Genomic DNA, 288,358 nt, shown 5'->3' on the forward strand with positions numbered 1-288,358 from the left:
TTTTTTCTCCATCTTGCTATTCTTCCTATGCAACTTTCTGCCTTCCCTCATCCCACACTTTCTTCTTCAGTTTCCCTATCTCTTCTCCTTTGTTCTCTTTGCTTTCTCTCTTGAAATCTTTTCCCTACTCCTGCTACTTTCCCCTTCCTATTGCTTCATCCCACAAAAACACAATCATTAACTAAAACTCACTGAAGGAAAAATGCATTTCAATAAAAACTTTAAAAATCATAATCAGTTGCTATAACCACATAGTACAATAGCAAACTTGTCAAACAAATAACATAGAAAGGTCACTCCTCATGTCACCCAGGATTATTTGCAAAGTTTCATTTGCAAGATAGTATCCTCCCACTCACATGGTGCCACTTACATGTTTTTTAAGGGAAAAAATGTGAAGAGTAAGCATTGTATTTATGCTCAATGTGTAGGCCACTCTGAGCTAAAGATATTATGCTCTGATATCATCAAATAATGTTATTGTCATTTTGCAGGTGGGCTCTTCAAAGAAATTGTCAGTCCAATCCAAATAGTGATTATAGTTATATAGATAAGAAAATAAACACAGGTAAATAAATCTGAAGGAAAAAAAAAGAATAGATTGCCTTAGATTTTGTGGAACTCACCAGGGTATTTTTTTTAATCTTCGAAACTAAGAAGTGAATTATTTTTGGTGAAATTATTTATACCCAACATTATATTTGCATAAAGATAACCAAATGTCATGATTTTGGAGATGTTACTGCTAATGCTACAGCCCAGGAAATTCCTCAGCATCTCCACAATTTGTTACTACATGGTCTACTGGCCAACCATCTTGGAACAGACTAGCAGAGAAGTAAACTGCTCTGTATAAATGCCAGAGTCAGACTGTGTTGGCAGTCCATAAGAGTACAATGGAGTGCTCTCCAATATTATTCTTTGGGTTGGAGTTGATTTTTAAGAATTCATGTCAGGAACTTCCCTGGTGGTCCAGTGCTTCCAGTGCAGGGGGTGCGGGTTTGATCCCTGGTTGGGGAACTAAGATCCCACATGCCCTGTGCTGTGGCCAAAAAAAAAAAAAAGTCATGTCAGTAGACAGGCTGTTTGATCTAGTCAAATTCTTACGGATTGGCTAGGGTTGGGTTAGAAAGGAAGCCACTTAGAAGAAATAAAAGAAGTTCAAAACCTCTGGCTGTGTTAACTAAAGTGTCTCATTTGGTACTTAATGTGAGAGACAGAGCTAATGAAACAAATTCTAAACCTATTATCTGAGAGCTCTTTGAAATTGTTTTAATTCTCAACCTTTGATAAGGAAAAGCTTAGTTAGTAATAATAAATTGGTAGCATACGCAGGCCCAAAGGAGAAACAATGAGTATGTTTTATTAATGTTACACAGAAACAAATATTGGGTTGGCCCAAATGTTCGTTTGTGCTGTTCCATAACATCTTATGGAAAAACCTCAACGAACTTTTGGGCCAAACCCCAATATTAACAGGATTAATAAGCTTGCAAAAAGATGAGAAAACATTATTTTTGGTGTTCAAGTTGAAAATTTAAGTGAGAACTTTATTCTTTGGGAAGCCATTCCATAGAGACTGAGCTGTAGGCTAGTCTTTCTTTTAACAGTCACAGAAAAAAGCCAGAGTCCTTTCTCTGAAGGTTGGAAAACAGGAAAAATCTGTATTTGTGTTTTGCCAGTAGTCAGGTCTAAATGACCTGAGGGATGGTAAATGGCACACCCGGGAGTGAATAGTTTCTGAGTAGATTGCTTCCTAAACGTCAGTAAGGGGGATAGGCGTTTCCTCCCAACTGGAAGACATTCATTTAAAATGCTACTCGGGTAGGTAAGCTACAAGCTTAGAAATTGGATATCTTCATAGTGAAGTGTTTTTGTAATGGGAAAAAAAGCAGAAATTAGGAACTTTAACCAGGAAAAGTTTGAAAGAAAGCCCTTGTTGGTGCTCACCTACCCTAGGCTGGAGCATCATAAGTGACCTACTGAAGTAGTCCCCAGCAAGGGAAAAGTCCATCTGGTTACCTCAATAGGGTGAGGGTCTTCTTAACTTCATTCACCTCATTTTACTCTGATTCTATTCTTGTTGAGCAAACTTCTAACCTAAATTTTATTTTTCAATTAGACTTTCCTAGAAGTGAAATGACCTGAACCTTCCTGATTGTTTCACAAGTATCCTTTATTATAAATTAATAAATTGAACTTCTGGGTTTTTCTTCAGCTTCTAGTGAGCTTTAGTATTAGCATGAATGTGTCCCTGAAAGTCTGTCCATTCCGTAATTGACTAATAATACAGTGAATTTCTAAACATGCTCTGTTTTCATTGATGGCGACCTCACAAAGATTTATTTACCCTGAGAGTTTCAATCTGAAAAAAACCTTGCCAATTGTTTTCTTTTCTTTTTTTTTTACTAACTCTTTAAGAACGACATGGATGGGACTAAAACCCACATTCCTTCACAGAACCTGAAAAATAGTTTGTGAAATCCTGTCATGTGTAAAACTTAGTTTTGTTTAAAACTGTATATAAAACTTTAAAATTATATTATTGACTAATAATTGAGACTTTGGGATACTTTGGAGTTTCTTATTCTTTCTATTTTGTGCATGTTTGAAAATTCTACAATGAAAAGTAAACAAAAAACAAACAAAAAGACATACCAGGAGACTTAAAATTCATCTTCAAAGAACTTTCTAAAATTGAGGTAATGTGATTTGTTCACTCCCTGGATTTTCAGTGTATTTGTCTCCACAACAAGCAAAACTTGAGCTCAAGTTACTGGGGCAATGCTATCAGGTGTCTACCAGCTCTGCCTCTGCTGTTTCTTTGCCAGCAGGCACTATATTTGGATCTATGTGTAACAGTTGATACTTTGGCTCAAGCTGTAATGAACCAACTCATTTCTTTTCTAGGAGGGGTTGATACTTGTTTGCTCCTGTTGATCATATTGAACTACCTGTGAAATAGATAGGATTTTGATTTTCCTAGGGGTGTTTCTGCTTTCTTTCAAAATACCATATGTTCTGTATCTCTACTCTTGCCTGTCCCTGGGTTCATCAGTACCATTTCTTCAGATTCCATATATATGTGTTAGCATACAGTATTTGTTTTTCTCTTTCTGGCTTACTTCACTCTATATGACAGACTCTAGGTCTATCCACCTCATGACATATAGTTCAATTTCATTCCTTTTTATGGCTGAGTAATATTCCATTGTATATATGTGCCACATCTTTATCCATTCATCTGTTGATGGGCATTTAGGTTGTTTCCATGTCCTGGCTGTTGTAAATAGTGCTGCAGTGAACATTATGCTACATGTTTCTTTTTGGATCATGGTTTTCTCTGGGTATATGCCCCGTAGTGGGATTACTGGGTCATATGGTAGTTCTATAGATGGGTACAAGAGTGTAAAGCAAATATATTCCAATAAAGAGTTTAGAAAAAAAATACCATATGTTCTCCTTGTACCCTAAGGTCTCCGTTCTCTTGTCCACTAACAGGATCTCCTGTTCAAAATTGGTATATGCTCTTGTCTTTGGGTCAGAAACATTTAAGTGTTTCAGAGGCTAAATTCTGAAATGATGACAATAATTTATTATATGTATAATTCATATATTATGCTATATAATATTGTATAAATTTAGTATAAAATTTAAAATATAAATTTAATAAATAGTAAAAATAATGTAATTTATAAGTAATATAAAATTATATTAAATATAACATTAAGGCTGCAAGAAGTTTTCCACGAATCTGACCAGATAGAAAACTAGAGATGCCCTGTTTTGTTCTTCTAAAGATTAAATCCTACATAGAAAGATTTATCAGCCTAATGAATTTCATTAAAGGATATTCAATGGATGTTAATTTGGAAAATGTGCCTGGTTTACCTCACTGTGGTATTCATCTTGCCTGTTTTTCACGGTATTTTTTGTCGTATTACTTTAATAATATGGTGTGTTGAATGTGTTTGTTTAGAAATTTATCAACAGTTTCTGTTAACATTTTATGTAGCTTTGATTGACTGCTCTATTAAAATTGATTAAGGCGTATCTATATCAAGTACCTTGGTTAAATTAAAAAATAAAATAAAATAAGATATTAAAAATATCTAATCGTTTGATTTTACCTAAACCAAATTTGTGAATATTTTATTTTTCAGATTTAATTTGGATATTTGACTTTGTGTTGATGGGACAACTATATACATGTTCTCAAATTTTGCTTCCTAGAAGAAATTCATAGAGAAAACCAAATATTCTATGGAGATTTTAATTTGATTTTGTTCACTCTTTTTCACAGTGAAAGATATGTTATTATTACAAGCCCTTTTTTGTAGGCAAAGCTATAAATCTTAATAGAAATAATGGTTTCAGATTAAAATATCTGAAGAAAATTTTCTTATGATCAAGTTTAGAGATTTATCTCTTAATCCTGAAATGATTTTACTATGATCAATCTTTTTATCTTGTTGTATTGATAGCTTTTTCACCTAATACTCAGTTATGCAAAGACGTAAAAATTATCAAGTTTACAAACTGAACTAGATCCACGTTGGGCTGAATCAGACTTGCTTGAAAAGAAATTTTCAGAGATACAAACTTTCATAATATACTCTGTAAAAGCACTCACTTATTTTAGTTAAGTACCTGTGCTCTATAGTCAAATATTTTGGTCTCAAAATCTATCTCTGCCTATGTAGCCAGCTGTACAACCGTAGGTTATATTAACTCTATACTTGCATTTCCTTATCAGAAAATATTACCTAACTTCTATGGTTGCTATGAGGATGAAATACATATAAAGGATTCAGAAGAGTATCTAGTTACTAGTAAATATTTAACAAGTGACAGTTGTTATTCATAATTTTAATTTGTTTCAAAGATATTTGTTATCTGTATATGCCAATGTATATAACAATGTTATGTGAATTAATATATATAAAAACGCTACTCCTAATTTTCAGTTTATTATAAAAGTAAAATGTTTTCATAGAAAATTTGAAAAGTACAAATAGCAAATAGAAATAAAATAAAATTACACAGTTTCACTGTCCAGAGGCAATCATTGATAGCACTTATATCTAGACTTTTTCCATAAATTTTAAAATATGGATAGACCTAGAGACTGTCATACAGAGCGAAGTAAGCCAGAAAGAGAAAAACAAATACCGTATGCTAACTCATGTGTATGGAATCTAAAAAAAAAGGTACTGATGAACCCAGTGACAGGGCAAGAATACAGATGCAGATACAGAGAACGGACTTGAGGACACAGGGATGGGGGGGCCAGGGGGAAGCTGGGACGAAGTGAGAGGGTAGCATTGACATAGATACACTACCAAATGTAAAATAGATAGCTAATGGGAAGCTGCTTCATAACACAGGGAGATCAACTCAATGATGGGTGATGACTTAGAGGGCCAGGATAGGGAGGGTGGGAGGGAGTCGCGGGAGGGAGGGGATATGGGGATATATGTATAAATACAGTTGATTCATTTTGTTGTACAGCAAAAACTGGCACAACAGTGTAAAGCAATTATATTCCAATAAAGAGCTTAAAAAATAACATTTAATGTCTAAAGTAATAATATTTAAGTAAAAATGGATGGATTTTGTTATTTGTATATCACAAAACTACAGTTATTTTGTTAAAGCTTTTAAATTCTGAGAAGAAGCAGGCATCAAACTTTGGCGAAAGAATAGTTTAAAGATATGTTGTCATATGAAATAATCAGATTATGAAAATATTTAAAGATTCCAGTTTCATATCTCATAGATTAAAAAAAAATCTTGTTTACTTTCTTCATGATTAAACCTTTTCATAGCTGGCAGAAAATGGCTTTGAGGAATTTCCCAGAATTAGTTTTATAAAATTAAATGTCAATAAATATGTGCATATAACATACTGGCAGAATTTGATATGACTTGTATTCCATTTTCAGTAGAATTAAGTATAGTTATGGTTTATGCTATTGATCCATATTTATTCCTTCATATTATTCCTTATCTTAAAAATAATTCTCTGGGACTTCCTAGGTGGCGCAGTGGGTAAGAATCTGCCTGCCAATGCAGGGGACACAGGTTCGATCCCTGCCCCAAGAAGATACCACATGCCATGGAGCAACTAAGCCCGTGCGCCACAACTATTGAGCCTGTGCTCTAGAGCCCGTGAGCCACAACTATTGAGCCCATGTGCCACAACTATTGAAGCTCATGCTCCTAGAGCACGTCCTCTGCAACAAGAGGCCACCGCAATGAGAAGCCCATGCACCACAATGAAGAGTAGCCCCCGCTCAACGCAACTAGAGAAAACCGGTGTGCAACAACGAAGACCGAACACAGCCAACTAAATAAATAAAAATAAATAAATAAAATTAAAAAAACATAATTCTCTGCTTTAATCAGATTTTTGATGAATTGATTCATCATTCTTAGTACAGCATCCCTTACAATTTAGCCTTAATGCATTCCACTGTGACTACACATGTGGATACCTTCCAATGAAAATATTAGTTTCTTTGCTTTTCCCAGAGTATGTAAACGGATTTCAAAAAATACTTAGTAGAGGTACTGTATTTTGGGTGGAGAGATTTTACTGTAAATAAAGTTTGCTATGATTAGATTTCCCCAAGGATCCTTCCAATCCAAAATACCACTTGCTTAAATGACCTTATTTGTACACTAGTCTTGTTAATAATTATGTCCTCATAGTTCCAGCACTGATGGAGAGACACATGGAAAAACATAAGAAATTCTAAACCCAGACAATGTGAAAAATTACCTAATGGATTAGTAAAGATTACATCAGTGGTTTGGGACAAAACCATACTAAAAGAAATTGAGATTTAAAAACCAATTAGGGCTTCCCTGGTGGCGCAGTGGTTAGCAATTCGCCTGCCAATGCAGGGGACGCATGTTCAAGCTCTGGTCTGGGAAGATCCCACATGCTGCAGAGTAACTAAGCCCATGTGCCACAACTACTGAGCCTGCACTCTAGACTCGAGAGCCACAACTATTGAGCCCATGTGCCACAACTACTGAGCCCATGCAGCGCAACTACTGAAACCCGTGTGCCTAGAGCCCGTGCTCCACAACAAGAGAAGCCACCACAATGAAAAGCCTGCGCACCACAATGAAGAGTAGCCCCTGCTCTCCTCAAGTACAGAAAGCCTGCGCACAGCAATGAACACCCAGTGCAGCCAGTAAATAAAAATAAATAAATTAAAAACAACAAATTAAAATTAATTTGGGGCTAATATAAGTTTATATTATTAGGATGAATTTAGTCAATTCATGTAGCTTTTTAAAAATATGTATTGCTTTATGCTTATGATAGATATATTAAATATTCTCTAAAAATCTGAAATTTAGAAAATTATTAAAGAAAAAAATTAACAGCCTCATAATCCCATCTCCCAAAGATTAACCACTATACATGCTTTATTATGTATACATACACAAGATTTTTTATTTTTTGGCTGCATTGGGTCTTCATTGCTGTGCGTGGGCTTCTTAGTGCAGTGGCCTCTCTTGTTGCAGAGCATGTGCTCTAGGTGCACGGGCTTCAGTAATTGCAGCAGGTGGGCTCTATGGCATGTGGGCTCAGTAGTTGTGGCTTGCGGGCTCTGTAGTGCAGGCTTAGTACCTGTGGTACACGAGTTTCTTTGCTGCAAGGCATGTGGGATAGACCTGGACCAGGAATCAAACCCGTGTCCCCGGCATTGGCAGGTGGATTCTTAACCACTGCGCCACCAGGGAAGTCCCCTGTAGACAAGATCTTGATTTAAGAAGTATTTTATTTATTTGTGATAATCGCAATTGTTACTAGCTCTTTTACTGGTTAGAAAATTGACAATATTGAAAGAAAAATATTTCCAGATTTTAAGTGACAGTGAGTCATCACACATTTTAATCTAATGGGAATGCTTCTAAAAAATTGAAAATGCCTAATTTAAAAAGTCATCAATTAAAAAATCCAGAAAGCAAAATCTAGTATTTTCCCCCAAATGAGTTTGCCTTTAAAATCATTTATATCAACAGAATATGGGACATGGTAAATGCTCAATAAATAAGCATGCATAGCATTTTAATGATTTATCCATGGTGGTGATGATAAAAAGAACTGCCAACAACATATCAGTCAGGATCCTGAGAGGAAACAGATGGTACCCTCAAAGATATTTAATTGAAAATTTAACGAAGGGACACTGTATAGAGATGTAGGCACAGTGTATTCTCCAAAAACAACCTAATACCTTTTATAAGCAAAATCTTTCTAAGTGAGCACTCTCACTGTGCACATTCTAAATCTTCATCACATTTTTCCTTAACGCATTTTGGTACAAATGTGCAAGATATTATTCCATGGAAAGCTGGCAATTTTAAAATTTATCTCTGTTTTGGTTTCCCAACACACTGCTGCTTAACTCTTTTTACATGAATGTAAACTTGGAAACAGGAAAACGAATAAGGTTTCTTCCAAGCCTCCCAGACTGGCGAGATTAATTTCTTGGCACTACCAACTAATTGGGAAATTATGCTCCAGGTCCATTTCTTACTTTCTTGACTTTCTTCAAATAATGTTTTTCTTCAGCTTTTTCAATGATTGACCTACGTGTTTTGTTTCTGTCTCATATTCAAAATCATATATTGGTCTATCCTTTCAAACACCCCAGACTCCTCAAAGAAATGATTTTATCTGAGCAAAACATCAGACTGGCTGGATCTTATCGTGAGGAATATTCCTCCCCTTCTGAAATCTCAAACTTGGAGCTCCTGAGTACTTTTTTCGCTGTCCTTACTGTCTATCCTTCTTATTGATACCCGTCACTTACCAACCGGATTTTTTTGCTTATGGGAAATTGCCAGTGAAATGCATAGTCAGTTTAATACCTGCCACTCTTCCTTCAATATCAGTCAGTTATTAAGACCACCCCTAAAACCCAGACTTGATATTTGGAAGTTAGTTTTAAAAAGTTTAAACTTTTTAACTTCTTCCTCAAGCACACGTTTACTCAGTTACCTAAGCTTCATGGATCTGTTCTTAGTCTTTCTCATCCATTTATTTCTTTCTACTCTCTGTGCCTGTTTTAGTTCTGGCCCTTCTCCCAGGATTCCGTAGTAAGCTTCAGAATGACAGTACGCTTTTCTCCCTAGGTTACCAAATGTTTCTTTTTGTATTAGAATAGTTAATACTTCCTCTCCATTCCAGATTTTAAATATTAAATATTCATACCTATGAGTGGTTTATTTACCTTTCAGGATTAGGACTTAAAAGATAAATTGACTTAGAGTAATGTAGGAACTTTTTAAAGACTGGCACTTTATAGTTTATTGGGTGCAATTGTAAAAACTCATCACAGCCATGCCATCTTGTAATTTAAAGTTTCTGTTATTTTTTAAGTACTGCAAGAGGATTCTGAGTCATACACTGGATGATAAAAATGTTAGAGCAAACAGTTATTCACAGAGGTAAATACTGTGTTTAGATGGAGTATTTTGTTTGTTTAAATTTATTTATTTATTATTTTATTGGCTGTGTTGGGTCTTTTTTTGCTGTGCATGGGCTTTCTTCTTAGTTGCGGTGAGTGGGGGCTCCTCTTCATTGTGGTGCGTGGGCTCCTCATTGCCGTGGCTTCTCTTGTTGTGCAGCATGGGCTCTAGGCGCATGGGCTTCAGTAGTTGCAGCACATGGGCCCAGTAGTTGTGGCTCACGGGCTCTAAAGCGCAGGCTCAATAGTTGTGGCACACGCGCTTAGTTGCTCCACGGCATGTGGTATCTTCCTGGAGCAGGGCTCGAACCCGTGTCCTCTGCATTGGCAGGCGGATTCTCAACCACTGCACCACCTAGGAAGCCCTCGATGGAGTATTTTGAAGAACTCTTCCTGCTAAAGTAGTTAATCTTTTGATTTACTTTTCTTTTCTAATTTAGCTTTTTGCACACTGGTTTTGGTAGAGTGATGTCGTTAATATGGTTTTCTTTGCGGCGAGTGCCTCCTTGCTTAGCCCATAATGTTAATGAGGTTAAGGACATTGGTCTGATTTTCCAGTGGTTCAGTTATCTTCCTGCACGTCTGTAGTCACAGACTGTCCTTCAAACCATGGCCAACCATTTCATAAATGTTAGTCATGAGGGAGACAGAGAAGGTGAGTCAGAATTGCTCAGTGTCAGTTCATTCTAAAACAAGTCAAGGGACATGCCCTACTAGAAGTAGTTCTGGAGTTTTGTCTTCTCTTATTTAGAAGTAATTCAGTATTTATTTAATTTCCATAATTTGCTCCAGATTGCACCTCTGTGGCCATCAACAGTGTTAGTTGCTACAGTTTTCCATCTTCTCTCTCTGGTCTTCAAGCTGGATGGCTTACTGAATTTACGGACATGCAGCGTGATGAGATGAAAAGGACATGGTTTTTGGAGTCAGACCCTCGGCTCTACTTCTATCACTAATTAGTTGTGTGCTCCTGGTTAAATTCCTTAATCTCCAACTTTCTGATTCTTCCTTTGGAGAAACCCACTTTATATGGTTGTAAGAATTAAATAATATATACAAGTCAAGAAATAGTACATGCATAATAAATGCTAAAGTTCTCTATTTGTCTTTTGTGATACATAAATAAATCTAATCAATTGGTTAGGTAAGTTTCATATGGCTACCATTTATTTAACACCTACTTGGTGCCAAGCATGCTTTATATATATATTATCTCTACTCCTCATGATAACCTCAAAAAATACTTTATAATTGTTTCTTTTAAGATGAAGAAACTGAAATATGTTGCTGCTATCTGCGTTGCATGGTTCTCACCAAAGCACAGGGACACAGTAAATTGGGGATATAGGGATATTTCTAGGGAAGTGGTTTTTAAGCATTATAGTTGAATGATTACCTGGAGGGGAGTTGTTTGTTAAAAAGGCAGACTCTGGGGCCCATTTGCAAGCATCCTGGGTCTGGAGCCCAGGAAATTGCAATTTTAACAAGCTTCCTGTGCCATTTTGATGCAGCTGGTTCTTTAGAGGACACTTGGATAAATATTAACCTATGCATCATACTTGAATTTGGCTCATTTCCCTTATACTCCAGGCTTTCAACTGTGATAGGAGGAGCGGGAGGATTCAGAAGCAGGCTATCATCTGTAGGCTAACACTAATTTGCATAGGTAAGTAACACCCTCAGCTCTTTATCACCTCAAGATGCTTACCCTCTAGTGATACCTCTATACACTGCTGGCAGTTCTTGATGTCTTTTGTAAACCTGGATTCATTCAGGCTCAAATTAACTGTATTAGCCGCAAACAAATGAGGAGGAGCAGAGATGGGACCCTTACAGTGTAATTATAGCCCTTGCCCTGTGCAACTGTTACACCCTGCAATCACCTAGCAACTTCAATTTTCTTGACTATAAATGTGATATCATTTGTCTTATAAAGTTGTAAGGATTACTACACTGTCTAGTGCATGGTAGGTATTTGTAAATGGCAGCTATTGTATTTATTTATTTATTTATTTATTTATTTATGAGATGTCAAACATGACAACACATATTAAAGCGCTCTGTAAACCAGCTCACACTAGGAAACCCTTCCCTCCAACATAATGTTTTGGAGAATGTGATGAAAACTGTGGACTAGAGCTGTCCAATGAAAATATATTTAAAACGTCTCAGTATGCACATTACAAAACAGGCAAAATTAATTTTAGTTATATGTTTAACCAAAGATTAAAAAATGTATCATTTCAACATGTAATCAATATAAAATTATTAATGACATATTTTACATTATATTTTCCATAATAAGTCTTCAAAATCCATTATGGCTCAATCTGGGCAGTACATTTCCAGTGGTAAACTGAAATGTAGTCCTGCCCAAACAATAAAGTTGTGTTTAACGGAAGCATGTTATCCTACTTCAGTTTTTAAATTTAAACTTACATAAAACAAAAAATTCAGTGCCTCAGTTGCAGGAGACACGTTTCAAATGTTCAAGAACCACACGTGACTAGTGGCTGCCGGCTTGGACAGAGCAGTTTTGGGTCTTCTCTAGAATTTTGTTTTCACTTCTAGGGGACTCACGGACCCCACGAGCCTTGCTTTACGTGTCCCTTGGTTAAGAATCGTCCTTTTAACATTTTGTAAGCCAATTCACAATTTAAAAGAAGCCTACAAGTTACTTTCCGTATGTTCCCTGAACATTATCCAAATTTGCTCACGAATAAATTCCTTGGGCTAAATCAAGCAACTTTATAGAAACTGGAAAGTGGCCTATTGATCTGGACTTAGAAAAATAAGCTGAGGCTATCATGGTTGAACCACTTTTGGCCGCTGCTCTTTATCACGGTCTTCTGGTTTGATAAGAGGATTTAACTTCTAGATATTAAAGTTACTGTTTTTCACTTTCCTGACAAGTAAACTTTAGAGACGTCACTTCTCAGGGCACATAAAGCTCGCTCAGAAAACCAGGCAGTGGCCACTGAACTTGCATAGATAGGGATTTATGCAAAGCCCTCTCCTATTTTTAGCCAAAGCAACCGCTTGCCAATTCCACGTTCCTTTAGAGAGAAATGCATCCACTACAAAACAGAGAGGCGGGGCGGGCCTTTGCCAGGTACTGCTCAAAATCCCCTAAGACTACTCGCACAGAAACTCTGCAGCGCAACTGTTTTTCCGCTGCGGCTTCAGGTCGCCACAGCAAGCCTGCGCTAGGTTCAGCCGCAGCCGTCTCCCAGCGCCGCGCACCGCTGCGCGGCCAGCGGGCGTGTCAGGGAGCGAAGGGGGCGTGCTCGGGGGCGGGGCAGGTGGGGGCGGAGCCAGGAGGCGGAAGTTCCCGCGGGCCGTGGGGACGGCGCACACGGCGCGAGTCACTTGTCAGCGCTGGACTGAGGAGGAGGCGTCGCCGCGCCGGACCCGAGGTGAGCGGCCGCCCGCCGGGGATGTGCATCTCGGATCCCCGGGAGAGAGGAGGGAGAGAAGGGGTCGCGGTGCGCTGGCACGTGGAGGGAAGCCCAGCCAGGGGAGAGGAGGGGGCGCGCCTAGCGCCGGGTGGCTTCTCAGGTGTTTGCGGGACGCTGAACCGCGGAGGTGGGAGAGCGGCGTGGGAAGAGGAGCGCCCGGGAAAGGGCGGCGCTGGAGCCCGGGCGGGCTGGGACGAGCGCGGCGTAGACAGAGCGGGCCACCACCCGGCTGCCGGGCGGCGTCTTGGGCACCTTGGTGTCCGGGGACCCTCGCGTCCTGCGCGAATCTGCTGGGGGTGTGGGGAGGAAGCGGGGCTAGACGGGAGTGGCGTGCTAAGTCATTATTTGCTCTCGCGCTGCTAAGAACCATTTATTCCTCCCCCCGCCCGAGTATTGAAGGATTGTGTAACCTGTTAAGGGAAAGCTTCCGTGCGTCCAGAAATAAAGCTTGTTTCAAAAACAAGTCTGTCGTGAACGCCAGATTTATGCGTGCCTGCGTACTTGTTGTTTTAAAAGACGGTGGTCCAGTTCGTTTGACAATAAGTGGAAAAAGGAAGGGCGTCTGGACAGGACAGGGCTTGGAAAGAAAATTCGTGGCTGCGCTGGGCAGGGCAGGTCTAGGGTGTGATCGCCAGATCCTATCCCAAGTCCGCCTTCCTGACCACGAGGACGTTGGAACCCGCCTGTCTCGGAAACGGGCGGCTCGGGAACCTTATTTGGCAAACAGGGCTAGGCGTGAACCTCTCTGCTGGAAAACTGTCTCGTCGGCTACTTTCATCCAGTGCCTGTGGCTTTGGTTCTTCCACTCTACCTCCACAATCTCTCAATCTGGGGAAAAAGAGAGTCTCAATATACAGCCTTATTTTCAGACCCTTCTCTGAGCAATGCATCACCGATTCTTCTTTCCCTCTTCCCACTCACCGAAGAAACTGGGATAGAAGTGTGGGAAATACCAAGCTTCCTTCCTAAGTACTAGAGCGAAGACATTGTTTGGACTTTCCCTAAATGAAAATCCAGCACTATACAGAAGTTCCAACGTTTTCTACGTGCTTGAAAGCAGAAAGGCAGCTCAGTATTTCCTGCCTGCTTGGTATTTTAGGAAGAGTTTGGGCACTAATATTACCAAACCTGGAGAAGGCCAACAATACTACTGTTGCTTCCGGCTGAGAATATTTTAAGGCACGTGAAGCTAGCAAATGGAGAATTCTGGAAGGGAAATGTCACTGACTGGAAATGAACTGACACTGGTTCTGTAGTGTGGCTGTGACCTTGCCAGTGCTAGAGATTTTAATAACAAATGGGAGAAATCAGGAAGGGAACTCCCAAGTAAAGAGAAGTTGCAGCTATATAGGTTGATATATGAATTAAATACATTTTTTTGTAGGGAACATTGGGATCGGAGGAAATTGAACCTAACTTTCACATTTTCCTGTCAAAAAGTTAAAGATTAAAAAAGGAGGGGTAGGCTGCCTGTGAAATACCTGTTGGCTTTACACACTTTTGATTTATATTGCATGCCATTATCCCAAAGTCTTTCTCTACACGTTCTCTGACACTCTTTTATTATAGTGACAAAGCAATTACATTATGTGTGGCTCCCTGTTATTACTATTCATTTTTCACATATATCAAATACTTGGATTTCTGGTTTGGCCTTTTCTGTCTTTTTAGTGTGTGTTGCATCAGTATTGAAGTAATGCATTATTGCCTAGTAGTTCAGTGAACTACCGTGCCAGGGGAACAGCCCATTTTGTTGCCAGGCAGATGCAGTGCAGATTTTCACTGATTTTTCTTTAAGAACTAGACTTACTTGAAAATTTTGCCTTGTTTTCCCTATATGGGAGGATGGAATCTGCTTGCTTTTAATATACCCAGTGGTTTGCATATGTACATCTGCAATATTAATTTGGTGTGGTGGAATAGAAATTTTGAATGGGTTAAAAAAGTGGAGTAATAATATTTTAAGACAGGTAATAGGTGATAATTTGGTTGAACAGCACAGATTTTCCAAGGAAGTGTGTGTTATACAGCTTTTTTTAAAATATGGTTTTAAAGTTATTAACATCCATTATATTATCAATATTTTTAAAAGCGAGGGAAATAATAAATGTCAATATTATATTTTAGAAAAATCTCAACTCCTCCCAGTTTCTCCCACTCACACATAACCACCATAACAATCACCACCAAACTCCGAGTCATGCTTTTTCTTCTTAATTTTTTTTATTATATAAAAGTACTACCATGAGAGTCATTATGAGCGTGCTTCCAGCAAAATATAGAAAAAAGAAAGCACTGAAGCGCTGGTTCTTCTTAAAGCTCTAATTCTCTTTCATACTTTAAGATTAACCTTACATTCCTACTACATTTAGTCAGTCTTATACACTGTGTGGTAACTGCTCACTCCACTTTGCCTAATGAGGTGTGTATGTAAAACCAAAAGCAGGTTCTGACTGAAGTATCGTCGTGCTAGAGTATTGCCCATCGTTGCCTGTCTGAAGGAAAAGTAAATAATTTCTTTGCATGGAAGATAACATGTCCCCATAAGAGGAGATACAAGTTGCAGCTTATCATTGGAGAGAATAGTTTTGTACATTAAAAGACAGCTTCTCATTTTAAAGAATTTAGTGTTCGAAAAGCATGAATGAGAGTCTACCGATTTGCAGTTTCATATGTTAAAATAACTTGGAATTTAAGTAAGTGAAATTGAAGGACTCCTGCCAACTACAGGCAAAAGAGGACAGAGAATATCATTTTGAGGTAAACCTGAAATAAAGTTTTGTTCTTTTTTCATATAAAATGAAGGTTGTAAAGTACTTTGAACTAAAGTTTGTATGCAAGAAGCTTCAAATTGTATTGTAGCAAGTTGTGAAACTGATCAAATGTCTAGAAATATACTCTGATATGGAATTTTTAGGCTATGGAAATTGGTGTAAGTTTAGAGATTATGTATTAGCTCATAGATTCCTTTTCTCCTTTTCTTAAACTGAAATGAGAACTTAGTATGACTTATTCTGCATATTGCCTCTTCCCCCAAAAACAAAATACTGAAGATAATTTAGCTGGGTTTATATTAAGTACGTTGAAATATGTAATAGGTTTTCAAATAAACTTTTTTGTTAACCATCTAATTTTCTTTCACAGTTTCTTTAATTTTTGTGGATTGGACTTTGAGCCATTAGAACCATGAGCAACTACAGTGTGTCCTTGGTTGGCCCAGCTCCGTGGGGTTTCCGGCTGCAAGGTGGCAAGGATTTCAACATGCCTCTCACAATCTCTAGCGTAAGCAAACTTTACAGATATTATTGCAGATGTTCATTCAATGCAGAGTCCTAGAAACATCATGGCTGAGTTGTTAGGTTCTCTGTATGACCTTCACTCTACTTAATAGAATTGCTTTTGGAATATCATCTCAGCAAATTTATCTATCCCTAGTAAGGGATGGGCTGGGGAGGGAATTTAGCAAGGATAATTGATTTCAATTAAGCTTATTTTTCCCCAGTGTTACTAATAAAATGGAAAGCATTTAACTGGAGGACAGACTTCAAATCTTTGAACTGTCACTAATTTGTGGAGTTCTCTGGACTTTAGTTTCTTCATATGTAATAGAAGGTTGCACTGTGGGATTTCATGGTCCAAAAGCTGTTTATTAGAAACTGTTGGTCAATATTGAATAAAATGACTGTTTTTGGTGTTATTTCCTCAGCCCACTCTCTGGTGAAGGTGGTAGCCTACAGTAAAATGGCCGAAAACTACTTACCTTTGAAGAGCAAATGAAGGGCTTGGATCTCCAACTAGATAGTCAGCTTTTGAATAATTGAGATTTGGCTGTTTACCTCATTATGGATTTAGTTCAGATGTATTCTGTGTATATCTTTTAAGTGTATGTTTTCATGATGGTAATGACACTGATGAGGGGAGTAATTACAGCTTTCATTTATTGAGGTTTGACTGGGTATCAGGCACTGGTTCACTTTCATCTCCAGCAGGTAATTATTGCTATTAATTACTTGTATGACATTTCAGAGGGTTTTTGTATATTCAAATAAATATGACTATTCCCCTTTTACTTACATGGCAGCGTATTATACGCACTGTTTCACACATTGCTTTTTTCTCAGCAATTTACCATGGAGAGCTTTCTCTATTAATATATAGCATTTTTTTTACTTTTTCTTTTTCTTTTTCTTTTTCTTTTTCTTTTTCTTTTTCTTTTTCTTTTCCTTTCTTTTTTTTTTTAAATAACAGATGTGTAGAATTCTTTTGTAGGGAAGTAACATTTGTTTAAGCAATCTCCTATTGAAGGGCATTTATACTGTTTCCAGTATTACTATCACAAGTAATGCTTCAGTGGATATATAGACATAATTATATATGTATAATTTTTGATAGGTTATGCCAATTTGCACTTTTGTGCAATACATGAAAAAACCTATTCCCCCAACAGCGTTAGTGGCAAACTTTGGGATTTTTGCCAAGTTCTTTGCCTGCATCATCTCCATTAATTCTCACACCAACTTGTGAAGTAATGGTTTTATTCTCATTGTATGGAACTGTGCTGTGAGCTCCAAATGGCTGGTGTGGAAGAGCTGGCTTTCAAGCAGTTATACTCTGCTACCTCCCCAATAAGCTTTATCATAAATTCAGGTAGATTGTTTCTCTAGTTAGATATTTACAGAGTTATCTTTTGGTTTAATTTTATATGTACTTATGTATAGATATTTATAAACATCCACATACTCCTCTTTACAGTATGTATATCCAACTTGATTTTGAAAGATTAAAAATAAGTTTGTAACAATTACATATCTCTATTAAAATACTTCAAACCCCAGTTTACTAATGTAGTTTTCCTTGTTTCTTGGCTGTGGGTTTTTAGTTATTTTCATCACCAGATTCCATCTTGATTCCAGTTACTCAGATTTTACAAGGAAACACATGTATGTAATCCAGGCTGCAAGTTTTAAGACTTTGTGTGGTTGGATGAAATTTTAAATGTAAAGCATCTGTGTGAAAATCTCGTGTGATTTATTCCTGTTTGAGGGGGGCAGTGTCTTTTTGCCTCCTTAGCGAAGAGCTGTTGTGAAGAAAGGAACAATATTTGAATATTGTCTGTTTTCACATTCTCTTAACATATTAATTTTGAATATCCTAGTTTAGGATAATAGACTAAAGAAGATTATGGTTTAAATACTTGCATTTTTTGCGGACAAAAAAGTTCAGAAACAAATTAACACCTAATGAAACACACTTTGTTGTTTGATTATAGAAGTGCAGATGGAGTACGTAAATGTTGTGGGACCATACCTTTGAAAAGTTTTCTGTGCTTCAGTTTCCTGGCAGACAATTTGAGCTCCATGTTGTGATGCTGATACAACAGAACACTGTGTACATACATATGTGCCCTCTCCTGGCACAGAAGAAATGCTTTCCTTGTGTAGACAGAGTGCTAATTAAAGGATTTTGAACATACTGATTAAAAGAGACTACGGTACCAAAGCTGCTGAGTTATTTCTGTTCTCTTACAAAAGTCTCTGCCATCTCCTGTGACCTTTTTGGACCTTGTGCAGTGGGGCATGCAGTTCATTCTGGACTGAAGAGGATGGGAGGGGGAGGGGGAGGAGAGGGAATGTTGGCGCAACTGTGCAGCTAGGCTGTTGGCCTTTCATTGTAGTTATTTTTAACCCCTTGTGTAGTTCAGTTTAAACATGCCCGGTGACATTGCCTAGTAAAGATGGGTGCCTCATAACTAATTTATATTGTAGTAGTAAGATTATTAATGTTATACCTCAACTTAATGAGTTCTCTGGTTATATTTATTCTGTTTTAATTATGGAAAATTATTGGGATATATTTCAGTGGTCACCAGATTATTTAATAAATAATATCAAGAAGCAATTAAAACCTGAAAGCATTCCTTAAAACATGTAACTTAGTGATTCTCTTATTTTAATAATGGGTATGGAATTCTTAACAAGGCCTGGCATGGTATTCTCTCAGTTGCTATCTTTTACAATAATATGAAATTAAAAAGAAAAAAATTATTTAGAGACTTGAAACATCAAATTCCTCATAATTGTAGGGAACATAGGAGTTACATACTTTTTTATTTACAGTCTGTTGGAATTGATAAAGAAAAAAAATTACAGGTTTGTGCTTAGCTAGGAACCTGCATCTATATAGAGTTCAGAAGTATACAGTTTTACCTTTGGTTATGTATGATTATGTTGAACTTCAAAAGGTTGTTTATGTTCCCTTATAATCTTGGAACTCTGTGATATCAAATGTGTTTGAGATAAATAAGTCATTGGCTGGGACGTGAACATTTTGTTTTCTTGAGATTTTGTTTTTACCAGCATAGAAATACTTTGAATATGACTTGCTTCTTAAAGCATACAAACTATAAAATTTTCACATTTTGTTCCCCATCCTTTTTGTATGAGTTTTGCATACTTTTTTAATAGGTGGGTTTCTAAGAGAAGATTGGTATAAGATTGGTAATTCTTGCAAACTTTTCAAAAAGATCCTCAAACTACTGTAACTGCCTGATGACATGTCATTTTCCTATCCTTAAAGTGGCGTGTTGGCTACTGGAGTTTGCATGCTGTCTTTTTGTGACCCTGTGTTTATGGAATTGCCTTGAAGCCATGGAATTTGGGGATGGGTTTTATTGTAGCACTGTGGGTTTGTTGGTCTTTGCCAGTATATTATATAAGAAGAAATAGGAGACTTGCTTATTGCACAATTCATGGCCATATTTTGGCAAATTGATGACCCTCACAATGGAATTGCAAGAAAGATAGTGTATTTGTGAATAACATTTTAAGTACAGCATCCTAAAATTGAAATACTCTGTTTGTGTTACTTTCTGATGTATGATATTAGAATTTTTCCCTTAACTGTCGATATTTGGATTTTCTGAAGTTGATCTCCCAATTCTGTATAAACATATCTATGGTGTTTCTTTAGCAGATAAAATGAGGTTAGACTTTTTTTTTTTTAATTTTATTTATTTATTTATTATTTTTTGGGGGGTACACCAAGTTAAAATGAGGTCAGACATTTTAATACCCGAATAATAGAGATTTTGATTTTCAAGAGTTAGGGGAGGATTAGTTGTTACCAGGTCAGACAAGATTTTAGTTGGATTTGAAAAACAGAAGAAATGTACCACTTCTTGGAGTATGGAGCCCTGTTTAGTATTATATAGAACAGAGAAACAGCCATGGAAACACTTTGCAGTGAAATCATTCATTCAGTAGTTAAAAGAATACCTCCTAGAAGAAGAGACAAAGTATTGGGGTGAACAAAGGTTGGCGAGAAAAATAAATACAATACTAGACAATGTCATAAGACCTGGCACAAGACAATATTTGGTGAAATGACAGAGATACAGATAAGTGTTTATCAGTTTCAGTGGGCATAGACCTTTTGTATTTGTTTGGGGGTAGAGGCTTGGTTTCCTACAGGAGAAATTAGTTGAACTGGTCCTTGAAGGATGAAATTTGAACACCTCAAAGTCAGTATTTCTCTATGTTGGTTTTAAGTGCAAAGTGAAGTCGAAGACTTTTCTTGCCATTGCTTGACTCTTTGAGTGAAGCTGTGAATATAGCTGAGTGATTCTCCAGACCGGCCAGCTGCAGAGTTTCCCTCCTAGAGGTGGGTAGAAAGGGACTTTCAAGTCCTCAGGCTGAAATGGGAGAACCATCCTACCTTGAATAAATGGGCCCATTGTTAATGTTAAGCTTTTGAGTATTTTCTTTTACATTCCCTTCCAACTACCCTGTCATTATGCCAAGTTAGAAAGTTAATAATTTAGCTTGTTTAACTACATAATGTATATTTCACATGTATGTTCACCCTTTGCTTTTAAAATGTTAATTACCTTTTGTGGGAGGCTCAGAGACCTGTCTTTTCCTACATGGCAGTTTTCTATCATTTGTGGTCACGAAGGTCAAGAATCTCAAGATAATTCTGATGACGTTTTTCTGGCCTATTATTTGTAAAGAAATGAAAATCTTTATCAGTATGTTTTATTGTAAGTTAGTAGTTTGAGAAAAAAGGCTTTGTTTTCTTGGTTTTTAGTGAATATTGGGCATTTGGGAAAGTTATTTGTTAAAAGCAATTTTACTGGTATGCAGGATTTTTGTATCTGATGGAAGAAGATACAAAAGAGATTGGGTGAAGTAAGAACAGCACTTTAAGCCCAAGTAAAGGAGATTTTCATACAAGCTAGTCACCTACTCATGAGTTAGGTCTAATATTTGCTTACTTAAGCTGAGAATAACCAAAGCCTATAGACTTATTTTCAGTCATTTTTGAGAATTATCAATGCAAAGAGCTTGTCTTTATAGTGGTTGTTGGTTATGCTGCAGTGTAAATATACAGTTAATCTGAATACACAGTCTTTGTCTGAAACATCCTGTTTGCAGTAGTTCTTACCCAGGTTCCCATGTACCGCAAGGCGGGTCATGGCCTTTTCCCCTAGTTACAACTCCATGGAGGAGAAATCTGATATGAGTTACTTAATCTAGAAGCAGACATTGCTCTGGATAAAAAGGGGTTGTTTCTTTGGTGTCTTATAAGAGATAATTATGTTTCAGCTTTAGGAGGTGAGATTCTAGGCCTTTGAATTTTTGAGATGTAGAAATGTTGAGTATATGATATAAAAGTTGACAAAACAAGATCCTTGTGAAACACTAATGTATGTATGGATTTGCAAATAAATGACATAGTAATGGAAATAAGAAGAAAACATTAGTTTAAGAAAGTAATGAGCAGTGACCATGGTGACCTCTAATGTAGGTATTCTGGGTACAGAGCCACTGTATACCCCTGCTGGGAATTCAGATTTGTTTAATTACAGAGTGGGAAAATCACTTTTATAGCATAGATACTTTTCTTTTTAAGGTAATAAAATATTTAGGTATGGACAGAGCAGATGGTATTGAATGAGTGTTTAAAGTCAGGTGTGGAAGAAATTTTTATAATATTAAAATGGAATCTCTCAAATCTTCACTTCCCTGTCTTCTGTCACCTTATTATTATCATTTTTTTTTTTTCTTGTTGCATAAGTGGAGTTATCTATCCTTCTGTAAATAATTCATTTCTTTTACGGCTGAGTTTGTTGTCCATTTTATGTGATAACTACTGGAACAAAGTTCATCAACCTCATAGGCATGTAGTCCACCCAGCAAGGCTAAACAGTTGCAGCAAATGTCCCTGTCCAGCCTAAATGGAGGAGAGTAAAATGAACTGGGAAACTGGATGGGAGGGAATGAAAAAGAACAAGTTAGATGGCAAGAGAAAAGAAAGAGACAATTTTAAAAAGGTCACAATGGGAACAATTATTTACTGGGTCAGTTTTGGTACTCAAGAAATCTTAACCCTTCACCCTTTTCCCCCTTTTAAAGTTTGGTTAATTTATGCTTCTCTTTGGGTAGGACATTCATGTGAGTTGAAAGCCGAATGACTCAATAGAGTTTAGAGGAAAGAGCCTACTGTTGCTCTGTCATTCATTTCCTTTGCTTGGAAGCAACCAGTGTTAGCAGTTTCTTGTGTATATTCTCAGGGGTAATCTATACAGATGTATGAAAATACATATATATCCTCACCACCCCCTTTTCAACACAGTGTCCTTAAAAATATACTTTTTCTTTTGGCATTTTGCTTTTTTCGCTTAGCCCCAAATCAGTAAATATATCTTAATTCTTTTTGTACAGCTGCATTGTATTTAGATTTATCATAATTTATTAACCAGTTCCTATTGATGGACAGTTGGGGTGTTTCTAATCCTTTTCTTTTAGTAACACTGTAGTGTAATTTTTGCATCTGTATGTGGCATACATATGAGCATATCTGTGAGATAGATTCCTAGAAATGGAATTGCTGAGTCAGAGGGTTGTATGCATTTGTAATTTTGATTGATATTGCCAAATATCTCTATAGGGACACTCCTACCCACAATATAAAAATGCCAGTTTCCTCATACCTGTGTTAGCACATGTTTTGACAGACTGATTTTTTCCAATAAGATGGGCCTATTTCCATCTTTCTCCTTTTTCACAGGGCTTAATCACAAGTATTCTACAGAGGCTCCTGTATGTTTTTAAGTGACTTGTTTTTTTTTTTTTTTCCATTTTGCATGAGAATATACAAAAGAAAAATGTGCTGACCTTCTTTAAATGATTTCATTAACTGTGAGGGGGATGTCATTTATTTGAATTTTTTCATTTAGAGCTTTGATTAATAATTATCCTCTATCATTTTTCCTATTTCCTCTCTCTGTTAACATATTACTTCCAATTACATGGTGAAAGATTTTTGTGGAATAGTTTTTGGCATGGTGTACCCTGTCATAGACTTTCTGAAAAATTAAGCATATCACATTCAGTAGGTTTCAGCTTGTTATCTTTGGAGTTTCTCCAGCAGCTTGATATGTTGTGTAGTTTTGAATCCTGCTCTTCTCTAACTCCCCTTGAGGGATGTGACAAAGAGACTGACCATGATGAGGTATTTGGCCTAGTCCTTGGGCATAGGAGCCTCACTGTTTTCATATAAACTGTTAGTAGCCAGTGGAGCATCACAAGTCACAGCGGTTTTCAGTGTTTCATAGCATAGTGAGTCGGGCATTGTGAAGGCATACCAACGTGTGGCACGATATATTTCTTCATTTTACCTCCGTGTGAGCCGCGAGGAGTGTAAGTGTTGGTAACCTTGGTGACAAGAAGAGTCAGGATGCCAGGGATGTTTATTTTATGTGCTTAAAGTTGAGGAAAGGAGGAATTTCCCTTTAGTGTGTTGCTGTACAATTTTAAATATGATGAGAAAGGTTTGGAACTAGATAAGAATTTGCACCATTTATTATTTGAATTGTGTGACTTAAATGTTTTTTCCTAGGATTCAGAAATTGATTTAACAATGACTACTGTTCTTCATGATAATTATCTTGGGTAAATTTTGAGTTACCAAAAGAAGAAGTGTTGTTTTTTTTTTAATGAGATTAACAACCAAATCCCATTTACCGTTGATTCCACCAGGGGCTTAAGTGTTGTGATGTGGTTCCATTGAGAATCCAGTTGCAGTATTAGGTCAGTATTTCTCAAGTGATTTCTGAGATATTAACTTTAAGAGGTGGTAAAATTTAAAAATTTAGTAAGCTTGTGTAATGCTAGCCAGAGGAGATTGTGGATATGTTCTGAAAGTGTTTTCTTCTTGAGGAAAGATACTGGAGGACAGGTATCCTTTAGAAAACAAATGCTTTATTCTTTAACTAGCAACCCTTAGAGATGTTCCAGAGAAAGAAGTTTGTATATAAATACAAGCATTGTTACACATGTAATTTTCATGACTTTGGACATTCTCTTGAAGTAATTCCATGCTACTGACTTCCAAATACTCTACGAATGGTTCTTTTGATCTTTTTATACTAGGTATTTCTGTTTATATGTATCTTTATTCATTCTGGAAGATTCTAGTTGGTTGGTATCTAATTCTTAGAGTGCCACTTTGATAGCTTAGCAGACAAAGGTGTTTCCAGACTTCATCAGTGGCTTGTTCCCTCCTAGGCTGGTACCTCTTCTTCAGACTGGCACCTTGCCCAGGCAGGAATTCTAAAATCCTGCATTTAATATATTAATCTTATTAAGCCCACTTGACAGAACTGAGTTTATAGTCCAAAATGCCTCTTTTGAGCCCTGAAGTCCTTGGTCTCTTTATTCTTCATACACAGTACCTTTATTTCTTATCTCTGAAGCCCTGCCCATCCATCAGGGCACGTTCATATACTAGGTGCTCTTTGAAATGTTTGACTGCTGCAACTCACTTGGGTCTCCTTTCTTTCCTATATTAAATAAGAATAATGAAAATACACTAACATTTACCGAGCCCTTGTTATTGTCTAGGCCCTGCTGTAGGTATTTTGCATGTGTTTGATTATTTAATCCTCATAACAATCCTCTGAGAAAGTATGATTTAAAACCTCGGATTTACAGATAAAGAAACAGAGACAGAGAAGTTAAATAATGTGCTCAAAGTTACACAGCTGGTAATTGGTTAGGCTTCAGATTTGATACCAGACAGATTGAGTAGTAATGCTGTGATGCTTTTAACCAGTTTATTTTATGAGAATAGGTGATGGTTTTCACTACTGACAACCTTGTTTGTATGTGTTTCTTAAGGAGAGAATACACGCTGTAGAATCAAAAAACTTGTAAAATGGGAGTAACTGAGATTATTTTTTAAAAATATGACTAGTTTCTAAACTAATCATTAACATCATAAGTGAGGTTTTAAAAAATGTAGCTTCTAGGCCCAGACTTTGAAGTCAGGATGTTTGGGGATTCTCACATGCTTTATGGATGTTTCTCATGTACCATTGAGTCCCATTTTGTACAGTAATGTTTGGGAACGTTATGTAGCTTTTGTTTTCTTAAAGATATTTTTATTATGAATTTTTTGTTATTTAGATCACTTCAGCAAGAAGATTAAGGCTAAATTACAATGGAACTGTCACTGACTAAGTAATGTGACAGATCTGCTTTTCTCCAACTACTGGTCTTTTCACTTTTTTCAGAGTTCAGTCAACATAGGTCAAATCCTTTTTGTTTTAATAATATATGATATCAGGCTTTTGTTTATGATGCTGAAAGTGTCTTTAGAGCACTTGGAAGTTGGCACATTACTTATACTATTTTAATGCTATAAAGTTTAATAATGAGTGTTAAATTTACCAAAGACTTCTGAAGGAATCTTTGGTAAATGTAATCAGTATTTAACCAAGAATATAGTGAGTATACTTGGTTTTGTTTCATACCTCATTATTAAGCTAAAGTGGTAACATTTAAGTTCAGAGGAAGTGCGTAGAGTCTTTTTAAGGCCATGAGCCAGAAATCAGTTCAGATTTTTGGTCTTCATATTATGTTTCATAGTGGTACTGTTTAAGTGCGTATAAATAGGTCACGTACTTTGTTAAATCATGAAACTCTCTCACCAGGAAAAACACCACTACAGCTCTGGGTCTTATTTATTCAAGAGCACATTGAAATCCCCAGGACGTGTTCAGTAACTGTTGACTGCTGATCACAGTGATGATGAGGACCAATGGGAAGCCATGGCCGTTTCTTCTAGAACTCTTTTGTTAATGAATATGATTGACAGTTACAATTAACTGATGAAACATTTTGGTTTTCTTTGTTTTTAATCCTAGTCAGGGTTTTGTTTCTAGGACATGCCCCAGAGGTTACTTAATATAATAGCCCTCTGCCTCCCTAGGTACAGTCTTCCTGTGTGTCAGCCCAAATTTGTTTTCTCTATATTTGACCCGATGGTTCGACTTCTGTCCTTTAAGGTCATGCACAACAAAGGAGAGCCCTCCCTCACATTACAGCCTTTCCAATAGGTGACCAAGTTGTATTTCCTTTTAAGTCTTGTGGATCTTCTGTTGGAAGCCATTTCTTCAAATGTTTCTTGACAGCTGCCTGTCTTCACACCCCCGAGAATTTGCTTTTAAAAGTAGTTCAGTTTTTAAATGTCTCTTTATGCATGACTCCTAGTACTGAACCTAACACCTCAAATATATTAAGACCAATGCAGAAGTATAGTTACTAAGTAAGGAAACTGATTTTTGTGACCAGACGGTGTAGGGTTTAGAACTGCCCTGGGCAGTGGGCTTGATAGAATTTTCACTTTTTTCTCTGTATAATTTTGTACTGTTTGAAATTTTTATAATATGTGTGTCTTTTGTTTAAAAAGTGAAAGAAAATTAAAACTGGCCTATTCTTTGTAGACATGCAAACTCAGGCTTGTTTGGACATATATGGAGGTTAGGAGAGCCTGAGAGGGGCAGGTGTTTGTGTATGCGTGTGCTGTTTGCATGAAAGATCAAGGGACTTCATGGCAAGGAATTCAAGAAACGCATAATTGAGGTGTATTCAAGCTTAGTCCTTGGAGATTTTATTATTATTATTTATTATCTTTTAGGAGAGATGGGTAAATTCTCGGTAGAGCAGAGTACATCCTCTTGGTAGTCTTCTGGTGCTGCCCTTCTCCTGAATGACTCATGCCAGAGCCCTAAGAGGAGAAGGTGTTAGTTAACATATATTTGTTAGTCTCTTACTGTGTACCAGGCTTGGATAGAGAGGGTGGTTCTCTATTTTCTGAAAAAAAGGTGCATGGAACATGATAGGGAATAAGAAGGAGGTTGGAAGTAAGGAGAAGACATATATATAATGAGACTTGGGAAGAGACCATGGTAGTATGTGCATTGACCATACAGCCTAGTTAGGATGGCAGGGATTAGGTTAGGATCTATAGAATCCATAGAGGAGACAGAAGTAGCAGTGGTAGACAGAATTTGCTAAACCTACACCTGGGCATGGAACCATTTATTTAGTATCATTATCGAGCACCTACTGTGTGCTCAGTACTCGTCTAGGCACTGAAACTACACAAAACAAAGTCATTATTGTTATGAACCTGATAGTCTAGTAAGTGTATATACATATTCACAAGTGCTTAAATAAACAATGTAATTTAATAAGGTGATGTGCTAGGGAATAATTGGGGGAAAGGTGTACAGGTTAAGGGTTTTTCTTTAAGTTGGGCAGTCAAGACAGGCCCTTGAGGAAGCAACATTAGCTTAAGAATAAGAAGCCAGTCATGGGAAGAGGAAGGAGAACATCACCGCACACATAGAGAACAGTAAGTGCAAAGGCCTGGAGACAGGAAAGAGCTTGGTGTGTTCAAGGGGTAGAAGAGGAGGCCAGCGTGGCAGGAGTGCAATGAGCAAGAGAGCAAGTGGAGTGACATGGGGGATGGGAGGGAAGCCTAGTGTCAGAGTGAGAGATGAGGAGGCTTAAGGTAGTGAGGAGATGATATTGGGGGTGATGGTGGGATAACTCGGGGTTTGAGAGGGTTTCTGGTTCCTCTGGATTAGAGCGGAGCTAGGGAGAGTGGGTTACTGTTACTGTGATTTTACCATATCTGCAAGCTGGTGTGTTTTTAAAATGGTTTTGATAGAAATTTCAAGGGAAGAATTGCAAAAAATTTTTAAGCAAAGGAATAACCATATAGTCTTCCAAGGTGGCTACTTGGAAGTAAGATACTCATTTGAATATGTTTGAAAAAATTATTTATAAGTTATAACACATACATTATTGTTTTCTCATTGTTATTTGCACACTGGTTACAGCTTTTCTATTTTGTGTTCTTTTAAGTTTTATTATCATTGTAAGAAGCGACTTGTTTCCCAGATGGCTTCTGTTTTCACTTCCTTGTGATGTTATGACCTTTTCTACTTTAATAAGGAAATGTTGCATACACATTCAGGAGTTGTTTACAAATTATGCCGGTAACACTTTTGTTTGAGTCTGCTTCAAAGATAAAGTGAGTGTTAGGGTGTTTATCCTAGATCAGATGTGTTGAGCTGAAAAAGATGTTAATAGTGTCTGTTTTTAAAAAGAATGTTTTAGCCTGCTGATTGGTTGGTTAATGTGCCCAATGCCAAAAGTTATGTTTTGTGGTCCTTTTATTATTTCAGGTGGAGGGAGTTTATGAGATTTAATGTTTTTCACTTCTGAACCTTTCAGAGAGGTCACTTGAGCAGGATTAACATCTCATAAGAGAAGGCTGACAGTTGACACTTCAGTAAATTCAGATTTTCATGCCTTAAATACATTGTTAATGGATAAAACTGTTGTCAATATCATGTAGCCATAGGTCTGCAATAATAAATCATAATGTCTTAGCAAATGATGTAACTTCGTACTTCATATTTAAGGTCAACTTTTTATAAATTCAGGGAAAGAATGAGTTGCCCTATAAGTTTTGGGGTATATTTGCAAAATAATACATTACAGCCAACTTATGAATATCTGTGTTACATTAAGTATGACAAAAGAATACACTAGTGTAAGAAAAATGTTACTCTAGATATAGTTTTCTTAATGATTTTATCTTAAGATTTAAAGTAATCCAATAGTAATTAATTTCCAGCCTTAAAAAAAATTACAGGCAGTTGTGATTATATCATGATGAATGGTCAAATGTCCATGACTGTGTTTTATTACCAAAGCTAATATAGTAGTATTGCACTTTTTATTGATTTTTTTTTTTTTTTTTTTTTTACTGCAGTCCTTTAGGGTTTATATTTCTCCAAACATACCATTTTAAGATTATATCTTTAGTAGGCAATATTCTACATTCTGTTTAGTATAGTTATTACCAGTCCAAGCTCTGGAGCACAATGTCTGGTGTGAATCCTGGCTCTGTAATTTACCAGCTGTATATATCTGGACCAATTACTTGACCGTGCCCCAGGTCCTTAACTGTCAAATGGGGGAAAAATAATATTGACATCATAGGTTTGTTGAATTGAATAAATTAACACCTGTAAAGTGCCTGGCATGTAGTAAGAACTCAGTAAAGTTTGCCTAATAATAACAAAGGTTGTCTTACAGTAATAACTGTTTACTAGCAATATCTAGTTGAAGCAGTTTTGACACTATTATTGAAATGGTATTTCTAGATCCATCACTTCTTAGATAACATCATCTTCCAAATCAATTCTGGTTTTCTTTTTCATAGGTTTTTATAGAAGATTCTTTAGAAGCATCTTTCTTAGCGCACACGCAGACACACACCCACACACACATATACAGCATATACATGCTGCAGTTTGAATTATTTCATGAAACATCTTTTACAGAAGACACATAGTAAGTGTTTGTTGAATGAATAGCCCATTTCCTTCTTCTGTCTGTCATGATCTGGCATGAACTCTCAAAAAGATCTGAAAGGAGGGTTGGCATTGGTAATAATCTCCAATTAGACGTTCTTCCCTTAGTGATTGCCATTTGCCATGTTTTTTTTTTGTTTTTCTAATTCTTCTAAAGAGGCATGGTAAGCTGTATTGCTGGTGAGAGACAGTTACTTTAGGAAACAGTTTTCTCCTCCAGTGAAGGATAGATTTGATTGTAAGAGAGAATATATAAGTGGAATGTAGACTAGACAAACTTAGCAATGTGTCTGCCACTTGTACCATCTCTTTCCAGGAGTTTTGGTGGATCAACCTTTGTGTATTGGTCTCTGTGATCCTTACTTTGCCCTCTTGCTTCTTTGACTACGGCCAACTGGACCTGGGATGGGTGCCTGACCATCTATAGGCAATGTAGCCACCTGTAGACAAAGTTAGAAGATCTGTATGTGGTTATGCTATTTATAAGCCTTATGCATTTTATGAAATATCAAATTTAACTACTCTGAACTTTAGCCGTTCAAATAAATGTAAATCATTGCTGTTCATTCATTAACTTATTTACTTACTCCACAGATACTTATTGAACCTGGTTATATGCCAGGTACTGTCCTAGGCCCTGGGGATACAGTGGTGTGAATAAAACAAAGTCTGCCTTCCCAAACTTACACTTGAGGGAAGTGAAAAAGAGACAATAAATAAATAAAAATAGTTGGTGATAAATCGTATGGGGCAAAGCAAAGGAGTATAGGGAAAGGGATTGAATGTGGGTTACTGATTTATAGAAGGTGAGCAAGTAAGGCCTCATAGATAAGGTGACATTGAACAGAAACTTGGATGAAGTTGGGGGGAGAGCATTTTGGGCAAAGGGTAAAGACTATGAAATGAACATTTGCTTTGCATGTTTCAAGAACAGCAAGACTCCAGTGGCTGGAGTAGACTAGGGGAGAGTGCTAGAAGATGATTTTTGAGCGTTGAAGGTAGTTATTTCCTAAGATTAGTAGTGTTAAAATCTACAGCAGGTTAGTTGATAGGATAGAGGCATTTTGCCACTAGTTTAAAATAAGACCTTGTCAACAAAGTGATAGGGTTTGTTTGTTTTTGGTTTGTATTTGGAACACAATACTGTGGTATGCAGTAAATATCTTCTCTGAAGTCTGAAAAGTCTGCTGATAGCAGTGTTATTTTATTCAGGATTGATATTAATTTTTAATGCTATTTGAGGTTTAAAAGGTTATAAATATTGGTATTTGTGTCCTTAGTACTGTTCTTTATAGATAGGAAGAGTAACTAATTATAAATGAGAGGTGGTGTCAGATTTAATATATAGTTCAGTGATAGTAACTTTTGTGGAGTGGTGACTGCTTGTTAATTTCATTTCTGTCACCCTTACAAGAATATTTAGTTGGAAAGATAAAGGGAAACAAAAAATTATTTTTGTCTTTTTTCTCCAAGATTTTGGTTTTATCCTTATTTTGGTTTTATCCTTATTGAAGATAGAGAAATTTTGGTATCTGTTGGGTAATCACTAAAAGTAACAGGCAGATTATTAAAGGCATATTAGTATGTAAAATGATTCAGTCTATTTAGGGATTTGTCAAATAATATTTGAAATTGCCTTTTAAGTTTTACTTCCAGAAACATTTCCTGGGAAGCTTTGGTCTCATTATAATGGATGATCATTAAAACATTTCATTTACACCTGACAGGAGTGACCTTTTGAAGTCACCTAGCTTCTCAGGTGGACTGGTAATCATTGTCCAATTGTCTTCACTTCTGTTACAGTCACCAGACTGTGTTTCTGTTGAAATTTAAAATAAGAGTAGCTAAATATTTTCCTGGGGAAGGGCAGTTTTCCCAAAATGTTTTTATTTTATTATCACCATTAGCCTTCATCTTTTTCAAGACTTAAGATTTATAATTGCTAGGACATTATCTGTTATCTTTTGTCAGAGAAGCCACACCCTTTTAATTTGTCTGAAGGAGGGGCAAGAAATGTTATAAACAGAAACTTTCTCATCAAAGGAGATTGGTGTATAAAGGACAGATTTTTTCTAATGGAGAGCTACTTTCTAATTGAATGATAAAGCTCCTAATGTAATCCTGTAATTTGTTTTTCTAGAGTTGGTGACAATTTAAGACTAATTTCTCAGTGATTTTGTGACAGAGTGCTTTCTTCAACAACATTTGGAAGTTGATTTAGCAGCCTGTTTAAATATTAGGTCTTGTGCTTGTCTGGTTTTGATAATTCCCATTTTGGCAAATGCAATAGACTTGAGTTTCATGGTCAGATTTGGCCTTCATCAGAATTGGTGAAGTGCCAAAGAAATAGTAATAGCATTTAGACAGGAATGAGTAGACAGCAAATTATTACTAACTTTTACTTGAAGTTGTGGGAACTAAAATGTAACTTCAGGGATTGGTGTAGTTATGGTAACATGATTTCTTAATGAAATTGAGCAGATTTACCAGGGAATAGCCTCTATATTTAAAGACAATGGAAAGTTTGTCACAATTGGCAAACTGCCTCCCAGTTCAGTAACTCTAAGGCAATTAAATTCTGCCTTCTCTTTAACTACATGTATATGTCACAAATATTCTATCAATCTAATCTCCCAGGTCTTAAACTATTAAATAATAGCTCTTAAAGTTGCATCATATCTAAACTAAAAAAAATGTCATAAGTATGCCTACATATCTCATGAATATGAAGCATGAATGCACTTGACAGTTTAGTATTAACTGATTAACACCCTGAAGCTTGGTTCTTCATATATTGGTGCAACATACATACAAAGTTTACACATGCATGAGGAAGCCAGTGTTGTGTTTCAGTTCTGATGGTCTGGAATCATTCCCCTCGTTTCCTTTATACTTTTGTAGCACATGTTATTTCTGTGGGTGTTATTTTTAATTGTGACATTTTGAACATTTTAGTGTAGATGCATAAGAGTGTCACTTTGTTTTTTAGGTAACTCAAACCACTTCCCACTTCTTTCTACCTAAAAATGTAGTCTGTAGAATTGTTGTGAAGAATTGTTATATTTTAATTAAAGGTTTTTCCTTGTCGTCTTTTTTTGTAAATAGTAATTTATTACAATCTAATTTTCAAGAGGAAAAGTTTTTGTTACTTTTGTTTATAAAAATTATATATATATACACACACACACACATTCTAGTTGAAAATGCATAGGAAACAATGACAGAAAAGCTGAAACCAAAACAAAACACCTTACCAAACCTGAAATCCAGCTACCCAGAAAACTGTGGACATTTTCATGAGTACCTTTAAAAACACTTTACCAACATTCTTTGTGTAACAATTCATCTTGGATCTTCTTCCATCATCAATATATAAAGACTTTTATCATCTCTTGTTTTGGTTATATATTGTCTTACTGTGTTTCTCCATACTTAAATATTTTGAGCTTTTCTGTTGATAGTTTAGAAGAGAGGTAACAAGTATAGGGATAGAGAGGCAGGATATCATAGTGTGCAAGAGTATGGGCTCTGGAGCCAGTCATTGTGTGTTCAAATCCCAGTACATACACTTTCTTGCCGTGTGACCTCGAGCAAATTACAAAGCTTCTCTGGGTCTCTCCTTTCTCATTTGTAAAATGAGATTATTAATAGTGTACTTATATTGTAAGATTACTGTCAAGATTGAGTTCATATTTTTTTAAGTACTTGGAATACCTGGCAAAGAGCATATGCAATGTAAATATTAATATAAACTATTTTTGTTGTTATGGGTGTTATGGTTGCTAAATTTTAGGTAGAGGTAGGTTTCAAATGATTTTAGGTATTTAGTCGAGGCATAAATACATATCCTTTTGCCAGTTCCCTATCTTTTCAAAAGTTTGTGCATGATATTATTAGGTATCTGTTGGAGGTAGGATGATGGGAGGGTGGTAGAAAGAAGGTATCGAGTTTCAGAGACCTAGATAGAATTACTGTTGGCACGGATCCATGCTTTTCTGCCCATATTGCCTTTGGCATATCTTGGGTGGCCTTTGACTACAGCTGCTCTAAGTAGGGCCAGTCCTTCTTGTGTATCTTGCAATCTAGGGAATAGTTTTAAAGGTTCTCAACACAGTAAAAGGCAATTTAAGTTAATATGAGTTAGTGAATTTTGGCATGTAGTCTAGTCTGGAGATGCACTCTGTAACCTTACCAACCATTTTCTTTATTTTTGTGTTTAATTATTCTTAAAGTGTTAAAAATGGCCTGTGTTATTTGAAAGACACTTCTTTTTTTGGAATTTGCCTTTTTGACTTCTCCATTTTTACATTTTTAATTTTAAATTTGGAGGAAAAGAGTGAAACTGTGACTTCTAGTTTTTCATATTAAAGTGTTTTTTAAAAATGGCCTGGAGTAGATAAAATGTAATGAAACAAAAAATTGAAGAAAATTTGACCTGTGGTTTCATGGATTTGTAAAATTTTATTTCAGTGTAGTCTTCTATGAACCTCCTTAAAATTAATGAAAAGTTATTAATCAAGTGATCATTTTTTATGGAAAGTATACATTTAAAATAATATTTGATTTCTGACTACTAATTTTTATGTATATTTCACTTCTGATAGCAAGTCAGGCATGTAAGAAGTTAAAGAAACTTACTGTGACAAGTAGAATATGGTTTAGTGCAGTGTTACAGCAGTGCAGTCAGCCCTTATATCTGGGATTCCATATCTGCAGGTTCTGCATCTGTGTATTCAACCAACAGTGAATCGAAAATATTTGGAAAATTCCAGGAAGTTACAAAAAGCAACACTTGAGTTTGCCATGCTGGCAGCTGTTTGTATGGCATTTACATTGTATTTACAACTATTTACATAGCATTTACATTAGGTATTATAAGTAGATGATTGTTATAGAGATGACTTTTATATGTATTCTAGAGATGATTTAAAGTGTATGGAGAATGTACATAGGTTATATGCAAATACTATGCCATTTTATTAAGAGGCTCAAGCATCCTTGAATTTTGGTATCTGCAGAGGGTCCTAGGGCCAATCCTCTCTCCCACCCCCTTCCTTACTCAGGGAAGATGACTGTACCAGGTGGCAGTGAAGCTCATTCTGTCTGGTAGAAGTGCTTGGCTATGAGCAGGAACATTAGGGCACTGGTTGAGATTTATAGTATCAGTGATTTCTAGAAACAATAGTGTCTTTTATTCTGTAAAAGACACCTAAACCACTATTTCAGTATACTTTCTTTTTTTTACATTTTTCATTCTCAGTTTCTTTTCCATTATTGGTTATTCAGAATGGCCCTTTACGGGAGTTTGATGAGGACATCTTTGTATATTGGATTGTTTTCAAGGCAGACCATGGTGAGAAGTTAAACCGTTCTTAGATTACTCTATCTTATATTAAGATACAGATAAAATATAGAGAAAATATTCTATCATATCTTGTGATGTTTCTCACATATAACCCATTTATCTGCTCTTACCTATATTGTCATCATTTTATGGTACGTATTTGTCTTTGATTCTGATTTTTTAATTTTGGCAGAAATATGCTGACAAAAGTTGTTGTAAATCTAATTTTCAAGCTTCTGAATAAAACTTTCCACTGCCTTTTGAATTTTTCTTGTTCCTGGAGAAACTGCCACTAGGAGGAAGGGGAAGAAGGAAAATGTTGAGTTTGAGAGGAGGCTAGAGCTAAAGCTTACTTAATAGTGGATTACTAAACCAGAAACCATCTTTGTATTTAATTTATTCTTTAAACATTTTTAAAAACACTACTTCTTTTACTTACTGTGATGACTTTTTAGGTAAATGTGGGTGACAGAGGATATACATTAGTGTTACGATCATTAGTGTTAAGTGATTCGATTCTGGATCATGGGTAATTTATATATCTCTGCTTTCTTTTTTAATTTGGGTTTTTTTTTTCTCCCTAAAAAGTAAGGTCCAGTAAGCATATGGATTTACCAAACTCTTCTATTGAAAACTCCCATAAAGGTCTTGATTTTAGGAACTGAATGAATCAGGGTCCAGTTAGGAAAATGGAAACACTTTAGGTGTGTGTGTGTTTGTGTGTGTGTGCAGCACGCAGGATCTTATTGAACTCGTATTCCTTGCAGTGGAAGTGTGGAGTCCTAACCACTGGACTGCCAGGAAATTCCTACTCTAAGTGTTTTAAATAGGAAATTTTAGTACACAGGTTTTGGTAGAGCAGAGAAATCAAACAGTGTGGTGGGGCATTCTAGAGATGAGTAACAGCAGGGAACCATTGCCATCTTTAGGACAGAGAGAGACAGTGGAAAGACATAGCATTACCAGAGCCTGATGTTGGGGCCACCCGGCAGGAGCTAAAACCACAGAGTGGGCACAGGCCCAGAACTGGGACCACGGAGCAAGGGGCTGAAGGACTGCAGTTGGAACCATAGAGTAGATGTAGAAAGGGGAGAAATACCAAGGCTTCTCTCCTTCTACCCTTCAGGCCTCTGCCATTGCCTGTCTTATTGGTGGGATCTATCCAGAAGCCAGAGTAAGGGAGCCTGGGCAATGTCATACAGAGAGGGGTGATACAGAGCGGGGTCAGAGAAGGGCAGGGCGTTGATTTGAGAGCAAATAGACAAATGATTAGCAGAGACAATACAAAAAATGTATTTTTCCCGCGATGGAAACTGCTGTTAGTGCTTTTCATATTCTAAGACACTCCTCCTCCTCCGTGGCTCAGGACCCTGGTACTATAATATAGAGATAATTATGATGTATATGGTCTCAGTTTTCAGGAAGCATTTATATTTAATAGTATTAAACTTATTACATTTGTTGTGTATATTTCTGCCGGTCTTTTTTCATTTTTATTGTTTATATACGAGACAGAAGTTTATCATTTCATTTGTTCAGATTTTTTCCTTTTTTCTTTATATGTCTTCAGAGATTAGGCATTCAGTTCCTTTGTGGTATTTAATAAATATTCTATCCTGTCATCTGCTTTTTCTAGGTTTTCAACGTTTTTAAGCTCTTATCCATCTGGAATTAATTTTGGTGTGGGGTTGATGTTTATTTTAATGTCAGTTAAGATAGTTTATTCATTTTTAAAGATTACCTGTGCTTGGAGAGCCTTGATCTTTTCTCTTTAAATTGCCTTGTCTATGCTGGCTTTCCTTAAATTGGGTAGATACTGATGTACAGTTATAGTCTAGATTTTATTTTAAGTGGCATCCTTGTTAATTTTTAAATTTATTGACTGTAAGATGTACTTCTGTTTTTAATCATCTTTGAAGTGGCTATCCAAAGGCATTTTACCTTCTTATTAAATAAAAAAATCTAGGAGGTCATGTTGAGATTTGGGTTGATTTTAAGACCTTTTGATGTTAACTGACAGATACAAGTTCAGTAATGATGCATGCATCTCTATTAATTGCATTTTATATGCAGGTCCACAAAGGACTGTCATGATTTTCATTTTTTATTTAGTTTAGTCACAGGAGAGTAAAATGTCTGCCTTGAGTAATGAGTGTCTAATGTGTTTTGAATTTGGCTTTTTAAAATTAGTTGCTGTAATGATATTAATCTAGTAATTGTGGTATGGAACATTGTCTAAATTTAGTAGACAGGGAAGTAAAAGTGTGAAGTGAAAGGGAGCATAGATTACTTAATTATTAACTTCTTACCTTTTTTCTTGATGAATTTATTGACTTGTGATGAGAATTTTGGAACTCTGAAAATATCTAAGTAGAGAGAACATAACTTTTATTTGCTTCTGAAATGTAGTATATTATTGTGAAGTATTTGTGTAGTGACAGAATGGTTAACTTAGCATTTTAAAAAAATCAGGTTGTAAAGGAGGGTGAATAAGGAGAGATATGTTTAAAATATATTGTTTATTCAGAAAAGATTATGAAAAATGAGCCCCTCATATTTGGTTTTGAAGTAAGAGATTTTTGCTTTCAATTTCTTTATGATCACAATTTTAGATTTTGGTGTAATTGGTATTAATTAAAAACTTATTAATACAAACTTAAATTTTTAGTGTGGTTCAACATTATAAAAATAGAATAATATTATGAGCCTGTTGTATCTGTCACTGAGGTTTGACTAAGCATGTAGTCAGTTTCATTTTATCTGTATTCTCATTGACTTCTCCCCTTACTTCCAAATTCTTTTGAAGCAAATCCTAGTTATATCGTTTCATCTAAATATTTCAGTATGTATCTCAAAAAGTAAAAACTTTTAAAAAACATAATCCACAATACCTTTACCACACCTGAAAAATTGACAGTAATTTCGCAATATCAGCAAAGCTTTTATTTTTCCAATTGTCATTCATAAGTATGTATGTGTGTCTGTACAGTAATTTTTTTTTTTTTTAACAATCCGAATCAGGATCCAGATAAGTTCCATTCTTTGGGATTGGTTAATATGTTTCTTAAATCCATTTAAATCTATACATTCCTCTTCTATAGTTTTTTTTTTCTTACAATTTTATGTTAAAAAAACTATTTGTATTATATAAAACATTTTTTTTGAGGGATAACTTTATTGTAGAAAAATAGGGCTGATCCAACATGTTTTCCAGATTTGTCATTTGTGTACTGTATTGATGATTTTTGCCATATTCCAGATTTACTTACTATTTTCATCATTATTGCCCTGCTATTAAAACCAGATTTCATACTTTGTTCTTATTCTAATCATTCACATTTACGGAATCATGGTTTTGATGTCTTTATTATATTTTAAAATACCTGTTAAAATAAGTGTAACTATTAGGATAAAATTCTTCATGCATGTATCATCTAAAATCAGCTTGAATACCACATCTTAGGAAATACCGCTTTAATATTACCCTCTTCTATTTCCTCCACTCACTCTCTGTGTTGAAATCTAAGTTACCCCAAGAGGGACCAGTTTGAAACCTTAGATACATTTCCTGCATGTGTCCAAAAACAAGGTACATTCTGTGCAAAGTGTGGTTTTACCAGCGCACTGCTAGTGAGATGTGTTACCAATCTGAGATCATGGTCTAGACAGCTCAGCATTTTTTATCTTTCAGGTTCAAATTCCATTACGTGTGACCTGTAACTTTATAAAGGAAGGAAAAAAATCCAGGAACCTGCTTCTGGATTCTCATTGAAATCTTCAGCTTATCATTGTTAAATGGAGTCAGGTGATGGCTAAAAACATTTTTCTTTCTCTTGAATAGGATTTAGCTTTTAGGGAGAGTTAAAATTGAATATTATAAATTAAGAAGAAAACACTGATAATTTTTTTTAAGTTTCTAAAAATTTGTGGAGAAGGCATTGCAGTAATATAATTTGGATATATGAACTTTGGGGAAAATAGAATTTATTAACTTACTTTGTGTAGATTGCTGTATTTAACTAAATTTTATATATAAGGATTATCCTTGTTTATGTATCAAAATAAATATACTGTAAATATCTTGCAAAGCTCTTTCATATGCATCTTTAGTTGTATCTCATGTTACTCTACAAGGAGTTATCTTCATTTTACAAACTAGGAAGCTGAGGGACTTGCTGTGTGTCACATGACTTGCTCCTAGACACACAGCTTATCAGAGGACATACTGAGAATCATGTGAAGATCTGTCTTATACCATAAGGAAAAGGTACTGGAGTTGAAATCAGGTATTTGGGATTCTCATGCTATTTATTAGCTAAGTAGTATAAACTTGGATAATTTATTTCAAATCACTAAACAACATTCTCATTATAAATTTGGATAATTTACTATAGAACTTTCTTAGGAATGAAATTGAAAAGAATATGTAAGTGAAAGCAATATAAAATTTTTTTAATTTACAGAGTAACTTCTGAGTTCCCATTAATGTTATTTTTCCATCTTAGTAATACAATCTTTAATAAGTACTTAGAAGTAAGGATTCATTGCCTTTTTAAAAAGTTTTCATAGAAATCTAAGTAATAAAACAATAACTGGAAGGCATTCATATATGTTTTCTAACACAGTTTGTTCTCTGGACTTCCTTTTTCTGTAATTGGGAAATTCAGTGTATTTACATTTCATTCATTTGGTGAGTTTTGATAGGCTCTGGGAATACAAAAATGCATAAGATGTATTTCATTTCCTTGGAGAGACCACAATCACAGGAGGGATACAGACTTAAAAAAACAAGTGAATTTCAGCAAAGCATGAAAAAGTTTTACTAGAAGATGAAAGAGTGCCATGTAAGTTTTAGGGAGAGATCAGTTATAATTGTATGATATTATGTACAGGACAAGACTCATATTTCTGTTATTTATGTAGACGCAAGGAGGTTATGCCCACGTGGGGCTATTGGACAATAAATTGTCATGAGTAATTTTGTGGAAACCTCACGTGATTAGTCAGATGGGGTCTTCCCTCCACCAGAAGTGCCTCTGCTGTTAAGAGAAAAGGGGCGTCGTGAAGGAAAGGAGTAGAAGGGGAAAGAGAAGGCTAATGTTTTGAGAACAGAATCACAAGGTGAATACATGCCTTAATGGGCATTTGTTACTTGATAGAGGGACAGAAGAAAGTACAGATCTCTACTTTTGTCTCTTTGAACCTGGCCAAATTGTTTCTCTCTTGTTCATCCCTCTTTGCTAGTTTCCAAGTTTATTTTTCTTAGGCTTATCCGTTTAGTTATGATAGCACTGTAGGATTACAACTGCAATATGCCTTCTTTTGGTTATATATTATTATTGTGCTAGAACTATGTCATCAAGTGATATAATAAAATATTCTACAAATAAAAGCATTTGTTTCACACACTGCATGACCAATGTAGTATATATGCAGTTGGGAAATTATGTGGTTAAAGCAAGGTGAACTAGTGCATACCCCTAATGCTTAAGGAATATTATCATCTCCAGTGGTCTTCTGTCTCTTAAAAAACGTAAATCGTGTGGCATCTGTGTGGTGAAAAGTGAATAGATTATAAATCTTGGCTAAGGATGATAGGCGGTCTCAGAATTCTTCCTCAAGATCAGGAAGGCAGAACTGGGGAGTCATTGTGCTTCTCCACATCCCTTAGATTCATCTCTCAGATGAATCCTACACATCTGAGTTCTGCCACCATATTAGTGGTGTTTCTTATGCTCCAACCATTCAGAGCAGATCTGTAGGTTACTACCTGTAAATGTCTAGCTTAGCACTAGCATTGCTTTCCTTAAAATAGTCTTTACATTTTTTTGTATTTGGAAATATAGCCAAATAATAAAGGATACTGTTCAATAAGGATCCTTTTGCTTTTGATAAATTAGGTAAGGTTTACATCTAGCTTCCAGATAAAAATGCTATACTTATAGCATTAAGGCTGTAGGAAATAAAAGAAAGATTTTTTATGAGTAGGGTAGGTTGGTATGTTAGACCTCATGGTAAGCTCTCTAGAGGGAAATGCTGACATGACTTTTCTCATAAGAAACTTCTGGGTGACAGATACTGCAATTTGCCTATTTAGCATTTTTCATCTATGCTTTTCCATACTATAAGTTCTTTTTTGGGCTGGCAGTGTGCTCAGCTAAGAGATTTGCCTTTTGTAGACTCATTGCAGTGAAGTCTAAGTGGATGTTTGCTAGGGTATGCTTCTGTTTGCCTGAGTGAGGTGCATTCCCTGTTGGTCTTCTTCTCCTTCTCAGGAAAGTGGATATAGTGCTTGGACTTTCTTGCTACGATTTGTGACAATTAAAAAGTAGATGAGAGCTTCCCTGGTGGCGCAGTGGTTACAGGTTTGAACCCTGGGCTGGGAAGATCCCACATGCCGTGGAGCAGCTAAGCCCATGTGCCACAACTACTAGGCCCATGTGCCACAACTACTGAAGCCCGTGCGCCTAGAGCCCGTGCTCCACAATAAGAGAAGCCATTGCAATGAGAAGCCTGCGCACTGCGACGAAGAGTAGCCCCTGCTCTCCAAAACTAGAGAAAGCCTGCGTGCAACAATGAAGACCCAACACAACCAAAAATAAATAAATAAATAAATTTAGAAAGTAGATGAAATCTATGTATGTGGGTGGCTGAGGAGAAAGAATGAGGAGCCTGGGGCAGTGATGTCATTGTGGAACTGCCTTGGACTCCTACCTTTACACTTCGCCTCATGTGAAGAAAACCACAATTTCTTTTCTATTAAAACCACTGTAGAAGGATTTTCCAGTATGTGCAGCTGAATATAATCCTAACTTTTCTTCCTAAGAAACCCATTTTGTTTTATCCTCATGCCAGAGCCTTTGTTACTAAAAGCTATTGGTACCCGCCAGCTACAGATTTTGTCAGTGAACTTCAACTAGTGTAGAACTTGACTGGCTGGGATGGAGAGGTTATGAGAAAAAAGCATGTATTTCAGTGTAATTTGAAATTAATATTTCATCAAGAATCATGTGATTCAAGACCATTCTCCTCCTGAAAAGGACATTGAAGAAAACTTTGAATCCACATAAGTTCTTGCAGCTTGGTTTCTGTAAGTTGTTTGCAGCTTTCTTATCTCTTGCAGCCTGGCCATTTCTTAGAAGATACAGCCCCTAAGACCATGGCATGTTCGTGTATCTGCAAGGTTGCTGAGTTTCTCCTTGCTGATTTTAGCCTGCTGGTTCTCCATGGGAGTTATTTCTAGGTGTGGTGGGAGTATTCAGGCTTTCCTTTGAGTTCTTGCGGATGGCTGTGTGTGTTTCTTAAGAAACTACAGAGGGTGTAGGGGAGTCTCTGGAACAGTGTTTCTTGGCCAGTCTGTATCAGAATACCCGCAGCTCTTAATAAAATTATACATTTCTGTGCCTCACTCAAGACTTACTGAATTAGAATCTGTAGGAGTAGAAAGTGGGAATCTGTGTTTTTAACAAGCAGTGCAAGTGATTCAAGGACAGAAATATTTGAGAAGTACTGTTTTCAAGCCTTCCTAGATTCCCCCAACCTCCTCCACAAGGTCTTCAACTTGCATATTTGTGTTAAGATGCTGAATTAACCTGTTCCATTGGTGAGTGCGTCCTTCACTGCAGGCATTTGTTGTTGATGCCTTCCAGCTTGCGGAATTGTAGCTGTATGTGTGAAATCCATCGATTTTATGAGTAAAACTTTTCCATCAATTTTACATGAGTGTTTAACGTTTGACAAAAGTACTTTGTTTTGGAGTAATTGATACTATTATTGAATTGAAATAATTTTAATCTACAAATAGCCAGGGAACTGTTTTTCCTTTAATGATGCTTATCTGACTTGCAAGATTCATATTCATTCAGGTTTTCCAGAAATTCCCATTACCTTCATTTTATTGAGGCAGTCTGTTTTCTTTTCTTTCATAGATGTTAAGTTTTTAGTCACTCTTGCCCAAAGTCCTTTAGAAATGATACAATTTTTAAAAATTGAAGTCATCCTTAAAAAACTTATTATACCTTTGAATTGTTTTGAAAAATGTGGTGTCACTTCTAAATCATATCTTTGCCATTAAATGCAACTATAAGTGGCCATAAAAGAATCTCTTGTTATTTTTTTGGTAAGAAATTTCACTTCCAGGTAAAATATATAAGTAAGCAAAACCTTTCCCCGAACCTGACTCTATACATCTATAAAATAAAACACTTAACATATTTTAAAGTGTTTTGTACTTTTTGAGTTCTTCAGCCATGGCAAGTTCAGTTTAGCTAGTAGGTGTTTTTGAGGCCTCCTGGTTGAGCATGTGTTTTGCATTCCCTTACCACCTCCTTCTTTATTGAGCTGTTTCAGTCATCATAAAATGCTGTGCCCTTTTTTAAGGCGAATGCCATAAAGGATTTGCCTCAGGGGCAATATTTCTCCATGAGTTAAGGTGGGGTAAGAGTACTAAGGCAGTGAAGTAAACAGAGAGTACAGCTCATCTCCTTTTATGGAAAGTAGTTTTGCAGGAAGAATTACTTTGGACACCACCCACTGAGAGGGAAAAGGTTCAGAAGACGCCCTTTTTTGAAATGGTCATAAATGTGTGTTTTCTTCTCTTGATGGAATCTTCTCGTAGCCTAGAAGATTTGGCAGTTTTTCCATCTCAGGTGGTATGTGGGCTCTTTAGTCATGGGGGAATAGAATGGACGATCGAGACAAGTAGTTATCCTAGCCGCTGTGAACCAGGCACACGTCAGTCTGGGACACTCTGTCCCTGGTTCTAGAATTTTACAGGCTGAGTGGGAATGTTTGATCATCTTAGGTTACATGACATGCAGTTCCTATGAATGCATATGCGTGTAAACTATATATGCTTTAGACACACACTTGTATGTGACTGATAAATATCACTTAAATGGTGAAGTCATTTTACAGTTTGATTATCAGGTAGTTAAAATTTGTTGCTTTTGTGGTTTTGGTCATAATATGAACCTTACTAACTGGGTGTAGAATGTCAAGAATATTGCCTAAGTATCTGAGAACGTCTTTTAAAACAAGTGTCTTTATCTAAAAATTAAAGTTTAATGACACTGGTAAAATATTCAAATAATATAAAGTGTACAAAGTATAAAATAAAATTTCCTCAGCCTTTTCCAGCCTCCTTTCTTCTCACATGTAATCTTTCTGGCCTTTTACTCTTTATTTCTATGTTCCAGTGTGCACCACTTTCCCCCACTAATACATGTTGCTCTGCAACTTTCCTTTTGTTCTTTAATATGTATCATGGATTTGTTTCCAGGCCAGTACATATAGGTATTTATTATTGATGTATATAATTTATGCATGAGTTTTTGAAGTAATTATTCTTTATATCCAGATTTTTTGAATGAATGCTTATTTATTTTTGCCCAGTATATATCTTTATGTGGCTGTTAATAACAAAAAATTAAATATAAGGAGTTAGTAATCTTATTGATGAGTGTTATGGTGAGTTATATGCAAATTTCCAATTAAAATAATAAACAGTTTGAAAATGACCTAAACATCTTTGTCAACAAGGACTGTAAAATATTATAAACTCTGTTTATGAATATTTTTCTGTATATTTAATTGTGTAAAATAATACTCGAAAAATTTTACATTTTTTAAAAAATCTTTGGAAGTTTGACATTTGCAAATATGCTTTCCATTCAGTTTTTCTAAAAATTAAAAATATATTACTAATATGTTATACCTCTAAAAATATTTAAAGATTTATAAAGTAGCTAGAATTACAGTCCCATACGCTATATGTTATTTATCTATAGTACTTAAAATTCCTGACCATGTCCTTCCATATAACAGTGGATAAAAATTAATGAGATGACCCAAAGGAGTAAATGGTCAAAATTAATTTCTTTTGTATATTGCATGTATTGTCTTTCTAGAATTTCTCTTTAGTTTGATAGTTATAATCCTATTTTATGTAGGCTGCTATTAAAATAAGTCAGTGTTCTGATAATTGTGCAAATGGTAAATGGCTCCCGAAGTCAATTTAGGATTGAAAAAAAATGTTGTGGCTGGTCTGCTTATCATATGATCCAAATATGAAAAACTGAGAGATGATTCAAAAAGTGATGTTGCAAGAAAGTAAATGATTCTTTTAGACTAGTATTTTACTGAATAGCCATTGTTGCAGTGTTAAGTAATTTAGTAAATTAATTTGGGTTCTACCCAGAAGAAGGTAGGAGTAGATTCTTTTTTTTATATATGTAAATTTATTTATTTATTAATTTTATTGGCTTGTTGGGTCTTTTTTTTTTGCTGTGTGCTGGCTTTCTTTTTAGTTCCGGTGAGTGGGGGCTACCCTTCGTTGTGGTGCATGGGCTCCTCGTTGCCGTGGCTTCTCTTGTTGTGGAGCATGGGCTCTAGGCATGTGGGCTTCAGTAGTTGCAGCACATGGGCTCCATAGTTGTGGCGCATGGGCTCTAAAGCGCAGGCTCAGTGTGGTACATGGGCTTAGTTGCTCCGCGCCATGTGGGATCTTCCTGGAGCAGGGATCGAACCCACATCCCCTGCATTGGCAGGCAGATTCTCAACCACTGCGCCACCTAGGAAGCCCCTAGATTCTTAACATACCTTTCAGTTCTATGTTTGGTTCTTTTTGTATTATATGTGAATATAAATTTTGTACTAAAATATTAAATGACCATGTACCATTGTTTTTTATACATCTTTATCTATCAGAAGCTCTTTATTCTCCTTCTCTGTCACAAAGCAGCACTGTTTATTCCCAGTGGAAACTTTTATAAGCTAGTGTGAACCTTGTTTGTGTTCACTAACAGAGATCCTTGATATTTTGATTTAGTGATGTGGTCACTTGTAGAAAATTCTGTGATCATCACCTTATTCAGAATAAAAGCCAGAAATGGATTTTGGCATTGATTGAATTGGCCTCTAGCATTTGCATTTGAGACAAGAAACTTAACCCACTTCCAAGCTCCAGCTATTCAGGTGTTTGATTAAATCATTTCCTTCTATAACTTCTTCATTCTGACATTGATTTTGATATTTTAGAGTTAATATGATCATATTAAAGAACCTTTTACTATGGCTAGTTTATACTTAAATTCTGGGGCAATTTCTCTTTGGGCTGAAAGCAAATTGGATGTTGAGTAATGTCTTCAGAATGTGTCTTCAGTGTTTGGCTAACTTGCGGAATACATCACTTGCATATTATATTGCTATTCCTTTATACCTTTGCAAGTTTTCAGTGACAACTAAGGCTTATAATCTTTACAACGGACATGTATAAACTGTGCTTTATTTTTTCATAGCATTGGTAGGATGAATATCCATTTCATCATCTCTATCTCATGTAAGTTAGAGGTTTCTTATGCCAGAATCAGATAAGGGAAGGAATATCATTTTTAATGGAAAGATAGAGATCTTTAACCTACTTTTGAAGTATGCTTCTCTAAAAATAATTACATAATTATCAATATTGATATACTTTTTTCAGCCTTAAGATCCTGAACTAATTCCAGAGGAGCTATTTAGTTTTAAGAGTTGCTTTTTTTCCGTTTCCCAATGGTTAAGAGATAATAGGACCGAATTAAATTTATAAAGCAGAATCTCCTATATGTGTTTTGTAGATTAAAAGACACTCCAGGTTTTTATTAAAGCACAGTGTGTTGGAATTAACTGATTTTTATGTTGAACTATGCTTTCTTACCTAGTAGAAGTTTAGTTTATTTTTGGTGAATTACAGGCAGTATTCAAATACATCCTTGAGTTTCCATGATGGAAATAAAAAAGGAAAAAATACCTTATAATTCCAGTAGGAAATATATACCACCAAGAACATTATTTTCTGTGCATACAAATGTTTATTTTTAAAATGCAGAAATGGAATCACTATATATGTTTTGTAGGCTAAATTTTTAGCTTTATTGATGTTTAGTTGGCATGCTGCTCATATTTAAAGTGTACAATTTGATAGCTTTGGACCTATCTATACACCTCTAAAACTGCTATCACCACAATCAAGAGAATGAACATATTACCTCTAAAACTGCTATCACCACAATCAAGAGAATGAACATATTAATCACCCCAGAAGTTTCCTGGGAGCTCTTGTAGTCCCTTCCTTCCACACGCCCTCCCTGCCCCAACTGCCCCGGTCTCCTCCTCCCAAGCAACCACTGATATGCTTTCTGTCACTATAGATTAGTTTGCATTTTCTAGAATTTTATATAAATAGGACTATATAGTATGAACTCTGTTTTTTTTTTTTTTTGGTGTGAGTTTTTTTACTCAGCATAATTATTTTGGGATTCATGCATGCTATAGCTAACAGTTCATTCCCTTATATTGTTGAGTAGTACTCCTTTGTGTAGATATAGCATTGTTTGTTTATTTACCTGTTGATGGGTATTTGGGTTATTTTCCATTTTGGGCTGTTAATTTACAAAGAAAGCTGCAGTGAACATTCATGTACAAGTCTTTGTAAGGATGTGTGCTCTCATTTTTCTTGGTTAAGTACCTAGGAGTGAAATGGCTGAATTATATGGAAGGGATATACTTAACTTTTTAAGAAATTGCCAAACAGTATCCTGAAGTAGCTGTACCGTTTTACATTCCCATTAGCAGTGTATGAGAGTTCAGTTTCTGCACATCCTCATTACCACTTGGTATGATCAGTATTGATTTTAGCCATTCTAATAGGTATATAGTATCTTTTTTTGAAATCAAGGTGGATTATTTGAGTCTTCAAGATGTGATCCACTGTTCCCTTTTTTTTTTTTAATTGAAGTGAAATTCGCTTACAAAAGTAACTATGTTAAGGTGAACCATTCAGTTGCAGTTTAGTACATTCACAGTGTTGTGTAACTACCACCTTTACCTAGTTTCAAAACATTTCATCACCCCAGGAGGAAATCCCATACTATTAAGGAGTTACTCTCCATTTTCCCTTTCCCTCAGCTCCTGGCAACTACCAGTGTGCTTTCTGTCTCTTACATTTACCTATTCTGAATATTTTGTGTGAATGCAATCATACAATATGTGGTCTTTGGTGTTCAACTTCTTGAACTTATCACAGTGCTTTTTGAGGTTCATCCATGTTGTAGCATTGTACTTCATTCCTTTTTGTTTGGAATAATAGTCTATTGTATGGCTATATCACATGTTGTTTATACATTCATCAGTTGATGGATATTTAGGTTGTTTCCAGTTTTTGGCTATTGTGAATACTGGTGCTGTGAACATTCATGTCCACACTTTTGTGGACTTTTTAAGAAATTGCCAAATAGTATCCTTTTGTGTGGACATATGTTTCCATTGCTTTGGGTATACACCTATTAGTGGAATTAGTCATATGGGTCATATGGTAACTCTGTGTTTAACCATTTTAGGAACTGTGAGACTGTTTTCCAAAGAGGCTGCACAATTTTGTTTCCTAACAGGGTCATGAGGATTCCACTTCTCCACATTCTTGTCAACAGTTATTATTGTTTGTAGTCATCTCAGTGGGTATGAACTGGTGTCATTGTTGTTTTGGTTTGCATTTCCCTCATGGGTAGTGATACTTTTTTTGTGCTTTATGGATATTTGTGTATCTTTTATGGAGAAATGTGTATTCAGATTCTTTGGCCATTTTAAAAGTAGGATATTTATCTTTTTGTTATTGAGTTGTAAGAGGTTTTTTTAAAACATATATTCCAGAGGCAAGTTCCTTATCAAATGTATGATTTGCAGATATTTTCTCCTATTCTGTGGGTTGTCTTTTCACTTATCCTTTGAAGCACATTTTTAATTTTGACGTCCAATTTATCTATTTTTTTCTTTTCTTATGCCTTAAGTGTCACATCTAAGAAGTCTTAGTCAAATCCAGAGTATTGAAGATTTACTCCAATATTTTCTTCCAAGAGTCTCATAGTTTTAGCTATTACATTTAAGCTGATGATCTCTTTTGAGTTAATTTTTGTGTATGGTGTGAGGAAGAGGTCCAGTTTCATTCTTTTGCATGTTGGATATACAGTTGTGGAAAACTATCTTTTGGTTTTAATTTATTTTCTTAATTACTGATGATGTTGAGTATCTTTTTTTTTAATTAAAATTTTTCCCAGCTTTACTGAGATATAATTGACATATAACATGTAGGTTTAAGGTGTTCAACATATATTAAAGTATATAATGTATATATTGTGAAATGATCACCACAATAAGGTTAGTTAACATATCCATCACCTCACATAATTGTATTTTTTGTGTGTGTGTGGTGAGAACATTTAAGTTCTGGTGTCTTAGCAACTTTCAGGTATATAATACAGTATTGTTAACTGTAGTCACCATGATGTATATTGGATCCCCAGAACATATTCATCTTATAACTGGATTGAGCATCTTTTGTTTGCTTTTTTGCCATGTGTGTATTTTCTCTAATGATGTATCTTCTGCTTTTTCACTTAATATTCCATGGACTGAAATTTAAGTATGTAGATCATTCAGTTATTGACATAGAGATCTAATTCCATGACCCTTTAATCTTGAATAATATTTAATTTCATGAATATATTATAATTTTTAAAACTTTGTACCATAAAGATGGCTATTTACTGTTATAAAAGCTGTTGCCCTGCACTCTTGACAAAAGAAAGTACTTAGAATTCTAATTACTAGGGCCAAAAGTTTATGAATTCTTAAAGTTTTTGATAATTACTCCTAAATTGCCCTCAAGAAAGATTGTACAACAGTGGGAGCATTTGAGAGAGTCAGAAAAACCTTGAGAAGCATGTATTGACCATAGGATAGCGTAATCTGCCTTCTCATTCTACACATTAGGTCTTGTCTAGACCATACTATTTCTTGATTAACTTTCATATCTCTGGGGGCATCATAGCTTTTTTTCTCCTTCTGATACATGTTTCTTATTTATTATTGAGGTTTTTATAGCTACATTTCTTGGTGCTTTTCTGCTCTGTATATCTGGAAATTCTCACACATCTTTTCAGGTTGAAGTAATGTGGCCTTCCTCAATGAAATCTTTCTCAATTTCAATCCCAGAGTGTAAATTTATTCTAAGCTTACACTACATTTTGTATATTCATCTTTGAATTCCAGAACCTAGCACTGTGCCTGGCATCAGTACTGACTAGTTATAGATAAGTCAGTTCAGGTTTCTTGTCTGTCTCATTTATATTCTACAGTGTATTTTCCGTATTAATGCTAATTTCAGCTTGAAAAGTTTATTGGTATGATTGTATCCCTAACTTCTAGCATTAAGTGAGAGATCATAGTTGTGTCTGGGAATCTAGATGTCATCAACACATATGTTAAAATAATTTTTTGTTTGTTTCAGAATTTTGTAATCTCAAATGACACAACTGTATAAACCTGGTCTTGTTTTACTGTTTAGAATTACAGAATAAAATATTTTGTGAAACTTTGCTTAAGATTTTTAAAAATATTTTCCATTAAGTTGCAGTAACCTGTAAATATGGTTTAATTAAGGTTGTGTCATAGGTTGACCTTAACGACATCTTTTGTTATGTAGCATGCCAAAATTAAAATGGAGCTTAGTTATTAAAAAAAAAAAAAAAGGTTTAGTATTGTAGTTATTTGTCCATCGCTTCTAGGTTTACAGATTTGTCCATCAAGCAGTGAAGACACAAATTTCATATAACCAACTATCTAGGAAGTTTTTTAAAATTAGAATCATTCAAATGTTAAATTGAAATTAGTAAGTAAATGTATTACTTGCTGTGTATGCAAAAACAGAAATGACTATTCTATTGCCAGTATTAGAATTCTTACAGAAGTCTTACTGAATTGATGAATATGTAAGAGGATATTTTTATGAAGATCAGTACAGGCTGTTTTCCAAGGAAAGTCTGGGGAAGTATTTTTGCAACTTGAATAGCACTAATGCAGCAAGTCGAGTTATTTGGGGGTTGCTTTGGCTAGCACATTGATGCCTAGAAAATGTCTGGGCTGATGGCGTGCCAGATGCACATTTGACCTAATAAAGAAGAAACCAAACTAATTGACCACTCACTGCCAATTTCAGTTCCCATTTGACTTAATCCTGAAAACTAGAGCATAAATAGATAACAGACTAAAAATTCAGTTACTTCCAGAAAAACCAGGTTTATTTATAATTATATCTCTCATTGTAATATAGTTCCTCTGTAAATTTTCATTGATGGTAGTAAATAAAAAGGCATTAAAGTTTGAGTCTTTCTGATTTCAGAAGATTTATGCCTGGCAGGTGTGACACTTTCAGACTCACAGCAAATGAGTGAGCCATGATTTGAGAATTGCTTAAGATGATCCTCTTGTGTAAGTTTCTTTTTTGGAAGACTGCTTTATGTGTGATTATTTGTCATATGTGTTATTTCCCTTTAAGGAAGGTATTGCCAGTGGATTTAATTGAATTAACAGTTTTCTGTGATGTTTTTGTGTTCCTAGTGATTTTGCTGAGCATTATGAGGGCATGTCTTAACAATAATGTATTTACTGTCAATAAGATCTTCGTGCTTAGTATTTTAAAGTTGAGAAGATAATTTTTTTGTTCTGCTAGTAATGACTACCTTTTATTTAAAGAAGTGAAAATAATAATTCAGACACTTAATACCAGTACCCTAATAGAGGTAAAAAAAATAAAGGAACAGTTTGTACCCAGTGAACTATGTAAAACATGGTATGATCATAATAGAAATATGGTTACCAACTATATGATACAGAATTCATATTGGAAAAGTAAGTTGACTGTGCTCCTTTGTTAAGATAGCTTTTTGAAGACTTTGACATTCCTGTGAGAGGGATAAAATGGGAAAAGCATCTTGGTGAATTATTCTGGAGTTCAGGCTTAAATCTCATTTGTAGTGTGGCTATGTAGTGTCACAAAGATTTATGTAGACATTGTGAAACAGCTTCATTTAATAAAGTGGGCTTCTCTTTCGTGTTAACTATGTTATTGCAACATAGGAGAATGTGTATCTAGTGTGCCATTGTCCAGTTTTAAAGTCATAGATTTGTTTGCCACCAACACTTTTCAGAGCTGCCAGATGGAGTGTAGAGCTACATGCTGTGACGGAGGTTTAACTTGCTAGACTTGCCTGAGGAAAAACTACATTCATTGTTATATCTGTTATTGGAGAATCCTTGGAGAACTGTCCAGCTAAACCTAGATGTTCAGCCAGTAATCCAAATGAGGAGTGAGCCCTGCTTTGAAGTCAGGGCTAAGCATTCGGAAATCAAATGTGTGTGCTTTAAAAAGCAGGTTCATTTGAATTGTACCTGCAGAGAGGTATTAGAGTTACATTTATTCCTCACTCAAAATTCAGTAACTAAATTTAAAATTGAGTACCCCCATGAATGATTTCAGAGGTCTTTGGCTCATGGCTAAAGGTGAAAGTTAAATATGTTTAACATAGATGCTTTTGTGTTTTCATATATGTCATTGATTTTTTATATATTTTGCTATTTTAGTGGTGTATTCACAGTTCAGAATCTTCACACGTACTGATCTTTTTAAATTTCTTTCTGCCTGGCTAATCCCTGGACTTTCTGAGTCCCCTGGTTGACCCCTAGATTAGTTGAGATACCCGTATAATTTACTTTCATAATACCTTGCATTAAAAAAGGTAGTACACTTATGAGAATTATATTTAAGTACTGTAGTTATGCTAATCATTTAATTACTCTCTACTCTCTGTACTAACTTCACCAAGGCAGAACCTGTGTATTTCTTGTTCACTGCTGTATTGCCTATTTCCCATTGCTTCCTTGGTGTGTAGTGGGTGCGTACAGAATGAATGAATACATGCATGCGTCCCTTGTAAGATGAGGACGGGGAAACTGATGCAGGAGGGAAGATCTTTGAATAATATATAAAGGTTTTTGGGGTTCCCTCCCCCCCTTACAGCTATTTTGGGAATAGGTTCTTCACTCCTTAATATGTGACTTTTCACAAAGTAATTATATTTTTGATCAAAGTTTTTTTCACTTCGTTATGTGACCTTGTGATTTTAACTGATATTTTACTCTCATGTAGCAGTCAGCTAAAACAGTAGCTATCAAAGCTGTTAATGGTATAAACACCAGGAGAAGAAACTTTGCCCATAGGTTTGTTTTTTTTCTTTAAAACCTCTCTGAGGAGATGGGTTTTTTTTTTTAATTAATTTATTTATTTAATTGGCTGCATTGGGTCTTTGTTGCTGTGTGCGGGCTTTCTTTAGTTGCCGTGAGCGGGGGCTACTCTTCGTTGTGGTGCGCAGGCAAGGGCTCCTCATTGCTGTGGCTTCTCCTGTTGCGGAGCATGGGCTCTGGGCGCATGGGCTTCAGTAGTCGCAGCACGTGGGCTCAATAGTTGTGGCTCACAGGCTCTAGAGCGCAGGATCTATAGTTGTGGCGCACGGGCTTAGTTGCTCCGTGGCATGTGGGATCTTCCAGGCACAGGGATCAAACCCGGGTCCCCTGCATTGGCAGGCAGACTCTTATCCACTGTGCCATCTAGGAAGCCCCTGCCCATAGGTTTTTGTTTTTTTTTTCCCCATGGGTCTATTTTTTAATTTATTTATTATTTTTTTGGGTGTACACCAAGTTCAGTCATCTGTTTTTATACACATATCCCCATTGCCCATAGGTTTTTATTGCAGATTATTTCGTGGAATTCTTTAGAGTTGGGCACTGTGGTCTACTTTAGTACGTAAAAGGAATTCTATTCATATGAACGAGAGCTTGAACACTTTAAAAATAATTTGAGATAAGATCGATTAGACCATAAGTTCACCAGAGTATATTTTGTGTTAATGGTTGTTTCTGGAAAAAGTGAAGCTATCTCTGTAGAAGACATTTCTTATGGTCAAGAGGCATGTAAATTATTTTTATCTACTGTATTATTATTTTCAATTAATTTTTTATCTATTTTATACATATGTGTATATATGTCAACCCCAATCTCCCAATTCATCCCACCCCCACCTCTGATTTCCTACCTTGGTTCTACTGTATTATTTTTATCTATTGCTATGACCACAGGTCTGTATTCAGTTATAGGAGATGAAACATAAAATGGAGAGAAAAAGTAATTATATCTTTTCTCCTCTTTTCTTGAGAGAAAGCTTAAAATTTCATTCATTTATTATATACATATTGGATATGTAATACATTTGTAAGGTTCAAATAAGAAACAGTGTAACAAACATATGTAAATAAATAGTCTGTCTGTTACCTCCCTCTGTTCTGCCCATTTCCAAGTGAGTAACCTCTTACCTCTGTAACCTCTTAACCTGTCTCTCCCATGTGCCTAGCCTCCAGTTTAGCAACTGTGATTAGTAATTTTCTGAGTGTCCTTTCAGAAATTTTTTATGTAAATAGAGACATATGTGAATTTATATTTATTGCCCCTTTCTTATGTAAATGGTAGCATCTTTTCCACACTGTTCTGTGCTGTTTTTTTTTTTTACTTAATCTATAATATATATAGATCTTGCTTTATCATTACTTAAAAGTTTCCTCATTTTTTCAGCTTTATTGAGGTAATTGACAAATAATTTCACTCTTTTTTTTTTTTACAATCGCGAAGAGTTTCACTATGTAGATGTTCCATAACTTATCAACTATACCATCAGTTATGCTGTCATGTTTTGAACACATGAATTTGTTCCAACACAATTGATATATCAGGGAACAATTTGAGCATAATGTGAACTGAATTTTGCACTTGGCTTATGTGTAATTTAGTCTGGGAGAAACAGTATATAAACATAGAATACTATAGCTATCTGAACCAAGCGGCTTAGGAACATACAAAATACACACACCTCAAACATCTACTTAGTTCATCAAATGTGTTATGAGTCTTCTCCATCCTTATCTTACCTGGTGTTAACAACTTTCCATCCCACTTCAGATAGCCCTCCTTCCATCACATTGAAATAACTAATTCCCAAGCTATAGCCCACTTCTACTAGCAAACTTCTGGTCTTTTTCAAAGTAAAGTCCCAGTGTTATGCCTTTAACCCTATTTTCCCCAGAAGCGATTTTTCCCCCATCAGGTTCTTATGGCATGATTTTGCACAGCACAGTGATTTTTAGGAACACATTGCATTATGGCAGAATGACTGTGCATGATTTCACCCATGGGTGAAGATATTTGTAGGATAAATTCCCAGAGGCATATTGCTGCATCAAAAAGTATAATATATACAGGAATACCTTACTTTATTGCACGTCACTTTATTTCGCAGATACTGCATTTTTTTATAAATTGAAATTTGTGGTGACACGGGGCCCAACAAGTCTGTTGGTACCATTTTTCCAACAGCATTTGCTCACTTTGTGCCTCTAAGTCACATTCTGGTAATTCTCACAATATTTCAAAATTTTTTGTTATGATTATATTTGTTATGATGACCTGTAATCATCTTTGATGTTACCATCATAATTGTTTTGGGCTGTCATGAGCTACATCCATGTACAACAGTGAACTTAACCCATTACTATTGGGTGTGTTCTGTCAGCTCCACCCACCTGCCACTCCCCCATCTCTGTCCCTCTCCTTGGCCTCCCTACTCCAACATAACAATATTGAAATTAGGCCTATTAATAACCCCTACAATGGCCTCTAAGTGTTCAAGTGAAAGGAAGAGTCAATCAGTGCAGCAGACTTCATTGTCCTATTTTAAGAAGTTGCCATGGCCACCCCAACCCTCAGCAACCACCACCCTGATCAGTCAGCAGCCGTCAGCATTGAGGCAAGACCCTCCACCAGCAAAGAGATTGCAGCTCACTGAATGCTCAGATGATGGTTAGCATTTTTTAGCAATAAAGTATCTAAAATTAAGGTATGTACATTTTTTTGGACATAATGTTATTGCACACTTCATAGACTACAGTATTGTGTAAACATAACCTACATATGCATTGGAAAACCAGAAAATTCATGTGACTCTGCTTTATTGCAGTATTTGTTTTATTGTGGTGGTCTGGAACTGAACTCACAGTATCTCCAACATTATTCTTGTATACACACTTGCAGTTCTAACATATGTATTGCTAAACTGCCCACCAGTATTGTATGAAGGTGTCTATTTCCCCAAATCCTGGCAACACACAGTTATCACATTTATAGCTTTCTGATAGGTGGAAAATAATTTTAGTGTTTACCTACTTTTCACATGTTTTAGGAACTGTATATATTTTCTTTAGGGGCAGACTCTTTTAATATAAAAACTTTGTACATAGTAGAGAATCTAAACATGGTAATTTGACAATGGTGACTGTTCACACCTGAAAGCATAATTTTTTTTAAAGTATGATTTTTTTTCCGAGTAAGTTACTGTCCCTGTCAGCAAAAGCAGGTCCTTTCAGAACATCTAAAACTTTGTAGGAGTATTTGAAAAGTTGTGAACTTTATTAACATCTGTGAATTCTTTCATTAATTTTTAGCCAAAGGGACATGTGTAAACACAGTTAACATTTAATAGATTTTCCAAGCTAAGGGATCAATACCCATAATATCCAGCCTCAGGAAATTTTACATAAATTATGCATACACTTTTCATTTTACACTGGGGAATTGAAGGCTGAGTAAATAGAGGAAGAACACAAAAAAAGTATAAAAAGATAAAAAGGCAGAAATGATGTTTTGATATTCAGGCTTTTTTATGTCAAAATAATTTATAGCAACAAAATGAGTTTGTTTTTGAAAATTTTATTTACTTCTAATTTTAAAAATATAGACTACAAAGAAAAAAAATTGTAAAGTTACCCATAATCACATTGTCTAATCCCTTCTGGTAATTCCTGTTGACACTTAGAAAAAAATATTTTTCTAAATTTCTAAAAAAATTTTTTTAACCCTTTCAAATATCATGATAATTAAGGGACAGAATTGGTTCTTGATGTTCTAATACAATGTTATTCAGAGTGTTGTCCGGAGAGTTGTCAATTTGTGATAATGTAAGTTCAGAAATTGAGAGTATTTAGAAACTTTTATAGCATTTTGACTCAGTAATTTCATTTTATTAAAAAATTTTATTGGACTATAGTTGACTTACAATGTTGTGTTAGTTTCAGGCATACAGCAAAATGAAGTAGTTATATGTATACATATATCCACTCTTTTAGATTCTTTCCCCGTGTAGGCCATTACAGAGTATTGAGTAGAGTTCCCTGTTCTATATAGTAGGTCCTTATTAGTTATCTATTTTATATATAGTGGTGTATATATGTCAATCCCAATCTCCCAGTTTATCCCTCCACCCCTTTCCTCCTGGTGACCCAGTAATTTTATGTCTGTTGAATCTAATAGTAGAAATTTGGGACTTATATTTTAAACATTTAAAAAATTTATTTTTCAGATAATTATTTTTTTGTTGTATTTTTATTAAGGTGTTGATCTGAAACAGATTAGAAATTTTAAAAAAACTGTCTTTTCACAGATGCTTTGAGGATATATTATAGATATTATTTAATTGATAATCATATTTCATTGATCAATCTTACTCCTACCTCACCAGTCTCTCCAGAGAGGCTTCCATCATCATTCATCAAAGGCATCTTGGGGAAGATCCTCCTACCAAAATTAAAATGTTGGGAGGAGATAGGATACTGCCCCATCTTGGAAGGCAGAAACTGGGCAGGCCACCTTCTCTCCTTGCCAAATGAGCCTATGAGTTGGATTTTGGAGTAAGATTAGCTCAGTAAGAGAACTGCAGGGATTTTAGAATGAAGAAAGATTTTGGGGGTGGAGGAGGGGTCCTGTCTTTTCTGCCGCTTTCCCTGTCTTCCTTTACTTCCTTCTTCCTGTTTCCCCTCCTGGTCCCTCCTGCTTCCACATCTTCTGCTTCTTCTGTCTTCCTTCTTTTTTGGTCTACGTAGAAATTTTGACTGAGGAAATTTTTTTTTTTTTAACTTGTGCGATGTATACATACCTGTTTTTGGATATGTGAGAGTTAATCAGGGTAATAGTTCAGAGCTAAGCTTTGAGGGAGAGAGATTTCCCTCCTTTATCCAGCCTAGTTTATCTAAGTAGGAGGGACAGATAGCTGGGATTTAGGGAATACACTGTGCAAGAGTAAAACATGTGCATTTGGCCGGAGTGTGCAGTGTGTTGTCTCAGGAGGGAGAGTGGCAGATGACGTGCCGGGTGGGAGGGCAGCTCAGCTGGGATCACAGGATGGACTTTGGAATCACACTGCCTGGCTTCCAGCCTCAGCACTGTGACCTTCCAGCTCTGTGACCTTAGACTAGTAACTCTCCTCGTTTCCTCACTTATAGATTAGGAATGCTAGTACTTGAGGTTAAATGAGTGAATGCCGTCTGCCTCTGCGACGTAGCTTCCCCTTTCCTCCTCCTCTTCTGTATTATTAGCATCAAGCCTGTAGCAGGCAGCATGCTGAAATAGATATCTATCTGGGTGTTGCCGCTGGGGTAGGCCCCAGCCAAATCTGTTGCAGGATAGGCACATAGTCAGATTTCTTTCTTCCCACTTTACCATTTTGAAAGTTATGTTGTTGATTTTTAAATCAACAAGTTTGTGATAGTGACTATCTTTTTGTTTTCAAGATTGGAGGTATTAGATGTTGGATATTTCTGAAATTCTTCAATTATTTCCCATATCCCCATGGAACCAAGAGTCACAAAACAGGCATTGAAAGATATATTGTTAGAGTGGCAAGACACCTTAGATTATATCGTCTGAACTGTCTCCCTTCCTCTAGCACTTATTTTCTTAAATAGCTGAACAAGCTCAGGACAGATGTGTTCAATGTGGGTATACTTCGTTTTGAAAATAACTTTCCTGAATGTTAATTCAGTATTTAAATTATTACTACAAGAGGATTCCTTAACCTTTCTCTAGCCAGTAGAAATTTTAATTGAGATGGGTATTTTTCACTGATCTCTCCCCAAATAATATTGTTTTATAACAGCCATGCGTCATGTAGAAGGAAGATGTTTTTGATGATGCAAGGTCACATTGGGACAAAAATAGCAGTAATATTGTCCGGGTCAGTTGTGAATTTATGTTAGAGATCTGCAAAGTTTCTCCTCCTAGGTGTTTATATCTGTCCCTTGGCCTCCAGAAGGAAATTTTTTTTAATTTCTTTTTTTTTTTGATTGGGGTATAATTGTTTTACAGTGCTGTGTTACTTTCTACTGTACAGTGAAGTGAAGTAGAGTTCCCTGTGCTATGCAGTAGGTTCTCATTACTTATCTATTTTATACATATTGGTGTATATGTAAATCCCAATCTCCCAATTCATCCCACCACCCCTTTTTCCCCCCTTGGTGTCCATACGTTTGTTCTCTACATCTGTGTCTCTATTTCTGCCTTGCAGACCGGTTCATTTGTATCATTTTTCTAGATTCCACAAGAGAAATGCAAATCAAAACTACAATGAGGTATCACCTCACACCGGTGAGAATGGGCATCATTAGAAAATCTACAAACAGTAAATGTTGGAAAGGGTGTGGAGAAAAGGGAACGCTCTTGCACTGTTGGTGGGAATGTAAATTGGTACAGTCACTGTGGAGAACAGTATGGAGGTTTCTTAAAAAACTAAAAATAGAGCTACCATATGACCCGGCATACACCCAGTCAAAACCATAATTCAAAAAGACACATGCACCCCAATGTTCATTGCAGCACTATTTACAAAGGCCAGAAGAAATTCTTTTCTTACCAGTTACACCACTCAATCTCTGATAATAGTCCTGTTTTAAAAAGCCCAAACAGCTGGTTACTGTACCAGCTTCGGTATCTGACACTTGCTTTTTATCCATCAAACACTCAAGAAAGGTCATTGGGACACCTAACATCAGACCACTCGGAGATCTACCCCTTTTATGTTTGTACTCTTTTGCTTGTTTTTGTGAGCTCCTAAATTGCAGGTTGTGATTTTGGCTGTCTGACATCTAGTTACTTAATATGAGAGTTTGTATTTATTCTATACAGAATGGTAGGGAAATCGACTACGTTTAGCTCCATGGCATCTTTTTCTTCCTGTTTGGAGTGATTACTGTTACATCTTTATGGGACAATTTAAATATCCAGTGTAGAGATAATTCACAGTACCCTGAATAATCAATTCTTTCTGACCTAGGAGACCTACTTCTTTCTCATTTCTTCCATTTACCAAGGCATCACAGTTTAATAGAAAGTTACTTTACTTCTTTTTGAAATTATTTTGAAGCTGTGCTTATTTTAATAGTATAAATTCAGTTTCTCTGGATGCTACCTTGATTGAAACTCATTTTATTTTCTAGCATTTGCTGTGGTAAAAGAAAAAATGTTTGCAATCTGATTGAGATGACGTGTGATGAGAATCAGAACTTCATGATTATATTACTCTCATGGAGAAATACCACTTACAGTGTGTGACTAAAATTGTGTATTGGTTCCTTGCACCTGGATATTTACTCACCAATAATTTATCAAGTAATTTTCTGCTATTTCCATTTTATTTATTTATTTTTTTGGCTCACAGGCTTAGTTGCTCCGCGGCATGTGGAATCTTCCTGGAACAGGGATCAAACCCGTGTCCTCTGCATTGGCAGGTGGATTCTTAACCACTGTGCCACCTGGGAAGCCACCAATAATTTATTATGTACTTACTCTGCTGCTGATTTTCAGCTTCATGCATCTCCTCTGCAGTACCCAGGGCATGTGGCTGTCTGACGTCTGCTTAGACATAGCCAGGAATAGGAATCTCAGTACTTTGCAAGGAACTCATTTTATTTCTGGAATGTTCTGAATTTTTTTTCAAGCCCTTATCTGTGCTGAGAACTGAAATCTTTCTTTCTGAAACTTGTACCCATGGACCCTCGTTCCTGCCTAGAGGATTATTAGATTTCTGGGTCCTCACTCAGACTTTTGAAATCAGAATCTCTTGTAATGAATCCCCATAAGCTATACTTTTAAAAAGTGCCCTGAGAGATTTTGATCAGCTGAGTGTGAGAATCAGTGCTTTGTAAAACACAGTAATTCTAGTCTACTATTATATACACTCAGTCTTTTCAACACCGTCCATTTTTCATAAGTAATTCCTGGTATGATATAACTTATGGATCTTTTACTCTTCTGACTGTGGTTGTTTTTCTGGTCCTGAATTATACGCAATATTCCTTATATGGTCTAAACATACAGAGTACAGTAGAACTAACACTCGCTAAAGTGGAGAGTGCTTTTTTTTGTTACGCAATCTAAGACTATATTACTACTTTAAAATAATAATAATAAAAAGACTCCAACAAACTGTCACCTTGTTGACTCAAAGTTGTGACATAGCTTTCTGAAATCTCCCTGCTTTTATTTTTGTGAGTGCCTTGTCAAGCCTTGCAAATTCTATTGAATTTGAATTTCTCTTTGAATTTTTTGCTTTTGAATCTAAATACTGGGTTATAGATTTATTCCTGTACATTTTGTGTATCTTCAAGTTAATAAAAAGCTTTTAAGTCTTCTTTCCACAGCCCAGCTTACTACTCTCCTTTCTACCCTCTTTGTTTGTTTGTTTGTTTGTGGCTGCACTGGGTCTTCCTTGCTGCTTGCAGGCTCAGTAGTTGTGGTCCACAGGCTAAGTTGCTCCACGGTTTGTGGGATATTCCCAGACCAGGGATCGTACCCATGTCCCCTGCATTGGCAGGTGGATTTTTAACCGCTGCGCCACCAGGGAAGTTCCCTACCCTGTTTTTTTGTTTTGTTTTGTTTTTTAACATTTATGGATCAGTATAAATACCTTTTAAGTCTATAAAAAGTTGCCGGAAACAAATATTGAATCAGCTCCAAGAAATGGGGCTTGTGGAGCTTGTGTTATTGATTCTTTTTTAAATTGATGTATAGTTGACTTACAATATTATATTAGTTTCAGTTGTACAATATAGTGATTTGATATCTTTATACTTCATGTGCCATACAAAATTATGACAGTGTTATCGACTATATTCTCTGTGCTATACATTACATCCCCATGACTTATTTATTTTACAACTGGTGTTTTGTACCTCTTAGTCCCCATCAGCCATTTTGCCCATCCTCCTCCCACCCCCAACCCCTCTGCCAGTGACTAGTTTGTTCTCTGTATTTATAAGCTTGTTTCTGTTTTATCATCTTTGTTCATTTGTTTTGATTTTTAGATTCCACACAGAAATGAAAACATATAGTATTTGTCTTTCTCTGTTTGACTTATTTTACTTAGTATAGTACCCTCTTGGTCCAGCCATGTTATTGCAAATGTCAGGTAATATTCTATTGTATATATTATACCACGTCTTCTTTATCCATTCATCTGTTGTTAGACACTTAGGTTGCTTCCATGCATATATCTTTTCAGATTAGTGTTTTCATTTTCTTTGGAAAAATACTCAAAAGTAGAATTACTGGATCATATAATAGTTATATTTTTAATGTTTTGAGAAACCTCCATACTGTTTTCCATAGTGGGTGTACCACTGTACATTCCCACCAACAGTGCAAGAGGGTTACCTTTTCTCCATCTCCTTGCTAATAATACTTATCCTTCTCAAATTATTCCAAAAAAATTGTTACTGGTTTTTTTTTCATGATTGTGGAGTAATTATCAAGTGAAAATTGAGAAATCTTTCATTCATTTAATTAAATACCTAAATATAGTTTCAGATTTTGAGTGAAGAAAATAAATATCCATTTCAGCCTGGGCTGGGTCATGTCGTTTGGGGGTTTTTTGTGTGTTTTACATTGCTTCAAGGATGAAAGGTTTTGGTTTGTAAATCACTTTGGTAGGGCAGAGTGCCTAGTACCTCTCCTTCCTCCCTTCTTGCTTCCAAACAAAATGAAATGTAACAAAACAACAACAAAAAACCCCACAACACTTACTGAAAAACTCTTTGCTCTTGAAACTTGCTGTAACTCTTCAGAGAATGCTCAGTAAAAATTTATGTTTCTATTTCATTGGTTTTGTGCCAGAACAGTTTTTAGTCCATGAAGTGTGCCTGTGATTAAAGAATCTGTTGCAAGGAATATGTCTCTTACCTGAGTGTTTCAGAGCTATTAGACGTGGCATGTGAGCACATCAGTTACATGTGAGCACATCCGTCTCTAGTTTGTCTATAATGCTGAACAGTGTTGCTGGAGAACGTATGGACTGGTTACAGGCTTTTGCTTTGGAGTAAGAGTTTTCTAACTCACATAATATAATATGGTGTGCTATTTCCATCTTCCTTGGAAGTTGGGGAAATGGTTTATAATAATTGTTAGCAGAGAATAATATGTAAGCTAACCAGGGGGTTGCCTGATAGATTTTCTTGGAAATGTATTCTTAATGTTTAACTTTTTGAATAGATGTTTGCATATACTGAAGAAATGTTAAGGCAGAATGTTAACTTGTGAGATGGAAGAGCAAAAGTAGCATTTTTCATTTGTTATCTGATCTTTGTTGTTTTGCATATGGTAATGAAAGTTTTTGTAAAAAGAGAAAGATAAGTGCCTAGCATAGTGCCTGGCATGTGGTGAGTACTCAATAAATGGTAGTCAGTCTTATGTTAATTTCACATACTTTTAACAATTAAAAATATAACTCTGTTACCTCCCCTTTCCTGCCTGCTCTCCCCCACATACATTCCCTCTCTCTCTTTCTCTCTACTGCTCTCACTCTCTCTCTCTCTCTCTCTCTCACACACACACACACACACACACACACACACGAAACATATGCACTGGTATATATCATGTACTCAGTAACCAGTTGCTGAAAGAATGGAATTTATGTCAGCTACTTTAATATAACTTAAAGACTTTTAAGTAAGACATTGGTCTTTCATCCTTCAGTAATGGTCAGCAGTTGATAGTATTGATATTTTTGATTTACACAAAAAAAGCTCTATATAGAGACTAGATTTACCTGTAACCTCTGCCAATACATTCTTGCTTTCTTTAACAATAATGGCTTTAGCCTTATCCTTATATTTAAGTGACCCTGGGCTCTTACTCTGAAGGGAAGAGGTGGTTTGATTCATCGAAGTGCTGATGTGGTAAGTGGGAAACAGGGTGAGGATGAAACAGCAGACGGTTATGCCTCAGGCGTTTTCTACCAGGCAATCCCAAATCTTGGCCCCTTCCACTCCCTCACTCCCACCTCTGCACAGGCTTTGCACAACTGGAAACAGTGTCATTGCTTAATAGACTTTCCCTGACTGCTGTCAGCACCCTGCCCCCTGCCAGGTCACATGTTGCCCAGAGCTCAGACACATATGGTACACCAGTTGCACTGAAACAAGAATTCTTCAGTGTTGCTCCAGTCTCTTTCAGTTTAAAAAAGGAGAAAAAAATAGTGGCACTGACGTAAGAACATTTCCTTTTCATGTCTAGCTGCTGTTTGTGATCATGTGTTTGCTTTATGTGGAGGGAGTAAAACACCTAGGGTAAATCAGTGTTTTGTGACTAGAGACCCGAGAGCTAGAAGTGAGCTACCAACATTTGGTGCTGCCTTGATAAAAGCCAACTGTGCAGGCTAGATTATTGGGCTAGAAAAATAAACCTGGGATGGTAGGAAAAGGCACAGGAGACCCATAAAGGGTAGTAGTTCTGACCTAAACAAAGGGAGCTGGAAGGAAAGGATTCCTAGGGTTTTTTTTCCCTCAACAAACCCCAAGTGGGATAAATAAAATAATTCCATGCACAGAAATGTTAAATCCGTGGGTCCAAGTTTTGATGAGTCTTAGTTCTGAAAGGCTACAGTTGTACAGAGGAAGCCGAGATCACACTTTCAGAGGTGGGAATGGAGTGAAGACTTACCCATCTTCTTTGAGGGATGAGAGAAAGTGCATGGTAGAAAAAAACACTGAAAGGAACCAGGAGTTGACAAGCATGGATTTCTTGGAAACAGTGTGGTATCCAGGAGTGATAGTTGTTAATGTAAGCCATGTATTCTAAGCAATGAAAATTTGAAGAAGACCCACATGAGTTGATGTGGAAGCAACTTGTAGACTTAGATTCTTCTGAAGTTGTTTATTGTCACTTACTATGCCCTTTATTGTATGCCTGACATTTAATTAGTTATCTTCCTGTTTTTATATTGATTTTCTCTTTCCAGTTGACTGAAGTAAAGTTCCGTGAGGGCATGGATTCATTTTGCTTGTTGTTTTGCTTGTTGTATCACTGTGTCTAGAACAGCCTGGCACATAATAGACACCTGGCAAGTATTTGTTAAATGATGGAATAAATGAGTATTTGCTCTCCCCATTAGCCTAATAACTTATTCTTATGGTCATTAGCTTCTGGTCCATATGTACTCACTCAGTATGAATGAAGGCATAACTCAGCATTGAATTCCAGAGGGCTCAGCTGCCACCAGTGGAAAGAAGATTTTTGTCCTTAGGCTAACTCATTCTAAAAGAAAAACTTATTTGGGATCTGAAAAAGTAGATAAGCTAGATTTTCTTCTCTTCTAATTAGCTCCAGAATCCAACCTTTTGAGTTTCTAATGTTGACAGAGTTTCAGGGTTTTGAAAAGCATCCATGTTTGCCATTTTAGTGTTTTGTAATAGAGAAATAAGAATAATATGTATGAAGTAATTGGAGCATAATACAAAATTTATTTTAGTGCCTGAGTAATGGATACTAATTGTAATGACTTTAGACTAATGAGAGGTTGTAAAGTCTGTGTAAATATTTATTATGGTTTAGAGTTGAAAGGGACCCTAGAACATTTGACCCAATTTTCTTGTACAGCTGGGCAGAATGAGGCCAGAGGGGTAAATGACTTGCCCAGGGTCAGGATTTGTTAGTGGTGGAGCTAGAATTACCCCCAGGTTTCTTTTATAAAACTAAGGATTGCAAGGTATGGATAACGGACGTTCTCATACACAGTTTCCAGAATTGTAAATGGCTGCAAATATGTTTGCTGGTGATCTAGTGTCACAGATCAAAAATTTAAATGTGCATACCCTTTTAGAAGTAATTCCTAAAGAAAAAGTAAGATAAGTGTGCCAAAGTAAACGTACAGTATTATTCATCACTTTAACATAAGAGCAAAAAAAAAAAAAATGGAAGTGGATTAAAGTATTAAATAATAGCCTATTTATTAAATACCTTTAATTTCCAGTGTGGTGATTTATCATATATTTATTGTGTATTATGTTTAAGTCTTTGTACAATGAACTTAAGAGAAATAAAAGATATAGTCCTTGCCTAGGAGGAGCATCTTTGCTGGTCTATAGACCAGCAAACTGTCAGAGTTTGCAATGAAATGATAGAAATGAACAGTAAGTATCTAGAAACTTCTGTAGTTTGACAGAGTAATTTTATGTCTGTTGAATCTGATGATAAAAAATTTGGTTTTATATTTTGAGTGGCTTCTTTACATTTTTTCAGTAATTTATCTTTATTGTAGATTACAGAAGAATTGGTAAAGGCAGGTGAGGGGAAAACTTTCCCCACAGATGGTGTCTTCCACCACAGGTAGTTTGTGGAGTACTGCTTTCTGGAGAGTTGCATAAGGGGACGGGCCATGCTTGTTCTAAGAATTCAGTATCGAATGTGGTGCCTCATTGGAATAGATCCTTATTAAATGTTAGTGATTTATGCTATGAAGATTTTAGAAGTTTAAAAGTGAGTCCCCATTTTTTTAAGAGGCACTTATTTGCCATTAGCATGTGCAGTCATGATTTTGCACCACTTTGAGTAAATATTAATTCTGTTCTGAGTTCTTAAATTTTCTTGATGCTAAGGGATCTTTGTTTTTGTTTTGAAACATCTTTAGCTTGTGGGTTTTGTAGAGCTCATGATTTGTTTCCCCTGTCATTGAAGTATGCTAGCCCTGGTGGTTTAGGAACCACACTTTGAGAAACACTGTTCTAAGATTTCACTAAATCATTAGTTCTTAACAATTCTTTTGGTCATCGATGCCTTTGAGAATTTGGGGAAAGATGTGGACCAACTCAGTGGAAAATACATGTATACTTGCACATAATTTTCATATAATTTTGAGGGAGATTCATCATTGAAAAGAACCTTGTGCGGGGCAGGTGAAATGTGTGAATTTCAGTGTTAATCTGTTTTCAGATGAACTAGAGTCGACTAACTCATTTTGAACCTTTATAGCTCTCTGTGACATTTCTTACCATTTCCCTTATTATTATCGAGTGGACCACATAAGAAACACTGGTTTCTCTGTAAGTAACAAATTTGTTTGATTTTGAGATGTCTGTGGATATGCTCCTTTTTGTTTTGTTTGTTTGTTTCTTAACAAATCACCGTACTTTCCACATTTCTGGTAGAATTATATTCACACATGAGCTACAGAGCACATTAACTCTCTGGGCTTAAACACATTTGGATTAACCTAATGAAAATGTTATGTGGCATCTTAATAGTGAATTGCAGTTTAGGAAGGCATTTCTATTTTATTAGGTCACTGGTAGAGAAGAATAAAGATGTTGTTTCAGTTAAGTAGGCCTCATCATGGAAATATGTTTAGACTACTAGAACAAACATATGAGCAGAACAAACATATGTTTGAACTAGGTAGCTCGGTGGCTACATAAGGAAAGAGGCGTAATCACCCGCTTACTTCCGTTTGGTTTTATAAGGCATAATGACACATACTTTGAGGTATTCTCTTTGTTGCTACCATATAAGGTGTATTCTCAGACTTTTGGGTAAAATTGATTACTGTTTGACTCATAAGCTAAAAAGTAAGGCCCGCAGTTAAAGTAACCACTGCTCTCATGAGTCAGGATTTTACAAACTTACAGAGAGACAGAAGTATTGCTTGCTTTATCTCACTGTTCTAACCTACAGAAAGCCGAGTTGTTTTATTTCACAAAAAAAGTTGTTCAAATGAATCCATAGTGGCCTCCAGTTTTAAAGGGGCACTTTCACAGTAGACATCCAGGCCAAGGATTGACATTTTGTATGTAGTTGAGTTGCATTTATAGGCTGGTCCAGACACCAACACTACCTAACATAAACAGTGCAAGACAGTGCAAGCCCTTTAAGTGCTGAGTGTAGTGATGGTGGGCAGATTAGTAAGCACTGGAGTGATAGTAAATAAATTGGGATTTGAAAAAAGCCTTGAAGGATATGCTTGGAAAAAAATTAGTACTTCTCAGTGTTCTTCTCACTTTAGTGGCTGAAAACTCTGACCATTTTTGTTTATTTGTGATATTTCTTGGTAATTGGCAGGAAAAAGAAGTTCTGTGAGTTCTCTCTTTTGGAGTATTGCTCATTTAGTCTTAGGTATTTGGGGTGGGGTGGGGTGGTAGTATAAAAAAATCATATTCACAGTATTCTGGGAAGTATTTGGGAGATAAACACCTAGATACTTTCAACCATAGGCTTGTATTTGGATTCAGATTTTTTATTCTACAGTAGGTACTATTAGAAAATACATTTTAAAGCAGAATTGAAGATTATCCATTAATTAGGTGTTTTTTTAAATGAGATTTTTCTCTGTGCTTTCCTCTGCCTCACAAAGATCCTGTTGGCCAGATTGGTATAATTTTTTTTAGTATGTATATTTTTCTGAATTTTGGTAACAGCACTGTTAGAAAAACAATGGCTTTTCTTTTCCCATGGCTTAGTTCCCATGATTTTTGAACATGGGAAATTTCTGTTAGTATTTCTTTCTATAGCTGTCATATTTTTGTGTTCCTTTTTTACATTTACTAAGCCTGATGGCATTCCTGTCATACCCATGGTGTTAGGGTCACACATTTCCAAACATTCCATATTTGTTGAAAATATGCAGAAGGTTGAAAACTGAACTTTTGGCAGTGGCTTATTATACAGGTACCTGTCTTCTACTTGTTACCTGTCCTACTTGCATATGATAGGATTAATACCAAAGTAAATTTCTTTTGAACCAGCATAAATTGTTCTCAGCAGACATCTGACTAATAAAATGTTACCTATATTATAAAATGCTCTCTGCAATATTCTTGGGCAATATATGAGGGTGAGTCAAAAATTATCTGCACTCTGGTTATATTAAAACTTCTGTAGGGACTTCCTAGGTGGTGTAGTGGGTAAGAATCCGCCTGCCAACGCAGGGGACACGGGTTCAAGCCCTGCTCCAGGAAGATACCACATGCCGTGGAGCAACTAAGCCCATGCGCCACAACTATTGAGCCTGCGCTCTAGAGCCCGTGAGCCACAACTACTGAGCCCATGTGCTGCAACTACTGAAGCCCCCACGCCTAGAGCCCGTGCTTTGCAACAAGAGAGGCCACTGCAATGAGAAGCCTGTGCACCACAATGAAGAGTAGTCCCCACTCGCCGCAACTAGAGAAAGCCGGCGTGCAGCAACGAAGACCCAACACAGCCAATTAAATAAATAAATAAATAAAACAAAAAAACAAAAAAACTTCTATAAATTCTACAGCCAGAGTGTGGATAATTTTTGACTCACTCTCGTATTTTCAAAAAATCATTTCTATGGTTGGCACCTATTTTCTGAGGTTTTTAACTGCTGGCTTATTTCCAAGGGAAAGCAAATAGAGGTTTTTGTTTGCATATTGAGAATTCCCTATGATTTGGAAGGATACATTTCATTAGAGAATTCTAAGATAGTGTTGGAATCACTGCTATAACTAAATATTTTGCCTTTTTGTAAAAAGCTTCAGGCAATAATAGCAGCTGTGTTAAATGTTCATTTTATAGAGAAATCTTAGGCAGTTAGACTCATTTAAAATGATATCTGCCATATTGCATTCTGACTTTTAAAAATGAAGGCTCTGTGATGCTTTCTATAATCTTGTTTGTTTGTTGCTATGAGTTCAGTGATCGGTTTGCTTCTATGATATGCTCTTAAGAGATAATAGCTACAGGGAAAGGTTAGTTTAACAGATATATCTGTAACTCCTTATGAATTCCAAGTAGTTTACTTCTTTGTGGATAAGACAGATTTTCTCTTCAGTGCGTCTTTGAGATGCTTGTCTAAGCGGTATGCCGTCTTGAAATAGTATTTTAGTTTTGATGCAGTTTTATAAAGACATAGTGCTACTTTCTTCTTTTGTTAAAAAGTTTTAAGAAGACTGTTGGAGCCACACATTTGTGTAGAGGCTAAGCATTTGGGAGAAGTTTAGTTATAAATTTTACTTGAGTCCAATAAAGATAATGACATGTTTAATGGCATACATAAATATTTCTGTGAGTTAATTGGCTCTACCTCATAGTTATTAATTATAGTCATTTAAGTTGTTTTAGTTACTCAAAGTGTAAGATCTTCTTGCTTCTATAATTAGTTGCTATCTTGATGTTCTGTTCCATTTGCATATTATTTGTACATGTGTGCAGTGATGTACAACACACCCAGAGAGGAGACCTGGACCCCAAACCTGTTACATCTCATGGCTCTTTCTTTACTCTTGGCCTTGGTTCCCTATTGTGCCCTCTTCCCAGTACTCTCCCTTGTCATGCGTTCTTTTTTTTTTTATTTTATAAATTTATTTGTTTGTTTATTTTATTGGCTGTGTTGGGTCTTCGTTGCTGCACACGGGCTTTCTCTAGTTGCGGTGAGTGGGGGCTACTCTTCCTTGTGGTGTGCGGGCTTCTCATTGCGGTGGCCTCTCTTGTTGCAGAGCACGGGCTCTAGGTGCTTCAGTAGCTGCGGCACACGGGCTCAATAGTTGTGGCTTAGTTGCTCTGCGGCATGTGGCATCTGCCTGGGGCAGGGCTTGAACCCGTGTCTCCTGCATTGGCAGGCAGATTCTTACCCACTGCGCCACCTAGGAAGTCCCTGTCATGCATTCTTTTGTTTTCTTTCTTTCCTGTCCTTCCCTGACCCCCAGCTCAAGATTTCTTCCAGTATCACTTTATTGATTCTTACCCTTTGGCCTTTTGGTACAGTGGCCAGACTGTCCCGGGAAGTGGTAACCATGAGGCCCCCATCCTGTGGGAATGGAGTTTGGAAAATTCAGACTTGACTAGTGGTAAGCAGGGAAGGAGGACATGGTGAGCCGGGGTCTGATTCAGTGGCACGTCAACCTCTTTTGCTAAGTGAAGAGAAAGTTTAGGCTTAGAGAAGCACAGGGAAGAGAAGAAAGTTTAGGCTTAGAGAAGCACAGGGAAGAGAAGAAAGTTTAGGCTTAGAGAAGCAGAGGGAAGAGAAGAGCAGATACCCAAAACTTATTTTTGGGTATTTGCTAGTCAGAGTAAGATGAGGGAAGCCCAAGTCTCTGATGCCATCTTCCCTTACATCCTCCCCCACATCACACATATGAGTGGGCATGAAAACACACACACACAAACCCACACAGGATACCCATCTGCTTACTGAAAACTGGACTTCCTTTGCAACAGAAAATTTCTTATAATCCACAATTAAATAAAAGGTTAAAATGTATCCCTAGGGGTGAGATTTAGTCCCAAGTGCTGGTGATTGGTATTAGATCCTTTCTTATCTAAGTTAATGGGGAGCCTCAGTAAGGATAACATTCTCTTGAAGAGCATGCAGTTGTTCTAGTTTCTGCATCAGTAAACAGAAGCTCAGAGAAAGTTCCAACATCTGCAGGCATGTCTGCTGCAACTTAAGTGAGACCACAAAGCGGTGTTTTAAAGAAGCATACAGCTGTAATTAAGTTTATGGAAAATTGGACAAGAGTACTGAAAAATGTATTTAAAGATCAAAGGAGAAGCATTTGCTTGTGATTAGCTTGATTTATAGCGAACCTCACCCAGGAGCTTCCCACAACTGCTTCCCTCCTACACATTGTGCATTTATGCAGTATACACACGTTTTTGGCTGTCATATAATATGTTCAAGATTTACTAGTGACAGAAGATTGTTACTGCTTCAAACAAATGCAGACTATTTAGACTTGAAAAAACTAAGGAAAAAATGAACTATGCAAATAACGAGTGACCTGGTAGTCTTTTCTTAACTGCTAACAATTTATAATAGTGATACAGCCTACCCAATTAAGGGGGAAATTTTATCTTTCTGTTGAGTGGATGCCTTGAGGAAGTGGTTCTGGGGATAAGTGAAAGCTCATAGGAGTTTTCAGTGAGATGCCATCTTTAACAAGTTTTAAATTTGTTTATATCCATTGGGCCTTTCCCATTGGCGTTAGTTTAGGCTCTTTCTTCTCTTTAGTTTAAACTAGTGAGTAGAAAGCCTGAGTATTGAATAATAAAGACGGTTAGAAATTTAGAAAAGATGTTAATGTCAAAAACCCAAGATGATGCATATTACTAAGCTTAAAAAAACTGTAGAGAGAAAGAAGTTTGCTTTGACAGTTTAAATAACATGAAAGATTGTACAGATGGTGATGAGCATTTGTTTACATTTCTGATAACTGATTGAGAAAGGGTTGAGATTAAATACAATTAAGCTCTTCCTAATACTTGTTAGATAAAATTACCAAGGGGAGTTGTGACATCACCTTGGAAATTGTAGGGAAAATATATTAACTATCAAGAATGGATTTACTTTGTTCTGTTGAAAATACAGTTTGATTTTTGACCTTTCTGAAGTTGTTAGCGCAGCCTAATATTTAACTGAAGATTCTCATTTTCAGATTAGAGTCTGTTTTTCTCTCTTGGGGAATTAAGTATATTTCTACCAGAATTTAACATATTAAACTAATGGATAGATTTATTGATTTCTTATTTACTGTGGTTTAATCAGCTGTTTTTCTAATACCTACAGTATTCAAGGCTCTTGAAAACATAGTATAACATATGATCCCTGACCTTACGGGCTTGTTTTCAAGTTGGAAACAGGTTGATGACAAGTTATAGATTGCTTGTATTTCAGGCTTCAGCTTTATATTGTAGGAAGCAGAAGATATTTGAAGTTTTTCACCCTCATTTTATAGATAGTTGACATGATGGAACTCTTTGGTGTAAAGTGGTAGTAGGGTCACCATTATGGAAATACAATAAGATGGAGGAAAGGGAGAAGGAAAGGAAGAATCAACAAAATTCAGTGATTTCCCTAGATGTGGTACTCAAGGAAAAGGCAGAATTCACAGAGGCTATACAATTTCTGTGTTCCATGTTTTCAAAATAAGGGTGGCGTTTAGAGTAAAAACAATCCTAAAAAGATAGGTAATTCTGAGAAGTTGAATTTGAACATGTTAAGATCTTAGGATCTCAGAATCAAGTAGGCAGCTGCAACAAAAGAGTAAGAAAAGTTTTATCTAGTGTATGACATTTGATTTAATTACATTATTTTCTTAATTGTTCATTACCTTTATATTATTACGGGACTGGGAGTATTTAAGTTGCATTTTGTTGGGTACATTTTGACCAAATGCCTACAGGTTTCAGCATTTCTATTTTAAGGCTGCCTTATGTGAGGGATGGTGAGGTAGGCAATTTAGCTATGTTCTATTTCTGGTTAAAATTCTTTTCTTTATTTTTATGCTTGCCCTTCTTGGCTAAAACAAAATCTAGGATAAATTATGTTTATTCTTTGTCTCATTGTCAGGATTCAAATTCCAGTTCATTTATTAGTAGGGAATAGATATCCCTTTGCCTTACCAACAAAATCATTCAGATATGGCTCTTGTCTTAGGATTAGAGTTATACCTTTGTATAGATAGTTTGCCGATAGATAAGCTTTTAAAACTGGAAGGGACCTTAGAAGGCCTTTGACATCATCCAGTATAGCCTCCACATTTCTTGGATTAGTAACCTGAGTTCAAGAGAATAACCCTACAAGTAAGTCCCATGGAAAGAGGTGGCATTGCTAGCTTTCGGAATCGTTTTCTTTGTAAATGTCCTTCACAATTTAAACAATTTAGTTTGGTGCAGGAGAGACGAACAGTTACTATTTGTTATTAAATTAAATTATTTATATTAATAAAAAAGAAATACTAATTATTAAAAGAGAGTCCACACCTATTATTTAATATGGTAAAGCTATAGTATTTAATGTAGATATTATTATTTTAAAGACTTTTTTTCTTATTCCCAACACATGCACACACATTATTTTAATGTTTTAATAAATATATCTGTCTATACAGTATTTTAAAATATACTTAATAAAATTCTATCTTAATTTTTTTCTTCTTGATCCTGTAATCCTGGAATTCAAATTAAATTCATTTAATTTTTATTGAATTTTGGTATTACTTTGTCAGTCATATATAATAAAAAATGTGTCTATATATATATACATACGTGTGTGTAATATAGCTATGTTGATAAGTTTCACATGCATTAAGTTTTAATCTGTTTTATTACTCTGGAAATTTTATTTCTTTATTGTCAACATTTCATTAATTTTTCTTAGCTTTAAATATCTGGGCAGCTGAGAGGAGTTGTTCGTTTGTTCACATTAGTACAAAGGTGAGCACAAAATCACTACAGTTGGCCCTAGCGCACTTGGAAATAAGAGGAGCTGGCCCTCTGCAAAGTTGAAAATCCACCTGTAATTTATAATCTGTCCTCCGTATATACAATTTGGCTCCTCCGTATCCGTGGTTCTGTATCCGTGGATTCAACCTACCACGGATCATGTCGTACTATAGTATTCACTGTTGAAAAAAATCCACATATAAGTGGACCCAGGCAGTTCAAACTCGTGTTGATGGAGTCAAGTCTATGTACTGTGTATATAATAGAGAATATTTCATTTGAAAGGTTTGAAATCTTTTTTTTACACTTTGTGTCTGTTAGATTTTACATATCCTTGCTCAAATAGATATTTTTTCTTACTAATTTCAAGAACTATGTCCATCATTTGATAGTTATATGTTAAATGAAATAAATTTCAAATTATTTAAATTTTTAGTTCTTTCTAACATTACAATTTAAAACAAACTATAGCTTTTGCCAGTGTTAAATAATAAATATGTAGAATTCATTCATTCAGCATATGTTATGAAGGTCTGTAGTGTCAGGTACACGTCTAGCTTTAGGGTAGTGGGGGAGAAACATAGACATGGGCCCTGCCTGGATGGATCTAGCAGTCAATACTGTTTTCTTTTTAAAAAAATAAATAAACAAATTTATTTAATAAATAAAAATAAATAATAACCAATTGTTTATTATATTTATTAATAAATAATAAATTTATTAATAAATTATTTATTTATTTATTGGCTGCATTAGGTCTTTGTAGCTGCACATGGGCTTTCTCTAGTTGTGGAGAGCGGGGGCTGCTCTTCATTGTGGTGCACGGGCAAGCCATTGTAGTGGCTTGCAGAGCATGGGCTCTAGGTGTGTGGGTTTCAGTACTTGTGGCACATGGGCTCAGTAGTTGTGGCTTACAGGCTCTAGAGCACAGGCTCAGTAGTCGTGGTGCACAGGCTTAGTTGCTCTGTGGCATGTGGGATCTTCCCGGACCAGGGCTCACACCCGTGTTCCCTGCATTGGCAGGTGGATTCCTAAGCACTGTGCCACCAGGGAAGTCCAATACCATTTTCTTGATTTTATATCCAAATAGTTGTTCTTGTACACAGGGATTGATCTGCTGTGAAAATTATTATTTTTTTAATGATCATATGGTTTTATTATTCAGTTTGTTAATATGGTGAATCACATTGATTGATTTGCATATATTGAAGAATACATTGCATCCCTGGGATAAATTCCACTTGCTCATGGTGTATGATCCTTTTAATGTGTTGTTGGATTCTGTTTGCTAGTATTTTGTTGAGGATTTTTGCATATATATTTATCAATGATATTGGTCTGTAATTTTCTTTTTTTGTAGTATCTTTGTCTGGTTTTGGTATCAGAGTGATAGTGGCCTCGTAGAATGAGTTTGGGAGTGTTCCTTCCTCTGCATTTTTTTGGAAGAGTTTGAGAAGGATGAATGTTAGCTCTTCTCCTAATGTTTGATAGAATTCACCTGTGAAACAATCTGGTCCTGGAGTTTTGCTTGTTGGAAAATTTTTAATCACAGTCTCAATTTCATTACTTGTGATTGGTCTGTTCATATTTTCTGTTTCTTCCTGATTCAGTCTTGAAATGTTATACCATTCTAAGAATTTTTCCATTTCTTTGAGGTGGTCCATTTTATTGGCATATAGCTGCTTGTAGTAGTCTCTTATGATGCTTTTTTTCCTGTGGTGTCCATTGTAACTTCTCCTGTTTCATTTCTAATTTTATTGACTTCAGTCCTCTCTCTCTCTTTTTCCTCATGAGTCTAGCTAAAGGTTTATCACTATTGTTTATCTTCTCAAAGAAACAGCTTTTAGTTTTATTGATCTTTGCTATTTTTTTCTTTGTTTCTATATCATTTATTTCTGCTCTGATCTTTTTGATTTCTTTCCTTCTACTAACTTTGGGTTGTGTTTGTTCTTCTTTCTCTAGTTTCTTTAGGTGTAAGATTAGATTGTTTATTTGGGATTTTTCTTGTTTCTTGAGGTGGGATTGTATTGCTATATACTTCCTTTTTTGAACTGCTTTGGCTGCATCCCATAGGTTTTGGATCATTGTGTTTTTGTTGCCATTTGTCTCTAGGTATTTTTTTATTTCCTCTTTGATTTCTTCAGTGATCTCTTGGTTATTTAGTAGCATATTGTTTAACCTCCACATGTTTGTGTTTTTTACAGTTTTTTCCCATAATTGATTTCTAATCTCATAGGGTTGTGGTCAGAAAAGATGCTTGATACGATTTAAATTTTCTTAAATTTAGCAAGGCTTGATTTGTGACCTAAGATATGATCTATCCTGGAGAATGTTCTGCATGCACTTGAGAAGAAAGTGTAATCTGCTGGTTTTGGATGGAATGTCCTATAAACGTCAATTAAATCTATCTAGTCTGTTGTGTCATTTAAAGCTTGTGTTTCCTTGTTCATTTTCCCTCTGGATGACCTGTCCATTGCTATAAGTGGGGTGTTAAAGTCTCCCACTATATTGTGTTACTGTCGATTTCCTCTTTTATAGTTCTTGGCATTTGCCTTACGTATTGAGGTGCTCCTATGTTGGGTGCATATGTATTTACAATTGTTATATCTTCTTCTTGGATTGATCCCTTGCTCATTATGTAGTGTCCTTCCTTGTCTCTTGCAACATTCTTTTTTTTAAGGTCTGTTTTATCTGATATGAGTGCTGCTACTCCAGCTTTCTTTTGATTTCTATTTGTGGAATATCTTTTTCCATCCCTTCAGTTTCAGTCTGTATGTGTCCTTATATATGTAGACAGCATATATGTGGGTCTTGTTTTTGTATCCGTTCAGCCAGTCTGTGTCTTTTGCTTGGAGCATTTAATCTATTTACATTCAAGTTAATTATCGATATGTATGTTCATATTAGCGTTTTCTTAATTGTTTTGGGTTGGTTTTTGTAGGTCTTTTTCTTCTCTTGTGCTTCCCACTTAGAGAAGTTCCTTTAGCATTTGTTGTAGGGCTGGTTTGGTGGTGTTGAATTCTCTTAGCTTTTGCTTGTCTGTAAAGCTTTTGATTTCTCCACTGAATCTGAATGAGATCTTTGCTGGGTAGAGAATGCTTGGTTGTGAGTTCTTCCCTTTCATCACTTTAAATATATCGTGCCACTCCCTTCTGGCTTGCAGAGTTTCTGCTGAGAAATCAGCTGTTAACCTTATGGGAGTTCCCTTGTATGTTATTTGTCATTTTTTCCCTTGTTGCTTTTAATAACTTTTCTTTGTCTTTAATTTTCGTCAGTTGATTACTATGTGTTTTGGCATGTTTCTTCTTGGGTTTATCCTGCCTGGGACTCTGTGCTTCCTGGATTTGGGTGGCAATTTCCTTTCCCATGTTAGGGAAGTTTTCAACTATAATCTCCTCAGATATTTTCTCAGTCCTTTCTTCTCTCTTCTCCTTCTGGGACCCCTATAATGTGAATGTTGGTGCGTTTAATGTTGTCCAGAAGTCTTTTAGGCTGTCTTCATTTCTTTTCATTCTTTTTTCTTTGTTTTGTTCTGTGGCAGTGATGTCTTCCAGGTCACATATCCATCCTTCTGCCTCAGTTATCCTGCTGTTCCTTCTAATGTATTTTTCATTTCAGTTATTGTACTGTTCATCTCTGTTTGTTAGTTCTTTCATTCTTATAGGTCTTTGTTAAACATTTCTTGCATCTTCTCCATTCTTTTTCCATGGTCCTGGATCATCTTCACTATCATTATTCTGATTTCTTTTTCTGGAAGGTTGCCTATCTCCAATTCATTTAGTTGTTTTTCTGGGGTTTTATCTTGTTCTTTCATCTGGTACAGAGTCCTTTGCCTTTTCATTTTGTCTGTCTTTCTGTGGCTGTGGTTTTCATTCTGCATGCTGCAAGATTGTAGTTCTTGCTACTGCTGTCTGCCCTCTGGTGGATGAGGCTATCTTGATCATTATTTTTAAGGAAAGAATTTGACAACTGATGGTAATCAAAAACTATCTGAACATACAACATCCACTTATATTTATTGCTTTGCTTCCAGAGTATGAATTCCAGCACTCAGCCCTTATTCAGTTTGCTGAGGGATATTTTTCTTTTAATCAAAAAGTAATTTTAGTAAAATGTTCTCTAAAATATTTAGTTTTTGTTACTTTTTAAAAAAATTGTGGTAAAATATACTTACAAAAGTCAGACATTTTAACCATTTTTAATTTAAGTGCACAGTTCATTAATTGCATGAATTACATTTAGGGTGTTGTGCAGCCATCACCACTATCCATTTCCAGAATTTTTTCATCATACCAAATAGAAACTCTGCATAAAATCTGTGGTTTTAAGTATTAGAGAAATACTGGTTATTTTCTTTTTTGGGCCTAGTCTCACCTGTCTTCTAACAACCCAGTATTCAGTGTGATCTACTTGTACTTACTGAATTCTGAGCTTGTCATTTTAATTAGAATAGTTCCTTTTGATTTGTACTTGTACCATGTTTCTGAGTGTCTATTAAAATTGCATCATCTTTCATTTTACTGTCATTTTATATTTGTTTGCTCCTCTTGGAATAATGAAATAGATACATGTGAAGTTTGAAGGAGATCAAACTAAATGTAAACATGTAGTAAATTTTGTTAAGAAGGGAAGAAAGATTGGGGATCATAGACTGTGGTACACAAAAAGTCTGACAATCTCAGACACAACTGGTTTTCGTCCCATCCTGCTAAATGCCTGGAGCAGGAAGTATGGCCAGCGTGAAAGATATTTGGGCCTGTGATCTAAAAGAATTCAGTCTCTCAGATGCTGGATATGAATTGGACTCAACTAGAAGGATTGTTCAGTAGATCATCCTTCTGTATTACTCTTTGAGCTCAAACAAAAATACAGCTGTTTAAAGAGTTTTAAAAATTATTTCTAAAAGAGTATTAAATACCCTATTCATATTACTTTCTTTTTTTTTCTGCTAAAATGCTGTTTCCTTGGCTACTTCTCTTCCTTATTTGTAACAATCACCCACTACTGTTATATAATAAAGAAATGGAGAAATTATCAGGGACCTTTTCTCAGACAATTATTTCAGTTTTTTAGAAAGCAAATAAGAATTTAAGAAAATAAGTGTGAAAGTCATTGAATTTTAACTTTACCTGTTAAGCAAGATAATTTGTATTACTTTGTCTAATCGTATATTAATATACTTCTCTTTTGATGTAACAAAAGTATAATTTTCAGCTGTGCTTATTTTTAAAGAGTGACAATCCTAATGAAATATATTCTTTTACAGCTAAAAGATGGTGGCAAAGCATCCCAGGCAAACGTAAGAATAGGTGATGTGGTTCTCAGCATTGATGGAATAAGTGCGCATGGAATGACTCATCTTGAAGCCCAGAACAAGATTAAGGGTTGTACAGACTCTTTGAATATGACTCTGCAAAGGTAAATTGCTTTTTGTTTGGTTCTGAGAGAGAAAGCAATACTGAGGAATGTGTTTTTGTGTGTCCGATTCTTGGTGTTAACTAAGAGGCAGTTTCTTTTGCCATTGTTTCAGGTAGGTAAATAAAAAATAGAATGGCTTTTAAATTGGGTAATAGAGCAGTATGAGAATTGGTGAGAGTTTTGGATTATAAGGCATGTATTCACATACTCATAAAAATTGTGTATGTGGTTTCAGAGAGTTTAAGAAATTTCTCAATGGAGTGCAGCCTAAGAATTCTTGTTATAGGTTAAAACACTTGGCCTTAATATTCTGGGCAGTATAATAGAGGGTGTTCTTTTAACATATGATTTGGCTTTTCTTAGTATGTAGTATGTCTTTTTGTCCTTCTTTTTCCTGGTTATAAAAATAAATTTAATATACTCATTTGAAGTCCAAATTTTCTGAACTTAGTTTGGCTTCAGTTTTAAAAATAGCTAATCATCTCACTGATTGTACTATATCAGGTCTTTTCAACATCCCAATATTTGAATTGTATTGCGATCACCTGGATTGCTTGTTAAAAATACTGATAGGAATCAGAATATCTGGAAGTAAGGACAAAGAATTATATATTAGTAAGTTTTCTATGATTATTATGAAATATGAAGTTAGAATCACTGCAGTGTCTTGGGTTGAGGGGAAGAGAGAAGAAAGAGGGGATAGAGGGACGGTGATTGAATGATGGCTCTGAACCTCTAGGTTTATGGGTAAGGTAGCTATCATTTACCAGGTGATCATGAAGGGTTTTAAACAAGTCTTGCTTTTGATAATTACAGAAGTGTTCTCTGTTCTATAAAATTTGGAAAACACCATTTCCCCCCAAAACATCTCATAGTCTTCCGTAAATTTTTGTCTTTATTGTAAATCTTTAAGAGGGGCATAACATATGCTGTACCTTCCTAACATTTTTAGCTGTGAAACCTTTTTTTCCTTAGGGTCTCTTCTGGGAGTATTTCAAGGCTATATACAGGGTAAATTATATACAGGGTACTTGTCTGGAGGAGTGTCAGTTTGGTCTTAAAAATGAATAGGAAAAATTTAGAGAAACTTATAGATTTACTTTGATGTAGCATGACTTTCTGACCAGTTCTTTTTTGAGGGAGTGTGTACATGTGTGTGTATGTGTGTGTTTGTGCGTGCATTTGTGTGTGTGTGTGTGAAATTCCTTTTAGTGGGACTGTTGAATCAAAGGTCATGTGTATTTAAATTTTGAAAGCTGTTAGCTATACATTTTAATGCATATAAAAGTAATCATTGAGAAAAAAAAACCTTGCTAGAAAGTTCCATTTCGATAGTATCTTTTCTGTTGTATATATTGAGACATGTAACACAAAAATTGTTACTAATTAAGTGAAAATAGTCATTTTTACTGATAGGCAGTTTTGCTAAGTATGAATTTTGAAAGGGAGCCAAGAAGTCAGGAAGCTTGACTTGTCTGAGATATCAACAAAACAAAATAAATACACATGATGTTGGGCTGTTTCTCAAATTCTAAAGTGAAAGTTTATGTAGGGTATAAGCTTTTTTTCTGGGCTGTGTATCATTTCTTTCATAGTAGCCTACTTGTTTTCACATTGTGCTCCCTATTATATGACCTAGGACTCTATTATCTTATTTTCTATTGAAAACACTTCTGGGTTCCATAAGAGTAGATGAAAACCAGATGTTACCCTGTTTGGATGCATTTCCAATTTAAGTAATCTGCTACCAGCTCTAATACAGATTCTCTTAAGCTACTTGAATACAAAATCTAACAAACCAAATTGTTATAAACATTTGGAGATACTACTTAATCTTATCTTCATATTTCTCAATATGGATATTCAGAGAGTCAAAATATGAGAGAGAACTTTAGGGTACTGTTGTTATTCGTTGTTATTCTTAAGTTTTTGAACGCTTCTGGTCTTAGATAATGTCAGCCTGAAAGAGATTTGCATTTAAGAGAATTCATGGCATAACATTGACAGTGCTACTGAAGAAATACTTTTTGTTTTTTATGGAAAAAATAAAACTTTGAAGAGTTATCATCAGCTCTTCCCTATGCTAAGGCCATTTTCTTCTTAAGTTCTCTCTCTTTCTTATAGCAAAGCAAATATTTTTTCTTCCACTTATTTCTGAGTTTGAACAACAGCATCCTTAACTGGCCTCCAGTCACCTTACCCTCTTTATTCCATGTCTTACCAACCAAACTGCTCAGCATTCTCCTTCCAAACTGAGTGACCCACAACAGTACTTTCTCTGTGTAACTGTTTTCTTCATGAATATCTAATAGTTTCCTTTACAGACTTGTCTTAGTCCAGTTTCCCTAGAAGCAGAACCTGAGATGGTATTCATGTGCAAGTGATGTATCAAGAGAGTTCTTTCACATGTTACAAGTGAGTGAGTGAAGCAGGATTGGGAAGAAGAAGAAACTGAGATGAGCAAGGATTTGGTTTCAGTGGATGTCTAGCTTCTGCTTGACCCAGGAGGGAACTTGGGAACAAAATTGTGCCATAGAATCTGTCTTGCCTTGAGGCAAGGGAACTGGGCTTTTGTTCCCCCCTCCCCTGCAGTCGTTAGTCATTGGCCAGCAGCTGTCCTGGAAGTGTGTGTGCACGTGCATGTGTGTGTGTGTGTGCGCGCGCGCACGCGTCTCTTGCTTCCACAGAAAGTTGCTGGTATGAACCACTAGCGATGCAGGGAGCACCTTTGGGGCTGGATGTACCAAACCAGCCGAAGGGTTCCAGAGGACCCAGGTTAGGCCCCAGCAGCATGTGCTGTGAGATTCCTTCCAGACTGGAGGCCTTGGCTGAGAGGATTAGGGTCTCTGTGACCCAGGCACACTCAGATTGTCCTCCCTCTCGGACTTCCCGCGCAGTCCAGCGGTTAAGACTCCGCACTTCCACTGCGGGACAAGAGTTTGATCCCGGCTTAGGAAACTAAGATCCCATATGCCATGTGGTGCAGCCAAAAGTTGAAAGTTAAAAAAAAATAGAAAGAAAAAGATTGTCCTCCCCAGATCGTCACTACTCGTCAGCGAATACCATCTTTCCATTTAAGGTAGGTTTCTTACTGTCCCTCACATGGCTTTTTCTCCTCTCATGAAATTCACTTCATCTGGAATGCCCGCCCATCTCTTCACTGCCAGTACATGCCTCTGCTCCCGCAAACCCCATTTCAAACCTCATCATCTACCCATAGTCTTTTCTTACTATTGCAACTCATTCATTTTTTTCCCCCTCTAAACTCTTATGACAAGTTTATACCATTTGACTCAACATTTAATTATATACTCGTTATAACCAGGAATAGCAAGGCAGAGTCCATGAATCATATGCAAATTAACCTAATTGGTTGACAGTCGTACCTAATACTGCCCATGTAATTAATTAATTACTCCGTGTTTCACCAACTAGACTTCTTGAAAGCAAAGAACTTGTTTTCTGCACTATTTGTATTTGACATCTTGTATAGTTTTGTGCTGTTAGTGTCTAATAAATATTTGATGGGCACCAGCGTTATTTCTCAAACTCGGCATTGTTTATTTATTCCACAAATGCTTTTTGAGCTATAACTACGTGCCAGGCACTGTTGTAGATGCTGGGGACATTCATCAGCGAGCAAAACAAACAAAATCCGTGCCCTCTTGGTGCTGACCTTTTAGTGAGCAGAGACAGACAATAAACAAGTTAAGTAATGGGAATTTCCTGGCGGTCCAGTGGTTAGGACTCGGTGCTTTTACTGCTGGGGCCCAGGTTGGATCCCTGGTCATCAGGGAACTAAGATCCCGCAAGCTGCGTGGCACAGCGTAAAATAAGTAAATAAACAAGTAGGTAAAAATGTATAGTATATCACATGATGGTGGTACGTGTCGTGGAGAGAAATAAAGCATGTAGGGGATGCAGGGGTAGGAAATTGCAAATTAAAATAGAGTGGTCGGGGGAGCCTCAGGAGAAGGTTATTGGATACCTGGGTCATGAGTGTCCCAGGCAGAGGGAGGAGCTGGTGCAGTGGCCCTGTCAGGAGGCCAGTGTGCCTGGAGCAGAGGGAATGAAGGCAGCAGGGTCAGAAGTGAGATCAGAGAGGTAGCAGGAAGTGCGTAGAGATGGGACAGAACGTATAGGACCCCTGGGCCACCGTAATGTTTTTAAAGTTTAAGTTTTCCTAGGCCTGTAAAAAGTTGTGAGAAAGGCTTGAAGAGTTACAGCTGCTTGGCCAGCTCTACAGCAGGATTTGGGAGAGAGATGGCTTCATTATTGTAAAGAGGGTCTAGAAGGAGGAACACACCAAGCCTCTCCCCAGTCTTGATAGCCGTGGCACTGCCTTTTCCGTCTAGTGCGGTAGAAATACTGGACGATTACCACCTCTGCTCATCTCCACCCGAGAATCTCCAGGAGGAGACTATAACAAAGAAAACCTTCTTTGTTTTTGAAATTTTGCTTTGTGATTTTTTTGTGTATTAAGTATTATTGTTACATATCTGTTGATTAAATATATATATTTAATTGATCTCTTCTCGAAGCCCAACCTCAAAATCCTAAAATAAGATTTAGATAAGAAGAAGTAAGGTAAAGATACTTGCTTGAGTAAGGTTATTTTGGAACTGTTTTTTCTATCTTGTCTAATTTGGGGGTATGTAATAAAGCAAACATATTCTTTCTCATTGATATTCTAAAATAAGTAAGACTTGACTCCCTATATTCTAGTATCTAATCAGTATAGAGGTGTGGAAGATTTCATTTTGATTTGTCTTTTATCCTTGGAAAAGATGGGAAACCATTGCCCCCCCCCCCCGAAATTGGCATTGATTCTAAGAGTACTACAACTGGGCAATAAAAAATTTTATTTGAAATTATTTTTACTCTTGGGAGAATCAGGCAAATAATAGTGTGTCTGTTTTTAAATATCGGATGCTTTTTTGCCTATGTTTTGATCCATGTCAAAGTGAATCATTTAAAAAATTACATTATTTCAGCTAGTAAAAGAATACTTTCTGAAGCTCTGATGTCTAATAACTCTATCAACTATATTAGAGTTGGAGTCTATGAATAAGAGTTTTAACTATTTCATTTTATTTCAGTAATTCTTTGCATAACATAGATAAACTTGCTACTGACTTACTGTATGAATTGGGGTAAGCTGCTAAACTTCTGGGCCTTAATTTTCTTGACTATAAAATGAGGTCATGACTGATTTCTAAGTTCCCTTAAATTCTGGTTCTTATTCTGGTTTTTCAGCTGTAAATGGATAAGTTCCCTAAAGTTTGCTATTAGATCAAACTAACTTAAGCTTGCTTGTTTTGGCTGAGAGAATCAGGAAATTGGACTTTCTTCATTGGACTTATCTTAAACTGTGCCAGGTTAGCAAAGTGACTTGTACTACCCTGCTGACTTTAAGGTGAAAGGTAGGTCAGATGGATATTCAAACAGCACTTAGTCATAAAAAAATACTTATTTACTTGTCCTTATTTTTTATTTTAAAATTAATCCTGTCAGAATCACAGAAAATATATATAACTTTTCTAATCTTCCTTGTTTTTTACATTATCAGTAGTGGCATGTCTGTGGGTTTATTTACTTATTTACTTTGGTTCCTTAAATTTTATTTAGTATATAACTTGTTATGATTGGAAGTGAAAGATCTAGAAGGATTGAGTTTTGAAAAATATTGATGTACTCTCTTTCTGCCTCCCCCTTCTTCCTCATCCTTCAAACAACAAAAAAATTGTCAGAGGTCCAGTAACTACTACTAATGAATGACAGATTGGAATAGTTTAATAGGCACATTGAGTTACAAAAAAAAAAAATTAGCTGTGGTACCAGACTGAAGCTATTAGCCATCTTTTGTTTCATTTTAATGGATTGCTTAACATCCTATTGCCGTTAACTGTAATGAGCTCAACTCTGCTCTTTCTTTCACTATTAGCATCGAGGCAAGATATTAAAAAGGGTTTTTTTTTAAATCCAAGTTTTCAATTCTTTACCTGGGATGTTTCAATTCATGTGAATTGAACAACATTTTGTTTGAATACCTTTTCTTTTAATTGAAGTTGTGCATTATCCCACCTCAGGTTCCTTTTTTCCCCTTGGTATTTCATATGCTTTTTGAATGTCTTTTCTGCAATTTAGGTTTCACGGTTTGTTTGATCGTTTGTGTTGGTTTTAGTTTCGTTTTTTAATTCTTTGTTTGGAGGATAACTTTTCCAGAAGGACTATCTGATGAATTCTCCCTTTCCCTTATCATTAAAGTTAGAAGTGCTGATTAGGAAAGGGGATGGGGGACTTCCCTGGTGGCGCAGTGGTTAAGAATCTGCCTGCCAATGCAGGAGATACCTGGTTTGATCCCTGGTCCAGGAAGATCCCACATGCCATGGAGCAACTAAGCCTGTGTGACACAACTTCTGAGCCTGCACTGTAGAGCCCAAGAGCCACAACTACTGAGCCCACGAGCCACAGCTACTGAAGCCTGAGTGCCTAGAGCCTGTGCTCTGGAACAAGAGAAGCCACCACAATGAGAAGCCCGTGCACCGCAATGAAGAGTAGCCTCTGCTCGCCACAACTAGAGAAAGCCCGCATGCAGCAATGAAGATCCAATGTAGCTAATAAATAAATAAATGAATAAATAAATATGTTTAAAAAAACGGAAAGGGGATGAGGACAAGCAGGCACTGACATCTCTTTTGTGCAAGTCTTGTCACAAAAAAATCATTTAATGCTTCTATCAACCCATTGAGAAAGGAGTTAATATACCCATTTTTCAGATGATTAATTTATGGTTTCTAGAGTTTGTGTGACTTGCCTAACAAACCCAGGTCAGTTCAAAGACTACGCCCTCCCTGCTTTCTTATAGCTAGGACGTAGTGACTGTAGTCTCCTAATAAAATTTGATAAGACAGAATAGTAATTCAGTAGGGGTAATTCTTTGACTCTTTCACTTGTAAGCAATGGTGACTCTGTTTTCACTCGCACCTGTTGGTATTCTGTAATAAGTATTGTGCCTAAATTATTTTCTATGTGCTTTGCAGATTGTATATGTTAGAATGAAAGTAAAAGAAAGCTAAATAGGTTGGTGGGTCACTAGATAGGAACGTTCATTTGGATACTGACTGTGTATATGGTTGCCTGTCCTAAATCAGAATATCATCTTTTATTTTTCCTTCCCAAGTTTATAAGCCTGTTGACAATATTTGCTACATTATTTCTTTATTGAAGTTTGAAGACTTTGTTCTTCAGCAGGCTTTTGTGTATGCATCCCATGAGTAACTAAGGATTCAGGAATTTTAAAAAATATGTTTTTAAGACTTTTTGCTCAATATGACACTGGCTGGAAAAGATACCATAACTGTCAATCAACAGATCCATCAACCCATATGGAAGAGAAGTATTTCTCTTCTGTCTCTTTTTCTTCAGTTCTGTAGGGATAAAGATTGTTGGAAATGAACTGGAAGGCTCAAATTAGTACGTCTTTTTTAATAGTCTGTAGCAATTTGACAGTAGCAGATTTGGTAAATATGGGTTCATCAGGGTGTATTTTGCATTTTGAAATTCTTCCTTGAACTTTTCCTCTTGAAAGTGTGTAGTTATATTTTAACATAAAAGTCATTTGTTTTTCTGAAGGAAAAATAACTTCAGTTACAATCCTTGGGAAAATAACCCTGGGAAATAATATATTTAAAGACCTGTTTAAAGCTTTATTGTAAAATTTTAATTTGTAGCATATTTCATACGTGCAGGATTTTTAAATGAGGCCATGAGATAGAGATATAAAGGGGAATGGTAATAAAACTGGCTTTGAAATTAGGCAAACGTAGTGCAAACGTTGATTCTATCCCTTGCCTATCTTAGGCAAGTTACATAACGAAGTTTCAGTTAACCATTTGTAAGTGGGCATAGTAATAACTGGCTTCTGCGGCTGGCTCTTATAAAGATTAGATGAAATAACAAATGTAAAGAACCTAGGGTATAACAGAGAGAAGTTTTCTCTCCTTTCTTTCTATTTCTCCAGTATAAGTAAGTATTAATAAGTATCCATTGTAAAGTTACTTCCAAGAGGTCATATTTATTTTGTTTCTTAGCAACAAAATGGGTGTGACTGAGGGAACTAGGGAGAAAATGAGAGGGCATTCGGGTAGGTAGTTATCTTGCAAAGTCAGAGATGATGATGCAAATGTTAGAAGAAAGGATTGTTTAGTCAAGTGAGTGGTTTTTTAATCATACGATTGTAATTAAAGCTTTTTAAAAGCATGAGGGGATACAAACATTATGCTGAGTGCCAGCTTACTGCTGCTTTGGTTAAAATACTGGCTCAACTGGTAATTTATGGCAGTGAAGAGAAACCAGTACACACCTGGTCTTGTTTTTTCTGCTAATTCCTCTTGTTCTCCTTAGAGGGACAATGCAGATGTAATTCTCTGTTAGTGTGTGTTAAGCCAGAAAGACAAACAAAAAAAAAAGTTTTTTTTCTGTCACTCTCCCATCCAAGTTCATGTGTATTCCCTTTAAAGTAATTTCCTGAGTAACATTAAAATTAAGTTAAATTACTAACCTTTGGGCTGTGTTTTTATGATACGTTTAGAAATAATTTTCTCTTGTAACTTTTCATCAACACTGTCAGGTAATAGTTGGAGAACCTCATAATGTTCCAAATTTTTGAAAATTGGACTTCTCTATATTTACCTTATGACCAGAAGCCGTAAGGGGTAGATATAGAGAGAGTGATTTATGATTTCTGCCTTTAAGGAACTTATATCTATTCATTAGGACCTTCATTGAGATAAGAAGAGACAGAAAGTGCTACAGAGGTTCAAGGAGGGCAAGATACCATCGAAATGGAAAGGCTTCCTGGAAGGGCTGAATCTTGGGCTAGGCTTGATGAGAAGGCTGTCTCAGATGGAGCTGGCCAGTCCCCAGGCATCTGTTGGGAGGAGTATGTGAATCAATTGGAAGTGGATATAAGAATAAAAGTTAGATCTGAATAGCGCTTTGCAGAGCCTTAGACGCTGAGATATTGAAAATTTTGATCAGAAAAATGACATTTTCAGGATAATATTTAGTGAGACAGCTTGCAAGAAGGTGGAGAGACGAGAGGCAGGGAGACTGGTGAGGCAAGTATTACAGTAAGGTGGCTACTTGAGGGCTTGGAATGGAAAACAGAGGAGAAATGGGAGAAATGGGAATTTGTGAACAGTAGTTCTGAAAGCGACAGTAATGGTAAAGATATGAGGAAAGAGGAAAGGACCGAAGGCAGCTCTGGTGCTCAGCCTGCTGGACCCAGGATCCATTCTCCTTTCACCTTCTTCTTCCTCTCCTCGCTGGAGCCTGGCTTCTGCTGCTGTCACGTCCCTGAACTTACAGAGTCCTCAAACTCAACCTGGTCAAAGCTGAGCTCTACACCGCGTCTCACCAAATAGCATCTCCTGCAGCACCTATCTCGGTGAAGGGCCCACCATCCACACCCAGATCAGAAAGACTCATTCCTTGCCTGAACCTCCCACACCCATCTCTAACCACCTGTTCAGTACAATATGTATAGAATAGAATAAATTGGCATGGCCTCAAGGTGCGGTGGTGGGGAGAGGCACAGCTCCTAGCCCTAATGCCTATTTCTTAAACAGAAGGGTTTAAGATCTATTGGTTTGTCATTTGCTAATCGAACATTTGCTATGCTGGTCACTGGGAAGAGAAAGGAAGTCCTCACACCTGCCCTCAAGGAGGTCACAGTGTGGAGCTTTGGTTTCTAACCTTAAATAAGGACCCTTTTTTTCAGTGTCAAATATTTCATGGGCAACCATTCCCCTACCATATTAAGATAATAATTGCATTTTAAGTAGCTGCAGATTTTATAAATATTGTATCGCAGTTTTAAATGGCGAGGAAGATTTTTTACGTTTCTGTGCCAGAATCTGCATTTACTTAAAAATCCAAATACATACATGATTTCAGCAGGCTTTAAACGGTGTTTAGTACCCAGATGAATTCATGAATCATTTGTGAAAACTTAGAATTGCATGCCCAGCTCCAGCTGCTTCAGGTGTGGTTCACAGGTTGGAAACCACTGGCCGAAAACAGTTAAGCCATCTGGAAGCAGAGAGACAGGGGAACAGAGACATCCACAGGGAAGGCGGGGAGAGACAGCATGAGGACGTGGAGGGACACAAAGACAGACACAGCAGGACAGATGAAGGAATGGAGTAACAGAAGATCATCCTGGTCACATCGGCTTCTAGCAGATTAAAAAGACCATGGTCCCACAACGTGGGATTCTACCAGATCTACCTGCATTATCATTTTAAGAAAAAAGCTGAATTTCAGCGTTTAAGAGGAGAAGCATACAGTATTTCCTTGTATAAAAAGGAATAGCTGGAAAAGATGTAACATGCACCCCAAGTGACAAGAATATCACACCCAACTTTTGAAGGGAAGAAATAATATTCTATTTTTACATGCTCAAGTGCCTATCACCGTGGCTTGGGTGTAGAAGATACTCAATAAATAGTTATTGCCTTGACTTAGAGACTGCTGCTTTTAAAAGTACAGTAATTTTTGCTGCTTTTGCCTGATAAATCTAGAAATAATTCACAAGGAGTTACTAGTGAGATAGAGTGACAAAGGGGTCATTCTTGTGTTTTGAATGGCAGCAGTCTCCTTGGAATTCCAGAGAAACATTGTTGTCCAGAGCATTGAGAGCTTTTGAAAGGATTGAAATTCAAGACATTCCCAACTGTTTCCAGTGGCTGTTGTTGCTATTAAGGTCTCAAAGGCTGAAATAACTTAGGCTTTAGAGGAGCTGGAAAATAAACAGGAGTGATGGGCTGTGCAGACCACAAGCAGCAGAGTACTTACACTGTTGGACTTTGCAGCTTACTTTTTCTTTCTGGTGTTTCAAAGACTGTATTTTCCTCCTAAACCAGCTTTGTAACTAGATTTCTAAATGTTACTAGTCCCGATAGTATCTTTTATCAGCTATGATCCCTTTTAACAGTCTTTCTCTGAAATTTAAAGCATATGAAAAATCACCTTTCTTTCATCTATTTTATGTATGTATGAATTTCAGTTTCTTGTATAATACAGCAAGAGTTCATTTCTGTGTCACAATAAAAATCCGTAGATGATAATCTTGAATTCAGTGACCTCTCTTACAATTGAGTCTGCCTTTATCTTGACTGTTTTGGCTGAAGTTTATAGCACTGTTTTCCTGTGTAATTCATCCTGTTACAATGAACACGAGGGGCTTTCCAGTTTCTTTTGTTTTACTGGAATTTTGTTGTATAGACTGTGTTTCAAAATAATGTATTATTTATTAGTCCAGAATGTTTTTGTTATCCTGGGCATGTGTCTGGTCACTAAATTATTCTTAAAACTAAGAAAAGTATTTTTGTATTTGAAAGCTAAACTAGTTAACTGCCTCTTTCAAACTAGGATTTTAATCTCTTTGACACACTGAAACATAGAAAAACATCTTTATTCTAGATTTCATGGATTCTGTAATGTTCGTGTGGATTTCATTTTCTAATGAGAAACTTGTTCGCTTTAGTAAGGCAAAGTGTTATCTCCAAGGGATCAAAGTGAATTGTTCCTTTATTGAAACTTTGCTGTGATGTTTTTGATTTTTACGTGTAATTTTTATTGCTATATACTATATACAGTTGAATTATTTAAGTGTCATGCAGAGAAGTGTTCATTTTTATTTATCCCTGTAAAGAAACTTATATGGGCTATAGCAATATTCATGTTCCCTAGGACTTTAGATAATAGTTTCTCTCCTGAGATAGCTGATGGAAATGGTGTTAACGTTGCTAGGGATGCCAGTGTTCATAGCAGCATTATTTACAGTTGCCAAGGTATGGAAGTAACCTAAGTGTGCATCGATAAATGGATAAAGAAGATATGGTATATATATGCAATGGAATACTACTCAGTCTTAAAAAAGAATGAAATTTTGCCATTTGCAGCAACGTGGATGGACTTGGAGGGCATTATGCTAAGTGGAATAAGTCAGACAGAGAAAGACAAATACTCTATGATATCACCTATATGTGGAATCCAAAAAACTACAGTGAAGTAGTGAAAAAAAAGCAAAAAAGAAGTAGACTGACAGCTACAGAGAACAAACTTGTGGTTACCAGTGGGGAGAGGGGAGGGGCAATATAGGGTAGGAGATTTAAAGAAGGGTTATTATGGGGTTATATGACATTTTGTGTGTGCAACTTTTGAAGATTATAAAGCACTATAGAATTGAAAACTAAAATACCAACCACTTAAAAAAAAAGTTTCTAAGACTGTTATTTGTTATGTTTCTTAGTATACAGTAGGAATTTAGTAAGTAAGATGTATGAAAGAAAAAGAAACTGGAATTTTAAATTCTTACTCCAACAAGTTACTAAGCTAGGAACTTTATATACGTTAGCCATTTAATCTCCACAGCTATTATTGTGGCAGATATTGATACTGTCACTGCACTTAACAGAAAAGTTAAATACTTCAGAGTCACACAACTTGTAAGGAAGCCAGAAATCAAGCTGAGATCTGTTTCCCTCCTAATATAATGATTTTTCTACCATTTTTCTTTAAACAAAGGAGTTAAAAAATTTTATTATGCAGTTGTTGTAATACCTGTTGTCTAAAAGTTCATTTTGCTTTTTCAAATGCACCACAATAAGAATTTTTCCCATTAACTTTGTTCCATAGGAGGCACAGAAAGAGGCAGTTACAGAGACATTTGTTTGATATTCCAGTAAATTTCAAATTCCGTGGAAAATACTAGCAAGGAGTCAATGCTCTGAAAAATTTGCTTTTTTAGAAGCTCACAAAATATTCTAGCAGTAATATTACCTCATTCTTTCCTTTAGCAGCTGCAATGTATACATTCTCTGGATAAATTAAAGCAGCTTTAATAATACCTCCATCTGTGGAACAGTTTTTTGGTTGAATTAAGATACGTGGCTAAGTTCAAGTATAGAGAAAAGGCTTCGTAAGTTCATAGTATTTTAGAGTTGAAGCAACTCCAGCTGTCAACTTGTGGAGCTGTTAGTCCACCTATACCATTTGTCTCTTTTTTGTACTTCAGAATTTCTCTTTGATCTGTGTAAAAACTACCTACAGTGACCACTCTGTGATAGTAGTGACACTGGATCAGAGTTTTATAGCAGAGGAGGAGCAGAGGTCAGCCTGCAAGCTGAACCTTCTCACCCCAGCACCTTTCACCAGGCTCTACTCTTTTCTCCATCTGTTTTGTGGTCTAATTACAGTGTTCTTTTAGGCGTCTCATCAGTATCTTAAGCTGAAAGTGGGAAATAATGCTGGGTTTGGTGGTAAATTGGTTTATAGGAAATACCATAACTGTAAAACAAAGCAACATGTTTCCTCTTTTCTCTAATCTTTTCTCCTACTTTGAGTTGCACATCTTCCTGCATTTCTTTCTTTAGAGCCTTACAAATCCTTCCTCTTGACTCTAAGATGTCAGAATGTCCTCCCCGAATTATCCATGTCTGGTGCTTGAATAAACCATATGTAATTGAATTACAGAAATAAGTAAGATGTTTACGTTAGTTTCAGTGGACATCAAGACCTTAAAAACACTAAAGTACAGCTACACCACCCCCACCCCCTGCAACACACACACACTGACACACACACACGCTCACGTGGGCACGCGCGCACACACCCTCCCAGGTGGCATGAGTGGTGATAACAGGAAGGAACAGAGTAGCATTGTTCAATCACCTGAAGTTTCGAATTCTGAAAAGGAAGAATTGTTTAGACTAAGGGCAATGAGAAAGTTTTCTGGGACCCCAGAGAAGAGAGATCCTAGTTCAGGGTGATTCCATGATTAAAATACAGGGCAAGTTATAAGTTAGTACAAAAAGAACTCCATTTTCCCAGAAATCAAACGAGATGAGCTGCCCTGGAGGTTAAAAGGACTAAAGCAAAAACTTTAGCAAAATGTGAATGAGTGACAAGATGCTTCGAGTTTTCTGTAACTTGTACTTATGCATGTGTATCTATATATAATATCTAATTCGTACCCCCAATTGCTTTGTAGTGTAGAAAACTATAGGCTGCTGACTGTGTTGGCTAAAGAAGTCTTTTATGAGAATGGAGAAATGTCAGGGAAAATTGGGGCCACCGAGGCCATGATGTATGGGGGAGAGAGCACCTTCTTTTCCTCCCTCCCTTTCTCCCTTTCTTCTGAAAGCATATATTTAACTATAGTTAAATATATGGGCAGTGACTATGCTAGGATCACAGACTAGGCAGAGAAATAAATGCATCTCTTATTTCAAGAAGCCCCTAATGGTCAGAATGCAGGTGTGTACCAGGAGCATCTGGGGCATCATGGAAGGAGTCAGAAGGAGGCAGAGATGATGTTCCAGGAGATAATGCATGAGTCAAAGCTTGAATGTGGAATCGGGGCTTGCCAGGGGGTCAACAGTAGGAAGAAAGAGGGCATCCTAGGTAGAGAGGGCGGTACACCCTGCTCTTGAGAACTTGTCAGTAGTTCACTGTGGCTGAAATGTAGTTTTTGAGAGAACAGGAAGCGTCGGAGGTGGTTAGAGGGTTCAGAGGGTTCAGATTATCCAAAAAGATCCTCAGTTGCCATAAGTCACATTTTGCATTTTGGTTCTTAGTCAGTGGGAAACTGGAAGAGTTATTTGGCAAATAACAGATTTAAAAATAATAGTTACTATTTATTGAGCAGGTACTGTATGTCAGGCATTCTTTTAAATGCTTTACCTCGACCTCATTTAATCCTTTCAAGAACTCTGGGAGTCATGGATGCTGTGGTTATTCTTCTTTCCAAGATAAGGCCCCCCGGGGGAGCTATGCCTGTGGTCAGCTGCGGGATTAGGAACCCAGGTGTTGGGGCTGTGTGTAGGAGGACGTGTAGGGCCCGGAGAGCAGGAGACCCGTCAGGAGACCGGTTCACAGAGGTAGGTGGGAGCTAGTGAAGGCCCGGGCTAGACAGAGGTGGCGAGAGTTCCGCTGCTGGCGGAGGATGGAAAGTTCCAAAACTGGTTGGGTCGCTTTCTGGTGAGCCGCTGCGCTGGTGCCGGCCTCCGGCCTCCTTCCCCTTGCTCTGTCTCCCGTTTAGAACTGGATTCTGTTCCTTTTGTCTAGTTTTTCTCTCTTCTCTCCCATGAGTCACACTTATTTACTCATTCTTTTAACAAATATTAGGTTTTTAGTTGGCGTGAGGCTACATTAATTACTGTGTAGTTACGGGGGAAAATAAAAAAGGGAGACACAGTCCCTGCTTTAACAGGGTGTATGGCAGGTCAGATACGTGAAGAACCTGTCAGTCAATCCGTGTGAGAGGGGCCATCAGAATGATGCAGACGTCTGGGAAAGCCATGTGCATTTGTATACTTCATCTTCCATTTGTATTTCTCAAGTGACTTGAGAGATTCATCTGGACTGCCGGGGTCTACAGCTCCCTGGCTTCTCAAAGGTCAGAGCCGGGCCCCTCATAGGGCCATCATGTAGTCTGTTTTTAGGAGTATAGAATACTTATTGTCCCCTAACATACACAGCCCCCTTCCAAATTTCCCAACATTTTGGCCTTAAGAGAAAAAAAAAATCTCATTCATGTAAAACCTCATCGACACCTGCTACTGGACTCTAAGTTCCTGAGGGCGGAGGCCAGCCCCCTCTTCTTTGCAGTAGTGACGTCCTGACCTTGCCTGTGTAGACTTGCCCCAGGGTGTGTGCTAAAATATTTATTGAATTGAATACTTCATATCTGAAGGTGAAAAATTCCTAAAAATGCTTTTACCAAGAATTAGAAAGTTCTGCCTCGTCACCGTCTGTCCTCAGGTGTGACAGGGTTGTATCCTGGGCAGAGGAGAGGCCTGCTCGTCTCTACTATCTTGCTAAGTGAATGGAGTCAAGGAGGTGGAATTTAAAACAGGAGTTCTCTCTTTGCTCCAACACAAATCAAAAATTCTGCATTTGGGGCGTAAATGGGGTCTTGCCACGTGTAAAGGGTTTTCATTTACTTCTCATTTTGTTCATCAAGTCTTTGGTAGGCCATAGCCCTACAGAGAAGGAAATTTCAATAATGCACTTAACCTTCCAGGTGAGAGGAGGTTTGGGGGCCCACCTGGTCAGTACATTTCATGGACTGCTTAAGTGGCTGATGTGCCTCTTTGGATTAGAAGAAATCATTGTATTTTAATAGCGATGCACTGACTGAAGCAGTATTTCACTTGTTGGGCAATGAGTATTTTTCTTTTTGTTTGTTAAACCATTCACTCTGTTTTTATAATTTCACTGATTTCTGATGAACTCAAATCGCTTTTATTTCATCTATTTAATAGAGTGAGAGTGAATGGCACTTTTTCAAGGCTACTGGTAAATTTAGCTTTAGCCTAAGTTAGCGAAATAAATGAGAAAATCATTTTAAAATTATTTGTCTTTCCTAGAAACAAATAATTGCTTTGAATACACTATCTCATTAATCTTTTCAACACTTTTTTGGTAGTGTATTTACTAGTTTCCGGTAGCTAACGTAACAGGTTACCACAAATGGGGTGGCTTAAAACAACAGAAATTTATTCCCTCACAATTTTGGAGGCCAGAAGTCTGAAATCACTGCAGAAGGGCTGCAGTCCCTTTGAAAGCTCTTGGGGAGAATCCTTTCTTGCCTCTTCCAGCTTCAGGTGCCTGTTTGCATTCCTCATGGCTGCATCACTCCAGTCTCTGCCTTCGTGGTCAGTTTATCTCCTCCTCTACATGTGTCTGTGTCTCCTCTTCTGTCTCTTACACGGAGATTTGTCATTGGATTTAGGGTCTACTCGGGTAATCCAGGATGATCTCATCGCCAGATCTTCAACTTAATTATCTGCAAAGACCCTTTCTCTAAATAGGTAGCATTCACAGGGTCTGGGTATTAGGACATGGACATATCTTTTTGAGGACCACCATTCAATCCACTACAGGTACATACTCTTATTACCCCAGTTTTCCAGAGAAGCACTGAGTCAGTGAGGGGTAAATCTGTTATGACCAGAAGCTGTGTCTCTCCACCACCATCCTGAGATGCCACGCTAATTTATTCTGCTCTGTTTGTATACTATCTGTTTTGAGGTATTACCTGTTTGATAGCTAGTCCTTTATTTAATTAGGAATGAATTCACACTTTGTAAATTTTTCCTACTTGTTGCATAGTGTCTGTTTTGGAATGTATATGTGTAACATTCATCAATGAATTCTCTTGATAAAGACTGGAGTTACTGTGCTGTGGTTAACTCCAGCTGAGAAAAGGCAGCATAGACTAGTTTTTCTGGTTCAGTGAGACCAGTCAGAAGCATCAGAGTTCTGATCCTGACTTCATCACTTACCAGCTCTAGGACTTTGAGCAAGTTACTTCAGTTCTTAAAACCTCAGTTTATTTACCCATAGATTAGGAATTCCTATTTTGTAGAGTAGTTAGATTAGTTGAAAACTTAAACCTGAGCATTTGTTTGCCAAATCAACTGTACTTCAATTTAAAAAATTAGTTTGCTTAAATTAAGCATATACCTTTTTAAAAACTATAATTCCAATGTTTGTGAATTATTTTTAGGCTTATTTAGCCCTCTTTACGAATAAAAGCTATACTTTTTAAGCAGTTCTCTGTATCACAAATGATGGAGCTTGCTGCTGCTTCTTTTTTTTTGTTTTTGTTTGCAAGATCTTAGTTCCCCGACCAGGGATTGAACCCGGGACCCTGGCACTGAAAGTGTAGAGTCCTAACCACTGGACTGCCAGGGAATTCCCAGAGCTTGCTTCTTTAAATTAAAATTTTAATACATCAGCATCTTTCGTTATCCATGTACATATATGGTAATTTTTTTTAAGCCTAAATAATATTTGCTTTGCCTGTTTGTGGTATCTCCCTCAGCACGCTTTGGTTTTATTGTTTATGTATTTTTTTTTTAAAGATCATTTCTCTTACCCAGCGCCTGACACACATACCAAAAGGGGGAAAATTACAAGAAAGAATGTTGCTCAAATCACAGTATTGGATTATTGTACGCTCAGCATTTTGTGAGTGCTAGCTTCTTCCTAAGGAGACATTCTTTTTAAGGTTGGAGGTCACTGTTTCTTTTTAAGAGCCTATGTTCCAATTCTAAATATTTTGTAGATGGTAAACATGATCATCTTTCATTTTATTGACCTTTTTAAATAGACGTTTGTTGAGAATACTGAATGCCGGATAAAACAAACTGCCCCAGTCTAGTTGCTCTCACTTACTCTCGTTTGTTTTTCACAGTTGTGTAAGCCTGGTTGATAAGGTCATGGTACTTGGATATATTTTTCATCTATTTTTCCGTTAAAGGACTGATTTTTTTTCAATATTGTCTTCTCTTATCCTATTAAATTCCTGACAACTAAGTTTTCAAAATGTATTTTAGAAAACAGTATTTTTTGAAATGTGTCTTATTTTTTGGTGTTTTGTAAAAACTCTTAGACTGTAGTCTTAACATAATGTCTTCAATAGAACTGTTTAGATAATATGAAACGCTGTGAAGTCGTAGGCCCAATTGAGTAATATTTGTAAATATTTGTCTTCCACTTTTATTCAGATAGTACAATAATAGATGCAAAGTTTTTGACCATTAGCATTTATGATGCTTGCTTTAGGAAGAGTATATTATCAGAGAATTGAATGGAGTGATGGATTTTTAAAAATATTCTGACCCAAATGATATTGCATTACTCACACCGCTCCTGCTATTAATCTTCTCCTGGAGTAGAAAATGGTTTGTTCCTAGCACAACTCATTTAAACAGCCTCGCCTGCTCCTTCACACATACAGATAACACCCATGTGTATACAGCCACATTTCTGTTCAAAACAAAATGGTTTCAAAGTGAAAGTAACAATATAGAAAAAGAAGATAAACTCCACTTAGAGAAGGATGTGTAAGTAGCAGTTTTCCTCTCTGCATTTACTTTTTTAAAAATTGATATCAAACGAAAGCTACAGGCATACCTTGGAGATACTGTGGGTTCGGTTCCAGACCACCACAGTAAAATGAACATTGCAATAAAGTGAGTCACATGAAATTTTTGGTTTCTCAGTGCGTATAAAAGTTACATTTACGCTATACTGTAGTCTCTTAAGTGTGTATTAGCATCATGTCCAGCAATGTACATACCTTAATTGAAAAATATTTTATTGCTAAAATATGCTAACCATCACCTGAGCTTTCAACAAGTCATAGTAGTAAAAGATGACTGATCACAGATCACCATGACAAATATAGTAATAATGAAAAAGTTTGAAATATTGTGAGAATTACCAAAATGTGATGCCGAGACTCAGAGGGAGCAAATGCTGTTAGAAAAAGGCACCAACAGATTTACTGGATGCAGGATTGTGACAAACCTTCAATCTGTGAAAAACAAAGTGCAATTAAGCGAAGTGCAGTGAAACAAGACAAGGTCAGCCTGTATTTGGAAATCTTTTGGAGTTTGTTCTGAAGAGGTTCCAGATGTGTTTGTTTTCTGCACTCTTACTCTTTAGGAAATACATTAATGTGTTTAATATTTAATCTGATATTAAATATAAATGAAAATTTCTGTTGTCAGTAGATGTTTTGAAACATGTAAATGTTCTTGATTGTTTAGCATCTTGTCTATGATTTGAAGTAACTTTAATATATAAAGCTAAATTGAATCTATGAAAAGAGGTATGAAAGCATCAGGGAGGTCAAATTTTTAAACTTGGATGTTTTAGGATATTTTATACACACACACACACACACACACACACATACACACACACACACACACACACACACGCTGCTTATACTTTTTACTTAATATATTCAACCCTAACATTCCTTTTGGCAACTGGCCATTCCTTTTTCAAATCTAAATATGTAATGGATTTAAAGTATTAGAAGTTGCATCTGGGTTATGTTGTGGTTATCTCAATTAGCATCAGAATGTCTAGTTTTACAGTAACTATTAGTGATTTTAGGCTTAAGGAAAAAAGGCGTTTATCGAAAGTTAGTGGTAAAACTTCAATTATCCCTAAAACCTCAGGGCATTGCTAATTCTGAATAACTGAACTTTCTAGATAAATTGACATTAAATACCTCAATTCTTTAAAATGTTTACTGTAACATTTTCATAGAAGTCTTTCAAAAATGATTTCTTCCTGTTTCCTATTGTGGCTGTAACAAATTACCACAAACTTAGTGGCTGAAAAAAGCCCACAAATTTGTTATCTTACAGTTCTGGAGGTCAGAAGTCCAAAATGGGTCTCACTGAGCTAAAATTGTGATATTGGCAGGATTGCCAGGGTTCTGGAGGCTCTAGGGGCGAATCTGTTCTCTTGCTTTTTCCATCTTCTACGGGCTGCCTGCTTGCTTTGGCTCCCAAACTTTGCATCTTCAAAGGTGACAGGCTACAGAGTCTCTCACCTGATGTCATTCTAATACTGATTCTTCGGCCTTCCTCTTCCATGTTTAAGGACCCTTGTCATTACATTGGGCCCACTGGATAATCCAGGATAATCCCCCTATTTTGAGGTCATCTGATTAGCAGCTTTAATTCCACTTTAAGGACACCTTAATTCCCCATTGCCATGTAATTTAACATTGTTTACAGGTTCTGGAGATTAGGGTAGGGACATCTCTGGAATGTCCATTTGGGCCATTATTCTGCCTACCACACTTTGCCTTCTTAAAGTGTTGAACAGTGTGTACTGAACTGCCTGTAATTACATAGATCGCATGAGATAGGAGGTCTGACTGATTTATTTTATCACTATCTACTGCCCAAAAGTGAAATTCAAAGTCCCTTCTAAGCTTCCTTAGCTTTTTTGATGGGCCTTCTTTGTGGTTCACTAGTCCTTTTTGTAGGTGACTATAGTTCTGCAAACAAACACAGTAGAGATTTTCTGTACCGGCGTCACTAAGGGCTATTATTGGGATACGGATCAGGGTTTTGACACCCCTCCTCACCCCTGGGGAGTACAGTGCTGTTCAGTAATCTTTTAGTTGTTCACTGTCTTTATTACCAAGAAGCCCATCCCCATCCTTATCATCATGTGTCCCATCATTGCTACAGTTGATGTATCTGACTTCCGGCCAGTTTTTTAAGAGGTCCGATCTTTATCAGATTCTAGTATTGACCTAATCTTCTTGCTGTCTGCTGCACCCTTTGCTCTTCATACTTTTTTTCCTTTGTGTGCAAGAGTACTCTGTGTGTGTGTGTGTTTAAGATGAAGAAATGGAATTTTGAGTACTTTGTGCAAGGTTACTCATCAATGGCTGATTCAGGATTTGAACCCAAGGTTGCTTAATCCGGGAGAGCCCAGGCTTACTGCTCCACTGAATTGCTGTCCAACCGTCATTCTAAACCCTGAGCTTTTTCTTTTGAAATCCGTTTGTTATGACATTTTAATAAAGAGGGTTTTGCAACTAGAAAGGAGAGCCTTACATTGAACACGATTTCATTTACAGGAAGATAGGAATAAGATGGACTGATGCTTTCACTCTGCCTTACCCCTTCAGAGGGCCGAAATAGGAAATCTGAGGGATGACACCTCTGTTTTAGCAGATTCACTAGAAATAGTTCATACACACCCAGTTCTCAACTTGGGAAGAGATAAGGAATTGAGCTGTTTTTATGACAGTCTTCTAAGGAAGATAAGAGAGGAAATAAAGGGGTGAACTAAAAGACATCAGATATAAAGTGCCTGTTTACTCCCTGTGAGTCACTCACATTATTCTGCTTTAAAAACATGTTAGGAATTCATCTAATCTTCTTCAGGGCACACCCACTTCCCTCTAAGCCTAGTATAGTTCGCAGATAAATTGGTCTTTCTCAGCGCACCACTTTTGCTATGCAGTTACCTTGCCAGCAGTGATTTGATGTCCTGCGGCTGGCCAAACTTCCTCTTCTGTCTCAGTTTCTTCCTTATATAAATGAGTACCTGACTAACAAATATTTTACCTAATCCTAAACGTTCCATTCATTGCCTTGGCAATATTTCTGGGAGCTGAAAAAGCCATCTAAGGTACTGAGTACATAGTGATGGTCACTTTGTCCTCCAATTCATGTTTTGCTTTATTTGGCTACTGTTCTTAGTTTCCTACATTCTTGGTTTCCACAAGTGATTATTTGCAGAAAACATCCGTTTTATGCATATTTGCTCTCTGTCCTAAAGTTTAGGACACTGTATGCAGAGTTAATTTTCCTTCATTTGAGTGCTTGTACTCTGTTTGGGGCAATATAATGCCTGAAGCTTCATATTCTTATGTACAGTGAGGAGATTCTATGCAGAGTATATAGTTAGTTGCTAAATGACTTCTGTACTCCTTAATTTTTTTCTTTCTTTTTTCTTTTTCTTTCTTTCCTTCCTTCTTTCTTTTTCTCTTTCTTTCTTTCTTTTCTCTTTCTTTCTTTTTCTTTCTCTTTCTCTTTCTCTCTCTCTCCCCCTCTTCTTCCTTTCTCCCCTCCCTCCCTTTCTTCTTTCTTCCCTCCTTACCTCCCTCCCTCCTTTCCTCCCTTCCTTCCTTAATTTCTGTCTTACTGTATGCATTCTCATTCTCTTGTTAGATTACCTGTTTGTGTGCATTCCCAGAAAAGGCCCTTGATGGACATGAGCTCTGACTGTTGGAACTTATATTTTAATATATTTATATTTCTTTAGTTTAAAATTTTTCTTTTAGAAGAAGAGGATGCATAAAAAATATTCTCTATATTGGAAACTGGACCAGAAATCAGGAGTCCTAATTGGAGACCATGCTAGAAACAAGGATTCATGCTCTTTGCTTCTGTTGTCAACTTTTTCAGAAAGATCTAGAAATCTTTTATGCCTCATTGATTAAACCATAAGAATGACTGAAGTTACTTAAAGAGATTTGACATCTGAATAGTCCAAAATATTTAAGTCATTATTCTTGAAAGTAACTACTGCCTCTAACAACGTTTTGAAACTATATATATGATAATTTGGAGCTGGGAAAATTTAGTTAAAACCTGAGAAAATGTCTTGGCTATAGCAAATTATCTGAATCTCCTGAATAAATGAGTTATTCTCTCTGGCTGAAGGAGACTACATGGTACAATGGAAAGAATATGGACTTCAGTGTCAGAGCTGAAGTCTGTCCGGGTAACATTTACTTGATTTCTGTATCAGAAAGTGCATGATTTAACATTTCTGGGAGTTCAGAATCTTTCTTATAAGCAGATTTATTATAAGGTGGCAAAGATGCAGTTGTAGGTAGTGACTTGCTGTAATGAAAAAATTTTTGTTTGAAAATATCGCTAGCAGAGTAGAAAGCAGGCACTTTCTTGTCCCCCTACTCCTCTGTGTCACTTACAGTGTCATGGAGTGTGAGAAACTGTCCTTGATGAGCATACAAATTTAAGCTGACCTTTATTTATTCCAGTGGTTGCAAATTTTCCTCAAGCTTCAGAAGATGCATCCTATTCTGCTTTTGGCATATGACCATGTCACAAACATCTTGAGAGTTTTTTCTTTTTCCTTTTTAAAAAAATTTTCTAGTTTGAACTGAATTCTGGGTATTAGGCACATTAACCTTTCGTAATAGTCTGAGAGTTCTGTATTTTATCTGTATGATAGATCAGTTATTGAATGACTTTTCTGATAACATTCATTGTCTGAGGTACAACTTGCTGCTGGGTGCATAGGATGGTGGTGAAAATCAGGACAAGAGCCAGGTACTGGAGCACCTGTCACATAATTAATAGCTAAATCTTTGTTCTAAGTGATTTATATATACTAACTCATATAACACTCATAGCATCTTTCCTGTGAAGTAAATGATATTCTTATTCAGTTATTTATATATGTGCCAAGTAAAGCACAGAAGGATTAGGTAACTTGCCGAAGACCATCACTTTAGTAAATGGCAGCGTGGTGCTTTGACCCCAGCCTGGCTCTCCCTCTGTCATATCCTATCCTCAGGTTAACAGATGCATCCTTAGTGTGACATTCTGGTGCTCTTAGGGACTGCTGAAATCTAAATGACTGTCAGCTTAGCTCCCTCCTATCGCCTATCTCTACCCACTCCTTCCTTCACACCATACACACACACAGACACACACACACCCACTCTGCACAAATGCCCTATGGCAGCCAAAGTGCTATTGTGCTACTAAATTTAGATTGTACTTTGACTCATTGTTCTATTTTCTGGTTCTTTTCTCTGAAGTCAACACTGTATAAAAGCTATAACCTATTAGAGTACCCTCTCTTCTGGCACAGTGAATGGAGCAGTCACTTTTCTAAGCCATATGTACTTGCTCTGGTCACCAGAGGTGGCTTCTTTATTATTGAAGAAGGGGTTTTGCCAGCTACTTTATTCATTTATTCTTAACCATTTATTAAGCATCCCTGGGCCAAGTTCTTTACAACTGTTAGGAAAATGGAGATTGGTAAATTGTAGCATGATCAGAAGGCTTGGAGTCTAGAATACCATGATTCTGGAATTCTTCAGTAAATCTTCAGGAACATAAACCTTCAGGAGAATGACAGTGATACCAGTACCTCATATCTTTAGAATGATTTGCAGAATATAAAGCTTCTATTTATATGCTTCCTTGCTGAAGTCAGTGGTACAATATCGGGCATACACACAAATATACACATTTTGATTTTATAATAATATATTATATAATTATATAATGATTCAATAGAATTATCATCTGAACACATTTTCTTAGTCTGCTCATTTATAAGGCTTGATTTAAGACATCTCTGTAGTCTTAAATACCATTTTTGTCCTAATCTATGATTGCACATGAATTAGATTTCTATATGAAATACACTTTGTTCTCACTGTTTGAATTCAGAACTAAGACATTTCAGAAAGATTTATGCATTATCTATTTAGTAGAAACCTATCAATTCCTTTCTGACATGGGAAGACTAAATGAATCCCAGAAGATGAGGAATTTACAGTAAAAGACTTATTACCAAGTGTTTTAACACGTGCTGTTGTCCTTGTAAAATTATTTTAAGCTCTATCTGTTGTCACACACTGAAGGATGAAGGAAACAATGTGGCTTTGGCTGGAGCTTATCACTTCTCAGAATAACTTTGGTGTATTATCTTTAGTGGCATTTTAGCTTAGTTGGCCCACTTCAAAATGTCCATCAGAGACACCAGAGATTGACGTAAGCTTTGATGACTTGCAGCTCCATACATGTCTAATTTTGGAACCCTCAAAGTTTGGAATTCTAAAACTCTAATTTTGAAATTCTGCCATGTCGGACAGCCATTCTCCCTACTTGAGGGGCAAAAAGGAGTAGTTCTGATATTTGTAATTAATGATGGTTTTTTTTTATTATTCTCTTATTAAAAATTACCCATTATAATATTTTTGAATTTTATTTGCACAAGCATTACTAGAAGGAAGTCCATGAAAATAGAAACCTTTCTTAAAAATACACTCTACCTGAACTATGAAGTCAGGGTCCTTATCAGAATAAAATTAAATAGATATAGAAAGAACCAAGAGAATGAGAAATGCCAAAAACAAACAAACAAAAAGAATAGAGGCTTGAACTTTAAACATGCCTATTTAAATATTCAAATGGAAGAGCAGACACTCAAGAAGAGTTTGGAAAATTTTGAAGAACAAAGTGAGAGGACTGCCGTATAATATATCACAGTGTAAAGCCAAGGGCAGTGTGGAATTGGTGCTGTGAGGCTGCAGAATCATTTTAATGCTTCTGCTGGAAAAGATCATTCTCATCTCAGAGTTTTCTCGCTGGTCTGTCTTCTAGCTCAGTTAAATCCAAAGGTTTTTTGTTTGTTTATTTTTTCCTAGTGAAGCTATTTCATTTACTAATTAGCATTTATTTGGTACATTTATTGGGTACCTGTTTCATGCCAACCATTCTGCCAAATACTAAGGAGAGAAAAATTGGTACTCTTAGTGAAGACTACTGGGTTTACTGTTTGCACAGGGCCCCGTAAACTGCTTGTACTAAAACTGGATCCTGGTGAATTTATGAGTGTGCAGTAAATCAAGGGGCATCCCTTAGAGCCTCCAAAATTAAGGCCCTGAAACACTATTGAACTTAAAAAGCTCAAGGCACATTACTGGGTTCCATCACCAGAGACTGATTCTAGAGTAAAGTCTCTCTCACTCCACAGCCCATGTATTTACTGGCCCTTATTGCTTGTTTATTTCATCCCCCCCAGTAAATGTTAAGATCCTTGAAGGAAAGATTCATTTCTTATCTGCTCTGTGATATCTCCTACAAACCTATCACAAAGTCTTAATACGCAAGAGATGCTAAAATATGCATACATGTGAGGAATTAAATCCAGTTAACGTGATGGTTTAACTAACCAGCCTCTATGTCCAGTATGTGACCCATAAAGGAAAAACTGAAAACAACTGAGGTCAGCTCAGGAGGAAAAGTCTTCTGGTACAGCTGAATATAAACTGTTCTCTAAGAGGAAATGGAGAAGTGGAAGAAGCTTCCTTTCTTTTTGCTTTAGGAAATGCTACTCATTCTCTGCAGAAGGACTCATTGACTTTTTGCCTATATAAGAACTGATTATTTCTTATATGTTAAACAGGCAGTGATTTACTGTGATGATTCTTTTTTATGTATCATCGCAGTTATCAGAATCTGAGGAGATCAGTCTCCTTTATAAGTCACATATTCCATTTAGTGGCAACTGTTTCTTGACAGTGTAACATATACTCTAGTATAATTTTAAAATATCCACAAGTTGTCAGGTTGAGTGGCTGAGAAATTTGTTTCAAGAAATGTGGGCAACATTCTTGTGGTTGGAAAAAATAGGGAGAAAATGAAATTATTGTTTAAAAGATGTTTTTAAAGCTCATGAAATGGATTATATCTGAGATTTAGGGTCTGTTTCTAAAATAAAAATGAGAACAGACTAAATTCTAGCTCGGTAAATATCTTCCAAATAAGAATCACGTAAAGAGTATTAAAATTAACTTCTGATTATGCATTCTGTGATCTCGGTAGAACATTTGTTGACTGAGTGAATGAAAGTAGATATAAAAATCTCTTAAATATAGCAAAACTTACTCTAGGTAAAAATCTCATTTTAATGTATACTAGTATTATATAAGTTGGAATAAGAAATTTTCCCTAAGCAAAATAGTGGTATTTGATATTGGCTAAAAAATGATGGATCGAGTTTCATATGGTGGCGGTAGGGGAGAAAAAGCCCATCAGGGAAACGTCAGGCCCATGTGTAAGGTGGTCATAGAGCCTGGAAAGGGCAAGGCGGGATTGGGTAACTTTAGGTGACCTGGTTTGATTAGTGCTTCTGGAGCAGGAGGGGAGTGGCTAGAAACGTAGCAAAGGTGTGTGTTGGTAGATATGGATCTCCTTTGTTTTGTTTTTTAGTATATCTAATTTTCTAATGTGATACTTGACATTATTAGGCATAAAGTCTTTATATATATATCCCTAACGTTTCTACCATATTTTATACTTTGAATCACCAAATGTACTTCTTAAAAAGTTAACTGTATTTTTATCAAAATGTTTTATGCAAATAGTATACGAAATTAAAAGGTTTATATACAAAAAACCTCCACAGCAGTCCCTTTTTCGCACCTTCACTTACCCGGTCTCTTCCATCAGAGGCAACCTGGTATTTACCTTTGTATTACCAAATCATCATCATCTGCTGACTCTTGAATCATCAGTTTTAGTTATTATTCGCTGGCTTCCTCTTTTGGTAGGTGAGAATTTTACCTTACTTCTAGCTCTGTATCTCTTTCAGGCTTGTCCGTATCATCATTTTGGGAGTATTATTTAACAGTAGATTTTTAAAAATCTATATCCAATCTTTGCATTCTTAGAACAATATAAATATTCAGTGCTGAGCCAAAGTTTGGGAGAATTCAACAAGAGGGTCGACAGTGTCCCTCAGAGACCACTGCCAGGTATTGTGGGCCCTAACTGGGTTAGCTTAGTGTTCTGGGCTGGTGATTGCAGACTCTTTATTTCCATACATTTGTACATATATGCATACGCATTTCAGAGACTGTATACAGAGGGTGAATGAATGGATTCAATAAGCTTGTGGGAAATGGGAAAATATTTTCTAAAAATACATTTTATAAAAAAAACTCTTTCACATTCTTTTTATATTTATTTATATTGTTCCGCTGTGTTATCTGCACGGATAACGTTTTTGGTAGGAATGAGACATTCATCTTCCCTTTTTAAAAAAAAAATTTACTTATTTACTTATTTATTTTTTTGGCTGCGTTGGGTCTCCATTGCTGTGTGCTGGCTTTCTCTATTTTTGGCGAGCAGGGGCTATTCTTCATTGCGGTGTGCAGGCTTCTCATTGCAGTGGCTTCTCTTGTTGCGGATCAGGGGCTCTACGCACGCAGGCTTCAGTAGTTGCAGCACGTGGGCTCAGCAGTTGTTGCACATGGGCTTAGTTGCTCCATGGCATGTGGGATCATCCCTGCCCATGGATCAAACCAGTGTCTGCTGCATTGGCAGACGGATTCTTAACTACTGTACCACCAAGGAAGTCCCTCATCTTCCCTTTTGTTATTGGACTTCTCTCTCATCTTTCTGTCGTCTTTATACAGTTTTCATCGTTTTCTTACTTAAAGCTAGTTAATGCTCTTCCATGTCCCTTTATGTTGGTACATACCATAATCCCTTTTAGAGGCCATCTTCCATCAAGAGATTACAAAATCATTTGAGTTTAAGTGGCTTTCAAATTAATGCTGTTGTGTTCCTTGTTCTCTGTTATTTTTTATTTCAAGCACTTTTCTCTTTATAAAAATATTTAGTGACTTTTTCTTATTTGTAAAATAGTTATACCTTTCTTGAAGAACATTTGGAAGATATAGAAAATAAGAAACTCATGTGCCATCCAGAGAAGACAAACGTATTTTGGTATATGCTCTTCTAGTCTGACTACACACACACACACATACACAGAAACACACAACGCAAACGCATTCTTTTAGGAATATAGAGGTAAACAAGATAGATATGGGCCCTGCTATCATGGACCTGCTACACTAGCTAATAAGGGAGATAATAAACATATAGTAACATAATTATTTAATTATAATTTTGATGAACATATATGGTATAAGAACACAAATAGCTTTTTAAAACAAAATACAGGGAATTCCCTGGTGGTCTAGTGGTTAGGACTCAGCACTCACTGCTGAGGCTGGGGTTTGATCTCTGGTCAGGGAACTAAGAATCCTGCAAGCTGCACTGAGCGGCCAAAAATAATAATAAAATAAAATAAAAATTGAATACTTGATTTACAATATTATATTAGTTTTGGTTGTACAGCATAGTGATTTAGAGAGCACAAACAGTTTTAAAGAAGGGAATAGCATTATCAAATTTGCAAGCAGATTTTGTCATTAAAAAAAACTTATTGTCATAATATATAATGAAATGCCTCAGTAATATATATATATGTATATATTCTCCAATATATTTAAATTTGTCAAGTTATTTCTCCTTAGGCGATATTATAGAATCGTGGCCTAGTAGAATTGAATACAAGTGTGAAGAATCCTTCTGCTTTTAACTTTTATCTTTTGTATATAAACTTTTTCATTTGAATCTTTTATTTCAGCCACTGGTCAAGTGCCAGAGTAGTGAGATATACTGCTTATGCTGAATTTGCCCATAAATGTACCATATGATGATTATAATGTTAAATAGATTTATTTTATACATACATGGAAATGCCATACAAATTCTAGGCTATTTTATTTGTTCACTATGAGTTATAGGTGTAGTGCTAGATAGTTTACATGTATTACATCATTTAATCCTCACAATAACCCAGTGAGATAAGTGGTAACCTTTTTTATAGATGAGGAAATGAATTTAGAGAAGTTGATTAACTTGGACTAACTTACTGTTGTGAAGATATCAGTAGTATTGAGATGTAAGTCTTGCTCAGCTCCAAATAAAATCCATGCTTTTAATTTTCTTGATATTATGCCCTCATCTTGTAATGGTGAGGAAGATGAGTGGGAAATATTATACCCACTTCTCAATTGAGAAATCTGAAGCATAGAAAAGACTAAGATTTCAAGTATAATGTAAAGGGCAGTGAAATAGTAGTCAGCCTATTCTTCCTGAACTTCACTTTTCCTGTTTGTATATAAGGGGATTCATCTATATCAAACTATGTGCTGCATCAGTGGTACCAGGAGGCCAGTGGAGTTCATTCTGAATTTTCTGCTTATACTTGTAGTTCAACTAGAGAAGCGGTACTTTTTAAATTTGTTTTATATATTGGACCTTGAAACACATTCAAGTATAACCAAGGATTATATTACTAACCTAGCCTGGAAATAAAAATTTAGACTTTCAGGTTTGATTTGCTACTTTACTTTTATTCTAGGTGAGATCATAAGTAAATCCATTCTCTATTATATTTTTCTATAAAATAGCCTGTCGGGGCCTTTTTTTTTTGATAGCAAAAAATTTAATGAGAATTAATTTATATAACTGGATATTGATCTTGATGAGCATTTTTAATAACAACATGTGTTGCATTTCCTCTTCAAGTAGTTATGATGATTTTTTTTTTGTCTAAAGCATTTCATCTATAACAATGCTATTGAATCTTTATATAGATATTCATGCTCAGTAGTTTTGGTGAACTAAAGAAAATACATTTATATTATAGAATGAGAAATTTTGATTAGACTAGTAGGAAATTGTGATAATTTGACATTGACTCAGTGATTATTGTTTGTCTGTGAGGCAGCCTGAAAAAATAAAGATTTTATTATGATTTTGATGTTAATATTATAGAAAGTCAGTCTAGATGACCTGTTAAGATCTGTGTGACTGTTTTGATTTCTCAAGACTTTACTGAGAATTTTGTCGAGTTTCAGAAACTGGCCTAGTTTTCTGAATATCCAACTTTATCAAACATAAGCTATGCAAATATCTAAGATACAGCAAATATTATTGGTGATTCTGAAATGAAAAGTTGTAATGATCTCAACTGGACTTTCTATCTAGTACTGTTTTTACAAGTCCGCTCTACCTCGATGAATGTTCCTTCTTATAACCATACGCATCAATATTCCAGCACATTTAACTGCTAGTCTCTTTCTTCAGAACCAACATAAGACACATAATTCAACCAGAAACGCAGTGAGTTGTGCCACATCTTGTTTTCATAGGAGCACCAAAGCATAAGCGTATGCCAGTGTTTGCTTTGGGGTAAGTTTCCCTAGAAAACAGGAGATCAGTGAGGTGCTAAATTGCAATTTTATGTCATAGACAGCTGAAAGCAAGGCCGTGTGTGAAAGCAGCCAAACTCTGAGATGTTGTGCATGTCAAAACGGGAACAAAGATTATAATGCAAGTTTAATTTCCTTAAATATGGATCCCAGCGTTAATTGAGGTACGCAGCTCACCCACAGCCTTGGGTGTGGCCTGTGAACACAGCTGCTAACTCTGATCTGTAATTTTTATTTTTATTTTTTTTGCCATGTGTGACGGGGCCTTTGGGTTGGAACCATTGATACAAATGAAAGAGAAGGAAACATATCATAATATACATATTTTTGGCTTTGGTGTTGGTGTCACCAGAATTTTTGTTGTTGTTGTTCACAAAACTTTCAGTACTTGGAAGCACTTTGGGAGAAAGTTAAAATGCTGGATTTCTTTGTGGGGATTGGGAACAGAGCTTGTTCTCTGGCCAGTCTGTGATAGTTTCTTATCCAGGAAAACGCCATTGCTAATCACTGCGGCGGTTTCAGAGGCATCCGAGGCCCACATTGTCCCCCATGCATGACCTCTGCGGGCAGGTGCACGTAAATGCCTGCCATGGTGAGCCTAGGTGTTGTCCTTGTACCTTGGATTCAGGGAAGTGCCAGCGGGGCATTCAGAAGAGGAGAGTCATCGACCTCACCTTTCTCCTCCATCTAACTTTTCAGAAACAAACGTAGCCAGCACCAAGCCCTGCATTGTTGTTAGGTGAAAGAGCTGTTTAGAAAACCCGTAGGCCTCAGTTTCGCTCTGGGGACTTGGGGCCGATTCTGCATCTTATGGATGATTCGTCCCTGAGTTACTGCTCCTGTTTCCTGTTACCTCCAGCACTCCCCCGTTACTTTTTTCCATTATCATGGTAGCCAAGAACGAACATTTTCTGAAATGGGACCTGGGAAGGGCTTTCACAAAACTATATCGTGTTTAATGTTAGCCTCATCTCTTCTCTTATAAAAGCCTAGAGCCTGAAAAATTATAACTGCCATTCCTGTTCAGCTTTCACGTCATGGAGAATGATGAATATCATGGCTGACACTGTAATGGTGTGTATTTATGTGGCAAGCACTTCTGAGCACCTTACATTTTCCCTTTAGTTTTCACAGGAGCCCTATGAGATGGATTAGTATTGTTATTTTTCTTATCTTACGTGTAAAGAAACTAAGGGAGAGCGCCTAAGTAACTTTTGTTCTAGGTCCAGCTACTAGTGCATGGGGGAACTAGTGTCAGTTGAAAACTGGGATTGCCTCTTTGTGTGCGGAGCCAAAAGACACAACCAAGCCAAAGGTCAGGAGGAGGGAGGATTTGTTACTTGCAGCCAGTAAGAAGAACACTGAGGATCTTTCCCAAAGCAGTCCTCCCAAACAGCAAAATTGGGGACCTTTTAAGCTAAGGGTACAGGCATATGCACGAAGGGCTTGGAACAGAGAAGAATTCAGCACAGAATTGGGGCAGTGGTTGACAGAATCCAGGCTTTAGTTGATTGAAGTCACGAGGGTCAGAAAAAGTCAACATCATCATCCCTTAGGTTCTGACCAGTCTGGGGTTCTAGCATCCTCCACCTGGGCTGGGGGCCTTAGTTCCTGCAGAACTCAAAGACGTGGATCAGATGGTTATGTATATCCCTTGAGCAGGAACTGGGACTCTGCTATATCACTGAACTAGTGTTTCTCGACTACTTTTCCTTTGTTCCTGCATTCCCTCAGTTCTCTTAAGATCATTCATTACTGAGACCCTTCAAAGGCAAGCATTGTGGCCAGGCTTAGATCACAGAATGGCTTAGGCCAAAAATGGCTTCTCTTATGTCAAGAAACCGTGTCTGGGTTCTCTTTCTCCGGGGACTCCCTACACTATCTGCTTTCACTAGGATTTGACTCTGGGAAATCTGCTTCTCAGCTGTATGAGATGTTGGACATTCTAGGGACTGCGTTGCTTATCAAGGTGACCAGGCCAAGACCAGGCTAAGAATTTTTAAAACTTACCTACCGTTTGCTTGTCTTTGAGGCCAGTGTTAGTGTTGGGTTTATTTGTTAGTCTGTCCTGAGTCTCACACCTTGTCATACGTAATATATGCTTAAGAAAAATAAAAGAATTAGCTAATATAGACAGATTTTCAGAAAGAAAAGAACACTATATTATAGTAGCTGTGTTATAAAGGTGTTTGTGTTCCCCTGAACTTGAAGGGACCTTGTGGCTAATTGGCCTCGTCGTCTTCAAAAGAATCCCTATGATGGTATTATAGGTGCTGTGTGAACATCACCACTGTGCAGCCCTTTCCAGTCAGACAGCTCTAATTAAGGGAAAGTCCTTTTCATTAAAAGCTTATGGTCCGTATTCAGCAAGAACATTTTAGAAAAGCAGCCAAAAGAGTTAAATATCAGAATAGTTATGAAAGAAGTATTGTTATCGCGAAAGGAATCAGGGACTTTGGCATCAGAGTTACATAAATGCATTTTCATTTATCGTAAATAGTTTTTCACGGATCACAGTATAGAGTACATTGTGTGTTTGTCTCTGAACTGGTTCTAATCTCTCGTGAGGTCTCAGGTCCTTCTGTGAATCTTTGAAAACAGGAAATAAATATGACAAGAATCTCCTGTTTCTGTTCTCTAGAGATTTTTTAGGAGATGCTTAGCACCGGCTTAAGGGAAACATCACATTAGAGGATGTGTTTTCCTCTCATTAAAGAGTCAAATACATTTCAGATTATTTGTTTTAAGAGTTAAGTATTAGTGTTTGGCTTCTCTAAATTTGCACACATTTTGATATAGGGGGAAATGTTTGTTACCCAGTTTTGTTTTTAAGTATTGTTGGTGAATGTTGTTGTTGGAACAATACATAAAGTAACCTATGGTCAGCGCTTCTGTTCTCAGTGATTATAATTCTGTCAAGAGCAAATTGATGAGATGGAGCTTTAAGACATGTCCTAGGCAGAACCTTGTGTTAATTATTGTTGTTGCTACGTTTGTTTATTTTGTGCCTTTAAGGATATTATTGAATGCAGTGCTTTGCACAAGTTAAAACTAGCTTAATATTGTTTTGTGAATGGGCTGTTTCAGTTCAGTGACCATTTTTGTGTGACCACTGTTAGGCACCCGTCATGTTTATTATATGACCAATCAGGCTTCCATACCCTTCTGAGTTTTCTGCCCCCCTGAGTCAAGATTACTGTTTATCAAACTGAGGCTTATTGTGCATCCAGTTTTATTGAGTCAGGGCCAGCATCTCCCCTAACCCCCCTTTTTGTTTTGTAAATAAAATGGACTAGAACAGAATATATTATAATGGATTGCATGTGAAAATATGTCTTTATTGGTTCAGGTCTGTACCGTGTAGGTCATGATATAAAATATATTTCTGACTGTATAATGTGATGAAAAGTTTGAAAACAGTGGTCTCCTTCGGTGCTACTCAGTTTGCAGCCCCTGGACTCTGGTGCCAGTTTGAACTGTTTTTTCCTGGTCAACAACGAGATAACTACTGAAATTGAGAATAAGCATTTAGACATTTTTGTCGCAATTTGACATTGCCACAATTTTCAAGCTTTCGATCAGTGGACTTGTCCCATTGAAAGGTATAGACCAGTTTGAGTGTTGAACTTGCATGATGAGTCACATATGTTTTGAGTTGTGTACCATTTAGAAGCACTATTCTAGGGTCATTTTCTAATGCATTAGATTCAGACAGTGGTGGAAGGAATTAATTCTCTCAGGATAATAAGCCTACCTTTTGGTAAAATAGGCAGAATGTGTTTCTGACTTGCTACAGTTTCAGATTTTCTTCCTGTGATGACAGAGGTATTAGAGAATATAATTTATAATGTTTTATATTGTCTCTTTGTTTAAAAAAATAATACTTTGTTAACATTGGGAAGCTTTGGAATTCTAATATAGCTTAAATTTTAAAACAAAATCCATTAAATTAGCAATCAGAAATATATAAGCAACACTATCTTATTTTATAAACACATTTTAGTTTCTATAAACAGAAATAAAGTTTGTTAAATAAAAGAAACGATTGTTTCAGTCCTTTCTATATGATAGTATAAATGTGAAGTTAATCACAAATAATATAAGAATTTTAAAAAATGAACAAATATTTGAACAGTTACTGGCTTTAAAGTTCTCCTTTTCCAGATTTAGATGTTATTATCAGATAGAATACTTTGAACTAATTTAATAAGATTCAGCAATGAGGATGATTCTCCTTCTGAACTGATAAATATGAAATTTAGGGCTCATCTTAAAGTTATTAAACAAGGATAGAGCTGGCTTATCTATGGCTTAAGTAGCCACATTTGATCATTAACTTTTATTTTTTAAATTTTATTGATTTATTTATTATTTTTGGGGGGTACACCAAGTTCAGTCCTCTGTTTTTATACACATATCCCCGTATTCCCTCCCTCGACTCCGATCATTAACTTTTAAATTCCTAGACTCTGAGTACTCAAGCTTTTTAAAAAACCTAAGCCCACCCCGAATTATTTTTAAGTGTTAAATAACTGGAAAAACCTAAGTTTAGACTATAAAGAATGAAAAGTTTTCATTTCTGTGCTTTACACAAGACACAGACTGACTTTGTTTTCCTAATAAGGCTGTGCTAAATGTTGGAATGCTTGTCCCCTTGAATTTTATTGAAATACCTAAAAATACCCACTTTACTAAAAAATTTTGCAATTGAATGTGCTTAGCCTAGATAAGAATAGAAAAAGAGATGTATCCGGGAAAAGTTAGTGCCAAAATTGTGCCTCCAGTATTAGCATAGGACAGAGCAATACAGGTGAGCCTCAAAGAGCATTATCTTATTCTTTGGATGTTGAAGAACAAATTAGATATTTTGCTATTTTCCATTTGTATTCTGTTTGTCTTGATGTATTTAAGATTTGGGGCAAGCTTTAGTCCCTCTCTCTTCCCCTTCCTTTAGTTAGTAAGTAGGCTCGTGCAGTTCGAACATATTTATAGGCTAATTTATTGCTCAGTGCTGTATTTAGATTTACTCTGAGATTTGGGTTTAACTTTCTTGCAAAATGAAGTACTGTATTTAGGAATACATTTCTGTCACTTAGAGGAGTGAAAGACAAGGTCCCTATAGTGGTGTGAAGTAGCTTATGTGTCCTGGCTCCCAGTTAGCTCTCTGGCTTCATCTGTCACTGCTCTTTCTGCTTTTACTCCCATTCTAGCCCATTGGCACATTCCTGCCTCTGAGACTTTACACTGGCTCTTTGGTCTGCCTGGAAGACTCTGCTTCAGATCTCTGCTCAGATTTCATCTTATAGAGGCCTTCTCTGACTCCTTCATATAAAACAATGTATCTCTGTCCCTGTCCTGCTTTATTATTCTCCATTACACTCATTACCATGTGACATTCTTTGCTTGTTTGTTTTTAGTCTGAGTCTTCCAAGTAGAATGTAAGCAACTTCCAAGCAGGGATTTTGTCTCTAGTATTCATTACTGTTGCCGAATCTCCTGCAGCATAGCCTGCTTTGTTAGGGGCTCAATAAATATTTGTGGAATTCATTAATAAATTAATGAAATAAATTAAGGAAAATATATAGAGCAAGTATTGTCCTTGAACTTGAAGTGGCATTAGATATAATACACATTGGTCAGGAATGAGAAGTGCTTGGTTAAAATAATTTGTAGTAATAGAGAACCCATACTAATTGTAACAGATCTGTAGGGTTCACAGGAGTTAGATTCTGACCATAACATAAGGGTGTGTGTTTGTTCATAAAAGTATAGGCTGATTCAAGAAGAACTGAACCCTATTAAAATGTATTATTCAGTGACTAGGTGTATATGAGTGTATGTAGCTAAGCCAAATTGAAAAGGAAGCATCATGGTTATTTCTGTAAACTTAATGTGCAGTATGCACCTCTGTATCACAGGGCACACATTAGATCGGCAGTGTTATTTGTGCTGGGTTTTTGGTAGCGTATCACCATCAATAGTTATAATGGGGACTACGATGCCACATACTTTATTTTCTCAAGATCGTCAGGAAGAAGATATATAAACGTGAGCTTCTTGACACATAGCCATAAGATCTCATGATGTGGTATCTTGGGATCTGCATGGCCACTTTGGAAGCTGGTTGCTGTTTTGATCAGAATACCCAGTTTAGCACCATAGGTGATGTTCATTAAGGAACCTCCAGCCCCATCCTGCTGGAAAATGAAGTTATTAAAGAATTCTTATTCCTATGGGGAGAAATATTCCTCTTCTCTGGAACAATAAGGAAGAATGGACTTAAGGGGCTTGTTTGTTTTTGCATGTTTATAAACCTTTACCTTGGAATTTCCTGAAGTACTTAAACTTTTACTTATGTGTATATTGTTCATGCTGTAAAATGTGTACTTTCTATAGATCCGAAAATCAGATGGGTAGATAGATGTCCACATATATCCTCTATCTCTGTATATCTATATGTTAACTACATATATACACATATATGTATATATTGCCATGAATAACCTCAGTTTTTACATGAATTAAACCAAAAATGGCATTCTATAAGTAACATGATTGAAAAATGAAGGGTTATTAGTTAATAGAAAATTAATACTTATTCATTGTTTGAAAGCATTTCTAAATCTTTGAAGTTCTTTACCAAAGTTACTTTTATGACTTTCACTTTGATATTATTTCTAGAAGGCAGAGTGTTAGAGTTGCATTTAAAGCATCCGAAGGACTTGGGTTCAAATCTTGACTGCCATTTTCAAATTCTGAGTTGTGGTCAGATTATTTAACCTATTTGAGCTTCTCCTTCCTTCTCTTCCTAAGGAAGAATAAGTGAGGTAATTTATGTAATGGGCCAAATGAAGTTATTGGCATTTGGTACATACTCAATAAGTGATATTTTCTCCTTAATTTCTAGTCTGTTGTTGTTATTTTCTCTCAAAACTTATCCTGGTAGATAATTTGGTTTTGTTATAACAGTATATAATCAGAAACGGAGAATAATGTCCAGAACTCCAGGGTCAGATCTTCTGCATAAGGGGTAGAAAAGTAATGTCACAGCCTACTGTGTGCCAGTCACTGCTAGGTGTGTTAAATACATGACCTCATTCTATCCTCAGAATAGTTCTACAAGGGAAGAATTACTATCCTTGTACTAGCAAAGAACCTACAGAGTAGCTAATTTATTTTGTTGGTAACCTAGGCTTGCAACCTTCCTTTAGCTATTTCTCCTGTTTCTCAAAGTATTCCTCTATCAAGGAAGAGCTTGATAAGAGAAAGCCTGACTGTGAAAGGTAGGAAGATCTCTCTGTCTGTATAACACTCTAAGCTTTTCCTAAAGGGAAGAAAAAAGTAAGTAGACCAACATCAGGGTGTGAATTGAGCCTGCTTATACTGCTTTTATCCTCCTCTCCGGCATCTGACCCTTAGATATCTGTGAAAATCCAGTTATGCGTATGGTTTCTTATTGGTGCCTACTCTCTTAATATGAATTTTAACCACATTTGTTGTTCAAGGGCATTTTAATAATGTCACGAAAGAGCCAGAAAAATGTACAGGTATAAGTGGAACTCCTAATTTTTCACAGGCAGACTATTTGCTTTGCAAATCCTATTAGTTTCTTATTAGTAATGAAGTACTATGTTGGTAAAAAAAATTTTTTTCTCCACCTGATTGGAGCTGGAAAGGAAGATATATTAAATAGAAGTAATTATCACTGTGCCCTAAGGAAGATATAAACCTAGTAGGTTTTGAGTGAATGCAACTTTGTTATAGATTGCTTGTTTATATCAGTCCTAAAAGTAGTATAATCATGTCTGATATTAAAGTATAGAATTTTGGTGGAAAAGAATGGAAAGAAGGAGATTATACTCTTCAGCTTTTCTCACAGAAAGCATGGTGCACCTTTTTTAGTTTAGTTTTTTTTTTTAAATTAAAGAAAAAACCATTACATTACTAATAGTTGCATTTATAATATGTAGAAGCAGAAGATGAGAGAGGTTTTTAGTAGCCTTTATCATGTATTAACAAAGGAACTGAGGTGCAGGGTTAAAAATAGTGCTTAAAATGTCATCCTTAATTCAATGATATTAAACCTGTTCCTTCACCAAGCTTCAGTATCAGTGTCCTGTGGTGTGAATTTTATTTGAATGGGTAATTTGGGAGGTTTAGATGGTTCATTAAGTGGCAAGTAGTATGAAAGTTTGAGGTAGAGGTGTTAAGAGGGATTGAAAGGGTAGTGTCCTGCAACCACAGAAAGAACAACGAGAAGCTCAACTCTCATTTCTTATGCCAGTCAGTGTCTGTACAAATTGTGATCTGAGGTTTCCCATTACGCCGAATGGTTGTGTGAGGTTTAGACTCCAAAAGAGCCATGGTCATATAGGATATTTCCTAGAATGTTTATTACAGTCAAAACCATAAAATAATCTAAACTAGGGGTTGGAGAACTATGACCTACAGGCCAAATCTGTCCCCCACCTGTATTTATAAATAAAGTTTTATTGGAACACAGTCACACTCACTCATATTTTGTCTGGATCATCTTGCTTGCTATCAGGGTGGAGCAGAGCAGAGCAGAGTGGTTGAATTTGCATCTTGGGACCCACAAAGTCTAAAATATTGACTGACTGGCCCTTTACAGTAACGTTTGCCATTTCTTAACAATGAGGCATACAAAATAGCCTCCTTGTATAAAAAACCCTTTATTGAAATAGTTTTTTCACTCTAAAAGAATTTTACTTATAATAATGAATTATCCTGAACTTTGAAATTCCTTTTCTGTAACGTTGAACACAACTAAAATATATAATCTCTTCAACATTCTTTTTTATAGAAATTATTTTATAAATACTAGCTAGAAAAGTGCATTTTTTTTCTTTAAATGATGCTGAGGTTATTTGGAGTGTGGACATGAGGCACAACAGACAGATGAAACTTTCTTCCCTGATAAAAATGTTCTTGTGGAAATAAACATAGGGTTAAAAAAAAGGAATAAATTTCTTCCATCTAGAATCAAGTAGAATAATGGGGAATTTTGCATTTATCGCTATATAAAACTACCTTATTGGCTTATTATCTGCCTCCTCCATTAAAATATAGATTCCGGCCAAGGACCTTCTTTGGCTTGTTTATGACGGTATTCTGAAACCCTGGAACAGTGCCCACGGCTCAATAAATATTGAAGACTGGGCAGATGAAAGGGTGATCTCAAGTGAAGGATATCAAGTAATATATAAAACTGTCACCAAAACTAGTTATTTAAACTGATCAGTATTCAGTTTGCAGTTCTAAAGATCTTAATAGCATTGAATTGGTGAACTTCAACCTTAGGAAGGAAAGTAGCGTATCATGAGATGAAGAAATACTTGTTAATTCGTTGGCTCCTGCTAAGTGAGATGGATATATTAGAGGGAGGATAATGTGGAAATCAGCATTAAACTTTTTAGTGGTCCAAGTTGTTTAACATTTCTAGACTTTATTTCTGAAATCTAAGCAATACATTGTATGTAAGGCCTTTAATTCAGTATTGCGCTCCTAATGTCAAGACCCCAATAAATGGTAGCTGTAATGCTGACGCTGATCCTCTCATTGTCCAGATAATGGGAGATATGTTATCATTTTAACATCTTTTCTCCCCTATCCCCACCCCCTTTTCTTCCTCCTTGAAAATACTGTAACCACGAGGGTCAGGGAAGCTCAGAAGTCCTTTCTTTCCTTCCTCACTCTCTCTCTCCTTCTGTGGCTTGATTTAGAACTGGCTGCTGAAAATTTCTTCTCAAGCCCCATCAACTCCTGTAACCACCAGAAAAGGATCTTTACACCAAAGTCCTTTCCCTTACTGAGGGAAATAATTATCCAGTGGTAACCGCCTGTTGTGGATTTCTCAGAGCCACACCCAATTTCAAGCCAAGTCCCAGCAGAGGAATCCCCAGTGCTCAGATGGGCTCCAGCAGTTGCTTTGCTTCTTTTCTTTTTACCTTCTTCTCCCACTCTTCAAAGTCTGTCCAGCTTTGTGTTATTTCTTCCTCTCTAGAGGAAAAAATATACTTTACTTAGTACTCATAGTAAAATAGAGAAAATGCAAAGAGAGAAAGAAAATGAGACTGTGTATGAATGCATGTGTATGTGGTGAGTATAATTTTTTATAAGCTAAAAGGTGTTATACAATGCTGATAATAACTCTTTTGTACTTTTTGTTTGTAGAAAAAATAATCTTTACATGTTCTCAAATCATTTGGAAAAAACCACTGATGCATTGCCATAAGTGACTTAAATGTTTAAGGTTTGAGTTTTTAGGAAAGCCGACTGACTAGAAGTACAATTAAATATGGGGAAATGGTTTAAAGAGACATCCCTCTGCACACTTCAGTGCTCACTTTTTTCCCCTCTGGAGTTGCTTTGTTATTGCAAATTGACAACTTTGCAATTAAAGTGATTAATGATGTGCCCTAGTGTTTATGGGTCCTGAGGTCAGTGAGCCCAAAGATGGCTGTGCTGTGGGAAACTTAGATAGAGCTCATCTCACGGAAGATGAACTAAGAATCCTCCTTTTTTCTGTATGATTGTTTATGAGTTAAGTGTATTAGATATGGTTGAAGGCATCACCAAGACATAATGAGTAATGTGAGTAATCTTTATCAGTCCAGTTCTGTTGCATAATTCCTCATTCTTAAACAGTAATGTGAGCGTTCATTGGCGACTTTTATTAGCTAAAAATGTTCTTATTCAGCAGTATTAGAAAATTCATTGAGTGTTGATACAATGCAGTTTTTCATGATTCCTTTGAATCTAATCTTTAACAGATCTATCGCTTATTTATGGTATTTTTCCTGTACATTTTCCTAACCAGGGCATCACAATTCTAGTTTTGAATACAACATTGTTACTTAGAACTCTTTTCAACTGTTCAGCCAGAAGTTCTGAAACTGGTTGTAACGCATGAGGGATTTTTATTTTGGATACTGCTCTTACAAAAATCAATCAACTTTCAAAACAGATTGCTCTAGCCACACTGATGGCTTTGTTCTTTGAATTCCGTGAGCTGAGGATAGTACCGGGCCAAGGCACTAGTCTCTCCCCATCACGGCTTACTCCATGTACAGGGGCTTCGCACTAAGGGAAGAGAGAACAATAAGCAAATTGTTGGGCCCGTGGCACCAAGCCATTGCCAGGATCTCTGCTGGTTGGAAACACACCACACTGCATAAAAGTGACTTGTGACGTTCACTGTGGTTGCAAGGGAGATCTATTATCCCATTGCATATTTCCCAGTATTTGAACAGAAAAATGTAGGAATAATTTTTAATAATTATACATCAATTTTGAAAACTTTCTTTTAAAGTCATTATAAAATTATTTGCTTTTAAGTAACCTGTAACATTTCTAAAGTAAAGGAGCAGATGCTCATTATAGTATTGTTCTAAAAAAACAAAAGGCAACTATAAAAATTTTAATTTTGAGAAGTAGCTTCCCTTCTTCATGTATTAGGATTTTCTCCTCAGGGAATACAGGAAATATGTATTTCAGTTTGGTGAAGGAAATAAGATTTTCCTCCTTAAACATTGATTAAATTATGCTCAGAGCCTTTGGGTATCTCATTTTAACAGAGTTCATGAAAGCACAAGCTCAATAAGAAAGATTCTGTATAACAAAAGGTTTTGAGGATTTTGTGGATTGTAATGTTTCTTTCCCTTAGTTTTAGCCACCTGGAGGAGACTTAAGAAATCTTTTCAGACTGACAAAGATTTACTCTCTTTACTGTTTCCATTTCTTAGAGGGTTTTTCTGCTCTCTTAATTCCAACCTTGAGAAAGGTTTCCTAAGCAAATGAATATTCTAAAAACAAGTTCCAAAAATGAGTGTTCTAAACTCCAGATGGGCGTGGACAAAGATCCACAGTATTTTCTTCTTGGGCATTTAAAGGCTTTGAGTAGCGCTATGGCTATGATGCTTATGTAACTTTAACTTCAAGTTTTCCAGAAATCTTTGATAACAGAACCTTTTTTGCGGGGGAGGGGGGTTGTGATTATGGAAAGTAGTTTTCTGTGAAGCGTGCTTTGAGAAATAGTCTTACTAATTATAAAAAGTGGCATGTGTACAGTGCATAAAACATGAAAAACACAAAAGAGAAGAAAACAAATATTCATAGAGAGCTTCTACTAAAATGTTGGTGTGTTTCCAACCACTTTTTTCCATTCATTGATTATGCTGTATATGCTATTTTATACTTTCCTTTTTTCACTTAATATCATAAAGTAAGCATGTTATCATGCAATTCAGAATTCTTCCTAAAAATGATTTTAATCATTGCGAAATGTTCATTATTTGGTTATATTACAGTTAACCATCTCCTCATTGTATATTTAATTGGTTGTTTCCTATTTTTCACTCTTATAAGTTATACTGTAGGGAATGAATATATTTATACATAGTCTTTTTCCTATTTTAGATTATTTCCTTATGATAGACTCCCAGAAGTTGATTTAATAAGCAAAGGGCATGAGCTCTCTTCAAGGCTTTTTATAAATAAATGCTAAATTATTTTCCAAATGAGCTGTAATAATATATGATTCTTCCAGCAACAGTATTCTTACAAACATTATGCATTAATATTTTTTAAAAATCTTGACACATTTGAAAACAAAAGATGTTGTATCTTTTTATTTTGTTTTTTTGTGTAGTAGTGAAGTTTGATTTTTTAAAAAACTGGTGTTATTTCTGTTCATTAATTTTTCAGATTTTCATTTGTCATATATTCTAAATTTCCCAAACCACAATAGTTTGTGTTGTAAGGATATGTAATCACACTTAAATATAAGATTTATATACCCTACTGATCTTTTAAAATGTAACTAATGTATGTTACATTACATTATAGATTTTATATACTATTTTTTGTGTTAAAAATGCTTTTCCAAATATTTTTAATGTGGACAGGTTGACTTCTGTTTATTCCAAAAAGCAAAATAACACACTACAATGAAGGCCATTTTAAACAGTAGCATTCAAAAATTACATGACTTAAACTGTGAGCTCTTGTAAATATTCAGACAGAGGTCAGGTGTATATCTGATTGGCATGTGATAGAGTAACTCTAAGGAACCTTTTAAGTTTTAATGATTCTAGGACTCATTTGGTAGTTATTTAAATATTTAAACCAGAACTAATTTTTATTGCATCTAGTGTCCACTCTTTCATTTGGCATTAATTATAAACCAGTCTTTTTTTTTTTTTTCATCTATAAAATGGTGTTTGTGTTTTTAACGTGTAATGGACTCAATCCTGGAGTTTTGAGCATAGATTGTTCCTCTTTTCTTTGACTGCTTTTCTTATTTCATGTCATTGCACTTGTGGAACGTTATCAGAAGGCAAGCAGGGCAGATATTCAGGATTCAGTTTAATATTTTTTGTGAATTCCATATTTTAAGAAGTATTTTTATAGAATTTTCAATCCATAAAATATGTTAAGGCTCGTTATTCTATGCGTTCTCAACAAACTAAGAGGTTGGACCCCAAAATTAGTGACAACTAACCATTCTGGGGCTTTTGTTGTTGTTGTTGTGAACACTGTGTAAATAAGAACTAACACCTAGAAGAAAACTAAGGGGTTTGTTTTCATAGACATAGAATGTATGTGTTTTCTTCTGTTTGGAAACCTAGTGACTGTTAAAACATCACCTTTTGCATAAATTGTTTTTGTGTTGCTAGAAGAACTCCGTGTACCTTTAAGTGTCCAGATAAAAAAGCATACAGTCCTCTCTGTTATGGCAAAGTTTCAATCATGTCTTGGGTGGCTTTAATAAGCAAATCCTTTGTGATAACATCTTATTGTGAAATTTCAATGAAAGGAAGATTCCACTGTTCTGTACTTGAACTTGTTTCCTTTGCTTGTTATAATAACCCTACAAGCTAAAAGAGAAATTGTCTGATTGAGAGCACACATGGAAAGTTGTGCAACTGCAGAGTGTAATTCTACATGGCACTAACCGAATGTTAGCATCCATTGTGGTCTCTCATTAGATTAGCCAGTTATTCAGTCCGTGCCTGCCCTGGCTAACCAAATTAGTTGTTATTGGAAAATTCAGTTGCTGCTCATGGTTTGCAGCTCAAAATTATCACTTATTATTTACCTACTATGGTTACATTTCTTTTTTTTTTTTAAGCTCTTTATTGGAATATAATTGCTTTACACTCTTGTACCAACTTTTGAGGTACACAAAAGTGAATCAGCTGTATTTATACATATATCCCCATATCCCCTCCCTCCCGCGACTCCCTTCCACCCTCCTTTTCCTGACCCTCTAAAGCATCGCCCATCATCGGGTTGATCTCCCTTTGTTATACAGCAACTTCCCACCAGCTATCTATTTTACTTTTGGTACTGTATCTATGTCTATGCTACTCTCTCACTTCATCCCAGCTTCCCCTTCACCCCCTACCCCCCACCCCAGCCCCATGTCCTCAAGTCCATTCTCTACGTCTGCATCTCCACTCTTGCCGTGTCACTGGGTTCATCAGTACCATTTCTTCAGATTCCATATATATGAGTTAGCATATGGTATTTGTTTAATCCAAAAAGAAACATGTACCATAATGTTCATTGCAGCACTATTTACGATAGCCAGGACATGGAAGCAACCTAAATGCCCATCAACAGATGAATGGATAAAGAAGATGTGGCACATATATACAATGGAATATTACCCAGCCATAAAAAGGAATGAAATTGAACTATACGTAATGAGGTGAATAGACCTAGAGTCTGTGATACAGAGCAAAGTGAGCCAGGAAGAGAAAAACAAATACCGTATGGTTACATTTCTTGAATTCTGCACTTGCTGTCTTATCCTCAGTCTTATGTGATATAAGAGGAGTCAAACTGCTTCTGACATTATTAAACATAACAAGTACCTTAGTACTGGAAAAATAGCCTTTAAATCATTAGAAGCACTCCAATCATTTAGTTACTGTCCTTGACTACAGCCAGTGTATTGTAATATATAAGGACTGTTGGCCTTAGCGCCATCCTAGAAGTAATTTACTTTATCTTTGAAGTTCCTCATGTGAAGAATGGGGATAATGATAGTTGCTACTGATTATTGGTCATGATTATATGAGATAATTGCTCCAAATCAATTATCATCATTATTAGTCCATGCTAACCAAAGGACAGTGATAATACAAAAAAGCATAGATTAAAAATAATAGTTTTAATATGAGAATAGTTCTGTGCATGGATTTTTGTCCTTCTTTCCTGTTCTCTCCTTTCCACATTTATTACTGATGACCTGTTACATGCCAGGTGCAGTGCTGTTATAGACACAAGTGGGGCATGATCATGGCATTCACTGAAATTATACCCCAGTGGAAGAACTTAGAGTTTGGTTTTAGCAGAACAGATCCATTAACCCGCACTTAAGATTATAAATATGAAATTAATACTCATTCAGTGACCCAATTCAACCAGAATTTATTCAGTATCTTCACAAAAAACTTCAATGTCTTCTGGGCATATTCATGGGTGATAGGAGAAAAGGCAGATACTGTTGGAGATGGAGATGCAGATTATTTGTTTCAGGAACCACTCAAAGATCAGAAAGTCATGTTTATTTTACCTTACCCTTTTTGGTGGGGAATAGCCTTAATTTGAAGGTTAAACATGGATGCATTAGCAAACAGGGTTGGCATTTGTCTTTCTCATTTGAGTGGGTAGAGAACTAATGAATACTTAGTGTATGAGGTATTGGATCTTACAGCATTTGAATTGCATGAACTAATTAGTAGATTGTGAATAGTAAAACCATGAATTACGGAACTGTAAATTCTGATGATTTAGTATATTAAGATATATAATAATAATAATTTCATTAATAAGAAGTTTGCAAAAATTCATGTTTTTTTCCTTTTTTTCTTTTTTTTCCCCCTCAGAGCCTCTGCTACACCCAAGCCTGAGCCGGTTCCCGTTCAAAAGGTGTGTTTCTAATCGAACATCACCAGGATGTTATTTGTCCCTCTTGAACCACTGTCTCCAGCCATACTGACAATTTATAGTTTTCGATAGTTTTCCTCACAGTTCTTTTTCTTTAAAGATGACAGGGGAAAGTGGAAATCAACACATACAGAATTATCATCTGTAATTATTCCTTATTATTTAAACATTATTTCCAGTGTCGTATATTATAACTCATATCCAGATTTCTTACCTTCACTTTTAATTTGCCTATCTTTATTCACATAATCTAAAGAGATTAAATAAGTGGTTACCAAAGATGAATATCACAAGAAGTCTTTAATAGCATCTTATTAGTAATGTTAATGTTTTTGAATTACATTTTCAGAGTATTCTTGGATTAGGTTTTTGGCAAGTACCCTTTTTTTCTCATATACATCCTCAAATTGTCCAAAACCATTGTTCATATACATCTGGTTTTGTGCTTTTGGGGGTTTTCTCCTTAATTTTACTTGTGCCTTTCCATTGAATTTACTTATATTGATTCCTGGAGGCATGAAGCTACTTTATCCCCCTCAGTTTTATTATTTCTGTAAGATTAATTTAGATTACTTTTTTTTCCTTCAAATTGAACATAATAGAGCCACCATTGTATGCTTCTTAAAGAATTTGATTGTTTTTCTTTTGAGATGATAGGGACTTATTCTTGCATGTTGTAGAAGCTTAAGCTGTTGTTTTTGGTTTTTGGTTTTTTTTAACTTCATACTTACTTTGGGATAGGGGTTTGTGTACACAAATTCTGTTAATTTTAGGAGGAATTGATCTTTCTTAGTTGTTATTTTTTTCTTCGATGGCAGTGAAGAAACATCTAAGATCTTTTTTTTCCCCCTCATGTAACTATTAAATATTTATTTTGGAAAAGGGAAGAAGTTTTTTCCGTCTTTAGTGATATCTCAAGACATTCCAGAGAGAGAAACAGGTGGATTACAGGAAAGGGAAAGGATTAATTTTGTTTTGTTCATTTGTTTGCTTTTTTGGTTGTTTTTTTAAGGAGCAATTTCTTGATTCAATATAATTAATTAGAATGTGCACATTTCTGAGTCAGATGACAATGAACATTCCTTCAGTTTTGTTTTTTTTTTTAATTGAAGAGTTAGAAATGTGTTACTACTTCTGCATGAATCAAATAATTGTACTCTGGAGAGTAATTAAACATGTTTGAAAAATGAAATTATAATTGAGACTGGATATTTTAAAATACATGTTTTGGTTAGTGATGTTCTGTTTACTGTGGGGTATTTAAAACATTTTCCTTTGGAATAAGTCTAAATTGGCACTTATGTTGGCCTTTAGGCTTTTTGATAACTTTCCTAATCTATTTCCTGAATAATTTGAACTCCTTTCATTTTTATTTAAAAAAATATATCTACTCAGTATGTGCATCTGTGTTATGCATGTTGGGACCAGTTAGCATGCATGCTGTGTTATGTCAGCTCATTGTTCTTATCTGGAAACGTGTAGAGTTTGGCCTGCTAACACGATTGTGTTTGTCTTTTTACAAACTAGCTGTGTGTTCTTTTCAGTGGATCTATTTTGCATGTCTTTGGTGTGTTTTTGTGTATGTTTATTTTTATTTTACATAGGGAGAACCTAAAGAAGTAGTTAAACCTGTGCCCATTCCATCTCCTGCTGTGTCCAAAGTCACTTCCACAACCAACATGGCCTACAATAAGGCACCACGGCCCTTTGGTTCTGTGTCTTCACCAAAAGTCACATCCATCCCATCACCATCGTCTGCCTTCACCCCAGCCCACGCGACCACTTCATCACATGCTTCCCCTCCACCTGTGGCCGCTGTCAGTCCTCCCCCATTCGCTGCATCTGGACCACATGCTAATGCCAGTCTTAGTGCTGACCAGCGGTCATCTGCACTGAGCGCTGGTAAACCTGCAGTTAATGTCCCACGGCAGCCCACAGTCACCAGCGTGTGTGCCGAGACTGCCCAGGAGCTAGCGGAGGGACAGAGAAGAGGATCCCAGGGTGACAGTAAACAGCAAAATGGGTAGGTGGCCAAGGGTGCTTTCTGCTCTTATCAAAACTCTTCTTTCAGGCAATTTCCAGGCAACACTTAATCTCCATCCCCCCCACCCCCAAAATCAGCTGTTCTTTGAAAGAAGGGAGATGAAGTTTCATTTGCTTCATTAACATGTAGCTTTATGTTGTATACAATACAGCACTTTCTGCAAGGTGATTATAGGTTAATCCAGACCTAATTATGCATTTTGACCTGCTATGAACCATGTAACAGACTCTGTAACTCTTTTTCTCCAAGTCCTGGCACAACGTGGAGCAGCTGGCCCTTATAATGCAAGGCAAATCCTGAATCTTTCTTCCTCAATTTTTCCATTCTTTTATGAGCCACCAGAAGTTGAAACAGAATGGTTATAGTTGTGTCAGCTTATGTATCTCATGCTAAAGACAGGAAATGCGAAGTTTGTAAGAAGTTTTTTTTCTGGGAATTGGTCTTAAGACAGAAAACAAATTTAGTTTTGACTCATGTCTGTGTATGATGCATTAGCTTAGGTCAGCTAGCTAAGCAACATTCTTTTCAGATAAACATGCTGGAATTTAGTCTTAAAAGCAAACAGTAATGAGAGGACAGTAACATTAAGGGATGCTTAAAAAACATCAGAAGCAAATTAGAAAATGTTTTCATTGTAGAGATTTTTCTCAAATGAATGGGTTTAAAGCAGTGGACACTAAATATATAATGTTGGCAGAACTTTTTGAAAATCCATTCCTTATAATTTTCCCCTTTTTATGGTACAGATTTTTAAAAAATTGGTTGAAGTCTATTTTCAGCAGCCACCATTTAGAGATAGTTATTTTATGCTTTTTGGAATCCAGGGACCATACTTTAAGCCAAAGTCATTTTTATAAAATCATTTTGATCATATTTATTGTGACAAAAGTGTCTTTTAAGAGGAAAACAAAAGGAAATAATCTGCATGCGTGATTATTTTTACCAATGCTGGTTCCCAAGAAAGTATAATTAAAATAATTGTGTGGATAGGTCCTTTTTGAGATAATCCCTTCTGAATGTTAATTCATGTCATGAAGAGGCTGTGCTTTCATAGCACGGCTGCCATGGCAACTTGGGGGCTTTGACAAAGAAGGTGGCAGGGTTCCAGGCTGCTGCTGAGAGAAAGGAGCAGGTCTGGAAGGACAGCTCCTGGGCCCTGCATGGGGTTTTGTGGTTGTGGGTGGTTTTGGAAAGTTTTGATGTATATATCGATGAAAACTAGTGTCCTTCAAAGAAAGTTATTTCTTCTTTCATGTCAGAAATCGTGTTGAGGTGCGTTTGGTTGTATTTGTGGTTGTTGTTTTTGGTGTGTCTATTTTAAGACAGTAGATTTTAAAGTAATCAAGTAGGTACCTTGAAAAAACAGATGCTGCCTGTCAAATGCTAGCCCCACAGAAAACTAAAAGCAAAGTTTAGTATGTTTGTTAACTGTCAGGTTCAGGAGAAGAAAAGTCCTTTGAAGGAAGCATTTGAGTTAAAATCTTTTCTCCTTGCTAATGTGTCTTGAAATTCGATAAGGCTTCTTAACGGAACATTGTAGAGTTCAAAGCAAATTAAGGTTATAGGAAAATACTACATTGAAAACATATAAAAATACCAAGCTGAAATTTTGTGTTTTATGAGTGCAGCTTTGGTGATTAAACTTGAAATGATTGAGAGCTTATTATTTTCCAGTTGAACCTGTAGGCAGTTGGTATAGTTACAGGGTCTCTACAGTGGCTTCTTCATCAGTCGACGTTGGTTATTGAGCACATGCCTGGTGTTCAGCACCGCACAAGATTCAAGACAAAAGGGATTATTACATATTTGGCATCATTAACAAGCAAGTTACTGCTTTGCATTCATAAACTGATTGCATTTAAAAATAGCTTCATTTCAGATGTTGTCCAGATGTGTTAGTGTAATGAAAACTTGATTAGTCTCAAAACAAAGTGTGGTGTCTGTGACATTCTAAAACAAATTTGCAGTGCTCTTTCTCTTACTACATTTAGACCAGAAAAATCAAAAATAAATCACACATTTTACTGTTTACTAGTCGGTGATGTGTCATTTTGAAGAGCAGGTGTTTTGTGATATTGATGAATGTATTTCCTGCATCAGGTGTCAAACTATTTTCCTGAAATCACTGTCAGCCTTTTTACTAATTATGTGATTATTAAATTTTCCACGTTTATTGTCTTACAAAAGATCTGCAACAAAACTCTTTCACAGTTGAGAGTTGTTATTTTTTATTAATTACATTTTACATTAAAACTAATATATGCCAGTAACCAAAAATTTAGGGTTTTAGAAGGATGTAAAGTTAAATGCATGTTATCTTTTTCTTCAGAGCAGGAGGACTATTAGTTTTTAAGTGATTTATAAGCATCCCACCCAAATTTATCTAGGATTAATAAATATAAGACACAAACAAGTGCTTATGAATTATGCATCATTACCGAGAAGTAGTTATTCATCCTAATAGTATGAAATATAACAATTATGTTGATATCTTTAGAATATTCTTAATAATGCTATGCTAGCATTCCTGTTCCTTCTTATAAATAATAACGAACAAGGTACATTTAAGAAATTTTTAGTCCATTTTGTACATATATGAGTTTTTAGTCTTGGCTTACTGTTTCCTTTACTATTCTTCTTACTCTACTTAGAACAAAATGGAACTTTATATTCCAAACTGGAAGATAATCTATTTTGCATCAAGTAGTTTAACTGATTTACCTTTTTCCTTTCCATATGCCCTTGCATTATAATATGCCGCTGCTTTCAAGAGGTAAGTCTTTCATGTATCCTAAATTAATTTTCATTTCATTGGACTGCAGTTTCTTCTAACAGTTCTTATGTGGTATTTTGAAGAACGTGGCCTTGGAAGATACAAAATATGATATGATAGTAATATTTTTAAATGCTTTTCTCTTTGCAGAAAACAAAAGTGACAAAGTTAGTATCCACATTACTGGAGAGAAAATATGGTGATTTATATATGAGTAAACAGCATGAATGCCCAATTTTTGCAAAATTAAGTTAAATTTTGCAAAACAGCTATAATTTAGAATAACCACATTTAGTCTTTTCATTAAGTTTGGTTTGCATTGCTGTGTTGTGGTGAATTGCTTTATGGCAATAAATAGTAATGTTTAACTTTTGTCACAAAATATGTGTGGGGTTTTCTGTGTAATGATTTAAAAGAGGTAATGTTCAGGGTAATTTGTATCAGTCAAGACTATTAGAAAACAAAGATAAAGATAGAATAGAAAGCATAAACGTATGTATAGTAGTGAATAGTATATGTAACACCGAGTTGTTTTCCAAATTCATATCAAAATCCAATATTTGCCAGGTAAAATCTCTAAGAACCTTTTTGATTTTTCAACCAATGTTGCTGAAAGATTTAGACTGTATATGCAGTTGTGTGTCACTGGATGATAGAAAGTCTGTACACCTTTGCAATTAGTTAAGAGACATAAGTACCATCTTGTTAAGTGTCACGGGTAGTTGGCATACACATCGAAAATCACTGTGATATAACTTCAGAATATTGCTTTTTTGTCTATTGGTATTGACAATAAACTGGTGATTACTAGCTTTAAAAATAGATAAAAATCACATTAAGTAAGAACTTTAATGTTGTGTTATGATTATTCTGAGCATGTGCTGAAATTTCCTTATCATCATACTCTAGAGCAGAATTGGAAATATGGAATATCTATCTTAGACACACTTGAGGGAATTAACTGTTGAATAATTAGAGCAATTTTATTCCAGTATGGCTATGATCTCACTAATTGAATGTTTCATGTTATAGACACTTAAGAATACTGCACACCAGTGCACTAGAGGAACCTCCCCAAGCCCTGATTTATTGCTTGTCTATTTAAATTCTTATACACAAAGATTTGCACTATTTACTAGATTTCACTGTAACAAGTTGACTTATAAAGGAGAAAAAAACAGGACTTGGAAAAATAAACGGAAGCATTTAGGTTAAATATACATTTAAAAAGATTCAGATTAAGATTAATTAATTTATTAAGTATTACTATGCATTGTGCTAGATGTTTTAAATGCAGTATGTAATTGAATTCTCGTTTAAACTCTGACCCTTGTGAGGTTAATTTTCTCAAGGCATGCAGCTTGTAAGTGTTAGAGCTAATAAGATTTGAGCCTAGGGTTTTTTGAAGCCAAATTTTGGTGTGTCTCGCCAGATTTTTGGTTCTGTCACCTGTTTGTGACCTGGGCTTATTTCTGTTACTCTGAATTAGTATTTGTTTTTACTGGTTATAGACTTGAGGATAAATTGAGTGAACTGAGGCTGCGTGAGTGAGTATTGTGCATGCACTGCAGCTGAGTTTGATGATACTCATATCGCGTCACGAGAGGATCTATTCTAACAACAAACATGTATTTGTATAGTTTTCAGAGTGCATTCAAATATATAAACATATGCCCTTATGAAAACTCTGAAAGATGGAGAAATTGTAATCCATTGCACTGTTGAGGAAAAAAGAGGCTTCTAGGGATTACAGCTTGTACAGGCACAGAGGAAATGGACAGCGTAGCCAGGGTGAAAAGCCACGTCATCTGACTGTCACGTTCACGTAGGCACAAATGCCACTGTGGTGTGTGATGGGCTATTTCACTTGGGCACATTTTCTAAACATTCATGAAAATATCTGTTCAGTGTATTAAAATTAGCATCTTTAGGTTTTAACCTATCAGCCCTCTGCTGGCTACCTCTTACCACATCATAATATATCCCCCACCCCCAACTTCATTTTGACATAAAACTTCTTCCCTAAACTTTAAAATGTTTAAATGTATATCTTAGATTTTATTCTGGTTAGAGGAGGTTATTTTGAAAAACTGTTTCCCTACTACTTAAAGTAGCAAGGCAGAGAAGAGAATGCTTTGCATTATGGTTTAGAGAAGAATAATTACCCATAAATAATTGAGATTAACTTAATCCTGCTTCTGAACCCCACTCAGCAAAACTCAGCCCTTTACTGAGTTTATGAAACTGACTTTGACATGTGGAAATAGTTTAGCTACAGTGCACCATCTTAGTATTCAAACTGGTAGGCAGTTTTTCTCACTGCCTTTATAATGGGTTGTTAGTTACTCTGACTAAACTTTATCGAAGTAGGATTGATTCAACAGTATGTTGAGAAAATATATAGCATTTCTGCTTTAGTCGTCTCTATACGTAATAGAATGTGAGTATATTTGTTTTTACTGATTCTACACTTAATAGACCATATGAATGAATTATGTTTTTCCTCTTTAGGTGTTATTAACCTGGTTCTTCTGTCATATCAGACATGCCTTTCTGGGCACTAATTAGGTTGCTGATAATATAGAACTCTGGAGTTTCTACATATCAGTGCTAAACTTCCTGGAATTTGCTTGTGAATGAGGGCGGTGATGATGGACAGGGGAGAGTATGAAAATTGAGCAATAGCCTATTATTTATGACCCACAGCTTCATATATTTTTCATCATAATCACTTACTTTAAAAAATAAGAGAAAATTTTCAGATAGCATATCATTCCTTTTTAATGCATGGTTCAGAATAATTTATGTGAGAAGATTACACTTGCTATTAGTAATGTATATTTTTTATATTATGTGAGACTGAAAGATTTTCTCTTAGTCTGCTCTGATTTTAAAAGTGATTCTGAAATGATCTGTTTCTATATCTTACATCTAATTTATATTTTAATCTCTGCCTTTTGTTAGGAACATAGTAGGAATTTGGATTCACCCTAAAATAAATTTTATAAAAACCTAGAAGAAAACAGTGGATATTTCTCTCTTGGTATTAGTAACTTGAGACTTCAGCTAGCTTTAATATATAAAATATTTTTCAGTGTTTTTGGAAACAAACAAAGAAAAACACAGATAAAACTGTTGTCCAAATAGTAAGTGTAACAGATTTTTGACTAACACTTGTTCATTTTTGTTTGTCTGGGTTTATGTGATTATTTTGAAGCATGATGTTTGGTGTAGTATCTTCATTGTTTGGATTTTGTTATTTCATTTTCTTCTTCTTCTTCTTCTTTTTTTTTTTTTTTTTTTTTGTCTCATCTTTGTTGTCCTTCATCCTGGGAACATCACTGTCTTCTCTATCACATCTTTGTGTGTGTGTGTGTGTTATTCCTCCTTCAGTAACCCTGGCACTGTGTAAGTACCTAATCAGGGTTTCTTTTCTAATTTTCATCATTGTCTCTCTGCAACTTTTCATCTGGCTTTCAACTTAACACCGTCAGCAAATTTTGTTAGTTTCTTCTCATTGCTTAGAATTTTCAATATATTAGGATCCTAGGAAACTTGTTTTTCATGCTGAAGAGCTTCATATGAATTGGTGGATGTGTTTAGGAAACCCACACTTCTGCAGTGGAAAAAGTTAGTAAGCTAAACCTTCAGAAAGATAGATAAGCATTATAGACAGTACATACTGGAGTTAGAGATGTAGTTGGGGCCTCCCTTGTTTAACATTTTTTAAAAATTTGAATAAATTTGCTAATTTTGAATGTCTGTATTTTGAAATAAATTGTTTGCTCTTGATAGTTGAATTTGTATTCTATCCCAAATACATTTAAAAAAATAAAATTATTCAGATTATTCCCTTCTTTAATAATAGTCATGAGAGTTTAGAGTTTCAAAGCCAGTAAGTGTTTAGAAACTTTCTGTCACTTGACACAGACCTTAAGCAGTGGTGAATGTCACAGAGAGTCTAAGATGTGCTATACAAGTGTGTTGTAGCTAAAAAATATTCTTAAGTGGTGTCATTTTATTAATCTTAAGTGTCTTAGCTTAAAACTATTTTTTTGTGTTTTTATAGTCCAGACCTTTTCTGAAAGATAAAATAGTCTTATACCTGAAATTGGCACCATTTAAGAGTAAACAACACTTACTGACTATAGAGAAATTTAAAACTATAAGTTTGGTAGCTTAAATAAAGTTTTTCAAGTAACTGCATAAGATAAAGTTTTGTCTGTTTAGGAATCTGCTGAAGACAGTGTATTTATGAAGTAATCTATGTCTATTATTTTCTAATTAAAGAAAATTATGTCTATTTTAAAAAGGATTAGGAGGATTTTTTCAATATTAGTGAAAGGTATTTTAGGTATTTCACTCCTGGAATATTACAATTTTATTATAACTAATAATTTTAATTACTATTAAAGTATACTATTAAATATACCATTAAATAGTATTAAAAATACTATTGTTAGTATTGTGTATAAATACTGTTGATTCTGTTCTTTATATATATGGATGACTTATAGTCTTAGAACATGCATTGCAAATAATTTTTCTAGCAATCATAAAAAAAAACAGACTATGTAATCATTACTTTGTGTTAGCTACTGTGGAAAGCACTTTACTTACTTTACCTGTCTTATTTATTCCTCAAAACAACCCTTTAAGATAGATGCAATCCCCATTTCTCAGGTGGGAAAAATCGAGACTTAGAGAAGTTGAATGACTTGCCTAAAATACACACTGAATGGAGGATGTATGCTTAGAACTATTACCTGTCTGACTGCAAAGCTAGTATTAACGTGAATTCTATCATGTCACTGGGCAGAAACTCTTCTAGTGTACACTGAGACAGCTTTTGATAGTGTCCCTATTAAAATGACAGCAGTCACGTGGCATTCTGATAGCAACGTGATATTTTAGCAGTGAGTTAACCTAGCAGGTGCTGCCACCCACATCTGACACGCTTAGGGCACTTTCTCTGATTGGATCTTGTGCCAGTTGTCTTCTAGTCCAGACTCAGTTTCCTTTATCTCTTTTAAAATGAAACTCATAATTTATTTCGTATTTATCCTATTTTGGGTAGGGGGGAGGTGTTGAGAAAGGAGGAGTATTTTTAAAGTGACCTAGATCTTAGGTTAAAGTGTTAAAATAATGTACGTTGTAAATTCCTTAATATTGATATTTATGCTTTCTTAATAGAAAAATAAATATTCTTAGCAAACTCAAAGTTCTTGAACTCTGTAATTTACAAATCCCTTTCATGTACATTATTTCATATAATCCTGAGAACAGTGCTACTTTGTATGTGATATTCTTGTTTTACAAATGAAAAAACTGAGGCTTAGTGAGATTGACTAGTCCAGAATCATATATCTGAAAAGTCATAGAGCCACGATTCATATCTTGGTCTTTTGATAAGTATTTCATTGGTTTCTGATAGACCACAGCTCTTTCCAGTGCTGCTGATCCTGCACCCAACTATATTTCGGGTGAGAGATATCTGTACACATAAATGAGAATATTGTAGAAAGTAAGTTCTGACCCTTTTAAAAATTGTGTTTGGAATTGGTGGTTTAGCCTGCACTAAACCATTCCTGGCTCCTGGGCCTAGTGAAGAAATGATCATTTAATTATGTGAAAGTCGGCATATTTTAGCAGCGTGTAGGTACTTAGCAGTGGTTGTGGATGTAGTCCATGTCGGCTTTGTTAGCCGTAAGATGAACGATACCAATAATTTTGAATTGTTTGATTTTAATCACTGTGGACTTTGCAATTTCTTGTTATTTTCTTCTTTTCTTATTCTTTTCTTTTCCTTTTCTTCATGTTGGAAATCTCTCTTCTGCTGCCTCCTTCTGTCAATTAAAAGGAAAATCCCACCCAAACGGTAACCTTTCTGTTGAATAGGCACTTATACTATTATTTTATCTTAGCATATAAGTACCTTTTTTAAACTAATTAAAAAAAATACTCAATTTTAGAAGGATGCTTTGTTTTTTTAAGAAAAATTGCTACTGAGTATACTTGAAAAAGCAAAATATACAAAAGGAACATTGGGGATTAAATGTATAAGTTATAACATAGGAGAGGATATTTTATCCCTAACATAATTAAAAATATTTTAACCCTTTTTTCCCTCCTTCTTAACCTAGCCCGCCAAGAAAACACATTATGGATCGTTATACAGAGTTTTATCACATACCGACTCACAGTGATGCCAGCAAGAAGAGGCTGATTGAGGATACTGAAGACTGGCGTCCAAGGACTGGAACCACTCAGTCTCGCTCTTTCCGAATCCTCGCCCAGATCACTGGGACTGAACATCGTAAGTGAATACCTAGGGATTCTAACGGATGAATATTTCTTTGCTGCGGAGAGTAGCATTAGACTGATGGACAGTTATTGAAAAATATTAATTTCCCTGAGACAGTTTAATTTTAAATTATGCCATGCATAGTGGTACTGTAAATAAGCAACCAGCCCAGGAGAGTTATATTGAAAAGTGTAGGAATAGTAATAGTTGCAGTACCAACTACCGTGTATAGCCAAAGACAATGTGATTAAGAATTTTTTTAGTGGCTCTGTGTAACCTGACCATTTGGTTTTAATTGAGAAAGGTAATTGCTTAAGTGATTTTTAAGTTAAAAAAAAAAAGCAAACTAACATTGGATATTACTTATTTTATTTCAGTGAAAGAATCTGAAACTGATAATACAAAGAAGGCAAAGTAAGTGGTCCATTTTTTGTAAATTGAATGCTTTTCTTTCATGAATGGTCTCAGTGTGTTTTTTTCACCTTTTCAAGTGAATGGTATGGCATTTTGTCTTTGCAGCTAGGAGCTAAGCTTAACTTTGGTCCCTTTTGTGGGACTTAAATGTACAACTTTTACAGATGTTTAAATTAGTTCATGTTGTCTGACTTCTTTGTCTGAGGCTTGTTTTCTTCAGTACTGAAGTAAGTGGGCAGAAGGGTGTATTCGGGGGTGCTTTGCTAACACTACAGACCTCAGTGATTGACTTCATGTGTTGTCTTGCAGTCGCTTTATTTGGGGAATAAAAATTGAGGTTTCCAGGAGGCCTGTATAGATTAATTTCTGTATTTCTAAAAATGCTCTACCCTTAAACTCTTTGCTATTACATAAAACAGCTCTGTGAAATTAAGCTTTCTAGAAGGCATGTTTTCTGCATGATAATCTAAGTGTAGAAACTTTTTCTGTCTCTTTCTTATGACTCTTCTATCACTCTCTTTTCTTTTTTCTTTTCTTTTTATTTCCACAGGGAAAAGATACCCCTTCACGTCTTTAGTCCCAAATACACAAAATTACGTGACTGGCACCATGAAGTTTCAGCACGTGCTCTTAACGTACAGTGATTTATGAGCCTTGCACCCCCAGCAGCCAGCACATACCTTTTCATTCACTTTTTCTTTTTCTCCAACTTCATAGCAAAATCTGTATTAAGTTTGCCTTATGAAAGAAAAAATAGAACCTTTTCTATACTTTTCTGACCATTTCCTGCTATTGTGAAAACGAGGAGGATGAACATGTTTTGTGCTAGTTGGTAGCTCACAAATGTCAAACTAAGAGAGCAAAGTAAGGAGCTAGATCGAGTCAGTGGATTTACATCTGTTTTTATTGTTATTATGAGAGTAACCTTGGGAAAGGAGCTCTTTTCGTAAGTGGAATTTGGTTGGTTGGTTGGTTGAAGCAGAGATGGATGAGCAAATAATGTCCTTGTCTGATTTGGAAAAATTTCCTTTATGTTACTACATTTCCCAAGGTTACTTTCAAGTTCATTGTTACATAATGTTCAAAGTGGGTTATAAACACTTCTAAGTAAGGAGGGAAGATAAAACAGAAATGGCTTTATTAGAATAGAGTTCATTACAGATTTGGGTATTTTTTTTAAAGCAGGAACTATTGAGGGTGGCTCTCTGAAGAGCAGGAGGCACAGATTTGACTCCTAAAAAAGGAAAGAAGAGAAGTCTGCCCCTATTTGCAATGTGGAAATACAGTGTTCTTTTGGTTTGGTTAGTTTTAAAAATCCTGTTTTCTACTAAAGGAAGTATTTCTAAGCGGGTGGATGTGTTTAGGGTATAGACAATTTCTAGGTATTAACTAGTAAAATGTAGAAAAGATAGCTTTGCTTTATTTCTAAACGAAGAGAAATGAACATAAAATAAGTTGCAATATGAATGATTCTTTACACAACATCCGAGAAATATCTTACTTAGTGATATAAACTATTGTGCGTTGTTGCTGTTCCTAGGAAGCTCTGTTTTGGGCGATACATGCAAGCTAAATATCTGACCAGAAGTGCTTTCTGTCTTGTAATATAATGTATTATATGTTAGATTAAATTCAATAATAAATGCATTTTGAAGTTTGGAAAAGTATTGTAATAAAGTTGCCTTTAACTTAGCTTTGTAGTTGTTTTCTGTTTCCTTGAAGCTAGTAACAAGCCATCCAGGACTTAAAGTACCATGTGGGTAAAATAAATAATTCTCTCGACATTTCATTTGGAAAACTTTTTTAATTTTGTGAGGTTGCTAAAATGTGAGCGTGGAATATGACAAAGATCTGTGGTTTTTTTTTTGTTTTGTTTCCTGCATTGTTACATTATTTTACATGACGTCGTATGTGAATAACACGTAGGATCGGTTAGACTGGGCACAAGATCTTATTAGGCTTTGTGTGAACCTTATTACCGAAGATTCTTTGTCTGCATTCAAGATTTCATTTTTTAGTTTTCCAGGTTTTCTTGATTTTAATGGCACTGTAGAATAGGAAAACTGCCTGATAATTTTGAGAAACTAACATTAATTTCAGTTAGTGATTACTGTTTAAAATTTGGTATGCCTGATGCATTTTTAAAATAATTCTAGGATTTATCTGTATTCATTTTTACTATACTTTATAGTATATTACAATGTCTTTCTTTAATTGCATGAGTTCTTCAGATGCTGCTTATGATTTTATGATTCTGGCATCCATCCCATTTACTATAGTGTCTCTGGCCTCTGTAAGAAAATCTACTTTCTTAGACCAGGTTTTTTTATACCCTGCAATTCTTCATTGATCTCAAAAGATGATGCTTGAAAGAAGAATCAAATTCTTGTGAAAATAAATGGTCTGAGTAGAGTAAACATGGTATTTTACACTAAGAACCAAATTTCTAGAGTAATTTTAGAGTTGAGAGAAAGAACTACCGGAAAGAGAGTTTTAGGTAAATAAAATAGTTTTTCCTTAATAAAGGCAAGAGAATGTATGTATGTAGAACTTTATAACTTGAAATAGGTACAGTTGAAAATAAGAGTTTAATACCTTGCCTAATTAAAAATAAAATACGTAATGTCTCATTGAAAGCATAGATTTAGATAAATGGAAAGATCCACAATTGAATATGAGGGTAAATGTTCCGCCAGGATTGCAAAGGACATTCCATTTGACCTTGTCAGAGGTTGAATTCCTATGTTTAGTTAGTCTCCTGGGACATCTTATATTCCAAGCTTAAAAGCTAGCCAAAATTATAAAAACTTCTTGCAAAAATATTGTTGTAAGTCTAGAGACCTAATTTATAGCTTGTTTTTGTTTGTCTCTTTTATACAGACTTTATCACTGACTTGTTTTCCATGTAAAATTAGGAAGTTACTCTTAAGAATTTTCAACATTTTTTTTCTTACAATGTTTTACTAGCCAGAAGATAGAATGTCTCCCACACAGTCAATCTTTTTTGTTACTTGAAAAACAGTTATTTGTGGAAACAGAAAGCTGCTCATTTTGTACATCATTATGCCCTTTAGGAAGACTCAGGTAAAAATGTCTTGGAGAGCTTGTTTAATAAAAATTGTGATGTTTATTAAAACACATGACAGAAAGAAAGTAGCAGTCCCTTCTTTTATTCATGTTTTTTTTCCCTGAAATATAGGATGAATTGATTTCCCAAGACAGATAATTTTGCAGTTGTTGTGTTGCTGATGTGTATTTAAAATCTTATAAATTATAAATATGCATTTGTTGCCTGCATTCATTCTGTCACATGAATAATTACTGAATGCCTTCATTCCAGGGACTGATGTGTGCTAGGGATTCAGATGAATAGCATGTCAATATATAAACACGGTAATCTAAGATAATTGTGTTATCAAGGTAATGTTAAATATAAGGGAAGTTTGGCTTAGGCAGAGTGGGATTACTTAGGTTGTGTGGATTTCTGAGGAGATGACCTTAATGCCATCACCTGAGGTAGGAAAGGGAGTCAACCCTGTGATGACTTGGGGTGCGTGCTCAAGGCAGAGGAAACAGGTGTGGGAAAGGCGCATGGCAAGTACATAGAGCGGACAGGACAGTGTGGCCAAGATGTGATACGTGAAGGGAATCATGATCCAAAAATGTAGCCCTTATGCATATGGGAAAATAATAGACACTCCCAGTACTGTCCACAGCATTTTCAATGGGAGGTTGTCTAATTATCATGTCTAACCACCTTCAAGTTAAAATTAGGAAGTGAAGAATCAGGGAGGTAATCAACTTGCTAAATAAAGTATAGCCACCTAGTGCCAGCCCTAGGCATAATGATCAAGTTAGTGCTTTTGGGAGGCATTAGTGTAGTATATGTTGGTGACATATTTGTAAGGAACAGAATGCTCCTTAAACACCCTTAAAGTCACTCAAAAACAAAACTTTCATGTATAGCAATGTGACATACAATGCTCTATTCATAATTTAGTGATGAATTTGACAAGTTAGTCCTCTCTAGAAAAACCTGTCTTGGTTTTCACATATCACCCCAGCTCCAGACACCACCTCCTCCGAGGCCACAGCCTTCGTAGGTAGAGCTGCCCACCTGCAGTGAACTGATCATTGGAGGGAGGGAAGGAAGGAAGCCTGTCTGCTTCAGCACAGGTCAGGCCAACTTGAGGACCGTGCTGGCTCTGTTAGATCCTGGTTTGGACCTCAGTTGCATCCATTCTCTTCAGCGTGGCCCTTGTCTTCACCTTCTCATCATTCTTCTTACATTCACTTCTCATCCCTTCTCCTTACGTTTTGAAAGCAGACCACAGACTCCCTTTAGGGACATCATTAAAGTGAAAGATCAGTTTAGGGCAGCTTGAAACATGTATGGAAGTCAAAAGAAAGATGTGTTTACTTTTCTTTTCCTCGAGTAAAGGATGTTTGTCGATTCTATCAGAAACACCCTTGGAGTGATGAGTAGATAAAGGTATTTCTATTATAAATAACTCTTATTTCCTACCTTTGTGTTTGTAGGGTTTTGTTTTTTTATCCTTGAAATAAAACAATTATACTGGCAAAAAAAAAAGAAAGAAATCAAATATAATCAGGGCTCTATGAATGAATGAATGAAACAAGAAGCTTCAAGACAGAAAATTAGCTCTGAATAAATGTGATAAGATTTTGTAACTGTTAAGAGGCACTTAATAAACTTTGTATGTTATAATTTTCCATATGCAGCATTTTAGAATCAAATGTATTAGCCATTTAATTGGTCACGGGGTATATTTTATTTGAGCACCTCTGCCGTTTCCTTCACATCTTTAAAAGTTTACCTCCAGGTCTTCTCTCCTGGGGGAGAGGCTGCTGCTGAGTGGCCTTTGGACATGTGTAAGGGGATAGTACAGATCTTACAAGGTTAGGAGGGTGCTCCTGGGGGGCGGAGGATACGAAATGCAGTGTTCTAAATAATTCCACAGAATCAAGCAAGCATCATCTGCCCAAAATGCCAGTGGTGTGCCGCTGAGAATGGTGGGGCAGCGTGCACATGCTCCCTCTTCCTAGATTTTCTTATTCCTCCCCCAGCTGCAGCCACGCGTTGTCACCCAGAGCACACCACCCCCACCCCATCATGGAAGGACCCTCACTTCTCAAGGAACAACGGTGTCCTTTTTACCACTCTTTGGCACTTCCTTTTCTAATTTGTGTTATGGATATTTGTCTACATGTCTTACATTTCCCAACTAGAGTTATGAACAGCTATTTCTTTCTAGACATTTATACATAAATATATATGTAAATATAATAGAAAAATAAATATTTAAGCATGTAAATACAGTTGCTCCCTGAACAACACGGAGGTCAGGGGGTGCCAACCCCCTGTGCAGTCAAAAATCCACATGTAGCTTTACAGTCAGCCCTCCCTGTCTGTGGTTCCACATTCATGGATTCAACCAAGCATGGATCGTATAATACTATAGAACGTGTTTAGTGAAAAAAATCCACGTATTCAAACCACTGCAGTTCAAACTTATGTTGAACCACTGCAGTTCAAACTTGTGTTGCTCAAGGGTCAACTGTATATAAATGGACAAATTCAGTTTGCAGGTAGGTGTTAGGAGTGTGAGCTTCATCCCTAGTGAACTACTTCTTAAAGTACAAATATACTATGTTAGCCAGCTGAGGCTGCCATAACAAGATCCCCAAGCTTGATAGCTTAAACAACAGAAATTTATTTTCTCGCAGTTTTAGAATCTAGAAGTCTAAGACCAAAGTGCTAGCAGGGGTAGGTTTCTGGTGAGGCCTGTCTGGCTTGCAGATGGCCACTTTCTCACTGTGTCCTCACATGGCCTTTCCTCCGTGGGCTTGCAGAAGGAGAGAGCTCTGGTGTCTGTCTGTTCCCCTCCTTTTAAGGACACCAGTCTTCTTGGTAGGGCCTCAACCGTGATGACCTCATTTAACCTTAATTACCTCTTTATAAGCCCTGTTTCAAAAATACTGTTGCATTAGTGGTTAGGGCTTCAACATGAATTTAGGGGAGGGACACAATTCAGTCCATCATACACACCAGCTGCCTTTCTGTATTAATGTGCATTTTGGCAGATTGGCATTTAAGGAAAAGTTACTTTGAAGTGGAGTTACTGACTTAGACCCGTTTGGAAGTACCGTTTTTCATTCTGTTGTGGTGCATCCTCTTCTAATTTGAGTGACAAATCTTGGTCTCCATATCCTATATCCCTAACTAGAGTATAAGCTTTTTGAAGACAAGTTCTTGTGTTCTTCACCATGCTCACCCCCATATTTGACTCTCATTAGCACTCAGTAATGGTACCAATTGTATATGATTGCCTATTTCTCCAATTCCCTAACTGTTAAATTTTAGGGAAATTGTTTACAACATGGTATACATAACTTTTAATTGAATAAAAATTCAACATAAGGTCAAAATTTCATAAACATATCAAAGCATTAATATCTATACTGAAGGTAAAGTAGAATCATACCTAAGCTGCTTGAAAGGAGAATTGTTATGCTCTGGACAGTCTTAACTGGCAAAGTTAATGCTTTTCCCTTGGTGTTTATTATCTGTCGAATAGTCATGGAAGATACTTTTTTTTTTTAATTAAATGAACATTTATTCCTTAATCCATCTTCCTTTGTGGTTTTGGTCTGTTTTAACATGAATAACTCAGTGACTCCTGTGAGGTGACAATACCTGACTAATTTTAGAAACAGGCATATGAAATACTTAGTGCTCTGATTGGAAAAACCAACAGAGATTTTATCATTACTAAGGAAATGTTTAAAATTAAGAGTCTAATCTAAAACATTGATTAAAAAGAAACAGCCACCATAGTGTTAGTTAGATATTAATACTGAAAGCTGATAATAATATGTGATCTAGTGGTATAGAGAATTATGGGAGGCCGCAGAAAATTTCATTTAAAGATAATTCTTTTCAAAGCATATATACCTAAAATACATCATGTGTCAAGCATCATACAATTTATTTTTAGTTAAAGGGTGATTTTCTTGAATTCACCATTTTCTCAATTTCTACTATCTGTAGTAAAATATTTATCTGATAGGCAGTTTTAAATTGTTTATGCTTGTGTAGGTTTATATAAAATTAGTATAAAGTAGCATTTTAGTTTAGCAAAAAGATGTCTAAAATTATCATGATCAAAGCATACTTTTATTAGTCTTTTTTCTCTCATTTAAGGAATGCTGAGTTCAAATTTTTCACATATTATGGTTAAGAATTATAATGTATCATGTGCTTTCCCAATTTTCAGAGGCTTAAAATATGCTCATCAAGGGAGGAGTGATTGCCTCTCCCTTTAGTTGGAAAACAGTTCAAACACCAGTCACAAATTACATTACCCAAAACTGAAGCAAGTTACGAGAAAAAAAATATCCTCTTCCAGGCTATCCCCTGGCACTAACTAATATCCACGTGATTTTCAGCTAAAGGCCATCAGAACAAATGTTAAGTTGCTGCTTGACCAGAAACTTACCACCTTTGTATATTCATTGAAAATTTAGAAAGCAGAAACCTACGTAAGTGCTTACGAACACTCTTTTTACAGCAAGGTTTTTAATCATTTTCATATGTTCACAGATATTCACAGGATCCACATAAAATAGATAAATGAAGAAACAGTTTGCTGACCTGCCATGTCTTCATTATTGCTGTTTCATAAGTATACTGGACCCTTGTTGCATATCTTATTAGGACACGTCATTTGAGTAAATTACCTAAAACTTATCCCCTTTAAGCTATGCAGGGAAATCAGCAATCATCCCCTAGGCTCATAGTCTCACATATTTTCATGAGGTAAGAATTAACAATCTGATTTGCCCGAGACACAGAATACCAAGGCTTTCACAGCATTATCTAATTTTAAAAAGTAAAAATAAAACATTTACAGCCTGATAGAATCGCTTAGCTTATATTGTCATATACATTCCTGCAAAGTCTTTCGCCAACCTGGAAAAAAAGACCGCAGGTTCAAAAAAATGGGTATATAACCAAGTAATAATTATTGTCTATTGCAAAATATGGAATATTAGTAATTTATCTCCTCTTATTTTCTACTGCCCTTTGCTAATACTGGTTTGGTGACTGTAATGTAAAGGTCGCCATCTATTGAACATAAGTAATTACTGCACTTGAGCTCCATGTGAGAAGAGTACTTATAAAATTATTGAAGCAGGAAACATAGTTCCTATCTACTCTGTATTTTCACACACAAATTGTTTAATTCTCTGTTTAACTATGGAAATACTTGGGTACTTTTCGCAGATTAAACTGGGAAGACTACCGTTTATGAAGTTTTTTTTTTCTATAAAAATCAGTATTCATAATAAGCAAAAAAATGACTTTCATAGTCCAGAATATGCACTAAGTTCTTTAGAAGTTTTGTCAGGCCAGCAGTGCTTCTCTTGTGATGCTGTTTGAATAAACTCTTTTCTCTTCACCTTTAGAGAGGTATATTACACAACAAAATTACTTTGTTGAATTAAACCAGAAAATAAAAGGAATTTATTTTCTTAACTAATACTCAGTATTGAAGACACTTCCTGCAGCTTACTTTTTTTAATTCAAAAGAAATTACAGCTTAAAAGGATTAATTAGGGGTAAAATAATAGATAGTCTTCCCCGTGATGGAAGGCTTAATTTTCTATCTTTTGCCACTATTCAGTTTTACATATTTCAGTCACATTGAAATTTACAGAAGCCCAAGTTTTTCTGCCTTTATGTGGAGCTGTTTATCATGATAATATGATTTTATAAAAGAAAATTGAAATAGTATATTACACAATATAGCATAAAACATATGACAGTTATGGACATTTAGGTGTCTTAATTTTCTTCTTAATCAAATTAAAGAACTCTATTTTCAAATTACATTAATCTTAAAAGTGGTCTCAATTGTCCGTGGTTTCTCTTTTGTATTCTCTGTTTTTGTATCTGTTAACAAATATACATTGAGTGCTGCTTCTTTGTCTAACTTTGATATAGGTATTCATCTCCCAGGTGCACCTAATCAATTACTTCTGAGGAGTCTGTATTCATTTCTTTGTGCAGAAGAATATGTTAAAGCTAGGATAACACCTCATCAGTTTTTGAGTTAGTGGTACACATGTATTTTATCTTTTCACATACTTTATCCTAATATCTAGTAATTCGTGGATAGGAAAAAAAATGAGGATAAATTTCTGAAAGATTTTAATAGCTTCAGGTAGTGGTATATCACTGTTTAGATAATAAGTGAACTTGAGGTTTTAATACAAAGAAGTGAGACTTGTAAACAAACTTGGTGTCCTCACTTATCCTTTACCTACAGCAATGGAATCAAATATCTCTTGTTAAAATCAGCAAATCTCTTAGCAGTGATACTAGCAGGGATATTGAAGCAGTACACATGCATGTTAAGAAAGTGTACTTACATGTAACAGTCATTTAAAAGGTAAAAACAACCAGACAATGTTAATTTAAGAGATAAAAAAAGAAAAAAAGGGATGTTGTGAAGGATTATTATTAAAATAATAAATACTGGTTGTTGAAAGATACTAACAAGCAAACAAAAGTCACTCAAACCCAGAGATGAATACTGAAGAAGTTTAGGTTTATTTGCCTTCTGGAGGAGGGTGAAGCCCCAGGTAGAAAGTTATTCTTAATGAGTTCCCTGTGGTCTGTTTTTCTCAATGATTTATAGCCTAAGTATTTAGAGAGCTTAGGGATGAGATTTGCTAAGTAATACATCTTTTTTCTTTTCTTAAGTCTGGAGGATGGGAAAGAAAGTTGAAGACTGAGAACAGGAAATATAGTCTTGATTTTCAAAAAGTAACAATGTCAACTTCTAAACTATAAACTAGTTTGAACTTGAGGTCACGTGAAAAAAAATCCAGAAGGCATTCTTAAAAGCCAGCTTGTGAGCACTGGGAAAAGGAGGGCAGGATTGCCAAGACCCAGAATTTAGTTCTCAAGAAGCAAATCACACCCAACTAACACGTTTTAGATAAATTGGGGGAAATGTTAATTTTAACATTATGAAAGAAATCTTAAATTATCAAGGAAAAACTTTTAAGATCCCATTGAATTTAGTATTAAAATGAGGCTAATGATTATCAAGTTTTTAGATTCATAACAGGTTGAAGGAGTTTAACCAAAAGATATTGTTTAAAGATGAATCAGTGACTTGGATGAGGACCTCTACAGCTTGCTGCCTGTATTTGTGGGTGACATGAAGCACGGAGGTATAGCATTCATGTTTCATAACCAGATCCCCCTTCAAAAATATTTTGGGCATGTAGAACAATGGACCAAATCTAGTTAAAAAAAAAAAGCAAAGAGAAATTTAACATGGGTATGTGCAGTATAGATTAAATCATTTGCTCTTCTGGGACATAGGAGGGGTGGTGATGGGATAAGGTTAGAGAAAACAAATATTTGAAAAACTAGGGATTTTAGAAAAAAATGAACCCAGTATGAGTTTGTCATGTCATATGGCCTCTAAAAGTATAAGGCAAGTAATGGTTCTATTCTGTGCCAGTAAACTCTCATGTGGCATATTATTTTTAGTCTTTAGCGTTAATTTCTGATAATTATATAGATAATCCCAAGAAAATCAACTGAAAAACCATGGGACATTTAAGCTGTCTTTAGGTAGGAGGCAGTTATATGAGTATTTGTTTTTTGTTGATAACATGAGCTAGTCCCTTGACCTAAGTCCACAGCTGTGTCTTCTTCCACAAACATTCTCCCTCAGTCTCAAGCCTAGTAGGTGGCAGTGGAGAGTGGTAAATAATTGAGTGGAAAAGTAGTCAGAGGCCAGATCGTTTATTGCCTTATAAGATAATGGAAGACTGCCGAGTCAGTGAATTTGGTAAGAATTAATTCATTTGGTAAGTCAGTGAAATTGATGAGTCACTTCAGTACAGTAAAAAAGCTAAGGGCATCAAGAGGTTAGAGGGGTGAGTGAGTTAGGAAAGAAGGTGCTTAAAATCCAGATTTTAGACACGTTATACTTGTTGATGGAAAAGTAAAGATTACGAATTCTGGAGCGCACAGCTGGGCTGTTCTAGGCCTGAGGCTTAACTGTAGAGGGATTGTCACTGAAGTGAAGAAGTCAAAGAATTTAGCAGTCTGGTTATTCAGTGATTCAGCATGGTAACATTGAAGTCATCAAGAAAGATTGTTGGAATGGGGTAAAGAGGAAGACAGTGAGCCCGGGGGCTAAAGCAAACAGTGGGTGAGGTTGAGGCAAGACAGTGAGTGGGTGCAGGGTCAGTGGTATAGTCTGATGACACAGGCCTCAAAGGACTTGGCATTTTGCAGGATCAAAGATGATTGATGATGTTGGAAACAGTCATGAGAAGGACATCTGTCTCCAGGTTTATAAACATATGCAGTATGAGAGAAAAGGGACTGCTGTTTGAAGGGACTGCAAGGAAGGTGTAGAATGGTAGAGGGTTTGTGTGGGCTGAGAGGGCTGGGAAATAGATCAGGTTAGGAGATACACAGAACAGTAAAGAAATAAGATTCAGATGATGGATGACTCGAGGGGTTTGTACTTCTGATTGTGGCAGGTAAATAGGGATGGAAAGTATGATGGGATTGATCCTCTTGGTCTGTTAGAGTAGACACTAGACCATAAGCTTCATGAGTGCAGGAAATTAAAGTATGCGATATGCCTGGCGTAAAGTGGGACTTCAGATAATATTTTGTTGTTGAATGAATGAGTGGATGCAGTGAGTGATTGAGTGGGAGCGCTCAGGATGTGTGATCCAGAATGTGTAGCCAGAGAGCATGTGGCCCTTGGCTTTTGTTCTCTAATGCTGGAAGGACACTCTTGCTGGGAGTGGGGTGCTGTGGCGGCTTTCTCAAGATACCTGGCTTCTCCAGGGACTCACAGTGGGTGGCTGTTGAACACTAGGCATTCACACAGATTTATTTATATTTTCAAGTAGGTAACAGATTAACTCAATACTACTGAATAATACATCCTTTTAATCTGAATTTGGAAAAATGTTTTTATCAAATATTAATTCTTTTTGTAATATTAGGATTATATTATTACTAGAAAATGGCAGATTTTTGCCCCATAGAAGAAGCTATTCCTAACTAGTAGAAATCACTGACGTCACTAATAGGAATGATCCAGTGATGAAACTGATGATGCACAGTGAGAGGAGCTAAGGTCAGTGGTAAGTACCCTGCTGTTACTGAGGGAGTAGGACTTTTATTAGGAGATTGTTACACGTGATTTTTAAGCTGGTGTTAACACCTTAAAATCTTTATATTATGTAGGTATTTTTTATAGACATGGTATAAAATATACGCTCATTCTTTACCTATCTTTAGACCGCATACTACATTTTCTCTGAAGAGATCAAGGAATAGTATAGATAACTAAAGAGTTCACATAATATTAAGACTGGATGTTTAATAATGTAAAATCCACTACGGAAAGGCAAGAGCAGAGAAATGTATAAAAGCTAAGGCAGAGTTTGAAAGGTGCCAGAGAAAATGTGATATAAAAACAAAGAGCAAAATTCTTTCCCCAACACAAGTAAGTTCCTGTTCCCTCAAGGTCTCCCTTTATGTTTCCCTCTTTTCCTTGCATCACTAAATTAGGAAGCTCCAAGAGAAATGTTTTTGAGCTAGTCCTTTTTCTTTGCTCTCTCAAAAAATAAACCTCATTTTGGGTGGTGTTTTTGTTCACTTCATCATCTTCTTTTAACCTCTGACACTCGGTCCTCTCGGCCCTGCCATGTGCCAATCAAGGATGCACCTACTTGCTGATTTTTAAATTCTCTTCAAGATGCCATTTATAATAAATGTAGAATGAGCAGGCCCAAAGAATGTTTTTAGGCTGCTGAAGAAACAAAGCCGGTTGGAATTAATTAATAAATTTTGCTTATGATTAACAAGAGCATCGGAGCCTTCCAGCTGAGGTTGAGTTGATTTAATTTTCCAGAGGGGGGGTTGTAGTCACAAGCGAACGCACTCACCATCTTTATGGTCAGGAAGCCAGTGGAAGATACCCATTTTCCCTGACAGCAAGCAGTTTCCTTGGCTGACGTAAAGAGCTTTGCTGTGCCAGTAAACCCCAAAAGCACAGAATACAGCTGCGATCCTGGTATATTCCACTTTCTGCTTAGCAGTGTTATTCTGTGAATGTTTGCTTTGTGGAAGACTGAAAATACCAGTCATTTTTTGTCATTTCCTCCTTTACCTGCTATAAAATACATATTTTAGGATTTCTGAATTTCTCTTACTGAAAGCCTGCCATGTAGGGATGGAATAAGTCACTCTATTTGATTATTTTGTGACATTTATACAGGGAGTGAGGAGGCACTGAAATTTGTAGCTGGAGACTTGAAGTTTTCATACCGGGAAGGAAACTTTCTGCATTCCTTTTCCAGGTTAGCCTTTATGAGGAATTTATTCTTCTATAGTTTGGATGTCATTCCATCAAAATGTGGGTAAGCCACATGAACATTTTGAAACTTTATTACTGATGGTGTGTTTTAACATCCTGCCAGCAGGAATAGCCAGTGAAATAGTACTAGAAACAGGCAAGTGTCCAGATGGGGTCAGAGCACAGAAGATGGAAGAAGAGACTATGCTGAGACTAAGTGAAATGAGGAATGCACCAAAGACAAGACTGTATGATTGCACCTGTGTGAGGTATCCACAGTGGTCACATTCATAGAAACAGAAAGTAGAATGGTGATTACCAGGAGCTGAGGTGAAGGGGAGAAGGGAGGTTGTTATTTAATGTATGTAGAGTTTCAGGTTTGCAAGATGAAAAGGTTCTGGAGATCAGTTTCATGACAGTGACTGTACTTAACCCTGCTGAGCTGCACACTTAAAATGGTGAAGATGAAAAAAAAATGGTGAAGATAATTTTTTTTAATTGATGTAGAGTTGAATTACAGTGTTGTGTTAGTTTCAGGTGTACAGCAAGTGATTCAGTTATACATATTCTTTTTCAGATTTATTTTCATTATAGTTACGGTGGTAAATTTTATGTTGTGTTTTTTACCGCAATAGAAAGAAAATGAGGAATACGAATTGTTAGTTGGATTTAGCCACAGAGAGGTCATTCGTGACCTCAGCAAGAATATGGTTTTCTAGCGGTTGGGGAGTGAGCCCCACTTGAGGCAGTGGAAGAGGGGCAGGCAGGTGAAGAAATGGAGACTACGTGAGTAAACGGTTATTTCACAGAGTGTGAATGTTAAGGGGAGTGGCAACATAGAAGGTGAGGGTACTTTTGTTGTTTTAAGAGAAACTATAGCATTTTTGAATGGGGATGCAAATCCTGCAGTGGAGAAATGGAAAATGTAAGAGAAATAGAGATTGCTTAATTGAGGCCCCTGAGAACAAGGGAGGAGCTGGAGCCCACAGTATAAGGATGTTGCTATTTGAGAGTTGTCAGGACTGGTGGGTAGAAAGAGAGTTCCTTTTGCTGGTCCTGCAGAATGGTCAGGTTGGTAAGTTAATAAGATGGACAGCCTCATGCCTGCTTTGCCCCAGGCAGATGACTAACATGGGTCCCCACTGAAAAGCGTACAAGGACCCAGTGCAGAGATTATGCAGAGAAAGTCACGATTGCAGAGCGAGATTAATGCACAAATAGCTCTTTGTTCATTTTTCCTGAGAAAAGCAGGCCAAAAGGCTGCAACCCCAACTCTCCAGACGTATCTGGGACGTTTTCCTACCTCTCTCTGGTGAGAAATGAAAACTCACTTAAGTAACAGACAAAGTAGAAAGTCTGGCTCCTGCAGAGGTGCTATTAATCAGAGCTTCTTCCAACCCTAAAAAGAATAAATATTAGGGAATGACAGAATGAGAATAGATATTGATGTCTGTTCCACATTAAATGAGGTGGTTTAAGATTTTCTTAAGTCTAGTATTTTTAGACATTGGCTAAGCAAAGGAGTAGGTGATCAATGTGTGTAACATATGGGAAACCTCCCAAGTACGTTTGTTTGGAAACTTGGAAATCTGGCTTTAAAAGGTATTTCATGAGTTATATAAACTTTATTCTCGTGACATTCGTTTTTCCAATCAACATAGTTTGTGGAGGTGTTGGAAAACTCACTTCTCCAATTCATTCTTTTTTCTTATCTGTCCTCATTATATATTAATATGTAGGCATTGATAATTCTATAACTGTATTTTCTTTTTTCTAGGATATTGATAATTCTTATAATATACTGATATTTTTGGAGTTCTGGTTATTTCTTTGAGGTTGATCTCATATCAATTCTTAAGCAGTAATACTTGTTTCACCTGAATTGGAAAACAAGTCTCTGGAAGGTACAAATATGTTCTGAGAAATACATGTATATTGTGAGTGAGTTTGTATTTGAAAGCAAGAAATTTCTTTCATGCATTTGTTCAGCAGATACTTATTTGTTGTTTATTGTGTGGTGAGCACTTTGTTATACCAGTAAACACAACTGTCTCTGCCCTCAGGGAGCTTCTAATCTAGCGAGGGAGTCCAGATTCAAACAAATAACCACGCAAATTGTATAACTGTAATAACAAATTCTGTGAAGAAAAAGTACAGGGTGGCATGAAAGCATATGACATGGGCAACCTTAAGTTGGATTGGGGAATCAGGGAGGCCTCCTTGAGGAGGTGACATTTAAACTGAGGCCAGAAGGATACTTAAGAATTAGAGTAGTGAAGGTATGGCAGAGAGGTGGATATAGAAAGTGAGTAGTAATGGACTATGCAGAGACCTTGAGGTGGGAAGAAGGTTGGCCTGTTTAAGAAGAGACAGAAGACCAGTCGGACGGGAGCAAGCCAGACAGAGAGAAAGCTCCGTAAGAAAGGCTGGTGAATAGGGAGCCCAGGATCACAGCTGTCCTTAGGGCAGTGCTGGACGTAGCTAAGAACCAGACAGGATCAGATCTGTGTTTTTAAAAGTTCACTCTGGTAGCTGTGTGCAGACATTATTCTCTACGATGGGGGTCAGCGGACTTTCCCTGTAAAAAGCCAGGTGATGAATATACTAACTTTCGTGGGCCACATGGTCTGTTGCAACCACCCAACTCTCCATGTTTTATGAAAGTAGCCATAGACATGTGTAAGTGAACGAACCTGGCTCTGTTCCATAACTTTATTTATGGATGCTGCAATTACAATTTCACATAGGTTTTTGTGTGTCGTGAGATATTCTCCTTTTTATTCTTTTTTAAACCATTTAAAAATATGAAAGCCATTCTTAGTTCCCAGGCCATACAAAGACAGGAGGCAGGTTGACTATGACCTAGAGCCATGGTTTGCTCACCCCTGTTATAGCACTTACATTTCTTACTTGTTTCACTCTTTTTCTCTGCCTCTTAAATGATGTTTTACTTCTACCTTGACATTTTTCTTAAGTTGTCTATGTTTTTTTCTCACCACTCTGGTAAAGGTATGACCAACGCCAAATAACAAATGGGAATATAACCTCTTCTTTTCTGTTTCTTTACATTTTCCATTTGTTACATTTTCCTTTCTGTTACAGTTTCCATTTGAAAATGACATGTCTGACCCATTCGATTTTTAATCCACAGGCTTTTAAAAAAATAACGGGTAATTTTGTGTTTTTCCTGTTTATTTTTTTCTTCTCAGAGTGTTATACTTGGTGCTTTCTTCTTTCAGACCTCACAATGAATTTTTCCTCCTTTCTTTACCTGGTAATAGTTCTAAAACTTAATTCTTGAATGCCAATTCAAAACAAAAAATGGTAGCGACATCAGAAGAGCAAACTGAATAATATTCAAACAACACAGTTGCATGCAAACATTTGCTGTGTGACTAGATAAAATACTTTCTTTACATCAAGATAAACAACAGCCATATAATTTCAGATTTGCAAATACATCATTCTGACTTGAAGGGAAATTCCTGGTTGCTTTTGTGTATTGCACTGTTCAGCCACACAAGATGCTGGAAAGCATCACGTAGTGGAAATAGTACAGACAGACTTGCTTGGTTCAAATTCCATCTGAGCCTTAATACGTGTAAGATATTGGGCAATTTAATTAATTTCTTGGAGCCGGTTTCCCTGAAGCATGCGAAATACATAATCAGTGATGGAAATTCCCATCCACCTTTCTTCCCCTGTAAGAATGATCTTTTATCACATGAAAGTCGCTGTGTTAAAAAATTAGGGGAAAAAACAGCCTGTATTTGATGATGGTGAGGGTGTTTGGTATTAGTTTTAACCTTATGCAGATACGAAGTTAAAAAAAAATCTAACAGTATTCCAAAATGGAGCCAATGTACTTTTAAGATAGTATACATGATAAATGCCTGTACTTTTCATTAATATTTCCTCTGCCTTGTTTATTTTACTTCTGAAAACTCAGGTTTGACAGTTCTCTGGAAGATCTACCTAAGAGTGGACCTCACCCACCTGCAACTCCTCAGGTTTTACATATTGGTAGCCAAGTAGCCACACTTTCTAAAGTAACTACGTATTCTAGGTAGAGTTTTTTCCTCTTGATATGTCTAAATTTTAATGCTGGTGGTGAAATTAAATACTAAAACTGTTTGACTAAAAAGGAAAAAGTGATCATAGATTACAGAACTGACATCACTCGTATATACACAGAGCTTGGCCTCAGCCTTGGAACACTGCTTTATTCCACTTTTATATTTTTCATTTTTTGTTTAGAGTCTAAGTTCTAATTTAAAATCAGGAAGTCTGTGCCTTTTATTTATTCACTGTGATTTGGAAAGTCAACTTTCTTGAGTTTGTCATAAGTCTGCTTTACTGAATTAGAGCATTCCCCTCTAAAAGAAGAGTGATAAAGATTATATGTTCCAGGTGCCCAGACATATTCTAAAGATTTTTAGGTTAATTCTTCATATAAGATTTTGCTGGACACTGCTGATACTGAGTCTTTTTATATTATTATTTGTGATAGAATATGATAAAAGAAATTCATTAGTTTCCTTTTCTTCTTACAGGAAAAGGATAATTTAGCAGATTTTTTTTTTTTTTTTTTTTTTTTTTTTTTTTAATTTTGGCTGCGTGAGGTCTTACTTGTAGCACGTGAATCTTCACTGTGGCATGTGGGATCTTTTGGTTGCAACGTGTATGTGGGATCTAGTTCCCTGACCAGGGGTCCAACCCAGGCCATCTGCATTGGGAGCTCGAAGGCTTACCCACTGGGCTACTGGGGAATTCCCTCTGATTTATTTTTTCAGCTGCCTTTTTTATAGACTTAAGTTTCTCATTATTATTCACCATTACTTCTCTCAAATAGTAGCCATTGCCTCAAAGATGCAGAGTCGTTGGGAAACTCAAAGTTGAGTCATTGGTAACTGTATTCTTCCGCTTTGCATGACACATATTCCCCTATGCTGCCACTGATAACATCTTTCTTTTCTCTTTCTCAGCCCCCATTCTTTCTTTTCTAGCCATTCACAACAGTTAAAACATAGCATTCAGTTCAGTTAAATTATAGGCTTACCAAAAAATTGTAGTTAAATAATTCTGTGTGTGTGTATATATATATACACACATATATATGTATTTTTTTTAATGACTTGCCACTGTTTTTTTTTTTTAATTTGTCTTCTAGTGGTTTTTGAAATTATAGTCAGTGAAACTAGGAATAATGGGTTATCAAATTCTTCTCACAGGGAGAAGAGACTTATGTCAACCCTCACAGTTTTAGACATCTGAGCTCTCATTAGTCCAGGTTGAGTTTGGTACATAATTACTTTGTGTTGGAGGTGCCCATTGTCACCAGAGTTTAGAAAAGGTGATCATAGTACAGTGAGGATGTCCATTAAGAACTTGCACTCATAAATGGAGACACAGGTTTCGTGCCATGCATTTTAGACTTTCTTTTTACTTAATAAAAAAGAAATTCTTAATTCAATTTTGATAACCAGACTTGAAAATCATTACAGTCCTACTGGTGGAATGTTAAGTGTTGTCCCGGTGTGCCACCTTTTTTAAAGACCAAAGGAAACTAAGTATTATTTTAAGTAATAAGAATTCTGAAGATAAAATTTCATACCAGCATTTTTGAATCTGAAAATAGAAATACAGAGTGTCAGCAGAGAAGGTGATTTTTTTAGTCATGTTCACTGTAACTACTGTTTGTTTTACGAAGGAGTTTGCCCTCCCCAAATAGTTTTACTCTCAATATTTTAAAGTTATTTCTTGCCCATATTAATACATATTGCTGCTTCTGAATAAGCAGCCGGTTGTACCTGCTTCTCTTGAAAACACGAGTCTTATTAAAATGTTAGACTCTGGGTGTATGTCATCTCTAAGGTAAAACTCTTTATGTGGAGACATTTTGGAAAAATTGACATACCTTCCCTCCTTCTCTGCTTATGGAAATTCACACTTCCTGTTTGAAATTATTTTCTACTCAGTTGTTGACAAATCAGTCTTCAAATGTGTGTTGTTATATAATAATGATTTCATTTTAAAAAAGAATTAGAGACAGTGGACTTAAAAATATTCAAAACTGTTTTTTTATGTTCAGAAAATCAGTTTTATGCAGGATTATGTATCAGATTTTAATTTCTGAGAGAAATCGTAGCAACAGTAAGTAAGGGACCCAAGCTCCTTTTACACTTGTGACGTGTCACACCTTTATAAAATCTAAATATTAATATAGCATGGTTGCTATCTTTATTATGCTACTTCTTCCTCACTTTCCTTTTTGTTCCTCTCCTCTGTTTTTCTTTCTCTACTGATCCATTTAAGCAGCTCCACAAGAAATGTGGCGACAAGTTCTTTGGAAGCTTCTCGAAACTTGTCTACCTTGTCTTCTCCTGCTAAATATAGTGCTGCTGTTCTGAGCAGCGCAGCCGCTACTGTGTCTGCTGTTCTTGCTGCAAAAACCAGGTAGAACTACATGTACAGTGTACGTCTGATGTGAACCCAGCGCTTTTCACTGTCTTACAACCCACCTCCGAGAAAACGTATCCATTTGAAATACAGCCCTATTATGAGATCTTAATTGTATTGGGGACATTTTTTCTAGGTTGTGGATATATCCCACAGTGTTTGTTACTGATTTTTCTTTGAATTATCCTTTTATCTCTTTTCATTACCACCATCTATCAACTCTCAGTTGCGTGGATTGTAGCATGTTGTGTGCCTACTGACTTGAGTTTTTATCATTTTTAATTTTTACGTCTGAAACAGAATCATGTGTAAATAGGTATTTTAAGTTTCTTTTGGTTTTACCTTCTCCCACAAGCTGGTTATGTTTGAGGTTGAGCTAAAGCCTAACTATTCCAATACCCTCCTATGAAAACAGTAAAAACCTTTTTATTGTTGAGGAGTTTTGTTTTCACATAATTTCTAGTAATCTTCAGAGCTTTAAATGTTTTCTAAAAGTTTTCCTTGATCAGTTTTGGTGAAAATTTAATCAATTCTATATTAATGAGTAGAATAACGTAGTACACTCTTCTTTTCATCCTCTTTCTACTGCTTTGTTCTCTCTGTCTCTGTCCCTATCTCTCTCTTTCTCTGGAAATGTTTCAAATCATAAACTGTAAAAACTACATACTTTCTGCTATTGGTAGTGTGGTTTTTCGACTTAAAACTCTTTCTGAATGCTCACCAGGCTCTCCAGTCCTGAAAAATATCATTCACTCCTGGATGCACTTTGCATCAGCCCTGTTTCCAAGCCTTTAGCTTTTTCGTATCTCCAGACCTCAAGGAAATCAACTGGCTCTATCCATGTTAAGACAACCAGGTACTGGGGGAGCGGATGTCACAAGGTGTGGTTTGCTGTGAAATGTACTGCTTCCTCTAACACTAAAACGCCATATTAACAGCCCAGATGAAAAAATCCTAGAGCTGACCTATGTCCAGTTTTAAATTAACTGTCATTTCAATGCAACTATAATGCACAAGCATGTTATTTTGTATGATTATTAACTTGCCTTTTAATCCTTTGTGACATCTTTTATTAGCACACTTGATATTTGGTATGAAATTATGAGTGATTGTACAAGTATTTAATTCAGAGTAGAACCCTGTTTTTTATTGCATGGATGTTGCTATACGAGAAGAGTTAAATGTTTAATAAGATATACCTTTTGAAAAAATGAAAAAGGGTAATAACATACTTGGTTTTGATTGGCTGCTATCTTATAGTTCTTAGATATGAAGGTTCTACTTGGGCAAACAACTTAATTTCGCTGTATCTTGGAAATACTGAAACACAAAAATGAATTTTTCTCCTAAGTTTAACGATTATGCTGAAAGTATTAGGTATAATGTAAAAGTAAAAATATCTGAAGTGTTTACTAAAGGTATAATCTTAATGAAATGACTTTATTATTCCTGACAGAACATAAAATTAATGACAGGGTACAACTATGACTATAATTTATGAAAGCCTGATATGACGCAGGCTGCCCATTGATCATGTGTTTGTGTCCTACCCACTGTTACAGATGTTCTCAGTGTACTTAATTACAAGCATGCCTCAGAGATATTACGGGTTTGGTTCCAAACCACTGCAATAAAGTAAATAATGCTTTGATTGACATCAGATGGAGATGGGATGGGGAAAAATACTGGTTATGAGAAAATACCCCCTTTCTCCATTAGTGCCATGGTCCTTCAGCTTTTTAGCTTTATATTCCAGTAAGTTATTTTGTTTTGTTTAGCAGAAAAAGAACAACATAAAAAATCCTTGCATATGTTGTTTGACTGAAGAATTTTAAAGTTTTTCATTTGTCATTTTAAAACTGAGGACAATTTTATAATCTTTTTGTGTATGGTTGTTACGTGTAAGGCAGTCTGGCTTTAAGCAGGAAAAATTAAAAGAAATGAATCCTAGATAGTTTTTCCTTCAAGTTAGGTGTCTTATTGTTTAAATAAACTTTTTGTTTAAAAAAAAAGGTATGCCTGCAGTTTTGAACTGACTGAATATTTATCCATGGACCTACTTCTACAGGAAGTGTTAGTAGTCATTTTTGTTACTTTGTGTTAACAGTAACAGACACAGGCTAAATGTGTTTTGATGTTTGGGAAAGTAAAATGGTCCTCAACAAGGTAAGCTAGTTGGCATTCTGCAAAGCAGGACTGCAGGGTTTCCTGAGGAGGCCTTGCCACTTCAGTGAGAAGAGGACCAAAAGAGCTGTTGGGATAACGTGAAAGGTATTTTATCTCTGATTTTGCTTTTGTTTAACATTAATCTTTAAAATTATATTAAACTGTAGTATGGTACCATACTTGTGTCTTTCCATTGTAGTATATTTTACATGTTGAATTCTGATACAAAAAGTCTAAGTTAAAGAATTTTGCTTAGAAAAATACAAAAAATTTTCTTGTAAACAGAATTCTGGAACAAAGGAAACTCACGACTGCTCTATATGTCTGGGTCCTTTTATAGAATTCTGGCAGAAGAATTCTGTTAAAATTAAAAGTTGCTTATGATTATGACCTTCCTGAAATACTCCTTTCCTGCCACTTCAGAATCTGAGTATTAGTAGATCAGTCTTCGTAAGACTTTAGCTAAAAACTCTAGTTTAAACATTGATAATTAAACCTGTGGTGTACAGTTGGCTTTCTGAAAATTTAAACATGTAATTAATTAGAATAAAAGTTACCTCAAGATTATTCTTTGAGCAGAGATTTTCCTTTGAAAATAGACTTGAAATTTCCAACTGTTCCCAGTTTGCAGCTAAAATTTATTTGTTGTAATAGTTAAACAAATGTGGGAGAAGAATGTAAACTCAAGATAAATCAGGTTGCTGACACTGAAAATTAACTTTTCTTCCTTTTTCTTTTGTCCTCATTAGCTCAGTTTTGAAAAGAAACCTTTGCTTTATCAGTATATTTTTCTCCATTTTCAGTTTTTGAAATATGAAACAAAATTTTGGGTATTCTTGAAATGAAAGTCATATTAATTTAACATTTCATTTCAGCATTTGTTTATTTGGTAGACTAGTGAAAATGATCACGTTTGATTCTTAGCTTCTGTGATTTTGGCCAACAGTGTTTATGGATTTGCTCTGGTCCCCTCACTAGAATCTTTTAGAAAGCATTGTAATTTTGTTTAGAATTTAGGTATACCTTAAACAATTGAAATTTAGAAAAAATATATGTGAGTCATGATTTTAGAAGTGAGATACCTATCTAATTTAAGTATTCATGACATATTAATAAATGTCATCAATTTGAAATATTTTCCTGATTACTGGCATTTTTCCCAAATATAAAATTATATAGCCAGTGGCTTTACTAATTTTTTAATCTTTAGTACATGATACCTAATGTTTATGTATTTTCTTTAAGTAGTAGGTAATAGTTAAAAGATTAGAAAAAAAGGCGTTCAGTTTTTAGGGGCCTAGATATCATATATTCCAACATGATTGTCTAGATAAAACCTAATTTTCTCCTATTATTATATTAAAAATTTTAAGTTAATGGACATCTATTTCCCCAGAGATTTTTCAACTCTACTGATCAATCCTGAATATAAATACAAATAAGACTTTCTTGCTTATAACTTAGATTTTTATAAGTTCTTCATAATCTACACACCCTTTGTATCTAAAGAGTACTGTTTAAGATTTAAACATCTTAGGCCTTTTGGGAGAAAATGTATACAAGACTGTTTACAAAGGATACAATAAAAAATGAAAATGTTGGAAAAAAAATGAAAATGTCTTTTGCTTATGAAATGTATTCCATGGGAATTTAAAAAAATATCGTGTATTGTTTAAAATTGAGTTAAGGAGGCAAGATTGTACCTGGTCTCAAAATCCTGGATCAGAACTATCTACAAACTACATTTAGAAGCAGAATTATTAGTACAGATGAAAGGTGTTTGTTTGCTAGATGTGCTTATCGCTAGTATCTAAGCTAGTTATTGCAGGATATGATGTTTCTTGAGCGTATACTCTATACTCTGGGCTCAGCAATGTGCTGAATACTTTACTACGTGTGTTACATGTGTCATCTCATTGTATTTCATTTAATCCTAACAATCTTGGAATACTGATAGTATTTTTTTTATTGAAGTATGTTGATTTACAATGTTTCAGGTGTAAAACATAACTGAATCACTTTGCTGTATGCCTGAAACATTGTAAGTCAACTATAGTATATTTTTCATATTCTCTTCCATTTATTACAATATCTTGTAATAACCTTGTAATAGGTTACAAGATATGTATAGGTTATTACAAGATATTGAACATAGTTCCCTGTGCTATACAGTAGGCCCTTGTTGTTTATCTATTTTATATGTATTAGCATGTATGTGTTAATCCTAAACTCCTAATTTATCCCCTCGCTTTCTGCTTTGGCAACCATAAGTTTGTTTTCTATGTCTGTGAGTCTGTTTCTGTTTTGTAAATAAGGTCATTCATGGTTATTGTTTTTTTTTTAGATTCCACGTGTGAATGATAGCATATGATATTTGTCTCTCTTTCTAAGTCAATGTAAATGACTTAGTATGATAATTTCTAGGTCCATCCGTGTTGCTGTAAATGGCATTATTTCATTCTTTTTATGGCTGAGTAATATTCCATTGTATATATATACCATATCTTCTTTATCCATTCATCTGTTGATGGACACTTAGGTTGCTTCCACGTCTTGGCTATTGCAAATAGTGCTGCTGTAAACATTGGTATGCATGTACCTTTTCGAATTAGAGTTTTCATCTTTTCTGGATCTGTGCCCAGGAGTGGGATTGCTGGTTTGTATGGTAACTCTATTTTTAGTTTTTTAAGGAACCTCCATACTGTTTTCCATAGTAGCTGCACTAATTTACATTCCCACCAACAGTGTAGGAGGATTCCTAAAAGTATTTTAATTTCATTGTACAAATGAGGAAATTTATCAAGTTTAAGGAACATACTTAAGGTCAAAGTAAAGGCACCAACCTCAGATAGTTTATAATGTAGTACAGGAGACAAAATACATAAAGAAGTTACTATTAATTAGGAAAAACCCTGGCTATTACAAATTGAAATGTAGCTTCATGCCATGCAGTTAATATCTGCCGTGAATTGAAGAAACGAGTGTCTTTACTTCTAGAAGATTGAGTGATTAAATATTTTAATTGCTAATAGCATAATACACAATGCATAATGGATATTATTGCTACTACTCCTATTACTAATTATGGATAGAATTTGGACAGGTGCAGAAGGAGCATGGGGAGAGTGACTTCCATGTAGAGCCTGGAAAGGATGTAGAGTTGTGAACAGAGAGGAACTGTGGCAAGAATATAGTTTTTATAGTAAAGTGGTAGGAGATATGATTGAACAGATAGATTGTAGCTCTATCTTAGAAGGCTTTGAATGTCAGGCTGAAGTGTAACTTAGTCCTCCATTCTCTGAATGGTTAGATCTGGTCTACAGCATCTCCATCTTTTGTTAAGTACCTCCTGGAAACAAACCTCTCGTGGAAAGTGTTGTTAGGAAACAGATGTTTTTTCTTTGGATGATTTTTCATATTAGGAGGTACTTCCTTTTATTGAACCTAGTCTGTCTCACTATAGATTCAACTCAGCCCTTAGCAAACAGAGCGTAGCTATGTAGAGTGAATCCACATGTCAGATATTTGAGGATTGCTCTTACGCGTCTGAATTTTTTTCATACCCTGGGCCAGTACCGTTCCCTCAACCAAACTTCACTAGGCTTGGCATTGATTTCCTGTTGTCCTGGTCACTTTCTTCTAAATAAGTTTGGCAACTCTCCTAGAATTAAATTTTAATTCTTTTGGGTTATTAAGCATTAAATGATGATTGGGGTGTCATTATTTTCAGATTATATTTTTGTTTCATCTATAAATTCTGGTGTTGCTTGGTCATTTCTTCTCAGAATTGTGGCTATGTGGATTATTAGTTTTTTTTTTCAAATCCTCATAAGTATTTAACCCTAGAATTAAAATGACTTGTACTTTCAAAATTAACTTGTATTACTTTCAAAAATAATTTGTAATATGTAAAAATATTGAAAATGTCTTTATTATTTGAATACATTAATTATCCTTTTCATACATTAAGCTCATATTCTGTATCTTAGAGTATCCTAAGCACATAATTATTTAAGTCTCTGGAATTCTTATGAGCAAAGCATTATCCCCATTTAAAGTTGAGGTAACTGAGGCTTAGAGAATTAAAATAATCTATCCATCACAGATCTTTTAAAAGGTGCTAACTATAATGCTTAAACTGTGTTTCCATTAATATTATTTATTATTGTGTCATCTTTACTGACAGTTGTGTTCAGCAGTACCATTAAGTAGTCTTTCACTTTCTATTATAAAAATTATTAAAGTGCTTAATTTTTTCATTGTATAGTATTTTTTTAACATCAAGCGGATTTGAGTTTTCTAATCATTTTTTCCATCAAACTGATTAGAAATGATAGAAGATGATGGCTCTACTATGCTTGAATTTGAGAGAACAATAACAGGGAACAGTATTTCAAGAAATTTAAAATAGCTCTAATATGATTTTTCAAAACTATTTAGTGTCAGAGGTGCCCAGAACCCACCCCCAGGTGTGATGACTCACTAGAGGACTTGATGGAACTCAGTCCATCGTAGTGCTCCTGACTGAGAGTTATGACAGCGAGGGAGTACAAAGCAGAATCAGCAAGGGGAAAGGTGATGGGACCAAGTCTGGAGGAAAGGAGGCTCAAGTTTTCAAAAATCTCTCCCAGTGAGGTCACACAGGATGTGTGGATTCCTACAGCAGTGAGTTGCGACAAGACGTGCAAAGTGTTCTCTACCACGGAAGCTCTTTAGAAACTAAATACCTAAGACAGGTTTAATTGGGGCTCGTCACGTAGGCAGCGCTGTGCCTTGTTCGTTCCCAAACCCCAGACGCTCGGAAGGAAAGCAGGTGTTTATCATAAACCACATTGTTGATATAGTTTAGGGATAATGAGCCACTCTTTGTCTCTTAGAGAAACTTTTATATGACTGTAGGGAACTGTTTACCAGCCAAGTTCCCAAAAGCAAGTCAAAGGGCAACCTTGCAGTAGGCCTTCCTAAAGGTAGGTGGTCTCACCGCTGCTCTGTTAGGTGTTACCCAGGGTTCAAGAGGCACTGGGAAAATTAGGAAATCTTGGTCATTTGGTAGGACAGTGGGCACGATTGCATGTGAAATGGCATTGAAATTTCAGCTTATCAGTATAATTAAGGGTATTTATTTTACTGGAGTCATTTATATAGTATCCTGTCTTTATTGATCTATCCCTCCAGCTGTTGATTTCAGGTATTGAAGGAACTGAGTTTCTGTGCATGCAATTATTTAGCAAGCGGTAGCTCAGTTTCTGCTGATAAGTTAGTAGGATGTATGTATTGTTGTTACTGTTATTATTATATTTCACTTGAGAAATACTTATAGTATTGCATCATTCCAAAGAGCATATTTTATCATTTGAACTACCTAAAATTATGTTTTTTGAAATGACATGTAAGTATAAATAACAAATGTCTGGGATAATGAAAGCCATATGATCTTCTAAAACTGGAAGCAGCATAAATAAGACCTCCTGTTAAGCAAATAGCTCTGATTGGAAGAGGACAACGGCAGACTTGTTTCTTGTTTTCTTGTAATCACGAACACAGAACACTGGCTGTTGTGTTAGGCTGTGGATGTTGTCTCTTGTTTACCACTGTGTAACAGTGTCTGGAATATAGTAGGTGCTTAAGTATTTATTGCATGAATGAGTGGGTCTGTGAGTGAAAAGAGTGACTGGTAAGATGTCAGGGAAACTTGGTTCATAAAATACCAGAAGAATGTGGAAAAGAGGAAAACCGTATCTGTGCCATTTCATGGAGATTATCAGGGATTCTGCGATAATTAATTGTTTTAATATAGATGATTCTTCTGCATTGTTGAGATAGAGGAAATTAGCTTCTTATTTAAAAGGATTGGCTGTGTAAGTTTTTCAGTGCCTAATTTCTCATTGTAGATCTTTTAAAGAGAATGCCCAAAGCATTCAAAGAAATGCAGTCTGACTCCTTTCCTTTTCTTTTTTTCTGTTTTAAAAAAACAGGCAACCCCTCAATCACAGTATTAGAATTTTTCTTTTTTAAAATATCAGTTAATTAATTAGTATTTTTGTTTTTCTTAGAGATTTAAAAAATTGAGAAAAGAGTGGATCATTGCTAAATTAGATCACTGCCACGTCACCAGAAATGTTTCCTTCTTTTCTCTCCAGCAGCGCCCAGGAGCCTTCCCAGCAGGCGGCCCCCTCGGCAGCTGCGGCTCGGAGCACACCAGAGAGGCCAGGAAGCCCAGGCTCGGCCAGACCAGGGGTGGCCGGGCTCACCACTGCTGCCGCCTTCAAGCCTCTAGGGTCCACCAGCAGCATCAAGTCACCAGGCTGGCAACGGCCCAACCAAGCAGGTACTACACGAAAGAAATCTCTTTTTGCATTTAAGTATAATTACAAAAGTGTGTTCTGGGATATGATGGAATTCACTGGTGAAATCCATTCTCAACCATCTAAGATTTACAATGGTTTGGGAAGAATGGTCACAGCTATTCTTCTCTGTGAAGTGTCTCATAAACATTCCCTGTGTGTTTGACACCATTGCGACTTGCTATTTATAGTTATAGAATTGAGAGCGTTTCCTGGTTTCCCAGATTACCCAGGAAGCATGGGTTGAATTGTAAATTTGGGATCTTATTAACAAACTGGTTTTGGAAGGTTAGCCTTGGAAATGTAACATTTTAGGTTTTTTTTTTAAGCTTTTTATTGGAGTATAATTGCTTTACACTGTTGTGCCAGTTTTCTGCTGTACAACAGAGTGAATCATCTGTATTTATACATATATCCCCATATCCCCTCCCTCTGGTGGCTCCTTCCCACCCTCCCTATCCCACCCCTCTAGGTCATCACCAGTCATGGAGTTGATGTCCCTGTGTTATGCAGCAGCTTCCCACTAGCTATTTTACATGTGGTAGTGTATATATGTCAGTGCTACTCTCTCACTTTGTCCCAGCTTCCCCTTCGCCCCCACCCCATGTCCTCAAGTCCGTTCTCTGCATCTGCATCTTTATTCTTGCCGTGTCACTTGGTTCATCAGTACCATTTTTTTAGATTCCATGTATATGAGTTGGCACACGGTATTTGTTTTTCTCTTTCTGCACTTTCTTCACTCTGTACGACAGAGTCTGGGTCCATCCACCTCACTGCAAATAACTCAGTTTCATTCCTTTTTATGGCTGAGTAATATTCTGTTGTATATATGTGCCACATTTTAATTTTGATCATATATACAAAATAACAATAACAGAAGCATTTGTTGCCATCAAACAGTTATTGAAGAAAGGTCTTTTACTTCCTGTCCTTGGGCTCCATCTGGAAACCTGGGTTTTCATTCACGTCTACTGATAAATAGCTTAAAGTCAAGTCACTTAACCTTGACACCCTCAGTTTTCTGATCTGTACAATGGAAGGAGACTAAATGCTTCTCCCAACATAAAGGAAGCTTATGGTTATAGGATGAACGTACCTCTCTTACCAGGCGGGTGGGACTGTACTTAAATGTTGCTGATCCCAACCCCCAGTCTTCATCTCTTTGCACTCTTTACACGCTCCCTGGGTGATCGGTCATCCAGGTTCCTTTTACTACCCAGCCACTGATACTTTGCAGTCCTCTCTCTCCTGAATTCCGTACCTTCAACCTTGTTGACCTTGTTACTGTTTCCAGGTGACACCTCAGATGCAGCGTGTCTGAAAATATCATCCCCATCTCTGGGGATATTATAGTCACCCAGGTGCCAAAGCTAGAATGGAGGCTTGAGATCCCTGCCTCCACCCCCACGTTCTCACAATAACTGATACCTCATGATTCCACATCTTAGCATTTCTCAGATATCTTTTCTTCTCTTTGTGGTCACAGCCATTGCCTTGGTTCAGGCCCTGGTCTTTACAAATAACTCCTGACGAATTCCCTCATCTCCTTGTCACCCCATCAGTCTGTCCTCCTCACTGCACGTCGTCTTTCTAAAACTCTCATTTGCCCATGTCACTCTCCTGCTGCAAATGCTGGACTGTTTCCCCCTTTCTTCACGAATCATTAAGACCTTTTCCACTCTGACCCCTGCTAACTTTGCAATCTCACCTCCTGCTGCTCCCAGTTTATAATCTGTGCTTTGGTTTTACTAAAGTATCTTCAGTTACTGAGACATGCCATGTTACCTTGCTTTTGAAAGTTCTAGTTCCTCTGCAAAGAAGGCACTTTTTTAACCTAATCCCTTATATCGTTCTGAGACTATCCTTATCAGTTTTGGGATGAATATTGATTGAATACATAAGGGGCTCCTCTGAAAAATGTGATAGCTTTAAAAATAGGTCATTTGTTATTATTTAAGAATTTTTTTACAGCTTATAAGAGTGGAAAGAGTGAATTTTTAATTAGGAACCCATCTTTGTTTTGTACTTTCCATAACATTTAAATATATTAACACTAACTTCATTTATTGGAAGTAAATTATCTGTAAGAAATTACTAATTATTTGTATAGTTAAAACTTATTTCATAGTGTCATTTTGTATATTTTTGAATTACTATTACTAAATTTGCAAAGAAGCTAAAAGCTTTGTGTTGTAAGAGAAAGAGGAAAGGCCATTGCATATGATCTAGACTATTTTAAAGAAAAGACTATTTTATTACTTTTGAAAACTGAAAATGTTTAGACATATCATTAGCCTCTGAAATTTCTGGAGTATGTAATTGACTTAGCAAGACCTCTTCTCTGGGAAAAAATGCTGACACCTTAGCCCCATACTGTTTTAATTATTTCCATTTACTTAAAGCTTATGTATGACAGTGGAGAGTTGCTGTAATTATTTTGTATGTGATTAGAATACAGAAAGCAACTTTCATAAAGAAATTTTTTGGTACAGCAGTTGGAGGGGAGAATGTTTCCTAAAAGAGCAAGGAAGAGGCTAAATTTCAGAGGTAGAAACTGAAGGGAGGGTACAAAGTATATGTACTGTGAAGGCCAGAAAGTATATGTAGAGCTTTTGGAAATTCAGAAACTATGGTCAAAATACTACTCTACCTGTTAGAGTAAAAAGAAAAAATCCCAGTTGATGTAGAACTCCTGGAGGGGACACTACAGCAAAATTACCACAAGGGGGCGATCGAATCCTTTTTTTCTCAGTCTAATAATCAAAGCAGGCAAGTAACTATAATCATGATTTACATGGATAGTATTTACAATATTAATCTTTTTACAGAAGGTATAACTGAATTTAATTTGAGCAAAACTATAACAGGATAGAAAATTATACATTATATAACATAAAGCATTAATTGTTGTTAAAAGAAAATATGTTTTGCCATTGTGAAGTCTTAGTTGAATTACATCATGATAGTTAGCTCAAATCAGAAAATATTCGCAGAGCTCCTGCTGTTTATCTTGTTCTAGGTACTACAAACAGGCACTTAGCTTATCTTATATAAAAGTTACTTATTTTATGCTATTTTGTAAAAATTGAAAAATAAATACAAAATTCCCAGTCACTCAAGTTCTTTTATTCTACTCTACCTAATAGTACCATATTTCAGAAAAACAGAACAAAACAAAACAACACCCCAGAATCTACTTTTAGTCTTTAATAAATAGTTTCAAGGGCTTTCTAATGCAAATGGGAAAAGTTCTTTTGCTTTTGAAGGTGGTAACTGTCACATGATGGGTTCTTCTGTTCTTCACAACTCACCTGTGAAAAGGACAGTTGCTGCCAAAGGATGCAAAAGCTACAAAGGCAAGTCACTGCACTAATGTGGACTCCGATAAAGTGTTAAGCACGTGACATTGCTTCTCTCACTGGGAACTTCAGGGTGTCTTTCTCTTGATAATTCACAGCCGTGCTCTAGTGTGGCTAAAGAAGGAGAAAACAAGATTTTTCATTCCCCCCACCTTCCCACCATCTTCAGTGACAGAGTGTCTATATCACTAAAAAAAGTAATTTTAAAGTAATTCCTACAGTTGGGTGGGAAGGATGGGGTTAGAATCACGAAAATGCAGTCTGTGGCCCGCTTAGTTGATTACGAAACAGTTTAATGGATCATAGCCAGTATTTTCATTAAAAAATGAAATAAAATAGGAAATATGAGAATATTTTACCGTATGAAGTATTTTAATGCATTAAGCATAGGCATCATGTTATGAAGATGTAGCTTTAGATTATATATGTATGTAAGTGTATATCTATGCATATATGCAAATGTATATTTTGGATTAGCAGATATACTGCAGGTTAAGTGTTATTTCTTATTGTTTTTCATAGTTAAGAAAAAGTTTGAAAGCCACTTACTTAAATAAGTATTTTAGTCATAATTTCATCTGTTTGGGATGACTAATTTAGTTTTGAAATGATAACCAGGAAAAGAAAAAAAAAAAGACTGCATTGAAGGCGCTGATTGAAATTTTAAGAGCTACTAGTGTATTCTGAACCTGTCATGGGTTTCTGTTACTTCCATTGAAATTCTGATTTAAAATCTTAGGTCATTTCACTTGTAATGTAATATATCTGTGCACCCAGAAGTCTTTCAAGAAGACAGTAACGCAATACCAGTTAAGAAATAGGAACTAGGTGTGTATGTAACAGCATTATGGTTTAGACTGGATCCTCTTCTTTTTCTCAGGCATATAGTTTAACGTACACCACCACACATACACAAGCTTGCCAGTGACTGACAAAGAGATAAATATTTTAGGGTGCAAAGTGTTAAAAAGTTCATAGTCTACATGAAAGTATCAAGATACAAAAGAAATAAGAATCCACGCTTGAGTTTTTATGTAAGCTAGTAATACTACTGCCTACTTGCCCTGTGTTTTGGTAATATTCCATAATTCAGATGCAGTAGTCCCTTTAGAAATGTTTATTTGATCTAGAGAAATACATAAAAGGTGAGATTCTTCTTGGTATTTTTCAGAATTGAGGATTTGTACTTTTTTACGCTAATATTTTAATTCACTGTATGTGTATGTCTAATGAGTTTTTTAATGCTTAAAACCTTCATATTGTGTATAATAAGTGGTTAGATATTCTTAAAACCTTCATAAATTTAATGGTGTAAGTTTAAAAATGATTCTGTGTTTATGCAGGTGCCCTTATTTGCTGTGTAATATTTTTCCTAGATTCTGTTTAGGTTATAGATACCAGATTAGGTAAATTTAATTCATTTGATGCAAGTATATATATAAAATATATATACCCTATCTTACCAAATATAGTCAGATGTTTTTTCACAAATCCAGTCTTAAAGTTATGAAGGACTATATGTTTGCATGTCAGTTTTCTCACTTTAGTTTAATTATATACGAAATGAGAATGACCAATCCGTCAGAATATGAGCAGTGCTTTGCTGGATCAGGCCTATTGTTCATCACAGTTTGTTGACTGGAGGGGCTAAAGAAGAGGAACCCCTGCCCTCTGGGGTAGGCATGTCAGAAAGCCAGAGATGTTCCCCAGGTGGAGGATTCTGAGCCTTCGATTTCCTGATCTATTAAAATAAGGATCCAAAAAGTTCCCGAGAGCATTGTTGGCAAGATCAGATGATATAAATATATCGAAGTGCTTGGTCCATAGAGGGTACTCAAGAAAGGTTAAGTTTCTAGCCCTTTATTCCTTTTGATGATAGTATTAATAACCTGCACTGTTACCATCCAATACAACAGTTCTCCTCATGTGACTTCTCTGCTTGAAAATGTCTTGGGCGCTCTGCCGCCCCCATATTAAATGTTTGGCTTCTTAACAGGGCTTACACTCCTCTCACATCCTCGTGCCAGCCTCTCCTGCAGACACATTTTGTAATATGGTTCCTCATGGTCCCTCCAGTCCAGTCACACTGAAGTTCGTGAGTTCATACCATTCCTCAGGCACACACCTCTGTGCTTTGTGTAAGAGGCTCCTTTTATTTGAAACGCTTTCCCACCCTTCCACCCCTGAAAATTTTCTCTTCACTCTTTGAGACCAGGTGTCATCTCCTTTGTGAACTTTTCTTGAGCCCTCTAAATAGTTGCCTATTCTTTCTCTGTGTCCCTACAAAATTTTGTTGTTTGCTTTACTGTAACATTCATCTTGTTCATTTTGATTGTTTACATATGTGCATCTTACCACTATTTTTAGATCCCCTTAAGGACAGGGACCAAGTCTTACTAATCTTTGTTTCATGGCACTTACCCAATAGCTGGCACCATTTATAGGCCCTCAGTAAATGTCAGTGAGTGAGCGAGTGAGCGGGTGGATAGATAGTTTAGTTGGTCCTATTCCGGACATCTTCATATGATTTGAGGGTTTCTCCAGGCATTGTTCTTTCCTCCTGCCACTTGAAATTCCCACAGCAGTCCTTGAACAAAGGTGGATGTGCCGTCTGCCAAAGGCTGCCATTAAAAACGATACACATTGCTAAAGGAGAAGGGGACTCCACTGTCCTTGAAGCATTAAACTTCCAAAAGGCTTAAAAGTTGTGAACATAACCAGTACTGTAACTAGTACTCTTATTATTATTTTCCAGTACTTTCAAAAAATGAGTAACAGATCTGAAGCCGTATCATAGGAATTTTTTTCTCGAAAAATTTGGGAACTTACGGCATATAAGGAAGCAAGCAGTGGAATACAAAGGAAATATTAAGGATATTCGCCTGCCTTTGTCACTATGGACAAATTAACTTGGCTGCAAAACACCAGTAACAGAAATCAGTCTTTTTAAAAAAGGTGCAATGAGTTAAATCCGATTATAAGATCCAGGTTAGAAGGGGTGGAGGTCTAGATCAATGGAAAGGGGAGAAAGAGACCAGTAACATTCCAATGATACAGGCCTGAGGTGGACCAAGTGTTTGTTTATAGTGGAGTCCTATTTTATGCAAGAACACAGTGTTCATGTTTGTGCCTAAAGTGAAATACTATGTAGCCAATGCCCCTTGAGTATTTTTAGGAAGAGGCCAGGATGGAGAGAATAACATATGCAAAAGCTTTCAGAGAACTTGCCTTCTTGGTGGAAGGGTGAGTAGTTTAGTATATCCAGGACGGTATAGTCGCCGGAAAGAAAGCCAGATGGGTTAGTGTGGGGCTTTGAAAGTAAAAGAGTGTGGATTGATGCTGAAAGGAAGCCATTACAAGATTTGCAGGTTGGAAAGTGACACAATCAGATTTGTGTTATTAAGAGCTCAAGATAGTGTTAATGTGTTTAAAAGCTTATTACGACTTCGATGTAGAGATTAAGACTGGAGTCCTGGAGACTACTGAGAGGTTGTTGAGGTAATCCAGTGTCGGGGTGATTATAATGAGTATTACCCCTATTGGCAGTGGAACCCAGAGAATCCCAACAGCAAGAGAATGCAAAGTACTTACACTTAAACCTGCCTGGGAGGCAAGTTCCAATCAGTGCTTCCCTAGGGAGCTTTATCCCTTCTGGAGTAGTCACGTATCCTCTGTTAAAATCCGGTAGAGGATTGTGCTTGGCTTGAAGAAACTACACTTTGTTCTAAGTCAGACTATGGCACAAAAATTTGGTTGAATATAGTTTTGTGTATGTAATGTGTGCAGTTACAAAATATAAATCTGAGTGGATTGCATCCTGTATTGTACTTGAGAAATAATTTAAAGTTTACTTTTATAACATAGTCATTTTTGCAGCATTTCCTCAGGTGAGTGCATCGATTTCCCCTAAATCAGCATTTTCTAAATGTTGACTCTTTTTCAGTTCCTTTTTTTTTTTAAGTTATTGGGTTCTTTTTCTTTCTTTTTATTTATTTATTATTTGGTCGCACCAGGTGTTAGTTGGGGCAGGCGGGCTCCTTAGTTGCAGCACGCAGCCTCCTTGCTCATGGCATACAAACTCTTAGTTGCAACATGCACGTGGGATCTAGTTCCCTGACCAGGGATCAGACCCAGGCCCTCTGCATTGGGAGCATGGAGTCTTAACCACTGAACCACCAAGGGAGTCCCTTTTTCAGTTCTTTATGGTTGCAAATATGAGATTGGTGGCTTTGGCATGATCCTCACTGCATTGCTTGCCTTTGCAAGCAGCACTTGTATTCTACTACATGTTGTCATGGAAATAAACATTATGAGGTGGAAAAGAGGTTTCTTCCAAGACAAAAGAAGAAAAATTCTATAGAATCCCGTTGATCAAAAATTAAATATGTATGTTGTTATTTGTGTGTAGTTCAGAAAGCTTTAAGTCCATAAATAGGCTTTCAGGTTTTTTTTTTCATTAATTACAGGCTTTTTCCTTCTTTCTCACTTTCAAAATATGTTGATTTTGAGAGCATTTGTAGTAATACTTCAGTGTGTTAACATTATGATAAGTTTTTAACAAGTAACTTATAATTTCTTACTCAGAAAATCATTGAGCTGTACACTCTTGGCTAATACTCTAATCACCATCTTCTATAGGAAGCAGTGTGACCTTATTTCATAGGGCCATTGAAAATAAAGAGCTTTATTATGTTTTCTTTCACAGTAGTTAGTGTTGTCTAGCTGTGCTGAAATTTTTCTTTCTGTTTTCATTAGCCGTTCTTATAGCATTTTAGAACAGTGCCCCCTTCGTGCTTTAATTACACACAACTCCCTGTTTATTCTTCTGTTGCCTGATGTTGGCAAGAAATTATTGGATTTCTTTTTATTACTTTTATTGTCAAATGTGTCCAATGGAGACAGACATTCTACAGAGGAAAGTAAAGGTATTTAATGTCTGTTATGGTGACATACTCAATATACTGGTAGTATTTTATCGTTTAATATTAGACATTCTTAACCTCTGAGACTCCATATTGAACAAATATTTCCCTGTGTTCTACTTATGGCATCATTCCGTTTATATGTGTCAGGTACAGGTTTCTCCTGCCATCTAAAAGCAGAGGTTCTTATGAAACCTTTGTCAGCCAAAGTCATGTAAAGCAAAGAAGAGATTACCTTTTCTCGTAAAAATGAAAATCGGATTTCTTTTGAGTTAGTGAAAATGACTACCAATGAAGGTCTTCCATAAAAGCAAAGTGGCGTAACACAAACTTTCTAAAAGCGGGAGATACCTGTGATATGTATGTAGGCTTTTTATTAGTGAATTGCTTTTTTTTATGAAGCAATTTTAGCATATGTAGTAAAGGCAACGGCTCATAATTGACAACGAGACTTGTAAATATTGGTGATTCTTTTTTACAGTATGAATCATGTTTTGAATAAGAACAATGCAAGTAAGCTATAAATAGAAGAGTTGGGATCATTGGAAGATCTTTTAGTGACAATAAATTTCTTTTGGTCAAATGAAAAAGGGAAAAGACACAAACTTGCTTTCAAAATGAATATTTAGTTAATTTCACTTTCTGTTGCATCCTGTCTTTGGGGAGTATTCACCATTTGGCCATTTGGAACTCAAGAATATAGTTGGTAGACTCGAAGGGAGCAGACGTCCTCTTGTAACAGTAAAGTGGTGGATATTATTGATTTGTAGTAAAAATTATGTTTTTATAATACTTTAAGCTTTTAAAAGTATCTTTTTATTCAGAATGTACAGTAAAAGAATGTCATTAAAGTTTTAAATAGGCATTATTTTCCCAGTGAGGTGACAGAGTCTGAGAAATGTCAGAAGGATTGTTCAGAGTCCTGTAGTAATTTAAACCCAGTTATTTTGACTAAATAGTGCAATTTTCTGTATCACAAGATAAGATCAGTGAATAGATTTAGGGAGAACTAACCCTCTTTGGGATAGTCTAGAAAGGATAAGGATTCTTGCCTTGCATAGGGCAGATAAACTAGGTACCTAGCAATTACTAAGATATGTTTCAAGTAACATTTTGATTGCATCTCAACTACGTTTTAAGAATTTAGCTAACATTCTAGTTAACATGACCCTTTGTCATAGCCTGCCTCTGGTGTATGCTACATTTTAGCAATAAGAAAAAGCTTCTTTAATCACTATGGACAGAGCTTTGGGGAGATCTGATGTATTCTTTGTGTTTTTTCAAAGAAGACTTGAATGTATTTGTGAGATCTGATTAGATCCAAGACTGAATGATGTGCATCTCAGTTATAAGTGGATATAAATTCTATATTTTATTTGAAGTCTAAAGGAGATAGGGGTGAGAAAGGAAATTACTGTTTCTACAACCATCCCAAATTTCATTGTAGGCTTTACGCTGCAGTAATAAATCGAGATAACTAGATTTGCTTAGCTAAGATGGATAGATTTATTGGTTCCATTTTTAAATTTTGATATGAATAAGTAAACTGCTACCAGTTGCGTATGTTTCATCTCTTCTAATAATGTTTTATTGCCATCTGCTCCCCTGCATTTTGACATCATTAAACTAACCAGTCCACTTGCTGTAAAGGCCTGACTGGAGCTGTCCATTGTCAAAACCACGGTGTGAAGCATGTAAATATGCTCTATCTCTTTATGTAACAAATATATTTTTGTTTAGAATTATGACTCTCACATAGGAAAAAATAAAAGTAGCAGCCATGAACTGCCCTCTTTTTTTTCTTTTAAATGTCCTCTTATTGGAATTTATTCCCATTTTGGAAGATTCCCAGTTCTGATGCAAGTACACTGTGTTGAAAGCTCTTCTTTCTCCCCATTTTACTCTCATCCTGAGATTAAAATATTAAATCTTTTATAAGGGAAGATACCTGGATTTATTCACATATGCTTTTCATAAAGAATTATTACTTCCTTAAGTCACAAAGAGAAAGACAAATACCATATGATATCACTTATATATGGCATCTAAAATATGACACAAATGAACACATCTATGGAACAGAAATAGACCCACAGACATAGAAAACAGACTTGTGGTTGCCAAGGAGGAAGGGGGGTTGGGGGAGGGGAGGATTGGGAGTTTGGAATTAGCAGATGCAAACTACTACATATAGGATGAATAAAAAACAAGGTCCTGCTGTATAGCCCAGGGGATACATTCAGTGCCCTGGGATAAGCCATAATGGAAAAGAACATGGAAAAGAATATATATGTGTATAACTGAGTCACTTTGCAATGCAGCAGAAATTAACACAACATTGTAAACAACTATACTTCAATAAAATTTTATAGAAAGAATTATTACTGCTTATTATTAATGGATATGGTTTAAATCAGGCGGTGGCAAACTATAGCCCCTGACCACGTCTGGCCTGTCAGTGGTCTTTGTAAATAAAGTTTTATTAGTGCATAGATGTGCTCATTCATTTACATGTTGTCTGTGGCTCCTTTCGTGCTCCGGTGGCAGAGTTGAGCAATTGCAACATAAAGCATTGGGCCCACAAAACCTAATATATTTATTCTCTAGCCATTTACAGGAAAAAAAAAAAAACATCAACCCTAGGTTGAAACCACAGGAATAAGTAAAACTATGCTTGATAATTCTGCACAGTAGATGCAGATTTATTGGGGGTCATGAGCACCCTTGACGGGCACTAATCCTAAAGCACTCCGTTCACTTTGATCGTGAACATCATCCGTAAGAAGATAAATTCTTTGGGGGCAGGTATCTTATTCTTGGGTGTATCTTTCATACCAGAAGAGTTCCTATATCTAAAGCATTGAATGTGGTCACTAGGTAGCTCTTGAATGAGTGGATAATTTATTTTTTTAAACCATGTTAAGATCTTATGTCAGAGTATAAAATAACTGCATTTATGAAGCATTTCTTACACATTCAAGGAACTATAAACACCTATAGTACCTTATTTAACTGTCTCACACTTTGAGGTAGTTGTTAGTTTTGCTGTTTTACGAATGAGGAAACTAAGTCCCAAAATGATAGAATTTCTAAGTTCACACAACTAGAAATTAAAAGCACATGGAGCCCAAGTGTATCTAGACATTAGTCACTATGCTGGAGATACTACTTCCTCCAGCATAAAATAGCTGAGCTATGCTCTCTGCTTTTAAAAGATATGAAATTCAAACATAACTTTGGATATTAATAATAAAGTTTTGTTTGTTTTAGGGATCTAATGACTTTAATTGAGAAAGATACCTTAGAGAATTAATAGTCGTAATAGAAATGTAAGGAGTATCCCAGGTCTTACATTTTCCAGTAACTTGTATTCACCATTAGAGACATGTTTGGTATTGTTTGACATGGGGAACTCTTCTTAAATTTTCTTTCCCTTTCTGCTTCAGTTGTTTTGCCTACCTTAGAAGAATTCTCTTTATATGAGCACTCAAGTCTGAGGTAACTTTCTCCTTTATTTCTAAGATTAGGTTGCTTTCTCACTTAAATAGGTAAAAATTGGTGGGAAAATGGTAAAAGCCAAGCCCATTTGGGTTTCAGGTTATCTTGGGAATAAGATATGTGAGAACTCTAAATATAATGTGAGTATAAATAATTTTAATGTATGTCCTTATTTTTTTCTCTTTGAAATATGAGTAAAATTCTACAAATTTAATATTTTAAATAAATTCTTAGCTTACAGAGTCTGTATGAGTTTACCAGCGACCCTCTTTAGTATGCCTGAGGTCATGAATCACGCCTCAGATTTGTGGGGTTTTTTTTTTTTTAATATTTTATCTGATTTTCTTTCTTTTTCTTTCTTTCCCCCCTCCCCGCCCTCCCTCTCCCTCCCCCACGCCTCTCGTTTAGCGTGAAGCATGTTGAGTGCCCTTGATTAGAGCATGCGCTTCTCTTCCCCGTATAACATTAGAAATTGGAACAGTGGTACTGAGATTATTTAGAAAACTCTATAAGTGATAAATAATTTGTTGGTTTTTAATTGAATGTTGCAAAAACAGATATTTTAGGATCTGTTATTTTAATCTGCAAGGTATAGACTGGGTTTCTTTTACTCGTAACTCTGACCAAATGGAAGTTTTCTATGTAAGGTTAGTTGGTAGGGTGAAAAAGGCAAGTCTTTGTATCCCAAATTTTAATGATGTGTGATGCAAAAAATTAAAAAAGAGGAGAAAACCTAATCCAAGTCCCCACACTCTAATTAAGACACTCGAGATCCAGTTTAATCGGCATTCTTAGGAGTTGAAAGGCTGGTTGCTAATGGAAGAAACTAACCTCCTGAAGTTGTGGAAATATTTGATACCTTAGCCTTGGGTGCACCTGTTCCAACTCTTTATGGCACACATACCAGCATTCTCCACTGTTTAGGGAATTGATAATAGTTTAATCTCTCTGATTTTGCTTTTAATCATTGAATAAAAAAATGTTTGAGTCCACTTAATAGAAGTTACACAGACCTCTTTAGAATGTAATTTTCCTCTGATCCTAGATCTTGGCTCAACATTAAACCATTTCTATTTCTACTGGATATGATTTCATGCCTGGATTACGAAGAGTAGACTGTTGTTTATGCTTTCAGCATAAGGGGCTTGACAGACAAAATGCACAGATTCTGCGCTTCTCGTGGCCGCCATCTGTTAGAGGCGGTTGGGGACGGGGCAGAGGAGGACGCGCTTGCTGCCCGTGATAGTATCCAAGTGTGTTGCCATCACTGCTACCCAACTTAATATGTGTAAAATTTCTGTCATACCTCCGTGAACATATTCTCTGAGATGTTGAATTATAATACTTTATCTCCCCAGGAGTGCCAGAGTGTCACTTTGATGTAGCCCAGTTATTTATATGAGGACAACGTTAGCCTCAGTGTTTATAACAGGAATACCCCTTATGGTAGAGCCAGTTGATTTTCACACCATAAAACCTCACATATACTTCTGACCCAGACTGTGAACATTTGCCCTTTTTCTTTTGAGGGAGAATATTAAGATTCTTAATATCAGCCTAATTTCTGACTTGAGAATGAAATATTACAGGATTCTTAAAACATATTTTATGGTTATCCATAGATTTACTGCTATAACTTTCTCTGTTGCTGTCTCTTAAGTCAAATGTAGTAGTTGAAATATTTACATCTGTATAGTTTGTACAACAAAAAATGGATTCAGCATTTAATGCTTCAGACCTCTTTGCAGCAAAAGCGTTAGATCTATAATTATGTTTCCCTGTCTGAGGCAGTTTGTATAAATTTTCTGAAATGATTCTCAAAACATAAAGAATCTAGCTTTATAGCCATATGTTATGTTTCAAGAACTTTGAAGCCATTGATTCATAATGGCTGAGTAGGATGGGAAGCTAGGTTGAAGGAAAGAAAGTTAGATCTCTGTAGGGAACTTATCTTTTACAGAATACATGAAGGACTTAAAAGTGATAATCTAAGATGGTAGCATACCAGGGCAAGTAAAAAATAATGCTTTCACACATTATTCCTAAGTTTTCCATAACAGGCTTATTAAGAAAATTAAAATAGCAGAAATTAATCATCTCAGTTATCACTATCCCCTCCTTCTAAACTGGCCTAGAAGTTAGTACTTCTGTGCTTAGGTCACATTCGAAAAGATCTGACTTCATATTTTCATGGTTCAAGGTAGTGCCTGGCAAAGAGCTTGGCACACAGTAAGCACATAATAAACATTTGATGAATGAATGCATAGGGACATAGTCGTTGGAGTCAGATAGAAATGGTTTTGGATCCCATATTCTCTACTCTGCTTCTTCAGCTTCCATGATGCACTCTCCTGGTTTTTCTCCTACCTTAGTCTCCGTTCCCAGAGTATTTCTGTTATCTGTCTTGTATCTTAAGAGCGCTTCTATTTCATACTACTCTCTCCCTGAACAATTACATGAATTCCTACAGGCTCAGTTGTCATCAATATGCTGATGACTTTTCAGTCATTCTTCTGGCTCAGATCTTTTTCCTGAGTTCATATATTCAGTGGACTACCTATACTTAGATGAACCACAAGTACCTCCAACTCCAAAAAAAAAAAAAAAAAGAAAAAGAAAAAGGCTTGAGCTCTGTGAGGGAAAGGACAAAACATGTACGCCTACTCTACGGGGTCCCTGCATATAACCTAGCGCCTGCCACACTGTAGGCTCTACGTGTGCACGTGACGGAATGAATATCTATACTTAAACTCGCTATCTTTTCACCATCCCAGCACCAACCCAGCTATAACATAGTTGACTAATTATTGGTCTGTAACTTTCTTTAAACCCTATGAGGGCAGGAATCATATCTGTCATGTTTGTTGCAGTAAAGCCTAGTGCATTGTTTGGTACACAGTAATTATTCAAAAGCATTTGCTTCATTTTATTGCTGTACATGTCTTCAGGCAAATCACTTATCCTTTCTGAGCTTTGTATTCCTGATCCATCATACAGCAATAATAATACCTTATATTGTCATTGTAAAGATGAAGCAATTCAGTTTAATATGTATAAAATTTTTCTGTAACTTTTTACTGTTAACAAAAAGTTCAGATACACGCACAAATGTGTAACTAGAGACCTGATTTCTTCTACATGTATATTGCAAGGAGTGGGAAGAGGGAGGGGATTATAAACTAAAAGATTTAAGAGGCATACACCAAATGTGGTATACATGGACTTCCCTTATTTGGATCCTGATTAATATGGTGTTGGGATGTGTGTGGTAGGCAGAGTAATGTGCCCCCAAAGATGTCCATGTCCTAGTATCCAGAACCTGTGAATATGTTATATTGCGTGTCAAAGGAGAATTAGGGTGCAGATGGAATTGCGATTGTTTAATCAGCTGACCTTAAAATAGGATATTATCCTGGTGGACCCATTGTAATCACAAGGGCCTTTAAAAGTGGAAGAGGGAAGCAGAGAGAGGGTTAGAGGGCTGTAGTGTGAGAAGGACTCAACCTGCTGGCTTTGAGATTGTGGAAGAGGGCCATCAACCATGGAATTTGGGCAGCTCTAGAAGCTGGAAAAAGCCAGGGAATGGATTTTCCCTGGAGCTTTCAGGAAGAAACACAGCCCTGCCAACACCTTGACTTTGGCCCAGTAACATCCGTGCAGGAGAACTGTAAAATAATACGCTTGTGCTGTTTTTACATCAGTACATTTTTAGTAATTTGTTACAGCAGCGAGAGAAAACTAATACAGAGGACAATCAGAAATAAATTGGAAAATGTGTTATTTAATGATATTAAGGAAATTTTTGTTTTATTTTAGGTGTGATAATGATAGTATGGGTAGCTTTTTAAAAAGAGCACTCAGAAATGATATTGAAGTATTATAGATTAAACGATAGATCTTGAATTTGCTTCAGAATAGTTCAGAGACGGCAGAGGAGTTAGCGGGATATAGTTGCCATATGATTGGTTATCAGGTGATAAACTGTAAAGTTTGATATTTTTCCTCTTTATTAAATTTTTGGGTTTTTAAAATAATGAATTGTTTCCTTAGCATCCTCTAAGGATGATCAGTGTGGTTTTTTTAAATTCTAGAATCATCGTGAGCTCATGTTAACTTATTTGAAGTATTTCAATCCTTTGTAGTTATTAATGGTTTGGCTGTCTCCTCTGCTTCTTGGAGTCCATTTGATACAACTCTAGTTCTTTGATAGCATTCTTGCTTTCTAATTTGACAAGCTAGTCTAGACGTTCCATGTTCATTTTTTGTCCCAATCCTGGAATCAGCAGTTTCTCTAAGGAGTCTGGTTACCTTCAGTGGGAAGGCAGTAATTTTGGTGCTGGAGTCATGAATTCTCTAAACACAGGTTTGTTAAGCAGTATGCCAGGGACTGTTCTAGGTGCTAGAGATACAGCAGTGAACAAAATAGACAGTGTCCCTGGCCTCAAGGTATGGAGAGAGAGATCATAAAAAGCAATAAGAATGTAAAATATGTTAGATGGGGATGATAAACCAGTTAAGGAGTATGGGGGATGCTGGTCTGGAGGAAGGAAGAGGGTTGCTGTTTTATGTAGGGTGGTGAGAGAAAGCCACATGGATAAAATGGGCTCTGAGCAGAGACCAAAGAAGGAAATGAGGGAGCAAGCCATGCAAACAGCTGTTTGATGTATACATTATAATCTTCACTACTCTTTTTTTTTTTAAGAATATTGGTTTAGAGTTAACAGTGGTTTTTGAACTGAGATAGAAAGCAAAAATATCATATAACCTACCTTATTCTTAAATCTGTTTATTTATGTATTTATTTATTTTCTAGCACGCGGGATCTTAGCTCCCCGACCAGGGGATCGAACCTGTGCCTCCTGCAGTGGAAGCACAGAGTCTTAACCACTGGCTCGCCAGGGAATTCCCTAACCCACCTTACTCTTAATATAGTTGGAAAACATCTGTTTCCAGAGAATTCACATATTGTACTACTTGGAGTTCTAATGGTCTTAATCTGTTTTTTCTCTCTGGAAACTTTATTTGTGTAAACAAGTGCCTTTTAGTGAGCTCAGCTATATTTGAAGCGCATAGTAAATAATTAGGTAATTTCTAATTCTTTATATATTGCATAGTCTTTATAACATAATAGTATGCAAATCCCCAGTAATATACTTATGTGGCCCATTACTGAGAAGTTACTTGGATAAACTTGAAAATCACTTGGTTAGGGCCTTACAGTGGTTAGAAAAGAAAATTAAACCTCAGGATAAGATTGCTTAAAACTTGTGTTAACTAATTTGCTAAATGATGCAAACCTGAATTATCTGCTAGGGGAAGAATTCAATTGAGATCTTTTTAGAATAAAGAGTGTTCACTTTATCTTTCCAAGTGATATATCACAAAGATTTCTCCAATAACAGGAGGTACATGTTATACTAAATTAATGAATATTATGTGGTTCAATTTTTTAAAATTCTTTATCTCCAGTTTATAGTCTGTAGTCCAATATTGTAATAAATTAAAATTTATGGTTAGTAAGTCAGCAGTCTGTTTGCTTTTTAAAAAATATTGCCCCTTAGAATTCTCAGATATATCACTATGATGACAAATATTTTAAAAACTAGCAACTCAACATATCATGCATTGGTTATATTTTATTTGATTAATTTGACAACTTTACGTATTATATGTTATATGCTGAGAAAGTATTCTAGTGTGCTGCTAGGTTTTCCCACTAATTTATATTAATTTATTTAATGATAATATTTGTAATCTTAGGTTTGACTATCATATTGCTGAAAACAAAAGCTTAGAATAAGTATGAATGTATGTCATTTCAAACCTTTAAAAGACTCATAAATAGCCATTCTAAAGTTAATAAAAGATATCTCATTAACACCCTTAGATTGGAGAGTAGCTACTGGCTTTAAATTTCTAGATGAGTTTTATGATGCTGAAATATATTTGATACAAAAGAAGAAAATTAGCTTTTAAACATGGTCCCATTGGGGTAGAGATCAGCCACAAAAGAAGCCTAATTTAATGGAAGTTGTTCAAGATTAAGGTTAAAAAGGAAAACTTGAGTCAAGAACTAACCTCCCCTTCATGTTCTCATTGTGACACTTTACTGACTCACTCATTATTCAGTTTGAATAAGTCACTTAAATTTTTGGGACTTAGATTCCTAGATTATGAAATGGGACTGATTCAGTGCTCCCATTTAATACTTCTATTAGAACTTAAAAGAAAAATCTGCTTTTATTACAGATAAGTAGATTGAGATCTGTTCTCTCTAAAGAGATGTATTTTTCTTGTACATAAAATTGATTTTTATGGCAGGTTCAATAAATTTGAAATAATTTGGTCTCTATACTCCCCATGGAAGACTGTTTTCGTCTGTGTGGTAGTGCAGTTCTGTACAGAATTATAAAGGAAACCAGGCCCATGTTGTGGTGCTTCCCCTTTTCCAAAACCTCACCTTCTTACACCTCCCTCTCCCCAATAAGCCAAGTGAGCAGAGGCCAAGGAGTTGGTACTTGATGGCTCAAAAGTTGCCCGCTCCTGTGCTAAAGTAGTGAGAAATTCATTCTGAAGAAATGAAACATCACTTTATTCATATGGAAAAGAAGTGTTCCTTGGAAATGTTCGGGGCTTGGTAATTAACAAGGCTTGTGTAGCTTTGTGTGAGGGCCAAAGTACTAGCAACACAGCAACAAAACAGAGGTGTGAGAATTTCTATCTCACCCACAGTGGTTAAAATGGGGCAGTAACAAAAAGTAAGGCTTTTCTTCCCAAGGAAGGAATAGCAGTGAGCTTAGAGCCTCTTTATATGTGTTTAAAACACGGTCACATGTTTCATGTTTAAGAATGGCTGCTCGTGTTAAGTAAGTTAGTTCCTCACGTACCTTCTCCTTGAGGCATGGGCCAGATGGATTATGTCCCATTTTACAATGACTGATGGAGAATTACTACACTCTTTTATTGCTACAAATGTCTCAGTGACTCAGTACTTTAGGGCTTATGCATAGATAATGTGATAAAATAAAGGCATATGGTAGATGAAAGGGTATGACTCTCTTTGAGGTCTGATTTTCAGATTTTTCAGTTGGTAACTTTCCCACTGTTTGAAATCCTGAACCTAATCCACATTTTAAAAATAGCTATCTCAATCGTGTTCTTTAAAAAGGCAAAATGAAAGTGATTCTGAACCTTCCCTTTTTCATTTACTTGATTAAATATTAAATTTTTGCCTTCTATTTTTAAGACAGTTTTCTGGTAGTGGGTAGAAAGAAGCTGATAGAAGGAAGTTCTCATTTTACACAGTTTATCATTGACTTAGGAAGGAAAAATATTACAGGATATTGATAAACAGCATATATATTACGTAGGTGGGGGTGTTAAAGATATTAAGAGGGACAAGAAAACATTTCCGGCTGGGATGGTCAGGGGGTGCTGGGGAAGAAAACGGAGTTTTAATGAGCCTTGCAGAATGGGAAAACCATGAGTAGCCATGGGAAAAGGGACATTTCATGCACTGTGCATCCTAGAAGCAGGGCCCAGCACGGCATATTCAGGGGACAGTGAGTAGATGATAGCATAGTGTTTAAGAGCACAGACTCTGGAGGCAGACTGCCTGGTGTTAGCGTTGCCCTTTAGTTGCTGTGTGATCTTGGGCTGGGTTCATAACTTGTGCTGTGCAGGTCAGTGGGGGAATAAGGAAGAGAGTATACAAAACAAATATTACGGTCATATTCTTTCCCATATCTATAAGAGAAAGTATGAGTCTAAGAGAGTGAAAATGTGTTCTTAGTCCAGTTGACTTACTTGAAACATGGGCTCTAGTCAAGCTCCCTGGCCTGTAAAGTGCCATTTCGCAGCTCAGGTGGCAGGTGGAGCACTGGAGGAGATGTGCTAGGTGTTTATAAACGTTGGGTTTCTACACCTGCAATTGCACGTCATTGCAAACAGGCTTTATTCTTGTGCGGAGAATTATCCTTTCAAGTATCCTAATTAACCTCCTCTACTTCTAACCATGCCTTTAGTATGAATCCTGTCAACACACACACACACACACACACACACACACACACACACACAGTTATATTATTTATATGCTTTTCTTAAAAGTTGTTCCTTTTAAACCATTAGAATATATGCCTTTTCTCTTCCACTACATTTTAATTGCCTGTGGGTAAGGAGCAGGCCTTCTGTTGATTTTAATCCTTCTCGTTTTTGCAGCTCTTCATTTATGTACTGATTCCAGTTCACTCATTCATTCATTCATTTATGCATTCCAGACGCTGTATTAGTTGCTATGTTGAGGAATAGCCCCAGCCCTTGGGGAGCTAACTCTCTAGTTGGGGAAGAAAGTACACAAATATATGTAGTGGAAGCAATAATAGTCAGTCACAGAAAATTATGGCAACGTGGAAAAAAGACATTAATCTGGATTATGTGGAGGGGGCAGCGGGGAGAGGTAGTTCAGGGAGGAGTTTTGGAGCAGTTGACTCCTGGGCTGCATCTTAATGAGTGATGGTTACTAGGTGAGTAGGAAGAAGGGTAGAGAAATGACAGTGAGGACAGGCTGTGAATAGATAGACCCATTCACAGGGAAAATGAGGCAGTTTGGTATTAACTGAAGCAAAAAGAGAGAGGCAGAGGGTGGTGACAGACGAGGCTGTGGGGCAGGCAGGGACCACTGGAGGGACTGTATGTGGTGCTCAGAAGCTTGGACTACACTCAGTAGTCAAAGAATAGCGAGATCCTTGAAATGGTTTATGCAGAGTCGTGATCAGATAAGATTTCAGTCCTCAGTGGCAATGGGAGGATGAATTTAAGAAGGACAAGACATTTGGTGGTTAGTCCAGGTAGGAGACTTTGAGGACATAAACCAGGACGTATTGTAGGAATGGAGATGAGGGGGCAAAATCAAGAACCATTTGTGATGTAAAGTCAGCAGGACCTATTATAACCACGGATGAGGGAGAGGAAGGCCCTAGAATGACTCTTATGCATCTGCCTTACATGACCAGGTGACCAATTTCAGTCTACTTAAGCAAATACAGGAAGGGAGAGAATATAGGGAGTTCATTTTTACTTATATCTTCAACACAATTAAATCTTTAATGTGCTGTGACATATTTTGAGTTGTATCTAATTAATGGTTAGCAGAGATGTCTGGATGACTAGAAATATTCACCATCAATATTCAGCATTAGCCATATCTCCTCTTGGAAGCAGAGATGACTCTGCTTTTCCTACAAAACCCTCTTCATTCATCTGTCATAACTCTTCCACTGGGTTGTAATCCTTGAATTTTTCTTTTTTAACTGTGTAGTCGCAGTCCAGTGTTTGGTCCACAGCCTCTCCGTAAGTGTGAGTGAGTAGTGAACAAGTGAGTGATAGATTATTTTTTAAAGTAGTCGTATTATTTGATTATGAGAAAAAGTTTCTGTTTGGCCTGTTCTCATTCTGATTCTTCTGTTTTAACTCCTAGCACCTTCCACCGGAAGAGCTGCAAGCCGTGGGACGTCCACAGGAGCAGTGGCATCAGCCAGTTCAGCTGGAAGGCAGCCCCAGCCCAGTGATGAGGACACTTTGGTGCAAAGGGCCGAGCACATTCCCGCAGGGAAACGAACTCCGATGTGCGCCCACTGCAACCAGGTCATCAGGTTGGTTCTTTGATTTCAAATTTTTCTTGAAAGGACTTAATACCAATGTTAATTTTAATATTCTGAAAGATTAGAAATGTTATCAGTGAAAATATTCTTGCTGTATTTCTATATAATGGTATTGAAGTAGACACATGAATATATATATTTATTAGAATCTATTTTAATGAAGAGTAATTCTGAGCTCTGTGAAAATAAAACTAAAAATACCATTTTAGTCAGTTATTCATTCCTATCAGAACTAAGGAAAAATAATAATTAATCTCGCTTTTCAGAGAATAATAAAATATTAAGACTCAAAGGGGCCCTGAAGAACGTCATTATTTCACAAATTATGAAAGTGAGGACTTTCATTTAGATGAAAAATAACTAATGATGTAAAATAAAGAACTTTGAGCCCTAGAGAAAGGAAGATTGGATTTTCGAGTACCTAAACACTGAAAGATATAAGTACCTTCAGATCTATTCATAAATGGTTTACATTTTAAATTAGGTCATAATCTGCTTCTTTAAATTATCTTTTACCCAAATATATTTTATTGTTTCTTTAATTCCGAGAAGCAGAAAAAGCTAAGTAAGCTCTTAAGTGCGTGTATTACACTGGAACTTATTAAACCCCAGCATTTCTGAACAGGGGACTTTTAAAATGTTATGAGGTTTAGGTGTGAATGTTAATGCAGGGGTCCCACCAGAGGACCCTCCTACCTCTGTGAGTTGCCTGTTGGCAGCAACAGATGATTACTTGAAATGACTGGTCAAGCTCTCTCCTCGTTTTAATTTACCCTGGTTTGTAATAGTTGAAACAACAGCGCCTCTAAAGTTGAATAAGGTTAAGACTTACTTGCATTTCCCCCTCCTCTCTTACATAATGATTGGTTAGGATAATGTTCCTAGTTACTGCTTAAAATGGAGCACAGGGAGTCTCAATATCTTATTTAAGAACCAAATATAAATACTCTTCTCCTTAACCCACTATTAAATAATAAATGTGTCAAGAACACAGCACAGAGTACATGATTTTTTTAAAAAGGCTTTTGCCTTTTAAAGGTAGTTCATGTTCATTGTGACATTTCCAAAATGTAGAAGAACAGAAAACAAAAATAGAAGTTCGTACATAATTCCACCTTCCAAGATAACCACTGTTAATATTTTAGGTCACACTTTTAAAACACACACACGTAAGGACAGGTGTTGTTTTACAGAAATGGAATCATAACATGATGTTTTGTAAGCTGTTATTTTTCACTTAGTTTGTGTTTTCCACAGTGAGTACCTGCCATATAAGAATTAGCCCACAGCAGTGGGAGGAGCGATAATGGTTATGGGGAGAAGGAGAAAATCAGTAGAGGTTTCCAGAGTCTAGCACAGTATGCGACACACGAAAGGCATTCAGTGAATGTTTGACCTAAATAGATCATACAAGACTCTAGACCCACTCATCCTTCAGGTCACAGTATCAATTTGGTTAGAGTCATTTTTTTAAAAAGTGCTACTATAAGGTCTTATAGAAATATTTAAAATATAGAAGCTAGTGTGGTACTGCTTTGTCTCAGTAAATAAAACAATATTTTTAATTACTAACTCTATTTAGGGTTATGTTTTTAGGGTTACTATTAATAAAAATAAGTTTTGACTTGTAGCATTGTTTCCATAAGGTATGGTACTTTGGTTACCTAGAGAATATGTGGGAAGCTATGTAGTCTGGATAAAAACACCCTTTATGGAGACAGGAGTCACTGCTTTTTGTGTGCTGTTGTAAGCGAGTAATTACTGGATGGGTTAACAAAACGTCAAACCCTATCACTTTCTGATCCTTGTTGTCTGATTATCAAATTCTGTGATATCCTATAGTCACCACTGCCAGCACATCTGGAAAACTTAGTATGGAGAAAATATGAAGATCAAAATAGAAATTACATTCCCCACCCCTAACTCCATGGTTTTGGTTTTTAATGCTAGACCAGGATGTAATTTTAATGCACAATCTTCTGCCAAGTAAAATAAAGATTATGTGAAAAACATGAGTGGCTGTCACTTATTGCCTCTCATTTGTTAGATTTTATGTTGCTCTGCGTTATCCCAGCACTTATCAGTAAAGCGTTAGAGCTTCATTTGCTGGAGAAGTTAATAGGAACAGGGATTAGCTCATGTCAAGATCCTATAACAGTAATTAACATAGCACATTCGCTTGGTGGTCAAATGCTAAAGCAGCTTGAACAGATTGTGGTCAGTTCAGAGGCGTAGTCAAAGCATAACTCCAGTTCTCGGCCTCAGTGACCGTATCACTTACCAAAGCGAGGAGGCTTTAGATCAAGTGACATTCTCTTGGACACCTGTTTTAAAAACAAGCTGCAGTTGCAGGCTTGGTACTTTCAGTATAGAGTATTGTAACCTGGCAGAATCTGAGAAGTTTAAGATTATTTAATAATTTATATTGTTTTGTTTTCCACAGTGTAATTTATATTATTTGTTTATAATTTATATTGTTTTATATTTATTTTCTAAATGTTTCAAATTTTCAAAAACATTTTAAGTAAAGGCAAACTAAGGCAAATTTTATTTTATTTTATTTTATTTTTTAGAAAAGTTCATTGTTTTTGGAAAACCTCAGAAACCTGGATCACTGAATGTTAGTACTGAACCGATTATCTCTTATTGAATGTATTTTTAGCTTAAAACTCCATAGATCATTTTATTTTCACCTAATGTTTTTTAATTTTTTGGTTTACTTGAATCTTGAAAAGATTATGGATGTTTTGCCTAAATTGTATTATTTAGGCAATACTTTGATTAGTTAGTTGCCTTTTACAGATGGGTAGAACGTTACATTTTAGGAAATTCTACTGAAGCTCTGATTAAGTTTACTCTAGAACATTTCCAATCCATTCGTGACAGAAGTACCGTTTCTTCGACTCACATTCATGAACAGATTGACTGTTCGGAGTGCTGATATAATAGGGAAACAGAAAATCAGGCTGCTAATATAGCCAAGGCCTTTTTAGTTTCTCTGGTAGAATGGACTTGTGAAAACACTAGCTTATTTCTAGACTGTTGTATCTAGTGGCATTAAAATCCACTTGTATAACATGGAGTTAAATAGGCCATTCACATTTAGCTTCTTAGCGTTTTGGTGAAAGAAGTAAGGGATTCATGGTGCTTGAATTTCTCCTTTAATATGGAATGCTTAAAAAAAAAAGTAGCCACAATGCTATTGTCCTGTCTTTTTGCCTACAGTCCAGCACCAGAACAATCACATTCAGACAACTCTTTTTTTATTCCAGTGACAGTTAAAATTTTAACATTATTGATTTACTTCTTGCTCACCTACTTTCATACTTTTCTCTTAAGGAGGGCCATCTCAGTTACCCCAGGGAGAAGCCAGCAGAGGTTTTCGCCTGTCTCACTGTCCATTTCTACCTCTGAGCACTCCATTAGTAATAGGTTTTATTCATTTTCCCTTCTGGTTAAGATTTTACTTGAAAATAAAAGGCTCCTTGGCCTAATGTGTTAGTCCTTCAATTGAAGGAAACAACCAAAGGCGTAGACCAAGACTTATGAGTGAAGCATAGACCAAGATTTCAGATGTTCTGTGGTGAAAAATGGGAAAGAACAAAATGTTTAGCATCTATATGATGTAATATTATGGTGCCATTAAGATGCTGTTTTTAGATAATAATTATTTAATGTATTCTTAGCATATGCCAAATATTGTGTTAATGAATTCTCATTAAATGCTCATAACCTTGTAAGACAGTTATTATAACTGCCTCAGTTTCACAGATAAGAAACCTGAGTCACAGAAGAGTTGCATATTTGCTGACGTTGCCTGGATAGTAAATGGTAAAACCTGCCTCTGAGCCCAGATCTATGTAACTTTCAATTATATTCATGCTTTTAACGTCCACTCCTTGGGAAGCTGTTACAGTATTAAGATAAAAAAAGAACTATAGAACTCTAAATAAAGTATGAGTCTAACTTTGGGTAAAGAAAATACATATCAGGATAGATAAATATATAATATATATAAATATTGTGACTATATATACATGTAATCGTATTTACTACTATATTAAGTCAGGAAAAAAAACAGCTTAAGCAGACCTGTCGTAACTTGAGTATAGCAATGTACTCTTCTTCATAATGTTAGGGTGGGTAAGTGATAAAGGAGTAAATAATGGGTAGGTTGAATAGTTACAAGTTCTTACCTCCCCACCAAATGACTTTGTACCGCATACATGCATTCTTAGACTCATAGAGATGACCCAGGGGATGAGGGGTTTGCTTCTCCAGTTTCTCATCTAATGCAGAACTATAGTCATCCCGTAAGCAGTGCTCATTGAGTATTTTATGTGCCACCTCCTTTAGATACTATTGATACAGAAATCAAAGACATACCCCTTTCCTTTAAGGAGGTTACTGTTATAAACTGAATTGTGGCCCCCACAAATTCACATGTTAAAATTCTAACACCCAGTATTTCAGACTGTATTTGGAGATAGGGTCTTTAAGAAGTAAAATGAGGTCATTAGGGTGGGCCCTAATCCAATATGACTGGTGTCCTTATAAAAAGAGATTAGGACACACACACACACACACACACACACACACACACACACACATGCAGGGAAAACCAGGTGAAGATGGTCATCTACAAGCCAAAGAGAGAGGCCTTAGAAGAATTTAACCCTGCCAACATCTTGATCTTAGACTTCTAACCTCCAAAATTGTGAAAAAGTTAATTCCTGTTGTTTAAGCCACCCCATCTGTGGCAATTTTTAAGGTAGTTCTAGCAAATTAATGAAGTTGATACTAGTGAAAGGTACTGACAGGCAAATCAACAGCCACGTCAGGGTGGCAAGTCTAATGGAGATACACCCAGAATCCTGTCAGTGCAAAGAGGAGAGATGGGGATTACCTAGCGTCAGCAACTTTTATTTGAAGGAAATTGCAAGCAATAAAGTTCAGTAGTCAACTTATAAAACAATCCTTTTATACAATTCAGTTTTTTACAATATATTTTTTAAAAAAGCGCAAGTTGCCACACGAGCACCATAGTATATAAATGTTAAGAGGCAGTCCCTGATTTCATGTGTTTTATCACCTGATAAGGAAGCTAAAGACCTGGTGTAGATAATCATCATGTAGTAATGTGTCGTGAGCAGTACATAGTACCCTTACAGTAGTAAAAGTAATATATATGTACTGCCCTTATATCCATAGTAAGCAGTCCTGAATCGTGGTACTGAGGAAAAATCGTGAGATATATGTAGGCTCTAAATTCACAGTTGTAAAGTTGAAAAATTAATCTTGCCTCAAGAAAATCTTTAATAATGGAAATTCATTTTGGTGCTTTTTATACGTACATACATATGATCCTTCTAATATCCAGGTCTTAATTCCCTGACGTCTTCTACTTTAAGTGATACCTCTAGCTAACTATCAGATTCCATATTAACTTTTAAGCATGTGAGGTATTTTTTATGTGGCTTTGTTTTTAACTTTTGTTGATTTTTTTTTTTGAACTTTCTTTGTTTTTAACTTCTATTAATACAGTTAACTTTTAGTTGAATAAAAGTGTTTAATCTTGTAGTGGCTGGGCCTTGGAAGATTCCAGCTTTCCAGTTCATCATCCACATCATCTCAGAGAAGTTGGCTAACTTCTCCGTTGTTTTCTCCATCTACTTATAGAGTTAATTTCAATCAGTGAGGGTTATTGTTAAGAATTAAAGAACAAAGGGAAGCAAGAAATAAGCCTGTCAATCAACAGTGCTGTATATTACCTTTAAAAGTTAAGAGTAAATCCTAAGAGTTCTCATCACAAGAAAAAAATTTTTTCTATTTCTTTAATTTTGTATCTGTATGAGAATGTTTCAATAACCTATTGTGGTAATCAAAAAAAAAAAAAAAGAAGTAAGCATTTGATTTTCAACCTAAATCCCTATTAGCTTGTGCCTGTTGAAGTTTGCAGTTCTTATCATCTTTCTGATTTATTTTTGAATTATTCTCTGAATTATTCCCTAAGCATCCTTCCCTACCTTTCCTTCCATTATTATTATTATTATTATTATTATTATTTGGCATAAATCTCACAGAAGATGAACAGGGTAAAAAGTTTCACGCCATGGCTCTTCTCTCTCAGCCAGTCAGTGCTTCAGCTCCCTCCCCTCCCTTCCCTTGTCAGTCAGCAGGGATTTAGTGAGGCTCACAGGTGCAGAGGACTCTGAGAGGGAGCCGAATACTTCATTCCACTGTGCAGTTACCCAAGCCTGCAGTTCCAGTTCCCAGATGGAAACCCATTCCTGCCTGAGATAGAAAGAAAGTATTCAGTGTTAATCCTGTGTTAATGAATTTGTTAAATTAGTCTCTGCTGATGCAGAGGAGAGGCCTCTGTTATATGTAAGAGATTTTATTGTTTATACATAACTTCAGTGGCATTAATAGGGAAGGTGCTCTTTCAGCTCAGCCGAGGTGTATCTGCATGGGGTCTGTTTGTGTAAGAAAGGAGGTCTGGCAGGAGCACAGGTCACTGTCAGCTCACTTTTTAAAGGTGCGGAGGGAGGTTCTTTATTGTCGTTAAGGTTGTTCACTTTTCAAATTTGATAAAGAAACTTAAGTAAATACCTTAAAAATACCCTTTCAGTGGACTATTTACTTATTTATTTATAGCGGACACTATCCCAGAAAGCTTTCAAAAAGACTTTTTAAGAATACATGAAATACAAGAAAACCTTCTAAATTACAGAAGGAAGCAAAAGAAGAATAAAAATCATGGATGGGACTATTAAAATTGAAGCGTGGAGAAACATTTGTCATTGAGTCTGGATGGTAATGACATACGTACTTGCCTATGGTTAGACTGAATTTGGCTGTAAGCCTTCTAGCAGTTGACAAAAAAAGAAAATTAATTTTGCAAATTACCGTTCAGTGAGATAAAAAATAAATCTCTTGCTCAGAAGAAGCAGAACCACTCTTGTTACAAAAACCCGACAGGAACTTCTCCAAGGAATCATGTAAAAATGGCCCTGTGTGATCTAACAAACAGCACTCTCAACAGCAACCTCCAGGAAGAGCAAGGGTGGATTTCGTGGAGCTGTTTTACTCTCACAAGTGTCAGTGCAGACTGATGGTGTCACACTTAGCACCCATCATGAAAGGAATCATCTTGTGGAACGGGTCAGGCCCAGTCTGCTCTGATGCGCAGAACAGGGTTCTTTGAGTTGATCTCAACACATATTTTAGACAGTCTAGAAAATGGGTTGTATATTCCTCAATCAGCTGTTCTTATGTCTTTTTTTTTTTCTCAGATGAAGTTTGTTAAATATTTGGTAGCACTGATAGGCATGTTTCAGGAGGAAAACTCTTTCTTCCAAGTGCATGCTACCACTTACGCTTTACCAGAATGTGGAAATTGAGGTTGAATTGACTTCCTTTGCAAACTGAAGAGTCAATAAGGATACTGGCCTCAAGGGGCCATCCACCCTTCTGGATGAGCTGAAGATGTGCCCTGATAAATTCACCTCAGTATATAGTTTTGAATCTACTTTAATGTCCAGACAAATGGTAGCATAAAACCCTAAAGTTCTGCCGTCCTCTATGTTATGGTCACAGTAAATTTAGCCTGGCAGATTTTTCAGGCAAACATAATGAGATACCCACCTGCTATAAAAGCTTAGCGCAGCGCTAAAACTTTGTCTGGCTTTGAGCATTGTGACTCCTTGGCTTTTCTTTGAAGGTAAGCTACTTGCATGTGTATACTGAGAAAATGAAGTGTTGAGTAGCACTGTTGTTTATAAACCAGTTAAAAATTGAGGGACAGCCTACCAAAAGTAACATATTTGGTTACAGAATGAGTGATCTGTAGCCCTTTTTTTTTCCCTGGCAGGAGTTAGTTAACAAAGGCATTCCTTGTTAGTTGTAACAAAAATGATACCCTAAAGTTTAAAAATAAAAATAATAATAATAAACTACTTTTCTCAAATGTTAAGGGAGTTGCTTGCACTGGCTCCAACAAAATGGCATCATGTCAGTAATAAGAAAGAAGTTAACAAAAAGCAGGTAAAAAAATAGCCTCTTATACCCCACAGAACACATTTTAATCATTCACCGAGAGCCTTTCTACTTATTGGACTCTTCGAGAATTAGGCGCTGGTTCTGAAAAAATGACAATGTAATTTGCAAAGAATTTCCCAATGGGAGACAGTTACTGAATACCAAGGTTTATGTTATTGTCGAAAGGCCTAAAATGTTTCGATTTTGTGACTTTTCTCATTAATAATCTGCCTAAAAGTCAGGTAGCCTGTGTTTACGAAGAATTAGTTACCCTGTGGCCACTCAGTGATGATAATTTATGGTAGTGTGATCAGAGGCAGAGTATCAGTTGACTAGCGCAGTGTAATAGAAATCAGGAAATTCAGCTTCTGGCCTTCATTCAATCAGTGATTTTATGATACATGTCATATCTTTTGAACATTCTGTATCTCAGCTTCTCCATCTGCTAAACTGAGTTCATAATAACCGCCCTGGTCTGTCTCACAGGAATGTTGCATGGACAAATTAGATAAGTGTAAAAGTGCCTTGGAGGTAAAGCCACTCTGTGAATAAAAATCAGTGTGATGTAGCTACTGAAAAGTATGTTGCAGAGGCTAGAATGGTTAATCTCCGCAGGCTTCATGAGTAGATAAAGCTTCATAATGGATTCCTGTCAAGCAAACCAAACCCATCTTATCAGTTCATGGCTGTATAGTATTTAATGGAAAAAAATCTCTTTACAATCATTTCTTACCTTGATACAAGTGTGCATTAAAAATAAGCCATGTTTGAATTAAATAAAACCTTTCTGAGTAGCTTCAAACCATCTCTAATATCCAGTTTACAATTTCTATAGTCATTTTGGAGGGTGAGGATTTGGTGTGTTTAATAAAGTTGAAAAATAAGTATCTGAAACAACGTGTAGGGAAGAGATATTGATTAAGATGTTTTTTTCCCAGTAATAATTATTACTGTTTTTAAGACTCTGACATTACTAAATTGAATTGTTTTTTCCTTCTGTTTATTTTATAGAAATTTCAAACTCTCATTTCTGTCTAACCCATATATTTTTTCCTGATTACTTCATTTTCTGTCACAGATAATATTCTCATTCTCAATCATAATCATGATGCACTCACTCATTGCAACTCAGAAAAACCTAACTACCAAATCCCTTGAATACAGAAATCCAGGGAGCAGAGATGGCCTTTCTTGAAGGAATCCCTTCAGTGCTTATTCCTCTCTCCTGTTCTTTTCATTTCAATGCCCAGAGAGTTCCTATGTAAATTTCCAGCACCCATGTGTTCAGTCCTTGAGAAGAAGACTTGAGCAAGTATTTAGTTGTTTGAACACTGCATACAAGAAGTTCTATTCAGGTTAACTAGAGACTTTTATTCCTAAGCCAGCTTAACCTCTTTTCTTTCGGCAGAGGACCATTCCTAGTGGCACTGGGGAAATCTTGGCACCCGGAAGAATTTAACTGTGCTCACTGCAAAAATACGATGGCCTACATTGGATTTGTAGAGGAACAGGGAGCCCTGTATTGTGAGCTCTGCTACGAGAAATTCTTTGCTCCTGAATGTGGTCGATGCCAAAGGAAGATCCTTGGAGTAAGTATTAGAAACCTTTTCACTCTGAGTGAGTTTTAAAGCAGAACAATTTTTTGGTATGAAACCCTTCCGTCATTTTTACTTTTTATTTTCTTCTTGCTTGATCCCTGCTCTGCTTTCATCACTTTATTTTTGTAAAACAAAACTAAATAGACCTCTGTAGAAGTATATCAGACTCACGGGGTTAAGTTGTCTTTGGTTTTGTCTTACTGAGTGCTGGCTTGTCTGGTAAAAGTCTAGCCACATGAGGGAAAAAATAATTTACTGTGGGTGTGCTACCTCAACAGGACCCTGTTTGCTCAGGAATGAAGAGGTCGCACAGGACCACACACATCTGAGTTCTCAAAACTGACACCTTCACTGTTTTAAATTAAATTCCATTGCTTTTATAAGAGCAACATTTCCCCATTTGTCAGGGTTCAAGCACAGGGCACAGATCTCATGAAATATATAAAACATGAGGCTTATAAATGATATATTTTTCTTGAATGCATATAGTGTTTAAAAATAGAACCTCAGTTTTATGAGAGTATACATGTGATAGAAAAATAATCAAACCACCCCCCCCTTTTTTTTTTTTTACAAAAAGGGAGTAATTTAGGATTCAGATACATAATAAATAATGATGAATGAATGAATTTCCTACTCTGGAATACCCAATTTGCAGTTGTGAAGTAAGGGTAAGGTATTTCCTATGGGTAACCAGGAGCTGAAATTGTACTTTAGAAGCAGCCAAGGTGCCTGGACTCATATGAAACTCATACAACTCATGCAAAATTTGGAAAGTATACTGCTGAATTCTAATATTCTCAGTAAATGAAAATGTAATAAACTTTAATTCATACCAATTGAGAGAAAAGTTAGTATGAATTATTGAGTAGCCTTAATTTTAGAATACATCTTTAAATGGGTCTAAAACGTTGAAGACACTTTAAAATTATAAATACACTACATGCTATTTCTGTGTTATTAATTTGTAAAATATGTGGAGAGGAAAAGAATGATTCAGGCTGTACCTTTTCAAATGACAAACAATAAATAAGTAGAATACATTAATATTGTTTTAGTATATAAATGTAGTCTGTGGATTCTGGAATGATTAATAAAACAAAGTCAATAAGAGTCTTAGTACCAAATGAGGTTCTAGGAAGTGGAAATCTTAAACTCATTGCTTCAGACATGGGCCAGAACTTTACTAAAGGGATAGATTTTCTGGATTGTGTTTTAGTTGTTTGATGACCTGTTGAAGAAGGGACCAGTAATCTGTCTCAAGGGTAGAAGATTGAGTAGATACCAGAAGCCTTAGGAAATGATTTGGTTGAATGTCTACTTGTTGTACATGTTCATGGCAATGTCTTTGGATCTAAATAACTGCCATTTCTTCCCATTGTCCTTCAGCAGCGAAATATAGCATTTTCTATGGCCAATAACTTATCTATATGGTTTTCTTTTATTCTGACAGTGTTTTTTATTAGAAAAGAAAATATTTCACTCTACAACAATTAGAAAATACAGAAAGAGTAAAGAATAAAATTAAAATGACCTATATATTTACCAGTCCAAAATAGTTCCTGTTAACTTAGGATGTGTTTTCTTCCAGTTTGCTCCTTATAAGTAATTCATTTACAAAATAGTAGCCATACTTTATGTACAGCATCCTCTTTTTTGTGATAAATAGTGTGGAAAGAGTAAATTCCTATATTGTTAACTGTTCTTCAAAAGTGATTTTTAATGGCTCCATCTCTTTCTCTCAATTCAAAGAAACGATTCCTTGCAGAACCAACTCCCCTAAACTTCTTTTACTAATGAAAAATCTGACCCAAGTCTTTGATACTTGGTATATGTAACCACAGGGCTATTGTTGACCAGAATCCATGCTTTATGGTTCAAATTTTAGACACTCATTTGAATGTGTGCTTACTACAGTCATAGCTGATTTCCAAAATCCTAAACATGTGTTAAACATGATTGGATTACACTCATTAAGTTGTTGCTTCCATCGTGCAACAGAGAATAGGTTTGTTTTAGTTTTTAAATGTTTTGCCATTCCTCCATGACATTTTCAAGATAATACTGTGAAACCTTTACAAGTTAATGTTTCCTGACACCCTTACAGGGAAAGCAGAATGTAGTGTAGCAAACACTGATGAAATGCTTACTTTTATTCACTACATTTATAATGTTTAAATAACACTAATCATTCTTTAAACAAGTTTATAGATGTGTATTTGTGAAAATGCATATTTTATATAATGCATCAGTTTAGATGATTTGTGAGTCTATCCTTAAATATCTCTGGTTCATTAGATGAAAAGCTTAGGCAAAGACAAAGCATGTGTATCTACTTTGGGTCAGTTTAAAAGGACTGTATTGGTACAGCTAGTTGAATAATCATCATCTTTCTTTACATCCAATTACTTTCTATAACAGGAGGTCATCAATGCTTTGAAACAAACTTGGCATGTTTCCTGTTTTGTGTGTGTGGCCTGTGGAAAACCTATTCGTAATAATGTTTTTCACTTGGAGGATGGTGAGCCCTACTGTGAGACTGGTAAGATCCTGAAGCCACTAGTTTCTTAAGTTTTGAATAAGATAAAACATTAAACCCGTTACTTTAAATGTATAGCAAAAAAAATTATGTGACTTTGTCAAAACATATTCCCAACTTCATTAAGAGAAATGACCATATAAGCAATTACTTAGAAAACTATTATTCTTGAATCCCAAATAACTTATGGATATAAATCCTACCAAATCATGTAACTTAAAGCCACCTCTTACACTCCACTAGTGAATTTTCAGTGGTTAAAAACATGAAAAATGTTCAGCTTTTAAATATGATATTGATATGCTCTTGAAGGCAACTGCCTTGGTAACGAATTGGAAATCCTTTGTTATTTTTACTGACTGGGAGGGTAATCGTGGTTTGGATTGCTCCCTTGGTAAGACTGTTTTTTAAAAACCAGGCTCTAAGTACCAATCTACTACACTTGTCCTGTTACCTAAACTCTGAACACTTACTTTTCCTTCCCAAAGGCTGTAGGTGAACTTTCATAAAACTTATTTGTTAATATTACTTAGATGTCACTGCTACACATACATGTTTTCAAAAAATAAAATATTTTTTCTTTATTATGCCCCCATTCAGTACCACTGTATTGCCACTGTGGGGTTTTATCGTTGTGCTGTCTTGCAGTTCAAAGGGTGGTTCTGGACGAAGGGACTGTTCCACAGTAGTCGAGTTAAAGAAGCAGTCAGCTTCTAATTTGAGGCTGGTCAACGTGACTTGACCCTTCTTTGCCCAATCTAAGCAGTAAATTCTAACAGTTCTACCCGCAGCGGATACGGAATGCATTCACTTCTCTCACCTCACCTGTCCCCATTAAACCCAGTTCACGCTCACCCTTTGCCTGGGCATTGTAATTGCCAGCTAAAGCGGTTTCTCTTCTTTCCCCCAGCCCTCCGATAGCTATGGCAGTACTTGTTTGAATGTGAATCAGCTTCCGCTCGATACCCTTATGGCTTCCCCTAGAGTAAAAACCGTACTCCTCCCTGGGGCCGGTTTTGCCAGCCTCATCTCCTCCCCCTGGTTTTCTGTCACTGGAAGTCTGCATTCTAGCCATACCGACCCCTTTGTTGTTTCTGAGCCTGCTAAAATCCTTGCAGCCTCAGGGCTTTTGTACTTGCTATTTCTTCTGACTGGAGTGTTCTTCCCCAGCTTTTCTGAGGTGATTTCTCCCCGTTTTTTTTTTCGAGTCTCAGCCCAACTGCTTTCTCCTCAGGGAAGCCTTTCCTGGCCCCGCCTCTAGTGTGGTGGCTCACACCTCCCCCAGTTATTCTTCATCACATCACTCTTTTCTTTCCTTTGTGGCCTTTATCACAGTCTGAAGCTGTTTATTATCATTTATTTTTAAAATGTAATACATGATGACATCCTGCTCCCAATGAGAACATAAGCCCGATGAGGAGAACGACCATGTCTGTCTTCTCCACTGTGCCCCCAGCCGGTGCCTGGCACAGCTTCTGGCACACAGTGGGGCTCTGTGGGTATGTGTTGAGCAGATGGCGCTGAGGCAGATTGAGGATTGCTGGGGAAGGTGACTCAAGTTGCAGATGACAGCCTGCTTTCTCCTCCAGCGCAGGTGGAATCGGAAATGTCAAACGTGAAAGAGTGAACCATGAGTGATCACACATAGTAAGAGTAGCAGCATAAAAGAAAATAAAATTGCCAATAAGTTCTAAATTAGTGATAATAAACATCTTGTCAAAACTGCTTTCTTCAGAAGGAAGATGTTAATATTTTACAGCTCTAATCTGTGTCAACTAAGAGGTGTTCTCTGGACGATGATTTTCAGCATGAAGTCATAAAATAGAAAGGAAAACACAGCAAAAGAAATAGTGGCTAATATTGTTGTGATACAGTCCAGCCAGAAACTCAGTCACAGCCTTTATTCACAGAGGTTTCCTGTGACCTTTTTTTTTCCTGCCTTACCAAGTCAGATGTGCTATGAAATTTGCTAATATCAGGCATTTCTTCTTGATTTATGTCTATTAGTCTTGTTGCTCGTTATTGGAAGTTCTCTTGTATTTTATTGAAACAGTCATGTCTATTGATACCTTATCAGAGAACAGTGTTCTTCATACATAATTGGGCATTTAAGAAGTTGGACAGAACTGAGGAGTATTATGTGGAAAAATAGAATAAAGGATGTTAAGCTGTGTATATAACATTTACCAAGGGTAACCTGAAATATACTACGCATGTATCTCAAGCCAAATATTATGCCATCTGAAAGTTTTCCAGTTACTAGTAACTTTATCTTCCTCATCTTATTTAATTCCCATTTTGTTGCTGTTTTCTAAGAATTATCATTCTAAAGCTTTGTCATGTTTAAATTCTGTCTGCCCCCACCTCTGCACCAATACAGATTATTATGCCCTCTTTGGTACTATATGCCATGGATGTGAATTTCCCATAGAAGCTGGTGACATGTTCCTGGAAGCTCTGGGCTACACCTGGCATGACACTTGTTTTGTATGCTCAGTAAGTAAACTCTTGTTTCCAAATTAAAGGACCACAGTATGACCAGTTCTAGCCTAAGCATTAAATGGAAATAACAGGTTTTGTATCTTTCAGTACTTCAAACCTAGAAATATTTTTACAGTGATTTTTGAAAGCTGTTTATTAAAATTTTTGAAATTGGCACAAAATATGATTCTTACCCATTTAGAGAAAATCCTGCTTTTAATACTTTTTGTTTATAAAGAGAAGCTATATATTTCTTAAAACAGTAAGAGTCTCTTACTTTTTTTAAACTATGTTTTATTGGATTGTTTTTAGTAACTTATGAAAACATAAGTACTTCTTAGAATAGAAGTAAACTCTTCTAAAAATCCATTATTGACTTAACACTGGAAGTAAACTATATGTTCATCCATTTCCTTCCTTAGCAGTAGTCTATGAATATTCTTTTCTTTTTGAGACTATAATAAACTTATAGTAGTACATTTACCTTTCATTTGATATTTTAATATTTTTGGTTTTATTTTTAATGATGAGTATTGATTCAGAAATTAACATTAAAACCTAAGATATATATTTTTTACATTTAGAAGTAAATATCTAATGAAGATATTCTGTTCAGATGTTTGATGTTTTTAAATTAGACTTAATATTTCTAATAGTTTTCAGTAACCACTAGAAGAAGGGGGAAAAGGCTTGTTAACTAAAGTCAAATAATTTCCTCAGACATTACCATTGAACCCTGTCTTATTACCTCATCCATCTCTTAGACTTCATAAAATCTATAAAAAGCAACAACTTTTAGTGGATTTGCCTCCTCCTGTTCCCTGGTAGATCTGCTCAGGAGCATTAAAATTAACAAAGACAGTAGGAAAGATAAGGAGACATAAATGTGAATAGTTAACTGACTGCAGCCAGATATTGACTAGGATTTTCATTATAAGAAACAAAGAAATGAATTTAAAAGAACTCTCAGGTATTCTGTGACTGTATATCTAGGGACTTGGGAATGTGTGGCAAAGCAACTGTGTTGGGTTTTTTCATTTGTTTTCCTGAATGCTTTGGTTCTCTACAACAGGAGGCAGAGTTAAAACATTGATTAGAATTTAAGAGAAATTATATTTAATGTGACTTCTTTATGTGTTAATTTTTTCACTAGGGCCAAGTATTTGTTCCCAATAAAGAAAAATAATGATCAGTGAGTTTAAATAAATTAGAATGCATTCCAGGAAAAAGTCATTCTTCATTGCTTTTGAAAGATTACATGAAACATAATAGTAGTCATGAAATGTTAGGGCGTCTAACACAACCAACTAAAATGCTTTGTCATATTATCCGTTGGGTAAAAAAATCATTTTCCCCTTCTTAGTCATATGTGATAAAATAATGGTATTCGCTCAAATAGTGCTTCTTTTTCAGGTATGTTGTGAAAGTCTGGAAGGTCAGACCTTTTTCTCCAAGAAGGACAAGCCACTTTGCAAGAAACATGCTCATTCTGTGAATTTTTGAAAGTCAACAGTCCAGGGGAAGAGAAGAAATTTGAAGAGAAAGATGAGAATTTAAATCACCAATTAATTTTTAGATGTAATATTTATATGGAGTTTTGAAAAATAATAGTGGCCCTGAAGGGATAAATTCCAAGCTTTGAAAACCAAGTCTATGAGGAAATATTTGGCTTCATAAAGTAAAGAGACAGTTTGGCGTTTATTATTACTTTTTTCCTGCATTTTCTGCCCATAAAATAACTTTTATAAAAACCAATTTCCTGGTTGACTATTAAATTCATCTTAGAATAAATTAGTGAAGAATTACATTTTAGAATAAAAACCTTCAACCTCTATGCTGAAATACTTATACCTTCTTTCCTTATTAGGTAGTTGTAAATCTATAAAAGGCAATGAAAATGCCTTACACTTAATCAGCAAGTGAAACATTGTGTTTTTTTTTAAATTAGTGTTTAATCTTTAAAACAGTAAATAGGAGTTTAAACAGAGAATTTTATCAGTAGTAGGTGTCAGGTTTTTTTTTACTGCACTTTTTTTTTTGTCTTTACAGTTGATCGTTCCAGTAGGAAAGGCCAATGAGATTTTGATCAAAATGTGTCATGCCGAAAAGAGATGTTATATTTTTCTCCACCCCAAAAAGCTACCATTATAGCTTATAAACTTCAAATTTTTGCCTTGTATTAAAATATGACCATTTCTATTCATTGTATATGTTTCACCACCTATACTCATCAAACTTTTTTTCCCCTTCCCTCATGCTAAGGTAAAGAGCTTGTTGAATAACTTTGGACTCTGAAAGTTTTCTCTCTCTTTAAGGAGAATAAATAGAAAAGAATATGATTGGGAATTATGGTAAATCAGAGGATTAGATCAGAAAATTTTTTTAATTCCCCCTTTTCAGACAATGAATCAATTAGATCAGTTTCAGAATTATAGTACTGACTGATGAAGGTCTGAAAGTTCTCTTTGCAGAATAATTTTTTTTCTTTAGTTCTGTGTTGGAAAAATAAAAAATTGGCTTGGGAATGTGATAACAATTTAGATTTTTTTTTTTTCTTTTGGTAGTTCTTTCTCAATAATAAATGAACCACTTCCAAATGTAATCATGAAGTTTGGAAAGCTTTTATTTACAGAGGTTTGCTAGTATAGAGAGGAGCGTGATTAATTACTCAGACCAGCCTGTTCTTTGTTTTCTTCATTTTAGGGAAAAATTATGTAGATACCACAGGAAGACAGAGAAACAATTGTGGTAAGATTGTGGATCCTGTTGATATTTGAGAAAAGAGGTTATGGCATTTGATAGTTTTTTTTTTTTTTTTTTTCTTTGTCTCCAAAATGAACAAAAGGCCATGATCATATTGAGTTATTTAAGTTTATTTGGGGAAGGGTGCTTTTACAGTTGAGACTGAGCCCCAAACCCTGCCTGTCCCCCGTCACTTGCAACTTCACTTCCATTGTGTGCATGTTTGTTAGAGAGGGGGTTTTAGGCTACAATATTTGTTTAACCTCCCTAAGAACTTTTCAAGGTATCTGTCCTGAAAGCTGCTAATTATAACATAAGTCTAGCAGACTTATGTTATATGCAGATAATAATTAACTGGGGATAAAAGAAAGAGAAGGGTGACATGAAGTAGCAAACTGAATGCTTCACCAGTAGGAACCCCAGACTACCTCGTCACCCTGCATCTGTAGGGAGGCAGGAAGTTTCTTGTCGTTTGTTTTTTAAAAGCTGGAACTGCATTGTGCATTATTTCCCATTGCTGCTGAAACCACCTCTATAGAAGACATGCTGGCTGTGTGCATTGTCACATATCTTAGTGTCAGTCCTTTGCTTTATACAACATAAAATAAGTTGGTGGTTTTGTTTTGGTGTGGTAGAGATTTTTTTGTTGTTACTTCGTTTTGCCTTTACAGATAATATGCCAAGATAGTATCTGATAAGTCAGTGGCATTGGAATGGCATTTGGGTATTTCTTTTAAAGAATTCTTTTCGACCTGGATTTCTTATAAAGTTATCTTACATTAAGGATTTCGTTTTTATTACACTTTTCTTTCTGCATGTTATTCATGGAGCATAATGTTGCATTTCTCTAAGTTTATGCCTAGAAGGATATCACCTCCTAACTTAACATTTTGTCCTTGTGCTTTGTCCTTCTCTTCTGTGGCAAAGCCTTCTTCTGTCTGTTCCTAAAAGAGTTAATCCTGTGAAATAGATATTGATTATAACCCAGAAGAATCTCTGTATTTTACAGTAGGGAATGCCATATTTAATACACCAGCATTAATCTTTAATAACTGGCAGAGAGCACTTTATTCTTCTGGTGAGCTCCCTGAATATTTATTTTTCTGATTATAAATACTCCATGTCAGTAGCATTTTTTGTAATTATTGCCTCTTTATTGTAAAGCATTACTTTTAGTCTCTCTAGATGTATATTTTGGAATGTTGTGCTTAGGATAACACAGATTAAAATCACAGTACATGACTCTAAAACATCCCCTCCTTGGATTTCCCAGTTTCCAAATGTTAGTGATCAGTTCAAATGTACAACATTTCTACAAGGACAGAATGTTGCTCACTGAAGCAGCAGCCTGAAAATAATACCCTTGCACATGCTTGTAGCATTCGTATTTCCCACTGATTCAGATTACAGTTAGAGTCTAAAACTAAAAACCTGATCATTTGGTCACTGTATGAAGACAAGTAGAAAGAAGAGTTTAAATCGTCAAAATACTAGTTTAGCGTTGTGTTTAAAAATGATCTATAACAAAAAGGTATTCTTGGTACCATTTTCAAGGACCACTTTTGTGGAAAATAATTCCTCTTCCCTGTTCAAGTGTGAATCTAGAGTTATATTAACATTTTTGTGAGATTTGGAGTTCTGTCACCCCTATTGAAAGGAGAGGCTTTTCAGACATAAGGGAAGGGAAGACACACTGAATAATTTTATGCAAATGTAAGGGGGCTTCATTTTGTCGATCCTCACCCCCCCAAATGTTTTAAGGTTTTGAGTTTGGGTTCTCAATGTATCATTTGCCTTATGTGTTAATCTCTATCTTCTGTTTCTTTACATTTTTCAGTTTGTGTATGTCTGTGCTGTTTTGCTTTTGGATACATTTTCTAATCAAAAACCACATGAGAAATATAATCAGTACAGTAATACCTTAATGTGCACATAATAAATAAATGGCTACAGTGATGTAGACAAGCTCTCCTGGTTTTTCTTTTTGGGTGGCAAGTGGTTTCCATTAAGTCATCATGGAAAAAAATCATGTTCACAGGATAGGCTGAGATGTAACAATTCTCAAGAGAATTCCTCTTTTATGGTGTTTGCCTATCAGGATGTCCCAGAAACAATATATTTGAAAATACTGTCACTTTTATTCTATTTTAATCCATATTTATGCTCTGCATGTATCATGTGCACAGTAAGTGGCTGTGAATAGATAAGTAAGCTCTATTGTCTTTCTTTTAACAAATATGTATTGCTGAAATGATTTATTGGAATAATCTGTCATATCAAGCATTGTATTGTATTGTGTATCATATTCAAACAACATCAGTCATCATCTACATCTTCATGTCTTTCATTGACCACAGTATGTTACTTCATTCTTAACTCACCCTGATCTCGTTAGCTAACTTTTCTGTAACTAGGTAGGCTCACCTATTCCTTGTTTGTTTGTTGCTTTAAGGTTTTTTTCCACCTATATAAAGTTGAGAGGAATGTTTCTGTTGCAGGCTGTATATTGGAAATAAAAGACAAATTCAAGTCTATTTGCTCACAGTATATTAAACTCCAGAAGCCAAACTTACAAGGGCATCAGGTCTACATCTGACATTTTAATAGCTGCTGTTTGGTTTCTATCAATCACGTCATTGCACATTAAAATGCACCGACAAAATAAGAGATCTGTCATTCCTTCGTTAAGAAACAGTAATCCAGTACAAGATTTATAGGCTCAAGACTCAACAGTGTGTGTTCACAATAAATCCCCATTCAGTGCTCAAACCAGAGCAAACCTCCCTGTCGTTCAGTGTTTTCTGGTCAAAGTGTCCCTCATATAAGATTATCAAAGGTTTTCTTACAGAACTACACATAAAATCTTTTTTGCCAGTGAAAGCTTAATTTAGGTTGGCAGTTTCCCTTTTTGAGTCCTCTCAGACAAGATCTTGGTTATATCAGAAACACATAGGACCTGATGTATTATTAGCGGGCCTGGTGTTAATTAGGGAGAATTACCAGAAATAGTTTGCTTCGTGGGAATTTATTACAGAATCACACTTGACTGATGGCAGCATAGGAGTTGCTGAGAGAGAGCAGCTCCCACTCATAACCACTAATTAATAAGGTGCCAAAATTCCTCAGAGGAGGTTTCATCCCCAGTGTGGGAGTCTCATAGGGAAAATGGTTCCTTTGCAGTATTTAAAATTTTAAAGAGGAAAGGGGCTAGGACACATGGCTACCCAACAGAAATCTCAGACTGATACGGTTTTGTGTTGTATTTATGAATGAGAGCATTTAACTCAGGAAGCACCAAGTCCAAAAGTTTGTGAAAGAATCCCTCTCCCTCCAAAAGTCAAAATAGCTTGTATGTTTATCATACTAAGGAGATATGGATAGTATTTTTAATGTGGCAAGTGTCGGATTCACTCAACTGTTCATTTTATGAATAGAATTTAGAACCCTTTGTCTGTGGTATTACATTTCTGAACTTTTACTCTTTAGCCCATGATTTAGAAGCTGACTGAGTAGGTGGTAAGATTGCATCAGTGATTAATAGGAAAGGTGTGGCTTCCACACTTTAAACACAGAGCTAGGGAAAAGCAAGGTATATTTAGTGATTGGTGCTAATGGCAAAACACTGGAGGAGCCCTATTAAATGAAGGTTTGCCAAGAAGGAATTTTTTTCCCCATGTCTGTAACTGTGCTAATCACATACAATAACGCTTGGAACCGTTGCTTAGTGTAAAAGAAGAAAACATTTCCATGTGAGAAAAGCATTGATCACTGACCTCAGGGAGAAAAATAAAACAATTGAGAATTCACAGAGAGTATAATTTGTCAATTTCTCTTGCATTCCCAAGGAAAATGACTTCTGTGCCAGCTCCATGGTCTCTAATGCATCCATGTTTCAAAGGACAATGTTTCTGTTTAATAATTGGGTTCCAAATTAGTTTTTCATCTTCCTATTCTAAACTGTCACATTTGCTCTCTAAGTTCAAATATACTTGTTTTTATTTTTTTTCTTTCGTTTTTTCTTTTGCTTGTAAAGCACACACAGCTGGTGCTATTCTATACACTTACTCAAAAATGGCATTGTTTATTTAAGGTATTTTAGTAGACTGTAGCATTCTGTAGAGGTGTCTTTTGATTTTTTTTCCCTAGTGTATCACTGATATGCCAGACTGTTCCCTTGGTAAGTAGGAAAGTGAGTGTCCAGTGACGAAGTCCAGTGACGTCTACCAATATTAATTTTTGCATAAATAAAAGTCTTTGCTTAGGTAACCTCCTATTGATGTCATCTGACCCTGGGAATTTTCTCTACCCTGTTTGCTTGAGAACATTCACAGTCCCAAGCCGCCTCAGCTGAATGAAATGGAGAGCAGATGAATCCGTGGTGCTTTTCAAGCATGAAATTTCAAATATAAGTTAAATTAATTATGACTTTATCAACTGAAACTTACCATTCTGCTCTGTTAAATTATTATGCTACTGCTGAATGATTTTTCTGGTAGTATTATAAATGCTTCAAATAAAAATGAACTTAATAAGCAAGATGAGAAGCACTGAAGTGAACCTGTTACTTATGCCTGAAAAGATATAAATCAACAATGTGAATCTCTTATAGTTTTCTTACACCTGAGTCAGGGAGCTGTAGATGATCTTTAACAATATATCAACATAATATAGATGTTCACAGTATAAATTAGAGCTTGGGGTGGGGGGGATATTTTTGATTACTCCTGGTGAATCAGATTGGGTCCTGTCAGGAGACAGATATTACACAAAAACTGGAGCAGTTTAATGCAAAGAATTACTAAACTATGATAGGAAAACAACTACGAAAATATAAAAAGAACTCTAAAGGGTAACCTAGGACTGCGAGAGAGGACCCAAGGAAGGACAGCTGTAGAAGGAGGCCACCTTCCCCTGGCCGGAGGTCAGACCCTATTGAAGAAAGTGTGGTTGCAGCCCACAATGACAGAGAAGTTCTCTGGGCCAGAGCTGGCCCTCAGTTGCCCAGAACTAGGAAATAACGCTCTGAATACAGGTAAGTTAAGATGGGTAGGTAGGTGTGCAAAGGGAGTTGGGGTACTGCTGTGGGTGCAAGGCCTGGAACAGGCAGTATCCACGTCGAGGGGACTGTGGCAAGGCACTCACCAGGCCCAGGCCAGGCATGTGAGGCCACTGAGGTACTGTGCACTCTGGACGCACAGCCGAAGCAGAGCTCCGCCAGATGTCCCCGCACACAGGCACCATGAGTGGACCATGCAGCGGGAGCAAGACAAAGCAAAATGCAGCCCCCGGAGCCGGGAAGAGAAGCCCCTGACTTCACTGTTCCTTCAGCTTTCTTGGCTCACAGCTGACAAAGCTTAGCACTGTGCTCACTCTAAAAGGAGAACTGCTTGGAGAGTCCAGTGCACTATCGCAGAGCGGGAACCGAAGGGTGAATTTGGAACTGAAAGTCAATAAATTGTTAATTGGCACGTCTGGGTACAAAGTAAAACTTTAGATTCTCAGCTAAATTGAAACCTCCATTATCCAGAACATCAGTGCCTATTCTTGATGAATTGGAAGATAGAACAAGACATTCTTCTAACTTCTCTATTGTCAAAATCCTCTAATTAGTATACCTTCAATATGTAAAGTAACATAATGTAGCACTGATTGTTTTCTTCAAGAGCTACCGTCTAAACATACCGTATAACTGAACAGTTCTGAATATTTCAGAGATTTAGTTGGATGTATCCTAAGATATAACCAAAAGGTTTTTTTGAGTTTATTTTATTATACTAACACTTTACTATTGTTAAAATGAGTAAAACGTTCTTAATAGAAGGTTTGCATTCCTTAACTGGAATTTCAGTTAGAAGTTTTTCTGTATAAACCTAAACTCCTAGCAAATGGAAAAATGGATTATTTTCATATTAGTAATAGCAAGCATAGAGATTAATAATTTCCCCTTCACAATAAACCGTGAAAGATCAAGCCCAGTGGATCTATAATAATAACTTATGTTTGTTGTATAGTCATTGTAGATTGTGTGGTACATTATCTCATCTCTCACACTAGGGTACACTGATACACTGTGAGGTTCTAATAAATGGAGAAACTCTGAGAGTCAAGTATTATATTAAAGATGGGAAAGTGAAAACTCACAGAAATGATTCTCTAACAACATAGTTATTAACTGGCAAATCTGAGACTTAGACTCTTTTACAAGATTAGAGAGAAAATGTACTATTTCATTCACGTTCCCTTAGAGTTCCTCCTATTAATAAGGGAGAATTCCCATATATTCAGTAAGTAATGGACAGTTTTAGGAATTCCTTTCTTTTGATAGAATGTGTAAGCTTAAAAGCCATACCTGTCTGACTTGTACCGCCTGCCACACAGAGGTCAATATTTGGGAGGTTTGCAATTGGACCATCTGTTCTTCAAGGGCATTTGTGATGCAGTAGCCCCCTCTGCAATGCGCCATTTGCTGTTCTTTGTGTTGCTTCATTTCAAAGAAGCACAGTAATAATGAGAGTAAGTTATGTTAGTTTGAAGTGGAGATAACACCCAATGTGATACTGAGCAAATGAGAAGGCTGTCGGAAATGCAATTTCCATTACTCCCACACGCAGAGGTCAATACCAACCTATTTATAACATGTTGGAAAAGGTCAGGGTGGTTGACACCCAGCTCATTGTTACCTTTGCAGTGTGATGAAGTTAGTTCCAGGCCCTGAGTGAAGAGTGGGAGATGGAAAAGGTGAGAGCTCGGTGAGAAACTGCATATACGTCCAATTATGCTGACGAGGTTGCCTAAGATTCTTTTTTTACTCAATTGAAATAAAATCTCTCTGCTATTTGGTAATGGCAGGCACCACTGCTAAGTCCACTGAAGCATAGCTGGAAAATCCAGCTGCCCTCACATCTGTTTTGTATGACCTTTCAATCATCAGCAAATACTTCTGCCACTAGGAATGGAAGTCTGGGTAGGATATGGCTTTGTGACTTTCTAAGCTATCACTATGGAAAACATATTGAAACAAAATTCATGCATGCCATCTACTGTGCCCAGAAATTAGAGCCTTGTCTGGGTGGTGGTAAGGTTTTGACCTATCAAGAGTGCTCACACCTGCTTCTTCCATTCAAGTTGTTAATCCTTTGTTCACAAAATGAGACATATTATGAAATATGTGAATGGACTTCTCTGACTTAAGTCTTAAGTGTTTAGGCTCTTAAACTGGTTCAAACCAAAATAATGTTGATAAAATAGTGTCTTTTAGACTTCTGATTACATTTATTCGATGCAGAAGCCTGTGTGATTTGACTTTACTCTCAGCTTCTTTGAGAGCCTGGACTTGGTTACCGTACTTCTTGAGTTCCAGGTTGTAACAAAATGTTCTGAAAATAAAAGAGGGAAAAAATTACTAAAGAATCTCTTGACATGATTGTCATGAAGTTCATTCTTACACTAATTTCATTCTCACACTAATGTGATGGGGAGCCAATGGAATAAGTTCAAGAACACAGTTCAGTTTATCTCAAGACCAACTTTAGGTGTTGTCAAAGTAGAGTAGTTATACTGAATATAGTAGTTGCATGTAAATACTTGAGTCAAGCATTTAAAGAGAGGGAACTTTAGGAGGAATGCAGGCACTAGCATTTGATAAGCCTCTCTGAGCTGAATCTTGATTACACCCAGGTTGAACTTATTTATAGGGTTGCCACAGGCAGGCTAATAATTTGGATCACTTCCAAATCAGTGGTGTTGCTTTTTTGTTGTTTTCATTCAACATTTATGTAGAGGGAAGACTAAGCACTTTGCTGAGGGGAAAGGGGTAGGTGGAGGGCCCCTGGAAGCAGAGATCAATCTCCTAAAATGCCCTGATCCACTTCGTTCTGCCCCACACTTGTCCATCCCCCTCAGCAAAGCAGCCCTCAGCCAGGATTAGCTGGTGTTGCCCCAGAATCTCCCTTAGGAGTCTCAATCCCCGACTCTGTGCTGCTTATTAAAGTAACCCATTCAACCCCATGAAGTTCTCTCCCCAAGAATCGCCCTAATAAATTACAATTTTCTCCATCTCACAGTGTTTCCAGGGATGTTTAGAGCTTCTCATGAATGGGCACCCTGGGCAACTGGCCAGCAGACCATCTTCTTTAACTGGTGTTCCCTCCCTGAGGAAGCTTCTGACCTTGGGAAAGCTACAGAATTTGATTGAGTCTGTGCATTTTGTTTGTTTTTGTTCCACTAGTGTCTCCTTTGACCATTTTAGAGCATAATTCTCCAATTTCTTAGAGAGTTGTTGAGACACAAATAAGGTAGTACGTGTGAATACACGAGAGCTACAATCTGTTCGGCCTTTTTTCTAGGAGACAGAGATATTAGTTAAAAGACATTCAAATTGTTAGTCCTTTGTTCAGAATATTACATGTTCATATCATGTAATATCTGGACTGCTATAGCTTAAATCTTAAATGTTCCCAAATAAATTTGGGAATTGCTCTCAACTGTCTCAGAGATTCGCAATGCACATTTAAACTGAGCAATCTTGCCATGAAAAATAAAAATAACAGCTTTAACTATGTATTTCTTAAATATATTTTAAAACATCTTTGCATTCTACATAATACAATTTGGGAAATACTAGCTCCTCTTTTTCCTTTTAGGCTGAACACCTTTAGTCACGCATGTCTTCACATTTTAAACTAGCGGTTCTCAAACTTTGGTGTGTGTCAGAATTGTCTGGAGGGCTTGACAAAACGATTTTTGAGCCTCACCCCGCGAGTTTCTGATTTCGTAGATCTGGAACAGGTAAAAATCTGCATTTCTACCAAGTTCCCAGGTGAAGCTGATCTTGATGGTCTGAAGACCATTCTTGGGGAAGCACCTGTTATAGATCTAGATCCATGCTTCTCACTTAAATATGCAGATAACCTGAGGATCTCTTTGGAAGGCATTCCTGGGCCCACCCTCACAGACTCTGATTGGGTGCGGCTGGGGTGAGGGTCAATAAGTTTGCGTTTCCGACGCTCTGGCGCATGCTGCCGGTCCACAGATCACGCTTGGAGCAGGGACTCGGTTAGATGTCCTGAAACGAAATGGTGCGGGACCTCCAGAGACTACAGGTAGAAACCAATGTTTTCTCTCTTCCTCTTGTGTCTAAAATCAGAGACTCACGCGCTTCGATTTCTGAAAGTTAGATACGTAGGAAAATATGATCTACTCTGAGAATTCTGCAGCTTTCTTTCGCCCTTTTTTCCTTCTAGGATTTCTACGGCACTTGTGGAAAGCAGAGCAGGTACAATAGATCCCACAAGGACCTAACTGTTGGCTGGGGCTGGAACGTTAAATGCCCTAGTGAGTGCGTAGCCCAGAAAGTACGTGAGGAGTTCAATTAAGTCTCAGATGGTAGGGGCTCCATGTGAGGAGTGTCATCTTCCTAAGCTTTAAAGATAAACTTCACAGGGAGGTGGGGGAGTGGGGTGCGGCAGTAAGTTATAAAAGAGCACGCACAGAGCCAGGAGTAATGGATTTGGGTATTTGGTCTGATTGACTGCTAATTACTTCTCTGATCCTGGAAATGGCCTGGGTCCAATCCTGTTCAGACCGTTCTTCTCTGTAAAAATTAACCAGGTCAGTGGCGTCCACATTTTGATTTAGTCTTTCGAAACATCTTCAGAAGCTCACGCATAGAAGAGCCCAGAGGTAAGCATTTGGCACGTTAATTTTTAGATTTTTTTTTTTTTTTTTTTTTTTAAGCAAAAGATACTTCTAATTTGCAAAACCACCGAAGAAACTCTTAGACTCCGCAGGTTTTTAGGAACACGTTTTGTAAGTCCCTTAACCTAAAGGCCGCCTAAGTTTCTTCCAGGGCGATGTTCAGCCACTTGCAGGGATTGTGGATTTGTTTTGATTGATGCAATGACTTTGACTTCTAAAGAATAGTTTTTTGGTTTTGTTTTTAATCATAATCTGTGTCTTCAGTGCTTCCCGCCCTTGCCTCCCGAAACTAACAAGCAGCATTGTTTGTTGTTTTTCTTTCTTTTTAAACTATTGAAAACTGCTTAGTCTGGGAGAGGGAGGGAAGAGGAAAGGTTGTCTGCAGCCGCTCAGGGAGGTCTGGGAGTTGCTCTGTTTTCTTAGCTGTGCTGTGCAAATGAACTGAAGGTTTAACACTTAGGTGCTGTTTGAAGGTATAATACAACAGAGCCCAGAGGAGGGAGTCCGGGCCGCCATGGCTGGCCTTACCCAAGGCCTCCCGGTACAGCTGCTCTGGGAGCTGCAAAGCTAAAATTTGTTGCCATGGCTTAGACCTAAACAAACCCCTGCCTGTTCTGGTATGTAGATTATGTTCTTCAAGGACAGCCTTGCTCACTCATTTCGCGCCCATCTGTGGGACATACGGGTTTCAATCATTCTTCCACCATCTCCCATTCTAAAGCTGCAATTTGTTATATGATATAGTGGCTTGTCACTTAGCAGTAGACGCCACGGCGTTGGAATCGGCCTGTTCCCCCAGCTTTTCCCCAGCTATACTGGAACCTCTGTCCTCGGGGACCTTGCTGTGGGACCACCTTGCAGGCGTTAATACTTTTCCCACTAAACCCTCTTGGCCAGAGGCCAACGTGAATGCGGTTCTCAACGGAGTAATGGAGATTCCAGGATACCTTTAGGTTAGTTTGGAGGCAAGAGATCACAATGTTTCTTCCCTCTTCCATCAGGGTCATCCTCTTTTAATTTCCCGTTTCTCTGTGTGTGTCTCTCTCTCTGCCCACCCTCTGGGAAATGACTCTACTCTTGGTTTATTCCAGTACAATGATACTTGGCCTGATTTTTTGGTTTCCCTACATCTCGGAGGACTCGGAAGCAATTTTAAGAACCGTGTCTCCTAGGAAACAGAAAAATAACATTACTTCTAACTCCATGCAACATAGTAGGGGGCAAGGAGATACACGTTTTCCTAGCAATATAAAGTATAACAGCAAGTGAAATTAATAAACTAACAAAAAGCACAGAAAACTTTAATTAGAATAGCCCCTTATACCTGTGCACACAGTTTCCCTGTATTAGTAACAACGGTGGTATTACAGTTACTTTCCTGGCGATTAACAGCAAGTGGTCTGTATAGTCAGATTTAAAAGATGCAAATATGTATCATGAGGAAGCTTTTTGGCCCTGGATTCTTGAAGGAATTTGTGTTGATCCTTGGGCCATTTTGTTACCCAAGGTCTCTCACACATGTTTTCAATCTTGTAATGGGTAGGAAAAACCATCATTTGTATAAAGGCATGTTTATATCAGCTCCTGCTGAGAGCAAAGTATTAAATCTCATCCCAGAAAATACTTCTGCAAGGGAGTTGAAAGAATAAGGTCCACGTAGGTTGGTGCCTCATCCACCCTTTCACACATTGGTTTACGGAACAAACGTGGTGGAGCACCTTGCACTTACCACACCCCATCTTAATCACCGGGGATTTAGCACAAGTGTCTGCCCTCCAAAAGCTTACATTCAGTCAGGAGAGGCACAATGAAAAAGGTAGCAATTGAATGTATAGAATATCAGCTGGTAAATGAAGCAAAATAAAGAAGGGTGAGGGAAAGGCAGGGTAGGTGTGGGTGAACCAGACAGGAAGGGAGGGAGGGAGCCACGTGGATATCTGGAAGAACGTTGTTCCAGGCAAAGGAAAAATCTTGGCACATTCAGAGAACAGCAAAGAGCCGATGTGGCTGGAGGGAGCAGGAGAGAGAGAGGGGTCTGGGGAGGGGGAGAGAAGGCGATTGGGAAGGCTCCAGAAGGGGCACTTGGGCTTGTACTTTAACGGCAGATAGTTAACAAGTCCTTTCGGATGGCATGTTTCTCTCCTCTCTCTCTCCATCCCCACTTTGTGAGGCCGGTCTTTGGCAGCAGGAGGACCACATTCCAACGTCTGAATGAATGAAGGCCTGAGTGTGTCTGCAGCGTTCCTAACCACCTTTGACTTTTACTGTGATTTGCTCACAGGGCAGGGCTTCCTGAACACTCTATTTTTGGCTTGTAAGAGAAATTATGTAGTTCTCATCTTGATGAAATTTCACAAGTCTGGACTCCCTCTAATTTCCGTAATACAAAATTTAGTAGTCTCCAATTTTCCTTTTCTTTCTCGCCGTTTCTGGGCCTGGCGGCAGCTCCTTCTCACAAGGCTGCCACACTAGGAGATGAGCCTGCCATGACCCCCTGCTCAAATAGGCTCCTGGGCACAGAGAAGGGGCCTCCCCTGGAATTCTTCAGGGCCAGGATGAGTGGGAAGTAGGCGAAATCACCAGCTGTTACGTTGCTTGAGGAGTTTAAGTGGATGTACGGGCGTCCACAGGTGAAGGAATTACCTCTGCCTTCTTCCCACAAGCCTTCAAAAGAGGAGTTGGGCAACTTCCCTTGAAATTAAAAGTATGAGCCTCTTGTATCTTGTTTTTCATTGATTATCTCTCTTAAAGTGTTGCTAATCCCTGTTCCAGAAACCTGCAAAGCTTTGGGGAAATCACATTGTCATCTCTACCCCAGACCTGTTTGTCCAGGAAAAGTAACTGTCAGGAGCAGTTTAAAGATAAAAGGGAGTCCCCCAAACAAGCCATGGGTGTGTCAGTTAAGAGGGTGAGGATTTAAAGACGGGCTTGGTGTTGGACTTGGTCGGTGGTGGGGGCTGTGGACTGGCGGTGTAGCTTGTTCAGCGGTGTCAGGAAAACGGCTTCCCTGGCTGCTCCTCCGCCCCGCCCTCTGCTCCGTCGTCCTGAGTTACTGTCCAGCCGGACAGCATTTACCTTGTTCTTCCCATTGCTTTCTGGCCACACAACAAAGTTTTCAAATCTTTACAGACGGTTCCCTCTAAACACACAGAACAACGTTTTGTATTCAGGACAGTATTTGTTTCTTCTGGAGTCCAGGTACATTGTGTGCATTTGCCAATTTGTGTGGCTCGTTTTATGAGCTTCCGAAGGTTGTGACCCGTTGACAGTTGATCATTTATCCCAAGTAGGACAGGCTCATTGGTGTTGCATCCTCCATTACCGCCCTGCTTGACCAATCCGTCATCAGAATGATTCCCGCAAACACTTCGCTCTAATTCTGTTTCCAGATCCCCACCTCTGTGTGACATCATGGGAACTTAGTGCAAATAAATCTCCAGAGAAACCTGTGCTGGACAGATATTGAAATGGATTGCCGCAGGAGAGCATTACTTATCTCCTTAGAGAGCAGGGTTTATCACGAAAGCAAGGCTTTGACAAAAAACACTCCTGGGGCTTCCACCGTGTCTCTGTGTAGCCAAAGCATTTCACCATCAAGTCTGGACATAGCCCAGAGCAAAATTAGAGCAGAATCTTATTAGCAGCTCAGAACTAGGACCGTGTTTTGGGGGACAAGAGGAAGCAGCTGTGACAATACATTCTAATTATTATTGATACTATTGGTGTTTAACCAGCCGGGTAGAAGAGGTTCCTAGTCGTGGCTATTGAAATTCGCTGCTTGTCGGTATTAAAACAGCAACGGTTAAAAAGACACCTCTCTTCCAAATCTCTCATTATCCTGAGTGGAAGTTTTGTATCACTGCAGGGGGAGTGTACGGTTTTACGTATAGGATGATCCTTAGGACTAATGAAAATTTGAAACCTATACAATTTCTGAGCATGTTCTCCTTGCAGATAATTTCAGTCTTTCTGAGGTTACAGTTTGAAAGTGGGGATTCTTTTTAACACCTTCTCAAATCTAGAATGAGACAAAGGAATGACAGATTATTTGATTGCATAAAACAAATGTTTGTGGAGAAGATAAGGCCAATAAGTCACTCCAGATTTAGCTAATCTGAAAGAGCTGCATAGGGGAGTGGGTTAGGTAGTCAGATCTCAATGTTTGTACAGAATCCAGGAGAATGGCATGGAGAATAGACCCAAGTAGAGTCCAAGATGTGTCCAAAGATACTTCCAGCCTGAAAGGAATTTGGGGGGGGGGGGGTCAGCATTTAACCACTCAGAAGGTAAGAATTAGTGACTTTATTTTAAAGCTAGGGAAACCGAGGTTCAATATAGTTAACTATTTTTCACAAGGTAGCAAATGACAGAATCAGAATTTGTATTGCTCTGTGCCCTCGTCTATAAGTCAGAAGTGTTGGACTCGCTGAATCCAAGAACGTAATGAGGGGACTGTCTGGGGCCCAACGGAAGTTAGGGCTACGTGACAGTCTTGACGATCAGAATTTTTATCCTTCACGTCAGAAATGGCAACTAGCAGGTAGGCTGCTTGTTTCCAATCTTTATGGGGCCATCAGATTAAAAACAATGTCTAAACATAGTTGCCAACTGCTACAACTATGAAGACTGTGTACCCCAAAGTTAGAATCCTGTCTTGGCTCTTTGAAGATGTGGCACCTTTCAGCCTTCCTGGTGGGAAGGTGCTGGAGCCACCAGGAAGTAGCTGCTGCCCCTCCTTTCTCACTTTGCTCCCGTGGTCACTCATCTTCATCTGCCTGGTCTGGCAAACACTTGAGTGCCAGGCCCCTGATTTAATGATGAAGAGCTGCGGAGGGCTTTCAGGAGGAGAGGAACATGATGAGAGTTATAAGAAGCAAGAAGAAGGACAAGGGACACGTGAAAACAGATCTTTAAACTTGGTGCATGTGGCACTTTATACCGCTGCTGGTCTTCCTTAATAGTCACCCACCTCCGTTCAAACCTCCGCACTAAACGAGCTGTCCTGAGGAGCAGAGAATTCTTTGTCCGTGTTGGGAGGTATGTTAGCAACTGAGTCCCCCCCTTGCTTTACAGTTGAGGACAGAAAGGTCTATCTAGGAAAAGCGATTTTACCCAGGGTTTCATGGCAGGAGAGCTGTTCTCTGTGGAATATGTGTGAGAAAGTCCATTTATTGGAAATAATAGAAAAGGATGCAAAGTATCGGCTTTGGAGTAAAGGTCTTATTGGAACTATACATTTCATAATGAGCCTGATTTTTTCTTTATCTTTGCTTATGTGTTTCTTTTTAACTCATATATGAATGCGTATATATTTCTTTTGAACCCTTCTCAGTGGATTTTGTGGTGGGCTGTGGCTCTCTGTGCAAACCTTTTTGCCCTGAGATTATGTCTGAGCACGTGGAGAAGGTCCAGGGACCCCTCCCCCACCTTCCCCCACCCCTATCCTTTGACAGAGGACGAGTCAGCCTTGTCTATGTCAGAGCAAACCAGTGGCCTGGAAAATAGAAAATGCAGTCAAATCTTTGGTTCTGACGCCTTTGGACTTTATGCAGCATTCGCATTTCCGAAAACACAAAATTCAGAGGCTGCCAACTTTTAGACTTTTCACGGATTGACAACGATCATGTGCTTATGGAAATCGTTACATAAAAGAACGTTTTTAACATCAAAGAAGTAGAAAGGACATGATCTCAGAATAACCGACTTTTCCTAAGTAAAGCTCGTTGACAATCTAGCCCTGACATATATATGTAAAAACAAATGCATATATGTGTTAAGTGTATAAATTTGCCTGATCTTGCACTGAAGGAGTGAACACTTTAACACAGTCTGGTAGTTGGGAACATTTGTTCTAAACAGCCCCCAAATACAAACTGAAATATTTTTATTGCCACTGTGACTGAATTTTGATTATTGCTTTGTTTTCATGTTAAGTCATCTGCCAAGTTTTTAATCTGAAAGAGCCTACAAAAGCCATGCTCACAGCATATTTGTTTGTAGAAATTGACACATATATGTATAGTCTGAGCTCTATGCCACTTCTGAGTGTACTGCAAAACCTAGCAGAAAAGGAGCCGTCTGCCCTGTGTTCTCGAATTCGCAGTTCTGTCCAGTTGTAGTTTGACTCCTTTTAATATAAGCTGTGCTGTTGAGATGAATTTTGCTTGCTGGTGGTCATGGGTAAGGCAATTACGAAGTCTGACATTATTCTTGGAATGATTTTAAGCAAAATATCATAGTTCATCAAAACCTGTCTGCAAAATGCCAACAAGTTAATAGTCATTTATGTACAGAAGGAAAAAATTATGGCTGCCAGACCACCTTCATGTGGGAGATTTGGCCATAAATTTTAAATATCCATTGTGAGAATTATATTATGTGTAAGGAAATCGGCGTCCTGCAGTTTTACAAGCAGGCCTAGAAGGGCATAATGCACAAGAGATGTAAGCAGAACGGGCAAATAAGAAGGCATCTCTGAAACTTCTGGTGCCTCCTACAAGGCTTTTGGGAAAGGGTACAGTTCCTTAGGTCTTTTTTTTTTTTTTTTTAAACACAGAATGGTGGTGTGGGGTTCTGTCTGTTTTAAATAAAATTGCTACCAGTTTTGAACACTGTGTGCTAAGTATCTCATGTGGATCATCTAACATAAGCTTTGGAAGAGACCCATGAGCTGTAGATACTGCAGAAGCTGAGATTTACTGCGTTTGGTAACTTGCACAAGTTCTCAACCTGGTAGGCTAGCCTGTATCTGGTCACTGTATCAAAAGGCACTATCTAAGGGTAGATGAATTATAGAAAGGTACTCCACTGGGCAATGGAGTTATAAAAAGGTGCCTGTCCTATGTCCATATAGCCCCCCAACAGGGATTCAGCTAAGATCTTGGAGTGTGGGTATCATCTTTGTAACAAAGAGATGCCACTTCCTCAAAGCAGATACGTCCCTGCACCAGGGCATAAAGCTTGGGGAGCAGTAGGCAGAGTTTTAACTCCAGTTCTGGCCTAGCTTCCCCTACTTCCCCAGCTTTGACACATTACATTGTCTGTCCTAGGTGGACCACATAGCAAATAGAGGGTCTAGGAGTCAAACCCAGGCAGCATGACTCTAGAAGTACATGCTTAGGCACAATTCTCTTTCTCATCTTTAATACTGAGCTCAGCCCAATGGGCAGATACCTTTATCATCCATGCAGAGGTCCCCAGCATTGTTGGCCTTTCTTCCACCGCCATTCCGTTTACCTAAGCCATGCATGCATGTACATCCCCAGTGAATGAGACAGGAACGCTGCCCTCAAGGAATTCACGTTCAAGAGGCATCACAGTTTCACAAGTAATTAAGTAAGAAGTTGATGCACCCAGTGGTGGGTGCAGGTAGAGCGAACACGAAGGGAGCCATAGCACACAGGGCAGGGCACCTGACCCTGACTCAGCTGCCCTGAGAAGACTTCCGGGGGCAGCCGTGGCTAAGCTGGAAACTTAGGAAGGAAGAACAGGAATCAACTGAGAGAAGGGTACAGGCAGTGATGTGTGATAGAGGCACACAAGATGGGCTATGGAAGGAAGCAAGGCACAGATCTCAGGACTTCATGGGCCATATCAAGGAGTATGCACCTTATTTCAGGGCTAAAGGAAACCTTTGAATTCTTTAAAGCAGAAACATATCGTCTAAAATAATAATCCTGTGTGTTCATGTAGTCATGTTTTCAAATGACTTTACAACTTTGCTTTTGCTTTAGTCACATCATATAATAAGATCTCATCTGGTTTTTAATGATTTCAAGCCATTTTCAAAAATGCTTTCTAATCTTCCCCCAAAGGTTGAGTAACTTACTCTAGGTGTGCAGACTAGATTTGGCCCATCACTGTCCTCTTTCCTCACAGCATTTAGCTTGATTCCATTGCCATACTTATTTCTGCAGTGCTTATTGCCTCCCCAGTCTGAATACAAGCTCTCTGTGGACAGGGACCTTGTCTTTCTTGTTTGCTCACATAATATATATCCAACAAATACTTAAGTGAATGAATTAATATCCCATGGCGAGTGGCCCTGCTGCTCCCTGATATCTATTGGCTCCCCAGCATCTTCAGTCCTTGCGGGCAGGTGCCTGAGACACAAACTGTGAACTCCCCATCACTGAGTTTAGAACAGGCTCTCAGGCTGAGCACAGTTGAAACTCTTTAGGGCAGCCTTCCCTAAAATTGACATTACATTGTCATTGTAGTCCCTTTTAAGAAGTCTATGCCTATTCATGGCCTCATTAAGAATAAAGTAGAGGTTACTGGAGCTGCTCACCAGCTACTGAAAACTAAGGCTTTGGCTGCTTTGGCAGAGGGATGCCCGACATCATCCGAAGTTTGGGAGGACCCCAGAACTGAGATCTTCACAACCCATAATATCTTAATGTCTCTTTACATCTCATGTTTTGGGTTTCACACTAGATGACACATTGAACGTTATCAATTCAACAAACATTTGCTAAGTATGTGTATTTCTAGACATTGACTCAATTTATCAAGAGCAAACAGTCCTTTTTAGACAATTATTAGTTTCCTTTTTCTGCTATAATTATCACAAAATTAGTGATTTAAAACGGTGCAACTTTACTACCTTACATTTCTGAAGGTCATGAGTTGTTATATTGTGATATATAATAAATATATATTTGTTCTTTGTCCCCACTCCTGGCACATAACTCCTAAAAACTCCTGAAATTTCCAAAGTGAGAAGAGCAGTAATGATGGCTTTTGTTATGTTAATGAGGTGATTTTTGGAAAGCACTTGACAGGGGACACAACCAAGTGATTGGACGGTTGAAACTTTGAGTCCCACCCCCCTTCACCCTAACCTCTAAGGAGGGGAGAGGAGCTGGAGATTGAATTCAATCACCAATGGCCGATGATTTAATCAATCATGTCGTCTTGGAGCCTCCATAAAATCCCAAAAGGATAGGGTTCGGAGAGCTTCTGGATTGGTGAACACGTGAAGACGTGGGGAGAGTGATGTGCCCAGAGAAGGCACAGAAGCGCCAGGCCCTCCCCTCCATACTTTTTCCTACACATCTCTTCTGTCTGGCTATTCCTGAGGTATATTCTTTAATAATAAACCTGTAATCAAGTAAGTAAACTGTTTCTCTGAGTTCTAGGTGCCACTCTAGCAAGTTAATTGAACCCAAAGAAGGGATTGTTGGAACCTCTGATCTGTAGCTTTGTCAGTCAGAAGCACAGGTGACAGCCTGGACTTGTTTGGCACCTAAAGTGGGGATAGGGGTGCAGTCTTTAGGACTGAGCCCTTAACCTCTGGAATCCAGTGCTATCTTCAGGTAGTGTTAGAGTTGAGTTGAATTGTAGGATACCCCACTGCTGTTGCAGAATTGCTTGGTGACATGGGGGAAAAATACACATGCATCGGAATTGATATTGGTATGACAGTTGAAGTCCAAAATGGACCGTAAAGGGCTAAAAACAAATTGGCAGGGCTATGTTATGCTTCTGGACGGTCTAGGGAAGAATTCATTTCTTGTCTTTTCCAGCTTCTGGAGGCTGCCTGTATTCCTTGGCTCTCGGCTGCTTCCAACAATTGAATCACTGTGATCTCTGCTTCCAGAATGTATCTTATGACTCTCACACTTCAGCCTCCCTCTTTTATGCATAAGGACCCTTCTGATAACATCAAGCCCACTTTCATAATACAGGCTAATCGCTCCACTTCAAAATCCTTAATCACACTTTCAATGTCCCTTTTGCCGTGTAGATACCATGTTCCTAGGTTCTGAGGACTAGGATGTGTACATCTTTGGAGGAAGGTTATCTCCCTACCTCAGCTGCTATATGGTGCATACACCCAATTGGTATAGAAAATATATGGTGCATACACCTAATTGGTATAGGAAAAAATGGCGTGAGTCAAACTAGACCTAATTCCAGTTCACTTCTACCACTTATTAGAAATACAGTCTTAGGAAAGTTACTTAATTTGTCTAAGCCTCAGTTTCCTCATCTATCAGATGGGAAAGATACTATCTCACCTCAGAGTCACGAAGTTTGTAGACAATAATACAGGTCACTCCCTGTACCTAGTAAATACTTTAAAATGTTAAATATAATCACTTTTAACTTGTTTTCCTTGAACAGGCATCCCTGATAGCACATGAGTCTCTTTGGCTTGGAGGTTTTCAGAGATTTACCATCATTTATCACTATTAAAGACTTTTGTTAACTTAAAATGTTACAGTTTTCATAAATGGAAGTTTTAAAATACTCAATAGTAAGTTCAGAAATAGTCACTGAGAGCAATACAAATTGTGAAAAACAGCTTTCAATTCCAACAAGAATTTAATTTAAGGGCTGGGTATGCCCTCAGAAATGTCTTAAAAGTACATCATTCCAATTTCAGTGGTTTCAAGGATCCTATCAGCCTTGGGTGTTTTGGTCTTTATCAGAATCTGCTTTCCTCTCTGAGCCTTGACAGAAATTGCTTCTGGACTCTTACTAGACATCACCATGACATATTTAGGGCTAGCATTGTAAATTAGACTGTGCACACCCTACGCGCCTCTAAAACTAAATTCCCATAGAATAAGATTCATTTCCTGCTTCTTTCCCAACCGACTTTTGGATAATCAATTTCCTATAAATTCAAAACGAGATGCCAATTTGCCATAAAAATTTTAAAAGATCCTCAACAGCCACCTGAACTTACCTTGAGGCAAGGTTCTATTACATCCTTTCATTTCCTTTCTCCTCCTTATTGAAGAACAGGTCCACCTGCTGCAGTGAGAGCTCTGTTCTCTGCTGACAACTGGCACTGTCTCTGCACAAAAAGCTGAGGTCTGTAAGCATCTTTTGAAAAACTTGAATAGCAAAACCATTTGAGAATGATAAATGCAACCCACCCCACCCCCTGCCCCAGCACACATGTTCACACACACATTACCCATACACACACACACACACACACACACACACACACTCACACTCAGGAATTTATGAAGAAGAATCTCGTGAACCCCAGTGCAGAAGTGAATTGCCAGAACAAAAGAAATAATGCATTTGAGGCCATTCCTAGAAGTTCTGAGCTTTGGTCCAGGACAATTCCTGGCTCTGACAACTTTCCCATAGAGTTAGAAATCAAAAGTACAATTATTGAGTCATGAAGTTGTTTCTTAAAAAAAGAAAAATGCCAGAAATTCTACATCCAGATTGTCAGTCATCCAGTATTCATTGCACTTAAAGATATTGAGTTCAATAGATATTAAGTGACCAGAGTTTTCACCCATGAGAAATAAATGTTAAACCCTATGATCACACAGTAAATATAGCTTATTGCTTTTACAGAATAGATGGTTCCTGAAATATTATGTGAGTTAAATTTTTTACAGTTGTTATCAATGCCTTAAAGGATCTAATTATTTTAAGACTCCTTGCAGTAAGTCTTTTTGTATAACCAATATGTTTTAAAGCAGTAATTGGAGTAGTATTGACAAAAGGATAGAAAAACAGATCGATAGAAACAAACAGAAGGTCCAGGTTCAAATCCATGAATACATGAAAATTGGATCCATGTCAGAGGTGGTTTTGCAGATCAGCTGGAGAAAGTCATCTTTTCGATAAATGATGCTGCTATTATGAGTTGGCCATTTACAGGGAAAATTAGACTTATACTTTATATATAACAAACTTATTTCAAGTATATATAGGTGGAAATGTGAAAAGTGCACCTTCAAAAGCGCTAGAATAAAATATAGACAGAAATTTTTTTTACTTGGAGGTAGCATAAGTTTTAAAATACCACACATATACACACACAAAGGAAAATATTGATAAATTCTTTTTCATTAAAATACAAAACCTAGGTTTGTCGAAGACCATTTTTAAAAAGTGCAAAGATAAGCCACAGTCTAGAAGATATTTGTGAAACATGTCAACAAATCAATTAGAAACAGTGTATTTTATAGACAGTAGGTGTGTAATAGAAAAGAAAGGCATATAATACTATAAAAATAAAATTTAGGGGCTAAATGTTTTTAAAGGCAGTAAAGTTCTCTATAAATTGATTTATTATAAGTGAACTAATTGAAAATTCTGTGATATGTTCCATTGCACGTGAAACATGAATATTATTGAATTATGGTTATAAGAAGTATTTTATAATAAGATTTTTTTCAGGTTTACTACATAGAAAAATCACAAATTAACTTTAATAGTTGCTGCTAACCTCCTATTTGTTTGATCTGTGTAAGCTCAAATTATTTCTATTGACATAGGGCTTCCTCATCCTTTCCTTCCCACTGGTTTCTAAGTACCAGGTTGAAAAAAACTGATTCAAGAATTGCAAAATGACAATTTTATGATGAATAATAACTTGGTAATCACTTTTACATGCTTAGCGCTGTGCTGAGAATCTTGTATGGACTATCCCTTTAATTTCTTACAAACCTATGAGATAGGTACTGTTTTTTAACAACCCTATTTTACAGATGAAAATACACTCAGCGACTATGTAATTCGCTTGGAATTAAACATCTAGTGAGTTTTATTGTTTAAATTATTTTGATCTAGGAAATATAAACTCATTATTGCACTCCTGTGACATCTTTAAGTGAAAGAACTAAGAGCAACAGCTAAATAACATTTTCTCAAAACTTTTGTTTGCTCAATTTGACATTCTCGTTGCATAACTGCTAATAGGCCTTAAATCACATGAAAACTTGTTTTTAAAAACTGAGGAAAACAAAGTTGTAAAAGTAGTATTTTCTAGCTTCAAATAATTAATAACTAATAGCTGGATTCTTACAGGAAGTTCCTGTTTCAGATAACTTCGCTGAAAGAAAAGAACTAGAATGAAAGATACAGGCTTATCCTACCCTTCCCTAACCTCTTCAGGTGGGCAGGCAAGTTGAGCGCTCTTAACACTGGGCATTTCAAAGAGGAAGAGAGTCCCATTTAATGAGATGTACTAGACAGAGAAGAATGAAGGAAATGCCATGTACCTCTCATCCTCCATGTATTCTGTCCTGGACTGAGGTTTAGCTCATACCCGCCAAGTGTGGCACCTATTCCTAAATTGAGTTTAGTTCATGCTGGTTGGAAAATAATCACTGCCCTCAGCCCCCCCCCCCACCACCAACCCAGTGTCCTCTGCTTCTCAGAGGCATGACACTGACCCTAACCCCATGGACCCCTGAATCTCCCCACTATCCAGCAACCTAAGGGTTAAAGACAGGCACAGTGAGGGTATGCTGGATCCTTGATTTTGAGCTACCATAAGCATGCATTCTGACCGGTCAGTGCCCATGAGTTATTAAATACGTTGGTTAGCACCTCTGCTCCTCCCATTCTTGATCTTGAATCACCTATATTTGGTAACTGGCTCAAAGGAGAAAACCATATGTTTTAATTAGGAATTAGTGACTGTCTGAATAAACAAGATGTGCATAGCTCTCATTGCTTCTGCAAAGCCACCAAGACTTCCTTCATCACAAGGGTTCCTGTTTCCCACTGGTCCATCTCCATTCACTAAAGCAGTTCAGAAATGGGGCGCTCTCTTCTTTGCCTTATTTTTTCCTATGAACCTCTCAAAAGCAGGGTCTTTATTATTAGCTCAGCTGAGTTATCTTACACAGAAAATCACTATTTTCTAATGTATACAAAGCTGTTATCTTTGTGCTATACCAAGACACAGACAGTACTTCTTTCACTACTCATCATAAGTGGAAACGATCATAGACCATGTTCTTTGGGAAATTCCTTAGCCTCCTGTTCTCATCTCTCATGGTATAATCTTTTTTTTCCCCTTTATTCTTTCTTTTTTTTTTTTTAAGTGAAAAACCTCCACAATAAAACAGATGAATCAGCTCTAATGGAAGAAGGAAGGGTATTGTAGGATGACAGGAGCCATCTGTTGTAGGTGAAACTGCTTGTTAAAGGCTCCAAAGGGCTCTAATCATCCCCAGTGTCACAAGTGAAAAATGCTCACCTACTATGATACTTCGTGTCATTTCAGCTAGGCTGTGATGCCCTGTTTGGTCCAATAACAGTCTAGATGTCGATGTGAAAGGATTTTTTAGATGTGACTGACATTTAAATTAGTAGGTTTTGAGTAAATGAACCTCAACCAGCTGAAGGCCTTAAGAGAAAAGACTGAAGTCCCCCTACAGAGGAAGGAATTATACCTTCAGTGTGCCTTCTGACTTAAGACTGCAATATCAACTCCCACTGGAATTTCCAGGCTACTGGCTTACCCTGCACATTTGAGACTTGACAGCCCCCACAATCATGTGGGCCAATTCCTTCAAAATAGACCATTTCTGTCTCCAGTATGTCCTATTGGTTCTAAATATTTTTCTGGAGAACCTTGACTAATACTTATCCACAGAGAAAGTGTTTATTTAGAAAAAGGTGATTACCTTAAAACATTGTCAGTTTTTTGAAGCACGAACTGTGAAGAACGTAATTTTGAGAATATCAATAAATAGATTTTCGTTTATAAGATGACTTTTCCCTGTCACAAAAGGCCAGGGCTAAACCTGCCAAATCTATTTAACAGCACAAAAAAGCATAAGCTGTGGGGACAGCCTACCATCACTGGATTCTAAGAACTCTGCAGTCATCAAGAAAACTTGCCATATGTGTTTCTGGTAGCCACTGTGTGGACCCATCCTCTCCTGCACTGGCTCCCAGATACATATCACCTAAGGATACTGGAGCCTCTCCAAACTCCCTATTTTCTATCTGAAAAAGTCCTAAGGGCACTGGTAAGGCATTCTGCTTGAGCTCCAAGGATTAAGCTTCTCCCTTGCACTGATGGATCTAGGGCTGGTATATGGTGGCCAACCACTAACACACTGCAGTGTATTTCTTGTGTTACGTTTCCATGGTCATATTACTGTTTGGCCAATACCCAAGTCAGTACAACCCAGTCTATGAACATAGTATACCCCTCCATTTATTTAGGAACCTTTAAAAGGTTTTCAGTAAAATTTTATAGATTTCTACATAAAGTCTCTGTATAGCTTGTGTTTTTTATATACACATACACACACACACACACACCTAGGACCTAATAATTTTATTATTATATGATGTCTTAAAATTACATTTTCTTACTGTTTTATGCTAGTGAAAAATAAGGTGACAGTGTTTCTTTTTCTGTTCTTGGAATGCTTTGTGTAAGATAGGATGATTGCTTTATTAAATGTTTGGTAGATGTAAAGCCATCTGAGCCTAGGTTTTTTGTTTTTTTTTTTTGAAAGTCAATATTTGATTTTGATTTCTTTGCATTATAGGATGTTTCAAGTAATTCTTGAGATGTTGGTAGGTTACATTACTCCATAAATGCATTCATTTCATCTATATTTTTAGATTATTAACAAAGTTGTTTTTAATACCCTTTAGCTTCCTTATGTTTGCAGCATATGTGGTAATATTCCATTTTCATTTCTAGTAGTATGTAAGTGTTGTTTTCTCTCACTTCTATTGATCAAAATCTCAATCATATACTTGTTATTTGATTTCTGCTCTTGTTTTTATTTTCTTTCTGTGGCTTTTATTGGGTTTATGTAGCTACTTTTTCTAACTTCTTGAGATGCATATTTACCTCATTAATTTTTACCTCATGTAGTTTTTTTCTAATGTATGTATCTGAAGCCCCATATTTCCTTGTTGTATCTGTCTGTATCCACAAAACTTGGAAGTTAATGTTTTAATGATTGTTCCATTGAAGATATTTTCTTTTTTATCCCTGTAAATGCATTTGCAAAAAAAACACTTCGATTCCAACCCACACACCTACAGTCAATTAATCTTTGACAAAGGAGGCATATAGATGGCCAATAGGCACATGAAAAGATGCTCAACTTCACTAATTATTAGAGAAATCCAAATCAAAACTACGAGATACCCCCTCACACTGTCCATCATAAAGTCTACAAATAATGACTGCTGGAGAGGGTATGGAGAAAAGGGAACCCTCCTACACTGTTGGTGGGATTGTAAATTGGTGCAGCCACTATGGAGAACAGTATGGAGGTTCCTTAAACTAAAAACAGTTACCATATGATCCTGCATTCCCACTCCTGGGGATATATCCAGAGAAAACTCTAATTCAAAAGGATACATGCAACCCACTGTTCAGAGCACTATTTACAGTAATGAAGACATGGAAGCAACCTAAGTGTCCACTGACAGATGAATGGATAAAGATGTGGTATATATACACAATGCAATACTACTCAGCCATAAAAATGAATGAAATAATGCCATTTGCAGCAACATAAGTGGACCTAAAGATTATCATACTAAGTGGAGTAAATCAGACAAAGACAAATATCATATATCAGTTACATGGAGAACCTAAAATATGCAATGAACTTATTTACAAAACAGACTCACAGACATGGAAAACAAACTTAGTTACTAAAGGAGAAAGGAGGTTGGGAGGGATAAATTAGGAGTTTGGGATTAACAGATACATGTTACTACATATAAAATAAACAGGTTGTATTATATAACACAAGAAACTATATTCAATAACTTATAATGGAAAAGAATATGAAAAAATATATACGGATAACTGGATCACTTTACTTTCCACCAGACACTAACACTTTGTAAATCAACTATTCTTCAATTAAAAAAAAAAGATTTTACATGTAAGTGATGTCATACGGTTTTTGTCTTTTGCTATCTGACTTATTTCATTAGTATAATGCTGTTAAGGTCCATCCATGGTGTTACAAATGGTAGGATTTCTTATTTTTTATGGCTGAATAACATTCCTTTGTGTATATATGTATATACACCACATTTTCTTTATCCATTCATCCATCAATGGATGCTTAGATTTCTTCCATGTCTTCAATATGGTAAATAATGCTTCAGTGAACACGGAGGTGCAAATATTTTTTTTTTTTAACTTTTTTTTTTTTTAATTTTTTTTTTTTTTTTTAGAGACGGGGTCTCGCTATGTTGCCCAGGCTGGAGTGCAGTGGCTATTCACAGGCGCGATCCCACTACTGATCAGCACGGGAGTTTTGACCTGCTCCGTCTCCGACCTGGGCCGGTTCACCCCTCCTTAGGCAACCTGGTGGTCCCCCGCTCCCGGGGGGTCACCATATTGATGCCGAACTTAGTGCGGACACCCGATCGGCATAGCGCACTGCAGCCCAGAACTCCTGGACTCAAGCGATCCTCCTGCCTCAGCCTCCCGAGTAGCTGGGACTACAGGTGCGCGCCACCGCGCCCGGCGATGCAAATATTTTTTTAAGTTTTTTTTTTCCTTCAGAAAATTACCGAGAAGTGGGATTCCTGGATCATATGGTAGTTCTAGTTTCAATTTTTTGAGGAAACTTTATGCTGCTTTGCATAATGCCTGTACCCTTTTATATTCCCACCAACAGTGTACAAGGGTCTCCTTTTCTGCATATCCTCATCATTTGCTATTTCCTTTTTTTTTTCAGTTTTACATATTTACTGCATACATAAGTTCTTGCATTATAATTTCATACATTTTACTCTATTTGATTTTTGTACCCTTTTTCTTTCTTTTTTTTTTTTTTGGCTTTTTTTTATTATTATTTTTTGGGGGGTACACCAAGTTCAATCATCTGTTTTTATACACATATCCCCATATTCCCTCCCTTCCTTGACTCCCCCCCCCCCCCGAGTCCCCCCCCCTCCCCGCCCCAGTCCTCTAAGGCATCTTCCATCCTCGAGTTGGACTCCCTTTGTTATACAACAACTTCCCACTGACTATCTATTTTACAGTTGGTAGTATATATATGTCTGTGCTACTCTCTCGCTTCATCTCATCTTCCCCTTCACCCCCTGCCCCCTCCCATACCTCGAGTTCTCCAGTCCATTCTCTTTATCTGTGTCCTTGTTCTTGTCACTGAGTTCATCAGTACCATTTTTAGATTCCGTATATGAGTTAGCATACAATATTTGTCTTTCTGACTTACTTCACTCTGTATGACAGATTGTAGTTCTATCCACCTCATTTTACATATAGCTCCATCTCATCCCTTTTTATAGCTGAGTAATATTCCATTGTATATATATGCCACATCTTCTTTATCCATTCATTTGTTGATGGGCATTTAGGTTGCTTCCATGTCCTGGCTATTGTAAATAGTGCTGCAATAAACATGATGGTACATGTTTCTTTTTGGATTATGGTTTTCTTTGGGTATATGCCCAGGAGTGGGATTACTGGATCATATGGAAGTTCTATTTGTAGTTTTTGAAGGAACCTCCAAATTGTTTTCCATAGTGGCTGTACCAACTTACATTCCCACCAACAGTGCAGGAGAGTTCCCTTTTCTCCACACCCTCTCCAACACTTGTGGTTTCCAGATTTTGTGATGATGGCCATTCTGACTGGTGTGAGGTGATACCTCATTGTGGCTTTGACTTGCATTTCTCTGATGATTAGTGATGTTGAGCATCTTTTCATGTGTTTGTTGGCCATCTGTATGTCTTCTTTGGAGAAGTATCTATTTAGGTCTTCTGCCCATTTGTGGATTGGGTTATTTGCTTTTTTGGTATTAAGCTTCATGAGCTGCTTGTATACTTTGGAGGTTAATCCTTTGTCTGTTGTTTCATAGGCAATTATTTTTTCCCATTCTGAGGGTTGCCTTTTAGTCTTGTTTATGGTTTCTTTTGCTGTGCAAAAGCTTTTAAGTTTCATGAGGTCCCATTTGTTTATTCTTGATTTTATTTCCCTGATTCTAGGAGGTGGGTCAAAAAGGATCTTGCTTTGATGGATGTCATAGAGTGTTCTGCCTATGTTTTCCTCTAGGAGTTTTATAGTGTCTGGCCTTCCATGTAGGTCTTTAATCCATCTGGAGTTTCTTTTTGTGTATGGTGTTAGGAAGTGTTCTCATTTCATTCTTTGACATGTTGCTGTCCAATTTTCCAAGCACCACTTATTGAAGAGGCTGTCTTTTTTCCATTGTATATTCGTGCCTCCTTTGTCAAAGATAAGGTGCCCATATGTGTTTGGGCTTACTTCTGAGTTCTCTCTTCTATTCCATTGATCTTCCTTTCTATTTTTGTGCCAGTACCATACTGTCTTGATCACTATGGCCTTGTAGTATAGTTTGAAGTCAGGAAGCCTGATTCCACCAACTCTATTTTTCCTTCTCAAGATTGCTTTGGCTATTCGGGGTCTTTTGCATTTCCATACAAATCATAAGATTTCTTGCTCTAGTTCTGTGAAAAATGCCATTGGTAATTTGATCAGGATTGCATTGAATCTGTAAATTGCTTTGGGTAGTACAGACATTTTCACGATGTTGATTCTTCCAATCCAGGAACATGGTATGTCCCTCCATCTGTTTGTGTCATCTTTGATTTCTTTCATCAATGTCTGAAAGTTTTCTGCATACAGATCTTTTGCCTCCTTAGGCAGGTTTATTCCTAGGTCTTTTATTCTTTTTGTTGCAATGGTGAATGGGAGAGTTTCCTTAATTTCTCTTTCTGCTCTTCCGTTGTTCGTGTATAGGAATGCAAGAGATTTCTGTGCATTAGTTTTGTATCCTGCTACTTTACTAAACTCATCAATTAGTGCTAGCAGTTTTCTGGTAGAGTCTTTAGGGTTTTCTATATATAATATCATGTCATCTGCAAAGAGTGACAATTTTACTTCTTCTTTTCCAATTTGGATTCCTTTTATTTTTCTTCTCTGATTGCTGTGGCTAAAACTTCCAAAACTATGTTGAATAATAGTGGTGAGAGTGGACACCCTTGTCTTGTTCCTGTTCTTAGAGGGAATTCTTCCAGTTTTTCCCCATTGAGAATGATGTTGGCTTTTGGTTTTTCATATATGGCTTTTATTATGTTGAGGTAATTTCCTTCTATGCCCATTTTCTGGAGAGCTTTTATCGTAAATGGATGTTGAACTTTGTCAAAAGCTTTTTCTGCATCTATTGAAGTGATCATATGGTTTTTATCCTTCAATTTGTTGATATGATGTCTCATGTTGATTGATTTGCATATATTGAAGAATCCTTGCATCCCAGGGATAAACCCCACTTGATCATGGTGTATGATTTTTTTAATGTGCTGTTGCAGTCTGTTAGCTAGTATTTTGTTGAGGATTTTTGCATCTATATTCATCAGTGATATTGGTCTGTAGTTTTCTTTTTTTGTGACATCTTTGCCTGGTTTTGGTATCAGGGTGATGGTGGCCTCGTAGAATGAGTTTGGGAGTGTTCTGCCTTCTGCAACATTTTGGAAGAATTTGAGAAGGATAGGTGTTAGCTCTTCTCGAAATGTTTGATAGAATTCGCCTGTGAACCCATCTGGTCCTGGGCTTTTGTGTGTTGGGAGATTTTTAATCACTGCCTCAATTTCCGTACTTGTGATTGGTCTGTTCATGGTTTCTATTTCTTCCTGGTTCAGTCTTGGAAGATTGTATTTTTCTAAGAATGTATCCATGTCTTCCAGGTTATCCAATTGATTGGCATATAGTTGCTTGTAGTAGTCTCTCATGATGTTTTGTATTTCTGAGGTGTCTGTTGTGACTTCTCCTTTTTCATTTCTAATTCTGTTGATTTGCATCTTCTCCCTTTTTTTCTTGATGAGTCTGGCTAATGGTTTATCAATTTTGTTAATCTTCTCAAAGAACCAGCTTTTAGTTTTATTTATTTATGCTATGGTTTCCTTCCTTTCTTTTTCATTTATTTCTGCTCTGATCTTTATGATTTCTTTCCTTCTGCTCACTTTGGGGTTTCTTTGTTCTTCTTTCTCTAGTTGTTTTAGGTGTAAGGTTAGGTTGTTTATTCGATCATTTTCTTGTTTCTTAAGGTAGAACTGTATTGCTATAAACTTCCCTCTTAGAACTGCTTTTGCTGCGTCCCATAGATTTTCGGTTGTTGTGTTTTCATTGTCATTTGTTTCTAGATTTTTTTGATTTCCTCTTTGATTTCTTTAGTGATTCCTTGGTTGTTTAAGAGTGAATTGTTTAGCCTCCATGTGTTTGTCTTTTTTGCAGTTTTTTTCCTGTAATTGATATCTAGTCTCATGGCATTGTGGTCTGAGAAGATGCTTGATATGATTTCAATTTTCTTGAATTTGCTGAGGTTTGATTTGTGACCCAAGATGTGATCTATCCTGGAAAATGTTCCGTGTGCACTTGAGAAGAAAGTGTAGTCTGTCGTTTTTGGATGGAATGTCCTATAAATATCAATTAAGTCGAGATGGTCTAATGTGTCATTTAAAGCTTGTGTGTCTTTATTTTTTGTTTGGATGATCTGTCCATTGATGTAAGTGGGGTGTTCAAGTCTCCCGCTATTATTGTGTTCCTGTCGATGTCCCCTTTTATAGCTGTTAGCATTTGCCTTATGTATTGAGGTGCTCCTATATTGGGGGCATAGATATTTACCATTGTGATATGTTCTTCTTGAATGGATCCCTTGATCATTATGTAGTGTCCTTCCTTGTCTCTTGTAATAGTCTTTACTTTCACATCTAATTTGTCTGATATGAGTATTGCTACTCCAGCTTTCTTTTGACTTCCATTTGCATGGAATATCTTTTTCCATCCCTTGACTTTCAGTCTATGTGTATTCCTTGGTCTGAAGTGGGTTTCTTGTAGGCAGCATATAGAAGGGTCTTGTTTTTGTATCCATTCAGCCAGTCTGTGTCTTTTGGCTGGAGCATTTAATCCATTGACATTTAAGGTGATTATTGACATGTGTGTTCCAATTACCATTTTCTTCATTGTTTGGGGTTTGTATTTGTAGGTGTTTTCCTTTTCTTGTGTTTCCTACTTAGAGAAGTTCCTTTAGCACTTGTTGTAAGGCTGGTTTGGTGGTGCTGAATTCTCTTAACTTTTGCTTGTCTGGAAAGCTTTTGAGTTCTCCCTCAAATCTGAATGAGATTCTTGCTGGGTAGAGTATTCTTGGCTGTAGGTTTCTCTGTTTCAGGACTTTCAGTATATCCTGCCATTCCCTTCTGGCCTGCAGAGTTTCTGTAGAAAGGTCAGCTGTTATCCTTATGGGTTTTCCCTTATATGTTGTTTGTTGCTTTTCTCTTGCTGCTTTTAATATTTTTTCTTTGTGTTTAATTGTCATTAGTTGGATTAATATGTGCCTTGGTGTATTTCTCCTTGGGTTTATTCTGTATGGGGCTCTCTGTGCTTCTTGGACTTGGTTAATTATTTCCTTTCCCATGTTGGGGAAGTTTTCCACTATAACCTCTTCAAATATTTTCTCAGACCCTTTCTTGTTTTCTTCTTCTTCTGGGATGCCTATAATTCAAATGTTGGTACGCTTAATGTTATCACTGAGGTCTCTGAGACTGTCTTCTATTCTTTTTTTTCTTTTTTCTTTTTCCTGCTCTGTGGCATTTATTTCCCCCATTCTATCTTCCAACTCACTTATTCATTCTTCTGCCTCAGTCATTCTGCTGGTTATAGCATCTAGAGTATTTTTAATTTCAGTTATTTTGTTATCCATTGCTGTTTGTTTTTCTGAGTTCTTATGAACTGTTTCTTGTACTTTCTCTATTTTGTTATCGAGATTTTGTATCATTTTGACTATCATGACTCTAAATTCTTTTTCAGGCATTTTTCCTATTTCCTCTTCATTTATTTGGTCTTGTGGGTTTTTTTCTTGCTCCTTTGCCTGCATGGTGTTTCTTTGTTTCCTCATGGTTGTCCAAACTTTTGGGGTTGCTTGTCCTGGTGATAGAGGTGTTTATAGAAGACTGTCCAAGCCTCAGACTAATGTCCAAGTATTGGATTAGACGAATATTCAGTCTAGGAAACACATACATGTATAAGACACACAATTACTGAATCCATTAGGATATAAGGCTCTAGAAAGACCTGACAGAACCCCAGTGTGTTATCATATATTCAAAGAGAAACCCAACAGAAATTGACAACTGAAACAGAACAAATCCGAGACAAAAGCAAAAGCAAACAAACAAACAAATAACACCTTACACATACAAACATTAATCCAGGAAGATTTTGTAAACTAGGATCAAATATAGAAAAGAGCCAGAGTACCACCAGAGAGAATGGAGATTCTCAGAATGTAATTAGACAACTGTACTAAGAACTAAGATAAAGACAAAAGCCTAATATTAAATACCAAGGCAGTGTGTCATCTGGAGAATAGAGCAAGGAGTCTGAGCAGACCGATAGTGTTGCTTATAAGTATGTTAAGATTAAATAAACTTAAAAAGACTGGAAGAAAGGGGAACAGAAGAGCATAATGTGGTTGGAAATATGCAAATAAAAAGAAGGGAATAGAAATGTATAAAGGATAGGGATGAAAGGAAAGTATGAGAGATATATTGTCCGTACTACCAAAAACTTAGCTAGATATAGAAGTATATAAAAAGGCAAAAAAAAAAAAAAAAGAATAAAAAGTATCATTAAAAAATTGTTATAAAACTTGTAGATCCCTTAGAGCTAAGATCGTATTTAATAAAGAAAAAAAAAAGAGAGAGAAAAAGAAAAAAAAAAAATGCAGAACTGATCCCAGAATGGACCAGTTCAATAGGTATTGATACTACTATTTCTGTTTCCTTAGCGTCTCAGCTGTAAGTGTCCTTCTCCTTGCCTTGGGTTTTTTTGCATTATTCTGTGACCAGCAGAGGTTCCTTTATTGTTCGTCTGTAAGCCTCGGTGTGTGGGGAGGGAGAGGGTACAATAGTGGCTCCTTCTCCTGGGAGTGAGTGAGCAGTGGCGCACTGTTGTTTCAGTCGGGCTTGGAGGTGCCTGTTGCAGAGGGCGCTGGTGGCTCAGTCATAAACAGAAAGTCTTAGAGTTGGGCCTCTCTCGGGGTTTTTTGTTGTTGCTGTTGTTGTTTTTTTTTCTCTCTTGGCAGCCTCCCTGCTGCCTGCATTGCAAGGGGTTTTAATCCAGCCCCGCCCGAGTGCCTGAGGGTGCTTGTTATCCCTGAGCACCTTAGGTGGCCCACGGGAGTCTCTCCACTGCCTGTTGCAGAGGCGCTGAAAGAGAGAGAGAGGCTATGCCCGCGGCTCCTCCCCGCCGCCCGTGAGCCTGCAGCCTCCAGCCGCCATCATGGCCGGGCAGCTCTCAGGGAGGGGCACTCCTCTCCGCGGACCTCCTCCCTCCTGTGCTCTCGGTCCGTCACCCTACTGGCTACAATGTTTCTCACCCTGAACCAGCTCTCCCGTTCCTACGCTCCTGCTCCTGGATCCTCCGTTCAGCCACGGATTGACGTCTCAGTCCGGGAACGCTGAGCTGCGCTGCGGACCCTCCGTATGTTTCTCACTCCCTCCCGTCTGCCACAGCTCCGCCGCTTCACCCTCTTTGAGCCTTCATAGATGCCTCCCTACTGGCTATGTCGGGCTCCCAGCGGTCCTTTCTGGTGTCCGAGGCCGTCTGCTGGTGTTCAGCTGGTTCTCTGTGGGAATGACTGCGTCCTTCCGTGCATTCCCAATGCATCTGTGGAGAGGGATGCACTCCACGTCCCTCTACTTCGCTGCCATCTTTTCTCCCCGCTGCTATTTCCTTGTTTTTGATGATAGTCATTCTAACAGGTGTGAGGTGATATTTCATTGTGGCTTTGATTTGCATTTCCCTGGTGATTAGTGATGTGAACACCTTTTTATATACCAGCTTGCCATCTGTATGTCTTCCTTAGAAAACATCTGTTCTCTTCCTCTGCTTATTTTTTAATTGGATCATTTGGTGTTTTTGCTATTTAGTTTTATAAGTTCTTCATATATTTTGGATATTAACTCATATCAGATAAATGATTTGCACATATTTTCTCCCATTTGGTAAGTTGCCTTTTCATTTTGTTGACAGTTTTCTTTGCGGTGCAGATGCTTTTTAAATTTGATTTAGTCCCACTTGTTTTTTGTATCTTATTTTGTTGCCTTTGCTTTTGGTATCAATCTGAAATACATCACTAAGACTGGTGTCAAGGAACTTCCTATGTTTTCTTCTAGGAGTTTTATGGTTTTAGGTATTACATTTGAGTCTTTAATCCATTTTGAATTCATTTTCGTGTATGGTGTGTGCTAGTGGTCCAGTTTATTTTGCTTATGGTTGTCCATTTGCCAACATCATTTATCAAAGAGACTGTTTTTTCCCAGTGTGTATTCTTGGCTTCTTTATGGTAAATTAATTGACCACACATGTGCAGGTTTACTTCTGGGCACTCTATTCTGTTCTGTTGATCTTCCTGTCTGTTTTTATGCCAATACCATATTGGTTTGATTACTATTGCTTTGTAATGTAGTTTGAAATTGGGATGCCTGATGCTTCCAGCTTTGTTCCTTTTCAGGTTTGTTCTGGCTATTTGGGGTTTTATGTTCTTCCATGTAAATTCTGGAATTGTTCTGTTTCTTTGAACAATTCCATTGGAATTTTGATAGAGATTGCATTGAATCTATAGACTGTTTTTGGTAGTATGGACATTTTAACAATATTCTTGAAATTCATGTGCATATTTCCATTTACTTGTGCCATTTCTTTCATCATTATCTTATAGTTCTCAGTGTACAAGTCTTTTACCTGCTTGGTTAAATTTATTCCTAGGTATTTTACTCTTTTTGATGCAATTGTGAATGGGACTGTTTCTTAATTTCTCCTTCTGCTAGTTTGTTATTAGTATATAGACATGCAACTTTTGGGTATATTGATTTCTGTATCCTGCAACTTTACTGAATTCATTTATTAGTTCTAGTGGGTTTTTTAGTGGAGTCTTTAGGGTTTTCTATATCTATTATGTCCACTGCAATAGACAATTTTATTGCTTTTCTGATTTGGCACTGTTTCTTTGTTTATCTTGCCTAATTGCTTTGGCTAGGTCTTCCAGTACTATGCTGAACAAAAGTGGTGAGAGTAGGCATCGTTGTCTTATTCTTAGAGGAAAAGCTTTCAGCATTTCACTGTTTAGTATGATGTTAGCCATTGGCTTGAAAGTTACTTTCTAATTTGATTTATTCTTTGACCCTTAATTATTTAGAAGTAAATTTCTTAACTAGAATTCTACAGTTTGGAAGTAATCTTTTTGCTCTCTATTTCTAGAACTTATGGTTTGGAAACCTACTCTACATGATTTCAATTAATTGCAATTTGTTGAGACTTGCTTTATGGGCAAGGTATGCTTAACACTTTTAAATGTTCCATCTTGAGAAAATATATATTTAGCAGACGTTCTTAGTTAAATGTATGTATATGTATGGCCAAATTTGTTAATTGGCTTATATAATCTCTTAATCTTCATTTTTGGTTCATTTGTTCTATCAAATTACTCATGGAATGATCATTTTGACTTTATTTCTCCTTTTAATTCTGTCATTTTACTTTATACATTTTGAAGCTATATTATGAGCTGCATACAAATTCATATTTTCGTAGAGAATTACATATTTTGTCTATTATTGTCTTCTAGTAATTCTTGATTTTTCTGCCTTAATGTGTAATATAGTTATGCTATCCTGGGGACATTGCTAATATAGAGCTACAACAATTTTCCTATACAACCCAGGTAGTGTGAACTTGGACTGCAAATCCAGGCAATGGCTGGTTTACCTATGGTTCAGCTTTATCCTGAAGGTGTGACTCATTTGCACCTCAACTTTTGTGAGGAAGATTTCCTATAAATGATTCTTTATCCTGTATGGACTCAAAGCTGATTTCTGTTCACTTCATCTGGCAAGGTCATTAAGAAAACATTTGCAGATAATGAAACCCTTAAAGGAAGAGGCATCAACCATATTACTAAAACTATATAGATTTTGAAGTGCTTTTTATTTTTCTATGCTATTTAAATAAATTGTGAATTATATTTGGAAGTAATTAGAAGAATAGCAGACAAAAGCAATGACTATACTTGTGTCATATTTTCCAACTGCAGCTACAAAATAGTATTTTAATAAAAACGTTGTTATAGCACTAGCATGTGATGAGCTCAGGATTCAAGTACAGAAAGCCTGACTCCAGAGCTTACATAAGTTGTGTGGATACAAATAAATTTATCAAAGTAAGACTTCCCCTTCTGATGGTAGAACCTGGCTCTATTTCTTTTTTGTTTTGTTTTTAATTGAAGTATAGGTGATTCACAATGTTAATTACTGCTGTATTGCCGAGACCAGCTCGGCGACTCGAGGCGAGTGACGGGTGCCGCAAGCTTGAAGAAGACACAGACACAGACTGAAGAGAAAAGTGGGACCGGGGGGCTCAAGACCTCTCGGATCAAGAGCCCCACTGACTCATCCCAGGCTGCTTTTATTGAGTTCGTGGGCTAACATTCTCAGGTTACACTCATAAACAGTCAAAGGCCTCACATGATTGAGGCAATTATCTTTGTTTACTTCCTGGGTCCGAGTTGAGCAGGTGTGGATTTGAGCTGGGGGTGGAGAGCAAAACAGCCCTGGGGGCAGGAGACCTCTCTCAGATATTAGGGGTCTGTGCCCCACCCGTGTTGGCCCCTCTGCGACTGTGCCTGTCTTAGGTTGTTCCTCCCCTGAGGAATCTTACCCGTCTCTGGCTAACCAGTCATCCTCCAGGGCCAAACACGGTGATATAAGGAAGGCTCTATGTACCACCCCTGTTGGCCCCTCTGCGGCTGTGCCTGTCTTAGGTTGTTCCTCCTCTGAGGAATCTTACCCGTCTTTGGCTAACCAGCCATCCCTCAGGACCAAACAGGGTGATACTAGTCTCCACGCCCCGCATCCTCAGCTCCTCCACTGCTCAAGCAGGACATTCTGAATCCCATCGCTCGACCCACACACTTCAACATTTTCAAGGTTACAAAAAGGCTCCCAAATGTCTTCCCACATTTCCCCCTTTTTGTTTTCGTAGGAGAAGATAAGCCTGTAGGAGAAGATAAGCCTATTCGAGTTATTTCTTTTTCCGTCAATCCTTGGAGCGTTCCTCCTGTGCACCTGAGAACTTAAACATAGGACAATTAAAAGACAACAAAAAGTATCAAAATGCTTAGGAGACTGCTATTCATGCCTTTTATCCAATCCAATGGATGCAATGCTTTTAATCCATCAGCTATACTTTGTAAAGTAGCAAATTTGGTGTAGAGACTGCAAAAATCATATTGCATGCCAGTAATTTTAGTTTGTAATTGTTGTATGTCCAATGTGAGACCATCCGCTCCATATCCCAGCAGATGTGTCACTGGCATCATGGCCATTCCAGATTTGTAATGTTCTTATACTCAAGGGAAGTTTCCATATTTTTGTTTGAGCTCTGCCATTCTCTAATTGAGGCCAAGGAAGTATTAATCCAATCCTAAGCCATAAGAAGGGGTAGGGCGAGTGCATGGCAATATTGGTATATGCCATCACAACCTTTTATAGGGATTGCAGGAGGACTTGTTTTGGTGTAAACCATTAGAGACTGCATACCCCTTAGGGGACCAGTTTCATACTGTTCCATAGGAACCATTAAGTAGTATCACACCCTCCGTCCCACAGCAAACATCCCAAAGAATCTGATCTTGTCTGTCAGCCCATATCCGTTTTATTTTACACAAAGGTCTATCAGGGATGGCATAATTAGTAAACTTAGTCTCCAAAGCTCAAACCTGAAAACAAATGTACAAAGTTTATCTCCGGAGATTCTATATCCCATTCAAGATGGCGTTTCTTTGGAACGCTCATGATATGGCTTAATTCTCCGAGATGGAATCCACACAGGTTCCAGGCCTTGTCCTGGTGACACACAAGCAAACCCTCTTCCCCATGTGATTAACCTTCCTGATGACCAGATATTAGTCAATGGGTCCTGCCACCATATCAGCGGCTGTGAATCATTAAAATGAGTCACATTCCTAGATGAGGCTCGAAAATGCCTCTCAGCTGCTGTATCTGTAGCCTGTGCAGATACATTCAAAAAATTAATAGTCAATAAGTGAGGGACAGGGATTTGTCGTGTTTTAAATCCCGTATATCCTGCTTGGCCCTTACTAGAGCCATCAGTAAAAATTATAGAAGCATCTGGTATAGGATCCATTGAGTTCTCTTAAGAAACTGCAAAATGGGATTTTTCGGATAGTGATTATCAATTTTCCCAATATAATCAGCAAAGGCAATTTGCCAACTTACACAATTTTGGAAACAAGCCTGAATTTCTTTAGCAGTTAAATTAATAATTATATGTGAAGGGTCAGTTCCAATTAAATGCTTACTTCAAGTTCTTCCCTTCAGAACCAACTGAGTTAATAATTCTAAATAAGGTGACAAGGATTTTACCATAGTATTTGCTAAAAACAACCATTCCATAATTCCTTCATTTTGCATTAATATCCCTGTAGGTGAATGAGAAGGTAATATAATTAATTGCAATGGCTGATTAACAGTTACTCTCTGTAATTGAGAAGAATGAATTTTATTTTCTACAAGTTTTAGTTCCTCTAAAGCAGCTGATGTTAAAGTTCTTGGACTATTTAATTTTGAATCTCCTTTTAACAAAGCAAATAGGTTAGACAATGCATAGGTGGGGATCCCTATGCATGGGCGAAGCCAATTAATATCTCCTAGGAGTTTTTGCAAATCATTAAGAGTTTGGATTTGATCTGACCTCAGTTCCACCTTTTGTGGTCTAATAGTTGTTCTATCAACTGTTGTGCCCAAATATTGATACGGGCTATGCATCTGTACCTTTTCTGGAGCTATTTTAAGTCCTGCTCTATCAAGGCAAAGCTGCATGCTAATATACGCAGAAGTGAGTAAATCTTGATTAGGAGCAGCACACAAGATATCATCCATGTAATGGATAAGATAACAATTAGGAAATTCTAATCGTACTGGTTCAAGGGCTTTAGCAACAAAATTCTGGCAGATAGTAGGGCTATTCAACATGCCTTGAGGTAACACCTTCCACTGAAACCTTTTTCGAGGTTCTTTATTATTTAGTGCAGGCACAGAAAAAGCAAATTTTTCTTTATCCTTGGGATGTAATGGAATGGTGAAAAAGCAGTCTTTCAGATCAATAACTATTAAAGGCCAATTAGCAGGGATCATATTAGGTGATGGGAGGCCTGGTTGTAAGGCCCCCATTGGTTGTATAACTGCATTGACTGCTCTGAGATCTGTTAATAAACGCCATTTACCAGTTTTTTTCTTTATTGGAAATACTGGAGAGTTCCATGGGCTAAAAGATTCTTCAATATGCCCTTTTTCCAAGTGTTCAGTCACTAATTCTGTTAGAGCTTCTAACTTTTCTATGGTTAAAGGCCACTGCTCAACCCATACAGGTGTATCAGTTTTCCAGGTCAATGGGATTGGTGCTGGGGGAAGCAGTAAGCTTTTACGAACAGTGGCCACTAGTGAAAAGACTGATATCCAAGACCTTCTCTATTTGCATTACCTTCAGCTGGAATGGGAAATAGTTTCCCTTGATGATATTTACCAAGACCTAACCCTGGCTGATATCCTTGATTTATTTGCATTTCTTGACTTTGCATACTATAAGTATCTATCGTTGGAATGTGGATTTCAGCCTTCCATTGTTGCAATAAATCCCTTCCCCATAAATTAATGGGAAGGTCTGCTATATAGGGTTGTAAGTGGGCTGGCTGCCCATCTGGGCCAATACAAGGCAATATTTTAGCACTTTGCTGCAAGCCATGAGCTCTACCTAAACCTACCACTGTAATGTCTGCCGGACAAGTAGGCCAGCGAGAAGGCCAATGATTACTGCTTATAATTGAAACATCAGCACCTGTATCTATTAATTCTCTAAAAGCTTTTCCACTTATAGTTACTGAGCACGTCAGGCGTGTTTCTAAAATTTTTTCAGAGAGGAAAACTCCAGCCTCTCCTGTGCTTCCAAAGCCTTTCGTTCTCCTTACTTTTGTACTATTGCCAATCTTATAATATGGCAGAATAAGCAACTGTGCTATTCTATCACCTGGATGGGCTTTCCATGGAACCGAAGTTGATATCATCACTTTAATTTCTCCAGTATAATCATTATCAATCACTTCAGTATGAATTCTAATTCCTTTTGATGTTAAACCAGACCTTCCTAGTATTAAGCCAACAGTTTCTTTTGGCAAAGGTCCAGTAATTCCTGTCCTGACCAATGTTGGAGTTTCTGCAGGCAGTATAATAATAGATTCTGCACAAGGAAGGTCTAAGGCTGCGCTGCCTGCTGTGGCTGGTGATAATTCCATGACACTGCGGAGTATTGGGCCATTTCTGCCTGTTTCTAGATCTGATAGGCTCCCTTTGGTTGCGGGGCTAGGAGTGAGCCCCGTTGATAGTTTCCCGACAAGGGGATTCCATCCTTATGGAAGTTAGATTTACACTGGTTTGACCAGTGAAATCCTTTTCCACATCTTGGACAAAGTCCAGGCTGTTTTTGCCCTTTGATTAAGGGTATCAGCTCATGTACTGCCTCATAAATTCCATTAGGATTATTAGGATCCACTCCAGGTGCCACCCTTTCATGAATAGTCACTGGAAATGCCATTTGCATAGCTTCCAGATCTCCCTCTTGTCTAGCCTGCAAAATGCCCTTCTGTAAGGGTGATAAAACTGAGTGTCCTTTAGACACAGGAAAGGCATAAGCTCCCCCAGGCGGCATTAAAGAGGGTGGAGGAGGGGGCAGTATAGGAAGTTCGCCCTCCTCCACAAGTAAGGGAGCCAAGGGTCTTAATCCCTCAGCCATTTGTGTTCCCTTTTGTTTTTCAGTTTTGTTTGGCACCGCACATGCCCATCGGTCCTCTGACGGACCGGCTTTTTCATCAGAGCTATCTTTTGAGCCTTCAGGAGCCCATAGAGGCTCTAATACTAACTTAATCAGAGACCACATTGACCAAACAGAAACAGGTATGGGAGTCCCTTTAGAATGCAATTTTTTAAGTTCGTTCCCAACCTTATCCCTAAGTACATAAACCCAATGTTAGCCTAAAGAAGGAAACTATGTACAATATTCTCAATTATTTACAGAATTTCTAACAATCGACCTTCACTTGCTTTTTACAAGACCTTCACTTGCTTTTTACTCCACCTGCCCTTAGGAGCTGCCGTAACAGGCATACATCTGGTTGATATTAATCTGAACTTTATTTCCCATATTTTACCCCGAACACAAACTACCCAAGAGATTTACTTACTGGCAGGATTTTTTCAGAGGCCTCTTACTCTCCTCTTGGGGGCTTCACGGCACTTCCCAATTCTTTACTTTTATCAATTTCACTTTCCGTGAACCTTCGTCACTCAAGCCTTTCGTGCCCCACGTTGGGCGCCACTTGCCGAGACCAGCTCAGCGACTCGAGGCGAGTGACGGGTGCCGCAAGCTTGAAGAAGACACAGACACAGACTGAAGAGAAAAGTGGGACCGGGGGGCTCAAGACCTCTCGGATCAAGAGCCCCACTGACTCATCCCAGGCTGCTTTTATTGAGTTCGTGGGCTAACATTCTCAGGTTACACTCATAAACAGTCAAAGGCCTCACATGATTGAGGCAATTATCTTTGTTTACTTCCTGGGTCCGAGTTGAGCAGGTGTGGATTTGAGCTGGGGGTGGAGAGCAAAACAGCCCTGGGGGCAGGAGACCTCTCTCAGATATTAGGGGTCTGTGCCCCACCCGTGTTGGCCCCTCTGCGACTGTGCCTGTCTTAGGTTGTTCCTCCCCTGAGGAATCTTACCCGTCTCTGGCTAACCAGTCATCCTCCAGGGCCAAACACGGTGATATAAGGAAGGCTCTATGTACCACCCCTGTTGGCCCCTCTGCGGCTGTGCCTGTCTTAGGTTGTTCCTCCTCTGAGGAATCTTACCCGTCTTTGGCTAACCAGCCATCCCTCAGGACCAAACAGGGTGATACTAGTCTCCACGCCCCGCATCCTCAGCTCCTCCACTGCTCAAGCAGGACATTCTGAATCCCATCGCTCGACCCACACACTTCAACATTTTCAAGGTTACAAAAAGGCTCCCAAATGTCTTCCCACACTGTATAGCAAAGTGACTGTTATATATATGTATACATTCTTTTTATATTTTTTTCCATTATGGTTTATCATAGGATATTGAATATATCTCCCTGTGGTTTACAGTAGGACCTTGCTGTTTACCATTTTATACATACCAGTTTGTATCTACTAGTCCCAACCTCCTACTCCATCCGTCTTCCAACCTCCCTCCCCCTTGGCAACCACCAGTCTATTCTCTATGTGAACCTGGCTCTATTTCTATATACCCTATGCCCTTCTGAGAACACCTGTCAGAAAACCGAGATTCCATATGTATCCCAAAAATAAAGCCCTCCTTAATTGAGTTCTTTTCTTTGAAATTCAACAAGTCTGATAGAAACGACTCACAAATTTTGTTAGAGAAATGTTTCATATTGTCAGTAAATATCTGAATGACTATGTTCTCTTAAACATTATACAAACTGTATAAATTAATATCATTTTTGTTTCACAAATTACTTTCACATTCTTCACAACATGATTCCATTTTCTTTACCTCATTAGGAACACAACGTTTACATACGTTTAAAGCAAATAAACTGCATCATATTCTTAGGTTTTTGTTAAGGAATTTGAAGATTTTTCCTAGTTCTTAATTTTATCCTGAATTAAAACATCCTGTCTTCAACCCTTGTCTTCTTGCAAAAATTATTTTGCTGATGGTACACAGTAGTGCAGGTGGGTATACTGTTTAGAATATCAAATACATTTTCTCATCCATGACTAAGCTATTTTTATTCAGTAAGCCTGTCCTTTAGAATTTTCTTTTTCTTTAATTGTGGGAACTTTGGTACTATTGGCTCTTGATCTAATGCTTATAAGAGAATATTTAATGGTTGGTGGCAGTTTTATTGCCCCTTAAACATTTAATAGGTTTTCTGCATAATTTCTCAATGTGTTCTTATTTGTTTACTTTTTAACATTTTTGGTATAAAACTGAAAACTTAAGGTATTGAATTTTATGACATTGGCAGAATTCCTCCTCCACAGTTGTAGTATATACTTGCTTCCACTATACTCTTATTTCTAGGGGCTAAAATAGGAACTGAATAGTGCAACATGGCCTTGACCTATAAAGTTTATATTTAGATCACGACTACAAACTGAAAACTTTTTCTTTTTTAAACTAATGAGATTGTAGTTTCCTTTTCTTTTCATTCTCTTTTATTATACTGGCAAAATCTGGATCTACATTTTATTATAATTTTTTAAAGTTCCACATAATTTTGGTCAGTTTTGTTTTAGTTGCCTGAGTATGTTCTAATGGAAATGGCACCAGGTTAAAGTCAGGAAATTCAGTTTCTAGTCATAACACCGCCGTCCGTTTAGATGCTCTGTGATCCTCAGCCTCAGCTTAGACGAGGTCAGAGATTTCCAAATTTCTTAAGGCTAACACTCTATGTGTAAACAAAATCTTACAATATTAAAATCAGAACCCAGCATCTGAAGAAGAGCGTACATATTCTTTTCGTTGCTACTTTCCAATTTTAGAATATACAGTTTACTTGATGAAGCAAATAAATCCTGCAAGCAACTAAAGAGAGATTTTCAATTGTTTGAAATGACTAGTTTGCTCTTAATGGCTATTTAATTTACAAGCACAGAAATTAGAAGTTTAGGACGTAACTTCAGCTTTCACAGATCAGTATATAAAAACTTTCAGTCCGTGTCCCACTGTCATTTCTACTGGTATTGATAGTAACAATTTAGTAAAAATAACTTTTAAAGAGGCAATTTTCAAAACTCCACACTTTAAATGGGAAAAATATAGAATGATAATATTATAAAGAGTTTTTAATCTGATATTCAGACTTTGCATAAAGTAAACAAACATAAATATTTTTGTTCTTAATGAACTTTCTCATGTATGGAATTTATCATTTCTTCTGTCTTTCGGGAAATGCTCCAAAGGAACCTGACTGCATCTCACGGTCGATTTCAGACAGGCCATCTCATGCACATTCAGAACCCAATGTTAAGAGACAGAATGACATTCTGTTTTACAGAAAAGCTGAGTGTGAACGTCCACTGTATCTTTTGCTCGTGCTCTCTGAAGTCTCGTTGTGACCAGCACCCCTCATATCATTGGCACCCGTCTTTCTGACCACCTAGCCCCAGCCTCCACTTGGGTCCACAGCCCTTCCCAGAAGGAGGCCCTGGGGCTGCTTCTCCTTCTGGGAACAGCTCCCTGCACCCCCTGCAGGTCACCAGGGGAATCTACCCAGGTTTTCACTCACAAACCTCTCTATTCCCTTCTTCTGTTGTTCATTTCATAGCAAACCTTGTAGGGTTTTGGTGCCTACTCATTTGTACTGGTTGTTTCAGGCATATCCTTCTCTGCTTCGAGTGATGCTCCAAGCTTTGGTTCAGCCTCCCTCTCACCCGGGACTCCTGACCACTTGATTGTCCTTGACTTGACCCTGGTCAGAACAGCCCTCGTGACTGCCCTGGTTACTCCCTACCCAGTAAGAGAGTCCCCACTGAAGTCTAGTGTCCCACTAAATCAGCATCCCTTATAATCATGACATCACTGTTGTAAGTTGAGTGAATTCTAGATGAAAAATTACTTTATATTTTGAAGTCATTTTATAGTGGTTTAGTTCTTTTAGTCAAGGACACCCCCCCTCCCCCATTATTTTCTTCTCTTTCCCCCTTCTGGTCTCCAAATCACCTAAAGCACTTTAAAATCTTGCTTTTCCAAGACCATTTGATACAAGTCCTCTTTGGATGAACTTGACCAATACTCAGATAACAGTTTGGGATCCTATTTTATATGTATACTGGATTAGAATTTTTATGTGTTTATTCTTGGTGAATTAATAATTCATACAGTTGTAGGATTGAAAGTATCTTGGATTCATATAGATGGGCAAACATCTAAAAATACTGGATACTATTCTTGTTTGGTTAAAAACATTTATAAGGCATTTACGCTCTACAGGATTCCACAGGGAAATGTTTATAATCTAATGAACAGATCAGAATAATAAAAGCCCATACAAATATATTTTTCCCTCTCTACATGGTTATTATATATGTTTATTTTTCTTCAGTAAGGACAAAATCCCGTTTAAATATACTGTTTTCAGTATATTGTGAAGTATTTTATGGTATAATTCCACATAAAAGCTTCAGTCCTTACACTGTAAAATATAGTATTATACCTTAAATCCTAAACATTCTTGCCTGTGAGCTGAAAATTAAGAATCAGGATCCAGTCAAGCCCTTCCAATTGCTTTTTGGAACAGGTGCTGGGGCAAAGCTGTGAAAACAGAAAGCTGAGCGCCAAGAATTCCCATGGCCTTCAGAAATGGAACTGACAAAACCAAAGGGTGGTCCAACAGTCACTGCCAAGTGACATAGCTCACTCTAATCACTGTATATTTTGAGAGCAAATGCACTGGAATAACGAAACTTTTTTTCTTTTCATATTTTGGAAAATAGGAACTAGGACAGTTGTGAGAATTTTCTGTGTTGGAAAGAGAAATTACGGGGAGGGCTCTGAAGCTGTGATTTTTAATTAGGTAAGCAAACAGAAGGCAGAGGTCCCCACTGCTGGAAGTCCTGAGTCTCCCAGAACTCTGCTTCCTGGGAGTCCTCCCCAGCAAGGAATACTTCTGGGAGAACCCCTGAGAGGGGGGGCATCTTGACGTGCTCCTCACCTCTGCCATCAGACACTGGGGACTGCTGCCCCCTTCTGGAGCTACAGCCCTCTGGGAACTGCTTCTCCCCAGACCCCATGCTACTGGAGCCCTCTGGGTCTCAAAGCTGCAGGGGCTCAGTGCTCAGGATCTGCCAGTCTTGTTTTGCTCCTTTAACCAGTCAGCATCTCTGGGACCCAATTTCCTTGTCTGAGCCCAGGATAAATAAAAGGCCCACCCATTTCACAGGGTCTAATAAAGGAATATATACAAATGCACTTTAGGAAGCAGAAACCTAAGATGTGAAGGTAGGTATTTTAATTTATACTGTGAACTGCCAGTTGATACAGTAAGATGTGCTTAGGAGTTTGGGGGAAGACTTAGACCATGAGCACAAAAAAGGGTATTAAGTTAGAAGGACGATACAAGTTAAAACCAAAATAAAATAAGAGAAAATTAAGTGGAAAATGGACAAGAAGTCAGAGCTCAACTTACACTTCTGACATGGTCACCAGACAACCTGTACATAGGCAAACAACACAACCAAATTCTGGGTGGCTCTACCGGAGTGAGCAAAGTAGACAGCAGTGGGGGCTGGGAGTGTGAGGACGGGAGCTCTTAAGAAGCAAGGATTTATCAGTGATAAGTGCATTGTAAACTCCTAAAACAAGAGTCAATTTTATCTGTTTACTTCACCTTACACAAACAGGTACTTCATTGGATGTAAAAATGCTTTGTAACTAAAGTTTTAGATTTTACAAAATAAAAAACACCTCTGACAATCTTAAGAAAAAAGAAATCATTTGTTGGAAAGATACTGAACAGCTCACAGAGATCGAAGGAAAAACTGAAGGATCAGATCTAGTTGCAGGAATGACTGGAGAGCCTCTTCAGGTCACCGTTAGTGGCAATTGGAGTGCAGGACCCTGGCCTAATCCAAGCTTCCTTCCTCCTGCCTGAATTAAACTGAAAAGGAGAAACAGCCCAGAGATCTTATTTGTTGAAATTGCATGATTTCTTTTCACTTTTCATTTAGGAATAGTTTAGACTTACAGAAAAGTTATACAAATAGTCTAGAGAGTTCCCATATACACTTCACCCAGCTTCCCCTAACGTTAGCATCTTGTATAACTGTCGTGCCGTGATCAAAACCAGGAAGTTGACATTGATACAATACTATTAATTAAACTGCAGACCTTATTCGGGTTTCACCAGTTTTCCCAGGAATGTGTCTTAACCTGTACAGAATCTAATCCAGGATTCTATGTTATGGTAATTCTCAGGTCTCCTTATTCTCCTCCAGTCTGTGAAGGTTCCTCAGTCGGTCCTTGTATTTCATGACCTTGACACTGTTGAAGAGTGCTGGTCAATTATTTAGTAGGATGTCTCCCAAATTGGGTTTGTCTGGCTTTTTATACTATTAGCTTGAGGTTATGTATCTTTGGCAAGAACACCACAAAAGCGATGTTGTGCCCTTCTAGGAGCATGCATCCTCGCATTTCTGTATCATCGGTTTATCTTCTTAATGGTGATCTTTGCACCTTTGGTTACTGTGGTGTCTGTCAGTTTTCTCTACTATGAAGTAATTATTTTTTTCTTTGTTATTAAGAAATATCTTGTGAGGAGATAATCTCAGATGATGCAAATATGCTGTTTCTCGTTGTACTTTTGCTCACTGTGGATGATGTTCGCCTAGCCGTGATTTTCTGTTCTTCTCATTCCTTCTCCATTTATTAAGAATTCCGTGGTTCCTTAGTCAATACTTGATTGAGACATGATCATGATACCCATGTTTAGGAAAAGAGTATTTTTACTAACACCAAGATGTGGTTATCAAAATCCAGGTTGAATTACTGAGGCTTCCTGCAGTTAACTGCTCCCAGTGCCTAATCTACTGGTTTACTGAATGCCTCCAACTGATTTAGCCTTGTGAGATTCCATTTTAAAAATCATATAGAAACTGGGAAAATTAGAAAACTATTTTGTGACAATTAAAAGACATAGCTCGGGTAATTTGGTATAATGAGACAAAAACCACAGAGTTAGAAAACTTATGACTGAAGGAATCCAGATTGAATCTGATGATGCTTGTTTAAATGAGTTAACTGTTCAAGTTTGGTTGGCATGGTATGTGAGGAAATATATTTAAAATCCATGTAAAATAGATATAAAAAGGATATCGTCCCTTTGAGGAAAAGCAGAGTGCCAGATGTAGGAGCTGTTCCAAGAAGCAGCAGCTCTTCGTGTGGGGAGAGCTTCTGGACATCATTTGCCATCGTTTTGATAAAAGCAGAAAATGCACAGAGGCTCCAAGCTCTAGCCTCTAAGTCAGGAACAGCCCTGAGGGAGAAAAATTAAGAGCCTAGAGTAACTAGAAGGTGTTAAGGAGGCAATAAAACCTTTTTCCTCTACATGGCAGCCAGGAACTAGCTGAAGGGAGAAGGTGCCAGGGGCCATGAAAAGGTCCAATATTATGAACCTGTGGCATTATTTCAGATCAACGTTTAGTTGGTACAACTGATAAACATTGTGCACAAAATGAAGTAAATATTCCTAATTTATAGGGTCATGGGGAAAATGAAATAAAATAAAACATACTTAATGATGGCTGGTATGCGGTAAACAGTGAATAAATAGTATTCATTTTCTCAACAAATGTCCATTGACTTTCCAGGTAGTTTTGCACTTAACCATTTTGGACCTCAGTTTTTTATGGTCATAAAAGCGATCATACTAATGACGTCTAAAGTGCCTTTTAACTCTGAAATGCTATGACTACACTGCCAAAGGTGGGGAATTTAAAACAAAAAAGCGCACACTGGACTTTTATAAAGGCCAAACCAACTGCCTTCTTTTGTTTGTTAAACACTGGCTATGTCGCCGGCACTATACTAAAGGCTAGAAATCTTTAAATAAATGCACTTATTCCCTGATTTATTTCAGCCTCACAATCTATTCTGACAGATGACCATGCAAACTATTAATATGTAATGTGGTAGAGTAGTGGAAGAAAGGGGTAGTTCTTCCTATGGGACTAGAGGCTGCCCTTAGAAGTGAAGATGTGAGACCTGGTTTATGTGGAGGAAGCAGAGAACAGTACATAAGGTAGAAGAGCTTGTCTGGACAAAGGCATGGAAGTGTGGAAGTATACGGTCATTTAGGAATGAGTGTTATACTTTGGTGTGTGGAGAAGAAAATGGTTGAACGTGAGTCAAGTCAAGTTGGGACAAGACTAGTTTGACTTCTATAGGCAACAGGGAGCCATTGATATTTTAAAGTAAGAGTCACATGATAGATCAGTTTTACAATGTATTTGTCAGCAGGGTAGAAAATGAAATTGATGGAAATGGCTGGAGGCTGAGAAAACAGTTTAAAAGACTTTCAACAATTTGGGTAAGAAGCAGTGACTTCAACTAGGGCAGGAGTCATAGGAACAGAGAGGAGGGGAAGGGATTCCATAAATATTTTGGAACTAATGGTAGCCTCTGGGTTCCACATCTGTAATATGGCCATCAAGGTATTGATACTAACCTTCTTGCTGAAAATATGCGAGAAATGCTGGAAAAAAAATAGTAGAAAAACCATCAAGCCAAAATCCGTGTAAAAGGCAGTAACCAGAAAGGTAAGCAGAGCTGTTATGCTGAACCCAGCTTAATTTATCAAGGCCTTGTGGACTGTGAAGGGCAGAAGACAGAGCCCTTCTAAAGTAAAGCCAGGCAGTCTAACAAGTAAAAAATAGACCTGGGACCTCAAAGGGTTATGCCACATGTGTAAGGATGTAAGACTGAACTAATAATAAACTCTGCTTCTTCCATTCCCTCAGCATTAGGGGCTTGTAAGAATTGCAGAGAACGTTACTAGACAAAGCAGGGTGTTGGAGGAAAAGAAAGAATGTAATCCCTGAGAAGCTGCAATCACAAGCCTGTCCTAAAAGAATCTTTTAGGTAAAATTCACATCTCCTGGGAAGCCCCCAAACGTTCAAGCCTTGAATTTAACCTAAAATGTTCCAGGACTGGTTGTACCCCTGTATACCTGGCAGAAGTAAATACAAATCCCCTATTTGTAGGTAGAGAAACCTACCTACCTCCCAGGCCTCAAAGATTTCCCACACAGAAGTTTGCAAGAGAAAAGGGTAGTTCATAGCCAAAGATAGTCAAGCACGCAAAGAAGTAAAGTATCATGGGCAAGAACCAGCAGAAACAACAGGCAACGAAAACAGACCTGTATACATTTTAAGTGTTCATATGAGACAGAGTTTGGTATAAATATAGTTTTACATTTTAAAACAAATCACATGTAAGGAAAGAAAAGACAAACCTAAAAATACCTGGACAGAAAACTTTTTTTAAAAGTCATAGCAAATTTTAAAATTAACCAAATCAAACTGGACAAATGATAATTGAATTAAAAACTCAGATAACTTTAACTGTAACCACAGCTGAAGACAGAATGAGTGACGTTAGGGGTCAGGGAAGGCCTTATTAAGAACAAGAGTTTGTGAAAATGCAGGGTAAGAGTATTCAGGCAGAGGGAATAAGCTTACATGTCAGAAAACAAGACGAGGGGTCTGGAGCATAGTGAAGGAGAAAAGTGGTAGAAATTGAATCCAAAGGAGGAGGTGGAGGCCAAAACACATAGAACTTCATATGCCAAGGGATTATTGCCATATGGAGTGGGATACTATGAAAAGCGATGGGAGTCACTGGAAGAGAGATTTTAAGGCAAAGTCTGAATTACATTTTAAGAATAGCATTCTGACTATATTGTGTGTAGAATGGATTATGAAGGAGTGGAAGGAGAAGGAGGAGGATTATTTAGAATCCTATTGCAGTAGTCTTGGAGGTGATGGTTATACTGATTAAGGTAGAAAAGAAATACTTGAATGTGATTTATGGTGGGAGACTGGGAGACAATTCTCTCTGGGTCTCTCATATTTCTACATGTCTTGCAAGAAGAATCACTGGTTTTTACTCTGGACTATCTTTCCTGGACCATATCCCTCTGAGTAGGGAACAATCTTGGAGAACAGAGAGTGTCTTCCTGTGGAACAAAAGGCAAGCATGCTTACCGGCTATTACAGAAGACTTAAGTTCTCCAGGTTTCCTCTCCTGGAAAGCAAACCACTGTGTGCAAGTGTTACCTGGCCCTCTTTGCATTGCCTCGTGGGAATTGGAGCTTTAGGAACTGATGTAAGAAAATGCTAATATTCTGGCGATAGGTATTGATTAATAAACTCCTTTGTCTCTAACTCAAAACTCATGTTTTCTACAAGCATCCATAAAAATGAGGCGGGCTAACTTGATAGCTTGCAAGTAGAGCAAAACATCAGACCCTTCACAGTTCTTGACAAGAGGTTTAGACTTAACTGATGCATTGTATAATGCATAGAGATCCAGTGAGAAATGAGATACTGTAAGAAGTGAATTCCCAGTAACAGAAAACCCATGACAGGGAATCCTTGGAAATTTATATAAGAGAGGACCAACCATAAGAAGGAGAAATCAGACCCTGGTCAGGGATATAAGAACAGGATTTTATCCTAGGAAAGATGATTAATAAGATCAAGATAGGACTTCAGTACTAGAAGTGTGCTAGAATACTGCATGAGGTATCAAATTACTCAAAAAGAGGGAGCATGAGAAAACCCCAGTTACATGAACTAAGGCAAGCAGAGGCAGGAAAACTCAGACGAGGAAACAAACTTAGAAATAAATCTAGGCGTATAAGAGGTTCAACAATAAAATAAAATAGTCTACGAAGAGGTTAACATTGTTTTGTAATTTTATTTGGCAAAGCGTAATGCAAGTGAAGAGTCAAAGGCATGCCATTGGCACACTTAGGAAAAATGTGGGGGTAGAGCTTTGACCTAGGGGCATTGACACTGCTTAGGGTGAAAAAAGAAAGTGTTGATATTTCCCTTCACCAGAGAGGGAGGCAGGTTATGGCTGAGGTTGTTTAAGTACTTACTATCTGCTTCACATCTGGATTGGTCTTAAAACTAAGAGTGAAATAGGCAGATCACTTGTGGGGCTAGGAAAGGCAGAGGTATTGGAGGTCAAAGCAAGAGTCGGAGGAGTCCTCTTCGAATTCCCTTCTTGCGTAAGTGCCTCACCTCTCTTAGCATTGTGTTCCGCAAATCTTCCAAAGTTACTTCGTTTCCACCTCACACTTGTAAACACTTGATATATTAAAAGACTATGACCTGAGCCATTTCTCACTACTGCTAAGATTTATTTCCCTTATAAAAACTATTTAAGTTATTGGTTGATTTTGTTAGGAATCCCTTCAAGAAGCAGTGATAAGAGGACCCAACCAGCTGTGGCTTAAGCAAGAAAGACATTTGATTATTTCACACAATAGGAAAAGTGAAGGTAGACAGTTGCAGGTTTCAGGAAGAAACGGCTATGTCACCAAGGACTTGGGTTCTTTTTCCCTTTCTAGTCTATCATCTTCTATCATGAGAATAATTTGGCTGTCACTGTTCCTCACTCAACTGGTTCAAAGCAGGAAGAGAAGGTCCTAGTAGAAGGCCTCTGCCTCATGAGACTCAGTCTATTTACCTGGGAAGAAAATTTGTTTTTCAGAAGCAGTGAGCTGTGGCTAACATCCCTTTGGCTAGAACTGGGGTCTATGCGTATTAGCAAAACTGGGTCACATGCCTACGCAGACCAACCACTAGGGAAAGGAAAGGGATTACCGTGATTGACACAGGCCAGCACGTCTCCGATTTCACCGCACACTGAAATCACCTTGGGAGCCTTAAATACTGATGCCTGAGTTTTACCTCCAGAGATTCTGATGCAATTGTTCTGGGTGTGACCCAGGCACCAGGTTTATTTGTTTCAGTTTCCCAGGTGATTCTAATGTGCAGCCACGGTTGACTACTACTTACAACACCAATCATGATCCCTTAGGGCTGGAGGAGGGGCCTAACTTGACAAGTTCAAAGGCTCTCAGCTGCCAACTGAATGAAATTGAGGTAGAAAATTGGCTGCTGGTGGCCTCAAATGCACTCCAGCCAACCCAGTGGGAAAAGTCCTCTTTCTTTGCCAGTATTTCCAGGAAAAGTCCAGGATTGAGTCCCACGGGCCTGTCTTTGGGTCTGTGCCACCTCGAACCAATCCTTATGGCCAAAGGGATAGGAAATACGAATGGACCGGTTGTGGGTCACGTGCCAGGAATGGAAATCACACCAACAGAACCAAGTAGACTGAGTGGGAGAGGGGAAGAGGTTGCTCCCCAAAGGAACATACAAGTGTTGTTACTAGAAAAAGAGAGAAAAAAACAGAGGTTCACTAGTGTTCAATATACTGTATTTATTGAATGAATGAGTGGAAGAATGATGCTTATCTTTTCCATTCCTAAGGGAGCAAAGGGAATAATTAGCACATTTCACTCTCATGTAATCTCAGTTCGATTATTCAGAGGAACTCCACTGATTCTCAAGATAGGGATCTTTGAAATACAGTGTAGTATCTCTTCGTGTATTTAGGATTACTTCTAGTCTCAGGCTGTGAATTAACTTCACTAAACAGATAATGAGGAGAGGTATGTAGAAGATACACACACTTAGTAGGAAATAAAATTGAGTATTTTTGCCCGAGTTCACTCCTCTGATGACAGTGCCAATTGTGCATCTTTAATCATCAAATACGTAGTATCAGAGAATAGCATCCTACCTGATTATCAATCTTTAGTACTTTCTAAAATTAAAGTATTTTCACTTGAAAATAGTTGTTCAACTAAATCAAAGCATGACTTTATTCCTGACAATTTGTTCACAAAAAACCCAAGTAGGTGCTGTTGTGACTTGTCCTCGTAGTCCCTTTGAGCATTAGCAGAGTGCCAAGTTACAGCCTCAGCAGGTGCTGTAGGACATCAGAAGACACATGATGAAGAGTCGAAAGCAACGTTAGGAGGCCAGAAGTGGTCCACTCAGACTCTATCCTGACTCTGTGACTCTCCACTTAGGGAGTAACCATTAGCTTCAGGGTAATTATTTTGTCTGCTGAGTTTTTTTCAAGAGTTTTCCAAAGGATATTAAAATAACCATTTTCATAGCCACCCATACATGAGGGGGCAGTGAGGTTCTTCTTACAAACCGCCAGGAAGGGAGACTGGAGGAAAAAACTGTTTTCTCAAACACCACTTGTGACATTCAACCCAAGCGACACTAGGGAAGGAGAAATGCTGATGAACCTTTTGTTTTTGGTTTGGCTTTTTTTGGTTTTTGTTTTTTGGTGGTTTTTTTTTTTTGGTTTTTTTTAATGTTTGATTTTAATATAATAGAGGAAACATGTTTTTGCTGGTTTGCATGGGTCTGATGACTCAGAGCACACAGCAGAGGAATTGAAACATTACCTTGTTTTGTTACAACTACCTTAAATGTAAGAATTCCCTAGGGTCAAAGTTTCAAAACTTTCTAGGGGTATTTGTGGGAGCCACAGCAGGGGTGGGAGGTGGTTAGTAACAACATAAAACATGCCGAGTGAATTAGGTCTTCAGTTCCCAAAGTTCTAAATCAGTTGATTCCAACCAAATAAAATTTATGTATAATCCTTTGATTTTTGTGTGTACATGAGAACATCCACCTATAGTTCTATTTCCCTTTTTTACTTTTTATTGGAAATTTAAGAAAGATAAAAGTGAACAAAGAATATGTTTCACATTTTTACCATCCAGGATTAACCAATCTTAACATATTTCTTCCTTCTTCAATTACTATTTTCCTTCCTTCATCTTCATCACTTTTGTTTTTGTCTTTTTAAATAACACATGTCGATTGTAAAGAATTTGAACAATGAAGAAAAGTACAGAATAAAAGGAAAAAAGACCCCAAATCCCATAGCCAGAAATACTCATCGTTAACCGTAGGTGAACATCAGTTGCCAAACATTTCTATGCATGTAGATATGTAAAAGTCCTTCTGTAAAACTGGGATCATGTTATAGGGAGCTGCTTTTATTATAAAAGCATTTAATTTCACTTGAACGCAAAGAGAATGAATTGTTAAACACATACATACACATGGTTTGCCCCCCCACACACCTCAGGAGACAGTATTTCCTAAAAAACAAAGATAAGTCTAAAAAATCTTACAAATAACTTTTAAAAGTTGGCATGGTCATGATTTTTTAAAAATTCTTTTAAATAGTAGAAACTGATCCTTGGTTATAAAAGGTCGAACATGAGCACCCTCATAATACCTCTTTTTCCCTCCTTTACATCCTGACTTTTGTCATTTATGTTATTGTTTTATATTGCCCAGGTTTATAATGTTATTTTGTTCTGTAGAACACATGCCCATTCATATTAATTTTATGTTTAAATTTACTTAGTTCTGTCATCAGCTCTTATCACAACTTTCTTATTTCTATATTCTGTTTTTTAATTCAATTCTTAAAAGCTGGATTTCATTGTCAAGTAGTTTTTTTCAGAAGAGCTCATGAGGCTGTATTAAGTTCCTTTCTTTGAGAATTCTGCCTGTTGCATTTATATTTAAATATTTTGGCTGGCTATAATAATTATGGGTTATGCTTTTCTTTTCCTTAGAACTTGTCAAACATTGTTTCATTAACTTCTAGCATTAAACTTTGCTATAAGTTAGATTGAATCGAGACAAATTTTCTGCGTAGAAGATTCATAAATATTTTTTGATCTGTGACATGAAACTCCATAGCTTAACTGTTGTGTGTGAAGCTTAAGATTTCTGTGTCAAACTTTGCTGAGTCTGTATTCTGCAAATACTGTTTTTCCCTTCATTTTAGAGGAATTGTCTTATATTATCTTTGAATGCATCTTTTATTCGTTTCCTGGGCTCTTTGCTTCAGAGCTCTCAATGGTCCTTATTTAGGAATTGACTTTATCTTCCCAAGCTATTAACTTTGTATATTTCAACCGCCATGTTTCTTTTCATCTCACTTTGTTGTGTAATCACATCTTTAGGCTCTTTATTATTACAGTTGTGGTATTCTTATTAAGGTGAACAACGCAAAGCAGTTAGGAGGTATCTCCTGTGTTTGGAATTTTTTTTTTTTTCCTGGCTTGATTTTTCCTCTTTTTTTTTTTTTTCCTGTCTTTTGAATGGTTTGTTCCTATCCTTTTGCTTCGTTTTGCTGGTGGGTTTTCGTTGTTTCTCCCAATTTTAACGTTTGCAAGTTGCAGGGTTGCCGTGCTGTTTCTTTTTGTGTTGCTCGTGTCCGAGTGACTCTCCACTCTATTTGCCCTGCTAACGTGGCAGTGATTTCTTAACTTTTTTACAGTGTTGGAGGGTTTGTTGTTGTTCTCCAGTTCTTACCTACAGCTTGAGATTCTATATGTTCTTACACTTTTTTTCCCTGTACCCTAAAGGAGTGGTGGCGAATGGAGGGTAGCATGCAGGCTGTCAGATGGCCTGGGGTCTTGTACTTTTTCCTGAGGTTTTATTACATATCCTGTACAAGAGTTCACTTCAGTTAATTAGGACTCAATACCATTCACACAGGGGAGTTCTCTTGGGCTTAGGATTGCCTTCTGTTTCACCCATTTCTCCCCTTTAGTCCTTTTCCACTATTCTTCCAGTCAGAAGAGGAATTGGATAATAAAACCAACTCAATTTCCTTTTCTCCATATTTGGTCGTTTTTGTGGGAATTCTCAGATTTTTGTGAACCTACCATCATAGTTTCTGGAAAGCTGAGGGTGTGATTCTGAGCCAAGCTATGTCTTTCATCCTTGCTTTCTTCCAAAATCAGTTGTTTCTTATTGCAATAGATTATGCCTCTTTCCTTATTTGGAGGTTTGATGAATTTTTCTTTTTGTTGGATTTTACTTTTTGTTAACTATAAAAGGCAACTTTTGTGGAGTGCATGAAAACATGAACTCTGGAGCCACACTACCTGGCTTCAAGTCTCTGCCACTTGCTCATTCTGAGACTTGGAATCAGGTAAGTAGCTTCCGTGGTGTTAATTTCCCAGTCTGTCAAATATCTTTCTCAAAAGATTGTTTATTAAGCTTAGATCAATTAATTCAAGTAAAGATTTTAAAACAGTCTCTGGCATATAGTGAGCACTTAATGTTAGGTAATGTTTTAATTTTTATTATGGCTAACTTTGTTAAATATTCAGTAGAGGAGAGTTTTCCAATCTACCATCTTAAACCAGAAGTCTTTGATTCTATTCTTTAGGTCAACATTTCCTAAAGTTTTGAATCTATGATATACATGTCGCCTGTTTAAATTGCTCGATGAGGTTACTCTGATTGTTTCCTTTAGTCCAAATTCTCCGTTTACAAACTCAAATCAATAAACATGCCATTTTTTTCTCCTTCATCTTGTCCTTTTCTCAAATCTTTGACTTTTAGGAGCTTATTAAGCACTTAATATCTAGTGCATATTAGGTGCTGATCAATGTTTACTGAATAAAAATACCTAAAAACCGCTTCACACTTGGGTTGTTACGGCCCATCTAAGGGTCATGTAAGAGTCTATGCCATTCTTTCATGTATTGGGCATCCTGAAGAAAAAGTCAACTCCCTATCTAGACATTATCTTTTATTCTTGCATAAGTTAACATGGTATATTTTTAAATATTTATTTTGGTTTTACACTTCAAAATATTTGATTTCTGCCAATGATTCCCAAATAGTGGCTCCTACAAGTGTGCCACAAATAGGTTACACGTAGGTGGTAATATTGGCTCCTCTTGGCAGCTGGGTGGAGTCTGAAAAGCTGGAATAACCGGCCCGCAGCGTTCCCTGCTTAGCACTACAACAATGATCATTTTCTCTGTGTGCCACAATATGGAATATGTTGGAAGGAATGAAAATCTACAGTTAAGAGGTAAATTACGCTGAAAAGTCAGAGCCCCAATGTGGACCCATGCTCTGTCAGTTCAGAGGACAAATGATGGGTTTGAGAAAGTCCACAAAACCCCTAAAATTGAGTGCAAAGTTTGTGAGTATTTTTCTGAGGCAAGGCTATATAACTTTTACAAAAATCTCAGTGCTTTTCAAAGTGCAATTTGAGATTCGGAATCATCTGGAAAAAAAAAAGTGTTATTAAAGCTATGGACTCCCAGGACCCATCTTACTAAAGTAAAATCTTTACTCATCCAGAATATTTGAAAACACATTTTTCTCTGCAAATGTCAATTATTTTTTTCACCTCTTCATCGGAGTATACTTGCTTTACACTGTTGTTCCAGTTTCTGTTGTACAACAGAATGAACCAGCTGAATCTATACATATATCCCCACATCCCTTCCCTCTTGAGCCTCCCTCCCACCCCTCTGTCATCATCAATCATCAAGTTGATCTCCCTGTGTTACGCAGCAGCTTCCCACTAGGCTTCTATTTTATATTTGGTAGTGTATATATGTCAATGCTACTCTCTCACTTCCTCCCAGCTTCCCCTCCCCGCCCCCCACCACCATGTCCTGAAGTCCATTCTCTACATCTGCATCTTTATTCCTGCCCTGCCACTGGATTCATCAGTACCATTTTTTTTAGATGCCATATAGATGAGTTAGCATATGGTATTTGTTTTTCTCTTTCTGGCTTACTTCACTCTGTATGGCAGTCTCTAGGTCCATCCACCTCACTACAAATAACTCAGTTTCATTCCTTTTTATGGCTGAGTAATATTCCATTGTATATATGTGCCACATCTTCTTTATCCATTCATATGTCGATGGACATTTAGGTTGCTTCCATGTCCTGGCTATTGTAAAGAGTGCTGCAATGAACAACAAATGTCAATTATTTTTATTAAGTTGAGGCTGGGTGTAGTGCTTGTGGCAAAATTGATTTATTGATAATATGAAGAGGTGACCGAAAGTTAATAAGATCTTACACTTCACTGATAAGAGTTTATATGTAGAAGAGATAAAAATGTCCTTGAATTCTTCACAAATTATATCGCACAGAGGATGTGCTCTCTCTCAGAAACTTTTTTATTGCAATTTTAATTGAGATAATTATAGATTCACATGTACTTGTAAAAAATAAACCAGAGAAATCTCATGTACCCCTTACCCAGATTCCCTCAATGGTAATGTTTTGCAAAACTCTAGTACAATATCACAACCAGGATATAGTCATGGATACAACCACCAATCTTATTCAGATTTCCTCGATTTTTTGTTTTGTTTTGAGTGTTTTTTTCCCAAGAAGTTGGAAATTAAACATTTATTTTACTTTTTATCTTTGTAATTTTTTTCTTTTAAAGTTTTATTGCGATATAATTGACATATGATAAACTGCATATGTTTTTTTACCAATATTAATTTTATTTTTTTCCTTTAAGAACTTTTATTGATACACAACTGACATACAATAAACTGCATATATTTAAAGTGTATAATTTGATATTTTTTCTCATTAGTCATCTATTTTATATATATTAATGTATATATGGCAATCCCAATCTCCCAATTCATCCCACCCCACTCCCCCGGCTTTCTCTCCTTGGTGTCCATATGTTTGTTAGCTTTGTAATTTTAAGTAACTATCTTTTAAAAATTGATATGTAATTGACATATAATGTATTTGTTTTAGGTGTACAACATAATGACTTGATATATGTATATATTGCAGAATGATTATCAAAATAAGTTTAGTTAACATCCATCAGCCCACACAGTTACAAATTTTTTTGTGTGTGATGAAAATTTTTAAGGCCTATTCTCCTCGCAACTCTTTTTGTTTGTTTGTTTTTATAGCAACTTCCAAGTATACAATACAGCTTTGTCAACTACTGTCACCAGGCTCTACATTACATCCCCCTAACTTGTTTATCTTACAACTGGAAGTTCATACCTTTTGAACACCTTCACCCATTCTGCCCACTCCACACCCCCACACCCACCTCTGGCAATCATCAGTCTGTTCTCTGTAAATATGAATTCCGTTTTTTTAGATTCCATATATAAGTGAGACCATACAGTATGTATTGTATGATCTCTCAGAAACTTTGAATTAAAGTTATAGGAAAACTAATTTCAGATCATAGAAAAATAACTTAGTCAAAGCTGCTTAATAATGGAATGGGCAGTTTGGTGGAACAGTAAGTTTCCGTCTCACTGTAGAGGGATTGAACATAAGGACTGCTGTAGAGGGAATTTAAACATCAGGAGTATTGGGCTGCCACTGTTCTAAAAATTTAACTTGCTCTGCCACCCCAATTTTTAAAAATGTTTTTGACAAAAGTACTACATGCTTATTGCAGAAAATTTGAAAAGCTTTAATTCGATGCCTCATAAATAATTGCTCCTAATATTTTATTTTAGTCTTCTAGTCTTTTATAGACATATAAATATACGGAAATATTTTTTACAAAATAGAATTATATTTTGCCTAATGGTTTATAAATTACTTTTTCACTTAATAGTAAATATTTGGTTAGTAAATCTGACTTATAATATAATTTTTAATGTGTTCCTATTTCATTTTATGCATAGTCATATAATACTCTACTCACTTTTTGATACTGAAAGTTTAAATTTTTCTTACTCTTTGTAAGGCAATATTACAGTATACATCCATATAGTCAAAGCTTTGTATATATCTGTATTGTCCACTTCTACATTAATAAATTATCCCACACTTAATAGCTTAAAACAGCAAACATTTATTATCCTCATATTTTCTATGAGTCAGGAATTAGGCATACTGGGTAGTTGTGGTTCAGGGTCTCTCATAGGTTGTTGTCAAGATGTCAGCCAAGGTTGTAATCATCTGAAGTCTTTTTTTTTTTTTTTTTTTTTTAGGTCTACAATACAGTATTTAACGATAATCACTATGTTATACATTGGATTCCCAAAACTTAGGCATCTTATAACTGGAAGTTTATACTCTTCGACCAACATCATTCCTTCCTCCCTTGGTCCCAGTACCCCACCTCAGGCCCCTAGTAACTACCATTCTATTCTCTGTTTCTATGAGCTTGGGTTTTTAGCCTCCATATATAAGTGAGATAGAATGGTGTTTAATCTTTCTCTGACTTATTTCACTTAGATGGATCTTGAGGACATTATACTATGTTGTCACAAATGGCAGGATGTCTCTTTTCTTGTGATTGAATAATATTTCATCAAATATACACATTAAAAATTTTTTTATTGCAGTATAGTTGCTTTACAATGTTGTGTTAGTTTCTACAGTACAGCAAAATGAATCAGCTATACGTATACATATATCCCCTCTGTTTTGGATTTCCTTCCCATTTAGGTCACCACAGAGCATGGAGTACAATTCCGTGTGCTTTACAGTAGATTCTCATTAGTTATCTATTTTATACATAGTATCAATAGTGTATATATGTCAATCCAAATCTCCCAATTCATTCCACCACCACCCCTTTTCCCCGTTGGTATCCATGCATTTGTTCTCTATGTCTCTATTTCTGCTTTTTAAATAAGATCATATATACCAATTTTTTCAAATTCCACATGTATGTGTTAATATACAATATTTGTTTTTCTCTTTCTGACTTTCTTCTCTTTATATGACTTTCTCTAGGTCCATCCACATCTCTACAAATGACCCAATTTCATTCCGTTTTATGGCTGAGTAATATTCCATTGTATACAAGTACCACATCTTCTTTATCCATTCATCCATCCATTGAAAAACACTTAGGTTGTTGCCATATTTTGGCTATTGTGAATGATACTGCAGTGAACATAGAGGGGCAGATATCTCTTTGCTATCTTGTTTTCATGTGCTTCAGATATACCCAGACGTGGGAATGTTGGATCATATGGTAGTTCTAGTCTCAATTTTTTGAGGAACCTCTATACTTTTCCCATAGTGGCTGTACCAATTTACATTCCCACCAATAGTGCACAAGGGTTCCCTCTTCACTACGTCTTCACTAACACTTGTTATGTCTTGTCTTTTTGATGACAGCCATTCTGTCATACAAATGTGAGGTAATATCTCATTGTGGTCTTGATTTGCCTTTCCCTGATGATTAGTGATGTTGAACACCTTTTAATGTACCTGTTGGCCATTTGTATGTCTTTTTTAGAAAAATGTCCATTCACTTTCTCTACCCATTTTTAAATTGAATGATTTGATTTTCTGCATTATGTGAGTTATATGAGTACTTTATATACTTTGGATATTAACCCCTTATTAGATAAGATTTACAGATTTTTCTCCCATTCCATAGGTTTCCTTTTTGTTTCATTGATAATGTCCTTTGCTGTGCAGAAGCTTTTTAGTTTGATGAAGTCCTGTTTGGTGTCAAATCCAAAAACAATCATTGCCAAGACTGATGTCAAGCAGCTTACCACCTATGATTTCTTCTAGGATTTTTGTGGTTTCAGACCTTATGTTCATGTCTTTAACCCATTTTGAGTTGATTTTGTTTTTAATTTTTTTTCTTTTGACTGCGCCATGTGGCTTGTGAAATCTTAATTCTCCGACCAGGGATTGTACCCAGGGCCATGTCGGTGAAAGCACTGTGTTCTAACCACGGGACCACCATGGAATTGCCAAGCTGACTTTTGTTGTGTGTTGTCAGATAGGGGTCCAGTTTAATTCTTTTGCATGTGGCTGTCCAGTTTTCCCAACACCACTTATTGAAGCACCATCTACACTCTTGCCTGGGGCTGAAGCCTTGACTTCCGTGACTCAGCCTCATGGCCAGCGAGTTAGTGTTGGGTTTTGGCAGTAGGCCTCAGTTCCTCCCCACCTGGGCCCCTCCACAGGCTGCTTGAGAATTCTTACAACGTGGCAGCTGACTTCCTGGCCCAAAACAATTGACCTGATAGGAAGCCAGACAGAAGCTGTTCTTCTTGTGATTTAGTCTTGAAATTCATATAACCACCCTTCTACCACACTGTGTCTGTTAGGAGTGGGTCTTCGCTAAACCTGGTCCGCCTTCAAAAGGAGAGGAATTAAGCTCTGTCTTTTGAAAGGAGGAGTGTTTTAAAAATATGATGGATATATACATTTTTAAGGTTTTAAAAACCTTAAAATATGTCCTTAACCTTACTAAGCTTAAAATGAATTCCTAAAGATGGGACTTGAAGGATCAAAGGATATGGAACATGCTAAGGCTTACACATGTTTCTGTATTGCCTTCCAGACAACTTGTGCTACTTTTACTCCTATAGCAGCGTATGTGAGTTTCTGTTTTCCTAAATCCTAGCAAACACTGAGCATTCTCTTCAAAGCAGGGCCTATACTTGTCCGAAGGGTGTCTTTGTAAGAATCAGAAAAAGGTGCCCCTTTTCTGGGCAGACACAGGGCCCCATGGGGGTATATGGCTTGGCAAGAGGAGTGCTTGCTGGATTTCAGCCCCCTTGGCCTCCTGGGCTGGGCACCCTTGCGTAGGCCATAACTTGCACAATCATACTCAGTGTCCCTGTTGAAAGTTTGAGGGTTTTTTTTTCCTAAACTACACATCAGTCTTTCTCTATTCATTAAAGCAGATTTAATTTTTCTTCTCATTCTAATCATCAAAGAATTGCACTAACTTGCCATTTAAATTTATTATTACTGTATATATCTGAGAATAAAAATTTACTTCCTTAACAAGCTATTGTATACGCATTTTATTAAAACGGGCTGGGTTTCTTACCCCTGCTTGCCGTGTCTCTAGCCACTCTACAAAATAAGGATTGGACTGTCACTATATTAGGACAAAATTGTCCATAGGTGTGATTTCAGTTTGTAATGATACAGGCAAGCTTGTAAAATGCTAGCCAGAAAAGTTAAGTATGCACTTATAAGCATCAATTGCCTTTGACCATATTCACAGCTTCTACTTTTTTTTTTTTAATACTTTCATTTCCTGTGAGGGGAGATGGGATAAACCACAAAATTGGCCATGAATCCTACACCTGTTACAACTAGCCATTTGGATCCTGGCACTTACCTTTCATAAGAATATACAATCATATTTATGCTAGTTTACTTAAGAATGCAGCAGCCTATTCACATGTTTTCTATTAGAAGAAAACATTTAAATTACGATTTTTTACACTGCCAAAGCCAGGCTATAATTACCATCCATAGTCTTGTAACCCTTTCCGTTCTTGTACGTCAGGCATCAATTTCTCAGTAGTTTGTTTTTACTGTTCATTTATCACTCACCTCATGTCCTTTTAAGACTGAAAATTTTCTTCATTAACTGGTAAAAGAAACATTTTGTAATTAAAGGTTTGAGAACTTTGACTAAAATGAATGTGGATGATACTGTTAAACAATTTGTCTATTTTAACTGATCTGACCACAGTAGTTTTTTTTTTTATATTAAATTGACTCTTCTGCTTAATCATAAACAGTAAAGCAGTTTGTGGTTAGCATAGTTGAAGCCAGAAACATAGCTGCTGTTTTTCACCTTAAATATTTGAGTGTGATATTATCATATTCTGTTCCTCATTAAATCTATGCTTGGCGGTAGGTGTTAGGAAGCAGTGAGAGCTTGGATTTACTTCCTCAAGCCTCATGGGAAGGATAATTGAAATATTACTTAAAATGTAATTGCTTTTCCATCAAACAACTTAAAACTAGGAGATCACTTTTCCAGGTGTCAAATAAGTGCTGATTTTCTTTTTTTTAAAGCGACAGTCACTAACACTTATCAAAATATGTTCTTTATATCAGAAAATAAAAATGAATTCTACTAAAAAGTAAACAACCTCACTCATTAAAAACATATGAATGGTTACCTCTAAATAGATGTGACAAGTAACATTCATGAAAGGGAACAAATTCTAATATCACTAAAACAGAAGGCCTACAAATGGCTTAGAATTCATTCTGAAATAGTCCCATTTGATCATTAGATCAAGCAAAACTATTTTAATTTTATGGAAATCTCAACTCTCAATATCCTCTTTATCATATTGTCAGAAATATTTTTGCCTCTAAAATGTCCCTGGTCCTTTTTTGGTTGTCAACCTGGACTTTACATCAGTAGAGAGAATGGTGTGAGAAAAAGCTTTCAGTGGGCCAAGGGTTTTGCTTAAATCAATTTCTGTTAAAGTGCTTTCTCATTTATCACCTCTGAAAGAACCTTCAACAAAGGCCCTCTGATGTAACTTTTGTCAGAGTACCAGGTAAACTTCTGCTTAAATATTAGTTTGGTCTAGAGATTGAGTCTTGGGGAGGGAGGGGCAGGCTTCAAACCTCAATCTGTATGAGAAAATGAATTTATTTTGTTGTGTAGTGAGCTGCTTGTTGGAAAACAAAAATCTGTCACTTGGAGCTTAACAGTTTCATGTCCAGGGTGAGAATTCCAGTGTGAAGCTTGATCCAGGAGATTACGATATTTGAAGGTTACAAAAAATAGATGGGTGGATCACTGGAAATATCCTTTCCAATGCAACAATATAAAAGGTTTTATGTGTACTGTGAACCTGGAATACTTGGATCTTGTAGGGGAAAGTTGACTTTGCTGGCAGTGCCCTAATTTTTTTTTATTCTTGTTTTTATGTTGTATTAGTTTGTAGCACTGAAACTGGACTTTAAAGTAAAATAGAGATTTTATTTATGTGGAGAGAAAATCAGTTATATGAGGCATTTTCATAGGTTTAGTCAAATTCATGTAAGTGATCAAAATCCAAGGAAAAAACAAGAATATTTAAGGGAAGATGACACCTGTGTTAAATGGTCTTAATACTTACAGTAAAGTTGTTTTGAGGGTAAAATGTATCCGAATTCATCCCTCCCTTCTCAAAATCACCTTTCTGGCACTGACATTATGTGGATAGACCAAAGTAAAGGTAGGCAATAAGTTGCAACACAAAAGCAAAGATTATGCCTCCACCAAACCTGGCCACACCACCAATGTTTATTGGAACATTTTCTTTTTTAATACCGCTTGGAATTTGGAAGGAAAAAGAAAAAATCTTTTCTGTTTTATCACTTATGCTGGATGTAGTCAGGAAAAAGAGCACCCATGGGGGTTTTAGTATTTATTTCTATTTAAATGAAAATATGAATAGAGCAAGAAAAACCTGAATGGGTATGTACTTCCCCACACCCTCCTGATGAGGCTGCTGTTCAGAATGAGGGAAGCACAGAATGGGAGGCTGTGTAGAGGGAAATCTAAGACGATGCACAAAACTTTCAGGGTGAAATGCATGGACTTTTCATTCTCTGAGAAGTATATAGCACAGTACTCTAGCACATTAGGTGCTCAGTACATTTTTTTTAATACATTGTAACCCACAATCCTCTAGGCCTCCAACTGTTACACTAGTAGAATAACTTGTTCTGCATGCTAGTTACAGGACTTTCAAGCTCCCTGAATGTCTCATGCAGTGATTTCTGGGAGTTTGAAAGGAACTGCTTTTTGAGCTGAGAAGCAGGTCTGTCGTGACCTCTGCTCCAGCTCCCTTCTTGATTTCTGCTCAGTAGAAACTGCTTGAAAGGCTCAACATGGCTGTGCTAGTATTTTTGCTCAGTGGCAGCCTTCTGATCTGCACGGGGCCACTGGTAGGTCTGTGTAGGACTGTAACGGTTATGCCCGGTACAACCTCAGGGAGCACCATTTCCATACACTCAGCGTGGGCTTCCTAGGTGGCACAGTGGTTAAGAATCTGCCTGCCAGTGCAGAGGACACAGGTTCGATCCCTGCTCCAGGAAGATCCCACATGCCACGGAGCAACTAAGCTCGTGCGCCCCAAAAAAATATATATATATATATTATCTCCATACACTCAGCGTAAATGGCACTGCCTGGAATTGTGCTACAAGGCTTTCTTGCATTACCTCTGGGTATCAAAAACAAAAAAATTCTTTTCCCAATTAGATTGTCACAGACTATTGAGCAGAGTTCCCTGTGCTATACAGTAGGTCCTTGTTGGTTATCCATTTCAATTATGACAAGGTGTAAGAATAGATACATGTATGTGTATAACTGAATCACTTTGTTGTACACCTGAAACTAACACAACATTGTTCATCAACTGTACTCCAATCTAAAGTAAAAAGTTAAAAAAATGGTGCCGTATTTCCTAGAGTTCACGACGTGCCAATGGCTTGGGTTAGTGCAGAAATGCAGAATGCGTCCTTTCCTTCTGTGCTCTGGCACACTTGGACACCTGAGCACCGGAGTAGCACAGCTTGTGTCCTGTCCCTTCTGTAAACAGCAGCTTCAGCTTCTGGATGTAGCCTCATTCTACACAAGGCCCAGTCAAGCGTAGTGGGACTAAGATTTTAGAAGAATGAGCTGCTGACCACTTCACCTAGTCCTGACTTTCTGTGCCTATGAGAAACTTTCACTCACCTCTTAGGGACCCTGAAGCATCTATTTATTAAGGAGGCTTGTTTGATTTCCATGCTTGGAAGCAAGCATGGACCCTTGCTAGAGTTTGAGTAAGTGAATAAATGCTTGAGTGACTGGATTTTAATATCTGTGTATATGTCTCAATTTACATATTACATTTGCTTTGTGATGGGGAGAAAGAAAAAGCCTGTATGTGGTATTAGTTACCATAATGGAGTTTGAACCTGAGATGTCTCATCAATGTCTGTTGGAAAGGTAAGTTAGTTAGTCCTGTTCTTTATTTAGACCCTCTTTGTATGATCGAATGGAAAAAACTTTGAGTTTGACATAGACTCTTCACAAAAGTTCCTGATAAACAAGCCATTAAATGGACCGTAGGAGACAGCCCAACACATCCTCTGGAGGAATTCTAATAATCTCAGGCTTTTGAATGATGGATACCTAATAGTCCTTAGGGCATCTTTAAAATAAGTAATTTACTTTTAATTTTTAAACAAAACCTTGGTTACCCTTAAGCCACAGGGGAAATTGTGGTTTTCTATTCCAGGGTAAATTAATAGTTCAAAGCACCCTGTTGTTTTCAGGACCTATAACTCCCTGATGGGAAGGATCAGAACTTCTATCCAGAATGCAGTAATCTACATCACACACCTCTTCAGCCCAAGGTCCTGCATCCAGAGGTCCTGCATCTGGATGCAGGTTATGGAGGATGCAAAGGTTTTTTGCTCTACTGTGTGGTCTCTTTTTAAGCATAGCAATTCTAACCAGTCTCTACTACTTTACTATTTCCCCGTTACCATGGGATACACTGATTGGACTGATTGAACCTTTTGAAAAGTACTCTCTGTTACTGATGGATAAAAGTCTGAACTCCTCAACCTACTGACGAGGCCCTAACAGTATGACCTCCGCCTACTTCCTGCACTGTTTTCTAACATCTCCAGCTGTGCAGACTGTACCCCAGCCAACAGCAAACGTGCTGCCATTGCGCACATACATCATCCAGCACACTGCTGATAGTGCGCCTGCCATTCCTTCTGTCTAGCATGTGCTGCCTTCTCTTTTCATAGTCTCACTCATCCTTAATAACTGGCAGTCTCTAGGGCTGTTTACAGGTGATCAGTTTCACCTGCTTTCAGGCATTTGGTAGGATTACTCTTTCCGTATCCCATTTTAATTCAGGCGAGGTCATATGCCTTGCTCTTTCCAATACGTGGTGAGCAGATGTGCTGTGTATCAGGCAGAAATTTCCTGGTAGAAATTAGGAGGGATGTGAGGTCCTGAATCCCTTGTCATCCTGCCCCCCCCCCCCCAACCGCTGCAGCTCTCAAGAAGGTGTGTGTTGAAAATGACATCTTTGTCACCTGTGACTATGCTAAGCAGGAGCTCCCTGCTAACTAGACCTTGATGTGTAATGTGAGTGAGATATAAACTTTTCTGTCTGTGTTAAATCAATAGAGATTTTGGTGGTGTTTGTTACCATGGCTTAACCTCTCCTACCCTGGCTGATAATCATAATTAATCCAGTTCAAATCTTAGTTTATCTAAGAAACCCGCTGCCCTCCTCTCGAGCAGAAGCACATTGATCGTGACTCTCAGTGCTTTCATAATGCTTTGTACATGACTGCATCATTACTCTTGCCACAGTACATGATGAGTTTTGTTTACGTGACTGGTTCCCTTGTCATCCTTTGTACACCCCAAGGAAAAGACCACATGTTAGTCACCATCCGTTGTCTTCCCCTGCCTTCTAACCTTTTTCATTTTCTGGCACACTGCTTGATACATAGTTGATATTTAATGATAGTGCCCCAAGTTAAGACCACAGGAGTAGAAGCACATTTAGATAAAAGTTAACAAAACCATTTGGACATACTGAGTTCGAGGTATGGGTGGGATATCCGGGCCCTGTATCCTGCAGAAAGTTTGTTTGTTTTTTTTTTAATTTATTGGATATATTATTTTGTTGGCTGCATTGGGTCTTCGTTGCTGCACACAGGCTTTCCCTAGTTGCAGAGAGCGGGTGCTGCTCTTCTTTGTGGTACATGGGCTCCTCATTGTAGTGGCTTTTCTTGTTGCGGAGCATGGGCTCTAGGCATGTGGCTTTCAGTCGTTGCGGCACAGGGGCTCAATAGTTGTGGCTCACAGGCTGTAGAGTGCAGGCTTAACAGTTGTGGCACACAGACTTAGTTGCTCCTTGGCATGTGGTATCTTCTTGGGGCAGGGCTGGAACCCGTGTCCCCTGCATTGGCAGGCAGATTCTTAACCACTGCGCCACCTAGGAAGTCCCACCTGCAGAAAGTTAATGATACAAGTCTGAGGAACACCTATGCTGGAGATGTGGATTTGGAGTTGCCAGCATTCAACGGATCCCCTGAGGGGTCAGCATGTAAGGGGTGGCAAAGGAATCCAGAGAATTGAGATGTATAGCAGAGCCATGGTTTTCATCAAGGGAGAAGGGAGCTGGTGCTGAAAGGGGATGATTTGTCGTCACAGTGATTGGTAGTGCTGTTGGCATTTAGTGTCCTACAATGAAAGGACAGTTCTACACAATGAAGAATTATCGTACATGACTTCTGAATGTCCTGCTGGACACTGCAGGTAAACTTGTTCTGAGTCTAGAACCTGACCCCATTTTATATGTAAACAGTGTTTTTTTTTTTTTTGGTTTCAATATACCTTGATTTTTATTTTAAATCCCTGGAAATGTAACCACTGATAAAGTTGCAAACATAAGGTATAATTATTTAACAAGAGTTGCTTACCATTTTAGGAACTCATATAGTTGAAGTCAATCACAGTATTTGAGTTACACAACTGTATCAGTCTACATTGCAACTGTCACAATTGGTAATTAAAGATACAGGTTGAAGAATCTACTTAATTATGGCTTATAGTGTTGTTGAATCAAAGTATTTACATATTGGAATATGTACTAATTTATTATCGTTTTCTTATTTATATTAAAATATTTTACTGAAGGTTTTTAAACATGTGTTGTGAAGATATACTGTCAATTTGATTCCAGAGTCCTAAATGGGGCATTACATGACATACATTATAAAGAAGGGGCATTGGAGCTGAGGGAGTTGGTGAGCTATTTCCAAAACCTGAAAAGGTCTACAAAGCACTGTGCTTCTTTCTCAGTCATGGCAGATGTAAGATGTAATCATTTTTTGTTTATTTTTGAGGGGATTTCCTTGCATGCCCTTAAAAAATGTCACTGATGCTGCAGATCCCTGAACCTTCCTAGGGATTATCTCCTGTCCTCTGGAATACATGTATCTTGCAAGACAGAGACTTCTGCAACATCTTTAAGGAAGGTTAGGAGCATTAGCCTTCAAAAGAGAGGAGTGGGCCACTTTTACAGGCTCGAAGGATTCAGCAGAATCTGAAATTTCAAAGCTCTTGAGTGTGCTGGCGGAGAGGTTCCCATCCCAAGTCGCGTCCTTCCCAATCAGGGCACTGTAATCAAGCTCACTTGTCAGATTGGAGAATACAAGCTCTGGACTTCACTCTTCCTAATGAAGTTTAAAGCCTGGACCTCAGCTGCTTCTGTCCTCCAGCTGCAGGAGATGAACTGCTTCATATGCTGCCAAGGAAGGTCTTCTACTCATACTTTTAAAATCGGTGACTAATCACCATTATCTTCCTTGTCTTCTTCTAATGCATCAGTCATACCCAGCAGCACTCATCTAATTCTGTGGTCACTAAACCACTATTTCCCCCACACTTCTCACATGCCCGAGATCACAGCATCCTTCAGTGCCTTCCCTTCCACGGGCCTCCTATATTCCTTCACTTCTGGTAAATGACTGCATTGCTCCAGTATGCCAGGGGCTTTCGTATTTCACCTCTGATCCCCCTCCACAGCTCCATTATAGAACTGTTCTTAGGACACTTCCAATTTTAAGCCCTCGGTTGGATTTCCTGGAAACGGATTCCAAGATGGAGATTTGCAAATAGCAGGTTTGTTGGGGAGCGTTTCTGGAGTAGCCCCTGTCAGAAACTGAAGAAGGTGAAAAATCAGTTTCAACAGAGGCCCTGATTCCACAGGAAGTTCTGCAAGTGGGATGGTCCTTCAGAATTGTCCCAAATTGAAGCCAAGAGGCCTGGGGGACTTTAAAATACCACATTAACCAGCGCTTAAGTGCAAGCAACTCCTGAGGATGGGACATGACCTTGGGTAAGGCAAAAGTAATTCCCAGAGAGGGATGTAGTTGTGGCCCATAAACCAAATTATTCTTAAATTATTAACTGCAGAATTGGAGGAGGGAAGGGATAAGTGCCTTGGTCCTAAGGCGGTGATCTGGGTGGTGTACCACAATATAACTACAGTTAATCATGATTTCAGAGGTACTAGGAGGGGGAAGGACAGAAGGATTTCAGACAAACAGATGCATGTCCCTTCTTGCCCTCCCTTTTGTTGCCACTTTCTAATTCAACCAAGATGTAGTGGAAAGAGTATTAGCTTTGGAGTCAGACCAGTGTTCAGATTACAGTCTGACCCTTGCTACCTGACCCTAGACAAGGTATTTAAACTTATACTACCATTTTTTCATCTGTAAAATGAGGCTAAGAATACTTGCACATGGGGCTACCATAAAGATTAATTAATAGTTAATACTTACTGAGTTCTTAATATATACTAGGTGCTCTTCTTAGTGTTTCACATGTACAAATTCATTTGCATGTACTAACCCTGCCAGGGAGGAATGATTACTAGTCATTTGACAGATTAATAAACTGAAACACAAAGATGGTCAATACCTTGCCCAAGATTTCAAAACCAGTAAGTGACGGAGTGCAAGATTTGAACGCCCATTGTCAATTTCGTAGCTTTGACCTTTGACTGTTATCCTGTACTGCCTTGCTTTAAGTAAAATATTTTATTAAAAGAACCCATGGATGTAGAGTGCCTGTCACAAAGTAGGCACTCAATAAATGTTAATTTCCTTCCAGTTTCCTCTTGGATGGATTTCTGGAATTGTCTAGCCAAGATTGCTGTTCTGGCCCTGTTCTCTCAGACCCCATGTGACATAGGCTCTGGTCTCAAGTGCTCATGATAACATTGCGGTTTTTTTTTTTGTTTTTTTTTTTTTATTGGCTGTGTTGGGTCTTTGTTGCTGCCCGCAGGCTTTCAGTAGTTGTGGTGAGCGGGGGCTACTCTTCATTGCGGTGCACAGGCTTCTCGTTGCGGTGGCTTCTCTTGCTGTGGAGCACGACCTCTAGGCTCACGGACTTCAGTAGTTGTGGCTCACGGGTTCTAGAGTGCCAGCTCAGTGGTTGTTGTGCACGGGCTTAGTTGCTCTGTGGCATGTGTAATCTTTCTGGACCAGGGCTCGAACCCCTGTCCCCCGAATTGGCAGGCGGATTCCTAACCACTGTGCTACCAGGGAAGCCCCAACATTGCGTTTTATTCTTGCAGTGTGTTCATATATTGCACGTGTTACTGCAAAACAGATGCTCAAAAACATTTGTTAAATAAATGAAAGAATAAATGACACTAGATATTTTAAAAGGTAGTTTCTAGAAATGTAACATAATTGTGGTGGTGGTTCCACTACTATATACATTTGTCAAAACTTATTGCATTATACACTTAAATGGGTAAATTTTATTATATGTAAATGATGCTTCAATAAAGCAGACTGAAAAATAGTGTTGACTCTTATAAAATGAAAAAGAAGCTCCCTGCATTACATTTAATCGCTATGGGATACTGAGAAGACTTTTCTATCACTAGAAAGGGAATCTAGTACAATTAGGTCATCCATTGCAGAGAGATTAAGTTTCTAGCTCAACCAAGATAATGTAACAACTTGGCTCAACATTTCTTTGATTTACTCTTTTCTCTCTGCTGCTTCTGTTATTCTGAGAATACTTGGAGCACATTTTAATTTTAAACATGACTTACTAAATTTCCTAGGCAATTGGACCTCAATGGCACTGTCATATTGGCCATATCCATAAACTACAATGGACAGGAAATAGCATATTTTGTACAGTCCCAAATACTCACATATAGTAACCTCAATCAGCCATGTTAACATGGGTAGAAATTCCACGTTAGTGATATGTCTGGAGTAAGAAGATGCCTTCAGAAGCTATTTTTTAATTTTCTGAGGGTTGGGCATGAAATGATTTCAGTAAGCATATTTACATCACTTTCTTAAGTGATCAAACCCTAAAACTGTATGGCTACAAAAAATATCACTTATAATCACGTCATTGTAAATACAAAAAAGGTATCATGAAAACAATTGGAGACAAGAATACATTTTGAAAGTTTTTATTTGCAAGAGCATCTTCTTTCTTTAGAGTATTCCTTCTAATATTTCTTCTCATGCTAATAAGATAAAATGGTATATTAGGTCTTTCAAAAACTAAAATTATAGATATAACTTTCTTAAAATTGAGAGCAAAAAATTTATTGTGGTGTCCTGAATTCCTGGTTGGTTAGTTGGCTGGTGCTCCTGTATTTTTGTTTTGTTTTTAAGTAGCAGAACTATATATTTTTCATCTTTGTTTTCCTAGCCTTATTATAGTGCTATCCATCAATTAATGCCTGTTCACTAACAGAAGGTGAACAAAATAGGCTGTCGGGTATTATTTTAGGAATAGCAATTAGGCATGTTGCAAAAATCGGTCCCTCGAGAAACCAAGCACCACACTCGGTTGGTTGGAGAACTCAGGTTTATTAAGCCAGCGGCTCCAGACGAGCTAACGCTCCAAAGCTCTGGGCCCTGAGCTCAGGGTGAGCTTTACTTTTATACGGGTCTGTGCACATGTTTACAGTTAGCATTGGTAGATTGGTTACTTGGTTTACAGAGCAGGGAAGTTACCAAACAGAAACTTACAAGAGCAGGTGCAGAACATTCCAAATTTAGCAAAACATCCTATGGTTACATTTGATTCCTGGGTCATCCTGTTTTTGTTTTGCCTTTTCTGGGCAGCAAGCATATTTTACAAAAGCAGAAGGAGCATGGAGTTATTTTTAGCTGAGTGCAAGTTTCTAATTTTCCTCTTCAGGCACAAGCCACATAGTCACCCCTTCTTAGTGGAGAAGCAAGGTTATTGCTGAAAGAGGCTCTAGAAATCTATTCAGTTGAGTATAGTTAATTTTGAAAACAAAACTGAGGTCTAGAGGTGGTGGTGATTTGTTCAAGGTTATCTAGCAGAACCAGAAGATCTAGAATTTAGGACTTCTGTATTCTAGCTCATTTATTTTTCAGCTACCTGATAGTGGCCCTGTGGATTTTTGAAATCATAAGAGAAGCATTTACTCATTCAGTAGTAGACAAATACTTATTACACTCCTACTATATGTCAGGTACTACTCTAAATATTAGGGATAAAATAGTGAAAGGTACATATACCCTACTCTCATGAAACTTAGAGTTGAGTAGGAGAAGCAAATATGAATATGTAAATAAGTTACTAAATATCACTTTATCATAAAAATTACTGTAGCAAATATTTGTTAATTACTATTCGGTTAATTACTACACATTCCAGGCACTATGCTAATGTTATAGAACCTCATTTAGTCCTAGCTAGAACCTTCTAAGTAGTTACTATTTATCCCTATTTTAAGAGTGAGAGAGGGAAACTCCCTGAGGAGGGGTAAATTGCCAACAGCACTTAGCTCTTTCAATGTCCTGCCCGGGAGGTACAGGTAGGTCCTTGGGTCAGCACTGGGAACCTGAGTGGAGAAGAGGGCTGCTGTTGTCTGGGCCTCCAGAGAGCGAATATTTACTTAAGCCACCAACTGTCCTCTGCCTTCTATCCAGAGACTCTGTGTTTTTGCCCTTTCCGCAGAGCAAACTTCAGGTTTTGTTTGTATTTATTTATTTATTTTGCAAGGGTGAGGAAAGAACAGTCACCTATTTATGTGATACAGTATAAGGGATAGAAACTGGAGTTAGGCTGCTTTTTTTTTTTTTTTTTTTTTTAGATTTTTTTGATGTGGACCATTTTTAAAGTTTGTATTGAATTTGCTTCTGTTTTATGTTTTGGTTTTTTGGCTGCAAGGCATGTAGGATCTTAGCTCCCTGACCAGGGATCGAACCCACACTATCTGCATTGGAAGGCAAAGTCTTATCCACTGGGCTGCCAGGGAAGTCCCAGGCTGCTTCTTAAACCAAGTTTGAACTAGCCTTCCTTAGTGAGACCCTCTTCCCTTCACCCCTACTGCCCCGGATTAGTACACGTGATAAATTGTGATCATTACATTTAAATATTTGGGTATGTCTCATTTTTGATTAATTATTAGAAATTAATAATATAGCATTCATGATATTGAAGAAGAAAATTAGAAACTTGCACTAAGCTAAAAATAACTTCATGCTCCTTCTGCTTTTGTAAGATATGCTTGCTGCCCCAAGAAAGAAACAAGATGACCTAGCAATCAAATGTAACCATAATATGTTTTGATAAATATGGAATGTTCTGCACCTGCTCTTGCAAGTTTCTGTTTGAAAACTCCTGTGATCTGTAACTGCTGGCAGTGCATAGCAACCAACTAACCAATCTACCAGTGCTAACTGTAACCATGTGCACTGACCCCTATAAAAGTAAATCTCACTCTGAGCTTGGGGCTCAGAACTTGGAAGCGTTAGCTCGGCTGGGGCCAACAGCTTAATAAACCTGAGTTCTTCAACCCTCCCAGTGTGGTGCTTGGTTTCTCGAGGGACCAATTTCTTCAACAATATTAACAGAAATAGAATTACTGTGCTAAGAGGGCATGGCAATTTTCAAGGTTATTGGTATGGTTTGCACTTCTGTATTTTCTTAAAGATATTATTACCTATCCTGAAAATTTCCCTTTTGTCTTTTTTTCACATTCAATTTTTAATCTAGCTGGATTTTTGTGATTTGTCAATTTCTTATTTCTTTCTTTACTGCATCTCTCTCCTCCCCTCCCTCCCCACCTGTCTCTTTGTTCCTGCCATTCTCTCTCTCTCTCCCCCTCTCCCTGTCTCTTTCCTCCTTTTTTTTTTCTTTTCACATGTCTAACCTACGGTCTTGACAGCATTTACTGTGAAGTCTGTATTTTCCCTACTGTTTTCATTGCAAATTCTATTTAAAATCCAGTTTCCACCCACGTATAGGTTTGTTTCTTGATTCTTTTGTTCTGTCCCATGGGTTACTTTGTCCACATTTGTACCAATACCAGACTGCATTAGTTCCTATAGCTCTGTGTTAATATTAGCTACCTAGTAGAACATCATCCCCCACTCCTCAGCTTGTTCTTTCTTCTTTATAGTGACTTGGCTCTTTTCACCTCCATGCAGATTTAGAAAAGGCATATCAAGTTCATGAACCCTTATGATATTTTGAGTGTTGGATAGGTTTGTGTTTAATATATAGATGGGTTTGGGAGAAATGAACATCTTTATGATTGTGAAGCAATCTATGGTTATATTTTTCTGTCTTCCTTAATATCATACCAGAAAGTCTTATAGTCTTTGTAAAGACCTCTTAAAGATTTATTTCTAGTTACTTTATATTGTTTGATGCTATTGTAAATGGCATCTTTAAAAAATATTTCTGTTTGCTGGCATGTAGGGATGTAATTGATTTTTATATATTTGTATCTACCAGTTTTACTAATCTGACTTTTAATAACCTGAAGATTCTTTTGTATTTGTTTGTGTAAGCAGTGATAGCATCTGTGAATAACCATACATTCCTGTTTTTGTTTTTTTTAAGTGATAGGGGCTGGGGGTTTATTTGTTTTATTTTTGGCTGCATTGGGTCTTCGTTGTTGCACATGGGCTTACTCTAGTTGCGGTGAGTGGGGTCTACTCCACATTGCAGTGTGTGGGCTTCTAATTGCGATGGCTTCTCTTGTGGAGCATGGGCTCTAGGTGCGTGGGCTTCAGTTGTTGTGGCACATGGGTTTAGTTGCTCGCCGCATGTGGAATCTTCCTGGACCAGGGCTTGAACCCATGTTCCCCGCATTGGCAGGCGGATCCTTAACCACTGTGCCACCAGGGAAGTCCCCATTCCTTTATTTCTAATTTTTATCCTTTTACTTTTTCCTATTGCCTTATTCTGCTGGCTTGGACCTCTTCTGAGTATGTAAAAAATTAAAAAATTTCACCTTTCATATAAATATCTAAAATTTAGGGTATGGTTACATGAAATCACTGAACTGACCACCATCTGACTGAGTCAGAATTACCTGTCATGTTAACTTGGTGGTCCCTTATCTAGAGAGACAATGGTAAATCAATTCAGACATAGCTCACAAAACCAGAAAGCTTTACCTTTTCCGAATCTAGAAAGCTATATAATTCTTTAATGGTTGGCTTCCCTAACAAACCTTAAGAAGCATAAGAAGCAGGGATTCTCTTCTGTTCATCATTGTTTTCTCCAGAATCGAGCATATTTCTGGCACGTAATAAGCCTCTAATAAATATTCATTAGATAATGTATGTAAGAAGTCACTTTGAAGCTGATAATTAGGCTTTCGGCTTCCTGGCCTACATGAAGGCTGTAGGTTTATTCCACGGCGATTGTCTCCATTTATGCTGCTCAACAGGATGTTCCTGGGCCAGCAGGGTCACCATCGTCTTGGAGTTTGTTAGAAGTGCAGAACCTCAACCCCTATCCCAAATCTATTGAATCTGCATTTTAACAAGATCCCCAGGCAATGTGTAGGCCTTTAGTGTGGGAAGACTTAATCTACATGATGCCTGCTGGATTACCTGATCTAGGATCCTTTCAGAAGTTTAATCCTTTTAGTTTTAGGCTGTGCCTGACTCTCTTTTTAGGAAGGTCTGAAAATCCTCCTGCATCCAGTTACTCTGCTGTCTCTCATGCGTGCTGGATGTCCTTGGAATTAAGTTAAAGCTGTTGTTTTCCTGCTCAAAAGACAAGGATTTCCTTTGGGAGCACAGTCAATCCAGGATAGAAATGATCTTTCTAGATAGGTCTAAAAACTTCCCCTTTCTTTTTTCACCAAGAAAATGCCAGGAATATTTGGGAGATAGTGAGTTCAAACCCATCGTGGTCTGTGTGATACCAACGCTTTGAAATGCATTAATGTTTGCAGTAAGTGGTAGAGTGTTGGCAGTCTTTTCTGTGTGCTTGAAAATGTGTGTGCTACATTTGTTGAGTGCAAAGTTCTATCTGTGTTTATTAGATCATGCTTTCAAGCTGTCGCGCACACATTCCAGGCAGTGGTGAGGAGGAAGGCAAAAAATGGCCTTCTTCAAACTTAGCTACTTTTAAGAAGGCTTTCTAGAAGCCTCACATAGCACTTTCATGTATATTGCAGGGAGCAGGAATTCGTCATGTAACAATACGTAGCTCTGTGGGAGGCTGGAAAATATAGGATCTATCCTGGGGTGGCAGTATGCCCAGTTAGCAATTGGGGTTTTGTTTCCAAGGAAGAAAGGGAGAATAGATATTTGTAGGCAAGTAATAGTACTTGCTATATGTAGGACAGAAATTCTCTCACCTCATTAACATAACATTGATGTTTCTGTTTCTGGATAGTTGAAACCTGGCTCTTCTAGAAGACGCTGCTTGCCCAGCAGCCCTCTTGTATAAATGCTGCTTTCCCTCCCAAATACCACCCACCAAGGGAACAGAGGTGTGACCTGAATTGCTCTCATTTCCCTAAGCTATTTCAAAACCACTCATTAATTCTCCCTTTTTTTCCCCAAGATCCCTTATCACTTGAGCCACGTACTATTCAACTACATCACACTTCCTGTCACTGTCAATCATCAGTTTCCCAATCACCGCCCTTAATTCACTGAAGAGTTGAGTTTCCCGGTCTTCTCTTCACTCCCATCCTGAGCCATCTTCCCTTTTGACTTAATGTTCACAATGAACAGTAGTTTTCAAAGGGGTCCTGTGTTTCCTTGAGAACGTTCCAGGGGGTCCATGAAAGCAAAACTATTTTTATAATAATTCTAAGATGTTATTCCTCTTTTCACAAATCACTCTCTTGCAGGGGCACCGTAGAGCTTCCCAGAGACTACATGATGTGTGATATTGCAACAGACTGAATATAGAAGCAGATATGAGACTCCAGCTGTCTCCTATTAAGCCAGACATTAGACACTCATAAAAAGCAAAACAATGTTACTTTTGTCTCTAAATTTTTGTTTTAAAAAAGTTATTTTTCATAAATATGTTTGTGTTAACATGCAATGGTTTATTATTTTGAAAAGAGTTAATATATAATTTTTAATTTAAAATTTGTGTTTAAATTTCTCACACTGTAAATATACATGAACACTCAAAGTTTGAGTGTAAAGGTTTCATGAAACCAAAAAGTGCTGACATAGACCAAAAAAAAAAAAAAAAAAAAAGGCAGTATCTCAGCCTCTGAGTTCCTTGCCCTTATTGAAAGCACATTTACCTCGTAAGTATATTGGAAGAACAAGGGGCAATGTTTCATGTCTGATCTCCACATTCAACTCTCCAGCACAAGAAACCTGCTTCTTAATGTCTCCAATTAGATGTCTCATGGGCACCTTGGGCTCATCATGTCAAAGCTGAATTTCATCACCTCCTTACCAAACGAGTTCTTCTTCCACTTTTACTGTTTTGGAAAAATGGCGTGATCCACCCAGTGCCTTAAAGTAGAAGCCTGAGAGTAATCTCTCGTGTCTCTTCCCTCCATTCTCATATTTAATAATTTACCAAGTTATGTCATTTCTACTCTCTTTCTGTGTGTGTTCGTCTTTATTTTTTAATTTTAATTGAAATATATTTGACATGTAACATGGTATAAGTTTAAGGTGTGTAGCATGTTGATTTGATATACTTATATATTGCCACATGGTTGCCCTTGTGGCATTAGCTAACACCTCTATCATGTACATAATTCTTTTTTGTGGTGGGAATAATTAAAATCTAGGTCTTTTAGCAAGTTTGATGTTGATAATAGTGTTGTTGTCTATAGTTACCATGCTGTGCGTTAGATCTCCAGGACTTATTATCTACTAGTTGCACATTTGTATCCTTACACAACATCTCTCTTAATCACCCCCGCCTCCCCACAGCTCCTGGTAACCACCACTTTACTCTGTTTTTATGAGTGTAGCTTTTTGAGATTCTATATATAAGTGATATCATACAGTGGAAATCTTGCCATTTGTGACAACATGGATAAACCTTGGGACATGATGCTAATGAGATGAGTCAGACAGAGAAAGACACTTCAAGTTTCTTAATGGCTCTTGAATCTGCCCACTGATCTCCAATCCTGGTGTCATTACCTTAGGTGAGGTCACCACCATCTCAAATTCTGACTGCTGTGGCAGACTTCCAAGTGTCTCTCTGCTCCCCTCAAGTCGGTCTTCCACCTCTCACTCAGTTCTCGCTCTGAAACAATTCTGGTCACGTCACTTCATCAGAAATCTTTTATTGACTTCCCACTCACCTCAAGGTAAAATATAAACTCCTTAAGATAACTATCATTTGGTAAGCATATATTATTTCCTCAAGAAGACCCCATCAACTGGATACTATTATAACTATTATCATCCCCTTTTAAGATGAAGAAACTGAAGCATAGAGAGGTTATATAACATGTCCAATGTATCAGTCAGTGAAGCAGATCCACTATGAGTTATGGGATAAGGGATTTATAGTATGAGTGTATATAGTATGATGAGATGTTGGAGAGGAAGGTCTTAAAGGAGAAGCTGGAAGATCAGAGGGGTTATCAGTCAATAAGGAGAGCCAAGTACATCCAGCCACTGAAGTGGGACTATGCGGGTGCTAGTGGGTGAGTCTTCAGGAGCTGTAGCCTCTGTGTGTCTGCAGTCGAGCATCCGGTGATGGTCCCAGGGCTGCTCCGGGTCAGAGGAGTGAAGAAAGCTGAAAGGATTAGAACAGAGAGCGAGGACAAGCTGGAAGCCTCCAGGCTCCTCTGAATCTATCACTGCCTCCAACCAGGAGAGGACCTTCAGAGGGTAATGGCTGCTGCTTCATTTCCATCTGCTAAATCGTGCACATGTTCCTTATCTGGCCAATAATAACAGAACCATCCAGGGAAAGAGAATATGGAATATGAGTCTCAAGTTAACCATGTTGATAATGGAATGATTCAGCACACCTGAAATCACCAAGACATAGTTTGTGAATGTTTGAACCAAGGTTTGAACCCAGGCAGCCTGCCTTGGCTTCTATAACGGTCCACATTACTAGGGCCTCATGATCTTGTTCCTGATTACTTTGCTTACCTGTGCTTTCACAGATGCCTGTTGTGCATCCTCTACTTCAGCCATACTGAGCTACCTCTAGTTGACTTGACGATGGGATGATTTCTGACTTTTGGGCCCGTGCACCAGAACACTGCCCTTCCTCAGCCTTTGTCTGGCCGAGTGTTATTTTCCTTTGGGGTCTTGGCTAAGCTGTCACTGCCTCTAGAATGACTTCCTATCCCATAAAGACTGGCTGAAGTACTCCCTGTGTGATAGGATCTAATGCTTGATGTTATCTTAGGACTCAACACTTACCCTCTACCAGGGCAGAGGCTTGTGTGTCTTGCTCACTGCTGTATACCTAACGCCTAGCACAGTGACTAATAAACAGGAGTAAATAGCCACACTATTTAGTAACTTCTTATTTACTAAATTCCCTCCCTGGATTATAAACTGAGCTGAGCTGGGTTGTTGTCTTGCCTAATGTATCTTCAACATACAGCATAGTGTCTATTTGTATAACGTATGTTGAAATAATGAAGCCAAAAATAACTGAAAGCTTATAGTTTACATAACCAATTGAATATGTTCTCTACCTGATAAATGAGGTAGACAGACTTCGTGAGAGTTAACTTGGAATTGAATATTCTTTAGCTTAGAGGATTAGACCCGTTAATCACTCTGTTCATCTTTTCAGGTACAGTTACTAAGGTAAATTTATACTGTGAAATTCTAGGTTATTCTCTTTCGGATTTCAGTGATACCACAGTAAAACTGACATCTTGAAAAGATCCAGAGGTAGACAACAACAAAGGGTGTAAGTAAATTGTTAATAGAGAATGAGAAAAACACTGTGACTTCTTTAAACATTTTGCTGATTATCCTGCTAGACTTGATTACCGGGAGAGTGCACCTAACAGTTCTGCTTGCTCATGAATTCTGATAAAGTCCAGGGAATGAAGTAATCACGGTGCTCCTTCAGAAGGAGGCTGCCATCCAGATGT

The 288,358-nt window shown here is 37.0% G+C and overlaps 1 protein-coding gene across 10 annotated transcripts; it reads left to right on the forward strand.

The window, feature by feature from the left end:
* Nucleotides 1–12,814: 12,814 nt before the first annotated feature.
* On the forward strand, nt 12,815–204,710 carry PDLIM5 (PDZ and LIM domain 5). Of its 10 annotated transcripts, none has more exons than XM_057725811.1 (16): nt 12,815–12,910; nt 16,097–16,234; nt 79,551–79,702; nt 126,863–126,905; nt 131,891–131,907; nt 133,252–133,287; nt 135,134–135,148; nt 137,601–137,618; nt 137,884–138,056; nt 138,422–138,458; nt 166,657–166,844; nt 188,118–188,292; nt 197,750–197,930; nt 200,361–200,481; nt 202,859–202,974; nt 204,373–204,710. In XM_057725811.1, exons 2-16 carry the CDS (start codon nt 16,139–16,141, stop codon nt 204,460–204,462), a joined length of 1,458 nt encoding a protein of 485 aa, XP_057581794.1. In that variant the 5' UTR covers nt 12,815–12,910; nt 16,097–16,138; the 3' UTR covers nt 204,463–204,710. The 10 variants fall into 10 exon arrangements, with proteins under 10 accessions (XP_057581794.1, XP_057581792.1, XP_057581790.1 ...); XM_057725809.1 differs by lacking the exon at nt 133,252–133,287 and adding an exon at nt 134,836–134,886; XM_057725807.1 differs by lacking the exons at nt 131,891–131,907; nt 133,252–133,287 and adding an exon at nt 128,855–128,946.
* The last annotated feature ends 83,648 nt before the right edge of the window (nt 204,711–288,358 follow it).

Source organism: Hippopotamus amphibius, chromosome 3, assembly GCF_030028045.1.
Source record: "Hippopotamus amphibius kiboko isolate mHipAmp2 chromosome 3, mHipAmp2.hap2, whole genome shotgun sequence".
Classification (NCBI taxonomy): Eukaryota; Metazoa; Chordata; class Mammalia; order Artiodactyla; family Hippopotamidae; genus Hippopotamus; species Hippopotamus amphibius.

Coding starts and splice junctions, on each gene's coding strand:
- PDLIM5 (XM_057725806.1), top strand. CDS start 16,139: ATGAGCAACTACAGTGTGTCCTTGGTTGGCCCAGCTCCGTGGGGTTTC. Junction 126,906..128,527: donor AGCCGGTTCCCGTTCAAAAG/GTGTGTTTCTAA, acceptor TATTTTACATAG/GGAGAACCTAAAGAAGTAGT. Junction 202,975..204,372: donor ACACTTGTTTTGTATGCTCA/GTAAGTAAACTC, acceptor CTTCTTTTTCAG/GTATGTTGTGAAAGTCTGGA.